Below are 223,602 nucleotides of genomic sequence, written 5' to 3' on the forward strand. Positions count from 1 at the left end.
TAGCCTTCTATAGATGGTTCTATATCAGAAATAGCTGCTTCCAAGTTCTCTATAAACTTTGTCCAGTTAGCTTTATTGAAATTATATTTTCTGCGGAAAGGGGCATTTTGTGGTCTTACAGTTGCATATGCTTGGCAGCATATTGGTCTGTGTTGAGTATTAGGTATTGGGCTTAATACCCTTTTAATGCATTGGTGGACTCTGCTGCCATTTACAAAAATCAGATCAGGGTTATAATCATGCTTCCATCGGCCACTATTAAATGATGGTGGTAATTTACTGTCATGGAGGAGGCTTATTTTACTATTGTCGGCCCACATTAGAACTGCTTCGCCATTCCTATCATCTTCATCATAGCCCCAGACACATCTATGGCTATTGAAATCTCCCACAAGAAGATGGGCTTGATGGTTGTGGCAATTGGTTGGGGCGTAAAATAGAAATCAACCTCAGGAGGTTTATAGAGTGATTATATACTGCAGCTATTGAGTTCCACAGATAAGATTTCAATGTTGTTCACTTCTGTGAGAGAGGTTGCAGGAATTGCTACACCAGATCGTACAAAAATGGCACTACCATATTGCCAGTTGCATTCCGAGGATTTTTGGTCTTCTCATTGTGATGTCTGTCTCTGTGTGTTTCCTGTATGCATAAGATGTCACATGAAATGTCCTCAGACATTTTGGCCAGTAGTTTTTCCTTAGCAAGTGACAAACCTTCTATATTAATAGACACAATAGTTAGCAATGGTCTTGATAAAGACCTTTGGTGTTCATTCATATGTGGAGGAAAAAAGGCCTTACTGAAATCCAGATACACTACATCCACGGCGTTCCCTGCATAGCTTGTCATTTCCAAAGCTGTGTATCCCAACATTTTCTGTTCTTTGTTATTTAGTGGTCTTTGCCTCTCTTGCTCTTACTCAGACGTGTGTAGCTAGTACAAGAAGAACTACAAGCTGGAGCTATGTGGCTGTGGGTGTGTGTAGGGGAGCTCTGACTCATGCTCTACAAAGAATATGCAATTCTCTTTTGGTTCCAGCCTGTTCTGAACTACATCTCTAACTTCCTGTGTGTTTCCACTTGCTATGAAGAGGCCTGAAACAGATTAGGGCAGTCTGAACACAGTGAACATCAATTGTTTTGTGTACAGTTTTTCAGCATATCTGTTTTAACTGCTTGACTTTGGTATCAATGACATAATTTCACTCTTGAGGTCCATCTCCTTCCAAGTCTTAATGGTCTTCTGATTTCTTGACAGGAGCTTCCATTTTGATTAATGTCTGAGCCAAGGTATACCAAAATGGTATCAATTTCACTGTTTCCATCACCCACCTGAAAGTTATGTAAATCTTCTGTGGTCATTATTTTTGTTTTCTCACGATTCAGCAGTAGCCCTACTTTTGCATTTGCTTTCTTAACTTTCCTTGGTAATCATCCCAAGTGTTCAATATCTTCTGCTGCTAATATGTCACCAGCATTAAAAAAATTATTTATGTTCTCCAGTTTTCATATGGCTTCTTTCTTCTAAACCTGCATTTTGTATGATGCTCTCTTTGTAAATTGAGCAGTTAGGATGATAAAACCGCTTTTTTCTGATCTCTTTGGCAACTGAAAAGCATTCTGATTTTCCATATTCTGTACTGACAGCGTACTCTTGTACAAAGTATAGGTCACATTTTAGGACAATAAAATATTGTGGTATTGTGGGTATTCCATCTGTTCCTCCTAGTGATTCATTTCTCCCAAGATCTTTGAGGACAGCTTCCACTTCACTCTTAAAAATGTAGGTTCTTTGTTAAAAGGAAGGAAATCTTTGTTCTTTCATTTCCTTGGTATTTCATTATCTTTTTTATTTTGTCTTGAATCTGTAAAGTGTTATTCACTCAGCATTATTGCAATTGGTTTAATTTTCCTTTTAATTTCTCAAATTTTGTGAGAAAGTGTTCTTGTTTTACTTTTTATCGTTTTCTTCTATTTCTTTGCACTGGTTACTGTAATAATTTTCTTTGCCCCCACATACAAGTCACTGAATAGTTGCTTTGAGAATTCTGACCCTATTTCTGTCACCTTTTGCTTCTCATCTGTCCTTAACCGTTTGAAGAGTGTTGTCAGCCATTCAATTAGACTTTCCTTTCATTTTGACTATAAATAGAGTATTCTTTGATGATAGTGTCCTTGGTTTCAGTTTCACGTTCTTCTGACCAGGTTATTTTGAACTAGCAGTGCAAATAATGATTTACACAATCTTTCTATTCCACAGGAATGCTCTTCAGATAGTAGTTTGATACAGTGGTTGATTTATGACATCATCACATTGGGTTATACTCGGTTTATATCAATATGCATCCTGTATTTTTTAAGGACTGGATGCATACTGTATTCAGATGGGATGCATACTGCCCCCTCATATCTGATTCTTACATTTAGAAAATATTGTGCTTTGACTCATCACACCATGGAATACTGTTCATCCCAATTTGTTCAAATGCCTTCCCACGTATTTTTGAAAAATTCTAATACAGTGATATATTGACATACGAATTTACTTCATTCTGCGACCAAGCTCATAACTCAATTTGCTTGTATGTCAAATCAAATTTTCCCATAGAAATTAATTGAAATGCTGTTCATCCATTCCAGCCCCCCCGCCCTCCCCAAATCCCACACCAATTGTTTTATTACGTGTATTTACTTTCAAGATCAGAGAAGATGCTGGCAGAGATGGAGGAGGCCACTCTACCTTGTTTCCCCATCCCATCCTGGTTCCGCGGGCTGCATGTGAGGGGAGGGGGTATGTAATCTCCCCTGTCAGTCAAGGACTCCTGCCAAGAAATAAGGCATGTGTATCTTCTTTTTCAATAACGTCTTCTTTATCTGGAATCTCAAGATGTTTCAATATTGTAGATTTTTATTCCTTGAATTATTGCACTATTTTCCAATTTTCATGTTTACCTTACTCTCAATAGAGAGCTTCAGCATTGCTATCTGGTTTCCAAATCTTTGGCTGACATTCATTTCACATTTTTGGTGATCATTTCATTGTGGCAACAGAGATAGCATCTGAAAAAAATGTTCTCCAACTACTTCTTTATATGTACATAAAATGCTGTTCTCTGCTACACGATCCAAATACCCTAAAATGGCCTATTTCTTCTTTGGTATGAAATAACACTCTCAACAACATAAGGTGACCCATATAATGCAATCGGAATAAATGCTACAAATGTCCTAGTTTTTATGTGATGCCTTTCTAAAGGTTGGGGGAACTGAATTTTTTTTGAAAATATGATACCCCTGAAAATGTCTTCGCAGTGACAATAGAGCTATATTGTGGTAGCTTTTAATATCAATGAGAAGAAATAGCTTTATTCCTGGATTTGAGCTTTGTCACTGTCCACAGACTTTTTACATTGTTAAATATGCACCCCTGTGCAGGAGTCTTACAATAACATGATGCCTAGTGTTAATTAAAAACAGTGACAACAATATGTTAATAGTTCACGAACAGGATAAACATTGCAACAGGAAGACAGCCTCTGTTTTTGTTCACCGCTTTTTTGTTGTCTTCATGTGTAATGTTCCAGATTCAGAGAAGCGTATTGCTTCCAAAGAGTTATTTTGCTTTTTAAAAGCCCATTTCCCTGATCCGAATTGCATGAGATGTGTTTGTGACTTTCTTCTTTTGAGGGGAGTCACAGATAGTTCCTAGTAGTGACATTTACGCAACCATAACTTTCATAGCAATCACAGCTACTTTATGCTATATTATTGTGAGTACTGTGTGCATCTCTGCAAACACCCAGATTAAGAAAAAGCACCTTGGCCAGTTGCATTATTTCATAGTCATTCAGTCATCCCCTGCAATATACCATCAATTGAGCTGCTGGCCGTTATTTATCACAACATTCATGTCTCTCTTATTCTTCGCAGGCTCCCCAATAGCCATGCACTACACTCAGAAGTAGCGACATATCCCAGTGCTTTAGAAACCATAGCTGAGCAGCAACAGCAGCAAACACCAATTTGAAACTGACTGTTGCTCTGCAGATTTGCCCATCTTTTTGCCTTTTGAAAATGTATGGCATGCACTGATGATCAAAACTGCACTTGTCCTGGATATGTCTCTAGCAAGAGAAATTTGCTTGCTTCCTCTCTGAGTGGATCTTAGAACTCTGCTTCAATGCCAGCCCTATTTCTTGTCTCATGGAGGTTCTAGGGATCTCAGTTGGCACCATCATCTGTGAGGTATGTGAAGGACTTATACTAGAAGTATAAGATGACATTATGTACTTGATGGCACCATGTATTGATTGCATAACTCTTCATGTGCAGTATCTTCATTGGTGTTGAATTTTAAAGGATGCTGTGAGACAGGCATTGTTTGCTTTGTTTCACGTTTGTGCACAACAAAAGCTTAGTACCTAGCTGCCCAGATGCTTCATTCAGTACCTAGTTCAAGTTGCAACGTTTTGATTTTTGGAGAATGCGAAGTCTGTTGACAGAGCATGGATTGATAGGAAATGAATTGGTAAGGAAATTGAATGAGGAACGGTGGCTAGGAATTATGTGAGGCATAATGGAGGCCCTGTATTGTCAGAAAGTTAATTACTGCAAGAACCCCATTCAGCCTCAAGATGCTCCTTCTATCTTTTCCAAATTGTTAAAATGGTCTGAAGTGTTCAGCAGTTGGTTGTGGACAGTGTGAGTAATTCTATGCACAAATCCCTGAGTATCCTGCTTTATCATTGTGATTAGTGCTTGAAAACTTGAGGTTCCGGAGATGATAGAAATGTGGAGCTGATATTTAAGAATTTAAAAATGTATTCAGCTATGATCTCACATAATAGGTGTTGAAATATTTTAAAGCCCTATGTATGATGTCTCCCCTTTGGAGAAATTGAATGGAAAACTTATAAAATTGACTGCATACAGATAAAACAGTTATTTTATTGGGAATGCCAAATAATCAAACAAAGGCATTGAACTACCAAGTATTGCATTACATGATCATAGCAGCAAGAACAGCATACACACAGTTCTGGAAGAAGGCAAACCTTCCAACAACAGAAGTTGTTGTTCATTCGTTCAGTCGTCTCCGACTCTTCGTGACCTCATGGACCAGCCCACGCCAGAGCTCCCTGTCGGCCGTTACCACCCCTAGCTCCTTCAAGGTCAGTCCAGTCACTTACAGAAGAGTGGATGGTTAAAGTCTTTGAAATAGCTGAAATTGACAAATTAGCAATGATTAAGAAAGAAGAAGACAAAAAACTTTATCAAGGACTGGGAAACATTTCTAAACTTTGCTTAAAAAAGAAAGAAAGGGTTTTTTTTAAAGAAGTCTTAATAATTTAACCCATTAGAATTTGTGTAGGGAATTTATATATAATAAATATCAAGCCAGAAGGAAGAATAGAAAAACAATGTAATAGGATCATAGAATCATAGAGTTGGAAGAGACCTCGTGGGCCATCCAATCCTAACCCCCTGCCAAGAAGCAGGAAAATAATATTCAAAGCATCCCCAACAGATGGGCATCCAGCCTCTGTTTAAAAGCCTCCAAAGAAGGAGCTTCCAACGCACTCTGGGGCAGAGAGTTCCACTGCTGAACAGCACTCACCATTAGGAAATTCTTTCTAATGTTCAGGTGGAATCTCCTTTCCCATTGTTTGAAGCCATTGTTCCGCATCCTAGTCTCCAGGGCAGCAGAAAACAAGACTGCTCCCTCCTCTCTATGACTTCCCCTCACATATTTATACATGGCTATCATGTCTTCTCTCAGCCTTCTCTTCGGAAGGCTAAACATGCTCAGCAATTTAAGCCGCTCCTCATAGGGCTTGTTCTCCAGACCCTTGATCATTTTAGTCACTCTCCTCTGGACACATTCCAGATTGTCAACATCTCCCATAAATTGTGGTGCCCAGAAATGGACACAGTATTTCAGGTTTTGTCTGACCAAGGCAGAATAGAGGGGTAGCATGACTTCCATGGATATAGGCACTATGCTCCTAGTTATAAAGGCCAAAATCCCATTGATTTTTTTAGCTGCTGCATAACATTGTTGGCTCATGTTTAACTTGTTGTCCACGAGGACTCCAAGATCTTTTTCACACATACTGCTGTCAAAGGAAGGAAGAATGGAATTATATATGAATGTCTCCAACCCAAGGACTGTGAAGTGACTAAATTTAGAGGGCTGGGAGGAGGGGAGAGTTTAACCAAATATGAATATTGTATAGATGTTAGGAAGTATTGTATTGCTTTATGCATATATGCATATAGATTTGTTTCACTGTATTATATGTATATGTTTTATATGTAAATTGAAAATAAAAAAAACAGATTAATTGGAAAATAATGCCTATATTTCCATCCAGTACTACAAACTTAAAAATATTCCAGTTATCGCTCTTACTCGTCCTTTTTGGCCCATCAAAAGGGTCTTTGTGTACATACTACGAGTAGGTACTGAACATTTTCTTTTTTCTGTGTATCCGATCCTTCCTCCTGCCAAAGCCGCTCCTCCGCAAAAGTATGACAACTGCCAGCCATCTCAGAATTAATTAGCTTTTGCAATGATAGACTGTAAAAACCTGATCATCGGGGTTGCGTTGATTCATCCAAAATGTTTATACATTAGAACTTTTTTCTTTTAACATGAGGAATAGTATCAGCAATTTTGTGATCTGCCCCCGCACCTAGTTACCATAGTATCAGAGAGCCTTCAATCTGTTACAGAGCATTGCTGAAAATGCAATCTTCCCCACCTCCTGCTCCCATCAGCGAAGTGACAGGGTGAAATCAGGAATTCACTGAATAATGAAATTATGAATGAAGGGACATTTTTATGAGGCATCTGAAGGAGGAGGACACAGTCTTCTCTCCTTTGGACTGGAACTGATTTCAGAGTAGGGATCATAAGGTGCATGCACTTGTATGTGCACACACAAGCTAACACAATAAATCTTTGCTTACACATGCACACCTATCCCTTGATAGCCTTCACTGACATCAGCATTTTTGCCTCAGCAGCTTGACCAATAAGGAAACTTTAAGGAATCTGGTTCTACCTACTACAAGGATCAAAAAGACCAGCACAGGACCATGTTTGGTCCTAAGCCTGCTAGTGGTATAGCTCTTATCTAAAGGAAGGCAGAAGAACTGAGTCATAGGTGAGAGTAGCTACACTTTCACTAATCCATAAACTCAAGGTTGCATTCTTGTAGTATGTGTTGTTTTACAGATATTTAAGTCAATTAGAGGGAACAAATGCAGCCCTCAATATCGTACATCATTGGTGGGTGGGTGTACGCACAACTCTAGATCCCTGGGAGAGATAGCAAGTGCAGATTTCATCTATTTTGTGCATGTGCTATTTCTAGCAAACAGCTTGAGTTTCTGCAGCTCTGTGTCAAAGTGTCTGGAAGCTGAAGTGGGAGGAGAGCTCTTGCTGTTTGCTAGGATATTGTACATTTGTAGATGAACTATATGGCAATGGTCTTCTTGCAAAGTTCTCAAATGGGCAAACTTATGTAAATGTGAAGAGAAAACAGAATATATAAGACTATATAGAGGCATGCTATTTTGCTATTTCATCATGCATTTTACACAGGGCTGTGAGAAATGCCTTCATAATGTTACTGGAAATTCATGGGCTCATTATATTATCAAAACAACTACTTGATATATGTGTGTGTATGTGTGTGTTTCTGTTTCTTATAAAAACAATGAAAATAAAGGTTTCTCAAAATTCAGAAACTTAATAAAAGAGGACCACAGGCTGATATTTTCCAGCCAGCCTCAAAATTTTTTAAAAACCCCAGTTATTTATACTCAATGAGTACAAATATAAATTTATACTTATATATCATGTGAGGATATAGTTCCAAGAAACTTTAGAAGAGTCTTGGTTAATTTAAATGAAGTGTTAATATATATATATCCAAAATGGTGACACTACATTTCATCTTATCATTCTTTCACTGAAATTATTGGTTTCAGTCATTAGATCTTCAGGACACTTATTTTCACATTCAATACCACAAGTTTCTTTGGTTTGCTATAGGAGAAGATCTCAGTGCAAAGTGTTTCCTTTCTTCACAACCCCAAAAGTTTTTACCAAGTGTATTGCAATGCTAGTTTCCTTTCCCAAAACTCAGGAGCGTAAGTTCATCCTTATCTAGATGGTTGGCTTCTGGTAGTGTCCTGCAAGAACAAAATGTGCAGAGACATGTATTGGATCTGTACAGTCTGGATTTCTTCAAGATCAGAACCTCAAAGTTAATCCAGTAAAGTCTGTCTGGGACTAGCAAGAATGATAGACTTCATTGGACTCCTTCACAGGAAATACTTAGTCTGTAACAGGGCAGAGAAAGTTCCACAAAGATCTATGTTGCCTGTATAGAGCTTTCTCGACCTCATAGCTGCAACCACAGCAGTTACTTTCCTGGTGCATCCCAGATTTTGGCCTCTCCAGTGTGGTTCCTCAGACATTTCAATCTTTTGTATGATCATCAGTAGAGGAGGTTAGCCCTATCTGCTCACTGGTATGGTGGACAAGTCTTCCAACCTTCTCTCAGGTATGCACTTTGGACCATGACTGTGAATAGAAAGGAAGTGTTTTTAGGCAGGAGAGAGAAACCTCTGTGAGGGAGGATTTTAAAAGTTAGAAACAGCCTTTGGGGAGAAATGCTGAGTTTTAAAAATAGCCTCTTAGAGACAGAGTGCTGGTGTTTTGTGATCCTCTAGTGGGGAGAACTGAGAGTTCTGAAAAGCCCTGTGAGTTAATATTGTTTTGTGAAGGAAACATTTTCTGTAAAGAAACAACTTGACAACCTGCTGTAACAAATAAGAGTCTGTACATCTGAGAAGCCTTCTTGTTCCAGTTCAAATAAACGTTATAAATCTGTTTTTTTCCCCACTTCACCACAGTCAGTGTGTCTTTCTGTGCACAAATATAATAAGGGGGCCTATTTGAACAACAGCCAACTCTCTTTATATCATAGTTTTCCCTCCAGTTTTGAGTGGCTCTGAGGGCTAACTCCAGTATGGTCAGTTGGACTGACCGGTATAAATTGGTGGCAGTGATATAGCTGGTGGTCAGAGGTCAGATCGTTGGTTGTATCATACAAATAAGGGTCTACAAACAAGGGGCTATTTATTCCGCAGTGAAGTTGGATCTCACCTCTGCATTCTGAAACTTGTGTCAGAATAGGCATTCAACCCTTAGCTATCCATATTATGGCCAGGGAGCGGCAGGGCGGTGGAGGTGTTGTGATGCATGGGGTCTGTTCCTCCTGTTCCTTCCTGTTATTGCATATTACGTATGGTTTTCTGTTTTGCCTGGACAAAGAAAGGGAGGAACCAGGAGTCCCTCCCTTTCTTTGCCTGTCTAATTGTTTTTTGCCTACCTCTCCCCTGACAGTGAGGAACACAGTGAGTATGTGGAAAGGTGGAGAAAGGAAGGGAAGGATCAAGTGCTTAAGAGTCTGACTGGAAAGTATCAACTTGTTGCACTCTTTTAATTGGTTTCTGAGCTTTGAGAAAAATATTTTTCATTGCATTCGTATAGCAGAAACCTGTATATTAAAGAAGTAGTTGTTCTGACAACACAATATGCCCATGAACTTCTAGGAACATTCTGAGGGCATTTCTCATAGCTGGTTCCTCACTTCATTTACTTGGGTGAAACATTTGGCATGTGGCAGCAGAAAGAAAATGAGGAGCAGTCGCCTGTGGGACAGAGGCCGGAGGGACAGCTGAGATGGCAGCAGCATGCAGGTCTTGATCCTCCTCATGCTGCATGCCACATGTGTTTATTTTACCTGGACAAAGGAAGGGAGGAACCAAGGTCTCCTATTGCTTAACCTTGTTGCGTTCCCAGGCTCGTTTCCTTTGCTGCAGGTGCATATAACACATCCATATGCACCCTGACAACAGGAAAAAAAGACGGGGAGGGAGCAAGTGGAGAAAGGTAGGAAGAGTAAGTAGGTGGAGAAAAAAATAGAGGTGTGTGAATGGGTAGACAAAGAAAATAGCAGCAGCACAAAAATACCGGCAGCAATAGCGGCAATAGCAGCAGCACAAAAAACATCCTTTGCGGCCAATATTGCATCGGTGAAGAACCGTCCAGCTGAGCTCTTTCGAGTTGTCAGGAGTCTGTTAAATCCGCTGAAAAGCGAGATCCCTGACAGCTCGGGAGCTCGCTGTGAAGCATTTGCTCGATTCTTCGCTGATAAAATTGCGCTGATTCGGTATGGATTCGACGTGACTTTAAATGAAGTCTCTGAGGATGTAACGAGAGCATCTGCTTGTCCGGTTTTATTGGATTCATTTCAATTGGTTCAGCTTGAGGATGTGGACAGGATCCTTGGAGAGGTGCGACCCACCACATGCATCCTAGACCCCTGCCCATCCTGGCTGATAAAGGAAGTCAGAGGGGGTTTGGCAGAGTGGGTGAAGGTGGTGGTTAATGCCTCCTTGCAGGAGGGCAAAATTCCAGCGAGCTTAAAACAAGCTATTATAAAACCGCTGTTGAAAAAACCATCACTGGACCCCACTCAATTAGACAACTATCGGCCAGTTTCCAATCTCCCCTACTTGGGCAAAGTCATGGAACGAGTGGTGGCGGCACAGCTCCAGGGATTTCTGGTAGACACTGATTATCTAGATCCGGCACAGTCTGGCTTTAGACCGGGACATGGAACGGAAACAGCCTTGGTCGCCTTGGTAGATGATCTTCGCAGGGAACTGGACAAGGGGAGTGTGTCCCTGTTAGTTCTGCTGGACCTCTCAGCGGCCTTCGATACCGTTGACCACGGTATCCTTCTGGGACGCCTCAGAGATATGGGACTTGGGGGTACTGCCTTGCAGTGGCTCCGGTCCTTTCTTGAGGGACGGTCCCAGAAGGTGTTACTGGGTGACACCTGTTTGGCCCCACAGCCGTTGTCATGTGGAGTCCCACAGGGCTCAATTCTGTCCCCAATGTTGTTTAACATCTACATGAAGCCGCTGGGGGAGATCATTTGGAGTTTCGGAATGAGGTGTTATCTCTATGCAGATGATGTCCAGATCTGTCACTCCTTTACACCTGTCACCAAGGAGGCTGTCCAGACCTTGAATCGGTGTTTGGCTGCTGTGTCGGACTGGATGAGGGCTAACAAATTGAAACTGAATCCAGACAAGACAGAGGTCCTACTGGTCAGTCGTAAGGCCGAACAGGGAATAGAGTTACAGCCTGTGTTAGACGGGGTTACACTCCCCCTTGTAGTGTTCGCAGTTTGGGAGTGATCCTGGACTCATCGCTGAGCCTGGAACCCCAGGTCTCAGCGGTGGCCGGGAGAGCTTTTGCACAATTAAAACTTGTGCACCAGTTGCGCCCGTTCCTTGGGAAGTCTGATCTGGCCACAGTGGTCCACACTCTTGTTACATCCCGAATAGACTACTGCAACGCACTCTACGTGGGGTTGCCCTTGAAGACGGTTCGGAAACTTCAACTGGTCCAGCGAGCGGCAGCCAGGCTGCTCACTGGGGCGACATACAGAGAGTACACCACCCCTCTGCTATGTCAGCTCCACTGGCTGCCGGTTCAGTTCCTAGCCCAATTCAAGGTGCTGGTTTTGACCTACAAAACCCTGTACGGTTCCGGTCCAGTGTATCTGTCCGAACGTATCTCCCTCTACGTCCCACCACGGAATTTAAGATCATCTGAGGGGGCCCTGCTCTCGACTCCACCACTTTCTCAAGCGAGGCTGGTGGGGACGAGGAGCAGGGCCTTCTCAGTGGTGGCCCCCCACCTGTGGAACTCACTCCCAGTGGATATTAGGGCATTGACATCATTCCTGTCCTTTAGGAGGAAGGTAAAGACATGGTTGTGGGACCAGGCCTTCGGGCAATCTGCAAACTAGGTAGGACAACCAGGCAAATAGGACTGACAGGACTGATATATGTGGACTGATAAATGTGAAAGGAAACTCTGAACCATGAGATAGCGAACATTGACCGGCAATAAGGAAGAAGTGGTTTGTATCGATTGGTATGAAATTTTATTGGTTTTATCAGTTTTAAAGGGGTAGATGTAATGTATTGTTGTTGTTTGCTAATTTGTGTTATTCTGCTTTATTGTTTTATTGTTGATGTATGTTACGGGCATCGAATTGTGCCTTGGATGTGTAAGCCGCCCTGAGTCCCCTTCAGGGTGAGAAGGGTGGGGTAAAAGTAAACCAAATAAATAAATAAAAGGATGGGGCAAAGAAGTTCCCTGGGATCATACCAGGTAGACTCCCAGTTACCGCAGTGATCACACTTCATCTTCCTTCTAGCTCTTTGTCACCCCTGGATATATTTGCCATTTTCCCACTTTGCTGGGTGTGTGTGTATGCCTAACCTCAACAAAAGTGAAGAGCCAACTGTACATCTTAGAAAGCAAGGTATCATTTTCTGTTCATTGAAAGTATATTTTGCAGCCACTATGGTTCATTAGCTGACATCTTGGTCATTCATAATACTTTTTTCTGACCCTGTGGTTAAGAAGTTTCTTAAGAGTTTCAACACCTTGCTTCCCAGTTTTGGCTCTAACTTAACCATGGTCACTATAATTCTGTCACGGCTGATGCATAGGCCCCCCTGTTTCTACTGAGGAATACTTTGTGACTATGAAGGTGGTATTTCTTATTGTGACCACTTTGACCAAATGGGCAGGCTGTGATGAGCCTTTTATAATTTTTCATTATGGCAAGATGTTACATTCTTGCTGGAGGTATTATCCCAAATTCACTTCCATTCTATCCACAGCTATCAACATCTTTGGATGAATCTCTCCACTTGTGGATGTTCATCAGGCATTAGCTTTCTGTGTGTAATTCATTGTTTCCTATTGTTGCTCAACTCTACTTTTTGTCTGCTATTGCAGGTCTAAGAGACAGCAGAGGTGTACTCCCTTCCCAGTGGGTAGTAGAGATAGTGCACCTTGCTTATGAACTCATAAAATAAGTTTTCCTACAATCTTTAATATTCACTTTATGAGTGTGTTGACTTCTTCCGTAGCTGTGCTTCAAGATGTGTTCTTACTTGAATTAAGTAAAACAGCAAGTGTTCTCAGCCACTTGCGTTCATTCGGTGTCATGGTCTGGACTTCAGGATAAGAACTGATGCTCGATTTGGCCAGGCTGTGCATTCCTCCATCACACAGTAACCTGACCTCCCATCCTATGTTAAGTTTCACAATCATTTATTTGTGTCATGCGCAGAGCCCATGAAGAAGAAGGACAAATTGCTTACCCATAACTGTAGTTCTTTGCGTGGTCATACGTGCCATCATAAATCTCCTCTACATCCCCTTTCTTTCATGTCCCTGTTCTGTTATTGACAAACTTCAACACTGAGGGGTCAGTAGCTTACTAGGCTAGGATATATGTCATAGATAGAGGAGGTGGTGTTCCCACTAAGCTTTACAGGTCTAGAAAATTCTGGTAGCGTTTGCATAGGCACAAAATCCATTTCTGTGATGGCACAATGACCACTTCAAGAACCACAGTTGTCATGTCCTAAAGAACTGACCATATCAGTTTCTGATCATATCCAGAGGGATATAGCTAGTGATTATGCATATCTGTTGGTCCCCCAGTTTGGAAAGACCACTATATTGCATGATACAGTTTGGACCTGGAAAATTTATTTATTTATTTGCTTCATTTGTAGCCTGCCTTTCTCACCCCTGCGGGGGACTCAAGGCAGCTTACAAGTTAGAAAATAGTCATTTGCTCCCATATGAACTTGGTCATTAATATTTTTAACAGGATACGTGATAACAGTTGTCATAAGATGTAGAAAAATAGAGTGTACATGAGGTAAAGCTGCTTTGTGGTTCAAAACTTTGCAAGTTAAAAACAGCATTTTGATGATGCTCAGAAAGCTGTGGGAGAAGCGTCTTTGCCCTGTAGCAAGGATAGTCACGTGCTCAAAGGCAACTCCAACCATCTCAGAGCAGAACTACAGCTGCTTTTCTGCACCAGCTGCATCTTAGAACAGGCTTCAAATACAGTCACATATGGAGTGCTTTGTGTTATTTATTTATTCACTCAGAGATAGGAATTTCTTGTCTGCCCCCTCCCAAGGGTTTAGTGCAATGTTCAATGCTGTTTATCAACATTTGGGTTTATGAGCGAGTATAAATGGTGTTTTAGGTCTGCATCTGTGTTCTCGATTCTATGAAAAAATGTTGCAATCATGTTTTTCCAAACAGAATGTTTGAAAACATCTCCCAGCCAGCACTTCATTGTAGTGTCAATATTAGTGTCATATACACAAATGTTCGAATAGTAGCTCTCTTATATTACTGCAACTGAATTGAAATCCTCCTCTGGCATCTCAAAGACTAGCAAATGTATGTTGGCAAAAGCTCTTACAATTGATGGGTTTGCTTCAACTAAAGGTTATAATCTCGTCTTAAAATTCAAGCAGGATTTACATTGCTAACCTTTAGGGTGCCATATGGTGCTGTGTCATATGGTGCTACTGATTCTCTGTGTCTTATCTAAAAAAGAAACCAGATGGATACATTTATTGTGCTGTCGGATTTTTGTAAATGTTCATGGATACTATTGAGAGAAATGCTTCATGGAGCGGGAGGTTTCTGAGGTATATGTGTATGCTCATGTGCATGCAGAAAGAGGTTCATTCGTGTTGGGTTTGCAAAGATGCTGTGTTTTGTTAAAAGTCAAATTATACATGTATCAGTATGTCAACAGGTAAATTACACATGTGGTAAGTTTGTAGTTAGGTCCCAACAGAGGAGGTAACAATGTTGTCCTGCTTTTATGTAGGGTTTCACGAATGGTACTTATATAGAAAGCTGGGATATTTTGTTCAAACAGCGATGAAGTAAATAGTTGGAAAGTCACTACTCTTAACAGTAATCCCTGAGTGGACTCTGTACTGTAAGCCATTGCCACCAAAGACTGAACTAGATAATGCCTTTCTACAATATCTGTCCTTTTGGTGAAATTATGCATGAATCAGGATCTGCTAATTGAACCTTTGCAGGGGTTAGAAATCACCAGCCACTGACTCCCTTGAACCCTGTTGTCCAGTGTGCATCACTGCACAGAACAGAACCGGAAGCATAACTGTCTCAATCTTTGCCTTGATTGCAAAACCTTTCCTCTTTACATTTGGAGGTTTGTTTCCTTCCTTTCCTTGGATGCTCCTGGGTTTAAGCAGAGGCATTACATGACACTGAAATGATTTGGAGCCTTTGCCCATGATGCATAAATTTTCTTTCCCATTTACACTTTTTGGCTCAACTCTTTAAGCTGATCTGGATCAGTGCATGTTCAAAGAGAATCAGGACTTCTTAAATGTGCACCCCAGGATCAAATGTGGATACTATGTGGTTGGGTTCACCCGAGAGCCCCTCTAAAGAATCTTTTAATGGGCACCCCGATCCTGACTGTGCCCTGATTGAAGGAAGCAAACCTTGGCTCCCCAGTAGGTGTGAGTCCTCATCACTGTTTGTCTCATGGTCCCTGGTCCCAGTGTGTAGGGGTTCAGCCTGTGATTGTCTCTTTGCCTCGGTCTTCTGAGGAGAATGATCATGAATCTGCAGAGGTTCCAATGTCTGGGTTAAATGATCAGGTTTCTGCTGACTCTTGGGGGTTTGTGCATAGAGGTGATGGTCCAGAGAGTACAGTTAGCCAGAGTGAACCTGAGGATTCTGGGATAGTTGGTTCCCAAGGCAAAGATGCTTCGATGCTAACAGAAAAAGAGGCCGAGGAAAGGTTTGAATGGCCAAGGCCAAATAGTGATAATGATAGTGAAAGGAATGTACTAATTGGCAAACCGAGGGAGGAGGACACTCTTTGATAGGAGAAGTCAAATCAATCAACATTGCCACCTGGAAGGGGGTAGAAGACCGTCCGAAAGATTAAGACAAAAAAGGGGTCAGGGAGAGGTTTCCCAAGGGAAACCCAATGGTTTTGCTTTGGCTTTCTGAATAAATATAATATCTGCATGTGAACAGGAGCCAAAAATTAAAAGGAAAAGAAAATAACCTTTCTCACCTTCTCATACCTGACCACAGTCCAGCTATCTCGATCCTGCTCCTCTCCCTTTTTTCTTTGCCTATGAATTTTGCTTGATCTCATTTTTTTATTTCCTATAAATATATTAAATTGAAGGCTAACTTCAATTGACTATTTTAACCTCTGATGACTCTTGAGCAGTGTCAGCATTCCTGAAATTCCTCTCCAATGCCTTAAATTGAAGGTATAGCAAAGACACTTGTAATTTTAACAGTATTTTCCTGTTATCCTGCTGATGGCCACAACATTGTCATCTGAGATTCCCCTCTAGGAGACTCAGGCCATCAGTCCGATCAAGCTATGGACCAAGGAATGTGATTGCTCTGCCGTTTCCTATAGACATTTTTGGACCCTGCCATTGTTTGCTGAGACTGGAAGCAGACCTGGGGACTACCCATCTATTGTCCCCAACATCCTGGACTTTGCACTTGTCTAATCCCAGCATTTCCTCATCCAAACATTCATCATTTAGCCTAATTACATCGGTAAACATCCAGAGATGTGTGCAACATCCTGGGCGCCCTCTTCATCCCAAGATGCAACCAACTGCAGATTGGAGGCCCCAGGGCTTCCCCACCTGGTTGAGAGAGAATCCCTAGCCACGTCATCAGAGCCTGAACCAATCACAACAAGTGCCACCTAAGTCCTCCCCTCAGCCAACCAGGAACAGAGGTGGCGCCAGCCAGCTTCCAATGCTCGACCAATCAGGGTGAATGGAAGAAATTTCACAGCTTGACAATATTAATGCATGATATTTCTTCTGTATAAAAGTTACTGCATCTCCCATATTGCTGATGCTTGTACATTTTGACATCTATTGCAGTACATTGCATCCCTTCTGCAAATTGAATAAAGCCTCTGTCATTTGCTATCACCTGATGGGTGCCGATATCTCTTCCGGAGCATTGACAGTTAGCAGAACTCTCCAGGCGGCTCTCGGTATCCATGGTCTTTAGAAAACTAACTTTTTTGACCTCAAGGCCTCACAGTACCCCAGTTCTAAATTTAACTTAACTCTGTGAAGTGTGTTTGACTGTGTAGTTGTGACTTGGCCCAGTATCTCCCAGGAAACTATATGGCTTAGCAGGCACTTGTCTCTCACTTATCCAGAATCTGCATTCACTGCATTGCACCTGGCGCTTTCCTCAGCTCACAGACTATTCCCCACCACTTTTTAGGGCTGTTTACTGTTAGTAGTGGAAGCCTTTCTTTAGGAGGGGGGAGCTAAAAGGGTAACATTTTCTTGTCACTGACATGTGAGTCACGAAAGACTAATTAACTAATTATAGTAATTTGATCTAGAAACGTGACTGTTGAGTGGGCTAGGAGTGTATATGTATATGACTCTGTTTAAACCACAGCACCAAACACCTCCCCGCCCACACATATTTAACTGACAGAGAAAACATCTGCAACCTCGAAGGGGGAAATTCCAGATGCAGCATTTATGACATAGAGAAAGGGAGTGAGGGGGTGTCTTCTTTCATTTAAATCTTCCCTGTTGTAGACATAAAAGTTATAAAACCTATACCCCCCTCCCCTTGAAATAAGGACACCTGCCTTCGATGATTTCCCTAAAGCTTTGTTAGGGGGCGGGGGGAGTGACAAATGTGACTCCACATTCACACATTCAAGCATGACACTTTCTCTTACAAGCTGAGTTGTCACCAACCTCTTGGAAGCAATCTGCAGTCTTGAGACTGGTAGGATGATGTAAGCTAGATTCAAGAAGATCTTTAATGACAATCATTTGGTTCAGTGGACTGTGCAGGCAAGGAGAAGAGCTAAACATCAGGAAAATTCTATATGCCTGCAGCAGGAGCATAGAAAGGACCAGTTTTATCTGATGAATTTAGGGAAGGTATGGTGCATATGCCATACTAACTTGACCATTGTTAAGAGGATGGGAAGAGCTGGGTGCTTGAATTCCTTTCCCCCTTCCTACCATCTTTAATCAGGGATTGCACTTGGGACTGCAGAGATATTACTGGGCATAATTTTCTCTTTGCTGGGTGCACTTAAAAATCTTATGTTTGGAACAATTGCTGAGAGTGGAGCAGAAGAATGGCTATTTTCCTTGTTAGTGTATGTGTACAATCCTATCAGAGCGGCAACTTTTGACCCTTCAAGTATTTTGAATGGTGGCCCACACAGGTCCTTACCATTTGCCATAAATGATGAAGCTGATAAGAGTTGCCTGCCAAAACATCTGGAAGACCAAAGGTTCACCACTACCACTATGTAAGGCAGGGACGGGCAAGTGCCAGGGCATTGGCCTTCCAGTGGGCTTTGGAGGCCCCCAGAAGCCCAAATGTGTCTCCCCACCAAATTTTTAAAATATCTTTTATTTTAAACATTCTTTGTGATGTTGTTGTAGTTTTCTGTGTTGCTCCTTTGTCATCAAAATTGATGTCAGGACAGTGTAGATTACATTATGACAACATAATAAATTAAGAACAAAATTAAACAGGTAACTTCAGCAGTCAATCTAAACTCAGTTTAGACTTAATTAAATTTGCCAATTTAAAATTCAAATGTTGTTCTCAAGATACCTAGGGAAACAATGACTGAACAAGGTTATCTCTCTTGGGAGGGCATAATGCTGTCAGAAAATCAGCATAGAGAAGATATTCTCTTTTGTAAAGATATAGTACTCCTCTCCCAACACTGGTTTTATTATTTTATTTTTATGATTTATTTTTCATTCCCACCTTTCTCCCAATGTGGAACCCAAAGTGTGCTGCAGTATGAAGGCCCAAAGAAAGGTATTACCTGAAAATCTCCATGCATGGTTTTTTTGCTATGATCTTTTCAGAACTCTAGCTGGATAAAGTATAGTACTAAATATTTAGTAAACAGGGTGTAAATCAATTTGTAGGAATATACATTCTCAGCAACAGATCAGCATGCATTCAGTCCAGTCCTGCCCACATGGATAGGGTGATTCATGAGCACAACACAGAAAAACTGAGTCAGAAATGTCAATATTATATGTACATCAATGCATCAATCCCCATTCATTTCTACACAGAAGAGCAAGTGCTCCTGAACTGATTTATTTATTTATTTATTTATTTACTTTACTTGTATACCGCAGTTTCTCAGCCCAACAGGTGACTCAACGCAGTTTACAACAAGGATAAGAATCAATCAACGATATACAATTTAAAACCATAAAAGCATAATATACAATACTGACACAACAATAGACAACACAATGCATCTCATAACTAGAGTCGTGATCCAATCCGTCGTCCAAATTTCCATTCCTGTAATCATCACATTCATTGCACTGTTTAACCGAATGCCCGTTCAAACATCCAAGTTTTTAATCTTCTTCGGAACACCATTAGCGAGGGGGCTGATCTTACCTCCATAGGAAGGGCGTTCCACAGCCGGGGGGCCACCACAGAAAAGACCCTATCTCTCGTCCCCGCCAGCCGCACCTGTGAAGCAGGCGGGATAGAGAGCAGGGCCTCCCCAGAAGATCTTAGGGTCCTGGCGGGCTGATAGGCAGAGATACGTTCGGATAGATAACTTGGGCCAGAACATGTGAATAGATTAAATCCACAGGCAAGAATGTCAGTTACAAATGTAAAGCTGTATAAATACATGTAGTATCCCCAGTAGCAATGCCACAATTGGGAACCATAACACTGTTTACATTTTTGTTTTTGTTGTTTCTAATTTCTGTGGCTGTACCACAACAGATGAGTTCAGTTAATTTACCAAAATTTGAAACAGCATATCTTGAAAACAAAATTCATTTTAAATATGGTATACTTTCAGTTCAAACAATTGCATTATCCACAGCTGGTTTTATTTATTGGTTCCTTAGGACTAGCTCCCCTAAATACTGTCCACTCTCGTAAGCTAAGAAGGGACAGTCCTATTTAGTGCTTAGATGAGAGACTGTTAGTGAATACCAGGGGCTGTGGGCTATATTTCAGAAGAAAGAACCAGCAGAACCATATTTGAATATTCCTTTCTTAAGAAACCCCAATGAAATTCATGTAGGAATATTTGGTATTTATAGCAGAGTTAAGTGTTGCATAGCCAGTGCTATATTATTGTTACAGGAAATACAATTTATAAAAAAGAGTAGATAGTTACCTGACTTTGGTAGGAGAGTCCCTAATGTTGACTCTCGTGCCTGTGTATGAGACATACTGAGGCAGATAAGCTTCATGGAGCTCTCTTCTCAAACAAAGGTAATAAAGCACTAAAGACTTTGAGGAAGAAAGGGGAAATTACCTCTACATGCAGACAAGGAAGCAAAATATCCCGAACTAAATCTAAGAAATAGAAGTAGAAATAAGACAGCAGGCATAAAGGGGTTCCCTCTGAGCCTAATTGTTGATGCTTCTTCATTTCAGCAATTAATGGGGTCCCCATAAGTTAACAAGCAACTTAAAGACACGTACATACACACTTCAGTTAACTAAGTAATTGTATTCCTGAGTATTGCTTCTGTAGCAGAACTTTTGGAACCAGAGGTAGAAATAACAGAAAGAATAAGAATCATTTCCTACACCACAGAAAAAGAACAGTTCAACATGTTTCAGCAATTTTTAATGCGAACGAACATTATGCATGTGTGAAATAAAATAATCAGGACAGATAAGCCATGCATAACTAAACAAAAACATTTTGAACTGTTTTGAGACCACTTAAAAGCTTCTTCCAAATTGCATCCTGGGATTCATTCATTCTTTCACAGCCTCCACTTTCCTTATGATTTCAATTTCGATTGTCTAAATGTTGTTGCCTTCCTGGGAACCTCATGTGGATGCCTCACTGTCCTTTTCTATAATTTCTATAATTTCATATCCCCCCCCCCATGAGAAACTCAAGGGAGATAAGAGCCCCTTGAAAGCCTCATGTACCCCGATCTATGTGTGGACCCCAAACCTGTGAGAATCAGGCTTCCAGTACAGGATACCCCTGTAACCACAGCCCCTTATGTATGTATAATCTTGTCTATACTAGTATATCTCCTTATAAAATTATTGGAGAAGCTGCTAACCTAGCCTTGTGGTGACCTTCTTCCTGGTCTGGGAGGGTCAGCCAACATCTTGCCATACTTCATTTACATATAATTGGATTCACTCAGCTACCTCAGTGTAACCCACAGACCCAGGCGATGCAGAGGACTACCAGAGCCCTGAGGACCAACCGTCCTTTGTGTTGCTGCTTGGACAATATGTGACATTTACCATTTTGGTATGGAGTTCACAGTCACAGGAAACCACGCCACTGTTCTTTGGAAAAGTCATTTCCCCTTTCTTATTCCCAGCAACTGAACATTTATCCTTCCAAGGATGGGCAATACTTCTTCAGGAACCTAAATGGAAGTCCAGTGTTCAGGGCACTGGATTCAATCAAGACTGATACATAAGTGGACAATAAAGGTTTTGGGGACCCATCAGGTCCATTGTTTTTCTCATGCCAGGGATTGCTGGTCCCATTACAAGTCATTTCTTGCATCTATTGTTCAGAGGACCGGCAGCCCCTCTTTCATCATTGTACAGAGGGAAGTCTACATTGGAGGCAGGCGGCACTCTCCCATTGGCTGGGGTGTGCCGGAGTCCCGCCTCCGCAGGGAGGCCTCATTGACATCATCCAGGCTTAGCCAATCACTGCCAAGTTGGGTCCAGCTAGGGGTGGTGGGAATTTGAATGTAACATGTATAAAAATGCCTGTTTTGCTGTATAATGGATCTCAGCTTATTTTGGGCAGATTACCACAAGCTGGCATCACTTACAGCTGAAATTAAATAAATACCTTATTGGCTTCTGTTTCAACTTTGTGAGATGTATTCTGGAATATTGGCTTCTTTTTCTTACCAGGCTTAACCCACAGCAGCCTGGATCTCACTATCCATTGCTGTTTTAAATTGCTCGATAACATATGCCTTTTCAATATATCAGATGAGGCAAGGTACTCTTCTTTCCTCTTTTCTTTTAACATCCTCACATGTTCAGGAAGTGATTCTGGAAGCAACTGTTTACCTTGCTTGTTGTACACACAGCTGCAGTAGGATCACCTAGAGAAGAATTCCATTTTTTCCCCAGGCCAAGCTTTATTGCCATGTTTACTGGAGACACATTGCTGCAACTCAAAACTGAAAGCCCCTTTTCACTGCCCTTCCAGTGCTAATGTTGCAAAAAAAAAGAAAAGAAAAGAAAAGAAAATGAACCTTCTAGCTAGACAGAAAATAAGAAAAGGGGGTTGTGCTGGACTTGTAAAAATATTCTGTAAAAATTAAGTTCTTTGTCAGATACTTTGTTAATTGAGGTTTTCCTGTATAGGCATAGTATAGCTGGATAGCATTCCCACTCCTAAACATTTCTAATTTGAATATGATAATTTCTTTTAATTTTACTTTAAATTGTGTTTATTGAGGTTTTGAGTATATATAAAAGTGAAGGAAAAAGTGTAAGAAAAAGAGAATATTATCTTTTATGATAATTTATTTTGAAATAAACCAAAAATATGTTTACATGTAATATTGAAAATTAACTGTTAGCATCTCAATGACTAGATTTCATTTGCTGTCACATTTTAACCATTAACCAAATGGAAAGTCCAGTGTAGATACATACATTTACAGTGGTGTGAAGAGGGATGAGCACATGGATGAACACTTTCATGTCAGCTCTACCTACCTGTTCTCACCTGCCCTTGAGGAAATGTTTTTTCTCCCTCGCAAGAGTAGGCAGATGCCGATTATCTAGTGGCCCTGCCCTTACTCTGGTCTTAGATTTCTGCCAAGAAAGAAGCCCTTGTTGAGTAAATAAATAACAGTGATGGGTGTAACTTTTGCTGAAGCCAAGAAGTGAGCAGGGCATGTGGAATGCAGTTTAGCTCTTTGTGGTCTAGATTCTCGCACATTTCTTACAGATTCTCCACCTAGTTTCAGAATTGTGTTGAGGGACAACCTTCTATTTTGTTTTCTCCTGTTGGAGGAAAACATGGCTCTATGGTCAGCCACAATGTGGGTATAATATCAAAGGATTATAAATATGTAGTATGCTGTTGAGTAGTACAGGTTGAAGTCTGTATGGAAATCTAGATAATTCTTCTGAGTGATCATCTTGTAAGAAACAAGATGTAAACGTGAGGAATAAAACTTTGTGAATAGAATCACATTCTAGTTGCGATGAAGTACTTGCGTAACGGTTTTGTCGCATGGAAGCCTGTTTTTCAAAATAATGAGCTTCTGAGCCTGCAGCCGAAAAGTCATTAGGGAGTCACGGTGTAAGTGAATTGGCTGCTGGAAGCAGGGTGGTGCAAATTATCCCGAATTCTCAAAACACAGCCACTGCTTGGACATCCTGGTACTCTGGCTTTATAGCATATTAGTTCACAGAGACAAATACAGTGTGTTAATTGAAACTGGGCTGATTTGAAACAAACAAAAACAACCCAGTTTGAACAACCCCTTAAATCAGCCTTACAGGCAGTGACAGATTCAGTTCACCCAAAGGAAGGAGACCGAAGAAGAAAAGAGGTGCTGTTCTGAACAGTAAAGGATGTTGTCTCAATTTCAAAAGCACTGACTGCATATGTGTCTAGTGTGGTATTGATAATGTACAAGTGGAGTCTGCAACAGAAATATGCAGATTGGGGTGCTCTGGATTTGTGTTCCAATTAGCAAGACATTTCTTTTTTCAAAACTCTTGATTTTATTTATTCACATCAGTTGGAGTTTTTCTTCTTCAATCGATCGCCTGTAAATACTTTCCTGCCAACTTCTGCAAATCCCTTTGTGCACTCTGATACCATCCATTCTCCTTTTTTTGCTGTTGCCTTGTTTAAGCTCTTATAACTGAATACCTAAAATGAATTAGTGTATGGCAGCAATAAATAAAGTTTGAGTTGTCCTACACTGTAGGATTGTTTTGGAATCATTGGAGCTGTAGTTTTAAGGTCTTTAGCCTTCTCTGACAAAGAATGCTGGTGCCTCACTAAACTATAACTCCCATAATTCCCTAAAGGTAGGAGTTTGAAATCTTTTGATGGGAAATATGATTGATGCTTTTATTTAAAAAACTAGCAATCCCCTGCCACACGTTGCTGTGACCTAGTCTGTGTAAATGTGTTTTGTGTGTGTATATGTGTGTGTGTATTTGTGTATATATACATATGGAGATGAGCACTAACGCCCAGAGTCGGACACGACTGGACTTAATGTCAGGAGAAAACCTTTACCTATGTGTATATATTTGTATTTGCATATGTATATATATGGTTTTGCGCATGTGTTGTAATGTAATTTTTGTTTTTGTTTTTGCTTTTTTGGTCTTTTCTGCTGTGTTTTTCAGTGTTTTTATGAGTGATGGTCACTCATTGGCCTGATAGGTGTATTGTGTCCAAATTTGTTGTCAGTTCATCTAGTGGTTTTGGAGTTATGTTAATCCCACAAACGAACATTACATTTTTATTTATACAGATAGAAGAGTTTCCAGTGGTGCAGTGGGTTAAAGCATGCATTCTCAAACTGTGGCTCTCCAGCTGTTTTGGCCTTCAACTCCCAGAATTCCTGACAATTGAACAAGCTCGTTAGGGCTTCTGGGAGTTGGAGGCCCAAACAGTTGGAAGGCCACAGTTTGAGAATGCCTGGGTTACACCCTTGTGCTGGCAGGACTGAAGACTGACAGGTTGGAGGTTTGAATCCAGGGAGAGCGTGGATGAGCTCTGGCTCCCCATGCAGGGACATCAGGGAAGCCTCCCACAAGGATGGTAAAACATCAAAATATCTGGGTGTCCCCTGAGCAACGTCCTTTCAGACGGCCAATTCTCTCACACCAGAAGCAGTTTCTCAAGTTGTTCCTGACACAAAAAAAGCAATAAATAAAACTATTGTTTAAATGTTTTATATGTAATTCCCAGAACTCCATATTTTTGTTATCTCTGTGGGAAAAAAATATGTTTAAGTGCGAGGCCAAAGAAAGGAAAATCAGGTGGTGAGAGGGAAGGTATTTTGTGGGATTAGAGGCAAGGCACATGGGGCAGCCGGCATTGAAAATAGTCCTGGATTCCATGCAGCCAGTTCTGAAGGGGGGTTTGCGGAGTTAGCTCTGTTCTTTTCACATCCTGTTGCTCAGTCCAGCTTTCTCATTTGATGGCTGGTTTTGAGGAAGTAGCTTATTTCCCCCCTTTAGTCCTTGCCCCTCTGGTGACGGTGATGATGATGTGTGCATTGAATGTATACAATGAAGGAAAAGAAGAAGTGGAAAGAGAACTGCCTTGTGCTGATGTCAGGCGTAGGGCTGGCTCACAAGAGGGTGTGATTGAGTTTGGCTGAGCTTCAGACAGCCCTCTATCTTCTGTTTCCAACTTCCAGTGTGCTGAGACGGGCTGCAAGGTACAGAAACCCTCCCTGCTTTTCTCTCTCCTTCCTTTCTAGGGACGCTTTGTTGTCAGAGGAGTGTGTGTGAGTGTGTGTTTTGTACATACATGTGTTGGACAAAGGAATGTGAGCAGATTTGAAAAAATGTACAGAAGGGGGAGGAAACAGCAGAAGTTGGGGCAAGGCAATGTGTAGACAATTTCCAGGCCACTGTGATGGGGGAAGCCAAGCCGGCTGCTTCTGTGGACGTGGGTAGATTGGAGGTTAAAACCACAGAATCCTGGCTGGTCTTCTGCCTGTGGTCAGGTGGGGCCGAGAAGAGAGAAATGTGTGCAACATGGTGTGGGATATTCATGCTTCTCCCCCTCCCCTTGCTGGATCTGTGCCTGTGTTTGCTAGAGAGAGGGATAAAGAGAGTGCTGCAATCTGGGAAGGGGCAAAAATAGGTTACTTTGAAATATGTATGACTCCAAGCCGTGTCCTGGGGAGCAGCCTAGCAGAGTCTTATTTTAGCAGCAATGAGGGGAAAGAGGAGAACTTTGTGTGCTTTCAGGGCTGGGGGAGAAGATGAGGGAGAGAGGCCAGTGAAACTCCAGTGTCTGTGGTGATTCAGCCCTCCTCTCTCTGCTTCTGGCCTCCCTCGCCTTTCGCCTTGCAAAAATGTGGCATGTTGTTGCACTTTCTTTTGTGTTTAACCCCCCACGCCCCATGTAGTCTGAGAGGAAGGAAAACTGTTTTCAGTCCAGCCTGTTGTGGCGAGTGTGTGCTTAGTGCCACTTCCAAAACTTGAATGTGGTGCTGCCATCAGTTACATCTTTCATTGAATGCCTCTGGCTTTATTTGGCCCCGGGGAAGCCTTGGCTGGCCTCATTTCCCTGAATAAGAGGGTGTTGATTCTTCAGATTCACCGTGGATATCATGGTATTGCGTGCCTCCGTTTTACTGGCATGTGCATATGTAAAATGATCCTAGCCTGGAAGTCTGAATGTTCCTCAGTTGTTTCTACAAAGCTTTATCTCTGTAATGCAGGAGTCAGTTGCTCCCAATTAATGGTGAGATGTTGTCTGCAATGCTTTAGAAACTATCCCGGGGGTGGCAGAGTAAGGAGAGGCAGGCATGTTTTGAGAAAATACTGGACTGTCTTCAGCTTATGTTGTGAAAAAAAAAAAAACTCTTTCTCACAATACAATAAGCTTGGGAGGACAGAAGAAAAGCATTCTTTATCTGCTGGTAGGATTTATTTCCAATATCACAGGCATAGATAGGTTTCATAGTACTCACTAAATTCAGATGCTGAAAATACTGATTGTGTATTCTTCCTTATTATGCTCTATTCTTCTGTTGAGCTATAGGCCCTTCAGTCTGCATAATAGCCGGAAGCTTGATAATCCTCAAAAACCTCTTTGACTTTGAAATCTCTCTTAGAAAAAAAGCACACACTATATGTATACACATGAATATCCTCAGTTTTGTGTGCTGCAAAATTTAGACATTTATATCCAGTCCTTCTCACCCCCGGAGGGGGACTCAGGGCGGCTTATAACTGGTAACCATTAGATGCCAACAACAAAAATAAAAAGACAGGTAAACCTTAACTAAAACATCATCATAAGTTAAAAGACCATTTAAAAGAGAAAGTAGCAAAATTACAGTTATGAATTAGTGACAAAAATAATTTTATGGTTGGGGGTCACCACAACATGAGGAACTGTATTTAGGGGTAGCGGCATTAGAAAGGTTGAGAACCACTGGTGTAGAAGGTAATTGCAACGAAGAGAACTGTGATGAGTTTGAGTCTGGGGGCACACCTCCTCTAAACAGCAAAAGGAGGAAGCAATTTCCCTGTGTGAAATCCTGGAACAGTGCATTAATGCAGATTGCTGTATGCATGTGTGGCGTGTAAACACCATGCTGTCAAACTGCCTTCAAATTGCATTAAGTGGTTCACTGTAAATATGTCCTGTGACCTTTTTGGAACTAATTCTATAGAGAACATAATTGCTTGTGTTTGAAAGGGGAACATTTCTAGAGTAACTGAATTGGAGAGTGGGATGTGTTGACACTCTGGGTGTTTCTACATATATCGTCCATTCACTTATTTCACATAATTTAAGGAATTACTATATTGAGTCATCTTCCTTATGTCTTTTGGCCACATTTTCCCATGTCGCCTTATCTTTTTTTTCTTACCATGTGCACAAATATATTTGGTACACAAGGAAGGAAAGACTGAATTACTAACAAGTGCACTTAGATTTACATTACTAGGGTCCATTTGCCTAGAAGCACCCGGAATTTTAAAGGAACCTAATCAGCTGATAAATTATAGACTAGGCTTGCAGATCAAATATGATTTTATGAATTTGTAGGATATTTATCAAAATTATGGGGCTGCGGTGACACAGCGGGTTAAACCGCTAAGCTGCAGAACTTGTTGACTGGAAGGTCAGCAGTTCAAATCTGTGGGACAGGGTGAGCTCCCGTTGTTAGCCCCAGCTTCTGCCAACCTAGCAGTTCGAAAACATGCAAATGTGAGTTATTCAATAGGTACCGCTTCAGTGGGAAGGTAACAGTGCTCCATGCAGTCATGCTGGCCACCTGACCTTGGAAGCATCTATGCACAACGCCAGCTCTTCAGCTTAGAAATGGAGATGAGCACCACCCCCCAGAGTCAGACTCAACTAGACTTAATGTCAAGGGGAAACCTTGGCCTTTATCAAAGTTCAGCAGAGGTTTTATATTAGAAAGAAGATGAGAGACCAAGGTTCAGATTCCTGCTCAGCTCTCTCATTGGTGATCTTAAGCAATTTGCTCTAACATAACTTGTAGCATAAACTATTTCATATTAGCCTTTGAACAATTTGGCTCATTTATGTGAGTTTGTGTGTGTTTGTGCGTGCCTTAGAGGGCACATTACATTAAAAAGAGATCAAAATAAGTTTTCCTTTGTGTGTGCATGTGATTAAAAGTGTCAGAAGATTCTTTATCTCTTTTGCATCTCAGCAGGTGAGATTCTAAGATAACAGTATTAGTTTCCCAGTCATCAAAGTGAGACCGCTCAAAGCTTGTAGCCTCTTGAAATCAATTGGAAAAAGAAACCCCAGAAAAAAATCTTTGGGATATATCCTGCATAGGTCTTCAAATAATTGCTTTAAAATAAAAAAAAAATAGGAAAGCTTTTCTTTTGGCTTACAGCCTTGTGATCTTAGGGAATCCTTCCAAGTATTTTCTGGTTCCTAAGAAGTCTTCAGAACACTATTATTGTGAGCCATAAAAAGCAGTGAAATCATCAAGCATGCTGTGATGTAGCATGAATATATAGAGACTCTTACGGAATTTAAGTATATCTTCTGTTTTTGCAAGGAACATTTGGTTGAGCAGATCTGACTTTAAAAGAATCAGCAGCTCAGTGTGTGAGCTGCTGATGAATGGTAATGGCGAGCCTTGTGATTTTTGTAAAGAGGGGAATTTCTTAGCAAGTTGGAAGAATGGCACTTTTTAGACCCAGGATTCCTTAACAGAAAAGGCTTAGCTTTTTCAAGCATTGGCTAGTCCGTAAATAAATATGCCTTATGTAAAATGTTTATTAATTTTTGAAGTTGATGGAATCGATGAAAGGTTTTCAACTACCAACTCTAAATAACATTTATTTTCTTATTGTCTTATAAAAAGACATCTGCTTAAAAATTCCTCTCTTGTGCTAACCAAGCACTTGATATTTTACCTATTAACATCCATGGAATGGAGCCCCTGGTGGCATAATGGGTTAAATCCTTGTGCCAGCAGGACTGAAGACTGACAGGTCGCAGGTTCGAATCCGGGGAGAGCATGGATGAGCTCCCTCTGTCAGCTCCAGCTCACCATACAGGGACATGAGGGAAGCCTCCCACAAGGATGGTAAAACATCAAAACATCCAGGCGTCCCCTGGGCAACGTCCTTGCAGATGGCCAATTCTGTCACACCAGAAGTGACTCGCAGTTTCTTAAGTTGCTCCTGACACACACACACACACACAAATCCATGGTATGCCAAGAAAAATATCTAGTTTGGTATAAAATGGTACCATTCTGTTGCTCTGAGGATATAAAGTGCTCAAGTGAGTTAAGACAGTATATTTTATCTACACACAGTTGGTGCTTAATAGGGCAACCTTATGTATGTCTACTGAAAAGTAAATCCTACTGAGTTAACTGGAACTAAATTGACACTGGGTTGCCTTCGACAATACATTAAATTGACACTAAATTTGGCTTTTTGTTAGGTAATATTAACTATGCTGCTTCTGCTGCCTTTAGAACTGCTTCCTTGTTTCCTCATTTTCATTCTACACATGGAAAAGGTTGCGAGAAGGTTTTATTTGTGCAAATAGAAAGTAATTTGAATTATGAAACAGAATCTACAGGAAGAGGCATAAATACCTGAGCCTCTACATTTTTGAACTTCCTTTCTCAAAAGCACCAACCAGAGATGCCCATGTCGAGGGATCATAGAAGTCTCAATTCCTAAACTCTGCATTAGTTGCTTCCACCACCAGCCCTTTTCTCTGCAATGGCATTCTTTTGTTCTCCCTCTTTTTACAGAGCATTTAGAGGATGCTGTTCTGGCACTTCCATCCAAAGGTGTTTCTGTGTTATCATCTTCCCAACTCCGCATTTGTGGCAACACAAGCAAGCAAGCAAACAGATAGCTGCAGCACAAGGTTTTCACATGGTGACAGGCAAGGGGATATTGACACTGTTAAGAGCTCATTTATCTTTCAGGACATTTATTTATTTTTAAAAGTTAGGTGTTGTGCCCACAATCCCAGTGTGATGAACAAAACAAATTAAAAGCACAAGTCTGAAAATTAATATGAGAAATAGAAAAACAACATGTTATGAAATCATAGAATCATAGACCTCATGGGCCATCCAGTCCAACCCCCTGCCAATTTGAATGAGCAGGAAATTCTCATTCAAAGCATTCCCGACAGATGACCATCCAGCTTCTGCTTAAAAGCCTCCAAAGAAGGAGCCTCCACCACACTCCGGGGTAGGGAGTTCCACTGCTGAACAGCTCTCATGAAGTTCTTCCTAACATTCAGATGGAATCTCCTTTCTTGTAATTTGAAGCCATTGTTCCACCTCCTAGTCTCCAGGGCAGTAGAAAACAAGCTTGCTCCCTCCTCCCTATGAGTTCTTCTCACATATTTATATATGGCTATCGTGTCTCCTCTCAGCCTTCTCTTCTTCCGGCTAAACATGCCCAGCTCTTTAAGTTGCTCCTGGTAGGGTTTGTTCTCCAGACCCTTGATCATTTTAGTCGCCCTCCTCTGGACACGTTCCAGGTTGTCAATATCTCTCTTCAGTTGTGATGCCAAGGATTGAACACAATATTCCAGGTGTGGTCTAATCAAGGCAGAATAGAGGGGTAGCATTACTTCCCTAGATCTAGACATTATGCTCCTATTAATGCAGGCCAAAATTCCATTGGCTTTTTTTGCTGCTGCATCACATTGTTGGCTCATGTTTAATTTGTTGTCCACTAGGATTCAAAGATCTTTTTCACGTACTGCTCTCGAGCCAGGCATCGTCTCCCATTCTGTATCTTTGCATTTCATTTTTTTCTGCCTAAGTGGAGTATCTTGCATTTGTCCCTGTTGAACTTCATTCTATTAGTTTTGGCCCATCTCTCTAATCTGTTAAGATTGTTTTGATTTCTGCTCTTGTCTTCTGGAGTATTGGCTATACCTCCCAATTTGGTGTCATCTGCAAACTTGATGATCATGCCGTCTAACCCTTCATCTATGTCATTCAAAGAACAGGCAAAATTGTACACTGTAAATCGTAAAATTCCTCTCAGAATACTTTGTGTTGATCAAGAGAATGCAGGATATTATTTCCCATAGGACTGTGTTCCAAAGTTGGGATGCCACCAGCACTGAAGTGCTCCAGTATTCTTCTGGCCCGCAGCATAGGGTGCATCTCGAACTCCCAGACTCCCATAACATTGAGCAATGGCAGTGAAAGTGATGTCAAACTGCATTATTTCTAGAAGTAGATGCGCCCATAGAGGAAGATCTTACCTGAAGATGCCAGTGTCTCCCGTTTGAGAATTTGAAACTTGCTTGTTGCTTCCTGATCCATGTAGGTGGAGAATCAATGACAAAGAAGCCTCTTAATTATTGGTTTCTGTTCTCATGACAAAGTGGGAGCCTTTCACTCACATTCTTTCTCATGGTTGGTTTTGTTTTTTTCAAATGCCGTTCTTTATAAGTCCTTCTTTATTAAAAGCAAACAGGAAAAAAAGAGAAAGGAAATCTGTATATTAAGCCCCAGCTTATTTTGAAAGATTGAATGAATGTTCCTGGTAGTCATTTTTAGTGGGGCAAACTTGTGAATAAACACAATATGAGAAACATCAGGAGAGAATGCCTTTGGAACATGGCCATACAGCAACACAATATGAGAATGTTAGCTATGGACAAGGGCATCGCTGTACAATAATTATTTATTTTGTTGCATTTCTATCCTGCCCTTCCAGTGATAACTAAACATTGCAAGGGGCCAACTAATGAAAAGTGTCCTAAAAACCAACAAAGGGTTAAAACAGATTGAGCAATAAATATTTGGATCATTACAACAATTAATAAAGCCGTTTAAAAGGCTAGTCTGAAGACATTTGCCTTGAAGCCCATCTTCATAAAAATAACAAGAATGGGAACTGGTTTCAACTGTGAGGGAAAGCACACTGTATTCTGTGTTTATAGAGAACCATCTCTTTATGCCTTTTTCTAATCATAGAAAAGCAAGATTGAGACTTTAGAAAGAACTGGTTAAAATAAATTTACTAACTGTAACGTCTTAAAATTTTCAACATTTAAAATATGTCATATTATTCTTTAAGCACATGTGGCTGTGAGAGGGTAGGCTTAATGGTGCTTTTTATTAAGTTGTTTTGTTACTTTTTGAGGGGTAATTTGTGGAGGATGATGACCTTTTTGAAACATTTCATCATTTTTATTACTTTTTCATTCTAAAACGAGCACTTTAGTAAGACAATAATGATGACTAACCCAATAGATTTATTTTATAATTGTAGCTCAGTGGTATACCTTAAGGAAGTTAATTTTCTTTAACCCTTTAAATTTGACACGTTAGTATCAGTATGAACATTCCCAAGCTCAGTTAATGATTCAGCAGTGCCATTTTCATTAGACAGCCGAATCATTACAGGAACCTTAATGATAATAATACTTTATTTATATTCTGCTCTATCTCCCGGAGGTGACCTAGAGTGGATTACAACATATACAAATAGACAAACATTCAGTGCCTTTAATATATTGGAATAATAATGACGCACACAAATAGAATCATAGAATCATACAATCATAGAATCATAGAGTTGGAAGAGACCTCATGGGCCATCCAGTCCAACCCCCTGCCAAGAAGCAGGAATATTGCATTCAAATCACCCCTGACAGATGGCCATCCAGCCTCTGTTTAAAAGCTTCCAAAGAAGGAGCCTCCACCACACTCCGGGGCAGAGAGTTCCACTGCTGAATGGCTCTCACAGTCAGGAAGTTCTTCCTCATGTTCAGATGGAATCTCCTCTCTTGTAGTTTGAAGCCATTGTTCCGCGTCCTAGTCTCCAGGGAAGCAGAAAACAAGCTTGCTCCCTCCTCCCTGTGGCTTCCTCTTACATATTTATACATGGCTATCATATCCCCTCTCAGCCTTCTCTTCTTCAGGCTAAACATGCCCAGCTCCTTAAGCCGCTCCTCATAGGGCTTGTTCTCCAGACCTTTTATCATTTTAGTCGCTCTCCTATGGACACATTCCAGCTTGTCAATATCTCTCTTGAATTGTGGTGCCCAGAATTGTGGTGCCCACCCCACTTTTCCATTGCCCTCCAGTTTTCTTTGACAGTCTGACTGTAGGGATGAAAATACAGATATGAAAGCAGAACAAAGGTTAAAACTTCCCCTTTTGTCTCCAGCTTCTGAAGGCAGTGCTCAGCTCTGGCCATGGGAAGGTGCTCTTGTTCCATTTCCAAGCCTAGGAGCCTGGTGTCTGTAGACACCTCCTAGTTGTGTTGCCAGCATGGCTGCATGGGTGCCTTTATTACCTTCCCACCGTAGCGGTACCTGTTGATCTACTCACATTTCGAACTGCTAGGTTGGCAGGAGCTAGGACTAACAGCAGGAGCTCACTCTGACTCACAGCTTCGAATTGCCAACCTTTAGGTTAACAGATTCAACAGTTCAAAGATTTAACCCATTGCGCCACCGCTGCCCCAAGCCTTATGTATATGTAACTGCTGTCCCAAACTAGATAAGACTTTGGTATAAATGTGATCATCTATCTTATGGTGGATCATTATTTATTTGATTCAGCTAACAGCGGGGAGTGAAAGGGTTATAGAATTGGAAGGAGCCTCATGAACCATTTAGTCCAACTCCTTACTGAATGCAGGATCTCCAGCCAAAATATATTCTGCAGGTCTCTCTCCCCTTTTCGAAGTTGTCCAGAGAAGTTGTCCAACCACCTCTCTAAGCCAGTCGTTCCATTGCAAAGCTATCCCTGCTGTGAAGAAGTTCCATTTGAAACCTACCTTCAGACCATTATACCTGATGCTGTCCACTAGTAGGTTATCACCCCCCCCCTTTTTTTTCCATTGCCCTCCAGTTTTCTTTGACAGTCTGACAGTAGGGATGAAAATACAGATATGAAAGCAGAGCTTGCAAAAGTACCCTTTATAAAGGCCACAACATTGAGACCTCACACAGTCAACACGATCATGCCATTTTTTTTACCTAGAGTTGATCTAATAAAGATATTTCCCTAATATGGACTTGGGGTTTATTTTATTTTGCTTATTTATTTATTCATTCATTCAATTATTTTTATTAAAATATTTCTATCCCATCCTATGCCATGGTATATTTGGGTAGCATACAATAGAAGCAGTTTATCCAGTGTAAACATTATAAATTATACAGACTAAAAGGTACTAATTCATTTGACAGTTAAAATCAGTGTAAATTGTTTAAGATACTTTAAAATCATAACGCATGTGCAGATTTTTGTTTTTTTAAATAGATATCTTTCAGTTTCACCATTATAGACCAAATTGAAGTTCCAAGGGAGAAAACTAGATAAAGAAAAGACAATAAATGGAAGGATTAAATATGTTCACTCTTAGCGTTGCCTCTAGAGTTTGATTTGGGGTGGGGGGGGGGGGCAGTGTGACTGCTTGAACGAAAAAGAAATGAAGAAAGAAAAATATCCACCCATTTGTGCTCCAATCTGTCAGTGTTTTAGTTTTGTCTTGCTCTCAGTTTGGACGATATCTGTATATTTTCTTTTGAATCTGGGGCCTAGCTACGGCACACACAAATCAGCACATGCCAAAGTACACATTTACTCAAGAGATCGGGGCCTGTTCCTGGGCAAATATCACCAGTCTTTATAACCTTCCAATGGAGTTATTTTTAATTTAGAAAAACAGAAGAACTTCCTGTCCAGAAATTAAGTAGGAAAAACAAATTGGGCCCTAATCTACAGGAGGCTATATTGAAGCTAGTGGAAAAGACAACATAGTCTGTAAATATTTTCTGTGTCCTTGATCTTGTCATATTTATGTTAAATTTGTTCCCCAATGTGCTGGATAGAATTTATAATGTATAGATAATACAAAGGAGGAATTTTCTCATGGTTAAAAAGGAGCAAGGAAGAGCAATAGATAGCGGTGCAATTCCCCCTAGAGGCCCCCAAGTAATTGACTTGTTCTAGAAATGGTTCCTTTGTAATATCCCTGTATAGTTTTTTTATAATGTTATCAAATGCATTGATATGCTTGTCCTTTAAAAAGCTTTCATAATTGTGAAAGGATGCTAGTATGTATATCCTTCACCTTATACCTTTGCGTTTGGATTGCAAATTCTACAATCCTTACAGGTGTTAATGAACATCTGATAATTGATGTTCAAAATATCTGGAGAGCCAAACATTCCTTATCGACATTATGATCCCTACATTCTTAATTGATGTGAATTACTAAAACAGTACTGAAAAAACCACGTCAAAGACATAGCAGTAGTCTCTTGTTAGCAAAAACTACAAAATGCTATGCAGCCTTTTAAAATTGTTTATCATTTGACGGTTGAACTCATGGCAACTGATAAAGTTAATATCAGTTCATGGAAATACGCACAATTAGAACGAACTGCAGAGTATCCTTATAGAACAGTGGTTCTCATCCTTCCTAATGCTGTGACCCCTTAATACAGTTTCTCATGTTGTGATGACCCCCAAACATAAAATTATTTTGTTGCTACTTCATGACTGTAATTTTGCTACTGTTATAAATCGTAATGTAAATATCTGATATGCAGGAAGCATTTTCATTCGCTAGACCAAATTTGGCACAAATACTTAATACGCCCAAATTTGAATACTAGTGGGGTTGGGGGGGGGGGATTGATTTTGTCATTTGGGAGTTGTAGTTGCTGGGATTTATAGTTAACCTACAATCACAGAGCATTCTGAATCCCACCAATGATAGAATTGGGCCATACTTCCCACACAAAACCCCCATGTCTTGAAGGGACTTCCTCCCGCCTTGCATGCTCTCCCTCATCCGCATATGCGCCCCACTTGCCATGTGCCAAGCATGCCTGCTCTCCCCTTTCCACTTGGATTCTCAGAAACATCCATCCGCTTGGTTGAGAGGCTGGCCAATCACAACAGACAAGGGCTTTTGGTGAGAGGATTCGTCATTTGTTTCCAAAAAGAAAGAGGACAGATGGAGAGATCTTCAGCCTTCTGTGCCAAAGGGGTTCCTAAGACTATCAAAAATACATGTTTTCTGGTCTTTGGCGACCAATCTGAAAACCCCTTATAATCCTCCCCCCATGGGTCCTGATCCCCAGTTTGAGAAATGCTGCTGTAGAACTTTGCTTCATAACCAACCTTAGCAATATTGAAGATGTCTATTCACTAGCAATAGTGAAGGTGTCTCCAGGCCTGCTTTCACGCTCTTTCAATAGGCAAAGGTGTTTATAACAGGTGCTGACAGCAGAAACTGTTTTTTCAGCATATGAGCAAAATTACGTTTTCCTTTTTAAATTGTGCAAAGTCCACATAGAAATCTTTAAAGGAAGAAGGCATGTTTGCTTTAGGATTACTGCTGATTGCCAAAGTATGCTTACGCCCTGGGTAACGGAATATAGTCAGTGGGAGGTTTCTCGTGGAAAGCAATATTGCGTAGCTGAAACTTGTAAACTGCCAGCTCCACACAACCTACCGTATTTTATACATGTATTTCGCAATGTGAGGCACCTTATAAGTGTATCTGTTTGTCTGAATGTGTATGGAATTGAATACACCCATGAGACAGGTACTGTTTAATAAAACAACTATTTATTTATTATTTCTTCACAGTATTAATATACCACTTTTTTCACCCCTTGGGGGACTCAAAGCAGTTTACAAAAAATAATGGCAAATTCATGCCTTACATACATAAACCAAATCATAAATCAAACAACATATGACTAAGCATAAAATACCATAGGACAAAATCACCATAAGATAATAGGACATTTAAACATGAAATATAAAAATTAAAAACACCTACTTGGTAATAAAAACATTAAAATCACATGATCCAAACTCGTAGACTCATAACAAAGATAGAAACACAGAGAAACAAATTGTGGGGGAAATTGGAGGAAGAGACACAGAGGAAATTGTAGTTCCCTAACCCTGCAGAAGTACAAAAATGAATGAAAATGGCCAAGAACAAGTAGAAATATGTATACAAATTCAAGGCAGGAATGTGAATTCATCTTCCGTGGGAGGATGTGGTGGTATCTTTTTCTTCCTGGGTTTAATAGAGGAGAGGCAACTAGATCATTGGTTTAGGAATCTTCCCTGAAGATAGTCCTACCTGATTGCTCTAAAATTGTGTTTTCTTTCAGAAGTGTGAGGGCTGAAAAACAGCTTTCCTTTGTTTTTCTGCTCTCATTTAGCCAAAAGCAGTTGGCACTGGTGAATTACAAAGCAGATTCTATTTGATCTTTCCTTTTCCCCACCTCCTTATTTGCAAAAATGCACTTCTAGAGAGAAAAATAGAATAGAGACATAAAAAAATAAAGCAATGGTTTCTATTTAGTGGTATCCTAAGTATGGAGATGTTAAGAGTGGAGTGGAGTGGAGCTGTTTGAACCCCCCTGTTCAAACAGCTCCACTGGCTGCCGGTAAGTTTCTTGCCTCAATTCAAGGTGCACGTTATAACCCATAAAGCCCTAAACGGTTCGGGACCTGCCTATCTTCGGGATCACATCTTCCCCTACGAACCTGCCTGATCATTAAGATCTTCTGGGGAGGCTCTTCTCTCACTCCCACCCCCGTCACAAGCACAATTGGTGGGACCTGCTTAAAGCCCAGCAAAATACCATGGAAAAAAGAATGAGGATGTCTACCATGAAGTTTTAGAGACTTCCCCAATTTTTAAAGGTGGGTTCGGGAAAATCCTCTTTAGAGTCGCCCCTCTTTCTCCCCATCCCAGTCCCCAAAGGCTCCTATATAAAGTGTGTTGATTGGTAGGATAGATTATCAGTTGTATATTTGGAAGACATGTCCTCGCCTTCTCCCCACCCCATCATGTGTGTAGGAATCCCATGCTGCTGTTGCCTCTGCCACTGCTGCACACATACATACACAAACAAAAACACCCCTTATAATGTCATGTGGTCAAGAGAAAAATGCTAAGAGGCAAAAGAACTCTTTCCCCCAAGGGTTACTATCATTTGTCACCAACTTCATCCCCATTTTTGAGCTTCAGAGTAAGTGGGTGCTACATTGGGATCACAGCTGAAACTCCAGCCTTTACTCACATCATCTGAGACATAAGCAAGAGGAATCTGAGAACTTCTGCTTCCTTCAGACCTGGCTCCAACTCCAGGAAGTCTATTCTTGCCTCCGCCTCACCTCCCTACCTCATTTTCCATAGCACAAAGCTGTCCTTCTAATGAAAGAGTTGAAATATGTCCACAAAAGGGAGGGCTGCTTTTGAAACTACCTCGTAATTTGATCTACTGAATTTAAGGCTGAATTCTCCATATAGCATAGCCACACAGTAGAATCTTATCTCTATAACATAGCAGAGAAAGGCCTTATAGGAACAGGAACAAAAAAAACCCCAAAGACTATCAGATTCCTGTCTCAGGCTGTCCAATTCTTCAACAGGAACATTTCTTCTGAGAGTGTGGGAATACACTGCATCATTTTGTTTCATGTCATACTTGTTTAACACTTGGTTAGTCCTTCATATGTCTACTGAGATATAAGAACCAAAGAGTTCAATGGAAGTTGTGGGTGCGGGACCTTTGCATCATGCCCTCTGCCAGTGTGTTGTTGTTACTGTTTGCAAAGAATAGCACATGGCCATGTTATGTATGGGAGGAAAGGTCCAATGTGGGCAAGAAGTGGTGACTGTGGGCGGGAGATGAAGTGGTTGTGTGAGATGGGAGGGTCAGCTTTTGCATAAATAAAATTGGAGACAGAGAATTGGTTTCCCCCCACAATGTGGAACCAGGCAGTTTCAAAGAAGATTGTGGATTGTGCTGTACAGTTATTCTACTATCACATTTAGTAAGCCCATGTTTCAAAATTTCCAAGGGAGGGGGGGAGAAATGAGTTGTACATTATGGAAAGTAATAATTTTCTCAAGCTACTCCTAAGCCATAGTCTGTCTCCATCCTATCCATGTATTGCCGGTACTAAAAAAATTTGCATGGGTCAGATGAAGAGAAAATAATAAAACAGACTACAAAGAGCTTTCTTGATGCAAAATAAGAAAGCAATAGTGGTATTTTGGCCCACATTTAATCAGTTGAAATTTCAGGTCCAGAGCAATAGAGACCAACCATGGCAGGATCTGCTATAAGTATAACACAGGAAAATGTAGGCACTGACCCCCAACATCCATCTGGCAAAACTGCTACATTCCCACTGCTGCTATACACTGAGAGCTGAGGAAGATAAGCTCTCTTTAATTGATGGTTTGTGTTGTTGAACTCAAGCCTAAGAGTATGGTAGGTGGAAGTCTGACAAAGGCCAGATATTGAGTAGAGGTTCAGACTAATTTTCTAGCCTTTGTACAATCTTGGATTACCAGTCACAGGTCTCCTCTTGTGCCTCTGTTGAGGTTTAAGGGAATCGAAGGATGATGGGGGAGGGAGAAAAGACTCTAATCTAATTCTGGGTTACAGAGGTGGGAAAATAACAGTGTTCTAGTAAAAGAACTAGTTAAAACAGAGCATGAGTAGCCCAGGGCGGGACGGGGGGCGGCATTGACAATGGAAAGAATAAATCAATAGAAGGAATCAACCCTCCAGATTTCACCTTTCTTTGCTTACAAGGTAGTTGCTATTTCAGGGCCAAAAATAAAATCTTGGAGACCTTTCTTTGTCTCTGACAGACTTGACATTTCTTGTGTCGCTGTCTTGCTTTTCACTTTACCTATCATTGATCAGATGGGAGAGGGACTTGAAACAGATTGATTTCATATCTATTTTGGGGCCAAGAAATTGTAAAAATACATTTCCCCACGTGATTGTCATTGAGCATAGGGATCAAGAAAATAGAAACAGAAAGGATGTATTTAGTCCTAGGAACTTTACCTTGCCTTGAAAGTCAGGACTGCTAACAACATGTAAGAAGATGTACATTAGCTTAAGAATGAAATGTCTTCATGCCTTCAAGTGGTTCCTAAGAATGTCAGGTACAGTGTAAACTATTTAAAATGATATTATGATATTATGGTTAAATCATAACAGTAGCTAAAGTGGCGCCACCAAAATGTTGTGGAAAGTAGTGCTCAAGTGAAAGAGAGAATTTTAAAACTAGGCTAAAATCCAGGATGCTGATTTTAAAATCCTAAAATTGTAAATACCTTAGACTATTCTGGTTTTCACAGATTTATTGTGTATAAACTGTTACCAGAGATTGTACCTTTATCCATGAATAATGTCATGGGATAGCACTATAAATTACGTCCATCAATAGATAGCAATGCCACAGTTCTTCCTATCTTGAATGCCAGCATGGACCCAGTGTAATTGAAATTGTGGGGGCTGATTGAACATTGGTGAACAAGTGTACTAGGGATCCATGGGTAATGTTTTGTTTTTGTTTTAAAAGCAAGGCAGAAAAATGTTTGTCATGTCTTAATCTGTGTAATTTTATTGTTTTTCAGTGGCAGTTTTAGTCTTATTAATGTATGCATTGCTTTCTGTTCCCTTGAGATTGTATAGGAACATGTTGGTGTAATGTAACCATGTATTTCATTATTTTAGTGTGATAAGTGAGATTGTGAAGACACAGAAATCCTGCCTATTTGATATATTAACTGTTATCCATGAAATAATTTTCTGACATTTTCATGATACCTTAGGTCACATCACCATTCTAAATGCCTTCTAAAATTAGTGACATGCCTTTTTTGTTCTTTGGAAAGTATTCAAAGGTCAGTTGAATGAATGAGTATTTTGAGGAAGGAAGTTGCAGATTGGGTTGCTGTAAGTTTTCCGGGCTGTATGGACATGTTCCAGTGGCATTCTCTTCTGATGTTTCGCCTGCATCTATGACAGGCCTCCTCAGAGGTTGTGTGGTCTGTTGGAAACTAGGAAAACAATGAAAGCAAACTTTATTTTCTTCGTTTCCAACAGACCACTTCTGAGGATGCCTGCCATAGATGCAGGTGGAACATCAGGAGAGAATGCTCCTGGAACATGGCCATACACCCCGAAAAACTTACAGCAACCCAGTGATTCCGGCCATGAAAGCCTTTGACAATACAATTTGCAGATAGCGATAGGATCCTGTTTGCTGAAGGTATCTCCCTACTTGTTGGAAGTGTTGGGAGACAGAACATAGGAGCATAACAGGGGTCCTGCTGGAATAGACCAAGGTCTGGGTCATCTGGCATTTTGTAAATCCAGTGGCCAGTTTTGTCTCTGGATGCAGACTTCCCCAGATGATCTGCAAGTGTGTGGATGTCTGTATGATGGTGAACCAACGTAGCAAGGAAAGATTGAAGTTATTGAGGGTTTTAAGGTTAAAATCTATGAAGTATTTGAAGAATTGGAAGTAGTAATTTCATTGTCTTTTTCCCTTGCTGTTTTTATTGTCACTTGATTTCTGTTTTGTTTGTGCAATACCTTACATGGTAGCAATTTCAGGAGAGAGTCTGCCTTCGAATGTGATAGAAAAACAAACACTGGTAATGTCTCCTTAGGGACCGCCCACGTAATTCAACTTGCATAAAACAAAGAGTGTGGGGAGTATGTGGTAGAAAGAACAGTGAGATACAAATGTGAGATAACATTTCTGAAGTAGAGCTATTTCCTATAAGTAAAATGCAGCCAGCTGTATTGTTCTACCTTCAGTTTCTTCAAGCCTTTCAGGAGAAAATCCAGGAGTCACATAAGTGGCATTTATAAGCATCTAATATTTTCAATGTACTTCGGCTTTGTTTTGTCTCCTAATTAATTTGATGGCCATTGTATCACTGAAGGCAGGAGATCACATATAAGCTCTCTGTATTAACAATTATGAAAGTTAATTTAAAAAGCACACCAGGTACTTGTTTTGGAACAAAACTGTAAAGAGGAGATGAGAGGAAGGAGTGGGTGAGATAACTGACAACTGAAATGGCAGCATAGATGGGGGAAGCCCAGGAACATAACCTCAGATGGAGGAAACTTGCTTCTGAACCAATAATAGTTCTTTCTCCCACAAACAGAAGGTCACAAAAACACCAAGCTAGTGTTTGTATTTGCTGTTTGGAGAGGGAGGATACTATTTATAGCTATAACCGAGAAATTGCACCACCCTACTTTGGAGGTCAGGAACTAATATTTCTACAAAGTTTGTATCACCATTAGCACCACCTCAAAGGTGGATCTTTATCCTAAAGGACTTCACTAAATAATCCTACTTGGAAAAGGTCCCACTTTTGTTGTTGGTGAGAAGTTCTTCTTTCCATTGCCATCTTGAAGTGTTTACATGTGAAGTTTGATATTTCATGGTATCACAAACCACCATGGAAGATGGGATGTTGAAGGATAGCCAAGTATCAGGCAAGGGGAACTTTGCATCAGCAAATAAAGAACCTTAGGGTTCCAAGAGTGGCAGAATCTTTTTTTTAGAATATAAGCAGTAAGGTTCATTTAATAGTTTGGAAAATTAACCTTAAAGAAGAATTGTTGTTTGTTTTACCCCTACTCAAATATGTATGATTTCAGTATGTTATAACTGTCCAAACTCTGATTCATCATGAGAGATGGACTGCAATTTGAGTAAATATGTGTGCATTGGACAGGGAACAAGCTATAGGAATCCTCCTTCCAATTCAATAAGTATGGGACTTTCATACTAGCACAGACTGTGACCAAGACTCTCCATAAAGAGAAGAATGCTATTTTAATATCCTGCAGAAGACATTAAGACAGCCCTAGTTGCATTTCATTTTGATTGTGATGTATGGAACAATGCCAGAGAAAGAGACTGTGTGTGTGTGTGCTCTATAAATATCTCCTTCTGGCAGGAGAAGATGTCATACAGACATTCCTGAGAGCACACCCATTCCCAGAGACAGCTCCAGTAGTGATCATGCGATGGGATGGGGTGAGGTGCGGTTGGGTGGGAGTAGCCCTGACTGTAAATTTTGGCCTGGACAAGGGAAACCTGGGTTTAGTTACACCAGCCCTAAAAAAACCAATTTCCTATGGAGGGACCACCAGGAGCTGCAGCTGCCAAGGTTAAAATGGGAACAAATGGTGGAACTGTCTGCCCTGCCATTGGATGCCAAGTTGTTTTTTCAAAACGGTCTTTAAGTTATCCCACTTTCTCTCTTAAACCTTTTTGTTACAAGATTTAGATTAATTAAAAGGAGCTTCCATATTTCATTGCATAATACTTGCCAATGCACAAAAGTCACACCCCCTTTTTTGGTCCTGGTTTTGGTATTTTAGGATTCCTTTCATAACAATTACACCTTTAGTTCATAAGAATTTTAAAGGAGATACCAAGAAGAATTTTATGGAAGAAAATAATTTGAAACGGAACAGGAAAACTTGGAATGTTTGAGCTTAACTTTCAAAGACCCAAGATTCTGAGTGAATTCCGTACAAAAAAGGGACTTTGTGAGAAAATACAGAAAACATTTGTAAGAAGGCCAAGAAAATAAGAAAAAAGATTCAAAATTTAGAGAACAAAGACAAATTAAAGATCAAGAGGAATATTCTTTATTGGAAGAAAGAGATCAAAGAATGGTCAGCATCATTGATCAGGTTGTGAAGGGGGGTTGTTGACTGAGTGCTCCTGCTACTGGAGACACATCTGACTAATTAGCTAATGATGAGTTACAAATGGTTTTTCTAAAACATAAATTGAACTAATGTTCCATAGAAGAGAAGAAATATTTTCCTTTCTTGAGGAAATTTAATTTTGATGTAATTTAATCAAAAGAGATGCATATCGAAAGGTTTGACACAAAATAATTGGAACAACAATTTTATTTTCCTAGCTCATAAGAAGAAGAATGGGGCCTTGCTGTATATTCCATCCATTTTGGGCCCAGAGTTGATACTGGTGCATGAGAAAGTTTATATATGCAGGTCTAGATTGATTTGTATGGGAATTAATTTTGGTGGTTGGAGATATAGGCTCCTAATGAAGATAAGGTAGCTTTCCCCCCCCCCCCCCCCCAGATCTTAGGAGTAAACTTGGATCTGCCATATAATAGTTGGTGTTTATTAGGGGAATAGGATGTGGTTATATCCATTGAAAAAGATTAGGACCTCTTAAGTAAATTACCTAATTTGCAATTTAGCGTAATGAACAACTGGTAAGACAAAGCATTATAGCTACTTTTCTTGGAGACACAGATCTTCAAGAATGGACATGATTGAGGTTTCAAAAGCTTTGGTTACTAAGACAAAAAGGTTGAGATATTATACAAATTAAGCCCATTTGCAGATGATTTGGTGGTTATTGTGGCAAATGCTTGTGCAAAAAGAGTGATGGTAGGACTAAAACAATTTGGGGTTTCGACATGTTTAAAATATGACAAACAAAAAGCTGTAGTGTTGAGGAATAACATGAAGATGATAGGGGCAAGAACTGTGGCCAAAATGCATTTACTGGTGAATTTTTAAGCTAGAAAACAGGAACTGTAACTTCCTTTCTGACCCTCCCTCCTATCTACTGTATTTTGTTGCCTCTTGAATTTGTTAACATTATCACCTGGCATTTACCTGAACTGCCTTTTAAATGTGTTCAGGATAGCTTGCTTACTTTTCTTCCTTTTTTGCTGTAAATGTTGTGCCATTTGTTGTCCCTCTCCACAGAGAAAAGAAACTGACTAAATACCATATTATTTGTATTTTAAAATAGCAGATGTTTGCTTGTCCAGTATGAATTTATTTTCACCTCTTTGTAGTGGTTAGTTAAAGGGTCCATGCCTGGCGAGCGTATGCAAAACCAGAAGGGCCAGGACGGAAAAACAACTCACCAGGTTGAAGATAAGCCACAGAGGTTTAATACAGTTTGGCTAAAAGTAATGGAAGTACAAGCCAGATGCTTCAAAATGAACAAGCATAAACATACAGAGAAATACAAGACATTGTAAACAGTTCTGACAGCTATTCAAACCTCCCGCTCCCTTTCCTGATTGACTGAAAAAGGAGGCCAGTCAGGATCCACCCCAGGATTACCTGGGAGCTCCACTGATTTCACTGCCTCCAAGCGGAGATTCCCTTAATGGGGAAGTGATGGCTGTGGATTGCTTGGGCAAAAGACCAATCAGCTGATAGGACGACCCCATGGGAGGAGTCATAAGCTGGGTGCCAGACCCCTGGAACAAAAGTGTTAATCCTGGGCCATCAAGGGTTTGGTTGTTAAATAAAAGAGTTAATAAATGCACATGTTCTTAAGTCTCTATTTCCGCGAGCAGCAAGCCCTCAGCCTCAGGTGAGCTATACAACTATACAGGCAGCCTTGGGCTAAGCTGGGCTGGTACAGGAAGTCAGCTAGATAGTATTGCATATTGCATATATACAATGGATCCAATGATTATCTGGCTTGGGAAACCGCCAGAGGGGTTTGCCCAACCTTCCTGTTCCCAGGGTATTTTCTCAGCACTGTCACAGAGGGTTGACTGTCTTTGAGCGACATCTTGATACATTTTATATAATAACTAGATACAGTCTATAGTCGAAAGATACAAGTTACACAGAAAATCATAGAAATAGATACCATTTTTAGTCTTTGGGGTGGTGAAGCTGCCACTAGTCTGCTCCCGTTCTCCTGAGGCCTTGAACTTGTAAAAGTCCAGAAAAGGTTTTTAAAAATCAAAAATTATATATTAATATTACTTATAGTGTTTTATATATTCCATCCTTAGTGCTCTTCAGACATTGGATTCTAGCTTTCATATGCTCTGCCCAGTAACCCAATGGTGAGAGTTAATGTGAGTTTGTGATCAAGGAAATCTGGGAGGACATTGGTTTCTCATCCTTGAATCAGGCCATGGAAATTTGGGGTTTATACCAAACTCTACATGGAAAAGGTGGATATGAAGGAACATGGAGAGTTGCCAGTTCTAGAAGGCCTCCCTAAACTACATGGTAGTTGAAGAAAAAGAGCATAATTTTTTATTGATAATTTTTACTAAAAAATTAACACCAAACAGACAAAACAACCAAATATTTAAACCACACAACAAAATACAAAACCAGTAGATATACATTATCTTCATATATAAAACATACTACTGCTACATCCACTGGGCCCCTCACCACTACACATTCACTACAGATAAATCTACAGTACCTAGTCTAAGGGCTTTACATCGTCTGCTTGATGGTTGTATTTTCTCAATTTTCTATGCTCAAAAGAAGGAAAACCGTTAATATGTCCTTTCCGTAATGGAGGTTTGGCCTCACATTTGCGGAAGAAATATAATAAATAGACCCCAGTCTTTCTTGAAATTAATTAGAGATTTATCCTTAATTGACATCGCAAGTTTGTCTATTTTCCCTAGGCCAATCTTCTTGCATTGGAGTAGTTGATTCCTTCCATCTTTGAGCATAGATTATTCTCACTGCCGTTGACATATATATTGTTGGTGTTTCACATTTTCTGTTGAGTTTATCATCTAACATCCTTAGCAAATAGAGATAGGTTTCATCTCAAACTTAACTTTAACCATTTCCTCTAGAACCAGATGTATTTGGGTCCAGTATTTCTGGGTCTTTTTACAAGATGACCACATATGATAAAATAATCCAATATTTCCCCTATATTTTCAACAATTATTCAAGCTGCTTTAAAACCTTTCTGTCAAATACCATCTCTACATCATATTATAAAAGTTTCCTTTCAAATAATTGCTCAATGAACATTTCAAACTCTTTGTCCAGACCTTTTCCCATTATTCCATGTTATTTGTGTACCAATGTTAGCACCAACTTAACCATATCATCTTTCACCTGTTCCTCCTCTATTTCATATTTAATGACTTGGCAATCAAGGGATCATCTCTAGAATCTAGAACAGTTTCAAAGTGAGGCTTATCAGTTACAAATCCAAATAGATTTTTATCCATCTTGAACTGTTCTTTAATTTATCTGTAAGTAAACCATTGTGTTGTGAAACCCGTTAGCAATGACTCCTCTCTTGTCTTTAATCTGTACTGGTAATTGTTCAATAACAGCAAGTCTTTATAGGTCAGCCATTTATCTTTCAAGGCAATTTCCCTTTTAAACAAAGCTTCACATGGAGAGCACAATCTTTTGAGGGAGCAGGAAGATGATGAAATCGGAGAAGCTGATGGATATGGATGTTTTCTTTACACACTTGGAATTGCCACTTCCACCAATATTTTAATGTAAATGCATACTTTCATCTCCCTCACCAACATTAGGAGATAAGTTAGCACGTATGAATACTTCATAGTTTTTGTTGTGTGGGAGATGGACTGCTGTCCATTTTCAAGGCAGTATGTAGTGTGGTTATCTCTTTTTGGTGGTGCATGGGGCATCACAGAGGACTTCGCCATTCCCTCTCCTCTCCCTCCTAGATAGCGTCAGTTGCACTTTTTGCCAATACTCCTGTGGCTTTCTGATTATGAAATCTCCCACAGCTTGCCCCTGGGAGTCCCTGAGGGTTTTCTCCCTTGTAGTCTAAGGTCCAAGGGGAGTTGGAACACTGATCTCTGGCTTTTCTCTCTCCAGCATCTGGTTTGCATTGTGCGCTCCTGGCCCCGGCGGCTAAGGGCATCTGCCACAAAACTAAAATTAGCTCAGGATGTTGATCTAGTTAACTGAGTTTGGTAACTCCAAGCTCCTGGGTTGCCTCCAGAGATGAGTCAGTTCTCCTACCCAGTGTTCCTTCTCAGAATGTTGTGCATATTTGATCCAGTTCAGGTCTCATGCAGCAGTGGGCTCTCAGTCTTGCTCTCTCTGGCGTTAGACTGCTTGGTGCACCCATCACTTAGTAATGGGGTCTGTGTCAGGGAGAAACCTTCCTTTCTTCTCTTTCTTGCCTTGTAAGCAACTCTGTTTCAGTTTCCTTGTTGGGAGCAGGCTTTTTGCCATTTGGGCTTCTGCAGCAGAACAGGCCTCTTCCTTTGTCTGCTGCACTTGTCGACACATGCCTCACTAACTATTGGCAAGACCCTGCTGTTGACGTAGAGAAGGATTTTTGTAGCTTCACACAATTGAACTCAAGTGGGAGCAGAAGAGGGGGAACTTGCATAGTAGTAAATTATTTATATGTGACAGAGACAAGAACTGTGTTAGCGCTTATGTTGGATGAAAGAACTATGTTAGAGCCCATGTTATCCCTAAGCCCTGTAGGGCCAAATCAAAACTCAACATTCCTCACAACCTCAGTTATGATGCTCTTGAACCAACTTGCTAGCTTTCCCCTCCAGCCCCAACATTACAGATAACTACAGGTTACTTCTGAATTACCTCTGAATTCCTCTGCTTGTTCAGGCATATCAATTGATTGTGCATTATTTGTGTATTTGGAACTGGTGTAATATAAGAAATAATATAGCGGCAAAAACACCACACCAAACTAAAGTACTGTTTTAACATCTGTCCTTCAAAACCACGAGAAGCATTTCACTGTTAACTGGGAGCAGGGAAAGCAGGCGCAAATCAACATGCTCCTCTCATAAGGTGCAATATAGATCCATTTGGAAAGAAAGCACAAACAGATTCCACGCCATCTCTGCCAACTTGATTTCTGAATCTCTCCCCCACTACCACCACGTGGTTAATTACCCCAGCCCTTCTCATCCTTCTTTGCCCTGCCTGCCTTTTATCTTAGATGCCTGAACATCCACTCTGTATTGCTTTGCTTTGGGAGATGGTTGAAGAACAACAGGGTTAGACATCCTTCAACAACCAGATATCTGTCCCGGATTGCTCAAAATATTTATAATATCATGAAATCAAATATTTTTATTTTCAGGGCTTTCCATACTTCTGTATGTGTGATAACACAATAAGATTTTGTTGGTCTTTAACCTTTTTTAACCTTTGTATAAATTTGTAATGTCCTCTTTCCCTTCTTCCTTACATGCTTCAACCCACAGTGCTCTTTAAAGACCTTAACTGTGGCCCATGGGGCATTGAGATATGTGGCTTAAGTAGTTGGGAATCTGATTTTACAGTCTAAATTGCAAAGAGCAGGATACTTTATTTGAATAAGGCTGAGTACTGAGTGTTATGCACTTTCTGTAAATTGCATTTTCAGGGTTGAGTCAGTCTTATTTGGATTTCCATGTCTCGGAGAGCTTAATCCATGGACATGGTTGCTACTCAATTGATTATACATACTAAATGATGGCATATGTAGATACGTTAGCCACATTTTCACATTACTTCCTTTTAAAGCTCCTTGACATGAATGAGATTTCAGGAACTGCAGTAGTGCCTTGTTATTTTTTATTGGGTACACACAATTGCTTGTAAATGTTCAAAAGCGGTGGTATCAAAAAGGAGTCAGACCGTGGTTCTTTTTTTTAATGGGAATGTATATATACCAAGCTATCAACATTATACATTTAGTACCAAGTAATCAATTTGGATTACTCTCGACTTCTACAATGCATTGTTTCAGATGACAGGTGATCACTTTTGCTGTTTGAAGTCACATACACTAAGGAAGCTGGATTTGTAAGGTGACTTGAAGCATCATCCTTTTGGTTTTGTACTAGGCCTCAGATTTCGTATCAGACAATTATCATAAGCTTCCAAAACATACCAGTCTTTGAGTTTTGATCTGGCCAGTTCAGATCAAATTCTGGCCAATTCAAGTTCAGCATAGTAATAGAGTGATAGTTTAATTGCTTAATGGAAAATGGGATTTAATATATATGGCAGCTTGGTGAGAAATATTTCATCTTCTAATTTACAGGAGTGTGCAGCTGGAACCAAAACTGCTTCCATAGTTTAAAAAACAAAAATGCAGTTCCTCATTCCAAGTTGCAAATTTGGATTTACAATCTTGACAAGTGAGTTGCTTACTTAAAATTAAAAGGTAGCAAATGCTGAGTTTTCATTTCCAGAACCCAAATGTAGAAGAAAATGCTGAGAAGTGCAAGACTGTTTGGAATTAAAGAATCAGGAAAATCAGATATATAATTTAATTCTTGCTAAAAGGCAGAGCAAGAGAAAAATAAATCATTTATTTGTTAGAAGCGCAGCAGCTCTGAAGAGTCAAGAATGCCTCAGAATGGGAGTTTGCGTGATCCAGATTGTTCTCCTTCCTTGCGTTTCAATACTCGGAGGGATTTCCCCCCAACTTTTCTCTTTATCCCATTCCATTCTCAGTTCTTCCCTAAAATAAAGGTAGTTTAGCATCTGGAGCAACTTTTCTATCTAGTTCCTATAATAAAGCCTTTACCTTGTTTCTCCAAGCCAGTGATGTCTCTGGTCCTTAATCAGGATTTCCAGCCACCCCAAAAACTCTCTGTTGTTGTTCATTTGTTCAGTCATTTCCGACTCTTTGTGACTTCATGGACCAGTCCACGCCAGAGCTCCCTGTCAGTCGTCACCATCCCCAGCTCCTTCAAGGTAAATCCAATCACTTCAAGGATACCATCCATCCATCTTGCCCTTGGTCGGTTCCTCTTCCTTTTTCCTTCTATTTTCCCCAGCATCATACTCTTCTCTAAGCTTTCCTTTCTTCTCATGATGTGGCCAAAGTACTTCATCTTGGTTTCTACTATCCTTCCCTCCAATGAGCAGACAGGCTTTATTTCTTGAAGTATGGACTGATTGGATCTTCTCGCAATCCAAGGCACTCTCAGCACTTTCCTCCAACACCACAGTTCAAAAGCATCTATCTTCCTTTGCTCAGCCTTCCTTATAGTCCAGCTCTCACATCCGTAGGTGACTATGGGGAATACCATTGCTTTAACCATTGCTTTAATACTCTCTATCAACTACTATTACTTTGGCTGTTGCTTTGCAGACCATAGTTTATGGGAAATCAAATTATAAAAGGTAAAGAAAAAGGTTTCCCCTTTACATCAAATCTAGTCATGTCCAACTCTGGGGGGTAATGATCATCTCTATTTCTAAGCCAAAGAGCTGGCGTTGTCTGTAGACACCTCCAAGGTCATGTGGCCAGCATGACTTCATGGAGTGCCATTACCATCCCACAGAAGCAGTACCTTTTGATCTACTCACATTTTCATGTCTTCTAACTGGTAGGTTGGCAGAAGCTGGGCCTAACAATAGGAGCTCACCCTGCTCCCCGGATTTGAACTGCCAACCTTTTGGTCAGCAAATTCAGCAGCTCAGCGGTTTAACCCGCTGCGCCACCGGGGGCCCATGACTACAAAAATATTAAGTAGCAAAAGTGACAAAAAGAAAAGGAGCACACTTAACACCAAAATTAATCAGTAACGCACGCTCTTGCTTCTTCACTCGCAGGACCTGTGCTGAGTCAGGAAATCCAAATGATGTCCAACATACAGTATAAGAAAGCAAATACAATTGACAATGGTTGAGTAGGTTAAATGGATTCTTTTAATATGTCTTAACTTTTAACTATGGAACAGGAAAAGTCATCGTATGGATAATTCTAATGGCCTCTCAATGTTTCTCTTCTCAAACATGTCCCTCTAACAGCAGGCATTATAATCAGTTATATCAGTTCTACAAAACACAGATTCAGCAATAAAATCAGCCTTGTTGCTCCTGTTATTCAGGCAGGCATTCTTATCCATGCCTTCATATTGCCAGAGTGGTTCCTCTAAAGAGGTAGATCTGCTTCCAGAATGTCTCTCCCTGTATGGAGCATAGGTTTTATTTTCTAGTTGCCAAGGTTGTGAGGAATGGGTAAGGACAGGGTAGGAAAAAAAGTGAAATTGTCTATCACAGACTTGGGTCTTAAAAAAACCTCTTGCTTGCGGTTTAAAAAATCCAATATATGGGCAGGCAGCAAAAACAATAGAACACTGTCCTAGGGCAGCTCCTCCTCCTTGTTGAATGTGTAATGTAGGGATATATTGTCCATTGTCATAAAAAAGAATTTAAAGAAGGAGCCCTGCTGTGAGTCTGCATTTACATTTTTTTTAAAGAAATGATTTGTTTGCAAATGTTCTAGATTTTTGTGTGTGTAATAAGTGACTTGAGAAACTGCAAGTTGCTTCTGGTGTGAGACAATTGGCCATCTGCAAGGATGTTGCCCAGGGCATGCCCAGATTTTTCACCATCCTGTGGGAGGTTTCTCTCATGTCTCCGCATGAGAAGCTGGAGCTGACAGACGGGAGCTTACCCTGCTCCCCAGATTTGAACCGCTGACCTTTCAGTCAGCAGACCTGCTGGCAGAAGGGTTTAACCCACTGCTCCACTGGGGGCTCTAATGCTCTAGATAACAAGTGAGCAAATGAGGTGACCATGGCATAAATAAAAGGCACTGGATCTTGTTTGATCTTAGAAGGCAAACAGGATCAGCACTAGTTAGTACTTGAATGGGAGACAACTAAGAAATACCAGGCACTGTAGGCTTATACTTCAGAGCAGTGGTTCCCAACCTTTTTTTTTTTTTTTTTACCAGAGACCATTTGACCAGGGACCACTCTCCAACATTAGTACCAAAAGGGCTATGAATCGGTTTTTGGTCAACTTTAGATTCCGTTTGGTTAGTTGGGGTGCTGATTCAGAAAATGGCATTGGATAGACCACATCAGCTCCAGTTTCTAATACAGAACATATGCCAGTAGTCGCCATCTGCTCACCCACAGAAAACCATATTTAATAAGCCTCGGCACTATAAGAGGGTTTTGCAAGACCAGTCGCTCTCTTTGCAATGGTGTAGTAATGGTGAGGCTGTGGACCATATTTTGGTGGTTCTTGTGGTCCATGGCCCACAGGTTGGGAACCCCTGCTTCAGAAGAAGGAACTGGCAAAATCACCTGAGCATTCCTTGCCTATGAAGACACTGTGAATTCATGGGGTCACCCTAAGTTAACAGGTGATTTGAAGGCATACACCTGCATGGTGAGATGGCCAAATTTCTAAGTCCTGACACCTAGTTCCTAATTGTTTAAGCTACTTTAAATGCATACATGACAGTGGGAAAGCACCTATGGGTAAATGTATGCAAGAGTAAAGTGATACATGATGGGAGTAGAGGTGTGTGTCTAGTTTTATGTGCATGCTAATAGAGATTTTATGGGTGGTGACCAATCATGTAAAGGAGCTTGGAACTGTGGATAATTCAAAGTTCAATCAGTGTCTGGATAGTGTAAAAAAGACAAATGGCATGTTGGGCACATTTGGAAAGCGATTGAAAATAAAATTGTCTCTATTATAATACATTGCTCCAAATCTATGATGCAGCCACAGTTGGAGTGCTATATAATATTCTGATCACCACACTATAAAAGGATGTAGTATTGCTTGAAAAGGCACAGAAAGAGCGATCATAATGATCAGGGGACTAGAGCAACTCCCCATGTGGAAAGGTTACAGTGTTTGAAGCTCTTTAGCTTAGTAAATCATGAACAAGAGGGGACGTGATAGGAACCATGTAGTCCTGGTGCAGATAAAACAGAAAGGAAGATAATTCCTTGCAGCTACGCAGTGGAAGATTCAGAACAGATAAAATGAAAGGCTTCTTCACACAGCATACTGCAAAACTGACATTCACGAGGCTTGGACTGTTTTGAAAGGGGATTATAGACATTCATCGAGGATAAGACTATCCGTGGCTGCTGGTCATGATGAATAAATTTTGTTCCAGCTTCAAGGGCATTATAACTTGGTACAGAAGTTGCTGGAGAACACGAACAGAAGGTTGCTGCTGGTCTCATATCCTGCTAACAGAGTGTGGGAGCAGATGCCTTTGGCCCAATCGAGCGGAGATCTCCTCATGCTTTTATTTTCTCAATTTTTCCAAACCTGATATGGCTTTTGTGAAGTGGGGATACAGTTGTGCTTATTGCTCCATGGATATGCTTGAAGCCTAGAAAAAGGTGTTGGAGCTAGATTGCAATGGGATGGAAATATGGTTTTTGTTTGTTTGCTTGTTTGTTTTCCCATTTGGAGAATATTCCTCCTAGGTGTTGTCTGTCCACTGTGTTGTGAGTCCATAAACCTGTTGGTTTCCCTGTACTCCAAGTGTCTGGTGTGTCATCTCTCCGCAAAGTGTGCATCTGTGTGCACCCATGTAGGTGTGGTCATCATTCACCTGTTTGCTGGTTGTTTAGCTAGTGTTGTGCAAGGGGACATTAGGCGTCATAGGACAGGCTTTAAGCATTTCAAGGAATTTGATGTTATTGTTGTCGATGATAAGAATTGATTCATAATTTAACACTAAGAGAGGCCATAGAGCAGGAGTCCTCAAACTTTTTAAAGAGAGGGCCAGGTCACAATTCCTCAAACTGTTGGAGAGCCAGATTATAAATTGGAAAAAGAAAGGAATGAATTCCTATGCACACTGCACATATCTTATTTGTAGTGCAAAAACATTTTAAAACAATACAATAATTAAAATGAAGAACAAATGTAACAAATATAAACTTATTAGTATTTCAATGGAAAGTGTGGGCCTGCTTTTGGCTGATGAGATAGGATTGTTGTTGTTGCTGTGTGCTTTCAAGTCGTTTCAGACTAAGGTTGACCCTGAGCGAGGACTGGGTAAATGACCTTGGAGGGCCATATCCGGCCCTCAGGCCTTAGTTTGAGGATCCCTGCCATAGGGGATTCTGTGGCCTAAGAGAAACATTTCCGAATCAGTTACCTCCGGGGAGTTTCCTAGCCTTAAAAAGAAACTTTTGCGGAGGACATTGCTAATTGATTTTGCTCCAAGGATACAATAGAATTGCCCTGTGCGTGGCAGTGTTGTTTTGGGAGTGGGAACCACGATCCAACATCAAAACTGCGGTTATTTAATGGCTACAATAACCTTGGCAAATATTGTTGAGGTTGTCAAGGTAACATTTCCTTTGTTCTGGCCCACAGGCTACCATGTGAATATATTGTTTCATTTGGTTTTAGTTCCTGACAAACTGGTGGCAGGTAGAGGCGGGGGCAGAATTGTAACTTAAGTAGGAGGACCCATTGTTGAAAGGCTTGAAAGATCTGTGCTGAGTGCTCCAGCCTTGTGCTTGGCCTGGGACTTTGACAGCATGATGCCCATCCTTCCCAATAGGCAACCGCTTGTCCAGCCTCCTTCAGAGAAATTTAAGTGTATTAATTTTTTGCAAAGAACCTATAATTCTGTGACCTCAAACTTCTGTGTAATAGAGAAACAAAATTATCCATATCGATCTGCATTTTACTTATTTGGCAGAACTTACATACAGTTTATACAACTTTTTATAGCGCCTCAGAAAATGAGAGAATGAATTTGATAGCATAAGCATTTGTAGATTAAGGGTTTGTCTACACCCAGCATCCTCAAGCTGTGGCTCTCCAGCTGTTTAGGCCTCCAGCTCCCAGAATTCCTGACCATTGAACAAGCTGATGAGGGCTTCTGGGAGTTGAAGTCAAAACAGTTGGAGGACTGCAGTTTGAGGATGCCTAGTCTACACCACCAACATAGTCCACTTGTAATTCAGATTATTCAGCCTGAAACATCCATAGCACCACACCCTGTTATGCCACACACGCCGGTAAAATACTGCACTGAAATTATATTGCTCTCCACACCCCACATTTGAACCAGCACTGTCTTTAGCCGTTTACTCACAGTAAGCAATTGGAGGATCACTCTCCTCCCACCTTGCTTAGGACAACTTCTACCTCATCCACTGGAGCACGCTCCTCTTCTGTGGCTCCCAGGCAACTGGGCTGCTCTGGTGGTGCCACTGCCATCACTGCTTGCTGTGGAATATGGTGGCCCTCTTAGCTCTTGGATCTGCAATACTCCAGTTCTATTAGTGGTTTGGGGGGACAGAGGTAGGAGGAAAGATGTTGCCAAAACCAATATGTGTAGCTGACCATATGAATGGTGGGTGGAGTATTGCAATGTCATGTAATGCTGGCTGGGAACCAGAAAAAGATGTGATAAACTAACCAAGGGCGACCTTCATGAGGCTGGGCTGCTAACTAGTGTTTTCCTTTAGGAAAAACAACCTGAAATTGTGGTTTTGGAACCAGGCCTTTGGCTAGCAGGCATAACGGCACTTTGGACATTGAACTGGACCATATGATTGTTTTAATAATGGAAACGGCTATATGATTGTATAACTAATGTTATTGATTTTAATCTATTGTGTATTTATGGTTTTATGTTGTTATTATACTGTGATAATTGCAGCATCAAATTGTTGCTAGTGTTAGCTTCTCTGAGTCTCCCCTCAGGGGTTGAGAAGGACAGGGTAGAAATGTTGTAAATAAAATAAATAAAAATAAATAAACAATTGCCCCTATGCAACCCACTATTGATGGATTGGACAGTTTCTCTTTCCAATATTTTATAGGGGTTTTTTGTTGTTGTTCTGAGATTGGAGATGGAATGCCCAGGAAGATCGAAGCATTGTGCAACTGGTTTTGTATATTCTCATTATTATTGTCTGATTTATGTCCATTTATCCTCTGGTGGAGAGACTGGCTTGTTTGCCCAATGTGGAGTGTGGAATGGCATTGTTGACAGAGGATGGTATATATTAGAACAGTGGTTCTCAGCCTGTGGGTTCCCAGCTGTTTTAGCCTTCAACTCCCAGAAATCTTAACAGCTGGTAAACTACCTGGGATTTCTAGTAGTTGTAGGCCAAAACACCTGGGGACCCACAGATTCAGAACCACTGTGTTAGAAGATAAACAAGTGAAACTACCGCTAATATTGTGGGTGATGTGATTGGGACCTGTAATGACATTTCCCAGATAGAAGTTTTGGGCAGAATTGGCGTCTGGGTTTGTGGCAAAATCTTGTACCCATCTCTCCAATCCTGTTGTGTGTCCTCCTGTAGGTAAGTGTTTTAGATTGAGGGACTGTCTGTGGGAAAATAAAGACCTAGCACCCAGAGCCTTTGAGAGAACAATGTCACTGTCCAGAATAGGTTTTGATTCATTGATAATACATCTGATTGGTCTCAATTGGGAGCTGTATGTGGCCACTAGTGGGGTTCTGCCATTTGCTGTCTTCACGTGGTTCTGTAATACATTAGTCCTGGAAACAAATAGTGCTTCCTTTTCTTTTCTTTTCTTTTTTTTCAAGAAGGAAAGCTTGTACGCAGGACTAATCAGTTACAGAACAAAGTGAAGAAAGAAAACAGTTCCGCAATGACTGTTGTTGAAACTGAACCTATCACCTCATTACTATACCTGCAAGCTTTGCATTTTGATGGCTGTACACACAAACAGTGTTCCTATAATTATCTGTCCCTAGGCACATTACTCCATGCATCTGAGTAAGTAGTCTTAGTCTATGAAAGCTTATGCTGTTAACTTCATTATCTCAATTAGTCAAAGTGCTATAAGATCAGTTTTAATATTGATATTCCTAACACCTATGTCTTTAAATTCTACCTGCACAGTTTTTGATTTGATCATTTTTAACTATATTTTATTGTGTTCGATTTTATTTCCGTATGTGCCAGCGAGTGGAAAGAACTGACAGCACAGAGTGCAAGTCATAGGATTATTTGGAACCAGGGGATCATAATTGGCAGATGGCCCCCGTCATCTTCCTCATACTCTTTCCTCAGATGCGGTCTAAAGCAGGAAAGTGAATTGTGCAACTAACCTGATGTTGTTCACCTTCACTTCCAGTGTTCATCACCATAGATTAGGTTGCTTAGGATTGCTGGAAGTTGCATTTGGAGGGGTATGTGATTCATTCAGCTGGTCTGAAGCATAAACCAGTCCCTAGAAATGTGACTAGTACTAATGCAATAATTTTTTTTAGCATACACTAATGTATATTGCAGATGTATATATTATAATGTATATTATAAAAAGGGAACGATTTTTAAAGGATTTTCTCCCATTTAGTCATATCCACATAACCCTTTTGTGTGTGTATGTATGTATATGTACAATATAGAGGTTTTCTAAGGAACGGCATTGATTTACACTCAAAACTAACCTGTGATCTAGGCTAATCATAACTTCACCAGTATCATGGTCTTAACTCTCATTCAATAATAATTGCCACCCATCTAGAGCCCTTCCACACAGCCCTATATCCCAGAATATCAAGGCAGAAAATCCCACACTTTATTCTTTGGACTGGGTTATCTGAGACCACGCTCAGATTGTGTGGGATTGTCTGCCTTGATATTTTGGGATATAGGACTGTGTGGAAGGGCCCCTAGACTCAGTGAATAAATTGGATTCTTCCTGGCCTTCTACCGAAATAATTGTCTGTTCACATGGCTTAACTCTTAAGCCATTTGTCATTAAATGAAACAAGGCAATCTCCACGTAACACCTCTACAGCAGAACTCAAAATGCAGCCCTGGTTCTGAATGCAATCCTCGAGACTATTTCTGTGGCCCTCCCTCCATCAGACTGGATCTTTCCTAAAATGATGTGTTCCCTTTCCTGGAAGCTTTGTTCAAGACTGGTAGCTCAGCTCACTTTTCAAATTGGCTACAGGGATCCTCCTCATGGTTTAATACTTCCTGCACCTGCCCACTGTGTTTCTCTAAAGCACAAGTGGACTTCCAATCACTTCTGGGATTTGTTTGCTTGTTTTGGGTAGTCATAAAGTCTGTAGGAGTAGAAATTGGTCCCTGGGCCAGTTGCAGTTGCCCGTCCCTGCTATAGAATTATTTAAAACCAATGAAGAGTCTGATCTTTTCAGAACTGGCTGTTTGGAAAGGTAGCCCATGTTGCTTCCAGTTTCTTGGCTTTTTCAGCCTGCGTTAACTTAGCCCTGGTTTGGGCTTAATTATGCTGGCTGCTGAATCTGTTGGTAAAAGATTTTGAAATAGTTACACCTTCAGTGCTCTTCCCTTCAAAAGAAATTTAACCTGAAAAAGGTTGCCTTGGATGTTCCATCACTTTACGAAGTGGGAAGAAGGCCTCAAAGGGATGCAAATGAGCACCAGGATTGACAGGTTCAGTATGGGAGGTGAGCCTTCTGCTTTTAATAGCTGTGTATCTCAGAGGAGCTCATATACTGACATTCTCCTTCCTGAAGAAATCACATCTCGATCCCATGCCATGTTCCCCCTGTGCTTATAAACATTATGAAAGCTGGAAACAGGGAGGAAAGATGGGGCTGAAAAGACGAGAAGGAAATGAGGAATTGAGAAAGCACTGGAAAAACTCTTACCAAGAAATTAAAGAGGAGAATGATCTCTCTCCTGCCATCAAGGAAAGAGAAAAGGAGAAAGCAAGCACTGGTCTGGGACTGACGTGAGGAGGATTTGCGTGGGCTTTAAAATGCCCATTAAAAGCTGGAGTGTGTCCTTCCTGTCCTGACGTGCTAATTGCAATTAGTCCTATTAGCACTAATGGGGCTGAGTACAGGCCCTTTCTTTTTACACTCACCAGAGAGTATGGAGCCCTTGGTGTAGCTTCTCAGCTCAGGAAAGTAAGGCAGGGATCAATTTAATGATACTTATATGGGAGGATCCTCGGTGTGGGGTGGTAAATAGACTAACAAAATGTGGGAATGAAAATGCTGGCTCAGATTTTAACCAGGAAGGTAAATGTAAAGGTTTTCATCTGATGTTCATGTCGTGATAGTGACCACATATGCGGACTGAGTTGAACGTAATTTTACCTTGGCGATTTGGTATATATGTATTCTATCTATATGTATTTTAATCTTGTATTGTTGTATGTTTTAACTTGTATTAGTAGCAGACAATACTCCACATTTTACTGATATCCCTCATTTTTAAGTAAAGATAAAGGTTTTCCCCTGACATTAAGTCCAGTCAGGTCCAATTCTGAGGGTTGGTGCTCATCTCCATTTCTAAGCCAAAGAGCCAGCGATGTCCTTAGACACCTCCAATGTCATGTGGCCGGCATGACTGCATGGAGTGCTGTTACCTTCCCGCCAGAGAGGTACCTATTGATCTACTCACATTTGCATGTATTCGAATTGCTAGGTTGGCAGAAGCTGAGGCTAACAGTGGGAGCTCATGCCGCTCCCCGGATTTGAACTTGCGACCTTTTGGTCAGCAAATTTAGCAGCTCAGCAGTTTAACCCACTGTACCAACAGGGGGCTCCACATTTTTAATGTAATAAAAATAAGCTTTTTTCAAGGTGTTCAAATTATTCCTTTTTCTCGTCCATAATGAAAGCAAGACTTACAGCATCTTGGTAAGTTCGTTTAGCATTATTATCCTCATCTTACACTCCGGAAGCCTAAAAAAACCCATGATTCACCAGTGACCAAATGGTGGAGGCTAGATTTCAACTGGGAGAGTTTTTGGCTCATTGCCCAGCCTCTCTGACTCTATACTTTATTAGGAAATCTAGAAACCTATATTTGGTATGGATTTTTATATGAATTCCTGTGACACAAGCCACAGTTAGCAAGCATGTTTTGTATATCTGAAATACTTGCTTATATTCCCGTTTACGACGATGTACTTCTGTTTTCTTCCTTTTCCTCTTATATCTTTGGTATTGATTTAGAGCAAAGTATGCAGGAATTTATTGACCCTGCAATAAATTCACCTCTGTCATCTAGGGTCCTGATGTGAACAGTTGTTTTGGGTTGTAGGAGGCAAGGAAAATGAAATATCAGCTGTACCCTGCCCAGCATCCTTAGCTGGACTCACTACTTTTTAAAACATCATTAGCAGCACCAAAGCAATTAATGTGATTGGCTCTATGGCGGGGTAAGAGGCTTGGAGGGCCATGCAAACAGCATTGGAGAGTTTTGTGTAGGCTATGGACTATTTACCCCAAAATACAAATTGGAAGTCTGCTAGATAAGGGAACTATTCTCCCATACTTTGTAACACCATTTTACAACATCAAATTGGGTAGATTTGAATGCATATTCATAATTTACAAACTTAATGTGACTTGTACAGTTCTGTAATGCCTCTGACTGTAGGGGATACATTCATTTTCCTTGCCTTCTCACTAAGTGGGAGAAAGTGTCCATCTGTTACAGCAGGAATCTAAAAGCAAGATAGAAAATATTATGAAACTACTTAGATTCATATATAGATCTGTTAAGAGGAGTGCATGTTTAGGGCTCATCCAGACAGGCCCAAAAACCGGGACCTGTCTCAGTTTTACCAAACCACACCTCCAGTAAAACTGAACAATTTAGAGTTTCCCTGGTTTGTTCCAAATTAAATTAGATACCCCCATTAGATCTGGGCCTTCCTGAAAGGCCCGAGTCTAATGGGATATTGGACGTGTGGGGATCACTTCCGGGTAGTTCTGGGACTACCCAGGGGAAAGTCCCCTTCTGGAGCCCAAAAGTCTGGGATGGCATCTACCCCTCCCCCAGCCCCCCGTTTCCCCCTAAAAATAAAATAAAACTCACCAGGATATGTGGTGGGGTGAGAAGGGATTTTATCTCTCCCCCCCCCCCGCCCCCACTAGTCTGCTGAAGCATCATTTCCTCACTAAGAAGGCGTGAGGAAAAATGTTATGGTGGCCAGGTAAGTTTTATTTTATTTTAGGAGGAAATTAGGGGGGAATTTGGTGGGAGTGGGGACACAAATGTGCGCCAAAGCGAGTTTTTAAAACCCACTTTGGCATGGAATTTGATGCTGTCTGGCAGTACCCTTAGGTTATCAATTTTTTTGGAAGGCCTGACATTAAATTGGAATAACTTAAAGTACTTGTATGGCTTACAAGAAATTACTATGATAAAACCAAATATAGTTTAGCTGATACTGCCAATTGTTCTTAAGACTTTTAAGGTATCTACAGGATCCGCACTGAAACTGCACAAACAAGCCCTTTTCCCCACAGTGCATTGACTTGTCATTCATCTTCATGAGTTGAAAGCGAGTGATATAAATGGGCTTAAAAGTGGGAACTAAACATATTTAGTAAAGGATAAAGGCATTACCCAGTGTGATCCAGGTGGACAGTGTCCTGCTTTATTGCTGTTTTGAGCCTCCAAGTTGTTTCTGACTTATGATGATCCCGATGTGAACCTGTCATGGGTTTTCTTAGCTAGATTTATTCAGTAGGATTTGTATTGCCTTCCTTTGAGGCTGAGAGAGTCTGATTGGCCCAAGGTCACTCAGTGGGTTTCAATGGCCAATCACCTATTTAAACTTTGGTCTTTTTGAGTCCTAGCGTAGCACTCAAACAACTATGGGTTCTGCTTAGACGGTCTCTAAATATGAAGTTGCTGAAAGTTGTGAGCAATAGACACTAGAGTCTTGTTATATGCATTGTCTGAGGCACCCCACATTAAATGCTATTGGTGACAAGACCTTTTGGGCTGCGTAGATTGTTTATTGGTCCAATGAGGCATGTCCTTAATAGATACCTCTTAATTGCGATCTGCAATCTCTATAACTTTCCTTTCTGAAGTGGGATGCTGATAAGGGTTCAGTCTTGCCAGCTATTTACAAATTCCCACTCATCTCTGTAAAATGTGTGGCACTTCCAGCAATAATGCTGAAAACCTCAGCACAAGCACAGTGGCTCTTTTCCATTAAATATTAATGGAATATGGGTTGGCACCATCTGCGGCACAGGAGTATAAATTGCCAAATTGCTGGGTTTTCCCCTCCTTCCTCCTTGTCCTCTTCTTTTTATCGTATTTCTTTCTCCTCTCCTTTAAACCTCTTGCCCATTGTCTGGTCTCCAGGCAGCTCATTCTGTCCCTGAATGGGTTTGTGGCAATGGGATTGCTCTGGGGTAAGAGGTGCAACAGTTGTTCCGAGAGAAGCTCAGCCACTTATGCAGGTATCTGGTGACTGTCCCTTTTGACTGAGAGACAGAATGGGAGCATGCCAGGGTGAAGTGACTGCTGCTGCTGCGGCTGCTGCTGCTGAACCAGTTCTGTCCTGCCCTAGTGATGCCCTACTAGCCTGTGTTCCTCGGCTCCAGCCAAGAGTTTGCCTGAACCAGGAGCCAAGGGTGCTTTTGACTGCTCTGCTCCTCCAGGAGTTAAATCTGCCAGTGGCATTTCTCCCTCTCTGAGTCTGTGCAGCTGGAGCCTTGCCTGTTCTGTGGCTGCATGTGCTGTGGCGAAATTCCCAGTTGCTGCTCTGGAAACCAATTGTGCCAGTGAAGAATGTGCCGGCTCAGCGAATCGGTCAGAAGAGTGTGAGGAGATGAGAGAGAAGGTGGGGGGGGGGGGGGGAGATTGTGCCCCAAGCATCCTCTCTGTCTGCTTCCTCTTCATCCTTGCCTGGCTGCCTCCCGTGATCTCCTTGCCTCTTCTGTTTTGCAGGCATAGAGGGGAATAAGGACGACACCATGTCCGACAGCAAGGAATGGGCCACACTCAGCCCAGAAGAGTTCACCCAGCTGCAGAAGTACCTTGATTGTAAGTCTGTTTCCTTCTCCCTTTTTCTCTCTCTTTCTAGGCTAGTCACGTTATCGGATGAGGAAAAGAGACTGGTGGTTTGTTGGGAATGATATCATTATGGTTGGGAAGGTATGAATTATTAAAGCGGTTCATTGTTCAAAATCAGGTCATTGTGGAATAGCACCACCTCAGAGTTTGCATTCAGTTAACTTGATTTGCCAAGGTGAGTGAGAGACGAGAGAGCAGCCACCCTTTTGTGCCAGTAGTCCAGGTGAGGTTCATAAAATAACATGAATGTCCTCCTGCGTCTATCGGTCTCCCATTCCACCCAGTGATGGTGACTTCATGTCCTGTGTGGGAGTTGGAAATCTTCATTGAGTGTCTGCAGAAAAGAAATCTCAGGAAAGAAGTCTGGTTTCTGAGTAAGCTTTCTATAGATGGGAATCTCTGGAAGACTGCACTGTTGTTGTTGTTGTTGTCCTTGCTGTTAGCATTTATATTCCTCTTTCTTTCTCTCAAAGGAGATTTAAAGTGGCTAACAATAAAAATCATGCAATATGTAAAACCTAAAGCACATAAACATTAGAATATAATTGAATATAGGAGTATTAAAATACATAGTTAAAACCAGTAAAACAATAAAAAATTAACTACATAAAAACCCATTAAACTGCACAAATCAGCAGTTCTGGGATTGAAAAGAGCCAAGGTACTTATAAATCTTTGCTTCCTCCAGATTGAAGTTATTGGTCCAATCATCTTAAACAAGAGCATTAATAAATATGACATCAGATTGCATTATGTCTCAAGTTTTGCACCACTTCAATTAAACCGTTGAATAATATGTGCCAGATTTGGTGTTCTCATGCAGCCCACCGCTACGCATTACTCTTTCCAACTTGAGAAAGGATCACTGAGTTTTGATCCCCAGCCACCCCAAGAGTTTTACCTATTGATATACTCACTGGGCCATGGCATGTACCAAGTAATCTGAGCAGCATAGTTATCTCTCTATTCAATCTTTGCCTTACAGACAGTAGCAAAAAAGTACAGGATGTTCTCCGGGAATTTTATGGAGAGGGTGAATTGTCCCAACATTTGCAAGGAGATGTGAGTACATTCCTCTTTTCTTTCCTCATGCATTTTTTACTTTTTGGGAAATAGCTTGTTCTAAGAAATTGATTTTCCCAAGTGTTTATATATGCAAGGTGACCTTGCAAAGCAATATGTCTTCCCCTTCAATCCCTCTGTGCCACTTTTCCATCCCAGGCACTCTCTTCACAGCTCTCTGTCCTCTCAGTGATAGAATCAGTGGGTGCCTTGAAGGCCATCTAGCACAACCTCCTACTATGTGCAAGAAATTCAGAGCTAGAGTTTACCACCAGATGGCTCTCCAGACCCCACTTGAAGATCTCCAGTGAAGGAGAGAGCCTCCACACTCATAATTTTTCTGTTGTCAAGCTACTTTTATCATTAAGAAGCTCCTCCTAATGTTAACTGCAACTATACTGTTGTAATTTAGATATAATAGTTCTGTTCTCTGGGGCAGAAAAAACCAACCCTCTGTGTAAATGCCATTCCCCTTCAGATGTCTGTATTCGAGGCTGAGTGGAATTCCTCCTCCCTTCCGCATAGGACTTAACTTTCTAGACCATGACCATATTTTGTGTTCTCTCTATTTAGTTTTGTTTATATCCTCCTCAAAGTGTGGCTTCCAAAACTGGAGACAGTAGCGTATATGTGATTGGAATACTGCAGAATAAAGTATATTAGTTTATTCTACACTATTACTTCTTGCAAGCCTCGTAAATTATAGTTGTATTAACACAACCTAAAATAATGCTTAGTTTGTAATTGACCATACTCATAAGATTTTTACATTACTTATAATGCTGCCATGTCAGGTATCTCCTGTCTCATATTTATGCTTTTGAACTTTTCAGCTGTTCACACAACTTTATCCTGGTGTTCTGCTGATTTTTTTTGTGTTTGTTTCAGCCAGTTTATCAAGGAAATGTTGGCTTTTATTCATGTATTTTGAGGTATTTACTGATACTCACAGTTTCTGTCATCTACACATTCAGTCAGGACTATTTTCTCCCACCTACGAATATAACTGATTTTTTAGACAGTACTAGCCTCATGCATCCCTGTCAAAACCTCCTTCAGTTTGTGCAGCTGCAATTGAGAAGTCACTGAATATACATTTCCGCACAGCTAAAAGACTTCATGTATCCCTATGATCATTTAGTTTGTAATTACCATAACTAGATTTCTGACCAAAATATGATGGAAAACTTTGTCATATGCTTCAATGAAATTTTTTCAAGTCGTAGCCTGTCTCCTGCTCCCCTTGTCATGTCCTTACAACCCAAAGCCTTCTGCTATAGCCTCCCTTAAAAGTACCCTTCACATCCCCAGTTTATCTCCGTATTTGTTATTTCTTGTTTCTTAATGATTACTCCCTTTCCTGTTTCCATCATTCCTAATCCCAATTGCCACCAAGGTGTTGAGAGGAGGAAATTCCATTTATTCCTCAGCTGTCCCAATACAGTACATTTACCGCTGAGATGACCAAGTCTTCTTTAAATCAAAACTTTGACTTGTATCACAACCAATGGAATGGGCCATTCACAATATTTACTCACATTTCTCTTCTCTTCGTCTTGTTCTGCTGATGCCAGTCAATAGATTTTGAGGGCTTCAAGCTCTTCTTGAAAACCTACTTGGAGGCCGAGGAAATCTCCAATGATCTTTGCTGCCACCTCTTCATGTCTTTCCAGACTACAGCAGGACAAGCCACAACAGAGCCAGGTATGTCTTCTGGTGAGGAGACATCCATTGGAAACACTGTTAAACACAAAATTTATTGACTGGAATGGGGTTTTCATCCTTTTTTTAAAGGAACTAAATCTGTTGAAATAGAAGAAAGCATTACCAAGCATCTCTATAGGCAAGTGTTGGGCTTGGTATCTCGTAGTCTCTTAATGAAGGATTACTGACAGATATTACTTCAATATTCTCTTTATCTCTCAGCCAGTGGTTTTGTTTGCGTCAATGATGTTTCTTGCTACTTCTCACTACTGGAAGGTGGACGTCCAGAAGACAAGCTGGAATGTGAGTACTTATTTGTTTGTTTAGTTATCATATCAGAAGCAACATGAGGATACAGTTATAATGTATTTAAAAAAGAACACAAAGTTTAAAAACTTGGCATTATGCTAGGTTTTCTTTGACCAAGAGCTGGCTACTTGGAGTGCCTCTGGTGTCGCTGTGAGAACTCCTCCGTTGTGCATGTGGCAGGGCTCAGATTCCATTTTAATAGGTTGTCTGTGGTTTGCTCTTCTCCACACTCGCATCTCGTGGACTCCACTTTGTAGCCCCATTTCTTAAGATTAGCTCTGCATCTCGTAGTGCCTTCCAAGTCCCCCAGTCTGTTCAGTGCCTTCCAAGTCACCAAGTCTTCTGTGTGCCCAGGAGGGAGTCTCTCATCCAGCATCAGCCACAGATTGAGGTTTTGGGTTTTAGCCTGTCACTTTTGGACTCTCATTTGCTGAGGTGTTCCTGCGGGTTTCTCTGTAGATCTTAGAAAGCTGTTTCTTGATTTAAGATGTTGGCATGCTGGCTGATATCCGAATGGAGGATTGGCCAGAGATGTCACTGCCTTGGTCCTTTCATTACTGGCTGCAGTACTGACTAAATGGTATAATTTCTCCAGTGGTGTGGGGTATAGACATCCTATGATAATGCGACAACTAATGCAAAAGATCAAGAGCTTTAGTTCAGATTCAGATTTGGTGAGCAAGAAAGCAAAAGTTGATGATAGATTCTTGGGTAGTTTTTGTATCTCAAGTAGATACATGCTGCTACCATTAGATAATAGGATGCGCCTTGTTCCAGGACTGTCTTCTCACCCCAGTTCTCTACAAAAGTTCTTACAGTGCCAAACACTACAACACATGATTGCTATAGCATAAGTTTCACCAATGGTGAATGATTCAGCAGATGATATACAGCAGAAAAGCAAACCAGTCCTTTCACTGATAGGGACAGCATCCCTTCGGTGGTAGTATTGGGATCCCAAACAAATTCTGCCCAGACATATCTCTTGGCTATCAATCAAATCAGATTCCCATCACTGGCATATATAGGTAGATCATAGAGTGGGTGGAAGACAAAGCTAATAAAATAAGAGATTCAAGGATTATATAGTGCAGAAGCAAATAAAGAAAATGAAAGTGCACAAGCATGACTCATCTGCCCCCAGATGATTTAATGTATGAATTTTAAACCAACATTTTATAGGTATGAATAATTTTAATGTATGTTTCAATCTTACGTTTATCTGTTTTTAATCTATAGTTTAAATGGTTTTGGGTTTTTAATTCTTGTGCTATACCCCCTCCAAGCCTTGAGGGGAGGCAGGGTAAGAAATAAATTTGTTGTTGTTGTTGTTGTTGTTGATGGTACTGCTGCTGCTGCTGTTGTTACGACTACTACTAGAACTGGATAAGGGGCAATCATTTTCCCTTTACAGACATTTACCTTTTCCCAGTCTCAGACTACAAAGGAAATGCAAAAAGTATCCAACAAGGTCATTCATACAAGTTGACTCTGTTATGTAACCAGAAAACTGTGAACATGTGGCCGTGATGCTAATAAGGATGGCAGAATCCATCAGCCTGCTAAGCAGGAGCTGAGTTCACTCCAGGATGTGTCTCTGTGGTGCCCAATTGACCCACCTTCTCTTCCATGGACACAGAAAGTCTTACATTCATACACCACTTCAGTATGACCTGAATCACTCCTATTTTTTTTACACTTTTTCGCTTTTATTATGTGTATAGATATAGACATACATAGAAACATACAATCTTCAAAATTCAACAATAAAAATGCAAGTATTTTTCCCCAGTCCCACCCCTCCCCATTCCCTCCTGAAAACCTCTACCCTTGACTTCTCATTAGATAATACAAGGTACAGAAATACTGTTGAATATTTATACCTCAGTATATTTGAGAGTTTAATCATTTTCCCCTGGTTACCATCTTATACACAGCCATCTGTCTAAAGTGCTCAAAAGTATTCATTTTGTTTTCTTCATCATCCTGTATCTTGTTTTACATCATTTCCCCCTCCTTCTCTGCCCCTCCCCTCCAGGAACAGTTTGTTCCTCTTGTTATACTTATTATAATTGTACAATCCTGAGGATAGTCTTATTTAATTCCTTATATCTGTCTTTCCCCTTTTATTCTTGAAATGAGACCCTTCCATTTAGCCTCCCAGGTCCTTCTTGTTTGGCCCGTCCTATAATAACTTTCCCTTTCATTCCTAAATATGTGTCCTTATTTATATTTATTATTTTGATTCATTGTTAGACCATTTATTTCACAATGTGGTAACTCTTACATGCCCTGGGCAGTTGCATTCAGCCTCCATCCTATAATTCTTCTCCTCACATTGTTCATATACATCACTATAATTCTTTCATCATAAAATACTCTGGCATTCTGACTTTGCAGAAAGCTTTTTAGGCTGTAATGATGCCACTTCTTGAAATTACCATTGTATGTCCTCAGGGGCTGTTTCAAGGCAGAGGGAAATAAATGTTTCTCTGCCTCTAAACTGTTCAGTGATTTTTGGCTCAAGTCTACGATATATGAAAGGTTGTAGTTTCCCTTACAAACCAGTCCATGTTTGTTGTTGTTGTTCATTCGTTCAGTCGTCTCCGACTCTTCGTGACCTCATGGACCAGTCCACGCCAGAGCTCCCTGTCGGCCGTTACCATCCCCAGCTCCCTCAAGGTCAGTCCAGTCACTTCAAGGATGCCATCCATCCATCTTGCCCTTGGTCGGCCCCTCTTCCTTTTGCCTTCCACTTTCCCCAGCATAATTGTCTTCTCTAGGCTTTCCTGTCTCCTCATGATGTGGCCAAAGTACTTCAACTTTGTCTCTAGTATCTTTCCTTCCAGTGAGCAGTCGGGCTTTATTTCCTGGAGGATGGACTGGTTGGATCTTCTCGCAGTCCAAGGCACTCTCAGCACTTTCCTCCAACACCACAGCTCAAAAGCATCGATCTTCCTTCGCTCAGCCTTCCCTAAGGTCCAGCTCTCACATCCGTAGGTTACTACAGGGAATACCATGGCTTTGACTAGGCGGATCTTTGTTGCCAGTCTGATCTTTGTTGCCAGTCTCTCTAGTCCATGTTTAGAGAGGCCTTTTTCTGCATCCCTCTACCTTCACAGGGACATCTCATGCGAACATGAGGGAGGGCTTTCTCAGTGGCTGCCCTCATGCTCTAGAATTCCCTTCCCAGAGAACTAGCACCCTCACTACTTTGTTTTTGCAGACAAAGGCTTCTTTGTTTAGATTGGTGTTTTATTATTGACTGTGCAAAGCCCATCCTACCAAAATCGTGTTCTGGATCTTGCTAAGATTTTTTGCTGGTGTTTGTGTGTTTAATGATATATGATTCAATCTGGTTTTGATTTTTTTATTGTTTAATCTTATTTTAATTTATATATCTTCTGGCAGTTCAACATTTTCTTTAGTTTGTTGTGAACCACTTTAAGTCTCAAATTGGAGAAAAGCCAGGATGGAGATGATGATGATGATGATGATGATGATGATGATGATGGAGATTCTCATGTTCTTGCTGATGTCTTTTCCAAGAGTAACTATTTCTGATCTTCTTTTTCCTCCCACAGTCACCTTCAAGCTCTATGATAAAGATGGGAATGGCCTTCTCGACAGTTCAGTGAGTATCATGAGACTTCAGAAGCTTTAATTCTCCTATTTCTTCATTCCTCTTTTCTCTATTTCAAGCAGAAGAACTAACTCATTTCCTCCAGTGTCCCACAACATGCACACAAATGTGTGTTCATGTCAACACATATCCAGGTGTGGCAACCACCATTCACTGGGAGCATCTTAGTACATTATGTCTTATGACAGTCCAAGAATATCTGGATGTGTAGCCCTCCAGCTATTGTTGAACTGGGACTTCTGTCATCCACGATCCTGGCCAGGCTGAATTTGCAGGAATGGGAGTTGCAGTCCAACAAAATCTGAAGGACCATACATTCTGTCTTCCATTATTCTTCCCTTGATGATCCTGCAAATCTACTACTGATTACCTTTTTGCATGACTCTCTCTGTTTTTTTTTTACTCATATGAACTTTGTTTTCCACAAGAGATCACTTTCATATCCTCGGGGGCTAAAACATTCCTTTCCAGCATCTCCACATTTTGTAATGTGTTAGGAAGAGACTGCCCAGTTTGAAGTCTGCTTCCATCCTTGTTATAATTGCTAATATTGCTGCATTTGGAAGAAGTAATTTGACACATTGGATGGAATTATTTTCATATTTGCTTTTCAAAGTTGTATTATACATGTGCTCCCCTGTCCCAACTGAACCAATGTCAGAAACCAGATCCCCAACCTCATGTGCAATTCTGGCTTACTATATAAAATGCCCTTGACATAGCTCCTGCACCTTTAACAATTGCATAACAGGGTAGAAATCATCAAGTGGAGTGTTTGCCTATCTGCTATATCTTCTGCCAAAGCAAAGGTACTACAGTGTTTCCTCGCTACTTCGCGATTCGCTTTTAGTGGACACACTGTTTTGTGGGTTTTTGAAAATATTAATAAAAATATAATATATTTACATCCTTTGGAGGCCAGGGACCCTGAAAGTGCGGTGGCCTGAGGTGCGGTGGGGAAGACCTTCCTCCCTGGCCTACTGCTGCCTGCGTGGCTCCAGAGGCTCTGCTGGAGTCTGTGGAGGCCAGGGAGCAGACAGGGACCCTTGGGATGGGTCGGGAGGTGGGTAAGGAAGTGTGGATAAGAAAATAATATATAAAACAATATATAAATATTAAAATTAATATGGCATCCTACTGTGCAGATTTTCACTTATTGCGGAGGGTCCTGGAACGGAACCCCCACAATAAGTGAGAGAACACTGTAATTCTGTTTTGACCAAGCTGAGATGGCTTCTCCTGTGCACTCTTTGTCTTCCTTCTGTTTAATGATGTGGGGACCTCTGTTGTCAAACTGAAGCTCTGATCCCCAGCTGTATTTCTGTTGCATGTTTACATATCTGACCCTTTTTATTTAAGCTCCCCCCTTTGCTTTCAACATGGATTTCAAACTGTATTCTTCTGCAGGAGGTGGATCGCATAATTACACAGATGATGCGTGTGGCTGAATATTTGGAGTGGGACGTCACAGAGCTTAAACCGGTAAATATAGTATATCCTAGTCAAATTTGCACCAGACCCATTTCTTGCCCCTACATGCACACGCATGTGCATCTCACTGGGACATACTGCTCTGCAGTGTTGATCCTGAGGCTAGATGGATTACACCCGGTTGGGAAGATGTTGCTTTCAGCACAAGAAATTGGAAAAAAAATACTTTTCCAAACTCTATTCTGTGCTGACCAGCACCAGGCCAGGGAGGTATGCATTTCATAAATTTGCATTTGTGAGAGAGGATCTGGAGTCACTTAGAAAAGAAAGAACTGGAAATCAATTGCTATGACCTTGCATTTTGTTGATTGAATATTTATACTAGAGTGACCAGTCCCTTTGCTGCTTGTGCTTTTGTAATTTGCAAGAGGGTAAGCCCCCATTTCTTTGCCTCTTTCCCCATTCTGAGATTCAACAGGCTTTGTGGATACAAAATGTGTGCAGTTGTTGTTGTTTTTTCTGTGAGTTAATGCTAGATGGGCATGAAGTTTCCATATGCCATCACTGATGAATGGATCTATTGACATACCTAGATCATTGTCCTCAGAGAATATCCAAGGAGGAGGATATGAGTTGCATTCTAATATATATAGAGAGAGCGGGGGCGGTGGGAGAGAAGGAAAGAGAGATAGAGGGTGGGGCGGGGGGAGAGATAGAATGGAGCTAGACCTGGTATTGATGTCCTCTGAAGCAAAAAATTCCCATATCTACAAGGGATACATTTCAAGTCACCCACCCAAGGATACCTAAAGCAATCTATAATCACAAACCTTATGTTTTGACAATACTTGCATTGGAAGCATACTATATAATTGTGGTGAAAGACCTAGAGGGCCTTACAAACTCTTCTGGGGACAGTATTTTTTGTAGTGTGGATAAGTGAAACCGGGGATATAAAATTTATGGATAAGGGGGTCACGATGAACTCTTCTTTGATCTTCCTTTAACTCAGATCCTGCAGGAGATGATGCGAGAGATTGACTATGACGGCAGTGGTACAGTGTCTCTGTCTGAATGGCTCCGCGGTGGAGCTACCACTGTCCCACTTCTGGTGCTGCTCGGACTGGAGGCTGTAAGTGTATTAAGGGTCAAGATGGAGGCTGTGGAGAAAGTGGATGGGCTGAAATTAAAAGATAGGTGTGCAGTCTACCTGCATTCTTATTTCATACATAATATTCGGATCTTGTAGAAACAATGTTACCACAATGTTGTCAGAGCCTGGAAAGATTTCTTTTTTTCCCTTTTTACTATTGCTCCCAGAATCCCCCAGCATGCTTGGCTAGTAGCCATAGAGGCTGGAAGATAATGGGAGCAGTAGTTAAATAAAAAAGGAAACTTTCCCTGGCTCAGACAACTGTACAGTATGGGCCCAAGAGATTATTCGTAGTGCCCCATCTATACCTGCCATATATAATCCAGGTTATCTGCTTTGAACTGGATGATATGGAAGTGTAGACTAATATAATCCAATTCAAAGAGATAATCTGGATGCTATATGGCAGTGTTGATGGGGCCTCAGTCTCAGACATCAAAGAATAAAGTTGATTCTGTCTTTCCATACTGGTACTTCCTCTCAATAAAAGTTCAAACAAACTAATGAGGTTCGGGAGAAGCCTAGAGCATCCAAAGCCCTGCCTGCTCATGCTAGCCTAGGGAGAAGGTGACTGTGTGATGAAACTGTAAACTGTACTGCCGGGGTACTCAGAGCCTGCCCTAAACTCCTGCCCAACCAGTGGAGATCTTGCTCATCAGGGGGAGGCACAGTTATGATCTAAGATGGACATCCTCAAGCTGTGGCCCTCCAGCTGTTTGGGACTCCAACTCCCAGGATTCCTGGCTAGGACTTCTTGAAGTTGGAGGGCCACAGTTTGAGGATGCTTGATCTAGGGCTTTTAAGTGTTTTGGAAAATTACTTTTGAGACTGTAGTTCCTTGAAACCTATGAGTAGTCATTTCCCTAAAAGTAATGTTTTCAAATTATTGCTCTGTAGCTTCAGAAACGATTTTGTGAGGGACAAATTGAAAACAAGACTAATATATTGCCCCTAAATGCAGCTACAAAGTAATGCAGATCATTTCTGTGCTATACTTTTCTCCATAGCATTTATGGTATTCTAGAGAAAAGGTTTCCAAGTTCTTTTTTTCATCTACTCCAGTTGCATGGGCGTTTTATATAATGTAGTAGATTTGGATGCAAAGAGAAAACATTATAAATGTGACCACAAAACTATTAGAGAGCATAACCTTTTAGAGAAGAGCCAAAAACCCCTTTAGAGCAGAATTTCCTCTTGTAGTATACAACCAAATATATTTATGCTAGGCAGTGACAGCATCAGGAAAACATAGATTTGCCAGTGCATAAAAACAGCAGAGCTTTAGAATTGTGTTTATCAGTGCCTCAAAAAAGGTACTTTCCCATAAAACAGCCAGGGTATCCCTCTTGTATCAAAACAGCTATCAAGCAGTCACATAGTCAAAAGGAAAGAGAGAGTGTGTGTGGTCTGCAGCCCTTTATAACTTCTCAGAAACCATAAAGGAAGCTGCACACCAGAACATACACACAAGAAACAGTAAACAACAAGATCATAGTCAAACAGGTTGCTAGAGAAGGCTTGATGAAGCTTGCCATTTCCAACAAAACTTTATTGTGTTACAAGAAAAAAATAGATTCACACATAAAGTGATGAATAGTGTGGTTTCATTTTTGTTCTTAAAATAGTTTTGACATTCGGATTTATGACCAACGTAAATCCAAGATGAAATCTCACTTATTCCTATATTTGTTTTTGGTGTAAGCAGAAGCTAAAAAGCCTAATTTGTATAAATAGGTACAATTTTCTTGTCACATCTGAAGGATCTTGAGCTAAGTGTTACATGATTTCAGTTTCTTAGAAACATGGCAAACCTTTCTGCAGAAGCCTAGCCCACATAAGCCCTAGGATTAGTGAGCCCCTTCCTTCCAGCCACCTATTCCTCCCAAGAAAACTTGTCTTGACTCTTGCTTTTTTACCTTGCTTCAGACCATGAAGGATGATGGGCAGCACCTCTGGCGCCTGAAGCACTTTAACCGTCCCGTTTACTGCAATGTGTGTGAGACGCTGCTGTTGGGGCTGCGCAAGCAGGGCCTGCGCTGCACGTGTGAGTGAGTCACTGTGTCCTTGGGATGTGGGTGGGAAGGTCTGCATCCAGCCCTGAACTCATCAAGAGGTTTTGGTAATCCTGTCTTTCTGAATGAAGGAATTGGGGAGCAGAAGAAGGAGAAACAACAGACATTTGTTCCAACCACTTCCTTTTTTGGAAGGATCTTCTGAGATACTTCAGATGCGTAGCCTTCCTGTCTCTAACAAGCATCTAGTAGCTGTAGATGCTTGGCTATTGATGATTTTATGTTACTCGTTACACACACACACACACACAGGGACATAATTGTTAGCAACGATCTTAATAAAGACCTTTGGTGCTCATCCATTTGTGGAGGAAAAAAAACAAACCTCCAATTTAAAATGTTTTTAAAAGTATTATAAAACAATGCTTTGGGTTCAAAGACGCATGACTGTATTTACTCAGTTTGGGGGGAGGCTTTTTCTGTGTCCCTGGAAAGAGTCTCCATCTTGTTCCACCTTGTGTGGCTGTGGAGCACAACAAACAACTCTGCATCTGTATGCTTGCCCACAATGCCCTGCCTCATACACAGAGGAAGAATTGTTTAAAATTACAGACAATGTGGTTGCTGTTGCCCATTTTTGGTCTAAAATTATTTAGCCACTTGTGCTTCCTCTATTTTATCAGTTTTATACTTATTTATGCAATGCTTTTGACACAAAATAAATGAAAACACAAAAGGAGGCACAATGCTCCATGCATCTTGCAAGATCTGTTCTTACGATGATGTTTTTAATTAACAAGGATCTCAAGACCAATATTTCACAATTCCTCTTTGTTTATAATATAGATTCTGGAATGCAGGCAGGTATAATATCCAAGGACTCCTTTTCACTGTCGTTTCAAATAACTAAATTACTTATAATGTATGTGTTTGTCCAATAGTTTACACTATAGCAACATTACATTGTCATTGTTTTTTTAACAAAGGATAATGTCACTCTTTTTGTGGTGTAACTTTCAAAAACTTGTGCAGTTATGGGGGAGTGACCTCACTCAATGGTAGAAATGGATGTGTTTTGTATTATAACAGTGGTTCCCAATCTTTTTTTTTTACCAGAGACCACTTTGACCAGGGACCACTTGATCAGGGACCACTTTGACCAGAGACCACACTCTAACATTAGTATCTAAAGATTACAAATCAGTTTCTGTTCAACTTTAGATTCAGTTTGGGGTATTGATCCAAAAAATTGCATTGGATAGACAACATCAGCTCTAGTTTCTGATACAGAACATATGTCATGGTCAGTGACAGGAAAGAAGTGGCAGGCAGTGCAAATAAATAAAATAAAATAAAGAGAAAGGAGGCTCACGGACCAGATTTTCATCTGGTGGTCCGCGGCCCACAGGTTAAGAACCATTGTATTACGGACTGACAAGTAAGAGCATTCAAGTTTTTAAACAGTGATTAAAATAACTATTGAAACTTTCTTTGAGAAATGGGAGATCAAAGGGTACATTTTTAAAATTGCAATTATAAATAACTTTGGGTCTTAAGGCTATGGGTGCAACTATTCTTTTTTAAAGGAAACTTTCTAGTCTCTGGCTCAGCTGCAGCACATGTCCTTCCTGTACCACTGGAGGTCACAGAAATAATACCCAATACTCATAGTTCCTTGGCTAGTGTCGCCCTCTCCTGGGATCTGGTCTAATGTTAGCTGGGAATAGGATCTTGTGGAACCTTAAGCAGCACCACATTGCAATGATGACAGCAGCAGGGGCTCCCCCACAGAGACTTTCCTGACCGTATTAGAAACTTTTTAAGTGGGTAGTTTTCCATCTAAGTAACAGTCATATAGACTGCATGGCCTACAACCTCAGAAGTCACATTTAGTACTTTATTTGTGAACAAATTGCATTTATTCAAGTGTTTATTAGAAAATATAAACAATTTGGGCACAAATTCAGGTGGAGAAAGACTGAGTACTGGTTGTTTTCCATTGAGAAAAAGAGGTCCGCTTGGCTTTGTATTGAAGACACTTTTTCTGTGTCGCATACTGCTGTTTGGAAATTTCTTGGTACACATCCAGCCATAGTCTTCTGACAAACTGGTTTTTCATAGTCCTGCAGCATTTCAAGGTGGAAGTGGAAAAACCAAAAAGGAGCTTCCAACAACATTGCTTCATTGTTAAAAGAGACCCTTATGGTGGAAACTAACTAGAACCTGAACATATGATTTCTAAGGATCAGAAACTCATACGCCTGAAAGCCATTTATTTATCTGCCTTTCTTCCTACAGTTCTACTCTTTTGTTGGAATTTTATTCTTACTCAAAGTTTTGTTCCTCATTTAAAGGGCATGAGGAGAACAAATTTACCACAAAAATGAAGACTAGAAGATTCCCCTTAAAAAAATAAAAGTTAAGAGAAATTAGAAACCTACTTGAAAAATGTTTTTGCAAAATGTAACGCAGGAGCTATTATGCTTTGAATTAATATTACTTATCGTTAATTACATTGCAAACAAGTGCATCCAGAAGCAGCAACAATATTCCTTACATTACATGAATGCTTTGAATTAATATTGCTCATCATTAATTATATCATAGACAATATCCAGTAATCAATATCCAATTACTGTATGTAATATCCATTACATACAGTAATTGTAGTGGGAAATGAATTGCATTGGGAAAGTTTACCACATTTCTAGTTCCAAAAATATTGTATGAAAAAGCAGAAAGAGTTGTGTTGTTCCATGAAAAAAAAATCACAGATGGGAAATGTTTAATTACAGTGAGCTTTTGTTTTATCCATATCATGAGCAAAACTGTCAATGTCAACTTAGACGATGTTAAGTGAATATTTTGGTAATCAATAATTCTGCTATTTTAGCATAGAGTTATTGCCGTTGGAGTATTTTCAAAAAATTATCTCCCTTCCCTCACAAGCAGAAGGGACATAAATTAATATGTACTGGTTGCTAGCCAAAAGGAAGGGCGGGTGATCTGTGGGGAAAGGGAAAGAGTATCTGGAGAAGTGCCTGGGATCCACTGCTGCGGCAGGAGAGAGAGCTTCTTGTGCCTGGAGATGTGTATTCAGTCCCTGTTGCTTGGCAGGGCCAGTGAATTTCTCTTTCTCAATCTCTGTGCCCACAGTTTGCAAGTTCACAGTGCATGAGCGTTGTGCCCGAAAGGCCCCACCAAGCTGCATCAGTACTTATGCCAAGAGCCGCCGTGATACCAGTGTGAGTAACATGATAAAGGGAAGAGGACATTGCATCCAAAAGCCAGCTTTCTGTTTAACTGCTTTAATTATCCAGAGTTTATTATAGGCACCCCCATTTCTGCTTCTTTCATTCCTCCACCACTGTTCTGTAAAGTCAGAGAATGGTCTCATACTCCTCCAGTTTGCTATGTGGACTCTGATCCTGCCCCCCCCCCCCCCCCTGATCTTGTAAGGAATATTGGTTGCACAGCCTCTTCCTTCCTTTCTCCAGACTGTGAGACTGGAGTTGTCAACACTTTGATCTCTTAGTCATTACATCTTCACATCTATTACTTGTGTCTGTCTGACCTCAATTTCTGCAGTCTTAGCTAACAGTAAGTACTAGCCCAATTTTGACACCTCAGTCCTTGTTGGAAGAGAGTTCATTATATTACTTCTCTTAAGAGTTAAAAATAGAATGGAGGAGATGTGTTGTGTGCGGCGCTCCTGGAGCCTATTATTCTATTTCTGTTCTAGTACTTCAGGACAAAACAACATACTTCTCAGCCGCCCTGAGTCCCCACGGGGTGATGGGGCGGGATATAAATAAACTGTTGTTGTTGCTGTAGTGTGTACTGTATTATATTTAGTGTAAAAAATCAAAATCTAAAATTGAATGCTGTGTGTTTGCTGTGTGTGTTGAAATCCCTATCTTATTTACCTAAAAGAAAGTACACACCACCCTTATTTGGATGAGAACTATCCCAAGAAGATTGGGGGTTGAAACCTGTGCTCCCACATCTGATGAGGATGATGATGATGATGATGATATCAAACTGCTTCCCCTTCCCTTTCATGAGACAGGTTTTAAAATGAAGAAAGTATGCAACAGTTTAAATGTCTTCCACCTGCTCATTATGGTTTTGATCCAGAAGGGGACTATGCACACTTCATTACATGTGTGTATACAGAGTGCTGTGTGTTTAATGTAGTGTGGGATAGTTTAGCCCTCTTTCTAGGATTCAGGAATAAAGCTTAAAAATTCCTAGATTATATTTCTGTGAAAAATACCTTGGAGTCCTCGTGGACAACAATGAGCCAACAATGTGATGCGGCAGCTAAAAAAACCAATGTGATTTTGGCCTGTATAAATAGGAGTATAGTGTCTAGATCCAAGGAAGGAATGCATCCCCTCTGTTCTGCCTTGGTCAGACCACACCTTGAATACTGTATCCAATTCTGGGCACCACAATTTAAGGGAGATGTTGACAAGCTGGAATGTGTTGAAAGGAGTGTGGTTAAAATGATCAAGGGTCTGGAGAATAAGCCCTATGAGGAGTGGCTTAAAGAGCTTGGCATGTTTAGCCTGAAGAAGGGAAGGCTGAGAGGAGACATGATGGCCATGTATCATGATGTGAGGGGAAGTCATAGGTAGGAGGGAGCAGGCTTGTTTTCTGCTGCCCTGGAGACCCGGACACAAAGCAATGGCTTCAGACTACAGGAAAAGAGATTCCGCCTGAATATTACCAAGAACTTCTTGACTGTGAGAGCTGTTCAGCAGTGGAACTGCCTGGAGTGTGGTGGAATCTCTTTCTTTGGAGGCTTTTAAACAGAGGTTGGATGGCCATCTGTCAGGGGTGCTTTGGATGCAATTTTCTGCTTCTTGGCAGGGGGGTGGTCTGGATGGCCCACGAGGTCTCTTCTAACTCTATGATTCTATGTTGAAGTAGTTCATTACTCACTTGGCCACTTTCACATTTCCTCTGCTGGCAGGCACAAGCTCATGTCTGGGTAAGAGGTGGTTGTGATGGCAGTAAATGTGACCGGTGTCAAAAGAAGATCAAGAGTTTTCAGAGCTTGACAGGCGTGCACTGTGCGTGGTGCCATCAGAAGGTAACTTCAGACATTTTCAAAATTTTAGATGTTCACTTCAGAATGGGCACTGCATGTAAAGTTTTTAAAATAGATGAACAATAATAGAACAGGTGTTACAGGTGAAGTTGGAAAGACAGGCAGATAAATAAAGTCATTGTTGCTTTGAAAAATACTTATAAGGCTTTTCTAAAATGGGTTGTTCACAATTCCCAACATATGTAATCATACTGGTGGGGATTAATGGAAGTTCTAGTCCAAAAGCAACTGGAGAGGATGGGGTTGAAAAAGGCTGATAACATCTGTTCATCAAGACACCTGTATAAATGAGGAAGAAAGAAAAACCACCATATATAATTGTGGCAGCAAGTGGCATTTGTTCTTCTGTACGCATGCTTAGTTTTCAAATGGAATGGAAGAGGAAGTAAAATCAGGCTTTGCAATACCTGCAGAGAATGTCACATGAAAAGTAATTGTCATATTGTTTCCCTTTCAGTGAAATTATCAGTCTGTTGGATTTAGCCAAACATTTCATTTTATCAGTGATGATTATTTTTGTCTTGCTTCATAGCACAGAGTGGAAAATCACAAAAGCAATCCCATATTGGTGTGCTTAGGGAGGAAAATGGAAGAGGCTGCACTTGAGACATTGACAATGCCTCTGCATCTTCTTGGGTTGGTGGTAGTGGAGGAGCTCTGAGAAATTGCTGATCCCTCACTGTTTTCCCTAGATCCATGATGAATGCCTGCCTCTCATGCCTTCAACGTGTGATTGTGGGATCCTCAGAGACCACATCCTGCCTCCCTCAGCTATCTATCCTGTTGTGCTGGTGAGAGCAAAGGGTTTAATTGACCAAATTAACAGACTGGCCATGGAAGTTATTTTTTGGGCTACAGTTGTCTATTGGATATAGTCAGATTCCCATTTTATCAGTTACTAGAGATTATTATTTTTGCCTTCCTTCCCATCTCTGCATATGAAGTGCTCCATATATATATATATATGTGTGTGTGTGTGTGTGTGTGTATGGATATGGATATGTGGACACTTACATGCACACTGTGCATTTTTGACACACAGGAGCATTATTTCCCCAGGATCAAGAGGAACTTGTTTTTCCAGGTTGAGCAGCAGCAAGTAGCTCTTGTGTCAATCACGAACAAAACAGCTGAACATCCTGTCTGTCTCAAAGCCTTCTTCTCACATCTTTTAGCAAATGTTGAGCTGTTTGAAAAAAGAGAGATAAATTATTTAATAAAATAAATGCAGAGCTATTTTTAACCAGACAAGATCGTAAAGCTGTGAGTGCCTGCCTGAAACATAGAAGGAAACCTTGCTCTGAAAACAGGCATGTCTGTCAGTAACAGACACAATGCACAAGTTCACAGAGAGTTCATTAAGTAGGGGAGGATTAGTATTTTGTTGCAGGGCCCATCTCAAGCACTTTAATACATAATGTGGGAATGTGACCTTTTTAGATTGGTAGCTCCAGTTCTTAGAGTAGTAGTAGTAGTAGTAGTAGTAGTAGTAATTTTATTTCTTGCCTGCCTCTCCTCGTGGCTCGAGGTAGGTTACAGCATTACTAAAACATAAACAAACACACAATCGTTTTAAAACACTTTGTAAAATACACATATTAAAACATACCTCTATAAAATATGTATCAAAATACACAAAACACAACCAGGCATACAGTGGAGTTTAAAATTCACCATCAAAACATCTGGGTAGACCTGCCGGAATAGATAGGTCTTCACTTGTATCTTAAATTCTGATAGCTGATTCAGCTATTGGAGCTGTACCTGCAGGTCATTCCACAGTCGTGGGGCAGCCAATGAAAAGGTCCTCTGGGTGGTGGTTGCTAGTCAGGTTTTGGCTAGTTGGAGCAACTGCCCCCCCCCCCCCCCAGAGGACCTAAGTGTGCAGAGTGGTTTGTTTGGAAGAAGGCAATCCTTTAGATAAGCTGGACCCAAACCATGTAGGGTTTTATACTGTGTAGTAGTCCCAAACCATGTAGGGCTTTATGCTGTGTAGTAATCTATTTCTACCCATTGATCCTTGCCCATTTGTGTTCCAGGAGCGCCAGAACAGCCAGAAGAACGGACTCTGTGGAACACCTTCAGAAGACCCGGCTCCGCCATTTGTCACACCTGAAGGACAGGCATTGCGAGTGAGCATGGAATAGGACAGGAAGGTGGTGCCACCAGATTCCTGCCTCTCTTTTCTTGTGGCAATGCTGATTGAGGAGGGTTTCTGGGAACTTCAGCCCAAACATTACTTTTTCATGCTGTGGGGCCTGGGTTGCTTGAGCAAAACCTGTTGTTTAGTATGAGGTACAAGGAAAGGGAAATTAGACAGATTTCTTGTTTTGAGGACAAGGGATTGTTTTATCAAATGAAGAAAGACATTTGACTACAGTAGAGTCTCGCATATCCAACATAAACGGGCTAGAAGAACGTTGGAAAAACGAAAATATTGGATATAAGGAGGGATTAAGGAAAAGCCTATTAAAAGTCAAATTACATTATGATTTTACAAATTAAGCACCAAAACAACATGTTTTACAACAAATCAACAGAAAAAACAGTTCAGTACACGGTAACGTTATGGAGTAATTAGTGTATTTACAAATTTAGCACCAAAACATCACAATGTATTGAAATACCTGTGGATCCGGGCAGAAGGCAGACTGCATTGGATAATACAGAACGTTGAATGAGTGAAGGTTGGATTAGTGAGACTTCAATGTATCTTGTATCATTTGTGTTATGTGTGGGAACAGTTAATACAGGATTTAGAGAAATAGAATACTTGGTCACTGAAGAATTGACCTACAATTTAGAGACATATACCAATTTAAACTTTGTATATTGAACTTCACTCTTAAACTGAAGAGTTGTTCTTTTTTAAGCTACATCTATGTGAAACTGGAGGTTGCACACGGACCTTTTAACAACAGAGCAAGAACAAAAATAGACTTGGAAGTTGCAAGTTTAATTAATGTGAAAAAACACTGCATATCTTTTTTCTGTGTCAGTTCTCTTTTCCAGTAACTTCTTTTCTACCTCCATAAGAAAAGATTTTGGTGCCTTTGATAACTTTCTCACTTCGGACTCCTGGATAGAAAATCCCTTTTACTTGAGGCATTTTTAATTTTTTTAAAATTACTAGAGGAGATCTGGAGCATCACACATTCCCTTGTCCCTGTCCACTAGAAAACATTTACCATCATTAGACAGTATAATCATTGGCTGTAGTCCAGCATAAAGTATGCCACATAGTGTAAGAAGGACTAAGCAGTCCTTTTTCCTTTGCTTTTTGTTTATATCTGCATCCTATACTTCATTTTAAAGCCTTCTGCTTGGGGACTAGTTTCATCCTCACTTGCCTATAATATTTAATTTGAGACTTTTCCCATGACCTAGCCCAAATCTGTCACTGCCTTTGAAAAGGGGGGTTTATGCCATTTCTGAAGTGTCTCAGAGTGTTTCAGTTGCTGTGGTTTAGAAACAACAAAGAAAACCCTCAGTCATATTTTCAGCAGACATGTTGGATCAGAGGGCTCCATTGCACGATGCTGTTAAACGTGTTCTTCTGATTCAGTTCTCCGAGGAGCCACGAGAACTCATGTTTCACAATAGGTGCTGTACAATGACTGTTAATCATACCTAGATGCTTGGAGAATTAATATTCTCAAAAACTGATGGAAGTTAGGGAATGGAAAGTAAAACCCTGACAGCTAGTTCTGGTTTATACTTTTCTTGTAGACATGCCTATAGAGACAGAGTTGTCAGATGTGTCTTGAGATCCACAGACCTCATAGAAAAGAAGACTCAAATCACAGAGAATCTTTGGAGTTGGGTGCTCAGGGGATCCAGTTCCAGCTGTACACTTCCTGCCAAACCTATATACCTGTTTTTCTTTTGCTTCCTCCAATGCTGAACACTACTGCCATTTGTTTTCCACAAGAGTAGCATCTGAATTTGGCTCTTCACCAATCTGCTTTTCCAAACTTTTTCTTGTTTCCACCTGTTTCCACAGATCATCCCTGTACCTGACACTCACCCCTTACTCGTCTTTGTCAATCCCAAGAGTGGTGGGAAACAGGGAGAGAGGTGAGAGGGAAATGGAATCAGTGGGATTGTGGGCGAAGGGAGGCTATGCATTTTTTGTGGGCACCAGGTTTGCTTCTGGAATCTTGACCAGGTCATCAGTTACAAGGGCTTCTTTTCTTTTTTGAGTCACTTCCTCATATGAATACCTCAGGCATTGTATAAGAAATCATGAGTGTGGAACTCACTCTTTCTGTTGACATAGAATATGTATTTCTTTTTATGGATGGGAAATCCTTCTTCCACATTAGGAGTAACATTTGATTGAGTTGCCGTGCCTCTTAAAAGGACTTGGGGTTTCTGATCTGATCTTGAATTAGCTCTTACAAAGGGATTTGGTTATCTAGAATCCTGTCCAAATTATGGTCTAATAATCTATTGCAGACTTGGCTGATTTCTGTCTTTCCTATGTTATCGGCAGGGTGCTGCGTAAATTTCAATATCTCCTCAACCCACGGCAGGTCTACAACTTAGTGAAGGGTGGCCCCGGACCTGGGTGAGTTCATATGAACTGTGGTGTATGTCTACCATATTTACCAACTGAATCCTTCCTGTGTTTCCTGTCTTTTCGTAAGATGCAGGATAAGGGTTTTGGGAGGGTGTCTTCAGAACTTCAGGAATCAAATGGCTATAGCAGGGTGGCTGTGACTTAGGACTGGGAGACATCTCCAGAATTAGGTGCTAAAATGTTCGATGTCTGTATGTCTGTATTTTGCCCCCAGGCTGAATTTTTTCCGAGATGTACCTGATTTCCGTATCCTAGTTTGTGGTGGTGATGGCACTGTGGGCTGGATCTTGGATGCCATTGGTATTTATTTTATTATTTATTCAAGGAATTTCTATATTGCCTCTCAGCTCACAAGGCTGGCTAAAGCTTTTAAGAGATTTCATAGGCATACATTTTCCCAGTTGTGATGGAGAATCAATTCATAAGCTCAGTGTTTTTTTAATTAAATTAATGAAATCCCTTGAATTCTGGTAATGTATTTGTCTTCTATAGCACTTTGCTGTCTGTTAACATCTTAAAGATGACAAAAGATACAGGTTGGGAACTTTCCAACCCTCAGGCTGTAGCTGAGGATTGCAAACTGCCATCTGGCCTATCAGCATCCTTTCAAATAAGGAATTGTTCCTCTCTATTCTAAAAAAGCAATGAGAGTAACGGCAACATAGCGAGCATGATGGCAGTCAATGATGGCTAACCTTCCTCTCCTCAGTGCTGCAAAAATCACTGACAAAATTACAGCCTTCGACAATACATCACTGACAAAGTAGATGTTCCCTCATTGCAAGGAAGTTTTAAACTGGGGATAGGGAAACCACAACCCACAGCTCTTTGAAACATTTTTTTTACCCCTTAATGCCCTCCAAACACTTTGAGTTTAGGAATAAACAATATTGAGTTTAAGGGTACAATTTTCCCAAGTTCTCTCTGATATATTTTAGAGCCAAGAAGAACATTTTTTTCAAACATAAAAAGCTTAGAATATTGCAAAATTGCTCCTTGTGCCTCTAGGCATTTTTTTGGGGGGAGGGGGGAGGGATTTGGGGGCAAAAATCCAAAATAATTCTTAGGAGCGTTCAGCTCATGACAGATGCCCTGAGTGGAGTCATTGTAGCCTTTTGACTCCCAATACTTGTCAATTTCTGCTTTATTAACATAAATAGAAGGATTTTAAAAGCTATATTACAGTATTGGAGGGGGAGGGAGGAAGAGAAAGGCTCTCTGTGAAAATTATTGGGGCTTGAACTGTCATGTTAGGGACCAGCAGTGATGTAGTTCAACCCACTTCTCCACCCCCTGTATGTCCTGCACACAGTCCCTGATGTTCTTGCCCATAATTTTTTTAGCCCTTGACTTAAAGGAAAGAAATTCCTGACTCTGTTGTAATGTAAATAAAGGTATGGTGAATAAACCAGCACATTATGCACATTCATTTTTTCTCTTTCCAGATAAAGCCAACCTACCCAGCCGGCCTCCAGTGGCTGTGCTGCCTCTGGGAACTGGCAATGATCTTGCCCGCTGCCTTCGCTGGGGAGGAGGTGAGTACACCCTACCAGTTTGGTCTAGCGTAGGCAAGGGTAACTTCAGCCCTCCAGGTGTTTTGGACTTCAACTCTACAATTAGAGTTAAGTTGGCTGGGATTTCTGGGAGTTGAAGTCTGGAGGGCTGAAGTTTGCCCGTGCGTGGTCTAGTGTATCCCAGGGCTCCATCCAGTTGACCCACTGGAAGCTGAGCTTTTTACTCATCCTAACAAACATTTAAATGTTTATTTTAATTGCATGTTGTTTCTATGGCATTGAATTGTTGCCTATGTGTAAATGCCACTCTGAGTTCCCTTCAGGGTGAGAAGGGTGGGGTATAAATATGGTAAATAAATAAACACTGTTTAGACATGTAGGATTTCTCTGAATATAAACATTAATCCAATTAATAACAACATCAGATGTGACCCACAGTCAATTTAACTGATTCAATGTTCCTGCAGATTATCTTGGGTTCTCCCTGGGGTTTTAGCTTTTGGGAATGAGCTGTTGGATCCCTTTTTAAAAAACAAATCCTCAGTATATCCCATTTTTATTTCAAATTTCAGTGCACACCTTATTTACTAAGTATATTGTACGTCAAGTATAATATAATGCCAAATAGATGATGGATCCCAGTTGGGAAAATCTGGCTTCAATCTGAAGGATGTTTTTTTTTTTCACATACATAACCCAATGAGAATTGTGGCACCTTATATCTTTTTCTGAGCTCCTTGGGGAAAGGTCAAGATATAAAGAGAAGACATGAAAAGCACAGCAGCATATGTAAAATAAAACTGGTGGCATTCTTAAAATCATTTTGACAGCTTGATTCTGTGACACAAGTGCCTTCTATTGTGTCATAATAACGTTCTTAAATAGCAGCAGCACCCTACCAAAAATGTAAGTATGGAATAAGCCTGCAATGCATGAGAAGGGAAAGCATGGAAGAAGCTGGAGCTGCATTGCTGGGTGCCAATCTCATATTGATTCATTCTTGGCAAAGATGGAGTTAGTCAAAGTGGAAAAATTGAGTTTATGGCCTTGGTAAAGTTTGCTTTTTTTCTTTTGGATTGCAACTTCCAGTGGCTGCATACAGAAAAGATCAGACTGGGCTTCAGCTTCCCCTCTACTCAGTCTTCTTTAAAAATTCAGTAATAAACCAGTGCCCTTTTTCGTGCACTCATCTTTGATTTCTCTGTGTAATGTATCCATTTCTGTTCAGGTTATGATGGTGAGAACCTAGTGAAGATACTGAAAGATATTGAAGCAAGCAGCATACTACAAATGGACCGCTGGTCAGTGCAGGTGATGCCTGATAACCCCGACGAAAAAGGCGATCCTGTCCCTTATGAGATTATCAACAACTACTTCTCTATTGGTGTAGTAAGTATGGAGAGAGGAAATGAGGGAGGGGTGTCTTCTTGTTCATGTTTGCTTAAGATGTTTGTTCTGTCATGGTGGCAAACAAGAGCAATGAAGTTTTCTCTCTTGATAGTATTTTGTTGTACTGCTGGGAGTGAAAATGAACTTTTTAAGCAGCTGTAACTAGGTGTAGGAGCCCCCTGGTGGGGTAGTGGGTTCAACCACTGAGCTGATGAACTTGCTGACCAAAAGGATGGCGGTTCAAATCCAGGAAGTGGGGTGAACTCCTGCTGTTAGCCCCAGCTTCTGACAACCTAGCAGGTCAAAACATGCAAATGTGATTAGATCAATTGGCATCACTTCTGCAGGAAAGTAACAGCGCTCCATGCAGTCATGCCGGCCACAAGACCTTGGAGGTGTCTACGGACCATGCTGGCTCTTCAACTTAGAAATTGAGATAAGCACCATTCCCCAGAGTCAGACATGACTAGACTTAATGTCAAGGAAAAACATTTACCTTTTAATTAGGTGTAACAAGAGTTTGAATCTCTGCTCAATCATAGAAACCTACTGAGAACCCTTGGGCAACTCACCCTCTGAGGAAGGCAAAGGCAAATCACCCTGTAAAAATCTTGCCAAGAAAATCCCATGATAGGTTTGCCCTCTGTGTATGTGCCTTCCAGTTGGTTTATGACAATCCAATGGATTTCATAGGATTGTATTAACAAAGGAATAATCAGAAGTGGTTTTGCCAGTTCTTTGCCCTGAAATATCGCCCACAACACCTGGTATTTCTATCCAAGTACTAACCAGGGCTGATGCTGCATAATTTCCAGTATCAAACGCCTTTTTAGGGTGTTTAGGCAATTTCATCTTAAGGTCATCATAAGTCAACAATGACTTGAAGGCACACAACAACCGAGTATAAAGAATCTCCCTCTCCCTGCAATGCCTTTCTCATACATCATACTACAACTCCCATCATTCCTGACCAGGGATGATGGAAGCTGTAGTCCAGTACTGAGGATACTTGGTCAAGGAAGCTAATGTAGCGGAAAGGAAGAATGTAGGACATTTACCGCAATGAGTCGCCGCACAGGCTGAGATATTAGCGGTATACAAGTGTACTAAATAAATAAATAAATAAATTTAAAGTAAAAGGATGTGCAGGATAGCAGAGAGTTTTAGAAGGTGACGAATGGAAGGATAGAGAGGGCTCTCTAGGAGCTGCATGGGTCGCACCCTTCCATCCCATTTCTTCACTGCTCAATTACCTTTCCAGTTTTGTGAAAAATCTGATACATTCTAATTTTTATCATCCCTCTTTCTCCAGGATGCCTCCATTGCCCATCGATTCCATGTTATGAGGGAGAAATACCCAGAAAAATTCAATAGCAGGTTAGTACAGAATGGCAGGGAGCATCAATACTTGTGCTGGCTTGTTAACAGGATCCTTTTCAAAGTTCATTTTACTTCTCCAGAAAGTAAATCTGAATCTGGCCCTCTCTGTCACTTTCATGATCCTAGTATACAAAAAAAATGCCTTTAAAGCTCCTGATCTCTTTAGCATCACTTCTTATAGCCTGACCCTGGAAGCATGTGTTGGTAGCCACCACGTGGCTCGTGAAGCATCTAGTTTAATCAGGGGAAGGTGGTCCCCATGGGCAGTGGAAAACCTTTCATTGAGTTTCTAAGCTGTCATGTGTTGCAGCATGTTGTTTTGGTGTTGCTTTTTTTCCTCCTAAACAGGATGAAGAACAAGCTCTGGTATTTTGAATTCGCCACTTCTGAGACCATCTTTGCCACATGCAAAAAGCTGAAGGAGTGTCTGACTGTGGAGGTGAGCCATCTTCCTTGTGCCCCTGGATTTGAGCAGCTTAGTTGTGATCAAGATTGAAAGGAGCTTGCTTCCTCTCTTCTGTGCAGTGATTCCCACTGTTGATAAGATTCTTTTAGCACCAGCAAATGCCATGCCTTGATCCAACCTATTGTATGAGATGTTACCCCAGAGCAAGTGCAGAGTATCTTTCTTGTATCCCTGGGTAGTCATAAGCTACCTGGGCCACTTCAAATTTATCATTATGGCTTCCATTGTGCCGCCTGCAAGCCGCCCCAAGTCCCTTTGGAGAGATGGTGGCGGGAAATAAAAATTAAGTTGTTGTTGTTCCAGATAGAGTAGTAGCTCAGTCAGTTTAAACATCTTTACTCTTTTTTCTCTTCTGTCACCTTTGCATCTCAAAACCCACCTTACATCTTATAGCACAGTTGCCAATAGATGTTGTTGAGATTCCATCTCCCATTGCCCTGGACCATTGGCAACACTAGCTGGAAGTAGTGGGTGCTGGAGTTCAATGATATTTAGAGGGACACAGCTTCATAATGTTGTCCTCTGTCCTCTACTGAGCTCCGGTCTTTGAACACTTCCTCGGGGTTGTAGGAATTGTATTTCAGCAGCCAGTTACTTAGTAACTTAACTTCTTTTCCCACACATATCCCTTGCCTAGTGCTGTGGGCAGCCCATTGATCTCAGTGGAGCGCTCTCTGGAATAGCTATACTCAACATTCCCAGCATGCATGGAGGCTCCAACCTCTGGGGTGAGACCAAAAGGCCTTTGGGGGAGGCAGCAGCACGAAGCACAGCAGGCGGAGCAGCACAGCCCCAAGTCATCACTGATGCTGAAATCCTGAAGAACTGTGTACAAGGTGAGCAGAGGAAAGAGGACCAGGTGGGTTGCATTATTCAGGGGGCTGTGTAGATATCAAGAGTAAGAATTATGCAGCTGAAATAGAGAGCTGGAATGGCAGATTCTTTAGATGGCAAGTTGGGTTAGAACAACCAAGCTGACCATATTGTAGGTAACTTTTGGAATGACCAGGGAAAATTTGTTATGATGAGGATATTTTCAGTATATTCATCTCTTCTGCTTCTAATTCCCCTCCAGACTTAGGTGATTGTCGGATGGAGGTGGTAGGCCTGGAGGGTGTGATCGAGATGGGGCAAATCTACACCGGACTGAAAAGTGCAGGCAAACGCCTAGCCAAGTGCTCAGAGATCACGCTGCGGTGAGTAGCCTCCACCAAATGGAGACTTCTTTTCCTTTTATAGGTCTAATTTTGAGCTTCATTCACTCCGAGAGAAAGGATGAGGATGGGAAGATACATGGCACTGTTCGAGTAACAGCCATGTCTTTATTTGTGTCAAGAATGTAGTTCAAGGGGCTATTACAGTACTATAACCTAGATCTGGGGAATGAAAATTTATGGGGAACGAAAATTGCAGTGTTTCTATTCATAAGCAGAGTTCATATCCACCAGTAGCAATTGACCACCATTTAGGAAGCATTGTTACGTGCTGATCTGAAGTGTAGTGATCAGCCATTATCCCTCAGAAGCCCATTCACATTGTGGATAGAAATCCTGAACTATCTTACAAACTGCTGTAATAATTAGTATTATAATATTTAGAGCACTCTAAACAAAAAGCATAAACTGGACACAGCAAGATACCAGTCCTAAAACAGAATTCAGGTATCTTCATTTCCCAAATGGAGTCCGTAGTGGAGCAGCGGGTAAAACGGCTGAGCTGCTGAACTCACAGAATGGTTGGCAGTTCAAATCCAGGAAGTGGGGTGAGCTCCCGCTGTTAGGCCCAGCTTCTGGCAACCTAGCAGTTCGGAAACATGCAAGTGTGAGTAGATCAATAGGTATCACTTCTGTGGGAAGGTAATGGCGCTCCATGCAGTCACGCCGGCCGCATGACCTTGGAGGTGTCTACAGACAATCCCAGTTCTTTGGCATAGAAATGGAAATGACCCACCAGAGTCGCACACGGCTAGACATAATGTCAAAGGGAAACCTTTACCTTCAATTCCCAAATTTGTTCTTTGGATAGCAGAATGAATGTTTTTTCCAATCTTCTTCCTCTGTGGTCTCATGCTAGTTCTCTCCTCCTTTTGCAGAACTCTCAAGCATCTCCCCATGCAGATTGATGGAGAGCCATGGATGCAAGCACCGTGCACGGTAAGCTCCTAGAAGGGCCATCTGGAAAGTGTCCCTTGGGTTGCCTTTCTGGGGTCTCAGAGCCCCAGGCTGAAACTGCCTTGCCAAACATCTCCCATTATTGCTAGGATGCATTCATGGATAGGGTGATTATATGGGAACTGTGTTATTCTTTTGAGATTTTTCACTACCTGCGTCCACTGATCTGGGAGCTTCATACAATTTAAAAAAAAACAGTTGCTCACAGGTTTATACTATGCTTCAAGGTCTTGTGAATTCCTGCTCATGTGTTGGCACATCCTTTTCTGTACATTTCCAGATCAAGATAAGCCACAAAAACCAAGCCCCGATGCTCATTGCACCACCTCCCCGATCCTCCAGCTTTTTTGGCCTGAAGAAGGGACCACAAGAGGCTTAAAAAGGGAGTCCTGTACCTGCCCAGGAACAGCTGTCTCCATGATGATGCCACTCCGGGGCCGTTATCGGAATGCCCAGATGTTCTGCATGGGGTGGGACGCCCTCCTGCTCCACCACACACACACACACACCACACTTTGACATGGGGCGTGTTTCTTGCTGCCTTGTACTTGACAAGGCTAGGAGGTGCTGCAGCCAGAGCCTTTGCTTCTACCGCAGAGATCAGCCTGGCCATTTCCCTGGTCTGGGGCAGGGGCACTTCAGCCATCAGTCCTTTCACCTGGAGAGGCTGCTCAGGTTGCCTGTCCCTGCTAGGAGCCTCTTAATGTGTGGGTGCCAAACCTCTTTTCCATTGTCCACTGAAAAGCCCCGTAAGCCTCACATTTTGCCCCTTGCACTTGAGGTAACTACTGAAAGATTGGTGGCATCAGTTCTCCTTCCCCCCACATCTCCTCCTCTCTTTTATTTATTACAAAGCCATTCCACATTCCTCCACTTAACAGTTATCAGATGTGCCTCAGCATAATAATAAAGGTTAGGCTTGAATGTTTTGCTTTCCTTTTGTGGTAGATGTTTTGAGGGCAGGGATGTTAGTAGGCCAGGAAGCCTGGGCTATGGGCTTCCTGGGTTTCAGATCTTGCTCAGTGTTTACCAAGATGCTTTGGAGGAAAGTATGTGTGTATATAGGTGCAAGTAAATATGCACACACAAAGGCAATCTTTGACTGTTCTCTGTAGACACAAAAATGTAGTAGGACTAGGCAATCAATGGCTTGCATCTTTCCCCTCCTGATACCTACATATCTAACTGTGCAGCAGGATCTGCATGAAAGCATGGGATACCAAACTAGTTCACTGCAATTATGTGCAGACTAGCAACACGTTCCCTACTTCTTCTTATAGTAAAGAATTAGATTCAGTCGCAGTGTAAGTTCCTTGTCTATTCACCTTTTCTCCTTTTAGGAAATATATCTTATAGTTTCCCCTCCTCCTCCTGCTTGCAAGAAGGCAGCATAGGTTTGCGCAGAAGTGACTTCAGCAGCTTCAGGCAGGAGCAATCTGTATGTCTGAATTGGTCCCAGCATTTAGAGAGTGTAGGATGCTTTGGCCTTATTTTTCCAGATTCCTAAAAATTGAGCCCTATTCCATAGCTCCATATAGGTCAGCACTTTGGTGAAAGCGGATGAGTTCTCCAGTATTTTAATATCTTTGGTAAACTTCACTCCTAGGAGAGCCTGCCCTTATTGGAGCAGGAGGACTTGTTCAACAGCTAGATGAGCGCAAGAAGTGAATATGCAGCCATTCTTCTACATACCCATTTCACAGTTTGGAACAGTAAAGTTTTTGAACTGCAACACTCAGAATCCCCTGAACAGCATGACTACTAGGCATGCCAGATGCAGAAATCTGGGAATTGCCATCCAAAACCCAAGTTTTTTTCATTTTGTGACCAAATTTTTTTCCTAAATCTTTTTAAATGATACTATGTGCAAAAATGATGAATAATTCAAACCTATCACTTCTGGAGCTTTATTTTGTTCACCTGCTATGAAAACCTTTAGCTTGACTGGAGAGAACAAATTGACTGAGTGAGAATGCTTGTACATCATGAGTAGTGACACTGCTCTGCTGTATGGGCCTGCCGACTCAGATATGTGGCACTGATTATGAAGGATGCTTTCTGTAAATTCTTTGAGGAAAGCTGCCTCTGCTTTGGGATTCCAAAGATGGGTTTTTTGTTGGGCTCTATTTTTAAAATGGATGTAGAGAATGTCAAGAAGATTTATGACATTGTTCTGTCACAATCTCTGCTCCATTGTACTGTGCTAATAGTCTAAAAAACCTTTTCTGTATCAATTGAACTTTGAGGCTTTGCAGTAGAGAAAGGGAGGAGGTGTTCACCTTTCCCCTATTTATCCAATTTTCATTTCAAATCCTTTTTTCAGCTGCCTGAAGCAAAGGATAAGGTAGGGTGGGGTGGACAACCACAGTAGGGGTCAATTTTTGCCTGCATGTCTCTTATGGCAAATAATATCACTGTATTATCAAAGGCTTTCATGGCTGGAATTACTGGGTTGTTGTAGTTTTTTTCTGACTATATGGCCATGTTCTAGAGGCATTCTCTCCTGATGTTTTGCCTGCATCTATGGCAAGCATCCTCAGAGGTTGTCACCTCACAACCTCTGAGGATGCTTGCCATAGATACAAGAGATACATCAGGAGTGAATGCCTCTAGAACATGGCCATATAGCCTGAAAAAACCCTACAACAACCTAATCATATCACTGTATTTTTGCCAAAATGTGACCTGGAACTCAACAAAAAAAAAACCACTTCCTGGTGGGCCCTAAGTGGTGAAAGTCAAGGCACCATGCTTTTTGGGCCACATTTTCCCAATGCTGAGATGGGGAAGGGTGAAATATCTCCTCCCAACCTCCAGCCACATCCCCAATAGGAAGGATACTCTTCTGATGGCTTGCAACTAAGAAATTGAGCTTGGGCCTTTATTAAACAGCAGTTGCAGAATACGAGATTTGGCCATCAACTGATTTTGGCCTATGATAGGAGTTCACTATGAAATCGCATATTGCGTCACCCTGCTTTCTTGGAGGAAGGAGAGGATGCCAAGGATAATGCAGAGAAGAACCTGTTCTAAGAATGCTTGGAGTGTCACTTTTGAATGATGAAGGCCTTTCTAATTACTGTTGTTAGTGCAATAAAGGTACAGTTGTCACTCATTCACTCACTGCAAATCTCTTTCCTTATGGTACCACCTTTGCTGCAGCACTATATTATTGCACATCCAGGGGCAGTTTTGAATATAGTGCCTCTCTCTCTTGCTTAGGATCTCATGTAAACAAAATTGTGGTGTATATGCTTATTGTTGTAGATGTCTGTCCATAAAGACCTATTCAAAGAATTGAAGAATGCAATGGACAGAAGAGCCAGTGTGATGCAGTGGGCTGGTTGGAGGCTCAGACTAGGACAGGGGTGTCCAGGTTCAGATCCCACCCCAAATCCCACCCCAAATCCCACCCCATTGGATGACTTTGGGAAGTTGCTCTTTCAACCTAGCACTTCTTGCAGGATCACTGTAGGAAAGAAATGAGAGTGTAGGAGTGTATAATGTTTCAAGTTCTTGGGGAAATGCAGGATACAAATGTAATAATGTTGACAATGACAATTTCAAGAAATACACATAACATCTCAATTGGACCCTCTCTTTGGGGAAAGAGTACTCTACAAACCTGTTCAGCAAAAGGTCGTCTTCCTAAGTAATTCCAACTGCTGCTACTTCTCAATGTCTTTCTTCTCAGGCCATCATTGCTGAAGGGCTACTAGCTATGTTCATCTCTTGTTGTGCATGCACAATATCATGAAAGATTTTGTCCACTGGGGGGGGGGGGGACCCACCTAAACATGATGTGGCATAGAGTACAGACGCTGTAGTATTCTGGATTGTGTTACTTCAGAGAGCAACTGAAGTGTCATTTTTTATCAGCTATTTCCAGCCATACAGGAATCCAGCACATCAGGAATTTCACCTTCTGGCTAACAATTTATATAATACCTGGGAGTTGATTTTTAAGAGGGACAGATATTTAAAAATTCATCCTCTGCTATCTGCAGGGTCTTGGTTTCAGAATCCTACCACTTCCTTCAACTAAATGTGTGGAGCTCTACCATGATGGCTATATTAATGATTATTGAAAACAAGTGATACTTGGAATATGTATTGAACCTGAAGAAGATAGACAAAGATGGGCAGCCAGAGCCCCAATAACTGAAATACCAGTTTAGTTGTATCATCTCCCATTCAGGCAGGCACTGAGATGGCAACCATCAAGGAGTCATGGTGTTTACTTAGCTGTAAACTGGATGAAAACAACAACAATGTAAGGGAGGTCAATGGGGGAGGGGCAGAGTTGCAGCGGGAGTATACTCTCCCCTTTCTCAGTGTGGGCTCCATGACACATTGAGTCAGCGAGGCTTGATGGGTCCCTTGGCGTACATCTCTACCTTTAGATCACATTGCCACTCAGCAGTGGGCTGCTCTCCCCATTTGCCCCTTGACCAAAAGCCTGGCGTAGGAAAAGGCGGACAGCAGTGCGGTCAGGCAACCAGCTCCTGGGAGACGTGCCGGCGGACATCACAGCGCGTAGGGGGATATATCTGACTCGCCTGTAATGAAAGCCAACATTGGCAAAATATCACATGAATATAAAGTTGGAAGCATCTGAACGATCATCTCACCATTCCTTGTTACAGTTCATTGGTTCTGAACAGAAAAACTGAAATGTCTTTATTGAGCAATGTAAGTGGATTCTGGCTATATGAAAAAAAAAACAAAGTTTCAGCGGAGTGGGTTCAATTTTTTTTGCCATTGAGAAATCAATACTGATGACTGTCCATTCAGAGATATTGGGATAATACATGGTTTGGTGATAGCAAAACTGGCAGTGGGCCTTGCTGGGTTCCAAAGGGGCCCAGTGGATCCCTCCAACCCTGGAAAGTTGCCTGCACCTGAGTTAAAGGTGACAGGGAAAGCCTCCCTGTATATCAGTAGTTCTCAAGATGTGGGTCACCAGGTGTTTAGGCCTTCAACTCCCAGAAATCCTAACAACTGGTAAACTGGCTGGGATTTCTGGGAGTTGTAAGCCAAAACACCTGAGGACCCACAGCCTGAGAACCACTGTTGTATATGATGTTGAAGAACCACCAACTGTACAGAACTATGATGTGACTGTGAAGCAGTTTCATATATTCAGAAGGTTGATTATGTTATTAAGATTCCATACACACGCAATGAGTAATTTATGAATTGCTGGATCTATGAGACTGTTTGAATCCCTTTCCAGCTTAAAAAAATGTTAATAGAACCAGACTTTCATAAAAAGATGTAGATCGAGAAGCTTCAGGTTGTTCTGTATTCCACCACATGCCTACAGCCTCTGAGATAGGCTAGCTTACTTACTTTGAGCTCAGACTGACTGGACCAAGACTTACCTGTAGACATAGGCAACAGCCCCCAAGGCAGCAGCAACAAGGACTACTCCGACTACTAGTGTTATCTGAGATGAGGCTGGACTTCTTCCTGCTGGAGGAAAAGGAGGAATGAATACTGGGCACTCATTTACAGGGAGGATACATAGCACTCCAATATATGAGAGTATTTATTAGAATAGGTGCAGGATGCCTCTGTGTACTTTCTTCACCATACATGAGATCATCACAAGATAATAAGAAACACAGCAAAAGACTTGGGTTGTCCCAGGTGTTGGGAGCAAAAATAGGTAACAACATTGTTGATGACAAAGAGTTCTCAGATGGGATCAAACTTTTAAGATGGGATCCGTGATGGACTTCAGCCAGACCTTACCTTGGATGCTGACTTGAGTGCTAGCTACAGCCAGGCTATTGGCATTAGCCAGTGAGATGTTGACACAGTAGAGGCCAGAATCGTTGAAGTCCTGGCGCAAAACTAGTTGGCAATCAGGGTTCGGCTGGACCGGGTTGCACACTGTCTCCAGGGCTACTAAGCACTCGGGGTCAGAAATGGTTGTGCAGACTTCATCAGGAAGGCTAGAAAGCAGGTAAAGGCAATTAGGCCAAATATTTAGAAAAAGCCAATCTCCTCCATCCCAGTGTGACCACTGCATAATGAATGTTCCCCTTAACTCTGGGGTTTTGAGATTACTACTATGTCCTATTGCTTTGGCTTTACTGTAGCCCTGCTTCCTCTTTTGGCATAATGAGAAGACGCAGTCTCACCAGGTGGGCCACAGTCCCTCTTTTCCTGACTTCCTTCCTATCTGCTTACTTCGATCATCATAGTGTAATGGGAGAATGGAAATCACCAGGATGCAGGGTGGAACCAAGATGTCCTGCTTGCAAGACCTACCTTCCTTGGCAGGTCACAGTGAGGTCTACTGTGTTGTCAGCAACAGCTGTCACCAGTGGTACAATCTGCACAATTTCCACATTCTCAATGCCCTCTGCAAGAGAAGAAGGGAATGGAGATAGTTACTTACTGTGCCCTAGCTGTTTTTCTGCCTAATATATTTTCTCCCCCTCCCTTCAACCCACTCCTGATATTGAAGGGGGAAATGAAGGCTCAGCTGACTACTTGTAGGTAGTCAGAATTTTTCTTGAAGCAGAACATGAAATGGAGGTTTGCAACCCATCTCACATCCACCAAGTTAATGTCACTTTTTTGCCCCCTGTTCTTATCTAACCACTCGGTTATTGGGATTTGGAACAGCAGGTTCTGGCACCTATTCATTGCTTGGAAGGAAGTGGCCCTGATCCTTCAGATGCTAGATTCCTTTCCAAATCACCTGAAACTACTCACCCAGCCACCTCCTCCTTGCCCAAATAATAATCAATGAGAGCACTCTGGTCTACTATTCCAGGTATGGGCAAACTTGGGCCCTCCAGGTGTTTTCGACTTCAACTCTCACAATTCCTAACAGCCTCCGCCACCTCCCTTTTTGCTTAAGGGGCTGAGGGGGGGGGGGGGGAAAGGAAAGGGTTAGGAATTGTGGAAGTTGAAGTCCAAGTTTGCCCATACTTGATCTATTCTCATCTTTGTACATACTGGGCTATTGCATCCCTCCAACTCCCACCCCCATTTCCTTGGACTCACGGACAATGTCCAGATTAGTGCCGAAGGTCCCATAACGGAAGAGCAGGCAGCTAGAAGGTGCTTGACGTTTTACCACGACCTGGACCACCTCGGTTGCAATTGTTCCTGTTTCAGTCGCGTCAGACACAGGCAGATTGATGGTTGCTGTGTCTTCTGTGGAATCTGCAGGGAAGCCAATCAAAGTTCTAGGGAGAAATGCCCACTTCCCTCTCTATATCTTCTCAAAAGAGACAACTGCTGTCAGAAGAAGGGCATGAGTGCAGTGGCCCACATCAGCAGGTGAAGATGTCTTAGGATTTATACCCACAAAAGGAAATGGCTGTTGAGTGGGGAACTGGGTAGACACTGGGATTAAGCTGGGATGGGTCAGAATGATGTAATGCATTCACAGTGCCTGGGGATTCAAGGTGTGTGGGTATAACCCTAAATATGTTTCCATGCTTAGAAAAACAGCCATGGTTGCAAGTGTACACTGTACTGAATTGGGGGGGGGGGGGATGGACAAGCAATGTGCTCAGCATACCTGCAACTGGAGAGACCGGGGTGTTGGTTGCACTAGGGAATATTGTCGATGCCTCAAGAAGCACAGCTGTAGATGCTGCTGGAGACAAAACTGTGGATGCCGGAGTGTCTGGGGCATCCTCAACTGTCACTGTAATGGAAGAAGCCGGTTGCTCAGTGCCTGGTAGAGATGCAGGTACGGCAGTGGCTGCAGCTGTTGGTGCAATGGTTCCTGGGAGAGATGCAGGCATGGCAGTAGTCACAGCCAAAGGGTTCTCAGTGCCTACAGTTTCTCCAGCCACACTGGCAGGAGCAACAGTTGCAGGTTCCACAGATGCAACAGCTAAACCTGCCCCTTCTGGCACAGCACTGATCACAGTGACTGCTGCTGCTGCTGTGGCCGAAGGATCAGCTTCTGGGGTTGCAGGCTCTGGAGGCTGTTCACTTGGGAGAGCTGGAGTCCCAAGGCCTGGTGCTGAAAATGCAAAAGGCAGTGGGGAGAATGAGAGAGAGAAAGTTAAAACAACACATGACATATTAAAGGTTCTGCTGTATTACTTCCAACTATTTTAACCAGTGATTTAGACAAAGGCCATATGCATGACAGCAAACACAGAACTGAGTTGTTGTAGGTTTTTTCGGGCTATATGGCCATATTCTAGAGGCATTTTCTCCTGACGTTTCGCCTGCATATATGGCAAGCATCCTCAGAGGTACCTCTGAGAATGCTTGCTATTGATGCAGGTGAAACGTCAGAAAAAAATGCCTCCAGAACATGGCCATATAGCCTGAAAAAAACCTAAAACAACCCAATGATTCCGGCCATGAAAGCCTTCGACAATACATACACAGAACTATTTTTCATAATGAAGCCTCACCCTTTGGTTATGATCTGGAACCAACCTATTGAAAACCATGCTGTCTTATTATGCAAAGCACACCTTTGAACTTGGTACAGACTTTGTGCTGATGGAAAAGAAAGGACAGGTAGAAGAGGTCAAATTAAATAATCTGTTATAGAGTATGGTATATTTGGGAGGGGGGCTCAAAATTAGGATCAATTGCAATATTGTTGAAGGCATTCATGGCTGGAATCACTGGAGTGCTGTGAAGATGCCAGCCACAGATGCAGGCGAAACATCAGAAATTGCTGCTAGAATGCAGCCAAACAGCCCAGAAGCCACACAATACTCCAGTAGTAATATTCCCCAGCTTCTACAACCTCTGCCAATTGACTCTTTGTAACATTGCAAGATGTATCTTTATACATGTTGATTGGGGGATGCTGGGATTGTAGTCCAAAAGTGTAACTTTCCCAAATTCTATTTTGTTGTTGTTCATTCGTTCAGTCGTCTCCGACTCTTCGTGACCTCACAGACCAGCCCACGCCAGAGCTCCCTGTCAACTGTCACCACCCCCAGCTCCTTCAAGGTCAGTCCAGTCACTTCAAGGATGCCATCCATCCATCTTGCCCTTGGTTGGCCCCTCTTCCTTTTGCCTTCCACTTTCCCCAGCATAATTGTCTTCTCTAGGCTTTGCTGTCTCCTCATGATGTGGCCAAAGTACTTCAACTTTGTCTCTAGTATCCTTCCCTCCAATGAGCAGTCGGGCTTTATTTCCTGGAGGATGGACTGGTTGGATCTTCTCGCAGTCCAAGGCACTCTCAGAACTTTCCTCCAACACCACAGCTCAAAGCATCGATCTTCCTTCGCTCAGCCTTCCCTAAGGTCCAGCTCTCACATCAGTAGGTGACTACAGGGAATACCATGGCTTTGACTAGGCGGATCTTTGTTGCCAGTGTAATGTCTCTGCTCTTTACTATTTTATCGAGATTGGACATTGCTCTCCTCCCAAGAAGTAAGCGTCTTCTGATTTCCTGGCCACAGTCTACATCTGCAGTAATCTTTGCACCTAAAAATACAAAGTCTGTCACGGCCTCCACGTTTTCTCCCTCTATTTCCCAGTTGTCAATCATTCTTGTTGCCATAATCTTGGTTTTTTTGATGTTTAGCTGCAACCCAGCTTTTGCGCTTTCTTCTTTCGCCTTGATTAGAAGGCTCCTCAGCTGCTCCTCGCTTTCGGCCATCAGAGTGGTGTCATCTGCATATCTGAGGTTGTTAATGTTTCTTCCAGCAATTTTCACCCCAGCTTTGCATTCATCAAGCCCCGCACATCGCATTCTATTTTAGAGTTAATCAAAGTGAAAGGCAATTCATCCTGAAGATAAAAGTGATTTCTGAAGACTTAACAGAACTGTGTTAACATTCACCTCGGGAATATTTAGTCTTACAGTTTCCTTAAAAGAACCACCTGCTTCTCAGTTGTCTAGTCCTCCAGCACAGATACTTCTGTGACAGATTTCTAGAGCAGCTGAATGGCTACAATTTCCCAAATTCCCAGCATCGTGGCCAGTGGACAGGGTTTATGGGAACTGTATTCTACAAGATTTTGGAGGATGCCAGATTGCCTCCCATACTTGACTACTGCCCAAGAGGAACTCGGAGCTAAGCTTTACAGGACAAGTGACATTGCTAATATTTTGACACGAAGATAAGCCATGGTGGGGAAACCAACTTTCAGAGAAGCCGCTCCATTATTGCTAATCTTCCCCTTAAAAACCCTTCAGAGAAGAACACAGTTTGAAGCTTTTCCGCCAGTGTTCTCAGAAACATTAGTTTTAATGAGTGATGAAGTTCACCCATTAAATGCCACAAGGTCAACTTCTACTGAACTCCTGTGGCCATCTTCCACCATTCCAGTTTTCAGGGTTTGGTGATGCAAAGGAGTAGAACTGTGTCCACATGCTTCTTGCATCAGGGGGTACTGGATAGTCCTTACATAAGCATGTCAAAAATACAACTACCAGGATTAGTAAAGGTAAAGGTTTCTTCTGACATTAAGTCCAGTCGTGTCTGACTCTGGGGGGTGGTGCTCATCTCCATTTCTAAGCCAAAGAGCTGGCGTTGTCTGTAGACGCCTCCTAGGACATGTGGCTGGCATGACTGCATGGAGAACCGTTTCCTTCCCACAGAAGTGGTACCTATTTATCTACTCACATTTGCATGCTTTCCAACTGCTAGGTTGGCAGAAGCTGGGGCTAACATTGGGAGCTCACCCTGCTCCCTGGATTCAAACTGCCAATCTTTCGGTCACCAAGTTCAGCAGCTCAGCGGCTCACCGGGGGCCCAGATTACACTGGGATAATACCCCGTTGTCCCACAGCTACTGGCCATTCCAACATGAAGATTCTGAGCCTTGTCATTCAAAATAGTGATTATCTTGAGACCACCATATTCCACCAATCCATTTCTCAAAGAAAAGATAATTTTCAAGGCAGACCAATTGTGTTACAACTTTTGCTAAATCTAGATTTCTCCAAGATGCATGCTTTATTCTTGATGCAGAAGATGACTTCCTCTCCTTATGCTGAAAGAAAGCCAAGCTCAACAGGGACGTAGGCCTTGAGAAGAGCTTCCAAGTACTTACCAGCACTCTGAACGCCTGCCGAGTCTGTTCCTGGGATGCTGCTGACTGTGGGCAAGGCACTGGGGTTTTGAGCTGTGGTGGGGCTTGGGGTGGTTCCAGGGATGGTAGCCTGAGCCACGGTGCTGCCGAGGGCAGTGGTGGGGATGATGAGGGGCTCCTCGGAAGTGCTTCCACAAGAGGCCAGAGGGATGGCAGCCTGGAGCACCACACGAGGGCTGAAGGTACCCACAGCGAGATAGGTGTGGGTAACCATGGTTGCCTGAGAAATCAAGGTCCCACTCCCATCGCCAAAATCCCAGGAGTAGGAGATGTCAGCATCACGTAGGTATTGGCTGGGGTCATGCAGCCGCACGCCAAAGGAAATTGCCCGGTTGAGCACAAAGCTGCCGTCGGCTCCGTTTACATCTAGCACCTGTGCAATGTCCACATTGAATGGGATCTGGTCTGGGAAAGGGAGGAGAGAGGTCACTAGTGGGGCTGGAAACGGCATGGACAGAAAAAGAGAGTTCCTGCTGTGGAAACATCCTGCAGGGATCCCACTTGGCTGAACTACCCTGCTCCTCCTCCTGCAACCAAGCTAAAAGACATTTCTAATTAGTTACTTCTTTTGGGTGGATGGGACTTGAGGGCATAATGAAGTTTCATTCCAATTGTTTTTCATGTCAGGAGTGACTTGAGAAACTGCAAGTCACCTCTGGTGTGAGAGAATTGGCCATCTTCAAGGACATTGCCCAGGGGACACTCGGATGTTTTACCATTCTGTAGGAGGCTTCTCTCATGTCCTCACATGAGAAGCTGGAGCAGACAGACAGGAGCTCATCCCGCTCCCCGGATTTGAACCACTGACCTTTCGGTCAGCAGTCCTGCTGGCACAAGGGTTTAATCCATTGTGCCACTGGGGGCTCAATTTCAAAATGAAATTATACTACTAGTGTAACATGTAGAAGTTTATTATTGTTTTTTAAATTTACTTTCTATGGCTCTTTTGCTAGAGATTTATTCAAAGAACAGTGCAATGAATTAGTTTTTAAACCCTATTGGTAGGTTTCAAACACTATAATAAATAGGAAATGTTTTTTAAAATATATATTATTGTATTGTGTATAAGAGTTTAATTCTATACGATATATCCTATTTCTTCAATTCTATTACACTTTTCCTCTTAGGATCCCATGTGCATTCCTTATATATAAATAAAGCTTTTTTTCTGTCAGTAAGTGTATTTTACAATTGATGGCATCTTAAAATTGCAGCAGCACTACATTACTTTTCATAAAATGCACCGTTTTAATCCTACTTATACATTTTCCCTTGAAATTCCTTCTAAGCTAATTCCTTCCTCCTCCAATCATGTACAATAACACTACTTCAACATACGTTTTAAAAAAGGAAATACAAAATAAAATTTAAAAATGAGTTCCCATTTCCTTCACCTTAAAAGCATATTAAAGTGGGACAACACTATGTGTTGTCCCACTTATCATGTCTTTCTTTCTTCTGACTTCATTTATTTCTTATACATCTTCAAACACCACACGTAAATTCACATTCTCTTTCTTTATAATACTGTATAAGGATATATTTTCTTTAAAATCTACACTGAATCTAAATTCACTTTTTTTCTTTTTAAAATATAAGTTATAGATTCTATAACTTATATTTAAAAAAGAAAAAAGTGAATATAGAAGGTTCCCAGTTGTTTGAAAAGGTGTATATTGGTTTTTCTTTTGTCAAACAAGATAGTATGCCCATTTCTTCTATTTCTATTTATTTATTTACCATATTTATAACCCGCACTTCTCAACCCCATAGGGGAGTCAAGGTGGCTTACATATATAGGCAGCGACTAATGCCATAAAAACACACATAATAAATATATATATCAAAACAATCATTAAAACATATAAAACCTTAACATCACGCAATCCAATATCATAATCTGTGGCTGTTCCAATTTGTCATTGCATAATTCCATTTTTTCTTATTGCACTGATATATTACTCATTGAATGTTTGGTCACACATCCATGTGATTAGCCTTGTCCTAAAGGTCAGGATAGGAAGGAGGGGGCTGATCTGATTTCACGAGGGAGGAAATTCCACAGCCAAGGAGCCACCACTGAGAAGGCCCCGTCTCTCACCCCCACCAGTTGCACCTGCAAAGGAGGCAGGACCAAGAGCAGGGCCTCCACAGAAGATCTTAACCTCCTAGCTGGCTATAGAGCGAGATATGTTCGGATAGCTAAACTGGGCTGGAACCATTTACGGCTTTATAGGCTAAAGCCAGCACTTTGAATTGTGCTCGGTAGCAGACTGGCAGACAGTGGACCTGGTGTAACAAGGGAGTTGTATGCTCCTCGAACGCCACTCTGGTGAAAAATCTGGCTGTTGTCCATTGGACTACTTGAAGCTTCCGAACAGTCTTCAAAGGCAACCCCATGTAGAGCGCACTGCAGTAGTCTATTCTAAATGCTATTTCTAGCATTTTTATAATCCAAATAATTTTATTCCACTTTGGAGCATAAAGTATTTTTGCTATTACACCATGCAGTGAAGTATTCCAGTATTCAGACTTTTTAATCTGTCCGTTCGGTAATCACGGTGAGAACAAGGAAGGGAGTTTTTTAAAGTAATATTCCAGGTTATTCCTCTTCCCCTCATTGGTCTGAGTTCTGTCAACCTCTCAAATATTAAATTACACCCTGATTCCCTCAAACTTTTAAGAGATATTTAGTGGTGGTGGGGGGGGGGGCAATAACTTTACTAAAATGAGAAAGGAAATCCTAGAGTTGGTCTTGTGAATTTCCTTGAGCATCCCTCCCCCCATTTCAAGCATTTTATTCAGCACAAAGAAAAGCCTTTGATACTCACCAGTGATGCTGAATTGTGATGAAGTGCCTCCTATAGGGATGAATTTTTCACGGCCCCGGTAGTGATAGACTTCCACCTCCATGCTATAGGAGCCCAGGGGTACCTCACCTGTTTCAATGGTCAGCAGGGAAGAGGGACCATCCACTACTTGCCAATAACGCCCTGGAGAAGAAGAAAGATGGAAAATAGTGTCCTTATTAACATGGATGACACAGGATGCTAGGGAAGAGAAGGGAGATCTTCCATTCCTAGTACTCTTTTAAGCATGGCAATACTAAGTCCCAAAGTAGCTTGCACTGCGGCTGCCCACATGCATGCCTGCATACGCACATGCAGAGCCCAACCTGAAATGTCTTTTTGGCCAAAAGGCATAGATACAATTAAGAAGTGAAGGCTAAAGAAATCTCCCATGAGCACTGAAATTCTAGTATACTCCCAAGTGGGATGCCCAGCAAGAATGGGGAAATGTTCACTTGCATACATAGTCCAAGAATGGAAGTAGAGAATGTCAGTTCAGCAGCAGGGCCTCCTAGCTCAGTGGAAGGGCACAGGGCCTGCAAGCAAGCAATCCCAGATTTAATCCCTTCTATAGCATTTCCACTTGAGATGGAGTGGGACTGCCTGAACCACAGGCAACTACTGCTAGTCAGTGAAAACACTACTGAGTTGAATGGACCAGTGATCTGCCCTAGGACAAAACAACTATGCCATTGCTGAAATGTTCTGGTTACTACAGTGCAAGGAGTTACATTTTCTCTGCCTGGATGATAATAATAATAATAATAATAATAATAATAATAATAATAATAATAGCCTAGAAACTCTGGTGGCAGAGGACTCTTACAAGTAAAACAAGCAGTTGAAGAAGAAAAACACACGCCCTGGCAGAATATGTCAAGGAAAGCCAAGAAGCTACTTTAATTGAAGTCAATAATTGGAAACTTCTCAAAGCACAGCAGACAAAGAACCAGTACAAGAAAACTGCACTCCAAACCAGAGCTGACAGTTTACACAACAAAACATTGCATGGGCAGTTCCTTAACAGAATTGAAGGAAAAGTTGACAAGGAGAAGACCTGGTTATGGCTCATGAACGGAACCCTGAAGAAGGAGACAGAAGGCCTGATTCTTGCAGCCCAGGAGCAAGCCATCAGAACCAATGCTATTAAGGCCAGGACTGAAAAATCAGCGGATGACCCAAAATGCAGAGTGTGCAAGGAAGCTGATGAAACCATGGATTATATCCTCAGCTGTTGCAAAAAAATCGCACAGACAGACTACAAACAAAGGCACAATTCTGTGGCCCAAATGATTCACTGGAACTTATGTCACAAGTACCACCTGCCAGCAGTAAAGAATTGGTGGGATCATAAACCTGCAAAGGTAGTGGGAAATGAACATGCAAAAATCCTGTGGGACTTTCGAATCCAGACTGACAAAGTTTTGGAACAAAATACACCAGATATCATGATTGTGGAAAAGAAAAAAGTTCGAATTATTGATGTCGCCATACCGGGTGACAGTCATGGAGGAAAAACAACAGGAAAAACTCAGTCGTTATCAAGATCTCAAAATTGAACTTCAAAGTCTCTGGCCTAAAGCAGTACAGGTGGTCCCAGTGGTTGTCGGCACACTGGGTGCCATGCCAAAAGATCTCAGCCGGCATATGGAAACAATAAACATTGACAAAATCACCATCTGTCAACTGCAAAAGGCCACTTTACTTGGATCTGCGCGTATCATTCAAAAATACATCACACAGTCTTAGACACTTGGGAAGTGTTCGACTTGTAATTTTGTGATACGAAATCCAGCATATAGATCTTGTTTGCTGTGACACACTGTGTTTTTGTGTCAGTAAAATAAAATAATAATAATAGTAACAACAACAACAACAACAACAACAACTTTATTTTTATACCCCGCCTCCATCTCCCCGAAGGGACTCAGGGCGGTTTACATGAAGCCAAGCCCAAACAAATACAGTTAAAAACATAGCAAATAAAATATAAAAAACAACATAAAGACAATATTATAACAATAGTAAGACAAGCATCATTAGCAACAACCAGAAATCCTGCAGGAAAAGCTGTAAATCTTAGTGTTATATTGACGAGAAGGGGGGGGGGGGGAGAAAATTTATCCAAAAAGCTAAATGTGTGTTTATTTTATTTTATGCACATTTATTTTATCCGTTATTTAACATGTTTAATATACGAATGTAGATATTTTAATTTTAGGTATGTTCATCTCATGCTTCCAACAAAGTCCCAGGGCCGTATGCAGAGTTCTGTTTTTATTTTTAAAATGTATTTATTATATACCGTAGAGTCTTGCTTATCCAACATAAATGGGCCAGCAGAACGTTGGATAAGCGAGAATGTTGGATAATAAGGAGGGATTAAGAAAAAGCCTATTAAACCTCAAATTATGTTATGATTTTACAAATTAAACACCAAAACATCATGTTTTACAACAATTCGACAGAAAAAGTAGTTCAATACATGGTAACGTTATGTAGTAATTACTGTATTTACAAATTTAGCACCAAAACATCACAATGTATTGAAACAGCTGTGGATCCTAGTGGGAGGCAGACTGTGTTGGATAATACAGAACATTGGATGAGTGAAGCTTGGATAAGCGAGATTCTACTGTATTCTTCCTTTCTCTGCTGAAGGTGATCAAGAACAAGCATTAAAAAACATAAGGGTTGTTATAATTTCTTTCTTTATTTACTTTTTACTGTATTTTTACCCTGCTCTATCTCAACCCCAAAGGGGACTCAGAGCGGCTCCCAAATCGGCCATAATTCAATGCCACATTAACATAAGAAAAACAAAATATAATATACAATATACATAATGAATAACTAACTTGTTAGGCTAACACCTAAAAGGGGCATCCAGGAACATAGCAGGGTGGGAGGCTGTCCCTCCCTGGGCAAGGAGCAAGCACTTACCCCACGTTTGCCAGACATAGACAAACTTGCCACGTTTCCCACGGTCACTTGGGGAGAAAGGCTGTCCATCAGGAAAGAAGCAGTCAGAAGCATTGGTGCCTTGGTCAGGGAAAACAGGGTCTCCTTGTGACACATAGGTACCTGCAGGGCAAGGAGAGGGAAGGGGAAATGGGAGGAGAATTAGGCAAACCAAGGCCTGCCTCGCCTGAGACTTCAGCAGGGGCTTTCATGCAACATATACATGCATTTAGCTCACCATTTACGGTGCAGTTGTGGCTCCACACAACACTTCCATCTGGCAGCACCGTCTGATTGCCAGGGAAGCGCAGGGCAATGCTGAACGTGGCTTTGGCACCAGTGATAGTCGGGGCATCATTGCTGATATCAAACGTCACCTCCCCACCTGGGAAGGAAAAGAAAGGAGTAACAATGGCTCATTATTCTGGGCTCCTGAACTGCCACCAAGGCAATCAGTGAAGTATTTTGAGGCCTGTTGAGCCTCAACCTATGACTTCCCCCGCTTTGGTACGACTCTAAAGCCACACCTCGCCAGCAGTTGCGCTGCTTAGCATCTCCTCTCCATTTGGGGTACAGACGTGAATCCCAGGACTTGTACGCTGAGTGCTTCTGACTCCAGTTTTGTTCCCACCTGTTGTTCCTGCTGTAGGTCTCTAAGGAAAAAAATAGAAATCATTATTTTCACACAGAGAGAGGGGTGCATTGGTGTAAAATACATTAGAGGGCACAGCTTGTTAATCGCCAGCAGCAATAGATCTTACGAATAGAAAGTTTGGCAGTTCGAAGCCCGGGTTGGAGTGAGCACCCCAACCTTCAGCCTAGCTCACTGTCCACCTAAGCAGTTTGAAAACAGCTGTGAGTAGAGAAATTAGGTACCGCTTAGTTGGGGAGGTATTTTACGGCACCATAGAAAGAAAATACAAGAAAAATCAAAGGAAGGAGGAAGACTGTGGTCAAGAGCTCTTTGACATAGAGGATAGAGCAACAACACCCCCCTGTGGCCAGAATCAAACACAACCTCCAGGATGCCAAAGCTGGGAAAAATGTTAACATACTACTTCTATCTGTTGTCTGTCCTGTCTGTTTCATGGCATTGAATGTTTGCCATGTATGTGTTCTGTGATCCACCCTGAGTCCCCTTCTGGGTGAGAAGGGTGGAATATAAATGATGTAAATAAATAAATAAATACATCATCATAAGATCCTTTCTTACTGCTCCCCATCCCCACAGTTTCACGCAGTTTGTAAAATTTGCCTTTTGGTACTACAAGGTCCAGATTTCCTGCTCCAGTCCTATCTCATTACTAAAGGCCCTTTTATTAATTTTATTTGCAACAACCCATTCTATATAGAACAGGATGGATGGCCAAGTGCACTGATTTTTTAAAACAATGTATATTCCTATAATATATGTGATTGTACCTATAGTAGAGGGGCTATAAACATGTATGGAATTGGTGACCAGCTGGATAGAAAGCCATGGAATGAAAAGAGAGCGTAGCCTTTGGTGTTCATGTGTTTACATTATCATGCATTTCTGCTGGAATCAAAATTAGTCTCTTTCTTTGAGAGCTGCTTTTAGAGACCTTGGTTCTGAAATATGCAATAGCAACAGAAATACTATTTTAAAATGGATATGTTGTTGATGTTGTTGTTGTTGTTGTTGTGCACACTAATTGTTTCTGGTGTATGTAAATTGATAATGGGTTTTCATGTTGGGCATCAAATAGGTAAGTCTGTCCATATTTCTTATGTCAAGTATCTTTTCTAGCCAAGCTTCCTCTTCTGGTATCTCGTGTTTTTTCTATAGTTTTGCGTAACAGAGTCTTGCCGCCGTGGTTAATAAAAACAGGAGTTTGTCAGCGTTCCTTTCTAGTTTCTGCTCAGTTATCCCCAGCAGAAATATCTCTGGTTTTAAGGGTATATTTATTTTTAGCATTTTAGCAAGATATCTTGTATTTTCTTCCAGTAGAAATTCAATTTCTCACATGACCACCACATATGGAAGTATGAGCTTTCTTTCTTCCCACACTTCCAACATTTTGTATTTATATTCTTATAACATTTTCCTAATTTCTGTGGTGTCATGTACCATCTACATGCTATTTTTATCCAATTTTCTTTTAGATCTGTTGTGTATGTATGTTTCATTTTTTGGTTCCAGATTTCCTCCCATTCCTCTTTCTGCATAGCTCCTCCAATATTTTCTTTCCATCTTTTCATGTATTCTTTATCTTCATTTGTCCCTTTAGCCCAATCCAATAATTTTCTGTAGATCTTTGTTGTTATCTTCTTGTCCGATTGTATTATTGTATCCCAAAGTTTTTTGTTCCTTGAAGCCTAATTGTTTGTCTTTTTGGAGACATTATTTTATCATGTGGGGGGGATGTTTAAAAGGGATTTGAATCCTGGTCTCGTGGTGCCCTAGGGCCCTTCCACACAGCCCTGTATTCCAGAATATCAAGGCAGAAAATCCCAGAATATCTGCTTTGAACTGGATTATCTGAGTCCACACTCATATAATGTGGGATTTTCTGCTATTATATTCTGGGATATAGGGCTGTGCGGAAGGGCCCCTAGTCCAATATGCAAATCTTTAATGGAATCATAGATCTGGAAGAGGCCCCATGGGCCATCCTGTCCAAATCCATCTTGCCATCCAGGAGCACCCAATCAAAGCACTCTCAACAGATAGCCATCCATATTTATATGACACTGACTGAAAAGGCATCTCTCCAGGATAGAAGAAAAACAATAATTTACTAGCAAAACATGGCTTGACTGGGGATTTGTGGATAATTTTTCCTGGAGGCGGGTGAAAGCTTTTCTATTACTCTTTCAAATGCATTCAAAATTGTATGACTATCTTGCCCTCACTGCTTGTGGGTAAGGAAGTCAACAAGACGGATTTATATGAAGACAGGAAACGATTGCTGTTGTAGGATGCATTCGATTTATTCCAGACTTAGGGTGACCCTAAGGCAAACCTATCACAAGGTTTTCTTGGCAAGATTTGCTGCGGGGAAGGTTTGCCTTCACGTTCTTGTGCATCTGTGACCATATCCCTTAAAACAATAAGCCTATACAAGCAAATCAAGTTTGTGTTTTGAAAAGTGTGAGCTCATATTAGGGGCTGCTTCTGGTGCCCCAACTCTTGCCACTTTGAGGATTTGCTGTATGAAAAGCCCCGAATTCCTCAGTTATTCCATCCCTGGCAAGCTTAAATTTTTATTTATTTATTTATTTATTTATTTATTTATTTATCATATTTATACACCGCCTTTCTCAGCCCGGAGGTGACTCAAAGCGGTTCAGAGTCAGCAACAATTTGATGCCACAACAATTAAAAGGCATTTAAAACAGTAATAAATGCTATTTAAATCATTTAGCATATAGTATAAAAAAAGCACAAAGCCAAAAAACATTATCATAAACATTTCCATAAACAAATAAAAATACTCTCTGATTTCTAAATATAAAACTGTGGAAGAATGTATAATCCATTCCTTCGTTTCATCTCAAAAAATGGACGTAGCCACCTATCTCTTTTGAGGAATAGTTTTTGAGGGAAGCATTTAATTCTATTTGCAGCAATTTTTTTAAAAATCCCTGCAAAAAAACCCCTGTGATTTTGGGTTGTTGTAGGTTTTTCGGGCTATGTGGCCATGTTCTAGAAGCATTCTCCCCTGACGTTTCACCTGCATCTATGGCAAGCATCCTCAGAGTTTGTGAGGTCTGACCTCACAACCTCTGAGGATGCTTGCCATAGATGCAGGTGAAACATCAGGAGAGAATGCTTCTAGCACATGGCCACATAACCCGAAAAACCTACAATAACCCAAAATCACAGGGTTTTTTTTACTGTGATTTTGTTTTTAAAGTCACTTTCTGGTATTTTAAAAAGTATTCAGATACCCGGAATCAGTGGTTGCAACATTATTCATTTGGACTGCAACTAAAACATGTTATTTTGGGTTAGTTTTATTTGATAATATCCTGTCTTTTGATATAATAGATCCAAGATCTGATGAGAAACTGTTCTGCAAGCACCACCAGCTTTGGACTAAATTCTCACATTGACTTATGTTCTAGAAGAGCTTTATCTCCAAATACAGAGAAGGGCTGTTTCAGAAATAGGTTTTCTAAGCAAATAAGATGTCTTGAACTTCACATGTACCAAATTTCAACTTCCTTGACAATGTGACATGTAGTTCACGCTCACAGGATAGATCTCTTTCAAAGAAGAGATAGTTTATATTATTTAAAACGTACAGTGCGTCCTTTGGTATCTGCTGCAGTTTGATTCCAGCCCCCCCCCCCTCCCCAAGAGTACCAAATCTGTGGATGTTCAAGTCCCTGTGTGTGTGTGTGTGTGTGTCAGGAGTGACTTGATAAACTGCAAGTTGCTTCTGATGTGAGAGAACTGGCCGTCTGCTAGGAGGTTGCCCAGGGGATGCCCGGATATTTTGATGTTTTTACCATCCGTGTGGGAGGCTTCTCTCATGTCCCCGCATGCTGATAGACGGAACTCATTCATGTTCTCCCAGATTCGAACCTCTGACCTATTGGTCATCAGTCCTGCCGGCACAAGGTTTAACTCATTGCATCACCAGGGGCTCCTCAAATGTTGCCTCTTATATAAAGTGAAAAAATCAATGTTTCCTTGGTTTTCAAGCCATTAAGGCAGAATCTGGAGATGCAAAGGGCCAAGTGGAATTAGAGCACATTTTACTATACGAGTCTAGTTTAATAGAAAAGGCCCTAACAATTGGGATCAATGAGGCTAGTTAAGCCCAGGTCTTTCTATTGGACTGCCTTAGCAGAGAAAAAAACCTATAATAACTGTGAAAGGACCAGATTCATCTCTGGAACTTACCATATTAAAACTTTCCATTCTGCATGGCTGTTTACAAGTCTGTTGTTTCAAAAACCTCTGTCACAACAGCAAATGTGAGTATTTAACACATTTTTGTGCAACCATATTCAATATGGACCTTGCAGAAACCAATGGAAGTAACACAGCAGTGTTTCTGCACTTCTATGTCTGCAAGGTACACCAAGCGACAAGAAACATTTTGTCTGATTTTTTTAGAGGTGTTGCCACCATGAGCCATATTTTGAAATAAAGTTGAGCTTGCACATGTATTATCTCTCTATTTTTTTTGTAAATTGCTTGAAGAGTTCCAGCTGCTTGGGTTTCAGTTGACCGAGCGTCTACTATATATCAACATATGTGTTTATGATTATGTGTGTGTGTGTGTGTGTGTGATGAGCAACCCTCACCTTCTTCCTAACTAAAATATGGAAAAGAACCTTTTTGTGACTAAAGGTTGGAGTCTACCAGCCAGCTTGACAAAAAAGGAAATTTTCAAACCTTTGGTTAGATTATATTTTTAGCGGACAGCAATGGATTGATTGGATGACGACTTGGAATGGTGAACTGTTTTTAATGTATATTTATAATAGTTTTAATGTATGCTATGTGTATTTTATGCTATGTTATTTATTGTGCAGCTCTGAATAGTGCCTGTTGGTATCGTGATGCCGTCCTGTGTCCCTCTTCGGAGGTCGAGAAGGATGGGATAGAAACGCCCCTAATAAATGAATAATTTGGCCCTATCTCCTACCAAAGGCTCACACCGCAACTGAATGAAGCTTTATATGCGAATTCATATAAAGAGGTGGTGGAGCAGCACCCACAGTCTCCTCCTTGTAAGCCCAGAGTTCAAGTGCGCAACCTTGCCCTCAGCTGAGAGTCACATGAAAGAGCTTGGGCAGAGTCTCCCGGCCTCATGTGACGGGAGCCCCACGGCATTGTGAAGGCTGAGCCATCACATGCTGCCTGCAGCCGCAGTGGAGTAGAAAAGTCTTGGGCTCCTTGCCATGTGAAGGGGAGAGTATGGAGAGACACCGCAGAACAGACCAAGCAGTCAAGGAAACACATAGCTTGAAACACTTGGGCTTCAACATTTAGATGAAGTTAGAAAATGGGAATGTCCACTAAACCGAGTTGATAGATTCCTGATTGTCTTGGCTTTTGTCCTTTTTTTGTCTCCTTTCTCTTTTTTTGAAAACCTTCACTTTTCTAAATACAGTGAAATGAGGTAGTAATGTAATGAAGAGAACTCACTGCAAAAAGTATCGTGATGCAACTCCTTGTCGTTGTTTGCCTTCAAGACTTTTCTCATTCATGGGTTTTTTGGTATAATTTGTTCAGAGGGGTTTTGTTCTTGCCTTCCTATGAGGCTGAAGGTGTGGCTTGGCCATGGTCACCCAATGGAGTATTGAAAACTTCTATTGAAACAGGCCACTGAATCATCTAATCTAGTACTGCTGACACTGACTGACACTGTAGAGCAGGGGTTCTCAATCTGTGGGTCTCCAGGTGTTTTGGCCTACAACTCCCAGAAATCCTGACCAGTTAACCAGCTGTTAGGATTTCTGTAAGTCGAAGGCCAAAACATCTGGGACCCACAGCTTGAGAACGATTGCTGTAAAACTTGAGAAATGTTTCATAAATCTCCTTGTAGATGCTATGGATTCAACCTGGGCATTTTCTCCATGCAAAGGAAGTACTCTGCCACCAAGTTGTAAATTCTTTCTTCCTTGTAAACCACATATTTTCCTGCATGGCAGGGGGTTGGACTAGATGACCCATGCGGTCTCTTCCAACTCTATTCTATGATCTAGTGGGCACCAGGTTACAATGACTCTTTGTGAAGCTATCAGTAGGGGAACATTGACCAAGAAAAGATCCATGTCTGCATACTTCTCAAGAATGAAGTTGAGGCATGCACTCCATGATGAATGCTAATTTTATGTAGAGTAATCTCAATGTGCCTTTTTCATTGATTAGAAGTTGAGAGAGGTGGAAATCGCCACACATTAGAAAACAACTCTCTTGAAACTATTAGGTCCACAAGATCTCTTTAAAAACTGGTGAGAGCAAATACAGCTATCTTCAGTCAGTAGAAATCTACATCTGGGGAGCTGGTTCTACGCAGAAAGGGGTGGGGATCTTTTAAGCTCTTAAAAGACTCAGAAGAGACCATCCAACTTATTCTTGTGGTCCATTCACCACTTCATCATGTTTTATTTGGTGACTATACCTGTGTTATGTGGTCAAGTCAACTTCAGCTTATGGTGACCTTTTACTGGCAAGAATTGTTTAGAGGATGAGCCTCTTCTGTCAAAGAGTGCTGGGGCTTTGCCAAACTACAAATCCCAAGATTCCACAGCATGTAGCCATGGCAGTCAAACTACTGTACACAACTGAATTCATTCTATAGTTAAGATGCACCCTAAGCATACCATTTAATGCCAAATCTGGCACATGTGTTCTCGAAATTTGATTGCTGACAAAAAGTGCTATGTGTTATCCCACTTTGCAGAAAATGATCATATAAAATTTCTAAAACAGAGTTTGGTGGAGACTCCCCTGTTATGTCAGCATCACTGGCTGCCAGTCTGCTTCTGAGCACAAATCAGAGTGCTGGCTTTATCTTATAAAGCCCTAAAAGGTTCTGGCCCAGTTTACTTGTTTGAATGTATCTCCTTCCATGACCCACCTCGGAGGCAAAGATCATGGGGGAAGTCCCTGCTCTTGGTCCCACCCCCCTCGCAAGTGTGACTGGTGGGGACAAGAGACAGGGCCTTCTCAGTGGAAACCCCTCGCCTATGGAACTCCCTCCCCAGTGAAATTAGATCTGCCCCATCCCTTCTGACCTTCAGGAAAACACTGAAAACATGGCTCTGGGATCAGGCTTCTGGCTAGTAATGGGAGTAGTGCAATATGAGACTACACATTAATATGATGACTCGGACCAGCCTTAGAATACAATTTGGATCATGTGATTTTAATTGATATTTTAATGCTATGTTTTTAATGGATTTGGTTTTAACATTTTTGTTTATTTACCAATGTATTAATATACTAGCTGTCCCCTGCCACACGTTGCCCAGTCTGTGTATATGTGTCTTGTGTGTATATATATTTGTGTATATATGTGTTTTTACGCATGCATTGTATTTTTTATTTTTTTTTTTGCTTTTTAAGTCTCTTCTGCTTATGAGTGATGGTCACTCGCTGGCCTGATAGCGTGTCTTGTGTCCAAATTTGGTGCCAATTCACCCAGTGGTTTTTGAGTTATGTTAATCCCACAAACGAACATTACATTTTTATTTATATAGATGTCATTGAATTGTTGCCTTTGTGAGGCCACCCTGAGTCCCCTTCGGGGTTGAGAAAGGTGGGATCTAAGTGTGATAAATACATTAATTTACAATGCCATGGCTACCCTTCGAGTGCATCTACTTGGTTGAAACAGGAAGGAGGAAGAGATTAATTATTGTTACATTACCAGTGGCACCAATGGAAAGTTTGGATCCTCTAGCTCAGTTGTACACTATGCAAGCCATCAAAATTGTGCACAACTGACCCAGACTGAAATGATGCAAACTAATGCCATCTTCTTCCACACAGCTGAACAGCTACTGCACCAGACTAGTACAGTATAACAAAGGAAAAAGAGAGGAACAAATTAGGTAACTAAAGAGATGTTTAATTTGGACTAAGTATGCATACCAACAGACAACGACCAAGAATTAAAAACTAGTCATGTTCCACATATACAAGATTCTCCCAACCTTACTTTTAATGTTATCAGACTGGTTGATAATTGGATCTGACTGTCTAGGGTATCTTCTGCATGTCAAATGTGTGTGTGTGTACACACACAATCCACATCCCAGACAGCAGGCCCCACTGCAAGGGGATTAGACTGCCCAGATCACCACGAGGTTTGGCTTTACATCGAAAAGAAGCGTGTGTGAGTGAGAGTGTGTGTGTGTGTGTGCATATGTGTTCTTAATGTCACTGCGACCCATCACTTTACCCAAAGGTGCTATGGCTATTTCTGTATCAGAATACTATTGATATTTCTGCACTTGTTGGAATTGGGGGCAGAGGCAAAAAGCAGGTCCCAGACTATTTTATCCTCACGCGCTATTTGATTAATCCAGAGCTGAGCCAAAATTTAGAAAAAGTTGCAATCGGCTTTTCTTTTTCATATCTACATTCTTTTCTCCCATAATTACACTCAGAAATAAGCTTCTTTTGGGGGACGAGAGCTGCCTGTTAGAGCCCGAGTCCGGATTACGCACCTGCAGTTTACTCTAAAGTAAAATTAGAAACCATTCACACAATTGCAATCACATCCTGTTTGGCTTTCAGCTCCATGAAACAGTCTTGATCTTTGAGGTTTAATGAGCAGTGACTGAATAAATGCATCTTTGTCTTCAGATGGTGAGAGATGGTGAGAGACCAGACTTTTTAGTAGATCTCTGGGGACTTCAAATCTATTTCCATATTCCCTCCCCACCTGCCTTTAAAAAGGGGGTTTTATTCCGTGTTTTTTTTTTTTAGGGACTTCGAAATCTGAACATCCCAGGTAAAATGTCCCACAGACTTTCAGCTTGTGTTGTTTCTGAGTACCTTGCAGGGAAACAAAACACTAAATGAGAAAGGCAAAATGAATTGTTTTCAAGTCCAAATGTCATGTTTGAGCTCTTTCCACACTTCCAGGTGTGGCGGGGAATATGGGTTAGAAATCTGTGTTTCCAATGTACATTAAATTCAAAACATTTGAAACACAGGAAATGATTTTAAGCATCACACGGAAAAATATCCATTGCTGTGGATGTTTGTATTTAAAATGACAAAGGAAACCTTAAAAATTAATAAACCACCCTGAGTCTCCTCAGGGAGATACAGTGGGTTATAAATAGTTATTATTATTATTTGATACACAACTAGATTAGTACACAGCAAGCAAGATCACTATGCTGGCTTTTGTATTTTATCACTCATTGGACGCTTCCCAAGTGTCTAAGATTGTGTGATGTATCAGCGAATAATGTGTGCAGATCCGAGTAGGGTGGCCTTTTGCGGTTGACAGATGGTAATTTTGTCAGTGTCAGTTGTTTTTAAGTGCAGGCCAAGGTCTTTAGGCATTGCACTCAGTGTACCGATCATCACTGGAATCATCTTTACTGGTTTCTGTCAGTCTTTGCAGTTCGATCTCTAAATCTTCATTTTTCCAGTTGCTTCTCATCAATTCTGCTGTCGCCTGGGATTGCAACATCCACGAGCCATACTTTCTTGTTGTTGTTGTTATTATTATTGTTATTATTATTATTATTATTATTAGTAGTAGTAGTAGTAGTAGTAGCAGTAAAAATGAAATTGTGTATGTGAATGAGTATGGGGGGGGGGGTGTTTAGAAAGTTAAGATATCATCACACATGAAAGTAAAATAAATTATTTTCTTATCACCCATGCTATAATAATTGTTTCCTGTTAACAGTCAGGTTGGTAGGCAAAAAAACTTTCTAAAAATAAGAAATACATCATTTTGCTCTGTGAAGGATTTGCCTCTATTTTCTGAGCTGTGAGAAATATTAACTGAGCCAAGCAAACATAGTGAAAGGAAGATTTTAAGTGAGCTAAATGCAGTAAATATTAGGACCTTCGTGTTGTTTGCATATGGTCAGTGTGAGAGTAAGGACCTAAGGACCCTGGTTTTATTTCTATTTTATTCTGCAGGGTCTAGTCAAACTTCTCCCCAAACTACATTGTAGTTTGGGAAGAGATTTGATTGGACCCTGCAGAATGAATTCAGTATTTGGGACTCCTGATTAGCAAATGATCCTAAAGGTGAAAGAGAAGTAAACGCTTTAAAATACCAGTATGCAAAGGGATCTTGTCGCACCTTAGGTGTCTCATCTAGACCAGAGATTTCCATACTGCGTGTCGTGACACTTCACTGTGCCAGCTGCAGTATGAGTAGGTGTGTCACACAAACAAAACAAGAAATGACGAAAATCTTGGTAACGTATGTTATCAACTTACAAATAATATATATTTTTCAAAATGCAAATGAAATAGTTTCATTAGATATGTTGTGTCATCATCATTACAATTTACATATGTGTCCATATCTCTGATAAGGGGTTGGTTTAACCTCTGGCTTGCTAGAAAATGTGCATGTGTGTCGCCAATATGAAAGGTTTGGAAAACTCTTAACAAGACTTTAGATTCAATGCACTTTAACTGCGGTGGCTCAGTGTTATGGACTTTTGGGAGCTGCAATTCGGTTAGGAATCAACATTTTTTTTTTACAGAGAAGGCTAAACACTTCGTAAAATTACAGCTCCCGTGATTCCATAGCATAGCATTGAGCCGTAACAGTTAAAATGGTGTCAAACTGCATTAATTCAACAGTGTAAATGCATCCAGAAATGAAATGAGAGAATGAATTCTATTCAGAAGTTATGGTTTGCCCAGAGAGTGAGAAACTGGGTTGTACTTACTGCGTTGAGCGGTAGCTACAGCCAAAAGGGCTCCAAGTGCAACCCAAAGGTACCACCGTCTCTGTAGCATCTTGGCTCTGAGTCCTTTGCAGCCTCCTGAGAATCCAATGGCAAAGGAGTGCAGTGAAGAGCCACTGGCTATAAGAGAAAGAACTCATTTGCATAGCCCTGCCCCTCCTTTGGCCATTGAGGCACCACTGACTTTCTCCTGCACCTCCTCCTCTTTCTAATAACGGGGAGCCATGGGATGTATGATCTAGTCACAAGTTTGCATTGTGGCGAACACAACGGAGCCCCATTAATTCAGCCCTTTGCTGGAATTCCAAAGATGGGGGTGGGCAAGGCTGAAACACTAGGGCTCTTCATGAAGACAGAAGGAAGTTTGGGGTTATTTAGACATCCAACAAGGCTAAACAACTAGTTATGCAACTTCATTAAAGCATATCGGAATGAGATTACAGGGCGCCTCAGCCGCCCGGCCAACCCACTGGCCTCTCAGCTGCCGATTTTGTCCTACCGCACTCAGTTTGAAAACTAGGTCCATAGAAGGCAGAAACCCTCAGGGAGCAAGAAATATCCCCACTGGGGTCTTTTCAGACCATACAGATCTTTTTGAAAGGGCTTTTTTTTTTTACAATGCAACTCATTAAAAGCACACTTTCCAGTTCAGCACACAACACTGGCATCTTCCAATGTCAAGACCACGATGGTAGTGACCATGGATTAGAGAGGCTCAGAGTTGAGTTCAGGTTTCTGCTTATCCATTCCAAAAAGCAACCCCCATCTTAACACCCCAAAACTGGCAGTTTTAAGCAATTACTGTCTGCCAGACAGCCCATCCTAACTTACAAGTAAAAGTAAAAGTAAAGATTTTCCCCTTGACATTAAGTCCAACTCTGGGGGTGGGGGTGGGGGGGTGCTCATCTCCATTTCTAAGCTGAAGAGCTGACGTTGTCCATAGATGCCTCCAAGGTCATGTGGCTGGCATGACTGCATGGAGCACCGTTACCTTCCTGCTGGAGCGATACCTATTCATCTACTCATGTCTGCATGTTTTTGAACTGGTAGGTTTGCAGGAGCTGGGGCCCAATCTACAATGACCATTTAAAGCAGCAGCCAGATAACAAGCTCCTATAAAAAGTATCCAAAATAAACCGCTTAACGTGCATCAAGGCTATGTGGTTTGTGTCATCACCATCTGAGCCTCAAACTGATTCCAGGATTTCCTATATAGTCATTTGCATAACAAAACCACTTTCTTCTATACTGGTTTGAAACTGCATAAAATGGGCAGTCTAGCCGGGGCCTGTGAGTTTTAAGTGGGCTAAATGTAGGCTCCACAGAATTGGGGGAAGGGCAGGATATGACATTCAGCCCTCTTCCATGCAGAAGACTGCTATTTTACCAGTCAATGATAATCCTACTGTACTCCTATTGGAAGGATATTAGAGGCAAAGATGAAGTACTTTGGGCACATCATGAGAAGAAGACAGGAAAGCCTGGAGAAGACAATGATGCTGGGGGAAATGGAAGGAAAAAGGAAGAGGGGCTGACTAAGGGCAAGATGGATGGATGGTATCCTTGAAGTGACTGGCTTGACTCTGAAGGAGCTGGGGGTGGTGATGGCCGACAGGGAGCTCTGGTGTGGGCTGGACCACAAGGTCACAAAGAGTTGGAAGCGACTGAACAACTCCTATCCCAATTTCTTCTTAGTAGATTTTGTCGTTGAAAGCACAATAAAATAAAATAAAATAAAATAAAATAAAAGGGGAATTGAAAGCAGTCGTAAAATACAATATGTAATCTTAATTGCCTTCGATGAATGGAATAGGACAATTACGATTCAGGCATTTGGAAGCATGTTTGCTGATATCAAGAAGGGTATATGGGCTTGCTTGGTTTTGTCTTTCTTTCTCATTCTTTCTATGTTGATTCTACTGGACTGGGAAAGTGTGATTTGTCCAAGGTCACCTGTTGGGTTTTCCGGCACAGCTGAGTAGGCATTTGAACCGTAATCTCCAGAGTCAGTCCAATACCCAAACTACAACACCACACTGGCTGGAAAAAAAAGAAGGGGCAGTGTATTTGGGGACCACAAATTTGCTCAATAGCCAGACAGTGGCATGAATGAGAGGCATGTCACCTATGCTCCCCTTTCCTTAAGTCATGGTGCATCTACACTGTATAGTGAATGCAATCAACTTCAATTAATTACCATGCCTCAATACAATGGATTCATGAGAGTTGTAGTTTAACAAGATTTCTAGCTGTCTCTGTCAAAAAGTGCTCATGCCTCACCAATCTTAAGTTCCAGTGATTTCATAGCAACGAGCCATGTTAAAGTAGTATCAAACTGCATTCATTCTACAGTATAAATGCATCTGGAAGCACTTGAGCAAGTATTGTCATAGGTTTTGGACTGTACCTCCAATAACCGCTCACCTCTGGAGTTACATTGACTGCGAAACGTGGACTGCTTACAGACGTCACACTCAACTCCTGGAACGATTCCATCAGCATTGACTCTGGGAAATCCTGCAAATCTCTTGGGAAGACAGACGGACAAATGTTAGCGTGCTTGTAGAAGCAAAGACCACCAGCACTGAAGTGATGCTCCTATGCCATCAACTCCACTGGACTGGCTATGTTATCCAAATGCCCAATCATCATTTCCCAAAGCAGATACTATATTCCCAATTCAAGAATGGAAAACGTAATGTTGGTGGACAGGAAAAGCCAACCTTCAAAACTGTGGCATCGACACTGAGAACTGGGAAGCCCTGGCCCTTTAACGTTCTAACTGGAGATCAGCTGTGGAATTCGAAGAAGCACTGGGCGAAATGGAGGGCGAAAGGAAGAAACATGCCAAGAGGAAGGTGTGTCAAGCCAACCCTGAGCAGGACTACCATCCACCTGGAAACCAATGCCCTCACTGGGGGAGAACATGTGGGTCAAGAATAGGGTTCAACAATCACCTACATATCTGCCGCCAAGACCTTACACTTGGAAGACCATCATACTAGGACAATGAGGAATCGCCTAAGTAAGGAGTGATATTAGGACAGCTGGGACTTGCAGTCCAATATCATCTGGAGGCCTACATGATACCCATCTCTGTTCTATGAGAACAAAAAATTAAGAGGGGGGCCCAAGTATAAAACTGTTAAATTATCATTATCTCAAGAAGTTTGATCTTCTAAATTTGTGACCTATATCAAGATCACAACTGTCTGGTTCTCTTGAGGGCTTACTGTTGGCATTGAAAACTTGGACCCCAAAAAATCCACAATCCGAAGGGGTCTGATCTAATGGCCAAGGAAGGTCCTGTTGGCTGATGACCTCATATACAGGGCTAATCTCCTTAATCCTCTGAGCGACTGACACAATCACCCAATACCCACCTTTCTGGGCCAACACTGAATCCCTCCATCTAACAATTAATTAATCCTTGCCCAGTACGAAAGGTCAATGAGTCACCCAGCGCTCTGCCTTTATCTCTCCTTGGGAACCCATCAAGGTGTTTCAGCACTCATTCTTTACTGAGCCAGGATCCATTGTGAAATCCTGGCTGACAAGATTAAACCCATCAAAGCCCATTAGCCCCGAACCTTACCTGCATTTCTTTCCTTAAGCGCCTAGTGGAAGTGGACACGGAAAATGGCTACAGGCTTCCAACTGAGCAATAAAAAAATTAAAATTCCCGCTGGACCAGGGAACCAATCAGCTGCAGCGACAGATGGCACACCTCCACCAATCTGTGCATGCAGCATAACTTGCACCAATCAGCCCCTGAAGAGTCCATTATTTGAATATCTGACAAGTCTCTATAAATGTCTCTATATGTATCTATTGTTTTATGTCTCTTTGACGTCCAGTTTAGTGAATAAACCCCTGATCTTTGCCTTCACCCTGCTTGTGTCAATTTGAACCTTTGGAGCCTAGATACGCTGGGTCCCTGAACCCACGGTTACAAACTATTTCCATAATACTGTAAATAGAAAACTCTCGTCCTTTATGACATATCAACTATGGTCAGCTAACCAGGAGTTGGTGTTTGATAGAGATGGAGAAAACTCCTATTCAACTGTTCTTCCCGACACTTTTCTCAGTATGCTTTTTACTGGTCAGATAGCCATGTATAAATACGTGAAGGGACGTCATAGGGAGGAGGAAGCAGGCTTATTTTCTGCTTCCCTGGAGACTAGGACATGGAACAATGGCTTCAAACTATGAGAAAAGAGATTCCATCTGAACATTAGGTAGAACTTCCTGACTATGAGAGCTGTTCAGCAGTGGAACTCTCTGCCCTGGAGTGTGATGGAGCCTCCTCCTTCGGAGGCTTTAAAACAGAGGCTGGGTGGTCATCTATCGGGGGTGCTTTGAATGTGATTTTCCTGCTTCTTAGCAGGGCATTGGACTGGATGGCCCACGAGGTCTCTTCCAATTCTATGATTCTATTCTAGAGTGGGTGTTGCAATGTGAATTCCATGTTTTCTAATTTTATCCTCTGATTGTGATTTGCAGATGGCTAGAAAGGTCACATTCCAACGGTTTTTCCAAAAAGTCATTTATTGCAACAGCTACCGTAACACACTTTTTCTAAAAAGTCGGCGGCTTTTTGCTTCGGTCCAATTAAAAGATGTGAAATTGACAGCTGCGGTTGGCTAAGAAGAAGTGGGTGCTTTATTCCCATCTGGCTGTGAACATTTATGGGTGCAAACCAACAATATGCCAACAGTAATGCTTCATCTGATGACATGGACATTAGTTCCTGAAATTTAAAACCATAAAATATCTGTATCCAGAACTAACTCTCAAAAGCGTAAATGAGGCGTCCCCCATGAATAAGCTTCCGTAAGATATAATTCATGATTTTTAATGGGAAAATCTTCTGATTTTTTTTAAAAAAATATTAGTGACAGGTTTTTCAGCATGGTCAGTGGGGTTTACTCCCTTGAAGAAGTTGTATCTTTCAGGTGCCAATAGATATTGGTATTTTTATTGATTTGCTGTAAGAGATTTTACACTTTTCAGTTAGAGTGTGATGCCTTAATGGAATTAACGGAAGAACCATTTATCTCCCAGGCTTCCCACATGGGTTTTCTCTAATGTTAGTCACTTATGTTGTACATTTTGATCACATGTAATGTTCAGGGAGCAAAGGGATCCTGATGCACCTTAGAGAACGAGAGAAAAAAAGTTGTAGCACAAACCTTTGGGTGCATCTACACTGTAGAAGTAATGCTGTCTGATCCCACTTAGAATCATAGAATCAAAGAGTTGGAAGAGACCTCATGGGCCATCCAGTCCAACCCCATTCTGCCAAGAAGCAGGAATGTTGCATTCAAATCACCCCTGACAGATGGCTTGAACTGCTATGGCTCAATACTGTGGAATCCTGGGAGTTGGAGTTTGGCACTCTTTGGCAGAGAAGGCAAAATACCATGTAAAACTATAGATCCCAGTATTTCATAGCAATGGGCTATGGCAGTGTCTTGTATAAAACAATATGTTAAATATAAAACATTGCAAAGCCACATTTTTCAGTATTTATTTATTTATTTACCACATTTATATGCCGCCCTTCTCATCCCGAAGGGTAATGAGTTGTACCCCAATAGCAACCAATCACAGCTCAGCTTTCATTTCTTTTTTTTAATCCAGTTTTATTAAATTTTACAAATGCTTCAAAAAAAGGAAAGATTTCTTAAACTACTGAGGTGAAATGTCATCTGTTCTGTGATTGGTTGGTTTTTTCCTACACTGCTGAGGTAAAAGGAAAGGTGTGCAGTGATTGGTTATGCCATCTACCTGATCTGTGATAGGTTATTTCTTAAACTGATGAGGTAAAAGGACAGCTAGTTTTACTGTTAAAACACATGTGTATTTTTGAATGCAACCGTTGTAATAATTTCATTTTACTATTAAAACACACGTGTATTGGATAGTAACTCTGTTTTAAAATTTCAAGTCATTCGGGCGTCTACTTTTCAAGTTTTGCATGCACAAACATACACGCTGATATTTTATAAAGATACTAGCTGTCCCCTGCCACACATTGCTGTGGCCCAGTCTGTGTATATGTGTTTTGTGTGTGTATATATTTGTGTATATGTGTATATATGTGTGTTTGTGTGTATATATATATATGTGTGTGTGATTTTGTGCATGTTTTGTAATGCATTTTTATTTTTTTGCTTTTTAAGTCTCTTCTGCTGTCTTTTTTCAGTGTTTTTATGAGTGATGGTCACTCATTGGCCTGATAGGTGTATTGTGTCCCCATTAGATGTCAATTCACCCAGTGGTTTTTGTTTTCTTTCCTCTTTCTCTCCTTTCTTCCTTCTCTACCTTTCCTTCCTTCCTTAACTCTTTGCTTCTATCCTTCCTTCTCTCTTCCCTTCGTTCCTTCCCTCCTTCTTTTTATGCTTCTTTCCCTCCTTCCTTCGCTTCCTCTTTCTTTCCTTTTCTCTGTCCTTTTCTCCTTCCTTCCTTCTCTACCTCTTTCTTTCCTTTTCCTTCCTTTCTCTCCTTTTCCTTCCTCTTTCTCTCCTTTCTTCCTTCTCTACCTCTTTCCTTCCTTTGCTTTTAACTTCCTTCCTTCTCTCTTTCCTTCTTTCCCTTTTTCTGCTTCCTTCCTTCCTTCCTTCCCTCTTTCCTTCCTTTCCTTTTTTCTGTCCTTCTCACATTCCTTCTCTACCTTTCTTTCCTTACCCCTTTTTCTTTTCCTTTCTCTTTCTCCCCTTTCTTCCATCTCTACTTCTTTCCTTCCTTCCTGCGCTCTTTGCTTCCATGCTTCCTTCTCTCTTTCCTTCTCTTTCCCTCCCTCTTTTCCCCCTTACTTTTTCCTTTCTTCTTTCCTTTCTCTCTCCCCTTCCTTCCCTCCCTTTTTTTCTGTATCGTCATTTAGCTTTTCATTATTTAGTTTTTTAGGGTTTTAAAGTCTTTTCCACTGTTTTTTTTTGGGGGGGAGGGGGCGGTTATGAGTGATGGTCACTCGTTGGTTTGTTAGGGGTATAGTGTCCAAAGTTCGTGTCAATTCGTCCAGTGGTTTTTGTGTTATGTTAATCCCACAAATGAACATTAGCTGTCCCCTGCCACACGTTGCTGTGGCCCAGTTGGTGCATATGTGCTTTGTGTGTGTGTATATTTGTGTATATGTGTATATACTAGGGCTGGGCGGTTTCGTTCGTTAATTTCGTAATTCGTTATTGATTCGTATTTAAATTAGCTTACGATCCGATATTGAGCCATGCAGGAGCAACTAAAAATTGAAATGAATTTTTCAATTTATTTCGTAATTGGTTCAAAATCGTTTTGAAATTGTTTCATTATTATTTCCATATGTCTGGTGCAAGTTTTAGGGATGTTGTTTGTTTTATCAGTGATAAAAAATAAATTATCACACCAACAGTCAACAACAGAGGGAGAGGGAAGCTTCAGAAGTTCTCCCTGTCCCATTTGGAGGGTTTTTTTTTTTTGCATGTTGCGCAATTGCGTCCGCCATTAACGAATCGATTCGTAATTGTTTCGTAATTGACGAAATGTTGTATATTTTGAACTTTTTTAAAGAAAAATTTCGGAATTCTTTTAAAAAACGAAACGCAAAAACCCCCTAAAAACGAATCGAGTTTAGAAACAAATTTTTCCGTGGTTACCCAGCCCTAGTATATACGTGTTTGTGTGTGTGGATGTATATATGTGTGTGTGTGGTTTTGCGCATGCGTTATAATGAATTTTTAATTTTTTTGCTTTCTAAGTCTCTTCTGCTGTGTTTTTCAGTGTTATTATGAGTGATGGTCACTCGTTGGCATGATAGGTGTCTTGCGTCCAAATTTGGTGTCAATTCGTCCAGTGGGTTTTGAGTTATGTTAATCCCACAAACAAACATTACATTTTTATTTATATTGAAGATATACACACCCGCACACACTGATTTGCAGGCTAAATACCAGAAACTCTGCTACCCTAACCTTCTCCCCGGTCCCCTTTGAGCCAGATTTCCCGCCTTCTTCCTTCCCTTTTTCCTTCTCTGTCTCTTCTTCCCGCCCCTCACAAACCTGCTACGTCACAGGCACCGAAGCCAATAGGACGTGAGGAGGGGCGGGGCTAGGAGAACGCGGGAAGTCGCGTGGCGGGAGGGAGGGAAGGGGCCGGGCCTTGTGAAGCTTTGGCAATTGTCCCGCCCCTTCCGAGTGGAGGAGCCTGGCGCGCGGGAAAAGAAAGCGCGCGGAAAGAAGGGAGAGAGGGAGGAAGCCGGAAAGCAAGGGCCGGCGAGGAAGCCACTCTGCGGAGAAAGCCGCCCCCCCTCCCCCGCCACCCTGGGATCCTCCCCGAGCGCCGCCCATGGAGAACTTCCAGAAAGTGGAGAAGATCGGCGAGGGCACCTACGGGGTGGTCTACAAGGCGAAGAACAAAATCACGGGCGAAGTGGTGGCCCTGAAGAAGATCCGCCTGGACACGTGAGTGCGCAGGCACACGTGCACGCCGTGGGCGCGGTCCTTCGAGGGCAGGCTTGCTCCGGAGTCTGTTGGGGAGGGGCTTGAGGAGGCTTCCCCGCCTTTGGCCTGGGCCAAGAGTCCCAGGAAGGGCGTGGAACAGTGGCTCTCAACCTGTGGGTCCCCGGAAACTCCCAGAATTCCCAGCCAGTTTACCAGCTGTTAGGATTTCTGGAAGTTGAAGGCCAAAACATCTGGGGACCCACAGGTTGAGAACCATTGGCGTAAAAGTCGTAGGCTGTTAGGAATTGTGGGAGTTGTAGTCCAAAACACCTGAAGGGCCGGAGTTGCCCCATGCCTGGTGTAGATGCACCCTGGGTTACCTCAGTAGACTTAAGTTGGCAAGACTGTTTTGATTATGTAGGCAGCTGATGGGTGAGAGAAAGTGGTATCTATGATATAGAAGTTTGATACCGTTTGGGCTCCCTTATCTGGAATTCCAAAACACCCCAAAGTTGTCCCCAAGGGAGTGGCTGAAGTGGCAACACCTTTGCTTTCTGATAGTTCATTGTACACAAACTTTGGTTCCATAAACAAAATTACTAAAATATTGTGTACAACAGTGTTTCTCAACCAGTGGGTCCCCAGATGTTTTGGCCTTCAACTCCCAGAAATCCTCACAGCTGGTAAACTGGCTGGGATCTCTGGGAGTTATAGGCCAAAACACTTGGGGACCCACAAGTTGAGGACCACTGGTGTACAAGGTTAGTGTCAGATTGTGTGTACAATCACGTGTATGAATGTAGTGTGTAGATTTGGATCAATCTTCCAAGTTATCTCCTTTGCTGTGTGTATACAAATAAAGGTATTCCAAAATCTAAAACACATCTTGTTCTGGGCATTTCGGAAAAGGGACGCTCAGCTTTGGACTGTGTTAGCTGTCATGTTGCCACCTTACAAAGTTCTGGTCTTGGGTGAGGTATCTTTGGGATTTGGATTTAGTTGAATATTCCCTCACATTTGTTTGTCTTCAACTAAGTTTCAGTCATGGACCGAAGATGACTCTATTGTGGGGTTTTCTTGGCAAGATTTGTTCAGAGGGGGTTTGCTGTTGTCTTCCTCTGAGACTGAGCGCCCTTCCACACAGCCACATAACCCACAATATCAAGGCAAAAAAATCCCACAATGTCTGCTTTGAACTGGGTAATCTGAGTCCACACTGACATATAATCTAGGTCAAAGCCTCAGGGGAGGCCAGGGGACAGCATCACCTTGTCTCCTGTATATGCCATCAGCTGGAGACCCCCCCCCCCCAGCACAACTGCTGCTCTGGGCCAGAGTGAAAGAGGGGGGGAGGGGACAGTTCCACTTTGTCTCCTGTGCTATTCTAATAATATAATAAAATATATTGTATATACATATAATAATTATAATATTATAATGTAATGCAATATAATACCACTAATAATAATATGATATTATGATTATATATTTATATTACTAATAATATTACAATATAATTGGTATAGTACAATATAGCAATATTTAAAACTGATATTGTACTATGCTAATAATATAATATATTGTAGGTATATATACCTTGTAAGCCGCTCTGATTCCCCTTCAGGGTGAGAAGGGCAGCATATAAATGTCCTAAATAAATAAATAAAGCAGCTAATGTGGGCATTTATTTAACTGTAGGGCTGTGCCTTGCCCAGTGGGTTTCTATCAGGGCTGAGCAGGAGTTTGAAGCCTGGTCTCAAACCAGAACTAGCGGAGATAATTGTAAACACCTCCTTACTATACAAATCCCAGGTTTCCATAGAATGGGCCACAGCATGTTGAAAGGAGGACTGTAATTGCTATCAAAGGTAGAAATATAAATATATTTTTGACCTCCATTGCAGGAATGGCAGGCAGTGCTGGAGAAAAGGAATTTTCTTTGTTGCTTGGGTTTCATAGGGTAGCTAGTGACTGAATTGCTTTTGGAGTGAGAACCTATGTAAAGGAAAACACAATCATGGCTTGCACCAAACTTGATCTGTGGGATCTGAATTTCCATACCTTTCAACAAGTTGGGATACTTCTTGCCTCTGCTTGGAGCTGCTTTAGTTGTGCAAAGTGATTTTTCTTGAGTGAGCATAAGCCAGTTATTGCATCTCAAGCTGAATATACTTGAGTCATTTGCTTTACAAGGTGCTTCGTTTGGTGCTGCTGCTGCTGGTGGAATAATTGTGTTTTTGGAAAAAAATGTGGCTTGTTCTTTTAGAAAGAGTTTTCCAGTTGTTAACAATATGTATGTATGGTGTTTTTTTTTTTTGTTCAGTCATACTATGTGATAATTTAAGGATAGACGACCTGGAGCAAAACCATATGTCATTCAGCCCTGTAGTTCCATCCCCTCCCTTCTCACCTTGTCTTTCCTGTTTGCTTCCAGGGAAACGGAGGGAGTCCCAAGCACAGCCATCCGGGAAATCTCACTGCTAAAGGAACTGAACCATCCCAACATTGTCAAGTAGGTGCTTGAACTAAAACTGGGAAAGAGGGACTTGTGTTAGGAATCCCATCTGTGGGGTGGTGGGAGAGCTCTGCTATATTTGTCAAGGAAACAATTGAAGTTGAAAGATGAGTAATGTTTGGTGCTTTAAACACTTCGAGCTTCACCTCACAAAATTCACACTAGCAAGGCCAATTTTAAGAATCGTTTTTGTTTATTTTGTGTCACAAGCATTGCATAAATAAGTATAAAATTGATAAAAATAGAGGGAATAGAAGTGGTGAAATATTCTTTGACCAAAAACGGGCAACAGCGATCACATTGTAGCTTTAAACATTTTTTCCTCTATACATGAGGCAGGATACTGTGGACAGTCATGCATATGGGGAGTTGTTTCTTCTGCCACACAGTTGCACAAGGTGGAGGATTCTTTTAGATAGTGGCATTTTTCCAGGTTGTCTTTTGATTTTCCCATTCTATTTTTGAGTGTGTTCAGGGACTTCCAAGTTGCCCATTCTTGGTTTGCCCTTGGAGGAAGACCCTCGCGGGGGGGCCATCCATTTGGGGTTTTCTGGTTTAGCTGCCCAGAGGGATACTCTTGCTGTTGCTGGGAGAACATTAAGAGGAGTGGTGATTCTCATAAAGCTTTTCCTTGATTTGCGTCTACTGGGAGGAGGCTGGTAGCCATGCAGTGGGTGGCTTTCACAGTGTTCAACCTTATGTCTCTCTCAGTTAGCAGCAACTTCCTGGATTTGAGACGGGGGGGGGGGGGAATATATTCTACAAGCTACCTTGTAGGATATATCAACACGTCCAGCTTTAAGACAGCCTGTGATTAGTCTACATGTTTTGTTCAGTGCTATATTCACCTGCTTCGTGTGGGCAGATTTGTGCCAGACGGAGCAAGCATACTTGGCAGTTGAGTAAGACAAGGCCAGGGCTGATGTTCTCATTAATTTTGGATCTGCTCCCCATGTGGTGCCAGTAAGTTTCCTCAGGATGTTATTGCATGCAGTTACTTTGTGCTTGGTGTTCATACAATGTTTCCTAAATGTTAGTGTTGGATCTAAGGTGACACTAAGATATTTAGGATGGAAACAGTGTTCACATTCTTGACCTTCCCAGGTAACTTTCAATTTCCTTCAGTTACGTATGTGGAAAGCACACACTTGTGTCTTGGCAGGGTTAGGCTTCAGGTGTATATCTTTGCAGTAGCTGGTGAGATCTTTCAAGGCACTAGTAAATTGGTTTTTGAATGTTTCAAACCCAAAAGCATTGCTTTTAAACATTGTAACAAATGATGGGAGCTGTAGACTGAAACATTTGGAAGGCAAAAAGTTCCCAACCTAATGTAAGCAAGGCCATGGGATATGGCAGTCTAATGGCTTTTCATCTACAACAGTGCTTCTTAAAATGTTGGTCCCCTTAGCTCAGTGTTGATGTCCTGAAAAATTTGGCAACAATGAAAGTTTTCTGACCACCACTCATTTACACAAATATGTTAGTAACAATGCAGTGTTTATAATGGACTCTGGAGAAGATGCTTCAGCTGTACTCCCCAAAAAGGAAAATCAGCCTGTTTAGCAAGCCTTGTAAATGCTTACATATTATCAGTAAATGTTTGATTTGTATAACTATTTTATATACCCATATACCCTTTTTGTGTAAATATTTCTTGGGTGCAAAAGAGGTTACAATTTTTTTCTTGGGAAGAAAGGAGTTAAGAAAAAGTTAAGAAGGGCTGCCTTACAAGACCTGTCAAGCACTGGAGCTTTCAGAGAAGAATGTGTTTAAAACCATAAGGAGATGAAGGAAGGCTATTTAATGGGTGTAATACTAAAAATCGAGGTGTAATGGCTTCCTGATTATTTTGATTTTATCCTCTGGACTAGTGTTTACAGTGTACCAGTCACCTCCCCCCTCTCCTCTATCAAACTTCTCATTTCTTTGTTCATTCATCCATCTTCTCTCCTTCTTGACTCTTCAGGCTTCTGGATGTGATCCATACAGAAAACAAGCTGTACTTGGTCTTTGAGTTTCTGCATCAGGACCTAAAGAAGTTCATGGATTCTTCATCTTCAATTAGTGGTGTAGAGCTACCCCTTATTAAGGTGAGTAGCTGAGGAGGCAAAGGATAGCTAAGGCATGGAGAAGCAAATACTTGCTCAGCCTTTGAATGGCAGATACCACTCACATCTATGTCTATCTAAGGGTCAACTGGAATGGGAAGGTTTTCCAGTCATTTGGATATCCTTTTTCATGGGGCTTAGCAGAACTCACAAAGTATTATCTACCTTAAAACTCTAGCTCCCATGCTTCTGCCAGTTTGAAGCCCGGGTCTGGGTGAGCTTCTGGCCTTTCGCCTATCTAGCGGTTCGAAAGTAGATGTGAGTAAATAAATAGGTACTGTAAATAAATAAATACTTCAGATGATTCAAAACCTCTCAAGTAATTCAAAATAACAAGATGCAAATTTAGTAGAAAGAAGCACATTGGCACCATTTCTCCTCTTTTAGGCATAGCATTTAAGAGAGATTAAATAGGTTTGAACAGGTGACCTAAATCCCAACCCATTGTTAAATTAATTTCAAAATGCAGTGATTCAATTAATGTAATCATAACAAAAGCTTGCTGTGATCTCTGCAAAAGAGAGAACGACTTGTAATGGACCAGGGTCCAATTGAGTACAGTTGATCTCAGGATTCATGATTTCTGTATTCACTGATGCAACCATCTACATCTTGAAAACATTTTTTTAATCTTAGAAAGCAAACCTTGATTTTTTTTGTCTTATATAATTGATGTCATTATCTGTCACACTGTGATAGATAATGAGACTTGAATATTTTGGTATCCACAGAGGGGTCCTGACACCAAACCTCAGTGTATACCACTTTTCTTAGTTGAACCCAGGAAGAAGTGGTTCCTCTTGCTAGCTTCTAACTGTTATGGGGGTTAAGAAGGCCTCTGAAACAAAGTTTTGGGTGGCGCATAAGGCTAGTGGAGAGGGAGAGAAAGATATGTCTTATTGGAGGAGCTATCTGGACAGGGAAATCTTTCTGGCTCTGCTTATGGGTGTTTTCTGCTCATTTGGATCCTAACTTTGGTTTTTCTGAGGCCACATTGAAAACTGGGAATTTGCTTGCTTTGTGAAGTTGTCTCCTTAGCCTTCCTTTATCTCTCTTCCCTTAGAGCTATCTGTTCCAGCTGCTGCAGGGCCTTGCCTTCTGCCACTCCCATCGCGTGCTTCACCGTGACCTGAAGCCACAGAACCTCCTGATCAATGCCGAGGGAGCAATAAAACTGGCTGACTTTGGACTTGCCCGTGCTTTTGGGGTGCCAGTAAGGACTTACACACATGAAGTGAGTGTCTCTCCTTTCCTGGATTTTCTCATGCTTCTCATATACTCATTCCCAATTAGGAAATAGCAGTTGTTTTTGTTTTTGCTCTGTGTCTCTCTTCATTACCTTTTCTTTTTGGTGGAAAAGCGAAGTCTGATGAATGCATGTAATGGCATAAATTTTGAACATTTCCCACATCAATCTAATAGTGATCAAAAATCATGGTTTACTTCTTGATCTGAATTCAGATTTTTAAAAAAATGTTTTAGTTTTATATCTGTATTCAGTGTTTTTCTCAAATGACAGAATAACCTTGAGGAGAATAACCCTGTTGTTTACCCAAGCCTCTTGTTTATCTAGTTGTTCTAGGTGTACACAGGCTTGCCTTTAGGCATTTAAGGAATGACTGTGTACATTCCAGTCTGATTTCCATCCATGTCATTTTGTCTTCAGAGGCTTGAGTTGTAGTACTAATGCAGAGAATAAGATGCAACTATTTGTCTGCAGTTTACAGCTTAATTGCACATTTGTAGAGGAGATGAAATATTGAACTCTTGTTTGGTGTTGTTCTCCCTACTAGGTGGTCACCCTCTGGTATCGTGCTCCAGAAATCCTCCTTGGCTGCAAATATTACTCAACTGCTGTAGATATCTGGAGTCTGGGCTGCATATTTGCTGAGATGGTACGTATCTGGAATGTTGCACATTTGACTAATGTCTTTACATTATAGCTTACCATATATACTCAAGTATATGCCGACCCAAATATAACAAAAATGGGGAAAAATGTGAAAACGTATTGATACAAGTATGCAAGTATAAGCCGAGAGTGGGAAACGCAGCAGCTCCTGGTAAATTTCAAAATAAAAACAGATACCAATAAAATTACATTAATTGAGTCATCAGTAAGTTAAATGTTTTTTAATATTTACATAAAGCTTTAAGATAAGACTGTCCAACTCTGATTAAACCATTTTAACCACCTTCAATGTAAATGTGCTTATGTATCCTTCCAATAATAATAAAGAGAGTAAAATAAGTGTAAAAAATAATATTAGAGTAAAATGATGTAAATGTAATAAAAATAATAATAGAGTAAAAATAATGTAAGTGTAATAATAAGAAATGGAGTAAAACAATAAAATAATAAAATAATAACAGTGTAAAATAATAAATAACCTTGACTTGAGTATAAGCCGCGCCGGGGGAATTTTCAGCCTTAAAAAAGGCTGAAAAATCCAGCTTATACTCAAATATAAATAGTACCTTGAATTTGCAACAGTCTAAAAGCCAAAGTATACTCTCATGGGAAGAGAGGATCAGCAAATGTGAACCTACTGCACTGGAAATGAAGAGTGTGAGACAAGTAACCATGTTTTAGCCGTCACTGGATTTTTGTGAGTATTTGTGACCTATCTCAGCCCTCTGGAATTATGTTTTGATCAAGAAAGCTACCTGAGCAGCTTTCTCAGGCTTGGCATCCTCAGTGGATCGGAGTCCGCAGCTTGGAAGGTAACAGCACTCCATGCAGTCATGCTGGCCACATGACCAAGAGGTGTCTGCAGAAAGTGCCTACTCTTCAGCTTAGAAATGGAGATGAGCAACCCCCCACCCCCACCCCAAAATTCGGACATGCCTAGACAATGTCAGGGAAAACCTTTACCTTTACCCAGATCTATCAATTCAAAATCTCCCCCTGTAATAGGGCTTCACTTACAATTCTGCCTCCTTCATCTGACTAATGCTTCAGACCAGAAATGTTTGCATATTTCAGATTCTTTTGGATTTTGGAGTATTATTTATTTATTTATTTATTTATGACATTTCTACCCCGCCTTTCATATGTTCAGTGCCCACTGAGTTTTCCTCAGTGCTTACTCCACTGCCATCAGAAATCTGACCGGAGGGCAGGGGAAGAGAAGAAAGGGAAATTTTGCAACTCTGCTCACACCAAGCTTCTGAAAGGCAACCCTGTCATCAACTGAGAGGAGCACCAGTTATACTTTTTCTTCCCTTCTCAGCTATGAGGACTACTTTGCTAAAAGGGTGGGGAAGTGTTTAGATCTTTGTTTGAGCCTCAGGCATTGGAGTCATCCTCTCTCTTTCCCACTCATCTCTTTCCTCTTCGTCACATTTCTGACAGTGGTGGAACAAGGGCTCCTTGAGGAAAAACTCAATGGGTGCTGGATATATGACTAATTCCTTTCCTCGAAAGTATAAATGGGTTACTGGTGGCAAATTGTTTAGGTTTTGGTCAACTCATAAATCAACACATGAATATAAGATGCATCCAATACCAGAGGTGGCTTAAATACCCTAAAGATATCAGATCCCATATGATCTTATAAGCTAAACATGGTAAGCCTTGGTTAATACTTAGATACCACGTACTGTATGCTATATTTCAATGGGAATAAGGGAGGCTGAACCTTTTTATATTTAACTAGCTGTACCCACCAGCCTTCTTTCTCTCTTCCCTTATTTCCTTCCCTCCCTCTTTTTTATGCATCTTTCCTTCTTTCTTTCGCTCCATCTTTTTTTCTATCCTTCTCTCCTTCCTTCTCTACCTCTTTCTTTCCTTTCTCCTTTTTATTTTACTTCCTCTTCCTCTTCTTTCTTCCTTCTCTACCTCTCCCCTTCCTTTGCTTTTCGCTTCCTTCCTTCTCTCTTTTTCTTTCCTTCCTTCCCTCTTTTTCTGCTTCTTTCCTTCCTTCACTCCCTCTTTCCTTCCTTTCCTTTTTTCTGTCCTCTCTTTCCTTCCTTCTCTAACTCTTCCTTTCCTTCCCCCTTTTTCATTTCCTTTCTCTCCTTTCTTCCTTCTCTACTTCTTTCCTTCCTTCCTTCCTTCGCTTCCATGCTTCCTTCTTTTTTTCTTTCCTTCTTTCTTTCCCTCCCTCTTTCTCTCCTTCCTTTCTTTTTTTTTCTTTTTTCCTCCCCTTCCTTCCGTCCCTTTTTTCTGTGCCGTCATTTAGCTTTTCATCATTTAGCTTTTTGGGGTTTTTAAGTCCTTTCCACTGTTTTTTTTTGGGGGGGGGGGTTATGAGTGATGGTCACTTGTTGGTCTGTTAGGAGTGTAGTGTCCAAATTTGGTGTCAATTTTTCCAGTGGTTTTTGAGTTATGTTAATCCCACAAACGGAACATTACATTTTTATTGATATAGATGTTACACCAAGGCTACACTCCATCCAGATGTTAATATAGTATTTTAAAATAAAGGAAATACACCTTTTGTTATGTTGGCCTACCAACCAGATTTATGCATGTGTCATATCAAATCAGAAAGCCAACGTAGTGCAGTGGTTTTATGTGTTCAGACTGAGGCTCTGGAGACCAGGCTTTGAATCCCTATTCAGTCTCAAGAGGAAACAAAGGCAAACCTTCCCTTGAATAAATGTTTCCAAGAAAATCCTGTGATAAGTTTACATTGGTCACTATAAGTTGCCAATGACTTGAAGGCATGCAACAACACATACCAAAATCTGTAATTTTGGGCCTTAAACCTGCCTCAACTTATACACAAATATATGCACTAAAATAATGCAAACTGTAAATGGTTTAAATGATTCCTGCCAAAATCACAGAGATCGCTTGCTTTCTATGCAGGTGATAGGAGAGCTATGTACAATTCAGCCCAGGCCTTTAACCAATAGTATAGCAGTGTATAAGTCAGCCATATAGTTTTATATCTTAGGCTTCGGTAGTGGTCTCTTCCATTTGTGTTTGCCCACCTTTGTTTTTCCTCAAGGCCAACCAATTGAAATTTTACTACAGGACCAAAAATGATAATATTAAAAGGATTTGTACAAATATGCCTGGCTTGTTTGCAATATTGCATTTGTGCAACAAATATTTTTAAAATCTCAAAATTTTAGGACAACTTCAGAGGCCCAGGGATTTTTAATGATAAATGCCACAATTTTTATTCTAATGTATATGGTTTATGCAATGTGTTTTTGTTTATTTGTTTTGTTTGGGGGGGGGGTGATGTGCTCTTGTATTAGGTAATTTCTGTTTTTTAACCATTTTGAGTCCCATCCATGGGGGGAAAAGCAGGATATAAATTAATAATATCCCTAGCACCATTTCAGTGCTTTAATACATGATAGTGTTGCATTAACTTATGTATGGTGCAGAGAACTCAGTAACTTAGATGTGAAGTAGACTGGCTCCAGTCAAACACTCCCCACATCCTTTCCCTTTGCCTTGTGAAAAGCTCCTGACAAGATCAGTTGACTTGGCATCAATTCAGCTGGGAGGAAGTGACCTTTTCCCTAGGGCAGAAATGGCCTAGAAAAGGGGTCATGGGATAGTAGAAGTCTGTTATGGACTCCTCTTCTGAGAACCGAACCATTCCTTTTAGGGAAATACTCTTTCCACTAGGGGTGTATGCAAAATTGTCTCACACACAAACACCACATATTCAGAAGTCTGCGTCATATAGGGACTGTCTCATGAAATGATTCTTATGACAACTTTCTGTATTGCATTATATGCTCTTCCTTCATCATTTGGAATCTCTATTGTCCTGCAGATCATTGTTTTGAGTTTCATGAGGGTTTTAGCCGTTGGAGATACAATCACATATGTCGGGTGTTTCCCCCCAAAATATATCCTTAACAATTCTGGAATATTCTTTTTAAAGAATGCATACACCCTTAACAGGAGTAAAGATTCCAGTTATAGTGAAGAGCTGTGTCATTACATGAGAAACTTTAAATCAGTGGTTCTCAACCTGTGGTTCCCCAGGTGTTCTGGCCTACAATTCCCAGAAATCCCAGCTACTTTACCAGCTGTTAGGATTTCTGGGAGTTGAAGGCCAAAACATCTGGGGACCCACAGGTTGAGAACCACTGTGTGAAATTTGCAACTTTATGCTTCGGTAGTGTGAGTAGTGCATTACTGCACAGGGACAGTAATGTGAACATCTGACATAAAGTTGTAATTTAACATGGAATTTGTAACTGATTGAACCATTATTACTGTATTCAGTGTAAGTGTATGTACTTAACCTTCAAATAATCACCATAGCTCCTATGGGAACACCCATATATTGCTTTCTACCCTGCTTTTCTGGTCTGACTGCTGGATGTTGTCATATATTTTTAATTTATGTGAAAAATGAAGTTAATGAAGCAAATCTATGTAAAAATGATGTATCTAGCTTTGTGGCAGCATGTGGATTTATTTTAGGTCTGTGTCATCATACTCTGACGTTACACCAGGTTGGGTGGACTGAACTCATTCATTGTGTATCATCTGGAAATGAAAGGAAGAACTGTTGAGGGTAATTCTGCTCTGCTCTTCTGTCAAACAGCTAACGCGTAGAGCCCTTTTTCCTGGGGATTCGGAGATTGACCAGCTGTTCCGCATATTTCGCACGTTGGGCACACCTGATGAAACTGTATGGCCAGGTGTCACTTCCATGCCTGACTACAAGTCCAGCTTCCCCAAATGGGCCCGGCAGGATTTCAGCAAGGTGGTGCCGCCTTTGGATGAAGAAGGCAGGAAGCTTCTGGCGGTGAGTTTCAAAACAAAGCAGGGAGAGTCGCTTCTGCTCTGGGAAAGTGCAGCATTGGTTTGGGTGTTTAGCACAGTGAAGTCCCATTCTTTCTAAGCGTAAAGTTAATGCTCTGCCATGAGTTCACATAAACCAGTGCTGTATGAGAGCACATATTATATGTGTCTTTTCAGCTTCAGGAGTCAAGAAATACTGGATTTACTCAAGTATTAACCTAGTTTTTCAGCCCTTTTTTAGGCCGAAAAAGTCCCCCTCAGTTTATACTCAAGTCAAGGTTATTTATTATTTTACTCTATTATTGTGTGATGTATTGGTGAATAATGCGTGCCGTTTCTGTAGTTGTTTTGCTTCAAGTTGCCCTACAGGCCCATGCCCTGGTTGTTGTTGTTGTTACATTTATTATTTTACTCTATCATTATTACATGTCTTATTTTGCTCTATTATTGGAAGGATACATTTGCACAGTTACATTCAATAAGGTTAGAAAAATGGTTTAATCAGAGTTGGGCAGTCTTATCTTAATGTATTGTCGAAGGCTTTCATGGCCGGAATCACTAGGTTGTTGTAGGTTAGCTATATGGCCATGTTCTAGAGGCATTTTCTCCTGACATTTCACTTGCATCTATGGCAAGCATCCTCAGAGGTAGTGAGGTCTGTTGGAACTAGGAAAAATGGGTTTATATATCTGTGGAATGACCAGGGTGGGACAAAGGACTCTTGTCCGTTGTACCTAGGTGTGAACGTTTCAACTGACCACCTTGATTAGCATTTGATGGCCTGGCACAGCCGGGAGCAATCTTTTGTTGAGAGGTGATTAGATGTTCTTGTTTGTTTCCTCTCTGTTGTTGTGCTGTTGCAATTTTAATGTTTTTTAATACTGGTAGCCAGATTTTGTTCATTTTCATGGTTTCCTCCTTTCTGTTGAAATTGTCCACATGCATGTGGATTTCAATGGCTTCTCTGTGTAGTCTGACATGGTGGTTGTTGGAGTGGTCCAGCATTTCTGTGTTCTCAAATAATATGCTGTGTCCAGGTTGGTTCATCAGGTGTTCTGCTATGGCTGACTTCTCTGGTTGAAGTAGTCTACAGTGCCTTTCATGTTCCTTGATTCGTGTTTGGGCAATGCTGCGTTTGGTGGTCCCTATGTAGACTTGTCCACAGCTGCATGGTATCCGGTAGACTTGTGCAGAAGCGAGAGTATCCCTCTTGTCCCTCTTGAACGTAGCATTTGTTGGATTTTCTTGGTGGGTCTGTAGATAGTTTGTATGTTGTGTTTCCTTATCAGCTTCCCTATGCGGTCAGTGGTTCCCTTGATGCATGGCAAGAACACTTTTCCTCTGGGTGGATCTTCGTCTTTACTCTCGTGGCTTGTTCTTGGCCTTGCAGCTCTTCTGATGTCTGAGGTGGAGTATCCATTGGCCTGTAGAGCCCAGTTTATGTGGTTCAGTTCATCTTGGAGGAGGTGGGGTTTGCAGATTCTTTTTGCATGGTCTGCCAAGGCTTTAATGCTGCTTCTTTTTTGACTTGGGTGATGGTTGGAGTTTTCATGTAGATGTCTATCTGTGTGTGTGTGGGTTTTCTGTAGATGGTGTGACCCAATTGTTGATCTGGTTTACGGATGACACCTAGCTCCAACAGACAAGAGTCCTTTGTCCCACCCTGGTCATTCCACAGATACAGAAACCCTTTTTCTTAGTTCCAACAGACCTCACTAACTCTGAGGATGCTTGCCATAGATGCAGGCGAAACGTCAGGAGAAAATGCCTCTAGAACATGGCCATATAGACCGAAAAAACCTACAACAACCCAGTCTTATCTTAAATTACAGTTTTCTATAAATATTCAAAAACATTGAACTTTCAAAAGCCTCATTTAATGTAATTTTATTGATATATATATATATAGAGAGAGAGAGAGAGAGAGAGAGAGAGAGAAATTTACCAGTAGCTGCTGCATTTCCTACTCTCAGCTTAAACTTGAGTCAATCCTTTTCCCCAGTTTTTGTGGTAAAATTAGATGCCTCGGCTTATACTCGAGTATATATGGTAGTTTCCTGTGGTAAGATTTGAGAAAAAGTCTGCTGCTTTTATAAGATTACATATTTTATCCGCATTCAAGTGTCCCTTTCCTAGAGATCGGGACAGAACCTGGGAGAAACTTATCACAGCTTTCAGAATCTGTTCCGTTCACTGAGAGTCCTGGCCCTTGTAGCATGTTCTGAAGTTTGAATCCTTTTTCTTAATGCCAGCACTGAGTAGAACATTTAGAACATCAGGGCTGAAAATATATTAGCTGTTGTGAACACTAAAGATTGAACTTGTTTGGTTGGTTCAGTTATATTATCTCCTTGATTAAACCATTAGTGTAGTGCCACACGATGGAAATTATAGAGAATGGCATGCCCGTTGTCACTGGTGGAGCACTTTTGTAACTGGCTCCTTCAAAAGGCGTCTTTTTGCTCTTTTGTAGTAGTTTCCTTTCAACCTGGATTTCCTCCCACATGGACTACAAAGTCCATAATGGCATTGTTTTCTGAGAATGGTGGTAATTTAGTACATCTGGGAATTATCAGGTTAAGGAAGACTGTTCCAACCATGGGTTCTTATTTTACAATCGTTTATTTTTATTTGCATTTCTACCTGTATACTTCACTCATTCTTCAAATAATAATAATAATAATAATAATAATAATCTTTTATTTATACCCCGCCACCATCTCCCATAGGGGCTCGGGTGGCTTACAAATAGCACACATAATGCCACGCCACATATAAAATACAGTATATGAACATTAAAATACAATGGCATATTTAAAACCAGACATATACAATTGACAAAAAAAAATATAGCAATAGTCATTGATTAAAAATCCATGCAATCAATTTAGCCTTGGCTGGCTAAAGAATAGTCTGGCTGCTATCTTAAGCGTTATCAAATAGCTTTAGCAGAACATTTTTTCTGTGTAAGATAATGGTGGCACCCTTTTGTTGCTCCACTTTCAGTCAAGAAATGTAGTCTGCAAAGATCAATTGTAGAAGATTGACTTTGCAAGCGGAGCCAAGGATCCTAAAAAAACAATTTGTGGCATCTGCGGTTTCATTGATCAGGTATATAACACATGCCTTCCTGTCTGCAACTATCTTACCTTGATTATATTATTTAAAAGCGGCTGGTGGAGGAGAAAGGGGTGAGAACAAAACAGAGTGGATAGAGGGATGGTATAAGCGAGAAGAGAAGACATCAAGAGAGAAAGAACTAAGGGATAGGTTTCTTGGATCATTATTTTTTCTTGGTAGTCTTGTTTTTGTCCCATCTCTTGATTTGGATATAGAATCATATCTTTGTTCTGAGAGGCACAGCTCTTGTCTGGAAGAGGGAGGTGATTGATTTATCCTATTTGGGGGTGGGTGGGGTTTCCTGCCAGTTATTATAACTCATCTTCCTTTCCCCTTTAGCAAATGCTGCATTATGATCCTAACAAGAGAATCTCAGCCAAGACAGCTCTCAGCCACCCCTTCTTCCGGGATGTCACAAAAGCTGTGCCGCACCTCCGCCTGTAAGAATCAGGAGCAATGCTGCTTCTTTGGACTGCACTGGTTGCTTGCACTTAACTTTTCAACTTAATCTTGAATGGCATGCTATGGTTCCTCTTGGCACAGAGTCTACACTTTAATAGTTTATACTCTGAGGTATATTTGAAAGCACTAGCTGAAGACTGGGTGCTTCCAGGGAGCCTTGTGACACGAGGGAAGGGCCTCCAGAGCCACCTGCTTCAAGGACTCATTTTGTGGAAGAAACCCTCACCTCTTGCTCTTCTCGCAGAGCATCTTCTGTCTTGGCCGACCCTCTGGTTTCATCTTCAATATAGAACTCAGCTGTGCTTTTCTTTGAGAAAATGTTGCTGCCAGCAAGAAACCATTTTTCTTATTCATATCAGGATATTGACTTCAACTATGGTGCCTGCCTGGCATTCTGTCAAGTGCATTCCGGTGCTAGCAGAACCTTGCCCTCTTTTTCCTTCCAGACCTTCAGAAGAAAATTGTGCACTTAACTCTCCACTTATTGTGAACAGGAAAATATTTTACTCTGGCCAATGATTCTACAAAATCAAAATTAACGTGCCTTGGGGCTCATGAAGCTCACACTCTGGGAACTCAGAATGTCTTGCTAACCATCTAAAGGACTGCTTGCCATGTCACTAGACATTCTTGACTTTTCTGATGTACTAGTGTTTATTGGGCAAATGGGTACATACTATCACTGTTCCACTCATCCTTCCACATCCTACTCCTGTACATGTATTATTTGTCTCTGTCTATATGCTTATAGCCCATTAAACATTAATGCAATAGATATGGTTACAAACTTCATCAGGCCATGCTCTCTGCAAAGGTGCCTTTCTCCAATGGTGTCTTGTGCTCAACTGTCGTTGATCTCAAAGATCTCTTCCAAATACCTACAACTGGAGCAAATCTGCCTTGGCTTGCAGGAGTAGAGAGTTCTGTCTCTCTACTACTGATGTGTATCTTACTGAAAATGTCATCACATTTGTAACCTGTGCTGCCCTGCACAAAGATGGATGTCTGGAAACAGTTTCTATCACTATGCCAATTTTGGTTTGAAGGAAGTAAAGCATTTGGGGTTCTTTCAGTGAAACACACTGCATGGTTTCAAAGGACTTGAGATATAATAAAAACAATGATGTTTATGTCTAAGGGGAAAATTAGCTAAACCCATGGATTTATCAGGCAAATTCCATAAAATGGTTTATATACTGTCAAAAGAAGTAATTATTATATTTTCATTGGTGAAGAGCTATAGGTACCCTTTTTGTTAGTTTTGAAGACATGCCTACAACATTAAGGTTTTGTCTCAATGCAATATTAAGCATTGAAACCTTAGTCAATCCAATAACATGAACAAACCCAATGTTTTTGCCTTATCTATGATAGATTTTGAAATGTTACCCTCTAGATATTTGGATCAATCTATCACCAGCAGCATTATGAGAGCTGGGGGGAGGGGGTGGGCTCTTTATTTTGTAAAATTCTATTTTGGGTGACATATATTCTATCAAAAAAAGAAGTGTCCTAAGGAAAGTAAGGTTCAATTGTCCTCAACTCAAACTCAGCAACAGAATTACTGAAACAGATTATTATATAATCTATAACTGTATATCTTGAAAAATACAGGTGACATGCAGTGGTCTTCACTTGAGAGAGTTGGGGGCATTTCACATCAGTTGGGCTAACATGGGAATGCTTGTTATAGAAGTGTAAATTCCAAAATGAATCAGCAAAATGCTCATCATAAACGCTGACTCCACTGCTATATACAATATTTGGATACATTTCTTTTTTTCTTCTCTTGATCTTTTGGTTGGAAGTAATAGATATATTTATAAGGCTGATGAATTTCTGATTTGTAAAAAGCTTGTAAGTCTAAGCACCTTGGCATTTTTTCAATGTGGACTTTTTAAAGAAAAAATATTTTTGTCTGTAGATCTTTGTAAGACTTGATTTTTAACTAACACCTGTTTATGCATAATTAAAAGTATTTTGTAGTTTTAAAGGAGCATTTCTTGAGTATTTTTCCGATTGGATGATGTAATGAAATCTGAGCTCTTCATCTACTGCAGTGGTTGTCAACCTGTGGGCCCATGGGTGGTTTGGTCTTCAACTCCCAGAAATCCCAACCAGTTTATCAGCTGTTAGGATTTCTGGGAGTTGAAGGCCAAAACATCTGGGGACCCACAGGTTGAGTACCACTGATTACTGTGAGCATCTCTCGAGGTAGAACCGTTTTGTGCTATTAATATTAGTTCTCTTCAAACAAAACTGATTTATTGCACACTTGTATCTACACTGCAGCCTATCAGGGATACACTCGATTCGTGAGTCTGTGGACCCAAAGAAATAGAGAAAGCTGAACCACACAAGTCCTGCAAACCATATAAATCTTAAGTGGTGAAAATATGGGAGCCAGTTTATTGAGAACCAATGAATTACCTCCATACTGCTAGTTACCTATAGGCCCATGTGGAAGCGGTTCTATATGTTAAACTCATATTCTTTACATAGCTGCCTTATATGAAGTCAAATGAGCAGCCAGCCTAGGTCAATACTTACTACACTAATAGCAGCTTTCCAGGATTTCAGACCAGAATCTTTTGTCTTGTCAAGCTGAACTGAACTTGAAAGCTTTTGCACATCAGAGGTGTTCTTTAGTGCTAGGACCATTCCTAAAAAGCTCCAAAAGGGCATTTACTTCCAAGGCACAACACATACAGCAGCGATGTGATATTAACCCAACTGCAGAACATGTACTTCATTATTGGATGCTATCTTCAAGTGTTTAAATTGATAGTAAGTGTCCTATAGCTACAGAAACTGTAAGCAGCATATAGAGCATTTATATGTACCTGAATTCTCTTTGTGTCTTTCTGATCAATTATTACCAAGAATTTCATTGTCAAGAAATGAGAAATGGAGGTTTGAAAGATTAAAATGGGTGCCTGATCATTGATCATATTAACTGCGACTGATGGCATCCTAAAAACTTCTGAAGAGCTGAAGGTTCCCATCCTTGCCATGAGTAGACAATAGTTTGGACTACAGATTTCCTGTTTGCGTTTATTAGGATTCAGTGTGATAAAAGTAACAGCTATTACTACAAGACAAAGTGAGAATTGATTTCAGCAAGGTAGTGATTTGGCTTGTGAATGCAGCTCCCTCACTCAAATTGCCAAATGAGTTAAAACAGGTTCAGTCAGTTATTCATGAGCATTGAACAGGCCAATGAGGGCTTCTGGAAACTGGAGGCCCAAACAGCTGGAGGGCTGTAGTTTGAGGATGCATGGTTCAGATAGTAATTCATTTTGAGAAGCATAATGTCCATCTGCTAATCAAGAAAAGCAGTGCATAAAACGTATATCAAAATGTCGGACGCATTGCTGATGGGTTGAACTTATCAGGGGGCGGGCTTAGAGCAGCAGGCTAAACTGCTGTGCTGCATAAAAATATTGCAGATCAGAAGGTCAGCTGTTTGAGCCCAGGTCAGTGTGAGCACCCGCCATTAGACCCAGCTCACGTGCCCACCTAGCAGGTTGAAAGCAGAAATGCGTGTAGATATAATAGGTACCGCTTTTAGGGGGGAGAGAATAAAGATGCCCTTAAGGACATCGGAGGAAAGCTCCTCGGCATGGAAGACAGCAACACCCTTCTTCACCAGAGTTGAACACAGCTCCAAGATGCTGGAAATGTGATGAGAAAACTGTCTTTACCTCTGTTTGTGTTATGGAATTGTATTATGTTGCATATGGAATATGTGTAACTTGAATATGGAATTGTATTATATTGTATATGGAATATGTGTAATCGACATTTGGAATGCCTCGATCTACCAGTTTGGATCATGTGATTTTTATCAGGTGTTTATAATTTTTATACTTTATGTTTAAATGTTCTATTATCTTATGGATAATTTGTCCTATTATATTTTATGTTCAGTCATACGTATTTTGACAGATTTCCTTCAGGCTATGTGCATAAGATGTATATGAAACACCAATGGAGTGTGTGTCTAGACTTGGGCCCCATCTCCAAGATATCTGCTGCTCTGGGCCAGAGTGAAGAGAGAGGGGGCCAGGGGACAATTCCACCTTGTCTCCTGTGCTATTCTAATAATATATAATGTAATATAATACATTGCATATACATATAATATTAATAATATTGTAATGCAATGCAATATAATACTACTACTAATAATAAGATATTTATATTACATGTACTGTTACTAATAATATTACAATATAATGGTACTAGTTGTCCCCTGCCACTTGTTGCTGTGGCCCAGTCTGTATATATGTGTTTTGTGTGTGTATATATTTGTGTATATGTGTACATATGTGTGTTTGTGTATATATATGTGGTTATGCACGTGCATTGTAATTCATTTTTTATTTTTTAAGTCTCTTCTGCTGTGTTTTTCAGTGTTTTTATGAGTGATGGCCACTCATTGGCCTGATATGTGCATTGTGTCCAAATTTGATGTCAATTTGTCCAGTGTTTTTTGAGTTATGTTAATCCCACAAATGAACATTACATTTTTATTTATATAGAAAGATACTAGCTGTACCCACCATGCGTTGCTGTGACCAACCTTTCCTCCCTCTTTCTCTCCTTCCTTCCCTCCTTCTTTCCTTATTTCTTTCCTTTTCTCCTTCCTTCTCTACCTCTTTCTTTCCTTCCCCCTTTTTATTTTCCTTCCTATTTCTCTCCTTTCTTCCTTCTCTACCTTTCCTTCCTTAGCTCTTTGCCTCCATCCTTCCTTTTCTCTTCCCTTCTCTCCCTCTTTTTTATGCTTCTTTCCCTCCTTCCTTCGCTCCCTCTTTCTTTCCTTTTTTCTGTCCTTTCCTTCTCTACCTTTCTTCTCTACCTCATTCCTTCCTTTGCTTTTCACTTCCCTCTCTTTCCTTCTCTCTTTTTCTGCTTCTTTCCTTCCTTCACTCCCTCTTTCCTTCCTTTCCTTTTTTTTCTGTCCTTCTTTCTTTCCCCCTTTTTCGTTTCCTTTCTCTTTCTCTCCTTTCTTCCTTCTCTACTTTTTATTTATTTATTTAGAACTTTTATATACCGGTCTTCTCGACCTCCGCAGAGGGATTCAGTCCAGTTCACAACAGAAGATTCATAAACAATATTTTAAAACATCACATCCCATAATACCCTAACACATTAAAATACAATCATATAATTACATAAGGTCGTCATTCTTTCCTTCCTTCATCCTTTGCTTCCATGCTTCCTTCTCTCTTCCCTTCCTCTCTTTCCTTTTTCTTTCTTCCTTTCTTTCTCCCCTTCCTTCTCTCCCTTTTTTTCTGTATCGTCATTTAGCTTTTCATCATTTACCTTTTTGGGGTTTTTAAGTCCTTTCCACTATTTGGGTGGGTGGGGGGCGGCGGCGGTTATGAGTGACGGTCACTCGTTGGTCTGTTAAGGGTGTAGTGTCCAAATCTGGTGTCAATTCGTCCAGTGATTTTTGAGTTATGTTAACCCCACAAACGAACATTACATTTTTATTTATATAGATAGTACAATATCGTAATATATAATACTGATATTGTACTATGCTAATAATATAATATATTGTATATAGACAAATATCTTGCAAGCCGTTCTGAGTTCCCTTCAGGGTGAGAAGGGCGGCATATAAATGTCGTAAATAAATAAATACATGCAAGTACAAAATATGAAACAATCTGAAATCCCAAACACGCCTGATCCCAGGAAGGGGGCCCAACCTGCACTGACCACTGAAGCGTTTCTCCACCGAGAGCACGGCTCCCCAGTTAGATATACTTCCGGACTCCAAGATCTTCTCCTGATTATAAGGGACCCAAAGAGGTCAAGGGTTAGGCGCCTCCTAGGCACCCTTTTTCTAAGGAGCAAAATGCTGCCACTCAAATCCGAGGTCACTTCTCATTGGGCGTGCGTGACAGCGCGCTCCCTGATTGGGTAAAAAAGTTCGAGCCGCGCCCACCAGCTCCTCTGTCAATCACTCTCCCTCCCCCGACCTCGAGGGCCTCCGGCCTGGGAATGGACAGCGAGAACTGAATTCTAGAGTTCTAATTGGTTTTAGCGGCTCCATGGTCCCGCCCCCTTTAGGTCACCTTATGTGTTGTTTATGAAGCCGCCTTCCTACTGGTGGGCTCCCTCGTCGTTTAAGCAAATGCCCTCCCTTCCTTCCCCGCGAGGTGCTTTCTAATTGGCTCTCCCGCCTCCTTCCTGCCATTGGCGAGACCGCTCCTGCCCATTCTTCCCTTCGCGGAGCCCCAATTAGCCGGACGGGGCCAGGGCGCGGTTTCCTCAAAGGCGATTGGCCGGGAGGGCGTGTCCGTGCCCCAGGTGCCTTGCGCCCATTGGCCGGGGACGCGCTCCAGCGCCGCCTCCGCGTGCAGAGGTGGGTTTGGTTGAGGGAGTTTGTTTGTGTGCGAGGCAGTCGGGGCCCGCGGAGGGGGGCAGTCGGAGCCGTCCCAGGTAGCCCTCGAGGGGTGGGAGGGGGGCTTGGTTGCCTAGGCGATCGGGAGGGGGCTGCGGGGGAGGAGGAGGAGGAGAAGCCGGGGCCTTGGAGCGGAGAGGGGCGGGCGGGAAGGAAGGAAGGAAGGAGGCCCCTCAGAGCGGGCGGCGGCGGCGGCAGCAGCTTGGGGTAGGCCCTCCTTCCCCGAGCCAGGAAGGGTGGGCGCTTGGCTAGGGCTGGGTGGGAGCGAGGAAATGGCGGAAGGGGGCTAGGCAAGGAGGAAAGGCCCGGCAAGCACCCTCGGGCCACGGGGCCGGTGTGAGGGGTCTCTCAGCCTTGGAATTAGGTTGAATAGAGGCGGGTTTTGTGTTAATTAGAGATAGGACCCTTCCACACAGCCCTATATCCCAGAATATCAAGGCAGAAAATCCCACAATATCGGCTTTGAACTGGGCTATCTGAGGCCCCTTCCACACAGCTGTATAAAATGCCACATTTTCTGCTTTGAACTGAGATATATGGCAGTGTGGACTCATATAGCCCAGGGCCCTTCCACACAACCCTTTATCCCAGTATATCAAGGCAGGAAATCCCACATTCTCTGAGTGTGGATTCAGATAACCCAGATTCAAAGCAGATATTGTGGGATTTTCCGCCTTGATAATCTGGGTTATAGGGCATTGTGGAAGGCCCCTGAGTAGATAATGCATGCTATAGTGGTCTGAGTACTGGAGTAAGATTTTGGAGGACCGGAGTTAGAGGACCCTTCCACACAGCTGAATAAAATCTCACATTTTCTGCTTGAACTGGAATATATAGCAGTGTGGACTCAGATGTCCCAGATAGATATTGTGGGATTTTCTGCCTTGATAGTCTGGGTTACATGGATGTATGGAAGGGACCTTCAGTCCACACTGCCATATATTCCAGTTCAAAGCAGAAAATGTGGGGTTTGATTCCAATGTATGGAAGGGGCCATAGAGGGGTGGAAGGAGGTTGGAGAGGTTGCGTTCCACATCTGTGTAGTTCTCAGCTTTGCGCCTTGCTTTCTGTGGGGGCAAACTGTGGTTTGGTTGAATGATGTGGAAACAAAAGTGCCGGAGTGCCATAGCCTTTGGGAGCACTCCCTGGGTGCCAGGTAGCCACAGCAGCCTGTATGTGTTAATCACACTCTTGGTAGCAATGCTTTTAGATTTAGGCTGCTGAGAAACCTTGCCAGATGTTCATGGTTCCCACCCTTTAGTTCTCCAGGGGTTTTGGACTTCAATTCCCCAAAATCCTGACAGTTTCCCAAGTTGACTGGGGTTCCTGGAAATTGAAGTGCTAAACACTTGACAGCGCAAAGGTTGGGAACCATAGCCTTGGATCAAAGACTACAGCAGGATATATTTCTGTAGTCAGTGTACTAGCTGAAAAATACATCTACACTAGGTATCATCACACTGTGGCCCTCCAGCTATTTGGGCCTCCACTCTCAGAATTCCTGACCATTGATGAAGCTGGCTAGGACTTCTCGGAGTTGGAGACCGAAACAGCTGGAGGGCTGCAGTTTAAGGGTGCCTGATTTACACTGTAGAATTAATACATTTTGTCACCACTTTTTACTGCCATGTTTCTTTGCTATGGAATCCTAGCAGTTGTAGTTTTGCAAGGTCTTTAACCTTCTCTGCCAAAGGGCCTTCGTACCGCAATAAACAACAAATCACAGGATTCCAGAGCAGGAGCCATGAAGGTTAAAGTGGTGTCAAAATGCATTGATCCTACAGTGCGGTAGCAACCAAAGTCTGTTTTTTGTTCCCGAAATCCTGACCTGGTAACATAGTTGTAGAGGAGTCACATCAAAGCCACAAGACCTGCTTCTTGCATAATGAAGGTGGGACGCTACACAGCACCTGGGTAGTAGAGCTTGCTGCTGCCCTAGTTTCTTTACAGTTGAGTTGTTTGACCTGTTGAAGCTGCTAGTTCTTTGGACTGTCCATATTTTGTTACTTTGGAAACCTTTGTGCTTTCCCGCAGCACTGAAGTGCCCCTTTTCACCATTGAGCACTCTAATAAATCATGATGGTTTCTCTCTATAAAAATGGGTCCTTGGGAGAAGGAAAGTATTTCAGGCTATTGTCTGATTTTTAAAGCAAAGTCACCCACAGTGCAAACAGCTTTCATAGAGAACCTTTGAGTTCTGGTTGGTCATGTCTGATGCCAGAATTCTGGTTGGGCATGTCTGATGCTTTCACTAATACTGGTATTTATCTCATGAATGTTATAGAGATGGGCACATTAGGGATTCATGGATCTTTTCCTGCTTTAAGGCGCTTATAATCTGTTCTTTTTACAGCCTGTCTCTATTAAAAATGCATTGGTGTGGGCAAGTTGCCCAGAGAAACAGTGAAGAAAAAATTACATTCTTTTGTTGTTCAGGAATATCAAGACAGAGATGGCTAGTTGCAAATACTTAACATATATCCTTTTCTCATAAAGCACCACAGAGCCTGGTGGTTTGAAGTTATCAGTGCTGAATTGTTTTAAAAAGTAAACTGTGCAGTCCATCTTATGTTCAGACTAGTTGGATAAGTCACTGGTATGTTCCATGGGCTATTTTATTGGAGTGGTTGTTTTTTTAGATTCAGTGGTTTTTTTCCTCCATGGGTTTCCCTTTGCTGTTACTCAGGTTTGGAATCTGATACTGAACCATTTGTAGGACTGCAAAGAAAAGAAAGGATGTGAATCATTCGGATTAGATTGCAAAGAGTTATGAAGTCATTCAGTGTGGGTTTGTCCTAGAATCTCTTGTCCAGTCTGCAGCATAGCAAATGATAAGCCTTATATTGTTTACTTGTGGAGACTTTCCCCTAATCTTCTGAAAGAAGTTGCTTCTCCCTCTGTTATTATTCCTTGCTACTGTTACCAATTTACCTTTGCTTGCTAAATGACAGCCAATTTCAACATTTCTTGCATGATTTTGTAGTTGATGTGGCTAGATTGTTTAGCTTAAGTGTGATGTTATCTTAAGAGGATAAGACATTCTGTATAGCATTATATCCCACCCTCGCCCCCAGTAAAAAAGTTAAACTTCATTGCAGAATCTTATTGAGATTACAGAACTGTTTAGAACAGTCAAACTAATGTGAAGTAGTGTTGGTATAAAGAGCTGAAAGCATAATTTCTCAATAGTATTTTGTCAGAACTTGCATAATAGTGTGCCATTATTAAGCAAAGTACTGAATGTTTGTTTGATTTCTTTCTAGTAATATTTATTTTTACATCTATTTTTCTGGCTGTTAGGTGCCTATGTGTCTTTTGCCTCCACTAAAATAATAATTGGAATGTGTAGTCTTTATTTTGCACTCCGTTTTCTCCTGTCATTTCTTAAATATTTATTTCCAGTATTTATTCAACAAAGTTCTTTGTAAAGTGGCACTAACAGTGTTGTTTGCTTAGGCTGGCTGTCCTCCATGAGTGTATGTAGCTAGAAAAAGTAATACATGTATTAGATATAACAAATCAAGGATTATCTGTTTTTAGTAATCTTATTTTTCTAAAAATGTCCCATTAGTAGGGCATAACAACATTTAAATTGTCACACATTTCTGTCATCCTATATACAAGATTTGTATTGGTGATTGTAAATTTCTTTCAACCTAGAAATTGAAAGGGTTCCTATTTTCTTTTTGAGGAAAAATCCAATTCCAAGTGTTGCTGGTAATTTTGGTAATTTGACTGCAGTGGAAGACAAGAGAATTCCCAAAAGCCTTAAAAGAGCACCTTTGGGTTTGTTGGAGAAGGTTATCTCTTAACCAAGTACCAGGTGGCAGAGGGTGTTTATTATCTTCATGTTCTGACTCCCAGCTGCTTGAATTTGAAAGCAGAATGTAAGGCTGACCTTTGGTCTGATCCAGCACAGCAGTTTCTTTGGCCACTTAGCAATACAGGGATTTGTTGCTGTTCCTGCTAGCTGACCCATATGAAACAGCCAGTCCACTTCCTGCCTTGCACTGCCTTGAAACTGGTGTCCTTTGTCCTTAATCTGCTTGAAAAGTGCTCAAGCAATATGTGAAAGAAGCTCACTGAAATACTAAAATCTAGAATGCTTTGTAGTACCTTGTTCTTCTTAAGTAATGAACTAACATGTATATGTTATATTTAAGTTTACAATAATCTGACTCACTTTGGAGATGCAAAGCACCAAATAATACTATAGATTTTAACCCAGGTCCCCAAATAGACTCCACACCTAAAGATACAATGTTGCTTCTGAAATATATTCAAACCTTTGCTCTGATCTTCAGGTGGAGGGAAATCCATAAATATAGAGTAACCCTTGCCTTAATATTTTATTCAGACATTGTGCTCAGATCATGCTGTTAAATGGTCTCTATTGATCAGAGTTGAAAATATTAAGTACAAGGTAATTTCAAGGGTGTGCAGTGCTTAAATATATTTAGGGTTTTGATCACAACCAGTACGCCAGTGTTTTTTCCTGGAAGATTGCAGGAAGGCATTTCAGAGTCAAGAGCAGTAGCAGAAACCTGATGTGTTGTAAATTATCGAATATCTCAATTGATTGCAGATCAAACCAATCTTGAACTTTGTTCAGAAAGTATAGGTGTTTGATGGAAGGAAGAACACATATGTATTTTCTTTTGCTTTGCTCACATATATGAGCTTGTACTTACCATATATACTTATGCATAAGTTGACTTCATGTAAAAGTCAAGGGTGGGTTTTGGGGCCAAATTCATGGGTGTGTGTGTGTGTGTGTATATATATATATGCCCTGTAGATAAGTTGAGGGTCATTCCACAGAAAGGGGAAAGCACCAATTCTGTCTCAGGATGAAGTACTCAAAATTCCAGAATTGGCACCACGGCACAGAGAGTAGAGATCAGTTCAGCTCTTAGGTTCTCCCAGGATGGACTAAGCTCTTACCTTTCACCACTGTTCTCAGAGAAGGGAATCATTCCTTTTTTTCAATGAGATGTAAAGTCAAGTACACTCATATTGACTCATAGATACACCAACTCAGGTTTTTTGGGTTGGTTTTTTGACTATAATTTCTAGACTTATACATGAGTATATAGGGTGCATGTTAAGATTATGAGTATGTCTTCTATCCTTCCATTTTATCAGAAAAAGATTCCAAGTTGTCAAGCCTATGCATTTTGTACTGCATGCTAATGTGTGCGCCTTCACATATTTTGTTTAAGCCACTTGGTTTTGTTCTTTGAGCAGTTAGAGGAGAGTTGGTGTGGGGCAGACACGTGCAAATGAATTAATATATTCCAAGGCAAAAATGAGGGTTCTTGATTACTGCCAATGATATCATCCTTCTCTGGAAGAGTTTCAGTTCTGCTTCACTGTCACAGATGTATACCATAGAGTGGCATCCTGTTATTTAGCCCCAACCTGTGTAGACCCATTCAATCAGTATTGAATGGTGATTCAACACAGAGTGTCAAATTGTAAGAATTTAGTAGCAGTGTGCTTTGTATGGCTATTGTCTTGGTGCATATTTCAATCCTTTATTAAACTGATGAAAGCCACTAGATCTCTGTTTAAAATATGAAGACCAGATATGTGACAGTTGAAGATACAGTATTTATTTATTCTACAGAACCCGTAGAATAAGTCAGTGCTGTTGAGAAAAATGTTAGTCCTTTAAAAGCGTTCTGGGACAGCGCTTGATAGGCACCCTAACACAAGGATATCCTGACTGCTATCACAGATCTCAGTATAAAGTGTACATTGCTGATAGGGTGACAGACATACTCTCTCTGAAAGATTACTTTTGTGGTTCATTTAACTGTCTTTTGTGCCATAATCTAATTAAATAATCTGTCAAGGGAAGACATTTAATTTAGTGAGGTCTTTGCCCCTTGGAAAAATCAAGCCAGATATCTAAACTGCCTCTTGTTCTCTGACCCTGATGTAATATTCCTGGCAAATGTCAGCTTCCCATCTTGCTCTGCCAGCATTAAAAGGCACTCCCTTCAAGAGTAGAACAATAGGATGGGTAAACATGTAATCTCACTTCTTTCAGGTTTATCCTTGAATTGGTGCAAACAGATCCCAGTCAAACAGAACAACTCGCCTCCAATGTGCTCATTTTACATGCTTAAATAGGAATGAACTAGAGTCTCTCACTGATGATATTTGCTTGTTTCAAACATTGGAGTCTTGTTTGGAATCTGTGGGAAAAACATGAAAGCAGAAATTACAGTAGTTGTAGTGGCGATGACTTGATACAGTGATAGATTCGGCATGTTTTCCACTGCCTTCAGATAAGATTTTGAAGTAAGATGAATGATGCTGTTGGTACTATACTGCCATCTATTAGCATTAAAGATCAATCCCTTCAGGTTAACCTATGCAGATTATTTTAAAATTATGAATTTTAAACTATCCACTAATTATTTTATTATATATTGATTGTATATTTTGTATTGAACTGATACTATGTGTTTTTAACTGATATAATGGCATGATTTTAATTGTTTGGTTTTAATTGTAATAGTTTATTTGATATATGTGTGTATGGCATCAAACCGCTGTCTGTTGTAAGGCCGCCTTGAGTCCCCTCTGGGGTAAGAAAGGCGGGATATACATATGGTAAATAAATATGGGAGAGTCCCAAAAATATTGATTCTGAACTTTTTGAGCAGTCATACTTGTGGAAACTCCTGTGCATAATTCTGTCATTTTAGTACTTGACCATCCCCATAACTATGGGCCCTTCCACATAGCCCTAAATCCCAGAATATCAAGGCAGAAAATACCACATTATCTGAGTGTGGACTCAAATAATCCAGTTCAAAGCAGATATTGTGGGATTTTCTGCCTTGATATTCTGGGATATGTGGCTGTGTGGAAGGGCTCAGAGGGTCTAGTACCAACAGTAGCATTATACAGTTTTCACGGTAAAAAGTTGATGTTGAGGATCTGGTATGGACTTATTATTCTTATTTTGGACTTTGTATCCTAGAAGAATGGATGGTTGCTGTATCTATGACATTTCTCATTGCACACTGCAGTTGGCATAAATCATGCATAAGACACGCCACACATGTGGGGCCAAAACGTCACCATTGTGCAACAAATGTATTCTGTTGATAGTGAGAGAACCACACTTCATCAACACCATATTCTTTATTGTGATAGAATCGTAAGAGCTGAAAGGGGCATCATGGCCATTGAAGTCAATTCAGGATCTCCAGTTAAAGTATCTCCAGTAAGTCTGTGCCCAGCCTCTTTTTGAAAACATCTGGAGAAGATGATATTGGCATATCTAGAAAACTCTCACTATCAATAATTTCCTTCTAATATTCAATTGAAATTTGCTTTCCATAACTTAAAACATTAGATCAGAGCTCATCTGCGCAGACCATGTGATGCTCTTGGAAACTAGCTTCAGATTGCACATCTATACAATGCACATTGCCAAAGCATGCTGCAGTATGTGTTAAGAAGTTTAAAACACTTTAAGCAAAATTGGGGAAATCCTAAAATAATCTCTTGAATGTGTTGCAGCATGGATGCAGTGTGACTACATTGCATAGTGAAATTGGCTCTGCAGAATGTGAAATGCATTGTAGACACTCATTGCACTGATGTCAGTTGAAAAATTCAGAGGTGGGGGTGGCTGATGAAAAAGCACCCAAGGGCATGGCTGGGCAGCAGATAGCCAATTAAGCCCCTGTGATGAGTAATTGAATTTTGCTACTGCTACTTGTCACTTTCTGCTTCTTTGTATGGCTCCATTGTACATGTTCTCATTTCTCATGGAAAAGAGGGGGAAAAACCACATTCTCCATGGCTGTCAAACTGTGGATACTGCGGATTCTGGAACTGGTTTGAGGTCACTTTCTGTGGTTAATGTAATCACCATCCTGGCCTCAAACCTGTTCCAGGAAGAGCAAGGTAATCATCTATCTGCACAGAGAAACTGGTTTTTACTAAACCAGTTCAGAACTGACCTGAGTAATCAGTGTAGATGAGTCCTACTCTGAGTTAGCCCTATCCCTGCCACTCTTACAGCCCTTGAAGTATTTGAAGAATGCTATCACTTTATGGTATTCTCTTCACCCAGCTGACCATGCCCAACTCCTTCTTAAAATGAGATACCCAGAACTGAGTAGAGTGTTCTCGATGAGGCCTAATCAGTGCAGAATATTGTGGAATTATAACTTTCTCCAACTGGGAAACTATGTTACTGTTAATGCAAGTTAAGATAACATTTGCTTTTGCTGTAGCATCATACTTCTGGCTCATATTCATCTTACAATCAAGAATAATCCAAAGATACTTATACCTATAGTACTGCTGAACCAACCTATTTATGCACATTTGGGTTTTGTGACCTAAATGCAGAATTTTGCCTTTGTCTTTTTGAATGCCATTCTATCTATTTCAGCCCAGTTTTATAGTGTATCAGTATCCTTTTGAATTCTCTTCCTGTTTTCCAATGTGTAAGCTACCTCTCCTCATTTTGCGTTATCTACAAATTTGATAATGATTCTCTCCACTCCTTTAGTTTGTCAGAATTTGTTCTTGAAACACCCATCCTGGCTCCTGCTAATCACTGCATTGTCATCAACCTACTTGCAGACAGATTCTTAGTACAACCTATTCTAATATTTTTTCCTGGTGTTGATGCCAGGCTTTTTTTTTTAAGGGAAGGTTGATGTTTGCTTATATGCAGTCGTCTGACACCTCATCTATTTTTTCAATAATTCTAAAAAATGTTGGCATGTGGTTTTGCTAGTATTCCAGCAAATTCCTTTAATCTTCTGGGATACAGATCGACTAGCCCTGTAGATTTGTACTAATTTTGGCTGACTAGATGATGCCTGACTTTTAACTTGGATTCCTTGCAGAATGTTTGCTAATACATGGAAACACAATCTTAGTTTTTGGTTAAAATAACCAGTAGCATTTTACCACCCTCACTAAGTAGCAAGGCCACCAGTTCCTTCATCATTCTCTTGCTTTGTTTTTATTTGAAAGATCCCTTTTGTTGCTCCTTTCTTGCTTATCCAGTCTCAGCTCATTGAGAGCTTTAGCTTTTCTTATACTTTTCTGCAAGCTGTGTTCTTTCTTGGTGATTCGTTCTTCCTTTTATTCTTTATCCATGCTGTTTTATCACCTCTTCCTCGAGTACACTGTGCAGCCACTGTTTCAGATGTTTCCTATTTTTCTTCTTCTTTCATAGGGTTGTTTGTGATTGTGCTTTCCTTCTTCATGAAACACCACCCGTGCTGCGTGTATTTTCCTTTAGTATCTCTGTCCATGGAATTTCGCCTAATATTGCACTGAGATTGCTAAAATCAGCTTTCCTAAAGTCTTTGTCCTGTCCAACAATAATTAATTCTACATTTACGTGGCCCCTCCTCTAAAGGATTAATTGCTTTGATTCCAGCTACCAACTCCTCCCTGTTGGTTAGGATCAAGTTCAGGATTGCTGATTCCCTTGTTTCTTTCTTTGTGTGAATTATAGTAAGTCTCCAAGTTACAAACAAGATAGGTTCTGTAGGTTTGTTCTTAAGTTGAAATTGTTTGTATATTAGAAAGGTACTTTTAAAAGTGTATCTCTCTCTCTGTATGTGTGTATATATATGCATATCCTAATTCCAACAGACCTCTGAGGATGCTTGCCATAGATGCAGGCGAAACGTCAGGAGAAATGCCTCTAGAACATGGCCATATAGCCCGAAAAAACCCACAAGAACTGTGTGGGAAGGTAATTTAGTCAGAAAAAGTGAGCATTAGGATCAAGTAAATATGGTATATATCAGGAATTTATTGAAGAACTGTGCTTAGCGGAACTGGTCTCCCAACAAATATCAGGATAATTGAAGTCTCCCATATCAATTCTTGCTTGTTGGAAATTTTTTGAGATTTGTTTCAGAAATACATCACCCACCACCTCGTCTTGGTTGGGTGGCCTGTAGTAAATTCCTACCACAATGTTATTTTTTATTTCTTTCTCCATTTATATTTACTCAGATGTTTCCTGCTGATCCAGTTTGATCCCGTGGATTTTTTGTATAAGCAAATTTGTCGTTGACATATAATGCTGCTCCCCTCCTTTTCTTCCTCATTTTTAACAGATTATGTCCATCAATTGTTACATTCCAAGCATGGAAGTCATCCTACCAGTAATAGCCCTTGTTATTCCTATAAGATAATATATACCTTTCTGCACTAGGATTTCAAGCTCATCTTATTTGTTTCCCAAACTCTATGCACTGGTGTATAGACATCTAAAGGGTTGTCTGTTCTCATATTTTATTCAACTAAGTGGGTTTTGCTTTGGGGGTCCCATTCTCTCGCTCAGTTTCTCTTCTAGAACTCACACCCTTGTGTATAGATGGAGCTGTGGTAGACTTGTCTTAAAAGAAGCCAGAGTAGAATTATACCAAGTATTGCTGAGTTTTGTGGATTATCAGAAGTATATATCTGAATTAGCAATGTGAAGAGGTATGCAATGTGGAGAAAGGTACACAATTTGCCTTGCAAATATCAACAAGTATTGTTTTATTTTGGCCTCATCTGATTTGGTGCTGTCCAGATTTATTATCCTCAGCTCTTGTTCACTATGCTGGTTGAAATAGCTCCATTGTTTTTTCCTTCTTTGTTTCCTTCCTGTTTTGTTTTTAATTATGCTCTCAAGGTTCAGGCTAATATATTGAAATTGAAAATTAAAATTGGAATTATGATTTGCAAGTAAATCAAAGATTCTCATTCCCCTTGCATTTCTGCCTCTGATCAGAATAATTGGTCTCACCCACCCCCATACTCAGAATGGCTTTTCAGCTTTCTGTATCTCTGCATGCCTTTAGAATTTGGCCAGCATGAACTCCAGAGCCTTCCTGAATCCTATGTTATGTACTCATTTTCTGATTTTCTTTCCTGTTGTTTTTCTCACAGATAAGTGTGGATTCAGCTTCTTCTGTGCAATGTCGTGTACTGGGTAGTATACAGATGCTATGACTTGTAAAATTGGGGAGCATACAATAAAAGATGAAGTGTTTGGCTCCGTGGCCAATGTTTCTTGTCATTTATTTTGAGACTGAAATGATAACTAAAAAGTTGAGCATAGCAATAATATGGTATGTCTGGTGGTGGTTTCTTGGGGAGTTATTTTAGAGTGGCTGTTAGTGGCATTGTTATAGTTTTTCAAAATCAAAGCTCATTCTAAAATCAAAACCAGTTAGTTGTAAAGGGTGCTGCCACAGTCCTTCCCTCCCCCCTCCTTTTTATTTTGGTAGCATGATTGTCTTCCATCAATTCTCTGAAAACTTTGTCATATACAACAGTTGCTTTATTATGACTACTTTTACATTTCCTAGACATTTATAGCTAACCTATGTTGAAGAAACAAACTGATAGATCCTTGGTCTGATTGAGCAGGGGATATACTCTTCCATCTTTTTTTGACACTAGGATTTACTGCTCCAGTCTTTCAAATTCACATTTAAGAAAAGCCTGAACTCATGTTGTCCCAAGAGTAGTACTGTTTGCTGCATGACATAAGTAAAGTATAGATGAGGTCTCAACACAATTCCACCAAAGCGTTGAGTATGCTTGCAGTTCTAACAAAAATCACAGTGGTGAATGTGGTCCTCTTGTATTATTTGAGAATGGTTAAGTGAGGGGCTTCCTAGGTTCTGTTTGAAGAGAAGTAGGAAGAGGAAACTCAAGATCATTAACTTAATAAGACCAAGTCTTTCTTTTGCTTGGTGAAAGGTGACTTTGTTCTGTCACATGTTATAGATTGAGGTTTGTGATGGATCTAACAGATTTGTTGACCAAGTAAAATAAAATTTGCTTGTGAATATTTTCAGTACAGTTTGTCATTGTTAACTGAATACTTTAGCCACATAATACATTTTTGTCAGGATATTAGAAAGTATGCATGTTGGATTAGTTATATTTTTCAAGCCTTTGCCTTCTATATAGATTGTGTTGTGTTATTTTCATACTGCGGCAATAACTCTTATTATGCCACTTTTGCATTCAGTGTCTAATATCGTTTTACTATTAAACACATTGCTTACTAATCAATGCACATCTACAGTTTTTAGATTGAATTACATAGAAGTTTCAAAAGCCTGTGTTAACCTGTTGCAGTGGAGCAAAATCTTCTGGTGTAATACATTTATTAGTCTTTATAGTACCAAGACCATTGTTTGTTGCTTTATAGGAGAATAACTTTGCCACAAGAAGACAATTTACTTCCACAGGCATTATTATTGTGTAGGGAGCGTTCCAGTGGGTCAACCTGCTTTGAGAGCTCATTGGATTACCTTGAATAGTTTATTACAAAGAAGTGGTTTCCAAATATGTGTTTTAATAAACAAGTTAATGTAAAATATTTCAGGGGAGTAGTAAAATCTGAGATGAACATTTTTAAACAAGTTGAAACAAAGGTTGAGCATTTCCTTGATCATATTTGATGTGTATTTGGTAACTAATGTTTGTCAAGAACTTGCTGAGAATATGATTTAGAATCATGGCATATTTTTCTGATGAGCTTGAATTTCTAGATTCTTTAGCTTGATCATATTTGGAGGTGAAAACTTGTTAAGATGAATGGATGCCTTTGTTTTTATGCAGAAATAAAATAGCTGAATTCTTGAATTTACCATTTGAAACATCAGAAAATGAATTGGTTTGGAAATGTAACAACAACAACAACTTTATTTCTGTCCCACCCTATCTCCCCGATGAGGACTGAGGACGGTTCACAAACATTTAAAGCCATAAATGTATACTATAGCTATTGTAAGTTACAAATGTGATCATGTGTTTTAAGAAGTGACCCTGCTGTCCTTAATTGAAGTAATGCAACTGGTATCAATTTTGTTCAGTGCCACAAATACCCACTCCATACTCTGAGGCTTTACAAACGGATTTTATATCTCAGGAAGACAAATACAGATTGCGCCAGAAGTATGTTTTCTGTGATGGCTGTACCTGTGTTTCTTTTTACAGAATAAATATTGTGGAGTTATTCCAAAGTTCTTAAGGAGTAGTACTTTTTAAGAGAAAAACAACAAAAGTAATCTTCTTTTGTGGAAAACGTGCTGAGACAGAAAAAAGGAAGCTTCAGATTGTTTCATTTGAAGTATTAACTGTCATTGGATAAGGAAAGGAACATTTCTTCCCCTGTTTATGTGTGTGCCCAGAAATACAGGGTACAGTGTTTTGAGAAAATAGGTACCCATTTGAACACATTCTAAAAAGCATACTCATAATCTCGAAAAGAAACTCATGAGTTGATGCTGCATGGATATTTTCATGATTTATACATTTACAGCAGTGTATACACCATAATATCCTTCCTTTTTCTTCTAAAATCTGACTCACTTTAGGAAACAGACATACTAAATGGATAGAAAAAACTTGACAACTGTGAGGAATACAGTATGTCACTTTGGGCTTCTCTTAGCAGACTGGCACCAGCTGTGCTGATTGTCTCTCTAGATATGCAAAGGGCTCTTCCCAGAAAACTTGGACAGGATGCCTGCACTGTCATTGCTCAATTCCTCTGCCTTTGAGGAGGTCTTGGAAAAGGAAGGAAGTGATTTCTGTGTTTAGCAGACTCAGCTGAAAAAAACCTACACATATTTGCTCTGCTTCAAAATATCATAAGAGTTTTTAACGTTGTCAGCAGTGGAACTCTCTGCCCCGGAATGTGGTGGAGGCTCCTTCTTTGGAAGCTTTTAAGCAGAGGCTGGATGGCCATTTGTCAGGGGTGATTTGAATGCAGTGTTCCTGCTTCTTGGCAGGGGGTTGGACTGGATGGCCCATGAGGTCTCTTCCAACTCTTTGATTATATGATTCTATGGTTCATCTTGGATCACATTGTAAAAAGTATTTTTCACATTATGCAGCTTTGGAGAACATAAAGAACAACTGTTTTGTGTTTGTAGAATATCAGTGTGAGTTCCGTGTAACACTTATAGTCAAGCCTTGGGTTTAGTTTATTTGAAGTTGTTAGGGAATATAAACTTGGAAGCATACCTAGTCTGTATTTCCTTCTGAGAAACGGCTAAGGAACCTTCAGAGGAATCACAAGAGAAATACAAAATCAAACCAAATATCTATCTAATTCACCCAAAGTGGCCACCAAGTTTTCCTCGGAAGCCCACAGGAGCACAAAGATAATAGACTTCCTGGTCGACTATCCTGGTGATTAGTATTTGGAGAGGTCTGGCTCCATTGAGTTTGTAGAGCTATCGTACTTTTAGAAGTCTTCTCCATAAATATATAGGATTATAGTTATCATCTCATTAAGTCAACATCAATTCATATAGTATTAGTGCATTGTGGGAAGTATTTAATATTTTTCAGCCCTGAATTTCCTGCTAATATTTTTTGTTGGTCATGTTAACATGATCATTTTCATATTGTGTGCCTTCAAATCATTTCTGAGTCAAGGATCCCTTCTACACTGCCATATAATCCAGATTATCAAAGCAGACAACCCACAATATCTGCTTTGAACTGGATTATATGAGTCTATTGCCATATAATCCAGTTCAAAACAGATAATCTGGATTTTATATGGCAGTGTAGAAGGGGCCATGGTGAACAGAAAGTGAATCGGTTGTAGGGTTTCTTGGTAGAATTTTTTCACCCATGTGTTCCTCTGAGTCTGATAGAGTATGACTTGCCCAAGATCTCCCAGTGGGCATCTGTGGTTACTTAGGGATTCAAACCCTGGTCTCCTAATGCTATAGTCCAAGTCTCAAACTGATACATCCCACTGGGTTTCACATAATTGTACCTTGGGTTACAAAGTGGAGATATGCCTGAATAGAGAGCCCTTTCACTATATCTGTATTTTCAAGCTCTTATGCCCCTAACCATAGTTCTTCCTTTTGTCCAAACCTTGAAACTGATTTGTGAACTTGATTTATGACTTGTTATGAAGCCTCCTTCTCTGCCTCTCAGATCTCGCACATGCGCACCTGCACCACTTCACTGCAGTCTTTAGGAGCGAGATCTGAGAGGCAAAGGAGGAGGTACGGTAATAGGATACAAGGGCGGGCCAGACAGGTAAAAGAGTTGTGTTTTTCTGGACCCAGAGCCACTGTATTGCTTCTTTCCATACCCTGGGCGCCCTGGACACCTGCAGCTTGCTCCGCCCTTCACTTACACCTTCCCAGTGAAGCGCCCCTTCACCTCACCATCGGGACCGCATTAAGTCCACGAATCTTGATGAATGGATTTTCTTCTACCATACTTGTACAGCGTCGCCCTAATGCTTTCATACAGTCGCTGCATACGGTAGGGACACGGCCACTGCCATTTTTAAGCTTCCCCCATCATATGGAGAAACCACAGATTCTCCAATCCGGATTGGAAGTTTCAGCACCCGCTCTATAAGATGACTCCCACCGTATAAGACCACTCCCGCGTATAAGACTACTCCCACGCATAAGACGACCCCTTACTTTTGAAAAGATTTTCTTAGGTTAAAAAGTAGTCTTATATGCCAGAATATATGGTAAATCTCTGTTGGCAGCACTCTTTTAGCTCCTAAACTAAAATGTTTAGAAAAATCTATACCACTTCATCAAATGTCTTTTTTGTCTTTTTAAACAAAGTACTTTTGGTTCTTTTTCTTCGCCTTTGCAACTCTGTAACACTTTTTAAAAATGGTCTCATCAGAAGTGTTCAAGCAGCCCCAAGTTACGAACAAGATATTTGACATTCTTCAGATTGTATCTTTGTATAATGATAAATAAGTCCACTAACAATACACTGATGTTATTATAACATCTTGTTTTCGCTCCCTTCCCTTAGCATCCTGAACATTGTATCAGCATTTGGTCTTGCTATCTATACTTGACAGCATACTAATGATCATAAAAAAGGAAAGGTTGCTAATAGGGAATTCTGCTTTTACTAAAGATTCCTGAGAATGAACCTATTTCTCTTAAGTCTTATGTCCTTACTAAGAAGTGCTTACAAATCAAAATTACAATTCATGCACAAAGCTTGTTGGAAAAGGCTAATTCTAGGAACTTAAATGTTAGAGGAGATATTTTACATTTGTGGTTTTAGTTGTTACTTATCAGAAGTTGAATGCTTTGTCAACTTCCACTTTCATTTTGGAGGAGGAATCATATCCCACAGTGTCTGAAATAGCAGTCATGGTTGGTGTTAATTAAAGTAGGGATTTAAAACATGGTCTTCCAGATACTGTTGAGCTGCAGCTCCTATCATCTGTCACCATTTAGTAGGGCTGATGGAAGTGGCAATCCAATAACATTTGGAGAGCTCCCATGTTGCTTGCCAGTAAACATCTAGACATTTGTTCCAATCCTCAGATGATAGTAAAACTTACTGCAATTTGATTCAAGCCCTGTTATTCTGTACAGCTGGCCCCTCTACATTTGTAGATTTAACTTTTGCGATTTGATTATTTGAGATTTGACTAATACATTACCAGAAATTGTCTATAAAGCTGCCATAGAGAAATTAATTAATTGTTTAGGTGAGAAACATTTTTATTCATTGGTTTTCTACTTTTGTGGGGATATTACTTCCCTAGCCCCTGAAAAAGTGGACATACAGTGTGAATTTGGTCCTCAAACCTTTCAGTTACTCCGTCAAGAGATTGGAACAAACTCCAAATAGAAACTAGAATAAAATCTAAACACGTTAGTTTTTAAAAACACAAATATTTCCATTGTTAGCCAGGGAGATCAACTCATACCTCCTGTCCCTTTGCCTTGAAGGTGTATTGCTAAAAACTGAATGGTGGCTGGAGGTGCAAATGCACATTATCCGCTTGTGTTCTACAGCAGCATGCTCATGTATTCTTTTGGCTGATCCAAGTGTCTTGGGTTGGAAAATTCCCTTGTCTATTTATTGGTAAAATGGCAGTTAGACTTGCTTCCAGGATTATCTCCATTATGAAATAAACATCCCTGAATTACAGTACTATAATCATTTTTTTTTTGAATCCACAAACAGATTTAAGCAGTAAAGCATAGAGACAGAAGAGTGGCTTCATTTATTATTATTTCTGTTATAGAGATCAGTCTATTAGAACAGCTTGTGTATTGGAAAACAGTTAACACTGAGGCTTTTAATGAGAAGATAGGAGGCAAAAGACAATCATGATGGTTTTTTAAAGGTGTTTCATCACTTGAATACTTAAGGATTTGAAATCTTTATCCCCGTGTATATCATGAAATGTATTAGATGTTAATCGGTGAAAGCAGTCTTGTAATGCATATGCCTTCAAGTCACCTATTGACCCCATCAATTTCATAGAGTATTTTTAGGCAAAGGATATTCAGATCTGGTTTTGCTAGTTCCTTTCTCTGAATATAGCTCACAGCAGGTGATATTTGTTGACAGTCCCCCATCCAAGTTACCTGACACTGCTTAGCTTCCAAGATCAGACAGGAACTGGTGCCTTTAGGAAGCAAAGGAGAAAAGAAAACCCCTTCACAGTTGCAGTATAGGCCACCTGCCATTACTGAATTATTTATTTTAAAAATGGCAAAACAAATTATGTGCTGGTGAAGAATATCTGCGGGAGGAGAAGGAACACAGCTGTTTGTAAGACACATTGCACTGTGGAATTCCAATAAACAGTTGTATGTAGGTCTTTATCATTGATGGCCTGGCCTGAGCACAAGATGAAACTGATTTAGACACTGTGTGAAGTAGGGTCAGAAAGTTGTTCCTCTAGGCTTGTTGTTGGTGCCGCATGATGTGATGGGCATTCCAGGCCAAACAGTGTTTACTCCACCTCAAGGAATGTGAGCAGGAAAGACGTCTGCAGGAGTTGCTGACTCATTGGTCACAGAGCTTCACAGCGCACCAGGGTGCTTGTCCCCAGACTTACCGGGGTGTGTTTGAGATCTTCTGTCGCAGATAGCTAAATAGGTCTGGCTTGGTAAAGTCCAGGGGATACTTTGAATTTAATTGTCTCACAGCTTGGGTATCAGGCTACATTGTTGGATTAAATATTTTACTGTACTTCCTTGTTTGCGTAATCTTATATTATACAAATGTGATGTTCTTGTTGTGAGTCTCTTAACAGTGAGGTTACATTCTTTCCATTTCACAAAAGGAATAATCAAGATCACGATTGAACTTTATTTCCTTTTTACTTACGATTTGCTGAAGTTGCATTGATGCTCAGTACTGTTGAATTACAAATATATCTGCACTGAGTTTACATCAAAACTTCTGCAGCGTCTTTCTCTTGCCTAGCATACAAACCAATCTTTCTTCTTTTATCACAGAAGGAGCTACTAACTTGGAGAAAGCTGTCATCTTGTTCCAAGACAAAAACCCCTGTGCTCAGAAGGTCTGGTTAGTGACTGGTAGGTTTTTGCATCGGCTGGGGCACAGGCTGCTCTTGGAATCCAGGCCATGACCAGCAGAGGAGCTGCGAGGCCAAATGGTCAGTCACAGGCCAGCAAGATTTGTCAGTTCAAGCTAGTACTACTGGGTGAATCAGCAGTAGGAAAATCCAGCCTGGTGCTGCGTTTTGTCAAGGGACAGTTCCATGAATACCAGGAGAGCACCATTGGTGGTAAGTTTTGGAGCTTCTGTATTACATGGGGAAAAAATCCATAGCCTAAACATCAAGGAAGCATACCTGATCCCAGTATTTAGAGTAAATACATTTACATGCATTTACAATTACAATTACTCAATAGCTTTACTATAAAGAAAGGATAGGCAGGTGTGCCAGCCTAGGGAGGTACGTAAACTTTCTAGAAGTGGGAGACCTACATCTCCATAGCAACTTCCCAAATATTGGTCTCTCACACTCTTGGGGGGATATGGGGGACATTCTCAATATGCTTTTAAGTCTCTGGTCCATTTTAGATCAAAAGGAAACCTTTCTAAAATAAAGCCAAAACAAAACAGGAAATGAATAGAAATCATTTCTAGTTTACTTCTTGCTTGAAGTAAACAAGAAGTTTACTTCAAAATGCCCAAGGGGGATTTAGGAGCAGATTTTAAGTTACTGCCCTTAAATATGTGTACAGACAGCCCCTGAGTTACAAACATCTGACTTACAAACAACTCACAGTTAAGAACAGGGGTGAGACAACAGGAAGTGAGTGAAATCCACCCCGAGGAAGGGAAATTCATTCCTGAAAGAGTTATCATGCGGTAAAGATGTATCTGCTGAAGCTTTCTCACTAATCCTGGTTTTTTATAACAAGCCATTTTTTTTCAAAATCCAATTATTACAGGAAGAGAAAATGAGGTGAATCTTCTGAACAGGCACAGACAGAACAGACCTCAGGGATGCTATGCAAGCTAGAAAATGTATATTTTTGGCTGAAGTTATACTTTAAAAAGTACCTGTTCTGACTTACATACAAATTCAATTTAAGAACATACCTACAGAACCTATCTTGTTCATAACTTGTGAACTGCCTGTATATTGTAAAAATATAGCAACAGCACATACGGGTTTTGTGGGTTCTTCATCCACAGATCCAATCAACCACTGCTTTAAAAAAATCAGGACTCCTCCCCCCCCCCCCCCAAAAAAAAAAAAAGCCTTGGTTTTGCCATGCGGTGAACACTATACAGATATGTAAGCATATCCTGCTGTGGTCTCCCATCGTTTCATTTTCTGGCTCATTGAGTTGTTTACTATTTGATGAGCATCCATGGATATGGCTATCTATGGAGAAGTCCTGGATCCAAACCCTAGCAGATACCAAAGACCTACTGCATTGTGGCTTGCTAATTGTCCTGATAAACATGCTACAGAAGTGTATTTTGTATTTCATATTACTTTGAAAACACCTCACTAGTATTTGCTTAAAATATATTGTTCATTTCGTAGGAACTTACAATGAGTGGTCAACACAAAATCTCTTATTACATCACTACTCTCTTGTGGGGGAGATGTCTTCCAAAAAGTTATACCTGTGGTGCCTGCTGGAAAAACAAATATTAAACCCAGCATAAAACAAAAAGACAAGAAGAAATATTCATTTTCCATATGCAAATAGTTTGCATCTAAGGGAATATTAAAGCATGAGACTACTTCACCTTCAAGCAGAGGTGAAATGGGAACTTTTTAGGATTGTACCGCATGACTGCCCTAAACATATTGTCTTGGTGTGTACTACTAGTTGGGGAGCAAAGTTTCTCAAACCATTCATTTTTTATTGTATGCTTAAACATCCTGGTATTAGTTTCAAGACTTGTAACAATTTATTGATCAAATAAGCTAACAACTCTTCCTGCTTTATCGTTGAATGTTTATTAGCTAGTTCACTGTAGCAGAATTTAAGTGCCTAAAGTTCAATTAGTACATCTATTTTTGAGTCTCCTAAAGTAAACTTTCTTTTTTTCCCCCCCCTACAGCGGCTTTCCTCACACAGTCTGTCTGTCTAGATGACACAACAGTAAAGTTTGAAATCTGGGATACAGCTGGTCAGGAAAGATATCACAGTTTGGCCCCTATGTATTACCGAGGAGCTCAAGCTGCCATTGTGGTTTATGACATAACCAACCAGGTAGGCCTGAACTGTTCTGCTAACTTCTAGGGAGAAGAGACAGTCCCATTGTGAAAAGAAACGTTCACAGATCTCCTGCAGCCCTAGTGGAAATGTTCCGTTAGTTTGATTCATTAGTTCCATTCATTTTCTCCATCTTACAGGACATTGTGGGCAACAAGATCATCTAAAGACAGATGTGACAGAGCATTGTCACTTAGAAACTTTGAGAACTTATTTTCTATTACTAAAGTGCGAGAGTTCTCCCTGACCAAAGACTTGTCTGTTTCACATTAAACTTCTTCTGCTAACAAACTTCTTTGCTTAGAACCTTTAATATTTGTTTTATTCCTGTCTGTTCGGGTCTGGATAATAATGCATAATATTGATGCACCTTTAAATACAATTCTTGGTTTAAAGTGGTCACATTCTTCTGAATGCCAAATAAATTTCTAGATAATTTTCAACTGATTATTTTGAAGAAGCTCATTGAAATTCACTTCCAAGTTGCTCAAGTTAAGATTGCATTGAGATGCAAGTGAAGTGGGATATTTCTCTGGAGCAGAGATAGGGAATCTTTTTCCATTGCTATGCTGACTGAGGATGATGGAAGTTGGAACCATCTGGAGGGTTGCAGCCTCCTTACTGCTGCTTTAAAGTATTTATGATTCATAGTGACAGGGTGGGTTCACTCTTTAAAACATTCACTTTGGTTGCATTAGATCATTTCTGTTCCTTTGAAACAGCATACTTTTTATTGCTTGATTCTTATTTCTTTCTCGTCACACTTTTACTGTTATGTTGGTCATCTATATTTCCGTTATCTGTAGAGAATATAAGAAAAACTATTCTAGATTAATCCAGAGGCTGGGCTGGTCTAGCATTCTGTGCCTATTAGCCATTAAGCTATAGAAAACCCATAAATAGGAAACAAGCACATCAGTATCCCCTGGCTTTTGTTCCCCATGAGCTATGTCTGAGAGACATACTACTTTTAGAAGTAGTACATCATAATCAATCCATCATGTTGTGTTGCCCTTGATAATCCTGTCTTTGAGTCCTTGGCCCTCTTCTTTCAAATTGGCTTTGATTCACCTCCTTCAGCAATGGACTTGTTCCCCTAACCACCCAACATTTGTGTCCCAGGAAGCCACATAATGTATGAAATTTGGAAAAAAAATATATGTTCCCAGTTTGAATGTGTTATTTCCTATTTAATTGTGAAATACTTACTTTGAAAGTAGTTGTTGTACTCCAGAAGCTTTGTTTTTGTGGCTGCCACAAACTACGTCAAATTGGTTGAGACTCTATGAGATATTCATTGAAAAACTATAGCAAAATGTGCTGTACAATGTCCCTCAAAAACATTTTTTTTTTACGTTTTGATAAACTTTCCCCATATTTTTATGATAGAACCAATTAGGAAATAATATTTATAACCCAGGAACAAAAAGATTATCTTGTCTTTTCTAGGATGAAGTAGGTTCTTGGCTGAAAAAGTTTCAGTCATGGGCTCTGCTGAGTGGTAATGCTTAGTTGCACCGATGTTTCACAGGTGAAGTATGTTCTGGAAAGATGGCACAGTTCTCCTTTTCCTAGGTAGATTGTGCTGGCACGTTATCAGGATATCACCCCATCTTTTGGTAGTGAATTTCATAGTTGTTCTTCATACAATATACTTGTTGTCATCTGATGTAATTTAAATAAACTGGAAAAATGAGGAGAGAATACAGGAAGCCTAAACCTTTTCACTAATTTAGTTTCATGGTGAGATGAAGTAAGTATATCCACAGCTATCTGCAACATTTAGGTTCAGAGGCAGTGTGCACTTTCTGTCAGCAAGGACTTCACAACCTCATTGTGAGCTTCCCAGAGGAAAATAGAGCTAAACAAAGTAGACCTGAGGTCTAATCCAACAGGACAATTGTTTTTGTACCAATAAGTAAGTGCTTCCACTGTTGGAAAAAGCCTTTGTTTTGGTGTTCTGCTGCAGTGTGAGCAAGTTGGTAATAGACAGCATGTTTAGTTGCTTTTCCTCTTACACTCTGGATTTTTCTCTTATAGGAAACGTTTGCACGAGCAAAAACATGGGTGAAAGAACTTCAACGGCAAGCTAGCCCAAACATTGTTATAGCCTTAGCAGGAAATAAGGCTGATCTTGCCAACAAGCGCATGGTAGAATACGAAGTAAGTAGCATTGCTCAAATATCTTGATGCTTGGATTTGGGCTGCCTAATTCCTGATTGCTTTGTGACCCTCTGATCCAAAGTACTATGGGGGAAAAAGTTGGAAAATCATGTGTCCCTTCTATAATACTATAATACTTGTGCTTAGAGGAACACTGATGACACAGGCATTTGTGAAATAGGTGTCTTGCAACCAGCCACCTCCTCCTCCCATTACAATCACTGTTGCTCTCCTGTTTGCACCAGTGTACAGAGATTTTTAAATGGTTGTAAAGCAAATTGTAAAGTTTTTCCTTAATAAGATATTTGTGTTTTTTCTTTATCAAGCAACAACCAAAATTGCAATTTTCTTAATAGTTCTGATTCTACAAAACACAAAGATAAAAAAGAAAAAGTACTGATTATAGACATACACATGTACATTGGCCATGTACATCACTTGTACAGTGGCAATAACCTTCATCAACAGAGTTAACATAGATGATAAGAGAAATGGAATAGTGAAGTATGGGACAAAAAAACACTCATAATCTTATTAAGAATGCACTTTTATGTTTTTATTTTTTTCCTGTTAAAGGAAATTGCCTTCCATTGGTTCTGTTTTAGCAGCTATGTTCAAGCCATGTTCAGTATGATAGTATTAATAGAACAGTTTCATATTCTATTTAAACAGAAAACTGTGGATGCAAAGTTTATTCTCCAGGGTACTTTGTTAAGGCTCTCAGAACTACAGTTTTGGGAACTTGCATTTGCTGTGACATCCCCTTATACCTATTATACGACCAGCCTAGAGTTGTCTTCTGTTTCTTGATAATTTACTTTAGCTTTGGTAGGTTGTGGCTATCAAGTGGAATGTGCTCTCCACTTCTCATTCCATAGGCCCACTCTCCTTCCTCCAGGATGTTTTCTTTTGTTTAGAATGTAAAAACTGAGCTGTCTCTTTGCTTGATTTATTCTAGGTAATCCAGAGTGAGCAATCTTGTCTCAAGTCTAACTTCTACATTTGTCTTTTATTCTCTTCCAGGAGGCCCAGGCTTATGCAGATGACAACAGTCTATTGTTTATGGAGACATCAGCTAAGACAGCGATGAATGTTAACGATCTCTTCCTGGCAATAGGTGACTCTAAAACATTAGCTATAAAGGCACTGCTTCTGGGGAAAAAAAGTGTTTGTTTATTTCATATTACAGTGATATTGAGTTCTGCAGGCTCTTGTTGTCTTTAACTCTTGCTCAACAATCAGGAGTTTGAGGTACTGTGAGAGTACATTCCACTCCTGGTACATATAAATGAAAATAATAATAATAATAATAATAATAATAATAATAATAATAAGTTGCTTTGAAATATTCAGTTTTATACGACAGCTGGATGCCTCCAGGCTTTTTTGACATACCCTTTCAGGCATTAATGGGCAATCTTCAAATACTTGTGTGCTGCTTTATTGACTGTCTACAACAGTGGTTCTCAACCTGTGGGTCCCCAGGTGTTCTGGCCTACAACTCCCAGAAATCTCAGCCAGTTTACCAGCTGTTAGGATTTCTGGGAATTGAAGGCCAAAACGTCTGGGGACCCACAGGTTGAGAACCACTGGTCTGCAAGCTATCAAGGACTACTTGGAGAAGGAGTAAACTTCAGACCTTAAGTGCAGGTTGAAGAGCATGGCTGGATTGTACCTGGAAAATGCTATCTATCTCTCCTACCACTAGAGTAGAGGAATTTTAGCTCTTTTCCTATACTTCTTCATTTGAAGAAAGAGCTAAAATATTTGCAGACTTGTTTAACCAAATTTCCTTGATGTTCTAGCTTCCTATGACTCCCTAACATTCATTAAAATGGCATCATAGCTGTGTCCATAATACGAAGACCAAAACTTCCGTGCTTGCTATCCAAGGTGGAGCAGTGTCATATTAGACAACATTTTTAAGGATGATCCTACAGGAATTTATATCATTAGAGGAAAGGAAGAAAACATCTATTATGTAACCCACAGAGAATCTGAATCCAACCTACCAGAAGTTTCCCATTGACCTCACCAGTTCTAATATTGGCTGTTTTAAATTGTTTATTAATTGTTTTACTGCCCTAAAAGAACCCAGGAGTCCTTTTATGGGCAGAAAGATGTCATATGAATGATTTGATGAAATAAAATTTTAAGTTTCACAATATATAGATCAAAGCAACATGAAGGAAATAAAAGCAATGCTAAAATTAATAAAAGCAAGCAGGTGTAAAACAAGTCCTAGTTCAGTGGGTGAGTGGTTCCCAAATACCCTTTGAAGCAAATTCCGAACTTGCTGTTGGAAGGCTTATAGCAGGAGAGTTGCACCTACTATCACTGGATGATTTTTTTTTGTCATGTCAAGAGTGACTTGAGAAACTGCAAGTCGCTTCTGGTGTGAGCGAATTGGCTGTCTGCAAGGACATTGCCCAGGGGACGCCCGGATGTTTTGATGTTTTCTCATCCTTGTGGGAGGCTTCTCTCATGTCTCCACATGAGGAGCTGGAGCTGATAGAGGGAGCTCATCCGCGCTCTCCCCGGATTCGAACCTGCAACCTGTCGGTCTTCAGTCCTGCCAACACAAGGGTGTAATCCACTGTGCCACCAGGGGCCACCATGATGAGTTGCCCCTTTTCTTTTGAGTGTTTAATATTCTCTTGTTCTATTAATTTTACACCTGCTTTAGGACTGAATGAAGGCATTGCTGGTGTCCTTCACTAACCTGCGCCTTCTCCCTTTCTAGCTAAGAAACTGCCAAAGAGTGAGCCCCAGAGCACAGGCGGTGCCATGGGTCGGAATCGAGGTGTGGACCTCCATGAGCAGTCCCAGCAGAACAAGAGCCAGTGTTGTAGCAACTAAGCAGTGGCAGTAAAGCAGCCGGCGAGAGATAAGATATAACCTCCATTCCCACCCCACTCCACCACACCTCACCTCCAATAACAGCATCGGCGCACTTGGAAGCCGCCCCCTTCCTTCCTTCTCCTGAGAGCTCCGTCTAACTGCACTTCTAATGCTTCAGAAACCACCACCAGACGTCTGTTACCACCACCACCCCAAGGAAAAGTGGAGATAGACCGACCGGGGACTTAACTTCCAAAAACAAACTCTTCTTCACTTTGTATTATAGGTGCAAATAGCTACCTACTTACTGGGATTCCCCTGCTCTGTTTTCTCCCAGATAATATTCCTTTCCTTCATTGCCTCTCCCTACAGTCTTGTCTTCACTCTGATAAAATCTGTGTTCTTGGTCCTGTAACATTCACCTTCTCTTCACCTCCACCTCTCTTTGTTTTGTCCAGTGGGGGAGGATCAGAAGTGAGGGGGAACTTAATTCTTGTAGATTTATTTTTAAGAGTAAGGTTAATTATTATTTTTTTCAAAAATGCAGAATTTTTGTGAGGTCCTCAGAGTTTTTTTTTAATCATTTGTTTCCAGTGTTCAGAAAAGCTGCAGTGTCCTTCATGATCTTTTTCCAGGGCAGTCTTTTGTGGCTGGTTTGGAGAGGTAAATGGTATCTGAACTTCCGCTGATGTCTTGCTTGCTGTGATATCGGTATGGCAGTAGGTCCCAGTGGCACAAATAGTAAAATCATGTCTGTGAAAACAGAAAATGAAGAACAGTTTTCCCAAACTCTTGGCACTCGTTGGCTATTTTAGATGTATTCTTGGTCAGGAGGGCTGTGAACGGAGGGATGCTCATTTGAGGTCAGTCTCACTGGCAGGAGTGGCATTCTGAAGTAAAAGCCTGTTGTGTGTCACCTTCGGTTAACATTCAGATTGCATTAACGAGTTATCAGACTCCTGTTAAGGCTATTCATTTCTTTGCTCAAGAAGTATGACCAGCAGTCTGAAACAAAAATGGACAAGAGAGACTAAGCTTTCTTCAGTTGCTTGGCCCTACAGTAGTGGAGCCTATCAGTTTCCTTTTTGATAGGTTGTATTTAGCTTGGCCCTCATACGGCAATAACACATTATATGTACAGCATTGCATGTTTTGTAGAATGTTGTTCTAAGTTGCCAAAAGAAAAAACACCCTTACAACTTCAGCAGAATATTTGAAAAGCCTTTTCCTAGTGATTCTTACAGACTTTAAAGGTTTTGGTCTACAGGACTGAGGGTGCAGTGAAATGAGAAGCAGCATGCTAGGTAGGAGATGCTAAGAGGAGGACCAGTACTGTACTCTCAATACCCTTTCCTTGCCAGGGAGACCCAGCTTGCCTTGACTCTTTCCTACACCCTTGTAAAATCTCCCCCTTGCCCTATATAACATTATTCCAAGGTAGCAGGTGGAGTGCTGGAGCAACCCCACCTATCAGACCTTAAGGCCCAGCCTGTTCATCCCTAAGGGCTGTCTAATGCAAGAACTGTTTAAATTAAAAGATATCTAGCCCTTTTACATTCAGTTTACTCTGTAAATAGGATAGCACAAACGTGTATGTATAAAAAGGGGGGGCATGGGAGGGGGGATTTTTACTCCCTTGCAATTAGCTAAACAGTCATAGCTTTTTAAACTTATTTGTAGATAGTGCTGATCTGTAAGATTAAGCATGCTACCATCTCACCCGCAACTTGCTCTTTGAATAGCTTCCAGTGGTCCAGTGTCTTTGGAAGGAATCAATCTTAATCTGAACAGTGGCCTTCGCAGAGTCGGTGATGAATTCATTTGACCCCCCCCCCCCCCCCAAGCACACTTGACTTTTTAAAAGCTTCACACAAGAATTCAGTTTCTGAAGTGGAATGATTCACCAATGTTGTCCAGATCTTGCTCTAAGACAGTTTGCTATCAATACAAGCATCACTTCATATGAGCACCAATTTGGTGTATTCTGATCTCAACTCTATGTAGATTTCTAATGTGAATCCTTCTGTAGCAGGACCTGAAATGGGCCATTCACACAAGCATAGCTTTTCCTATTTTTTTTTTCCAAGCACAGTTTATAAGCACTCTCATTTTGCACATCCTTTGCACCTGTACTTTCTGTAGGCATGTGTTTACGTACCGGTTCCCATCCAAGGTAACTTAGATACTGATGCCACTCACGTAACGCCTGCACTAAGGACTTAAGTTTTGTTTTATTCACCCTTGTAGCCATGTATTGACTTTACTAATTCCTGCATTGCTGTTGGACATATTTTATTGCCTTTGAAAAAGGGTGTCTAGTGGCTATTAAGAAGAAGCCAGGCTTCCTTCTTGTCTCCTGAAAACCTAGCAGGAAGACTTCAAAGCAGAGTGCTTGCAAATGGCACATGCTGTATCATTCTGCCCCATGCACTTCGCATAAGGGTGCAGAACTGCCTCTTCTCTACTGCTGTGCATGTGACTTGAGAAGCTTTCAAGGATTCTGAAGTCTACATTATTTTAGGGAAGCCCCAGGACATTTCCATATTTGTTTCAAACTCTGAAACTCACATTTGTGTCAGGTTTGAGTCCTGTAGGTGGGAGAAACCGGGAATGGACTCTTGTACCTTCAGTTGTTCTCACGGAAGCTTTTCTCATTGATCTTCCTGTCTACTGTTCTGTGCATATAATTGGTATTGTTTCCTCATATAGGAGAGCCTAGGAATGGGGAATAAGGCTGCCTTCTCCCTTGCCAACAGAGCTATGATGATGTTTTAACTTCCATTCATGACACAGCAAACATAGATTTTGTATTTAAACTAACCTACACATGGTTTGCATTTGGGTTTTTTGTGCTTCCTGAGCAAGTGAGGACACTGCAGCTTTTTCTTAAAACATAACAAACACATACTTTCTCTTCTGCTTTATTTTCCTTTTCTGATCAGGGTTTTTTTTGTGCTTTTGAAAAAGCTTTTTCATTGCATTTGAAATAACTATCATGGTAACAGAATTCAACTGCTGATTTACCGATGTATTTAATGTAAGTAAACAAAAATCAGTGTATTAGTGAACTTCTTGCTTTATTATGATCTGAAATGAGGGGAAAAGGAGTGTCACCAAAGCAAGAGCAAGCCCTGCTGCAAAAAGGAAATCAGGTGGTCACCCAAAGGAAGAGAGAAGGAAACAATCTGCTTTTGAAGGTATAACTTGATAAAAGTCAAATTGAAAGTTTGTTTATATATATGTGTGTGTGTGTGTGTGTGTGTGTGTAATCAGTTGGCACAGATAATCAATTGGATTGGTTGAATTCCTTTCAAATACATTGCTGAGGATTATGATAGCCCAGTCTGCCTTTGACTACTTGGCAGTCCTATTTATTTCAATAGAATTTTCCTCCCAAATATGTATTCATAGGATTTTAGCTGTGGTCTGATAATATGACTATCTTATTTAAGATGAGCATAGAAAAATTCCACATGCCAAAACAATGGAAATTTCCATTCTAGGAGAGCTCTCAAGGGAAAAAAGCACCTGAATTGTGAGAGTTAATGGAGTTCATTTAATTGTGAACTAGCACTTTCAGCGTAGTGTTCCTTTGAAGGATACAAGTGCATGGGTTTGAGATAAGATACTAATTGAAATGAAATGGGGAATTTAAAGAATGGGTGATAGTTGTTCTACTTTGCGGGAAGTATATGCCTTTGGTGGAATCATAAGAAAGAACACTGAATGGAAAAGTAGTTCCCATATTTTGGGAATTTAAGCTTCAGTGGAAGTAGGAAAATTGGGGAAGCATTCATTAATTACTTGCATATACTCGCAAGCCTTTAAGAAGCAACCAGTGAGCATCTAAATGCTGTTGTCCCTGATCCATCAATCATGCTGAAAAGGGCCTGATGGGAATTGAAGTGCAACAACAAACGACTGTCTTTCAGATATTCTGTAAATAATTCTCAGAAGTGACTGGCAGATTATAGTGTTGCCGTCTCTGTTGAAAGCATACTTTGTTCTATCTTGAGTTACTTTTTATACTTAAGTGGGCAGCTGTAGCCCTCCAGATGTACATCTTCCACCAGCCTTACTCAGACGGTGGCAAAACATGTGAGACACATTTGAAAACATGTAGAGGGCCACAGCTGCCTGTTCTTAACATAGCATCCTTGCCTTAGCATAAGAATGTATTTTTCCTCTTTTGAGTTTTTGGTGTATTATGAGCCTCACGGCATATAGCCTATATGTGAACCTCAAACAGAAAGATGGCTTGCTAGTTTGTGTCGGTCTCCAAACCATATTCCTTTGATCCTTACACTTATAGGATGCTTCTTGCATGTGGCTAACCAAGAAATGCACACCAGAATCATAAAGATAAGCACTTATCCTCAAAGACAGATAGACAAACCTTTGACTTGCATAAAGCATGTTTCACTTGCTCTGGCTGTAGTTCTAAAAATGGCCAGCAGAGGGTACTCCTGAATAAGCACTGGAATGCCTTCTCCCTTCCTTCCCTTACTAAAGGATGAGAGGAAAATAGGCTGGTAGATGGAGCCCTTTGCCTACTGTAGACATCCTATAGAATTAGTATGATTTCTTTCTTATACTATGAAAGGTAGATCAGAGACCTAAACCCATCATAAGTAAGATTTTCTCTAGTAGCTATTAGTTTCAAAATATTATTCCATATTTATGTTCCCTTCCACAGTAGAAGCTTGTTTTTTTAATTACATACTTGAGGCCAATTTATGGTCTAAACCAGGCATATGCCAACTTGGGCCCTCCAAGTGTTTTGGACTTCAACTTCCATAGTTCCAGCTGCTACGATCAACAGGAAGCCCCATCAGTTCTAGACAGCCTAATTGATAGTGAAGTGCAGATGTGTTCCATCTGGAGGACTGAATTTTACCCACCTATGGACTAAACACATCTGTTTGACTCAATACAAGGTGTATTCAAAAGGTATCCAGCCTTCATTCATAAAAAATATTTGTATTAAGATACAACAACCTTACACTAGTCCCCTTGGGTTACTACACATTTCTCCCAGTGGTTTTTGCCACTGTCGGAAGCAGCGCTCTTTTGAGATGGCACCTTCCTGGTCCATCATATTCTGCATGATGTCTTCTCTAGACTGACATCTGATTCTTTCAAGGGCATTTTCAGCTTAGGGAAAAGCCAGAAGTCACACATAGCCATATTAGGAGAGTAGGGAGCCTGATGAAGCACAGCTGTGTTGTGTTTGGTCAGGGGAAATTATCAAATGTGAAGAATGGGTGGGCGCATTATCGTGATGGAGCTACCAATGGCCCACTAACCACAGGTCTGGCTGTTTGCGTCTGACAGCATTATGAAGGCAATGCAGAACCTCTTGGTAGTACTCCTTGGTGATGGTTGCGTGGTGCGTACTCATGATGAACAACACCACTGGAGTCAAAAGAAGATACTCAGCATGACTTTGATACTGCTGCAGACTTGCCTTGCTTTTTTTGGCCTCGGAGATGTTGAATGTTTCCATTGTGATGACTGCAACTTGGTTTCTGGGTCGCACCCATAAACCCAGGACTCATTGCCAATGTGTGGAGGAAGTTGGGATCACTGTTTACAGTTTGCAGCATGTCCTGTGCGGTCTCAAAACAGAGTTGCTTCTGATTGTTTATTAGCAACTTTGGCATGAACTTCACTGAGCTTCTCCTAAACCCAAATCTTCATTCAAAGTGGAATGAACGGACCCAATGCTCACCTTGCCTGCAAGTTCTCTGATTGTGATTCGATGATCCTGTATCGCCAAGGTCCTCAGCTGGTCAATGACAATCTCTTTTTGGATGTTGAGGGCCTATCAAAGCGTGCCTCACTCTCCACTGATGTGCTGCCATCTTTGAAGTGGTTGTACCCCTCCTTTATCTGTGTAATGTCCATTGCTCTATCCCCAAAAGCCTGTTGAATATTGCAGATTGTTTCCACTTGGGAGTCATCAAGCTTTATGTAAAAGTTATGCAGTAACATTGTTCAAGTTTTTCTATCATTTCCTCAAAAACAAAAATCAGACGGCACTTACTTACAGTTCCTCACTCTTGTCTGCCAGCAAGTGATAACTCCTGCAAGCAGGAAAAAATTCAAGCATGAGCATTAGGATCGCCTACATATGTGCACCAAACCATGCCTCCCTTGCTTCATTTGTGTATGCACAAAAATTACGGTTGGATACTTTTTGAACACACCTTGTATTTGGTTAAGCAGTAACCCTGTAGTCTATCACTTCCTGTTTTTTGTATTTATGAATTTATGTTGTGGTAATAAAGTAGCAGGCTTAACCAGAGTATGCATAGGGAAAGCCAACGAAACAAAGCTTGTCTGAACCAGACTAAGGCTACTCAAAGCTGGTCATTCCTGGACTAGTTCAAATCTCTGAGTTGCTGTCCCTTACAAATTGCCAAGAAAGAAGAAAGGAGTTGTAGTCAATGGACACAAATACAGTGTTGCATCTTGACACGATTGGGAAAAACAATTGCCAGTCTCCCATATCTGATAATCTGAGAAGCTCTACTCTAGACCTTTACAAAGTGTGGTTTCCCAGTTATGAAGGACAAATAACTTAACAGAAAACTTGTGTTAAGTGACCTTTTTTGTGTAAAGATTTATTGTACCTTTAGTTTACTGAATCATTTACAATCCTGGAATGGGGAGCTTAAATGGAGTAACTTATGGGAGGAAGATTTGGTAGAAAGATAATCCTTCAGTGGACACCCTTCAAAAGCGCCAATCACTCTAGAAAACAAGCTCAACTAAAAATTATGCCTAGCACCAACTGATTGCTTTTAAAGTTCCACAGAATTCAGTTCAGTACATAAAAACTGGTAAAACTGTAACATGAATCAACTTTGAGAAAAGAAAACCACTTCCTCTTAAGCTATGACACATCATCAAAATACACAGAGAATCAATTCATGATTACTTCTCATCTCCTGATTCGACAGCAATAGCCAATTAATCCCATCCCATTTTTCCTAGCAGCACTGCCAGTTAAGAACCTCTATTAATTAGTCCACTGATTCCTTTCCTGATTTTTGTTGTTCTTCCCAGCCCTCTTAGGAAAATCCAAAATCTGGTGGCATCTTCTTCATGTGAGCCTCCTATGACAGCAGACATTGTAGACCAGTGGTTCTCAACCTGTGGGTCCCCAGATATTTTGGCCTTCAACTCCCAGAAATCCTAACAGCTGGTAAAATGGCTGGGTAGGACCGAGTTGTGGCGGTAGGACCGGGTTGTGGCGCAGCTGGTTGGGAGTCAGCTGCATTAAAATCACTACTGACCAAAAAGTCATGAGTTCGAAGCCAGCCTGGGGCGGAGTAAGCTCCTGACCATTTGTCTAGCTTGCTGTCGACCTTTGCAGCCCAAAAGACAGTTGCATCTGTCAAGTAGGAAATTTAGCAGCAGCATGCAAAAGAATGAGGAAGTACTCCATCGGTGTCACAAGTGGGCGGTGAAGTGACAGCTCCCCCAGTGACTGAAATTCAAAGCATACCCTCCTGAAGCTGGAAAGTTAAATAGCCTCTGTGTGCCTATCTATATATGCTGTGTGTCTATAGCATTGAATGTTTGCCATGTATTTGGGCATTGTGATCTGCCCTGAGTCCCCTGCGAGGTGAGAAGGGCGAAATATAAATACTATAATTAATTAATTAATTGATTGATTTTTGGGGAGTTGCAGGCCAAAACACCTGGGGAACCCACAGGTTGAGAATCACTGTTGTAGACCATCATAAACTACTGAATATACTCGTGTATAAACTGACCTGATGTATAAATTAAGGGAAGGTTTTGGGGCCAAAATTATGAATTTTGATATAACCCATGGATAAGTCAAATTGAATTCTGAAGAAAGGGAAAGGAACCAATGGTGCCTACAGTAGTTGGTCACCCCCACCAATCCACCGCCTGGCATAAAAAAATAACACTTGAAACTGGGCTCAGCTCTTGCCTTTCAACACTCAAATCAGAGGAGGAGAAGGTTCCTTTTTAAAAAAGTTTAAAGCACATTACAATATATTTATGTTGCACAGCCCGTAGTTAGGGGGTTCTGGGAATTGAAATCCAAATAACCTCGAGGGACAAGGTTGAGAATCACTCTCAGCCGACTTCCGGGTGTGCATCATGGCGGGAAGACAGACGTTTTAGTGCTCCGGCAAGCGTCGGCTCGGGCAAGGCGGCTGGGTAGAGCTATAGCTCCCTTCCCCTTTGTGGATTGAAGCAGGGGAACTGCGGAACCATTGGTGGTACGGCCGACGGCCCAAAGGGGGTCTTCTCCTCAAGAGGAGGCTCCTAAAGGGTCCGGCAACGTCCACCCAGGTACGGCGGGCCGTGGACGAGCCAACAGGGAGAGATCCTTGCAGATTCCCGACCGGCACACTCTTTTAAAAACATCGGATATATACAGAAAGAACAGCAAGTAAGTAACTAAGGGTATTGGAAGGAGGTGGAAGAAAAGCTCTCCTGGAACAAACTTTATTTAAACACTAGCGTGATAAATACAGAGAATTACTGAGAAAATACGGAGAGACAGATAAGACTACAGGGAAGTTAAACATTGGAGGCCCAGGAGGACCTGAGAACTAAGTATGCAATTTCAAAGCTAAAACTAAGAAAGACTTGAGAAAGAAGGAGGTACGAAGACAAACGGGAGGCGGAGGGCTTACATATGGTAAAGAGAGAAAGAGAGAAGGAGAGAAAGAGACAAAAGACAAAGGAATATGCGAATATATGAATATATGAACAAACAAGAAGAAGAATAGATAAGTGAAGGAAGACAAGTTTCCAGAGAGACAGGAGATAAGGATAAAGTGAGATCCGGTAGATAAAAGCAGCCGGTAAAGTCTGCAAAAATAATAAACTATAAAGCAACCCATAGAAATAAAGATTCAAAGATATAAAGAATAAAAAAGAAAGAAAAGAAAAGAAGGAAGGGGCCTTAAAGGGTTAACCGAGGTGGCGAGGTGGCGAGAGAGATAAGGAGACTGGTCTGACCTTGAAGAAACTCTTGCGGAGCCAGTCCCTCCCTGGAATCCTTGGAGCCAGCCTCGGTCGCGACGCGGAGGAGGACACGGATCCGAGATAAGAGGGAGGAGGCGGCAGGAAGAGGACGAGGAGAAGAAGAAGAGGAAAGGCGGGGCCAGGGCAACGCGGCGTGAGCAAGCGGGAGGAGTCTAGACGGCGCCCAAGCACCGCCGAAACATCGCGAGAGGTCAAGGTTAGTGCGAGAGACTGCGGGAAGAGGAAGAAACCGCGAGAAACTGCGCAGGTTGCAAGATCTCGCGAGAAGCTACAAGAAAAGAACCGAGAAGAGAAACCAGGAAGTAAACAAAGAGATTAGAAGTGATAGCCGCAAGACATAAGCAGGCGAAGACAGGAAGAGTGAGACTTGGAGAAGGGGCTAAGACCAAGGAGTGCAGCAACAAGGAGAAGGAGAAGGAGAAGAGAGCGAAGGCAAGGAGAAGGAGAACAGAGAGCGAAGGTAATAAAGTGAGCAAAGGTAACAGAGGTAATAGAAAACAAAACGGGATATAACAGAGTAAGAAATAAGGATAATAATTTTAAAATTGTAAATTAAATAAGACGAAGTAAAATAAACAAATAAGGGATTAAACAAACAATAAGCAAACAATCAAATAATTAAATAAAAATAAAATAATATATATATATATATATATACAAGGATAGAGAATTAGAGGGAGCTGCAACTCTGCTTGGAGAACTACCTCTGCGCACCAAAAGCAATTCCAGGTACCATTGGCCAAATAGGTATAATTGGCCAAATATCATAATAATATAGTAAAAAGAAAAAAATAATTGATCATCCACAGATCTCCCAAAAGAATAGAAAAGAAGGCAACCCCCTAGGACTATTTAAAAGAACACAAAAGAAAGAGAAAAAGAGATGACAACACCAAAGTTGAAAGAGATAAAAGAAGGAAAAGAGAACAAAGGGACAGCAAGGAAAGGATCTGTCTCGGAAGAACCAACTGTGAAAGATATGCTAAAAGAGATAATCAAAGAATTACAAATAATGAAAGAGAATCAAGAAGAACACCAGAAAACAACTAAAGAACAGGCACAAAGTCTGAAAGAGATAAAAGAAGAAGTGAAAGGAATGAAGACAGAGATAGTACTTCTACAAAGTGAAATCAAAAGTATGAAAATAGAAAAAGAAGAATTGAAGAAAACGCAAGATGGTTTAGAAAGAAAGATCAAGATACTCCATCTGGAAAAAGAAAGATTAGAAGAAAAACAGTTACTTTCAGAAATGAAAGACATGGAACATCAACTAAGACTGAGAAACATCCAGGAAGAACAAGGGGAGAACATAAGAGGAAAAGTAAAAGAAATATTGGGAGAACTGATGGAAAAGACAGAACAAGAAATTGAGGAACAAGCAGACAGAATATACAGAATTAACACCAACTTCGCAAGAAGGAACAAAACAGCTAGAGACGTCCTAGTCCACTTTACAAAAAAAACGTATCGAGATGAGGTTTTGAAGGTCAATAGTAAGAGAACAGTCTTTTATAAAGGCAAGAAAGTGGTAATCCTAAAAGAAATACCAGGAGTCATTCTAAGTAGAAGGAAAAAATATGCCCCACTCGTGGAAGAACTCAAAAGACAGAAGATACGTTTCCGATGGGAAAGGGGAGAAGGCCTGATGGCAACATACCATGAACAGAAACATTGGATTACAAATGAAGAAACAGCAAAGGACTTCCTAAAAAAGATCATAAAAGAAAGAGAAAAGAATATGAACTACAACAGAGAGGGAGAGAAAGAGAGAAAAAGAGCCCGCACCGAGTCTCCGGAGAAAGAAGGCCTGGACAAGGAAAAATTACAAAATGGATTTAGGAAAAGTAATAGACACAGCAAACCTGAACAGAGTAGAAGAAGTGTTAGAAAGTGAAGGAGAAGAAGGCAAAGAGGAAGAGGGAGAAGAAGGAGAAGAAGGAGAAAACCAGGAAGAGAGAGCAGAGGAAGAAAGAAACTAAAAGCGCAACACACCCCAAAAGGAACTAATCAACACTGGATACCTTAAGAATATATAGTAACAACATTAATGGTTTTAACTGTAAAAATAAAAGAAATAAAGTATTTAATAGAATAAAAAAGAAACGGTATCATGTGATTGCATTCCAAGAAACGCACATTGCCCAGAAACACATAGCCCACCTAGACAACAGAAATTTAGGGAAAACATACTATTCAGCGGCTCCGGAAAAGAAGAAAGGAGTAGTGACATACATAAATAAGGATATCCCTTCAAGCCAAGCCTTCAAAGATGAAGAGGGAAGATTCGTAGGGGTCACAATAACGATAAGAGACAAGAGAATTCTACTGTGTAACATATATGCCCCCAACGATTCCAAAACAAAATTTGCAGAAAAACTAAAAACAAAGATTAATGAACAAGAATTTGACCACCTGATTATTATGGGAGACTTCAATGGAGTAATGGACGCAACCCAGGATAGAAGTAATAACGACCACACAAGAAAAAGGGAAAGGAAAAAATGGGGAGGAACCCTACCAAAAACAATAACAAGTATAATGTCGGAGTTGAATCTGGAAGATGTTTGGAGAAGGAAAAATGAAGGAAAGAAAGACTTTACATATTATTCGGCCAGACACGAAACATGGTCTAGAATTGATATGGCCTGGATGTCAAAATCCTTAGTCACAGAGGTTGAAGAGATAAAGATCCTTCCAAGAATGGAATCAGACCACTGCCCCATAGAAATTAAAATAAAATTCGAAGAGAAAACCAGAAGATGGAGACTAGATGATAATCTATTGAGAAGTGAAGAAGACGTAGAAAAGAATAGGAAACTACTAAAGGAATACCTCGACATAAATGACATTCAAGAAACACATTCATTCATAGTATGGGAGGCGAGCAAAGTGGTGATGAGAGGCAATTTTATACAACAAAAGGCAATAAAAAACAAAATTAAAAACAAAAAAGAGAAAGAAATAATGAGTAAAATCACACAAGAAGAAATCAACCTAAAGAAAAATCCAAGAAATAAAGGAATCATTGAAAATTTGATCCGTTTACAAAAACAGAGAGAATTCCTAGAACAAGAAGAAAGGGCGAAACAACTGAAATTTTTAAGACAAGACCACTTCGAAAATTCAAATAAACCAGGGCGATGGCTATCAAACAAACTGAGGAAAAGAAGAGAAGCAACATACATAACTAGGGTAAAGGAAGGAGATAGGACATACACACAAGGAAAGCAGATAAAATACCAATTTGAAAATTTTTTCCAGAAATTGTATAAAGAAGAAAAAATAGACAAAAATGCAATCTACAAATATTTAGGGGAAAAAAATATACCGCATATAACAGAAGAACAAAGAGAAACGTTAAACAGCGAAATATCTGAAAAAGAAATCAAAAAGGCAATAAATGAACTGAAAAAAGAGAAAGCCCCAGGTCCAGACGGACTAACTGCCACGTACTATAAAACATTTCAAGAAGAATTGACCCCCCTGCTTAAAAGAGTAATGAATGAAATCAGAGATAAAAAAGAAATGCCCCAAACATGGAGACAAGCCCTGATAACCCTAATCCATAAAGAAAACACAAACCCAGAAGATGTAAAAAATTATCGACCCATTTCATTATTAAATCTCGATTATAAACTATTTGGAAACATTATTGCAGAAAGATTAAAAAAAATATTGAGTGAAAGAATTAAAGAAGAACAAGCAGGCTTTTTACCTAAAAGATCTCAAGCTGACAATGTGAGAACAATTATTAACCTTATAGAACATTTTGGGAATAACATACAAAAGAAGGTGATGTTTTTAGCATTAGACGCTGAAAAAGCCTTTGATAACGTAAATTGGGATTTTATCAAAATTGTAACAAAAGAGATGGATATGGGTCACTACTTCGAAAACATAATTGAAGCAATATACAGTAACCAGGAGGCGAAACTCATAATAAACGGCCAGCAAACAGAGACAATACATATCCAAAAGGGAACTAGACAAGGTTGTCCAATGTCTCCGCTGATCTTCATTCTGACATTAGAAATTTTACTGGACAGAATTAGAGATGACAAAGATGTCAAAGGAGTACGAATTCAAGGACAGGATTATAAGATAAGAGCGTTTGCGGACGACATTATCGGAATTATAGAAGAACCAAAAAACAACCTAGAAAAATGGCTAAAAACAATCAAAGAATATGGAGAAGTCTCAGGATTTAAGATCAACTTAGAAAAGACCAAAGCAATCACAAAAAACATTACAAAGAAAGAACAGGAAAAAATTGGGAAGGATTGGAATATCCAAATTTCACAAAAAATAAAATACCTAGGAATAATACTTACGGCTAAAAATCTACAACTATTGGAAAACAACTACATAGAAAAATGGAAAAAAATAAAAAAAGATCTGGAAAAATGGGGAAATATGAAATTATCCTTACTAGGCAGAATTGCTGCGGTGAAAATGTCAATCCTTCCAAAATTAGTGTTCCTATTTCAAAACCTGCCCATAATCAGATGCCAGAAAACAATTAACAATTGGAAAAAAGATATAATGAGATTCATATGGCAGAAGAAAACCCCAAGAATAAATTATAAAAACATGACAGAAGGGAAAACTAAAGGAGGTTTAGCCACCCCGAATATTAAATTATACCACGATGCATGCGCCCTTATTTGGATCAGAGATTGGGCAAAACTGAAGAAAAAGAAGATTCTAAACATAGAAGGAGAAGGACTCACATCAGGATGGCACGCCTATCTAGGATACGAAAAAGCCACTAAAGAAAAAAACTTCGGCAACCATTTCGTGCGTTCATCTCTAATTAAGGTATGGAATAGGTATAAAGACAAATTCTACAAGAAAACCCCACTATGGCTCTCGCCACTTGAAGCCTCCCAAAGTAGATTTCTGGGGTGGAACGATTGGCCCAACTACAAGGACATAATAAGAAAAGAAAGAGGAGAATTTAAGATTAAAACCCAACAAGAACTAAAAAATATAAATAGCAAAATTTCATGGTACCAATACGAACAAATTAAACAACATTTCAAGAGAGATAAAGAAAAAGGATTTGAAGAAGGCCCTTGTTTCTGGGACAAAATAATGCAATCTGATAATAAACTAATTTCCAAAATATACAAAAAACTGTTAGAGGAAGAAGGAGACAAAGGGAAAGAAAAAACATACATGAAGAAATGGAGGGAAAACATAGGAAGAGAGATAAAAAAAGAAGAATGGGAAGAAGTTTGGAACAAGAAGTTGAAATACTCAAAGGCAATGGAACTTAAAGAAAATTGGTTTAAAGTAGCTTACAGGTGGTATATAACGCCCCATAGACTAGGGAAATTCAATAAAAATACAAACTCCAAATGTTGGAAATGCGGAAAACAGGAAGGGACATACTACCACCTATGGTGGACATGTCCAAAAGCAATTAACTATTGGAGAAAAATACAAAAAACATTACAAAAAATATTGAAGACGGATATACCATGGAAACCGGAAACTTTTCTACTAGGGATACATAATATAAAGTTGGAAAAAAACAAAGATAAAATACTATTCCTTTTGACGACCGCAGCTAGAATAGTCTATGCAAGACACTGGAAAGGAAAAGATCCGCCAGAAGAAGAGGAATGGCTAACGAAAATCCTAGATATAAGAAATATGGATAAACTAACATACATACTTTCTAAAAGAAGGGGCATTCCAACAGCCGAAACAGATTGGAAAGACGTAACAACGTATTTAGCAGAAGGAAAAAATATGGAATTACTAACATAAATGAAGCTGAAGGAAAGGATTAATAAGAGGAGAGCTGTAAAAAGACAAAGAAGGAAAGCAAGAAGAAGATAAGAACGAAGGAACAGGAAGAACCTCCTAAAGATACCGGGAAGTCAACAACAGTACAGAACTCACAAACCCTACCCCCCCCCCCTTAACGCTTTTCCCCCACAATGCCTCCCCAATCTCTTGCTTCTACACCCGGCACACTACAGTCACATTTATTTTTACCTGTTGTAAATAACCAGAAACCAATCTGTTCCATACTATTCTTAAGCTTTCTATCCCCCCCCCTACCCTCCCCACACTCTCTTCCCTACCCCCTCCACCAGACTTTCCATGTTTTTATTTTTTATGAAAACGAAATAAAGATTATTTTTAAATTAAAAAAAAGAGAATCACTCTCAGCCAAAATCCACTGATAGTCAAGAACCCTTTACAGACAATGGCATGATAAAGTAGTGTCCCTTATATAAATGCCAAACTTTAAATTTACTTTTAGTTTTCCCTAATATTTTAAAGCTGGGGATGGCAGAATCTGTGGATACAGAAGGCCAGCTGTAAAAACTAGGAGTTGGAAAAAGTTTGATTCATTGACTTTTGGACAGTGATCTTTTATATAAATTCACTAGATTGGCAGGAGGATTCTTCCTTTTAACCTTCCTGTTTTAGTGATTTCACAAATGCTAGAGGGTAACTCCTTGTAAAACAGAGCAATTTCCCTTGACATAATTCTTGTACTCATTAACCTTTTTCTAAGTTGAAAATCGTTATGGTAAGTTCCTCGCTTCATAAACAGCTGCTACAGAAGATGATTTCTTCCTCATTCTAAGCCTCCCAACAAAGTTGGAATTTATTGCTGGAAGACGTATGTGGGGCGGTGTTGGGTGTTCACCAGTTAGCTTGCAGAATATTCATTCCTGAACTATTTTTAGCCCAGATACTACACAGTAAACTAGAATTGCTGCTAGTTTTGTGGGGTGAAATCTAACAAAGTAGTTACAGCTCAAGCGATACACCACATGGTTCCAGGCAAAAGCCTTTCCAGGTTAAAGAGGTATGGAAAACACACCACACCCAATATCCTAGAAGGCATTTGCTCATCAGCATACATAGTACAAAGCTTGATAGAACAACAACTAAGTGTTCTTTTAAAGTATGGAGAAGAATAGTGATCTCCTGTGTTGCATTAATACATCACTACAATTTGTACAATATTGTCTTATACATAGTTGTGGAGTGGCTTGAGTCATGTGGGTTATTTTATTTATATGCATTGCACAGCTATATTATCTCAGCACATCCCCGTGCTGTAAGGTCCTTGAACAACCTGCCTGTGTGCATAGAGAGGTCTTGGGATATGAGAGAAGCTCACAAATACCTTCCATTTTTACTAGCAGTGAAGCTCAGGGAGAGCTTAGGGACTTAGCCTGAAGTATGTCTTGCATTGAGTTGTATCCCTTGTGCCCTTTTTCCATTAAGATTCTGCTTGCAAAACAAACTTTTCTAGCCTGGACATCTGTTATTTTTAGATAAAGGGCATGTGACAAGTTAAGTGCCCAGAAGAAACACTTAACTCGTAATCTCCAGAAACGTATAAGCCGGTCACCAAGCCCTTGAGTTGCGTTCAGATCCTACTAATCCAAGGGCATTTTGGTTCCTATTCTTATGTTCCCTTCCTAGTGGATTTTCCACTCTCAGGTAAGACAAAAGACAGAAGTGGTGGAAAAACCCAGGACAGCGGTAAAGGGAAAACAAATATCTGGACTCCAGTCTCAGGCCATACATTCTGTGAATGAGGCAGTGTAATTGATCAATAAAAGCAGGGAGTAGGTGCTATTAGATTTAATGAGGCTTGTTTCTGAACAGTCCTGCCTTGAAGTCAAATCACAAAGTGTGTAAACTTAACAACTGTGTCATTCAAGTCCAGAAACTTCTGCTTTGAGGGAATGTCAGCCTCTTTTGCGGGGAAGGTAGGTTACTGTTTAAATTATTGCTTTATTAGCCGACTTTTTGATTCATATATTGGTGTATATATGTGATGAATGCAGTGACATGCATCGCCAGCATATCCTAAGAGCCAGTCTGGCTCTACAATTAAGTGCTACTGGGCAGCGGTGGACTTGCATTTACTTGTATGTACAGTTGACCCTCGATATCCATGGAGTTTGCATGCATGGATTCAACCATCCACAGCTTGAAAAAATATATGTTCTTCTCAATTTTTTATTAAATATTCAAATTCAAAAAAGCAACTTAAATCAAGCTTATTAAAAAAAATAACAACACAGATTAGACCAAGATAGTGCAGTGGGTTAAACCACTATGCTGCAGAACTTGCTGACTTGAAGGTTGGCGGTTCGAATCTGGGAGGGGGTGAGCTTCCATTGTGAGACCTAGCTTCTGCCAACCTAGCAGTTTGAAAAATTGCATATGTGACTAGATCAATAGGTAGCGCTTTGGTGGGATGGTAACAGCGCTCTATGCAGTCATGCCAGCCACATAACCTTGGAGGTGTCTATGGCTTAGAAATTGAAATGAGCAACATTCCCCAGAGTGAGACTCGACTGGAATTAATGTCAAAGGAAAACCTTTTCCTTTACTTTTGTATATAATACGACCTGAGCATCCACAGATTTTGCTATCTACAGGAATTCTGAAACCAAACCCCAGTGGATACCATGGGCCCACTGTCCTGTATGTATATTAAGATAACAGATAAGGGAACTTTAAAGGACAATCTAATGAAAGTGTACAATCGGCAAGAAAGTTGTATCTTTTGATGTCTTCCCTGTTGAGTGTTTTTAACCAATAATATAAAACATGTTTAATTTAAAAAATGTATTTAGATACATACACACCTGTCATAACTTGAGGCTCTAACCGTAGCTTGTGCATACATCCTGCACTGCAGTGGAGAATTAGGCAACATTAGGACTGATTCATGACGACAAACAACAGCTGCTGTTGAAGGCAGGTTGGAAAGCTGACACCTGCCAACTTATGAATTTAATGGGGTTTCCTTTGGCAAGAAAAACACCTACACCAGGCACGGGCAAACTTCGGTCCTCCAGTGTTTTGGACTTCAAATCCCACAATTCTTAACAGCCTACCAGCTGTTAGGAATTGTGGGAGTTGAAGTCCAAAATACCTGGAGGGGCAAAGTTTGCCCATACTTGATCTACACTATAGAATTAACACCAACATGGCTGGGATTTGTAGTTTGGGAAGTCCCCAGCACTCTTTGGCTGAGAAGGTTAAAGGCCATGGGAAACTATGACTCCCAGGATCCCACGGCATGAAGCCATGGTAGCTAAAATGGTGTCAAACTACATTCATTCTACTGTGTAAAGGCACCCTGACACAGGATGGCACAAAACAGCCGCTGTTTAAATACAGGTTGGAAAGCTGGCAACTCTACATACGCCTTCAAACTATCATAGAATCAAAGAGTTGGAAGAGACCTCATGGGCCATCCAGTCCAACCCCCTGCCAAGAAGCAGGAATATTGCATTCAAATCACCCCTGACAAATGGCCATCCAGCCTCTGCTTAAAAGCTTCCAAAGAAGGAGCCTCCACCACACTCCAGGGCAGAGAGTTCCACTGCTGAACGCCTCTCACAGTCAGGAAGTTCTTCCTAATGTTCAGATGGAATCTCCTCTCTTGTAGTTTGAAGCCATTGTTCCGCGTCCTAGTCTCCAAGGAAGCAGAAAACAAGCTTGCTCCCTCCTCCCTGTGGCTTCCTCTCACATATTTATACATGGCTATCATATCTCCCCTCAGCCTTCTCTTCTTCTGTCCACTTACACTATTTAAGAAAATTTGAAAATTTTCCTGGTTCCTGTTCCTGGTTTGAAAGTGTTGTTTGCTGTTGTGCTTACTTTGAAAATAAGTCGTTGTACTCCAGAAACTTGATTTTTGTGGCTGCCACAAACTATGTTGAACTGGTGGAGACTTGATGAGATATTCACTGAAAAACTATAGCAAAAGGTGCTGCAGGATGTCCTGTAAAACAAAGGTTTTTGCAGTTTAACAAACCTTTCTCCCATGTTTTTGTGACAGAGCCAATTCGAAACAACATGTATAACCCAGGAACAAAAATGGTGATACATAGTGGCATGGAGACCCCATTAATCATGCCTGCACTGTAGTGACATGAATGCAGTCCAAGCCCACTTAAACTGCCCTGTCTCCGTGCTATGGAATCCTGGGAGTTGTAATTTGCTAGGGTCTTTAACACAGGCATGGGCAAACCAGCCAGTCCCTCTGCAATGCCAGAAATACAACTTAATGATGTAACACTAGAAAATGTTGACCATTTCCACTACCTTGGCAGCCACCTCTCCACAAAAGTCAACATTGACACTGAAATACAACACCATCTGAACTTTGCAAGTGCAGCATTTTTCCTGTTTTGGTTTTATTTTGTTGTAATGTACTGCTGAGCTTGGCCTCATGTAAGCCGCCCCGAGTCCCCTTTGGGGAGATGGTGGCGGGGTATAAATAAAGATGATGATGATTATTATTATTATAGGGAGACCAAGGGGCTTGTTTATAAAGCCATTGTCCTCCCAATCCTGCTATACACCTGCAAAATGTGGACTACCTACAGATGTAATACACAACTCCTGAAACGATTCCATCAGCGTTGCCTCCGAAAAATCCTGCAACTCTTGGGAAGACAGGAGGGGAAATTTCAGCGTGCTGGAAGAAGCAAAGACCACCGCTGGACAGGCCACGTTAAACATCTCTCAAAGCGGTTATTCTACTCTGAACTCAAGAATGGGAAATATCATGTTGATGGACAGGAAAAGAGATTTAAGTATGGGCTTAAAGCCAAAATTAAAAACTGTGGCATTGACACAGAGAACTGGGAAGCCCTGGTCCTGGAGGACGCTAGCTGGAAGTCAGCTGTGACCAGCAGTGCTGCGGAATTTGAAGAGGCACGAATGGAGGGTGAAAGAGAGAAACATGTCAAGATGAAGGCGCAACAAACCAACTCTGAACCACTGGGAAAGTGATGTTCTCACTGTGGGAGAACATGCAGATCAAGAAGAGGGCTCAACAGGCAACTCCGAACCCACCGCCAAGATATTAGACTTGGAGGACCATCATCCTCGGCCTATGAGGGATCACCTAAGACAAGAGGGCCAACTCCCTCCAGGTGTTTTGGACTTCAACTCCCACCATTCCTAACAGCCTCGGGCCCTGAGGGGGGAAAGGTAGGGGCCTGAGTCTATTAGGAATGGTGGGAGTTGAAGTCCAAAACTTGGAGGGAGGGCCCAAGTTGGCCCAGGCCTGTGTTAGAGTGCTGGGGACTTACCAAACTACAACTCCCTTGCAGTTCAACCTGCATTCCTCCGAGAGGGGTTTGGAGGCATGCCGGCCTCCCACCCAAACCCTCGCCAGGGCTGGCCCTGCTTAGCTTGGCGGGGGCGGGGCAGCACCTGCGCAGCGGCCCTCCCCCCCCCTTCTTCCTCCTCCTCCTCCTCCCTGGTGAGCATCTCCAAGGCTGACGTCAGCAGCGGCGGGAGAATCCGGGGCAGCGCGGCGCGAGGTGGCAACGGCAGTGCGCGAGGGTCACACAGAGGCAGACACAGAGAGAGACGTCGGCGCGCCTCTTGACTAAGGTATCTCTTCTTGGGGGCTGAGCCTCCTCTCTTGCGGAAGGGAGGGAGGGAGGGCTGGAGGGAGCCATTAAAGGAGAAGGGAAGAGGAGCAGCAGCAGCTGCTCCAATGCTGCGTCACAGAGAGGGCCCCCCTCCTTGCCAGAGTGGGTCACAAACGAAGGGTTCTTATTATTTTGGGGTCTTTTCAAAAGCATGCCTGCTTGGGCTCCTTCCCTGCCACGTCTGGTCTCTCCTAGAGAGCAGCCTGGTCCCTGCCTGCTTGCTTCCTTCCTTCCTTCCTTCCTTCCTTCCTTCCTTTCTTCCTTTCTTGCAGCAGCAGTTCTGCATTCCTTGGCCGGGTTGCCTTGGCTGGCTCCTCCTGCTCCAGGCTCTGGAAGAAAGGAGCTGCTTGTTGGCCAAAGGCGCTTTCCTTGCCCACAGGGAAGCAAACACCCAACGACTCCCAGGGCCTGCTGCACCCCTTTTACCTCGGAGAGTCCCTTCACAGACCCTTGTCATCACTTTCACCGCCATGGCACAATACTATAATATTTATTTATTTATTTATTTATTTATTAATGCACTTGTATACCGCTAATATCTCAGCCTAAATCGGCGACTCATTGCGGTTTACAACATTTAAAAAACAATATTCAGTTAAAAGCATAAAACACATATACAGTACAAATTATTGGGCCACCAATAACAATCCTATGCATCTCATAACTGGAATCGTAATCCAAAATTCATCGTCCGTGTATAACCAATCCTTAGTCATCACAATTCGTTACAACGGATTAACCGAATGCTTGTTTAAACATCCATGTCTTCAATCTTTTCCGAAACACCATCAGCGAAGGGGCTGATCGTACCTCTATGGGGAGGGTGTTCCAAAGCCGGGGGGCCACCACAGAAAAGGCCCTATCTCTCGTCCCCGCCAGCCGAGCTTGAGAAGCAGGCGGGATCGAGAGCAGGGTCTCCCCGGAAGATCTCAAACTCCTGGTGGGTTCATAGGCAGAGATGCAGTCAGATAGGTAGCTTGGGCCGGAACCGTTTAGGGCTTTAAAGGCCAACGCCAGCACTTTGAATTCAGCCCGGTAGCAGATCGGTAGCCAGTGGAGTTGGCGCAACAGGGGGGTTGTATGCTCCCTGCGCTCCGCTCCTGTTAAAATCATGGCTGCCGAGCGTTGGACTAGTTGGAGCTTCCGAGTTGTCTTCAAAGGCAACCCCACGTAGAGAGCGTTGCAGTAGTCTAAATAGGCACTGTACTTTTACAAGGCCTGCTCTGCCTTGTAACTAATCTCTGCCAAAGAGTGCTGGTGCCTCACTAAAGTCCAGTTCCCAGGATTTCATAGCATTGAGCCATGGCTGTTAAAGTGGGGTCACACTGTGTTAATTGTACCATGTAGATCAGTGGTTCCCAACCTTTTTTTTGACCAGGGACCATTCTCCAACATTAGTACCAAAATGGTTACAAATCCGTTTTTGCTCAACTTTAGATTTAGTTTGGGGTGCTGATTCAGAAAATAGAATTGGATAGACCGCATCAGCTCTAGTTTCTGATTCAGAACATGTGTAATACAATATAATACAATATTGATTTATTTAAAACACTAGCCGACCCCTGCCACGCGTTGCTGTGGCCCACTCTGGTGGTCATGGGAGTTCTGCGTGGGAGGTTTGGCCCAATTCTATCATCGAGGTTCAGAATGCTCTGTGATTGTAGGTGAACTACAAATCCCAGCAACTACAACTTCCAAATGTCAATATTCTATTTCCCCCAAACTCCACCAGTGTTCATATTTGGGCATACTGAGTATTCGTGTAGAGTTTGGTCCAGATCCATCATTGTTTGAGTCCACAGTGCTCTCTGGATGTAGGTTGAACTACAACTCCAAAACCAAAAGACACTGCTTTTCAGTATTTTCTGTTGGTCATGGTTGATCTGTTTGCCAAGTCTGGTTCGATTCCATCATTGGTGGGGTTTGGAATGCTCTTTGATTGTAGGTGAACTATAAACCCCAGCAATTACAACTCCCAAATGACAAATCAATTTTTTGAGTGAAGGACATACATTGGGTTGTTAGGTGTCTTGTGTCCAAATTTGGTGTCAATTCGTCCAGTGGTTTTTGAGTCCTGTTAATCCCACAAACGAACATTCCTCGCAGCCCACTGGTGGTCCGTGGCCCACAGGTTCAGAACTATTTATGGTGCATGTAGATGCACCCTAAGAAAGACATGAACCTCATGGGGTCACCATAAGTTGGCAGTGGACTTGAAGGACTTGAAGGCAATGGTTATAAACACCATTTCAATTGGCACAATGGGTTAACCCAGGCCTGGGCAAGCTTGGGCCCTCCAGGTGTTTTGGACTTCAACTTCCACAATTCCTAACAGCCTATTGTTTGTTATGAATTTGTTGGAGTTAAAGTTCAAAACACCTGGAGGGCCCAAGTTTGCCCAGGCCTGGGTTAAACCCTTGTGCTGCTGAATCTGCTAACCTGAAGGTTGGCAGTTTGAAGCCGCAGGTCTGGGTGAGTTCCCGCTGTCAGCCTTAGCTACTGCCATCCTAGCAGTTTGAAAACATGCAAATGTGAATAGATTAATAGATACCGCTTCATCAGGAAGGTAATAAAGGCGCCCATGCAGCCATGTCTATGGACAACAGGCTCCTCGGCTTGGAAATGAAACAAGAGCACATCCCCATGGCTAGAGTTTAGCATCACCTCCAGAAAGCTGGAGATGAAAGGGGAAGACTGTACCTTTGTTCTTTGTATTTGTGTGTCATTGTTATTCCACTGTAATATAGTAAATTGAATGTTTGCCTATCTGTGTATGTTGTAATCTGCTCTGAGCCCCATTGGGGAGATAGACTGGAATATATACAAAGTGTATTATTATTATTATTATTATTATTATTATTACCATCATCATCATCATCATAATACATCATCATCATCCTCCAGATATAGGGTGTATGTAGTCAGTAGCCATCCTGTTGCCTCTGAATCGATTTGACTCCACTTTGATCTGCCTTGTCCAAATGCTGACAAAGTTTACCTGCTTAGAAGTCTTAAAGCAAGAAAAGATGTCCAACCAAACCAACACCTTGCTGACTTCATCTTTATTGGCCCTGACTTTGCCTTTTTGTTTCTTTTTCCCCCCTCTAGAAACGTAACAGGCAGTGGGTGAAAGTTCCCGGACTGATGTCAAAGTAATGGGAATCTTTCTAACTATGCAATATTTGTCCTTCCGGCTCTTTAAGAGCAGGTCAAAACAGTAAAACATTGAAACATTAAGCTTAAAACAAACAATAAGTGAGGGCAAGATGATATATGGTTCTCCAAATATTCTTAGCCTATAAAAGATATTATACCCGAGCATTATAAGGAGCTGTGGTGGCACAGCAGGTTAAACCGCTGAGCTGCTGAACTTGTTGACCAAAAGGTCAGCGGTTCAAATCCAGGGAGCAAGATGAGCTCCTGCTGTTAGCCCCAGCTTCTGCCAACCTAGCAATTCAAAAGCATGCAAATGTAAGTACATCAATAGGTACCACTTCAGCGGGAAGGTAACGGCGCTCCATGCAGTCATGCTGGCCACATGACCTTGGAGGTGTCTACGGACAATGCCGGCTCTTTGGCTTAGAAATGCAGATGAGTACCATCCTCCAGAATCGGACATGACTAAACTTAATGTCAAGGGAAATCTTTACCTTTACGTAAGCATTAGGAAGAACTTCCTAACGGTAAGTACTGCTCAGGAATGGAATATTCCTCAGGAATGGAATATTATGCTTTAGAGAATAATGGAGGCTCCTTGATTGTGCATTCTTATGGGGTTGGACTGGATGACCCTTGGAGTCTCTTCTATTCTATTATTCATATTTGTGTGAAACCGTGGTCTAAATAATGTTAATGTTTCTGGTCTGGTGACTTCTCCAAATCTCCCCTCCTTTTCTCAAGCAGGGAAGTGCTTTTATCTATAGCCAGCAGCTGCTTGGAGGGAAGAACTTCACTCAGTTCTTTACCAAGAGAGCTCACCATGGACCCTGGCCCTTGTAGAAGGTTTTGCACATGATAACCCTGGTCTCAGGCCAAAAAGATGTCTCTTACACTTCCCGCTTGTTATTAGATGCTTTTAAAATAATTCACCAGAATGAATGAGTAATAATTAAACTTTTATGTCTGCAGTAAACCGTCAGCATTTTAGGTGGAGTGTAAAAAACACCCTCTTGTTATAACTAGGTGTGTTTTCCTGCCTGCCTCAATTGATGGGAAAGTAAATGGCTGGTGCATGACATTTACATCTTAGAAGTGCCAATATAAGGTACCAAACCAGTTTCAGAAATTGTTCCTAGATAGTGTGTTGATGATTAACAAGAAGAAAATCAGGAAGTAGCAGATGAAAACCAAACAAATGTATCATGATGCAATTATGCATACTTCTAAAGAAGTATAGGGTATCCATAAAATCTCTTAACCATTTGTAGATCCCACATAATTTCATAGAATAATAGAGTTGGGAGAAACTAATTATGAGGGCAATCCGGTCTGGCCATCTGTGTTGGAAATAGCAACCATCTCAAGCCTCCACTAGTTATTTGTTATGTATATAATTGCTTACTGTATTGTATATATGTGTGTTGCTTTGCAGTTTTCTTTGTTGTGGGAGGTGCTGCAGACCACGTAATCAGAACTGGGCTTGTTCAGGACTCAGACTCCATTTTAGAAACAGTGCAGTTTAGATTTCAATGCAGGAATAGTGTTTGCCTTTAGATTTCGATGTTGAAAGAGTTTCCTTTGGACTTCAGTAGAGATGTTTGCTTTCAGACTTGAGTAGGTATAGTATGCCTTTAGAAGACTGTAGTAACAATACAGTTTAGACTTCAATGCAGGAACAGTATGCTTTCAGATTCCAGCAGGAACAGTATACTTTAGACTTCAGTAGGAACAGTACGCTTAGAGACAAGACAGTGCTCTGTTAGACTTCCAGAACAGAGAGATGCTTTGGACTATGGACTATTGATTCTAGGAAAGATGCCCTGTGTCACCTACACAGAGAACCTACCTCAAATCCTATCTATAACTAGATTGATAAGCAAAGTACCCGTATGCTGAATACATGAAATTTGTGAGGAAACCAACTATGTTACTTTTAAAGAAGTCTGCTTATTTTTGTCTATTGTTAGCATGATTTAAAGGCAAATATATTTTAAGGGAGAGTTGTTGTTTTGGGGCAACTAAAAGAACACTTCTGAAACTCTGCTGAATACACATACATGCATGCACTGGCATATCTTTGTCCCTAAGAGTTCAAAGAAATATTTAGGATATCAGTTTAACAGCTGGGAAACCTAATTGCCTTGCATGAATGCCATTTTCCCAAAAAGGTTATGACTCTTTAACAGGTCATGCTTTTACCAAGAATTATGGCATCATTTTTCAAAAGGGTATGACTTCTAACAAGGTCATGCCTTTCCAAAGATCCTAAATTCTCCAAAAAGTTGTGGAGATTTCAATTTCCCAAAAGGTCGTGTGACCAGTGGTTTTCCAAAAACCTGTCGGGCAAGAATACACAATCAAAGCACTCCCAACAACCTCCACCACCCTCCAAAGCAACATGTTCCACTGTTGAACAGGAATTTCTTTCTAATGTTTAGCTGAAATCTCTTTTCCTGTACCTTGAATCCATTGCTCCATGTCCTAGTCTCCGTAGCAGCAGAAAACAATCTTGCCCCACTTTCAGTGTGACGTTCTTTCAAATATTTAAACATGGCTATCATGTCACCTCTTCACCTTCTCTTTTTTAGGGTAAGGCATGTGCTCTAGGAAGTTCAAAAAGTAAAGTAGCACAGAGTTTTACCCTTGTGTATATATTGACATGAAGGCAGAGCTTATGAAAGCTGTTTTATAGTTATATAGTTATATCTACTGAAACACTGCACAAGAGATGTATAGGCAGTCATTCCGGTGCCACCCCCTCCCAACGGCATCACTTGGTGCAGTTTGCACCCTCAGTGGACAGGCCACTGCTCTTAAGCCATAGCTTCCATTTCTCTTACCATTTTAGCCAGCCTTCTCTGGACACATTTCCAGCTTGTTAAAATCCACACTGAATTCGAGAGTGTCTAGAAATGAACACATATTCCAGGTGATAGCTGACTATCAGAAGCAATATATTGTGGCATGATTACTTCCTTTGTCTAGACACTATATTTCTATAGATGCAGCCTAGAATTGCATTGACTATTTTAGCTGCTGCATCACAGTGTTGATTCATATTTATTTATTTATCTATTATTCAAACTTATATGCCGCCACTTCCCTGGGGCTTGGAGCGGCTTACAAGAACAGGCTAAAATCTAACACAATTTAAAAACAATTTAAAACAATTTAAAAACAGCAATATTAAAATGGTTGTGTTCTACTAAGGCCCCTTCCACACAGCTGAATAAAATCCCACATTATCTGCTTTGAACTGGAATATATGGTATGTGGACTCAGATAACCCAGGACCATTCCATATAACCCAGAATATCAAGACACAATAACCCCAATATCTGCTTTGAACTTGGTTATCTGAGTCCACATTGCCATATATCCCAGTTCAAAACAGATAATGTGGGAGCTGTTTGGAAGGGGCTCCTTCTACACAGCCCTATATCCCAGAATATAAAGACAGGAAATCCCACATTATCTGAGTGTGGACTCAGATAACCCAGTTCGAAGGAGATATTGTGGGATTTTCTGCCTTGATATTCTGGGATTTAGGGCTGTGTGGAAGGGACCTAAGTCTCCTAGATCTCTTTCACATGGATTGTTTTCAAGTCAGGTGTTACTGATCCCATATCTGCATTTCATTTTTATTGCCGACGTGTTGTATCCTATATTTCTCCCTGTTGAAATCTGTTTTATTAGCTATGGACCAGCTCTCTAAACTGTTAAGGTCTTTTTGTAGTCTGATCCTGTCCTCTGGAATGTTAGCGTCCCTCTCATACAAAATTTGATGTCTTCTATTTTGCTATCCAAGTCATTGTTAAATATGTTAAACAGCACTGGTTTTGGGACAGGCCCCTGTAGCACCCCACTGGTCACTTCTCTCCACGATGAAGGAGAGGAGCCATTGGTCAGCACCCTTTGGGTTCAGCCAGTCAAGTTCCAATCTACTTAACAGCAGCATTGTCCAGCCCACGTTGTATTAACTTATTTGTGAGAATGTCATAGGGAACCTTGTCTGAAATCGAGGTATGCTACATCCACAGCATTCCCTTCATCTACCAAGCTTGTAACTCTATCAAAAAAAGAGACAAGGCGTTTCTGGCATGACTTGTTTTTGAGAAACCCATGTTGGCTTTTTGTGAGCACTGCATTCCTTTCTATGTGCTTCCAGATTGTCTCTTTAATAATATGCTCTAGAATCTTTCCTAATATCGTTGTCAGGCTGACCGGGCAGTAGTTGTTTGGGTCTCTCCCCCCTCCAGGCTGCCTTTTTGAAAACGGAGACACATTTGTCCTTTTTCCAGTCTACTGGATCTTCTCTAGGAATTCTCAAAGGTGTTTGCCCTGAGGTTTCTGAAATTACTTTTGCCAGGTCATTTAATGTCCTTGGATGTAGTTTGTCTGGTCCTAGCAACTTGAATTCATTTAGATTAGTCAGGTATTCCTGTACTGTACTTTTGCCTATTCTATACCTATACATTTCTTGTATTGCATCATCTGCTTAATTTTCCCCAGGTTGAGCAATGTTTTTTTTAGGAGAGGACTGAGGCAAAGGACGTGTTGAGTAGTTCTACCTTTTTCTCTCTCCCAGGTTAGGATTTCACCATCTTCTTCACACAATGACCCTACTATTTATTTATTTATTTTCTTTCACTATAGACACAAGCTCTAGTAAGTCTGTACTTATTCTGTGCTTTAGTTTTTTCAGATTTTCACCCTACATACGATGGCTATTTGTTGATGATTTCCCTGTTTTTCTATTTCTTGTACATGTCCCTTTTAAATCAGTTGGAAGTTTCTAAAGTTATCCACCCTGGCTTCGTGACACATCCCATTCTCCCTGATTACAACTATTTGAAATTGTGCATTCAGTATCTCATTTTAAGAAACTCGATTAGTATTCTTGGCCACAGAATCATAAATAAAGTTTTATTATTATTATTTCCACATTTTGTACAGTGAAATTGTCTACAGAGCAAGTGAGGGATTTGTTGGAACTGATATTCTTAGCAGAGTTTGCCTTCCAACAAATATGGGGATAGCTAAAAACTCCAAATACTGCTACAGCTCTTTTCTGAATGTTTAGTCATCTGTTCTAGGACCGCAGGTACTCAGTTTGGCTTGCGGGTCCGTAGTAGACCCCCTACAATCCCTGGTGTTTCCTCCTTAATTTTTACCCAGGCACCTGGCTTTCAGGATTTACATGATGGACCTCCTCACAGGTGTAAATATCCTTGATATACAATGTTACTCCTCCTCCTTTCTTGTTTGGTCTGTTCCATCTAATAGGTTATACCTCTTTAATACTACATTCCAGTCACAAGACTCATCCTATCAGGTTTTCAATTACTCCTGTTGTTGTTATCATTGTCATCATCATAATATATTTACACTCTGCATGGCACTTTACAAGTAAAAGAATAACAAGATTGTTCAGATTTAAACAATGCCTTACACAAAATAGTTCAGACTTACCTCAGTCTTACACAATGCCTTCAAACTGACAATGACACAACAACATGTAACATGACACAAAAGGGGTGTTAGTATGGAAGCGGATTGAATCTAGCACATTAGTGTTTCTTCTGGATCAGGGCAGTAATCGTTGGACTGGAGGGAGGGCTTTAATTTGTTTCTGATTCATTCCATCAGGTTTCAGTGATGCCTATTATACTTAATTTACTGTGCTAAAAGTTCAAGTTCATCTTGTTTGTTTACAATGTGCATTCTCTGTGCATTATTTGTAAACATCAAAAACCATAGGTAATTTGCCTAGCTGATTATTTAATTTTTCTTCTTCTCACTGTTGAGTTCTTTTTCTTTTTATAACATCAAGGCTGTTATCTCCAGTCTTGAGGAACACCCGCCCTCAAAAATACTGTCTTCCTCTCCCCACATAGCTTAATTTAAAGCTCTCCAGATTTCTGAGTCTTTTAGCAAAAACGTTCCTGCTAATCTCTGTGAGGTGAAACCTATCAGTTTCTAGAAATCCATCTCCGTGAAACCATGGACCTTGTAATCCCTTGTGATAATCTGAAGGCTGTGCTTAGCAGTGTCATTGGTTCCCAAATGTATTGAAAAGGAGACGTAATGATCAATGGGTTGATGAGCCTTGTCCATCTCTCTGTTATGTCACAGTGTTTTGCCCCAAGAACATAGCACACATTTTGATGGGATTTCCTTCTGAATAAACATGGACATACCGTAGTTGCAGTGCATGTCGCAGATAGTGATAGCTGATCTTTGACAAAAGGTGAGAATTGTGCATCTTTCCATGTGTTGTTGAACTGAAACTCTCAGAAGCCATAGCCAATTGCAAATCATGCAGGAAACTATAGTTCAATAACATTTGGAGAGCTACATGATTCCCACTTCAGATCTACTAAAAGAGGGGCAAAAACTTTGCAGTAGGAATTGAGATCAGGACTTCAACTGGGCCAGTTATGTTTAGATTTTGTTGAAAGTGGGCTTTTTTTTAATAATAATTTTTATTGAATATTTTATAAAACAGAACAACGAAAGAGGGGGAACAATGAAAAGAAGATAGAAAAGTAAGAATAAAGAAAAGGAAGCACAAAAAACAAAACAAAATAAAGCAAAACAGAAAAAAGAAAAAAAAAGAAAAAAAACTAAACTACCCTAAACTATTCTAAAATGACTTCCACTCCAACATCAGGATCTTTTCCGTCAACTTCTTCTACTCTTATATATTCTTATCCTCTAATATTTTTCTAAATTTCTTTTCATAATCATAAAAAGAAGTCCAATCTGTTCTCTTTAGCGGTTTCCCGGTATTTCTTCTCATTAGAAATGTCAATTCGTCCATGTCTCTAATTTCTTTAACTTTCTCCAACCATTCTTCAGTAGTAGGTATCTGTTCATTTTTCCAAAATTTGGCAAAAATAATTCTTGCCGCAGTAGTGAAATACGTAAATAGTTTATCTTCATTTTCCTCTACTTTAAGGTCTGAGTCCGTAAATCCTAGTAAATAGTATTCAGGTTTCTTTTTAAAACGAAAGTGGGCTTTTGAGTGAAAACAAAAGGTTGCCACTCATATTTTGTGACTTTAAAGACAATAAAGAATTACACTTTTCTTTGTGTGCTGTATATATGTACCTCCTTGCTTTTCTGTATGATTGTTAGAGCCACGTTTTATTGCTGCAGGAAACACTCTGAATCTCATTCTAACTCAATGTACTTCATTATTAACCAGTGATCCCAACTTTCAGTAAATTGACTATAAGTTACACTGGCTCAAAAGTTTGATTTGGACTTGGATCGAAATCTCTTAACATGACTCATTGGATTTTAAAGTATAAGTTCTTATTTGCTTCTAAAACAGTTGGTGTATAGTGGAACTCTACATAATTATCTAAATTTTGGGACAAGTAGTGGCTTACGTTTCAAACCTGAAAATATTAGAATTGCTAGGAAGTCGTCAATATATCTGCCTCTCTTTAACAAATGCGTACGGTTTTGTTCAAGTCCCTTCATTTGCCAGTTACTTGTAGTCTGGTGATAAACATAATTATTAAATAAGCTATTTAATTCAACGAATAGGTAAAATGGTAGAAAGCTTATATTACTGACAATTGAAATGCTGCCTTCATAAATTGGTTTTTAAAATGCAGCTTACAAATCCATCTGTCCTCTATTTCTTTCCAAAATTATTGGACTTTCTGTCCATTTTTGCTTCTCTTCCTAAAACATGTTGTCAACTCACTAAATTTCTAAAATATCACAGTAGTCCTCAAAGCAAATGCTACCATCTCTTTGCTTTGAAGCAAACTGTGCAGAGAGTAGACACCCTATTTTAAAGCCAAATCACTTTAAAAGCTTTCCTGTGTTTTAAAATGAGATCGAGGTTATGGTGCCACTGAAATTCAGTGGAGCTCCATTAGTGAGATGTGGGGCTGCCAATGTGTTTCAGGTGTGCCAGTACATCCCCATCCTCAGTCCCCATGCACTGCTCCCTTCTACCCTAGCCTTTAATGTAAATATCTCAGAAAGGGAATATATTTCAAGTCTACACCTTTAGCATATGATGTTTAATGCAAGTTCTAACTCCCTCTATTATTTATAGATTCGAGGAAGATGCTGCTGTCTAGACCTAGCCGGAGCGGCCTGGCCACACTACAGAGAACATGCTGGTATGGAAAAATGCCATGTACTTCCATGACATGTGTGTGTGCTGTGAGGAAAGAAAATCTCAATCACCATCAGGGAGCTTCAAAATCTCTTGTCCAGTGCGTCTTGCCAAAATTCTCTGGGCCCAAAATTGTGAAAGTAATTGTACTTACTGTACTTTCTCGGTCTACTGATGCTAGACTTTGTTCCCTCAGATGTTTTGACTTCGTCTCCCAGAATTCTGGCTGCTGGCCATATTGCCTGAGGCATCTGGGAATTGAGGTTCCCAGAGGACCCAAATTTGGGAACCACTGTTTTATAGGACTCATTGCTATATTGATAGATTGGGATTACAAGATCTTGGTTTTTTAAATCATTTTGGGGGGTGCAGTGGTTTGTAACTGAACATGTTTTAATGTTATTTAACTGGATTTTTTTTTAAAAAAATACTGTTTATGTTTAATCCTGTTTAATGTTTGCATATTTGTATATTTTAAATTTATGCTGATGCCTTTATGTTATGCTTTGAATCTCCTGCAGGAGGAATAAAACAAGGAATAAATATAATAATAATAATAATAATAATACTCTAATTCATTTCTAGTTAAGGATAAGATGAGTTCCAATATGGTAGTAATTATATCTTATTGTTTGTGTTTTATTGCTTATTTTATTTTGAGTTGAGGTATTTTATGTTAATCTCCATATGTTGTTCATTTTTATTTCACCTGGTGTTTATTTTTATTGATTTAGGCTAATTTCTGTTGTATATTTATGTGTTTTGTTTTGCACTGTTGTTGTCTTGTAAGCCGCCCCAAGTCCCTCCGGGGAGATGGGGCGGGATATAAATAAAGTTTATTTATTTATTATTTATATACCATATTTATACCCCGCCCTTCTCAACCCTGGAGATTCAAGGCGGCTTTAAACATAGGCAACTATTTGATGCCTTAAAACAATGTACAATTAAAATTAATATTTTAAGGTAGAATTAAAACACATTAAAACATATGAAAACATTACATTCACTCTTAACCATGCTATCTGCAATTGTTGTTGTAGTTGTTGTTGTTACTGTAAGAAGACCACTTGTAAGATACCAAACATATTGTAAGTAAGTAAACTTTATTATGGTCCATGACCAGATCATAACAGAGGGACCCAGTTCTGAGAAACATATTAGGTTTTCTAAGGATGTGAGGTAACACAAATGACACTCTGTCAGTTCCTTTCTGATTTGTTTAGGGAATTTTTTCCACATACTTCTGATAGAAAACCAACTATATTCAATGGAAATTTTTTCATTGGCTACCTGTGCTAATAATGTTACAGGATCAATTTGTGAGTTGAACAGAGGTGAGCAAACATTATTAGACAACATAGTGCTTTTTTCAGAGTTCCTCACAGTTTAAAACCTTCTTTATATTCCTTCTGCTCTTCCTATTCTGCCATTCCCATACATGCGTGCCATTTCTTGCTGGAGGCATGGTGCTAGATCCCAGTAAAGAGGAAGCAAGGAGAACTTTATCAGAGTGTTGTGTGGTTCAAAGAATCCTCCACAGATGCAGGCGAAGCATCAGGAGAAAATGCTGCTAGAACACAGCCATACATCCTGGAAACCACACAACACCCCAGTGATTCTGGCCATAAAAGCCTTCGACAACTTTATTGAACTTTCCTAAAAAGTCTCTCCAAGTATTTGTCTTGGCTCCTTGCCTAGTCTCAGGTGGACTCTAATCTTATCTCTATGTGCATCCCTTTCCCTTTAAGCGTAAATTGTGTCTGTAGGATTGTGTCTGGGAGATCCCTTTCCTTCGCTATCTGACTTCTTCCCTCTCACCTTGAGTAAGGCAAAGAATTAATGATTAATCACCAGCCCTTTAAAGTGGAATTTCAGCGCCAGTGCTACCAGCACCTACAATCCCATGCTGAGAATCCAGATACAGCAAATGTGCTAACAGAAAGAAATACATTTTTAAAAGAAGGAATGTATGTATGTAATCACATTGCCTATTTTTTATGAGTTATTCTGATTCTGGTTTTGTTTTCCTCAGAACTGGAATTGCAAATAGATGAGGGAAAGACAATGTTAAGAAATAAATGCTTTTTGCTATTTTTGAAGGGATCAAAATCATGCAGCTGTATGGGTTGCTGGTCTTCTATCCCACAGGACTTGACACCTATTTCTGAAAATCTTAGAACAAATTTTGGGCTTGTTTTTAGAAAACAGTGAAATCTACAAAGTTGCCTTATTTTAAAATGTTGGTTCATCTTCTTAGAAGATCTTCACAATTGTGACTTGGGAATGGAGGCACATAGCCTAAATTGCCAGCCAAAATTTACCTAGGTAGCTTGTTTATGATCTTGATTGCCTTGAATAATTAACTTTGTTTAGACACAGGAAAGCAGCTCTTAGGACTCTGCTGTAATTTGTAATAGCTTCTCTTTTCACTCCCATCCCATCCTGTTGTATTGCTGCAACGTGCATTTTGTGTGACACCAGTCTTTCCAAATATGACACAGTGTTTTTAAAGAACTGGGAGTCACCACCTATTGTCCTTTTCCGGTCTGTTTCTTCCTGTTTCTTTCCCCACCACTTCATCACATTGATTAAATACCACTGAGTCAAACACTTTAGAAGAGGTAACCCACTGCGTTCATCACATTAGGTTGGGTTCAAGTGTAGGGTAGAGCATTCTTTACGTATCTAAAGTGTTGGGAACAGCTTTCTTTTCATACATATCAGGAGCTGGTATGATTTATCTGCTTATTGTAGATCACAGAGTCAGAAAGGAAGCATCTTTAAATTGAAAACAGACAATTTAACTGACAATTTAACTGTCTATACTTCTTATGCAGTATTGGCCATGCAGATCAATAGCTCAGCTAGTGAAAAGGAGGGATTTTTCAAACTATGACTTCCAGAATCCCACAGTGATGATAGCTAGGAGATTCTGAGTGAAGTAGTCCAAAAAACCTACAACTGCTCCCCCAAAATCCCTTTTCTCAAGTTCTGTTGCAGAGATTTCCTTTTTGTGTGTGGCAACTGCTTTTCAGTATCCTCCTTGAGTCCATCAAATGCTGTTATTTCCTTTGACAGCTGGCTAAGATAGTTCCGTGTCTCATTCTTTCATCTTCAGGAAGCCACTGTTTAGGAGTGTTCCTTATTAGAAGTCATTGGACGAGTGAGCTTATTAACAAAAGAGTAACTTATCAGCAGCAGCCTTACCCAGCACCAGTAGCCAAGAGTGATAAAAAAGAACAAAAAACACACAGACCAATGCTATCTGTTCCTTAGGAGGCTTCTCTTTATAGCAAAACAATATGGTTGCACTATTTACAAGAACAAGGTTTCCGTAACACAAATAAAGTTCTTTATACTTCCTTCTTTGCTTCCACACTGGGCTTCATTCTCATGTAGATAAAAAGCTTCACTCTCACAGAGCCTCTTCTAACACTAAACTTACACAGGAGCTTCACACAACAGCCTTCACACTGGAGCTTTACACATGAGGCTTTCAACCTGGGGCTTCTCTCACCGAAGCCTTCTAACACCAGGCTTCTCTCACACTGAGACCTACTAACTGAGGCCTAGCTCACACTGAGGTTTATCTCACAGTGAGGCCTCTTAGACTGAGGCCTCTTCATATTGGGCAACAAACACAGAGGTTTACTAAGCTACAGGCACACCTACTTATATTGAACTGCAGCTTTTTCTGAGTCATTGTATCCATTTTACCATTTCAGTGCTTGACTCATATTTTTGTAATTAAAAATACCTAGTTAATTTTTAATATTTCTGACAGAAGTTGGAGTGTCTTTGCCATTTTTGTGAAGTGTAGCAGTATCTCCTTAAGCTGCTGCTTTTGACTTGTTTTCTTTCAGGTTGCGAGCTATGGCTCAGAGGACCTCCCCGGCACTCCACTTCGCCTGGACCCGCTTCCACTCCCACAACACGTGGAGCAAAGCTGGTGGCCCAAGACGCAGGAGGCTCATGGGAGCAGCAGTGGTGGCTGGAGCTGGGTTGGGCATAGGGACCATCTTAGCCTTTGGAGATCAACGTCAACAGGTGAGTGGGGTAACTGGGGAGAGAACTGGGATGTGACCAGACCTTATAAGAGTTGCTTTTTGGACCCCTTCTCCCAGAATTCCTCCAATCAGCATAGCTAATGGCTGGGAAGTTTGGGACACTGTACCCCATAAAAATAACCTTTTCAGGATGTGGATGTGACCAATAAAGAGTTGTACAAGTGATACTTGCAGTAACTGAGGAGCTAGGGGGCAGTTTTACATCTACATTTTGGTGGGTTAGTTATGTAAAACAGTGTGGGATAAGTTGGATTCAGATTTATGTGTTTACAAGTGACTGAGTTTTCATCCCATTTTCCACACAGCAACCCCTGTATTGCCACAAATAGGTGACTGTGGATCCTCCTAAAGTGCAGAGAGAAAGGGGGATCAGGCTTCGATGTCTGGAGCTGCAATGACAAAAGGCACTTCAGCACAGATTTCAGAAATTCTGTCTTCTCTGCTTATCGAGCAGGGTTCACACCCCTCTGTGGCCTTTTTCAGAGAGATAGAGGGACTTGTGGGAAAAGCAGGGGATGCTAGAAATTAGTGGAAAAGTATGCTTTCTCATTGTCTAGTTTTCTGAATCCAGACATGCTTTTTCATTGTCTAGTTTTCTGAATCCAGACAATGGACTGTTGCTTTGACTTATTTTCTACCTTCCCTCACAGGCTGCCAAGGCTGAGGCCCCAGAGTCTGCATCCGAACCCCAGTTTCCTACCTTTACTCGGCAGGAGGTTTCCCGCCACAACAATGAGGCCAGTCGGGTGTGGGTGACCTATGGCAGTGATGTTTTTGATATCACAGATTTCATAGAGCAGCATCCGGGAGGAAAAAGCAAGATTCTCCTGGCAGCCGGTGGTGCTCTGGAACCTTTTTGGGCCCTCTATGCTATGCACAACCAGGAACATGTGCTGGAGATCCTCCGGGGGTTCAAAGTAGGGCAGTTGAGCCCAGAAGAGCCCCCCCAACCCACCCCGGGAGATCCTTACGCCGACGATCCTCCACGCCACCCTGCCCTTCAAACCAACACCTTAAAGCCCTTCAATGCAGAGCCCCCTCCAGAGCTGATCAGTGAAAACTACTTGACTCCCAACCAGCTCTTCTTCAAACGCAACCATCTCCCTGTGCCAAAGGTGGACCCTGCTACCTATCGCTTGCATGTTAGGGGTCCCCGTGGGCGGACCCTGTCTCTGTCCCTTCAGGACTTGAAGAAGAAGTTCCCAAAGCATGAGGTGACCGCTGCCTTGCAGTGTGCTGGCAATCGTCGGGCAGAGATGAACTCTCTCAAGAATACCAACCGGCTAGGCTGGAACATTGGGGCGATCAGCAATGCCCGCTGGGGGGGTGCCCGGCTTCGGGATGTTCTGATGCAGGCTGGCTATAAGCAAGATGATGAAGGGCATGTCTGCTTTGAGGGCCTGGACAAGGATCAGAGTGGCACTGTTTATGGGGCTTCCATCCCCTTTGAGAAAGCCATGAGCCCTGAAGGGGATGTCCTGTTAGCTTATGAGATGAATGGAGAAGAGCTACCTCGGGATCACGGGTTCCCCCTCAGGGTTCTTGTGCCAGGCATAGTTGGTGCCCGTAATGTCAAATGGCTGGCCAAGATCACTGTGAGTCCAGAAGAGAGCCCAAGTCATTGGCAGCAGAAGGATTATAAAGGATTCTCTCCAGGAGTGACATGGGACACAGTGGATTTTTCCAAAGCTCCTGCCATCCAAGACATGCCTGTCCAGTCAGCCATCACTGAGCCAAGCGCACAGACTGTCATCAGGCCTGGGGAGCTCACAGTGAAAGGTTATGCCTGGAGTGGAGGTGGACGAAGGGTTATCCGTGTGGATGTTTCTCTGGATGGTGGAAAGAGTTGGCGTGAGGCTGAGCTCATTGGGGAGAAGCAGTTGCCTGGCCGAGCTTGGGCATGGCAACTCTGGCAGCTGAATGTTTCCGTGCCTGATGGCACCAGGGAGCTGAACATTGTCTGCAAGGCTGTGGACACCAGCTACAATGAGCAGCCTGACACAGTGGGGCCTATTTGGAACATTTTGGGAGTGCTCAACAATGCTTGGCATCGAGTACATCTCCTCGTGGATGAAGACTAAGCATTTCGCTTGTGCCTTGTCACCTGGAACAAATGAAGCATCGTGGATTCTTGGCTGCTTCGTGCCTTCCTCTTTCTTCGGGGATCTCTCCCTGTAAGGAGCCTCAGAAGAAGAGCGGAGATCTTCCATGGGGTCCTGTGACCTCTCTGTGTTCTTCCTTGTTTACTGTTAGTGTAGCTTCTGAGAGCAGTGGTGGCCTTCAAAGAAGAAATAGCTTTTCCTATAGACAGGAAACCTTCCTTCCTTGGGAATATAGGACTGATAACGTGCTTTGTCAAAAACAATACCAAACAAAAACCCCTATAGGCAAAAGGGTTGGCAACTCATGGTTCTTCAGATGTTGAATGTCACCCCCAGCTTTCCTGGTTGTTACTTGTGCTGGCCAGAGGACACAGGCTGCCCACCCCTACAGTAACCAGATGTACACACACTGCTGATTGGTTGTCTTTTCTTTTTAAGGCATTGTGACTTTGTCTGCATTCTGTTTTGGGCTATACAACAAAAGGCAATCAAAAACAAGCTTCCGTGACAGTGAGGTGGTGACTACGTTCTGGTTTTTAGTCCAGACTTTAAAAGAAATATACAAGGTGTAGAGCTTATTTTGGGGTAGGGTTCGGCACCTTATTGAACTCCTGTAAACTGGACAGAAATGTGGCATGCATTCACCATCCCCACGGCATGGAAAACAGATGCCACTACCCAAACTTGTAGCACTTCCATTCCCAGTCCATTTTGTCTCCTTATTGTCTATATTTATCTTTCAGTTGAATGCTGATCTACTTTAATCCTCCTCTGTTCAATGCAAAGTGAGGCATTTTGTCTGTAGCATTTTTAGAACAATCTTGAATATTTGTTTTTTCCCCCCTCAGTGCTATGCTACAACAGGAGCTGAAACCTCCTGGAAGTCTCTGTAAAAGCACAACAACACTATCTTCTGGGTTTAGCAAGTAGAATATAGCCTCAAGGAAATGCTGTTACTACCTCTTTCTTCACCTCTATCCTTTCAGAAAACACTTTAGTCACAATCTCGAATCTGTTATGCTTTTTTTTGTTGGTTTGTTTTTTGTTTGTTTTTTGGTTCAGTGGAGAAAAGGAAGAAGTCCGGAAAGCTTAGAAAGCTTCCCTGTGCCCGATGTTTTCAGACTAGGACCCCATCCCAACCTGCAAAATATAGGGATTTTAATGTAATTGGAGGACACCCATTTGGAGAGAGGTCTCTTTGGAAGATTGGGCAGAAGAGGGAATTTCAGCCCTGGTTGTGAATAAGGGCACCTGATTATTTAGTTCTCCTTTGTCTCCAAACAGAGAGGTCCTGCCCCACACTTTAGATAAGCTCTGTTCTGTGATGAACTTATTGTTGAGTATGAGTCTTTTTTTCAAGGTTGGCAAAAAAAAAAGAAAGGGAAAAAACTACTGATGGGAGAATAGGAACAGGAGCGAAGAAGAGAGTAGCAACTATATCAGTGAACCTGGGATTAAAGGAATCTTGTCTATATCTAATGAAGCAGGTTAGAGGCTGGAGAAGCTGACCCTCACAATGTGTGTCAAGAGTTTCCTAGAACAATTCCCTGGACTGCTCTGATTTCTTCTGCTGTTACTCATTTCCATATGTGTAACTTAAATAATTTACACTCCATCCTACTATGAGCATTTTGTGGCTTGCCAATACTTGCTTACTGCCATGTCTTCCAATGTGCTCTTAAAATACTATTTTACAACAATTACTAAAGTATTATTTTATGCCAGTAAGTTATTTTTAGAGTAGATAATAACATTTATTTCAAACTAGGTTGGGCAACTTTAGTGTACCCAGAGTCCAGTGTAGGTCTCTTAGAACCAATCTTGATGGCAAAATGGTAAACACCATGAAAACTAGCAGGAAATTCTGGTTTTAAGGGTTTTCCCCAATTTGCATATAAATTCCAGCAACATCTTTGCAGGCTTGGGGGAGGGATGGGCACATGCGGCCTATAACTCACATGTTTCCCAAGCCTCAATTAAATATCATAAAATGCAAAACCATGCCATACATGAAGCAATACAAAATCAAGCTGAATTCAGAACTAAATTTGTGCATGTTTTTAAAATGATTTGGGAAACTGAAATGTTTCTACCCTGCCACAAAGAGATCACATGGTTGAAAGAGTCATGCCCAGGTGGATTGCCATAACAGAGAAGGATCTACTCTTGGTGTACTTGGAAGGGCCCCTCAAGAAGAACCTCTAACAAAGGCAGTGTTGTGGTGGAAAACCCTTCTTCAGATGGTCCCGTGCTGTCAAAGTCAATATGAACTTGAAGTGTACTTGGAAAAGGATCAGATACTAGTCAGTGTCTCCTGTCTCTGCCCCACTTTTGCCCTGCCAAATTGCTGTGTTGTTTTCCATCAGACTGGGACACAGTTGTGGTTGCATTTTTTCCAAGCAGATCTTATAGCTCTTTTATGAAATTGCTGTGCGACTGTAGGCATATGCAAGAAGCAAATGGTTGGAAAGATTTTGCAGAATTAATAAGAACTTTGTTTGCAGATTACAGGAATGCTGGCACCACCACATTTATGTGCCAGTTACCTTGCTTGCGGGTTTGAGAGCAAGGAGGGAAGTGGCAAAGAAAGCATCTTGATAAATGGGTTAAATGTACTGGAAATTATAAAATGAGGAAAAATAAGAAATTGGGAAAATTAACAAATTCAAGTTTGGAAACTCTGTGCTTTAGCTTGTATATATAATTTTCTTACAAAATTTGCCAAGCTTTGAGGACCCATTTTAAGCCAGGGGAAAGCTTTCAAGCTGCTACAAAAGACTTTTGTGTTACTCTTTCAGCCTTTTCTTTATTTGCTGTTTCCCTCTGCTGGTCATAGTGTGAAATATATTCATCTCATTCATTTTGAAAATTACATAATAGCCTGTTTGCACAGACATGGCAAAGCTAAGTAAGATTCCTTCTTCCTGTCTTCTTCCACAAAAATGATGTAGGAATGCAGAAAGGCAGAAACATTAAAGCTGTCTTAAACTTTATTGGATGGCAACATTTCACAGCCATGCTTCAGTAACCCCCCCCCCCCCCCCGTTAAACTCCTTTCAACTCTTAAGAAAAAAGTATTTATTCAGTCAAATGGGATTGCAGTTGCATCATTTGGAGTCAAGATTGTTTGAATTGGTGCAATTCATATGATATCTGAGTTTCATTTGAGGTGAACCTGTCAAAAACTTGCAACTAGAGCTTAAAACTTTTGTATTATTTGAACTATACTTCTCCAATTCCCAGGAAACATGTGCACTGGACGCAACACAGAATTATTGTGATCCTAACACACCCTATCATCCCATGACATGAAAGCACAATTCCCGTTTCCATTTTCAGCTTGAAATTACATAAGATGCTTTTCTAAAAGTACATCACAGCTTTTGTGTTATGTCTCCAAATACTCTCCTCCATAGTTCTTTTTATTTAACATAAACAAGCATCCTTAAAAGTGTTTTATAAAGTTTTCTGAAAGTTGTGTAACTTTTTGGATGGACTTCATTAAGTAGATCAAAAAAGCCATGTTTTGTATTGGTGATATAATGTGTGCCAATATGTATATGTCCCATGTGCTCCCTGATAGTGGGGAAAACTTAGAAGTGGGCTGGTTTTCATCTTTCACGTTTTTTGAGGTTAGGAATGGGGCGAGAGCTGGAACATAAGGGCAAAGGAAGATGAGACGCTTTTGAACTGTGGTGCTGGAGGAAAATTCTGAAGATCCAACCAGTCCATACTCCAAGAAATAAAGCCCGACTTCTCACTGGAGGGAAGAATATTAGAGGCAAAGATGAAGTACTTTGGCCACAAAATGAGAAGACAGGAAAGCCTGCAGAAGAGAATGATGCTGGGGAAAATGGAAGGAAAAGGGAAGAGGGGCCGACCAAGGGCAAGATGGAGGGATGGTATCCTTGAAGTGATTGGCTTGACCTTGAAGGAGCTGGGGGTGGCAACAGGTGACAGGGAGCTCTGCATGGACTGGTCCAGGAGGTCACAAAGAGTCAGAAATGACTGAATGAATAAACAACAGCAGGAATGGGACAAAGGAGGGTGTCTCCATCACAAAGGTGATTAGCTGGATTCTGTGGATGGGCTCTGCTGACTGGGAGCAACACGGAGAATAGCTGATAACCCAATGTGGTCTCAGGTTGTGTTCACTGTAGTATTTTCTTTTAAATAATTTTAATGAATCAGCAGTCATCTTACAAATTAGCTCACCTTAAAATCTTTCCTCCTATTGTAAAAGTTAGAAATCAGGTGTTCAAAGCCAGTGTCTTGAACCAACATTGTTAAGAAAAGTGCTTCTGTTCCATAGTTATACAGCCTACATTTTCTCATAAATGGTAGCATGGTGAAATTTCTTTCAGACCCAAACACACTCGCTAGTAATGTGAACATTATATCATATGCTATGCACACTTTAGTGTTGTGTTTTGCACCACAACATTGCAACTTTGGATAGGTTGAGGAACCCAAGAATCACATGGGGGAGCACTAATCTCTAATTTGACAGGTATATTAAGTTAATAGGACTATTGCTTATTCAAGGCTAGAGTTGGTATGACCCAACTTCACAGCTTTCATTGTCTTCAGTTGCCACAGCAACATTTAGAATCCTTTGCAACTTGCTTTTGATTATCTGCTTTCTTTGTTAGTGTTTTGCTTGAGCCAGACCTTACTGGTTTTGAAAAATGAAAGATTTATTTGTGTCCTGTAAGTGTTTTCCTTTTGTCTTTCCATTTTACACGTGTGGGCTTCTTACTTGTATTTGTAGATATTGAGAAATGGCAGTACATATGAGAATGAGGGAATGCTAGGCATTTCCTACCTGGGGCCTGTAAGCCCTAGCAGCCACACTGGCTTCTACTCCCCTTAGGATCAATAACCTTGGTCATATGGTGCTATGTCTCTCTTGCCTAGATACAAGAACACTGGGATTGGTAGTTTTTGAGAAAATAATAGATGTCAATCTAACTGCACTAACACATGTAATGTGTCATGGGGAATTGGGTCTGAACGTTGCTTACAGTACTTTTGATAGGCTGCTGTGAAATGCAAGAGATATTGATAAAATAATGTTATAGATTCCACAAATACTCTCAAAAAAGTCTATGCAATTTCATTTTAGGTCCTGGTAGAATGTACCTTTTTTTATTCATGATTGGACTCTGGATACAAATTATCTTGGAGAATAATCAGAAAAACAGAATGTGCTATACAAAAAGGGCTCCTCTTAAAACAGGAAGAAAATTCCTGTTGAGAAACTAGAATGGTTTCCCCCCTGCCCTATGGTTTTCTGAATCCTGAAATGTATGCTAACTATATGATCTCTTTATGACTAAAAGGTTGGCGGTTCGAATTCTGGGACTGGGGTGAGCTCCCGCTGTCAGGCCCAGCTTCTGCCAACCTAGTAGTGCGAAAACATGCAAATGTAAGTAGATCAATAGGTACCACTTCTTCGGGAAGGTAAGGGTGCTCCATGCAGTCATGACCTTGGAGGCGTCCATGGACAAAGCCAGCTCTTCAGCTTCGAAATGGAGATGAGCAACCCACCCCACCCCCACCCCCAAGGCGGACACGACTAGACTTAATGTCAGGGGAAACCTTTATCTTTACATTTACCTTTACCTTATATGATATCTTCCAGCACATAGTATCCTACGTAATATTTGCTGTGCTAAATTTGTTGTTTTTAATATCCAGCACTGAATCCAAACCTTCAGACTATACTTGGGGCCCAGGTGAAAGAATGTAAATGCTCAGTTCCATCTGGTTTTTTCCTGCTGAAGGAACCAAGCTACACTATGATTTCTTTCTACTTTTCTGCTTTTTAGGTATAGACACATGCACAGATTTCAGCAGTGGAAGTTTTTCTACCACTCTTACCAAGACTTGAGAACTCCTCAAGTTTTGTGACCTACACTGTTACACACAGTCTTTTGGAAGAAAGGTCAACCAACTGGCTTTGTGCCTGGAACAGAGTTAAATGTCTAGATAGCTGTGCTCAGTGGATAGGCGAAGTGTGTGCCGAGTATGCAGAGATCACCTGCTAAAATACAAAAGAGACCAGTGGTTCTTAAAAGTCAGGTACAGATACCTTTAAAATCTGCCCTTGGAAGATGTTTTATAATATTTTTCCTATGTGCTGGTTCTTGTCTTTGACTGTATTCCAAAATGACAGGAAACTGAAGACTGTAATGTAAAAATTGCATTTGTTCTGTTATGCTGGAGAGAGGGTGTAAATCTATTTTTCTAGTAGTTCTTAATAAAAGCTCTAAATATTATATTGCTTGTTTTTGTTTCTACCTGTCCTTGGTTTCTCTGTTATAAATTTGTTCCTAAGCCCTACCCCCACTTTCCTCTCTTCTTCACAGTCTTTTTTGAAGTTTGAGACATAACAGCCAAGAATTAATTAACAAGGCTGTTATTTGAGAATGGGGAGCGTAAGTATCTGCTTTATGTATTGTTGAAGGCTTTCATGGCCAGAATCACTGGGTTTTTGTAGGTTTTTCCGGGCGATATGGCCATGTTCTGGAGGCAATTTTTCTCCTGACGTTTCACCTGCATCTATGGCAAGCATCCTCAGAGGTAGTGAGGACCTCACTACCTCTGAGGATGCTTGCCATAGATGCAGGCGAAACGCCAGGAGAAAATTGCCTCCAGAACATGGCCATATCGCCCGGAAAAATATCTGCTTTATGTTTGTTCAGACCCTTGAACTAACTCAGCCCCCTTCTCAACAGGCCCTGTATCTCAGGACCTGATCCCAGGTTTTCTGCTTTAAACTGGATTATATAAGTCCGCACTGCCTGATAATCCGGGATAAACAGAAAACCTGGGATCAGATCCTGGGATATAGGACCTGTCTAGAAGAGCCCTCAGATTTATCTTCTTTGTCAAGAGAGACTGGCAATGGCTCACTGGGATTTCCAAGAGGAGTTTTCTCTCTCCTATTTGCAGATGCCTGGGACTGTATGTGAAGCCTTCCTGAATGCAAAGCAAATTTACCACTATGAGACTCTTACTTCATGGCATCTGTGAAGGCGCTAAAAATGCTGTTGAGTTCTAAAGCATCAGATGTGATGTTTTGTGTCTAAAAGCTTTTCCTCCAAATTTCACTAACTGATTTGGAACAGTTTTGCAGTAACAGCTCCGTCATTTTAAGGAAACCAGTTTTCAGTGTGTATCCCTGATACCAACCACAACAATATTAATGCAGAAAGATGGCTTAAATGCATAAAATCATCTGCCTACATGCAGATTATTTTAACCATTAATGGAACAGTTTATCAGTTTTCTCCCTTTCAAAGAGAAAAAAAAACAGAGCATCCTGTTCTAATATGGACATATTAGTAACCTCATACTGTATACAATCTTAACAGAAAAGGACCAACTATCAATTTAATCCAAAGGTCCTGACAGAGCTAGGAGAGGGCAGGGGGCACACTTTCAGGAGAAAAGAGCCCTTGTGTGTCAGTGTTTCAGGTTAGGAAAGGAGGATTAGCTATTGGTTTTACCCTTTATTTTTCTTGGCTAGCCAAGGAGAAAAATGTGAAGGAAACAGCTTTTGTTATTCATGCCCATTTGATATTGAATGGCAAAAATAAGCAGGTTACCTGATATAATTGTTTTAACTAATCCCTTAAATGGAAAGAGTTTGTAGCTATCACAGGACCTGACTGAGGGCATGTCTGAGTTTTAGGTAGCACACCTAAGATCTTGAATGCGAGTGCATTATAGATTTGAATCCAAAGAAAGCAGATCTGCTTTAGACTTACCACTGCTCTGAGATGAGCCTAGCCTGAGCAAATGGTATGAAGCAAGCAAGATCAATCTCTCGTTTGAACTAAATATTGGAAAAAATAAAGAATCCTTGTTGTCTATGGAGAGCACTAATGGTGAAGGGGTTGCTTCTGCCCTTAACATTTTGGGAGGAGGGCAAATATTACACACTAGCACCAGTGCATGGTAAGGAAAGCAGTAATGGCTGCTTAAATTAAAGGAAGGGTGGAAAGGCACAAAGTGAGGATAACAGTGATGTTGTTCCCTGGCCAGCCTTATTAAATAGTGTGTGCTGTTTGATGTGCATCTCGCCGCAAGATCAAAGAGATTCTCAAAGCCAAAGGTAATTTGGATCATGTCACTGCTGACTTTCTGTCCTATTTACATGTGGGATAAAGGGCTCTAATTAGCTAATTCGTCAGTGGCAAGCTCTAAATAGGGCCACATTAGCACACGAAGAGTGAAAACAACCAAATTTAATATGTTCCTCAGACAATGCTGCTAGCTTCAAAGAGAATTTTAAATCAAAATTGATTGGACAGGAATTGAGCATTTAAATTTATTATCAATCCTAAATATATCTCTTTAAAGAGTTATGCATTTACTGCCTTGCCCACCTACCCACCTGCCCTCTGAATTGGGTCCTGCAATGTTTGCTAACGGGGGAACATATGGTCTTTGTATTTGAGGAGGAATCTAAAACTTGATTTTTGGCAAACACTCTTCACCACTTGTAGATTGTGACCCTGAGGTTATGCGAGGAAATACTAGCCATAGCCAATTAATCATAAGTTGTTAATTACTTGCATCTCCAGGACTGGGGGTGGGTGGGGGTGACTCACTGACTATACTACACATTTGTCAGAAATACAGGAATATTCCAAGCCATTTCCATTACCTGAGGACAGAAGAGGCTGAGAGATTGTGACACTCAAAACCACTACATCACACTGGCTCCATCTTATATTATGGCTCGCTTTTCCATCTCATGTTATCCTATGCCTCTGCATCTAATATTGTATACCATTTTACACTTGGTTAACTAGTAAGAAGCAATGGATTTGATGTGGTTTAAATTCTACGTAAATAGATTTAAGATACCTAGCTATTCATTAAATCTTCATAGTAAAGACACCTTAGCTTAAGTTGAAAGGATTTTAAACATTAAGCTGATTGGAAGTTTTTTTTTCTCAGCCTTGGTTACATGTTGCCTAAACAATCCAGAAATATCTGATGGCACATTTCAAATTTAGAGTCCACTTATGAACATCATCAAACTGGAAGTGTGCATATTTGATGAAGAAAACTCTGGCCCATAGTGCTTATGTCATAAGGTGGGAGAGAGTTTATGATGGAATCTTCCAGATATTTTGGGCATACAACTCCCATCAGCTTTGGCTAGCAAAGCTCATGGAAAGGAACTATGAGAGATATAATAAAAAAATATTGGGGGGCGGGCACTGTTGTCTGATGCCCACCCTTGCCATAATATGAGAGATATAATAAAAAAATATTGGGGGGCGGGCACTGTTGTCTGATGCCCACCCTTGCCATAATATATATTGTAATGAAAATTTGTAAAATCATAACAGTTGGAAGAGACCTCAGTGGTCAACTCCCTTCTTCCATGGAGGAACATACAATCCAGGCATGCCGAAAATGGCCATCTTGCTTTAAAACCTCCAGAGGAGGAGACTCCACTGCACCCCCAGGCAGCAGCATATTCCATTGCCTCATTTTCCCTCCAGCTTCTATCATATTCTCAGTAGAACTCAGTGGGAACGTGCCAGATGATGCTATTTTTCCTACTACACATAAAAACTCCTAAAGCTTGGGCCCTGACAGTCCACATATTACAGACATTCGAGTTACCTATTACTTATAGTTAAGAACAGGTGGGACAAAAGGAAGTGAGAGTAATCTACCCCTTGGAAGGGAAATTCACTTCTGAAAGAGTTATCATGGGGCTCACCAATCCTTGCTTTCATAATAAGCCAACAATTTCAAAACCCAATTATCACAGGTACAGAAAGTGATGGGAAATCTTCTGAACAGGAGCACAGACAGCAAAACAAACACCACAGGAGGTTTAACCCTTCCTTATGTTATCCAAAGCATAAAAATATACACTTTTGGCTTGAGTTACACTTAGATAATGCACCTGTCCGACTTACTTACAAATTAAACTTGAGAACAAACCTACAGAACATATATTGACTGTAACTTGGGGGCTGCCTGTATGGCACAGGTGAGGAATCTTTGGCCCTTCAGATATTTTGGGTTTTGTTTCTCATACTTTCCATGCATGACTCAGCATGATGGAGATTGCAAGTGGGGCAGTTGTAGTCCAGAACTCTCTGCCATTGCATTACAGTGATGTTTGTAAGCCTTGAGACGCCACAAGAATCTCCATTTACTCCTGACTTATTAGAAGGCCCACTGCTATCAATGGAACTTATGCCTGAGTTAAACTACTGAGATATGAAGAGAGAAAGTAGCAGTATACTCAGCATATTTCTCCCAATATTAGGATACACTGCCTGTTCAACCTCGGTTTTGTTGTAAATACGATGTTTCAAAATGATGGACCCAATTTCAAAGCAATATATTCCACGGTGGCAACATGTTACAAGTGCACAAAGTTTTACGAGTTTCACAGTTTTGGCTAACCATTTGAGCCAGAAACAAATTGTCAAAAATAACTCCACAAATGGAGAATATCTCATTATTGCAGGGTTACTATCTTGCCAATGTCTGAGTCCAGGGGCTAGTTGTGCCCTGGAATAGGCATCTAGCAGCAATCTTTTTAGACCCTGTGCCTCACCCTTTTGAGAAAGGTTTCAAATTGGGTCCATCTTTTTAAACACCCTGCAAAGCTATGTTTGGCAGGGCTTATTAGCATGCACATCTGAGACTAATTCCCTATTAATATCAATAA

General features: G+C 40.9%; 5 protein-coding genes across 9 annotated transcripts; 4 read left to right on the top strand and 1 right to left on the bottom strand.

The window, feature by feature from the left end:
- Window positions 1–25,275: 25,275 nt before the first annotated feature.
- DGKA (diacylglycerol kinase alpha) lies at window positions 25,276–92,285 on the top strand. 4 transcript variants are annotated; one of them, XM_060763895.2, is made up of 24 exons: window positions 25,276–25,448; window positions 63,304–63,399; window positions 64,415–64,491; window positions 66,066–66,195; window positions 66,418–66,498; window positions 70,089–70,138; window positions 71,555–71,629; window positions 72,591–72,710; window positions 74,658–74,775; window positions 77,900–77,988; window positions 79,722–79,841; window positions 80,552–80,650; window positions 81,899–81,991; window positions 83,863–83,936; window positions 84,355–84,429; window positions 84,656–84,741; window positions 85,887–85,976; window positions 87,184–87,344; window positions 88,657–88,721; window positions 89,073–89,163; window positions 89,828–90,026; window positions 90,266–90,386; window positions 91,283–91,343; window positions 91,642–92,285. In XM_060763895.2, exons 2-24 carry the CDS (start codon window positions 63,330–63,332, stop codon window positions 91,738–91,740), a joined length of 2,244 nt encoding a protein of 747 aa, XP_060619878.2. In that variant the 5' UTR covers window positions 25,276–25,448; window positions 63,304–63,329; the 3' UTR covers window positions 91,741–92,285. The 4 variants fall into 4 exon arrangements, with proteins under 4 accessions (XP_060619878.2, XP_060619879.2, XP_060619881.2 ...); XM_060763896.2 differs by lacking the exon at window positions 25,276–25,448 and adding an exon at window positions 62,904–63,196; XM_060763898.2 differs by lacking the exon at window positions 25,276–25,448 and adding an exon at window positions 62,904–63,176.
- Window positions 92,286–95,583: 3,298 nt separating this feature from the next.
- Window positions 95,584–119,726, bottom strand: PMEL (premelanosome protein). Its single transcript, XM_067463937.1, has 12 exons — window positions 119,591–119,726; window positions 108,748–108,873; window positions 108,459–108,605; window positions 108,203–108,343; window positions 105,242–105,403; window positions 102,372–102,815; window positions 98,908–99,360; window positions 98,385–98,546; window positions 97,641–97,734; window positions 97,119–97,321; window positions 96,746–96,836; window positions 95,584–95,920 (listed from the first exon to the last, which is right to left on the bottom strand). The coding sequence occupies exons 1-12, from the start codon at window positions 119,658–119,660 to the stop codon at window positions 95,761–95,763; spliced, it is 2,253 nt and encodes a 750-aa protein (XP_067320038.1). The 5' UTR covers window positions 119,661–119,726; the 3' UTR covers window positions 95,584–95,760.
- An 8,024-nt stretch (window positions 119,727–127,750) lies between these two features.
- On the top strand, window positions 127,751–144,953 carry CDK2 (cyclin dependent kinase 2). Its single transcript, XM_060763890.2, has 7 exons — window positions 127,751–128,049; window positions 130,463–130,540; window positions 132,510–132,633; window positions 133,715–133,885; window positions 134,445–134,546; window positions 139,179–139,382; window positions 142,838–144,953. Exons 1-7 carry the CDS (start codon window positions 127,934–127,936, stop codon window positions 142,940–142,942), a joined length of 900 nt encoding a protein of 299 aa, XP_060619873.1. The 5' UTR covers window positions 127,751–127,933; the 3' UTR covers window positions 142,943–144,953.
- A 4,315-nt stretch (window positions 144,954–149,268) lies between these two features.
- Window positions 149,269–177,985, top strand: RAB5B (RAB5B, member RAS oncogene family). 2 transcript variants are annotated; one of them, XM_060763888.2, is made up of 6 exons: window positions 149,269–149,339; window positions 167,669–167,961; window positions 169,767–169,918; window positions 171,962–172,084; window positions 173,108–173,201; window positions 174,828–177,985. In XM_060763888.2, the coding sequence occupies exons 2-6, from the start codon at window positions 167,799–167,801 to the stop codon at window positions 174,941–174,943; spliced, it is 648 nt and encodes a 215-aa protein (XP_060619871.1). In that variant the 5' UTR covers window positions 149,269–149,339; window positions 167,669–167,798; the 3' UTR covers window positions 174,944–177,985. The 2 variants fall into 2 exon arrangements, with proteins under 2 accessions (XP_060619871.1, XP_060619872.1); XM_060763889.2 differs by having other exon boundaries at window positions 149,335–149,416.
- A 17,242-nt stretch (window positions 177,986–195,227) lies between these two features.
- SUOX (sulfite oxidase) lies at window positions 195,228–213,896 on the top strand. Its single transcript, XM_067463938.1, has 4 exons — window positions 195,228–195,370; window positions 206,651–206,717; window positions 210,580–210,763; window positions 211,434–213,896. Exons 2-4 carry the CDS (start codon window positions 206,662–206,664, stop codon window positions 212,862–212,864), a joined length of 1,671 nt encoding a protein of 556 aa, XP_067320039.1. The 5' UTR covers window positions 195,228–195,370; window positions 206,651–206,661; the 3' UTR covers window positions 212,865–213,896.
- The last annotated feature ends 9,706 nt before the right edge of the window (window positions 213,897–223,602 follow it).

This window comes from Anolis sagrei, chromosome 2, assembly GCF_037176765.1.
Source record: "Anolis sagrei isolate rAnoSag1 chromosome 2, rAnoSag1.mat, whole genome shotgun sequence".
NCBI lineage: Eukaryota > Metazoa > Chordata > Lepidosauria > Squamata > Dactyloidae > Anolis > Anolis sagrei.

What these genes read in the sequence shown, in the direction of transcription:
- DGKA (XM_060763895.2), top strand. Translation starts at nt 63,330, where the DNA reads ATGTCCGACAGCAAGGAATGGGCCACACTCAGCCCAGAAGAGTTCACC. An exon ending in ACAAGCCACAACAGAGCCAG is followed by an intron (nt 66,196 to 66,417) that starts GTATGTCTTCTG and finishes TTTATCTCTCAG; the next exon opens with CCAGTGGTTTTGTTTGCGTC. An exon ending in CCTGAAGAACTGTGTACAAG is followed by an intron (nt 90,027 to 90,265) that starts GTGAGCAGAGGA and finishes ATTCCCCTCCAG; the next exon opens with ACTTAGGTGATTGTCGGATG.
- PMEL (XM_067463937.1), bottom strand. Translation starts at nt 119,660, where the DNA reads ATGCTACAGAGACGGTGGTACCTTTGGGTTGCACTTGGAGCCCTTTTG. An exon ending in TGTAGCTACCGCTCAACGCA is followed by an intron (nt 108,874 to 119,590) that starts GTAAGTACAACC and finishes TTTTTTCCTTAG; the next exon opens with AGACCTACAGCAGGAACAAC. An exon ending in GCTGTTGCCTATGTCTACAG is followed by an intron (nt 95,921 to 96,745) that starts GTAAGTCTTGGT and finishes CTTTCATTACAG; the next exon opens with GCGAGTCAGATATATCCCCC.
- CDK2 (XM_060763890.2), top strand. Translation starts at nt 127,934, where the DNA reads ATGGAGAACTTCCAGAAAGTGGAGAAGATCGGCGAGGGCACCTACGGG. An exon ending in AAGAAGATCCGCCTGGACAC is followed by an intron (nt 128,050 to 130,462) that starts GTGAGTGCGCAG and finishes GTTTGCTTCCAG; the next exon opens with GGAAACGGAGGGAGTCCCAA. An exon ending in AAGGCAGGAAGCTTCTGGCG is followed by an intron (nt 139,383 to 142,837) that starts GTGAGTTTCAAA and finishes TTTCCCCTTTAG; the next exon opens with CAAATGCTGCATTATGATCC.
- RAB5B (XM_060763888.2), top strand. Translation starts at nt 167,799, where the DNA reads ATGACCAGCAGAGGAGCTGCGAGGCCAAATGGTCAGTCACAGGCCAGC. An exon ending in AGCGCATGGTAGAATACGAA is followed by an intron (nt 172,085 to 173,107) that starts GTAAGTAGCATT and finishes ATTCTCTTCCAG; the next exon opens with GAGGCCCAGGCTTATGCAGA. An exon ending in CGATCTCTTCCTGGCAATAG is followed by an intron (nt 173,202 to 174,827) that starts GTGACTCTAAAA and finishes CTCCCTTTCTAG; the next exon opens with CTAAGAAACTGCCAAAGAGT.
- SUOX (XM_067463938.1), top strand. Translation starts at nt 206,662, where the DNA reads ATGCTGCTGTCTAGACCTAGCCGGAGCGGCCTGGCCACACTACAGAGA. An exon ending in ACACTACAGAGAACATGCTG is followed by an intron (nt 206,718 to 210,579) that starts GTATGGAAAAAT and finishes GTTTTCTTTCAG; the next exon opens with GTTGCGAGCTATGGCTCAGA. An exon ending in TTGGAGATCAACGTCAACAG is followed by an intron (nt 210,764 to 211,433) that starts GTGAGTGGGGTA and finishes CTTCCCTCACAG; the next exon opens with GCTGCCAAGGCTGAGGCCCC.